The sequence below is a fragment of the Ornithorhynchus anatinus genome, chromosome 2 (genome assembly GCF_004115215.2).
Source record: "Ornithorhynchus anatinus isolate Pmale09 chromosome 2, mOrnAna1.pri.v4, whole genome shotgun sequence".
In the NCBI taxonomy this organism is placed as follows: Eukaryota; Metazoa; Chordata; class Mammalia; order Monotremata; family Ornithorhynchidae; genus Ornithorhynchus; species Ornithorhynchus anatinus.
The window spans coordinates 150,838,470-151,059,791 of record NC_041729.1 but is presented as its reverse complement, the minus strand read 5'-3'; the positions used below and the strand labels follow the sequence as shown (position 1 = coordinate 151,059,791).

Sequence of the window (221,322 nt, the reverse complement as noted above, 5' to 3'; positions counted from 1 at the left end):
ATGCCTAAACCTTTGACAGGTCTTAACAATAACGATTAGACATTCCAGGGAAACCTCCCTAATTCAGACAAAATTAATATATAGTCCTAAAGGAAAATCTCTGTGGGTGTGTGCGCATGTGTATGTGTGTGTCTGGTCTGGATGTTTCTGCAGGTCTGTCAGGTTACATTTGTCTCTAGGGAAGCCAGGATGACAAGAAGCATTCCAGGCCTTCAGAGCCCCTCTCCCCGACCCTGCTTCTGATAATCTCTCGCAATCCCGAAGATTAAATGAGGTTTTGATAACTGCAGTGGAGAGCAATGCTTTCTACTTCAAATGTCAACCTACTGCTCTTCTTCAGGGGCAGAGAAGGTAAAGGAAAGAAGGACGAAGTTCCCTGTCTGGATGCTGGATTCTTGGGATCCAAATTTATGAGTTTTTTTAACCTGTCAGTGAGGGGAGCATCCGCTGCTGGTGGCAGAATTAGGGTGGGAGGGTTCTGGCCCAATAATACCATTTCTTCCATTTTTAGCAATACTTTATTACAACTATGACAGGTCTTTAAAGCTATCTGACTCACAAATGTTAAAAGTACATTAAAATAACTATGCAATTTATCCAGAGCACTTCTTCCCAGGACTAAAAACTGGAACTTTAAAAATATCACTCAACTTCCAAACCACTTACCAAGTAACGTTCTAGCAGGTTAATTTAGGGCTGTTACAAGAAAGCAAGCCTAGAATTCATTCACTACCCGATATCACTCTTGACATAGAACTTGTTTTGGGTAGTTCTTAGGAAGGAATTTTTCATACTCATTTTCAATGATAAAATAAACCAGTTGCCAAGCTGTTCAATCCTGGGCAATACTGGTCTCCGGAATCATTTCCTATCAACATGAATTCAATCAAAACGAATGAGAGATTTCAAAGCCACAGACAATAACAAAAAGCCAAAAATCAACCTGGGATCATTTAAAGCACTGGCTATCTTCCAAGTCTGTTGGCATGTAAGAAAATTAAAATATTTTAGGGGTTTATGTCATACAATCAAAGATAACAATTCCAATAAACCTCTTCTTCAGGAGCAGGGCAAAGGCTTCCAAAACTTACACTGGGGGCTGCGTCGGATCATTCAATATTAAAATTAAACAGCTTCCAACTTCTAATGGAAATATAGCTCAAAACCACCCACTAACTGTGCTAGCCACATTCAGATTTGTGGGACACAACCTAGAAATGATTACTGCCCTACTGTAAAATTGCAGAATGAGAATATGTTTTGTAATTTGCTTTCCAGAAATGAGCTTTTAAAAAATGCACCGAAGAAAGAAAAAAAGGAGCCCAGGACTTTACCCTCATCTTGTGGCCACGGGAGAGGCTCCTCTCAAGGTCCAGAGCAAAGATGCAGTCCATTAAATACCTTAGGTTACTTTCGCTATGCGTCAGTAAGAGTTTTCTTTTCTTCAGCGAAAATGATAAAGCACATTCCCTTCTGCTTCGGAAAGAGAGATCTACTAAAAAGGCTCGGCGAAATCTTGGTGAGCAGAATCATAGTCCTTAATGAAATGCTTCAGTTCTTCGATGCATCGCTCGCCGATCTCGTGGAGATTCTGCCTCAGGGCAAACTGCACGCACTTTTCTAACGAAGGATCTTTATCGATCAGCATCTTCACAACCATCCCAAAAGTTTCACAGTCCTGTCGGTATACCTAGAAGTCGGAAATATTTCAAAGAACGTGAAGAGTGGAAAAGAAAGAAAAAGACATCATTTAATCACTCAAGGAAAGGCTATCAACACACCAGAAACAGCACGAAGCAAACAAGAGTTCAAACCCGTTAAAGGATCGAACACAAAATGCAGGTGAACTTCACTGTCAGCTGGGTGTGTGTGGGTAGGGGGGCTACCACGTCCCCTGCTCTGCCAGTTTAGATGTTTGCAAGATCAAGGGCTGCTACAATCCTCTCCCTGGCTCCCAGGCCAGCTGGTTTGAGAGGCAGGCCTATGTTGACCAGGTCCACCCAGCTCCCACCTGAAGCTCCGATCCTAGGTTTGTTCCTATTGGGCTAAATAAACAGGTCCACACTGTTTATTTAGTGCTTAGTGTGGACAGCTGCTCTCAGGGTTGCACCTAGAGAGTTTCCAGTACTCTACAAGTCTCAACTACGGGAGAGGGAGTCAAGCAGAGGCCTATCCATTCCATTCCTAGCTTGGCCAGCGGCTAGCGAGTGGAAGGCTACAATCTGCTACAAGCCCAAACTCAGCTGTGCTGGGCAGCAGCGGCACGGGACAGAGTCGAGGGCAGAGATTCAAGTTTACTGCGTGGAAGAAGGCGATACCACGTCCCTATTTTTACCAAGAAAACTCTATGGATCTACTACCAGAATGACTGCAGATGGCGGTGGAGCAGTCTGGGAGAGACGTGTCCAGGGCGTCGTTATGTGTCGGACATGACTCGACAGCATAAGACAACAACAAGTGTGTGCAGAGCACTGTTACTAAGCACTTAGGAGATTTCGATATATCAGAGTTGATAGACACATTCCCTGCCCACAACAAGATAACAGTCTAGCGGGAGGCAAGCATTAACATAAATAAATAGCCCATTGTTGGGTAGGGATTGTCTCTATTAGTTGCTGAATTGAACTTTCCAAGCACTTAGTACAGTGCTCTGCACACATTAAGTGCTCAATAAATACAACTGAATGAAATAAATACGACATTAATATGAATAAATGGCTCATATACTCAAGTGCGAGAAGCACTGTGGCTTAGTGAAAAGAGCATGGGCCTGACAGTCAGAGGGTCTGGGTTCTAATCGCTACTCCAAGGTCTTCTGAAGGATCTTGGGCAAATCACTTCACTTCTCTCTGCTTCATTACCTCATCCATAAAATAGGGATTAAGAGTGTGAGCCTCAGTGGGACATGAACTGATTCCAAACTGATTACCTTGTATCCACCCCAGCACCTAGCATGGCTCAGTGTAAACAGCACAGGCGTGGGAGTCAGAGGTCATGGGTTCGAATCCCAGCTCTGCCACTTGTCAGCTTTCTGACTGTGGGCAAGTCACTTAACTTCTCTGTGTCTCAGTTACCTCATCTGTCAAATGGGGATTAAGACTGTGAGCCTCAAGTGGGACAACCTGATTACCCTGTATCTACCCCAGCCCTTAGAACAGTGCTCTGCACATAGTAAGTGCTTAACAAATACCAACATAGTAAGTGCTTAACAAATACCATTAAAAAAATTCAAAAACGTACATAAATGCTGTGGGGCTGGGAGAGTGGTGAATAAAGGGTGCAAACCCAAGATTTGTGACAGATTTCAGTGACCCATGGGTGGGGCAGTAAACTGTTTCTTAGGACTGTCTTTTTTTTAATGGTATTTTTTAACGGCATTTGCTAAAAGCTTATTAAGGACTGTACTAAGTGCTGGGGTAGATATAAGCTAATCAGGTTGGACACAGTTCATGTCCCATATGGGGCTCACAGTCTTAATCCCCATTTTACATAGGAAGATACTGAGGCACAAGAAGTTAAATGACTTGCCCATGGTCACACAGCACACAAGTGGTAGATTTGGGATTAGACTCCCAGGCTCATAATAATGATAATAATAATAGTTTTGGTATTTGTTAACCGCTTACAACGTGCCAGGCACGGCACTAAGCGCTGGAGTGGATATAAGCAAATTGGGTTGGACACAGTCCCTGTCCCACATGGGGCTCACAGTCTCAAACCCTATTTTACAGATGAGGTTACTGAGGCACAGAGAAGCAAAGTGACTTGCCTAAAATCAAACAGCAGACAAGTGGCAGAGCCAGGATTAGAACCCATGACCTTCTGCCTCCCAGGCCCATACTTTATCCACTCCGCCATGCTGTTTCTCATACTTCAGTGAATGAACTACTTAATTATTTTTTGCAACTACAATTTGATATTATTTTCCCAGCCCCATCTAGGTTTCCATCACACTCGGTGTTACCCTCTTTATCCATAGTCACAAGATGCATTTTCCCTTGACAAAAATGTTATTCGATTACCGTTCACCCCATCTTTAAAGTCAAACTAAAACCACATATCCTCCCAGAAGTCTTCCCCAATAAACTTCTCACTTCCCCAATCTCTTCGGCCTCCCTTTCCTCATTGTCTACGTCCTTGGGTCTGTACCCCTTAAGCACGCTGTCACTCACTCATGGGCCCCGACACTTACAAGCACATCCTTACACCCTGCTAGTTCCCCTATATGGAATTTATTTATTTTCCATATTTATTTTCCCATCTGTCTCCCCCCAAGACTGTGAACTCCTTGAAGACGAGGATCGTGTCTACGACCGCCACTGCACTGTACTCTCCCAAGTGCTTATTCTAATGCTTTGCACACAGTAAGCACCCATGTATTTATGGAAAAACTACATTTTCACATAGTCTCCATGTGAATGAAGGGAAAACACACAATAAAATCTGGTCTCCTTTTGGGCAAGGAACACGTCTACCAACTCTGTACTGCTGTGCTCTCCCAAGTGCTTAATATACTGCTCTGCACACAGTAGCTCAATAAAAACCATTGATTGATTGATGCAAAATGCCTACTTTATTTTCTAATGGTCTAATTTACAAAATGAGAATAAACACAACCAGGCTATTTTAAAAAGACATCTTTTATGAGATGGGAGTAAGAGAGTAAGACAAGGATGTGTCTTACCATTTTATCTGTTCATCCTTTACAATGAATACCTAATGAGAAAAGCTCGATTGGATGAAGATGAAGATGGGGAGTAAAGACTGGAGGAAGGACTAGAAACAACCTTCGTTATGCTGATGATACAGCCTTACTAGCAGAAAGTGAAGAAAACTTGAAGGGCTTATTATTAAAAATTAAGGAGCGGAGCAAAAAAGATGGGCCTATTTGCATGTCAAGAAAACAAAGATCGTGACAACCGGAAGTTTTAACACATTTGCAGTGGACGGAGAGAAGACTGAAATAGTTGACAATTTTTCTCTCCTGGGATCGATAATCAATAATAAAGGAAATAGTAGCCAAGAAATATGCCGAAGATTAATGTTAGGAAGACTTGCTATGAAGAGACTGGAAAAGGTCATGAAATGCGCTGATGTAACTACTGCCACAGAAATACAAACGGTCAACACTATGGGGTTCCCAGTGACAATGTATGGATCTGAAATCTGGACAGTGAAAAAACAGGATAAAAAGAAGATCGACTCTTTTGAAATGTGGTATTGGAGAAGGCTTTTGCCAATATCATGGACTGCCTGAAATACAAACAAATGGATTCTGGAGCAAATTAAACCAAAGCGGTCTTTGGAAGGCCAAGTGACTCGATTTAGATTAGCATATTGTGGACACATAATCAGGAGGACTGATTCTCTGGAGAAGATGCTAATGCTAGGAAAAGTCCAGGGAAAACATGGAAGAGGCAGACCGGCACCTAGATGGATAGAGACCATAACAATGAAAACGGAAGAAACGTTAGAATGGTTGCGGATTATGGCTGAGGAGAGGACATTCTGGAGTCTCTAAGACCCGGAAACAACTCAACGGCACTTAATAGTAATAATGATTTATGGGAAGCATTAGAGAAGCAGTGTGGTCTACTGGATAGAGCACTGGCCCGGGAGTCAGAAGGACCTGGGTTCTAATCCCGGCTCCGCCATTTGTCTGCTGTGTGTGACCTTCAGAAAGTCGCTTAATTTCTCTCTGCCTCACTTACCTCATCTGTAAAATGGGGATTAATAATGTTGGTATTTGTTAAGCGCTTACTATGTGCCGAGCACTGTTCTAAGCGCTGGGGTAGATACAGGGTAATCAGGTTGTCCTACATGAGGCTCACAGTTAATCCCCATTTTACAGATGAGGTAACTGAGGCACAGAGAAGTTAAGTGACATGCCCACAGTCACACAGCTGACAAGTGGCAGAGCCAGGATTTGAACTCATGCCCTCTGACTCCCAAGCCCGGGCTCTTTCCACTGAGCCACGCTGCTTCTCTAAGACTGTGAGCCCAATGTAGGATAGGGACTGAGTCTGATTTGATTAGCTTGTATATCTACCCCAGTGCTGAGTAAAGTGCCGGAACAGGGTAAGCACTTAACAAATACCGCATTTTAAAAAAAGACCCTTTTAAATATTATCTGTAGTGTGACTTTTTTTCTCCAAGCCTGCCCATTACTCAGTATCATTTATTGTGCAGGAAGTATGCCATAGAAATAAATCAGTTTATTATCTGTCCTGAGTTTCAGCAAGCAACTGCTAGACAATACCAAACAGAACCGTAACGCTTCATGTTAGCTCTCCTCCTAGTGCCACCAAATTCAAATAAACAGGCCTACATAGATACCAAAAAAAAGACTCTGAATCTTAACCTTACTCTTAAAATAGCTCTGTGCCTCGGCATTCACAATACAACCAATTTTCCTCAGCAGTGATGGAATTTACTTAATTAAACTGTACTGGCAGGAAGTCCCTGACTTTTAATTTCAGTGATTCAACTTTGCGGCAAAAATTAATGCTTAAATGAGCCAGAATTGAAATCTGACACTCTACTAAACCAATATATATGACGGCATACAGTTCACATAAAGTTACATCTTGGCAATGCAATCGGGCACTCTGAGACTGCTTTAACAAACATATTTTTCAGAGTCAAGCAAAATGTAGTCCCCATGCGGGGAAGTCAGAACTCTTAAGTTTCCCGGCTTTACTGGAGATTATAACTTACTAAACCAATCAATCCACATAATAACAGCATTCTAACACCAACGTGTGTTCTAACACCAACTTTCAGGCTCAGGAGAACAGTTTGTGTGTGGCCTAGATTTCATAGGCTATTTTATGGCAATTGTTCTGGATGAGGATAAGGTTACAGTGTATATTAACCTACATATTCTCTAGTCTCACTCTGCTATTTTAGCAAAAATCCATCTCCTTTAGTGTATTTACAAAAAAGAAAGCGTACAAGAGAAAGTGATGGGTTTTTTGAAGCACTCTCTCAAATGGAATGTTCCTCAGTTTAAATTCACACCTTAAAGGGATTGGGATTTAAAAAAGGTAACTGGTATGTTTTAAAATCTATCGATTATATATTTATTTGGATTATCGTTTTAAAAAAGATGGACATAGCAGCAGCTGGGTTTCTGCCTTGAAAATCAGCTTATGAAAGTGTTGAATACTACATATCGTCTCTCTTCCCCCAGGGTCAATTTTTAAAAGGCCTTTTTCAAAATGAATTAGTTTCGGATTAAACAGGAAATAATCGGTTTTATGTTAAAGGAAGGGCCTCACCCTGAAACATTTTATAAATAAAATTTGAAACTGTCAGAAACCTATTTCCCAAATCTGTTCCACAGTCAACTCAATCCAAAACAGGAAGGGTGCAGTTATCTGCGAAAGGTCTTGTTTGCTTAGGGTCTCTCGGTGGAAATGCAATAATAATCTTCAGATTTGATACCCATAGACCACACAAGGAAGGATTTTTTTCCAGATTGGACTTCATCAAAATGGGAATCAGGTTGCACTGTGGGGTGGGGTTCATAGGAATCCGTAGGGATTGGGTCTGAACTGACTGGGTTGTATTTACCCAACGCTGGGCACGGGGCTCAGCACATAGTAAGCGCTCAACAAATATCACTAATAGAGGGAAGAACTACCACCTACCCAATAATACGAAGATGACGGTGAGTCAACATTCTCCAAGAATATCCTGGTAATGATGATTGCAGAGTATCTGGTGTGTTTACAAAGGGTCTGGCTGATTTGGGCTATCAGTTGACTATCTGATGGGGCAAACATAAGCACTTCTTTCAGTTCGTTTAGGACAAAGAGCAAGTGGGTATGATTAAAAGGTATGTCTTTAATGACTGATACCTTGGAAATGACATTATTGGGGCATATTGGACGATTTTAAATTCTGGGTGGTACATTTTTCATAACAAAAAATCCCCAGTGGACAGAGCACGGGCCTGGGAGTCAGAAGGACCTGGGTTCTTATCCCAGCTCCACCACCAATCTGCCGTGTGACTTGGAGCAGGTTACTTAACTTCTCTGTGCTTCACTTACCTCATCTGTAAAATGGATATTAAGACTATGAGCCCTATTGTGTCCAACCTGATTAGCTTGTAACCACCCCAGTGCTTAGAAGAGTGTTTGACACACAGTAAACATTTAACAAATGCCATCATTATTTATTATTATTTACTGACTGGGTGCAACACCCTGTGTACTGAGCATTTGGGAAGTCCAAACCATAGAAGAGTCACACTCTCTGTCCAAGAGGAACTTGTTCTCTTAACAGGGGACACAGACATAAAATATTTACAAGAGAATAAACATGTCTGCAAAAGTACCAAGGATGGGTACAGATAAGTTGGGAGTTTTCCTCCCGGACAAATGTTGCTGCCCATGATCTTCCTAGGGAAAAACTATAAATAGAAGTGGAGTCCTATGCAATAAAGTTGTGTTCTTAACAATATGTATGCAGTTTGTGGCAGCAGATATTTCTACATGAACACAGCAGCTTTTTAAAGCAAAAGAAAGCAATGCCAATCGCTGTGAGTAAAATCCACCATTATTAAGTTAACAAAAATTTTATTACTGAGTTGATGATAACCTTAGACATTCTGAAAGTTTAGTGTTACTTCACATGAGCTACCATATTAATAACCTGGCTATGGTAACCCTAAACTTTCAGCCCCATTTTTTTTTGAGGGGGAAGGGGGGCTGTTGAAATTTTACCTATTTCTAATGGTCAGGGCAAGTCAGTGTAGTGTAAGTTCAATTACCTGGTCCACATATCATTTACTCAATAGGGCAAAAAAGCCCAAGTTTAAATAAAAAATACAAAATTTTGGGAAATCAATTGGGATTGTCTTTAATCCTTACTTCTACCAATCAGGGAAAAGTTAATATATTAAGAAACAATCACCATAAAGTCAACATAACTCTCCTGGCCTTGAAAAGAGAAGCATTCTTTAACTTTCTTCAAAAGGACTATATTTAAATCATTTATAGTCCTTTTGAAGAAAATTAAAGAATGTTTCTCTTTAAAACAGGCCTTGGGGTGCGCTGCTGTGGAAAAAAAATTCTAACTCAAGTATGCCCTGAATGCACGAATATATTAGACTTCTCACAAAAAGACTATCTTTTGCAAAACTTCGGACGACATTAAAGACAGATGCAAATGTTGCCTCACTATAGAAATACATTCCACCACGATATAAAAAGTACACCTTAAAGAAGTAACCTTAAATTTCGAGAGGAGAGTTCATCAAAAGTATTTAACGAGTGCCTATGCAATGCAAGGGATTGTGTTCGAGACTAATAAGACACAATTATTCACCTCCCCATCCCCACCTTCCCTACCCCTTGCCCCCAGTGACCCGGCCACCTACTTTATCAACAAAATTGACACTATTAGGTGTGATCCCCCGAAAGTCTCCCTTTCCCCTCTCCAGTCCCTCCCCTCTACTGCCCCTTCTTCAACTCTCCCATCTCTTTCCCAGCAGTATGTCTAGAGGAAATCTCCTTTCTCTCAAAATCCACTCCCTCCATCTGTGCGGCCAACCCCACTCCTTTGCACCTCACCGAAACACTTGCCCCTTTCCTTCCTCCCTTTCTAACTGCCATCTTCAACTGTTCACTCTTCAATGGCTTCTTCCCCACTGCTTTTAAACATGCCCATATCTCCTCTATCCTAAAAAAACAAACCCTTGACTCCAGTTATCGCCCCATCTCCCTTCTACCATTCCTCTCCAAACTCTAAGAGTGAACTGTCTACACCCACTGCCTCAAATTCCTCTCCTCCAATTCTCTCCTTGACCCCCTTCAACCTGGCTTCCGTCCCCTTCATGCCACAGAATCTATCCCCTCAAGGTCACCAGTGATCTCCTTGCCAAATCCAACGGCCTCTACTCCATCCTAATCCTCTTTGACCTCTCTGCTGCCTTTGATGCTGTCCACTACTTCCTTCTCCTGGAAACATTATCCAATCTCAGCTTCACTGACACTGTACTCTCCTGGTTCTCCTCCTATCTCTCTGATTGCTCATTTTCAGTCTCTTTCGTGGGCTCCTCCTCTGCCTCCCATCCACTAACTGTGGGTGCCCCTCAAGGTTCAGTTCTGGGTCCTCCTTCCTTTCTCCATCTTCACCCACTCCCTTGGAAAACTCATTAGCTCACACAGCTTCAACTACCACCTACCTCTAAACTGATGACACCCAAATCTACATCTCCAGCCCTGATCTCTCTCCCTCTCTTTAGTCTCACATTTCCTCCTGCCTTCAAGAATCTTTACTTGGATATCCTCCCATCACCTCAAACTTAATACAGCTAAACCTAAACTTCTTGCCTTCCCACCCAAACCTTGTCCTCCCACTCATTTTCTTATCACCGTGGACGGGACTATCATCCTTCCTCTCTCACAAGCCCATAACCTTGGCATTATCTTTTGACTCCTCTCTCTCGTTCTACCCACATATTCAAGCCATCACTAAATCCTGTCAGTTCTACCTTCACAACGCCATTAAAATCTGCCAATTCCTCTGTATGGTCAGACTCCATGGGAAACATTTGGGCTAGCACAGTCAAGGCCGAGCCCCGCTCCATCCTGCCTCGTTAATTGCACAGCGCCGGTGTAGCGCCAACCCCGGGTGGGAGGAAGATGGACCTGCCAGAGGAAGGAGGCCCCACAGCAGCAGCAAGACGTACGGTGAAAGACCGCCAAGGACATAGCGCCTCGCGAATCTTGGGGCCCTAAATATATCTGTAAGGGAGCATCGGAGCCAGGTGGCTGATGCCTCCCTCCCTTTTGCCCATACAGGGCCCCTTTGTTCTTGGCACACCAGAGGGGATATAAGGCAGTGCATGCAGGGGGAGGGTGCGGTGTGATCTCTCCAAGTCTGCCGGCCGCCACGGACTGTTCTGTGGGTAAGTCCCCCCCGCCATGTTCTACTCTAAATAAACTATCAACCTGGACTTATCCACCTCTTTCTTCAGTATTCCATTATTATTGATATACGGGGGACAGGCAGTCTACACAGGCTCCAGTCCATCCTGGTACATCCTCTCCATCCGAACTGCTACTAAATCAATGCAAGCATTTATCCTATCCCACCTTGATTATTGTATCAGCCTCCTTGCTGACCTCTCTGCTTCCTATCTCTCCCCACTCTAGTCCATACTCCATTCTGCTGCCCGGATCACTTTCCTTCAAAAACATTCAGACCACGTTTCCCCATTCCTAAAGAAAATCCAGGGGTTGCCCAACCACCTCCGCATCAAACAAAACTCCTCACCATTGACTTTAAAACACTCTATCACTTTCCTCCCTCCTACCTCACCTCGCTTCTCTCCTACTACAACCCAGCCAGCACACTTCGTTCCTCTAATACTAGGAACCCTGTCACTGTATCTCTATCTCCTCTATCTTGCCGCCGACCTCTCACTCACATCCTGCCTCTGGCTTGGAACACCATCCCTCTTCATATCAGACTCTGCCCCACTTCAGGGCCTTACTAAAGGCACAGCTCCTCCAAGAAGCCTTCCCTGACTAAGCCCTCCTTTCCTCTTCTTCCACTCCCTTTTGAGTTGCCCTGACTTGCTCCCTTCATTCCCTTCATCACCACAGCACATATGTATATATCTGTAATTTATTTATTAATTTATGTATATTAATGCCTGTTTCCCTCGTTTAAAAATAGACTGTGAGCTCACTGTGAGCAGGGAATGTGTCTGTTTGTTGTTGTGCTGTACTCTCCCAAGAGCTTAGTACAGGGCTTTGCACATGATAAGTGCTCAATGAATATGACTGACTGACTGACTGACTGAATGAATGAACAATTCCTGTCTTCAACAGCCTCTTATCTTATGGGAAAATCAGGATCAACACAAACATAGGAATCTTCAAACCACAAACTGCAGGTCCAGGGTCATTCATTCATTCAATAGTATTTATTGAGCGCTTACTATGTGCAGAGCACTGTACTAAGCGCTTGGGATGAACAAGTCGGCAACAGATAGAGACAGTCCCTGCCATTTGACGGGCTTACAGTCTAATCGGGGGAGACGGACAGACAAGAACAATGGCACTAAACAGCGTCAAGGGGAAGAACATCTCGTAAAAACAATGGCAACTAAATAGAATCAAGGCGATGTACAATTCATTAACAAAATAAATAGGGTAACGAAAATATATACAGTTGAGCGGACGGGTACAGTGCTGTGGGGATGGGAAGGGAGAGGTGGAGGAGCAGAGGGAAAAGGGGAAAATGAGGCTTTAGCTGCGGAGAGGTAAAGGGGGGATGGCAGAGGGAGTAGAGGGGGAAGAGGAGCTCAGTCTGGGAAGGCCTCTTGGAGGAGGTGATTTTTAAGTAAGGTTTTGAAGAGGGAAAGAGAATCAGTTTGGCGGAGGTGAGGAGGGAGGGCGTTCCAGGACCGCGGGAGGACGTGACCCAGGGGTCGACGGCGGGATAGGCGAGACCGAGGGACGGCGAGGAGGTGGGCGGCAGAGGAGCGGAGCGTGCGGGGTGGGCGGTAGAAAGAGAGAAGGGAGGAGAGGTAGGAAGGGGCAAGGTGATGGAGAGCCTTGAAGCCTAGAGTGAGGAGTTTTTGTTTGGAGCGGAGGTCGATAGGCAACCACTGGAGTTGTTTAAGAAGGGGAGTGACATGCCCAGATCGTTTCTGCAGGAAGATGAGCCGGGCAGCGGAGTGAAGAATAGACCGGAGCGGGGCGAGAGAGGAGGAAGGGAGGTCAGAGAGAAGGCTGACACAGTAGTCTAGCCGGGATATAACGAGAGCCCGTAACAGTAAGGTAGCCGTTTGGGTGGAGAGGAAAGGGCGGATCTTGGCGATATTGTAGAGGTGAAACCGGCAGGTCTTGGTAACGGATAGGATGCGAGGGGTGAACGAGAGGGACGAGTCAAGGATGACACCGAGATTGCGGGCCTGCGGGACGGGAAGGATGGTCGTGCCATCCACGGTGATGGAGAAGTCTGGGAGCGGACCGGGCTTGGGAGGGAAGATGAGGAGCTCAGTCTTGCTCATGTTGAGTTTTAGGTGGCGGGCCAACATCCAGGTGGAGACGTCCCGGAGGCAGGAGGAGATGCGAGCCTGAAGGGAGGGGGAGAGGACAGGGGCGGAGATGTAGATCTGCGTGTCATCTGCGTAGAGATGGTAGTCAAAGCCGTGAGAGCGGATGAGTTCACCGAGGGAGTGAGTGTAAATGGAGAACAGAAGAGGGCCAAGAACTGACCCTTGAGGAACTCCAACAGTTAAAGGATGGGAGGGGGAGGAGGCTCCAGCGTAGGAGACCGAGAATGATCGGCCAGAGAGGTAAGAGGAGAACCAGGAGAGGACAGAGTCCGTGAAGCCAAGGTGAGATAAGGTATGGAGGAGGAGGGGATGGTCGACAGTGTCAAAGGCAGCAGAGAGGTCAAGGAGGATCAGAATGGAGTAGGAGCCATTGGATTTGGCAAGAAGGAGGTCATGGGTGACCTTAGAGAGAGCAGTCTCGGTAGAGTGGAGGGGACGGAAGCCAGATTGGAGGGGGTCTAGGAGAGAATGGGAGTTAAGGAATTCTAGGCATCGATTGTAGACGACTCGTTCTAAGATTTTGGAAAGGAAGGGTAGTAGGGAGATAGGACGATAACTGGAGGGGGAAGTGGGGTCAAGAGCGGGTTTTTTTAGGATGGGGGAGACGTGGGCGTGTTTGAAGGCAGAGGGGAAGGAGCCCTTGGAGATTGAGTGGTTAAAAATAGAAGTTAAGGAAGGGAACAAAGTAAAAATTATCAAAATACCTATTTGGCATACTGTGAAAAAATACTGGAATAGCTGAAACAAATCAGCTATTTGAGAGGCAGTGTGAATTTGTGCTACTCTGGAGGAAGAAAAGGATGTGGTTTGTAAAGTGGAAGGCAGGGATGGAACCAATTCTTGACTGTGAAATTAAGGACAGCCTCTTACACATTCCCATTTAGGGTTGTGAGGTCAGAGCTGACGCTCTTTAAAAGAGACTTGTGTTTCTCTGAAGGCATACGGGATGGAACCCAATAACGATGATGATAATTGTGACATTTGTTAAAGTGATGAATAATAATGATTTGTAAAAGCTTGTTGTGGGTAGGGAATGTGTCTACCAACTCTGTTGTATTGTACTCTCCCAAGCACTTAGTACAGTGCTCTGCAAAGAGTAAGGGCTCAAAAAATACAATTGATTGACTGAATGATTAATAAGATAATCTCTCTATTCTCCCATTCATATTCTAAAGCTATGGAGAAATGGCAATTTTAAACCTGGAAAGAGTGGCATTAAACAACACAGATATTAAGTTGAACCAAAAATTGTGTAGACATCTAACCCTTACAGGCTTCTGCACTGGAACAGTTACTGCAATATACTTTTTAAACCACCTAATGTACCTACCAGCTATGTTATATTGTACTGTATTCTTCCAAATGCTTAGAATTATGCAGTAAACACTCAATAAATACCACTAATTGATTTTTCTGTCTATATCAGAAGTCCTTCCATGTTCCAGAGAATATGCCACTTGGCCATATCCCACCAGTTTCTGATTAAGACACAACCCCAAAATTGTGTTTGTAATGGTGTTCTTTCTGAAACTAACATCATCTTGCCTTTAACTCTGAGACTATGTAATGCTTTTTTTTGGTATAATTCTGGAAAATTGCTATTCTTTCTTGGGCAAAATGTTTTCTGAAATTCCTGCATCAGTGGCAAACTTTAGAGGCCAAAGGGAGTTAGAATACATCGTGACTGCTACAGGGTTGGCGAGTAGTACATGAAGAAAAAAGTATATGATTTGAGCTGGGAGGTTTCCAAAGAAGAAGAGACTATATAGTACAGTTCTGTCTTCCAGAAACCATGATGAATTGAAAACCAAAAAAATGGCAAGGTTCGACACTGACTACAAGGCTATCTACTCTACTCAGGGCTTTGGGGTAAATACAACCATGGGATATGTTTATAGAAAAATAGTGAGGGTTTTTTTTTTTTTAAAGGCAATAAAGAGGAAAAAGGAAAAGAGGGAAAAACGTAACAGGATTTGACCGGGAGGGACGGGAAGGGAAGGAGGGAAATACACAAAAGAAAAAGATGTGGAAAAGGACAATATACTCAGAAAACACAATGACAGACCAAAGATAATGGTAGAAGAGAGAGACTAGGAAATAAGGAAAGTGGAGTGATATAAGGAACTGGGGGAAACATTTGGGAGAAAGTGACATGGGAGTGAAAAACTGTGGATTTGAGGTCTAAGGTCAGGCAGGTCAGGACATGAGGGAGGGATAAAAGGCTTACAGGCGGATGGGAGCAGATAGGTACAGTTTTCTGAATTTTTAAATTTTCTGAGTGGTATTTGTTAAGAGCTTATTATGTGCCGAGCACTGTTCTAAGCACTGGGTTAGATACAAACTAATCAGGTTGGACAAAGTCTGGGATGTCCCACATGGGGCTCACAATTAAAATCCCTTCTTTGAGGGCTTCCAGCCATCACAAACCCTGCCCAAAGCCCTAGCTTAATGAGTTTTGTCTCCAGAAAGTATTTTTTACAGCGGGGGGTCGGGGAAGGAGAAAATCTCTTAAGTCTTAGACACCCTAACCTCTGGTTGAACTTTTCTGAAAAACAGAATGCTAGGGAACGTGACCACATGAAATTCGCACAACAAGTTTAAGGCTCCAATGCCTGGCTTCAGTGCCGATCTACAGGGCCACTGCGCAAAGTCGGGAAAGTGCTCATGCTTCCCTTTCACCATTCAAATAGGAAATAATAGGTTCTCCCTCCCAAGGGAGTTCTGGGAAGAGTAAGTAGTATTTGGAGAGTAACTGATATTTATAAAATGACCTGCCTCCTTGGATGGAAAGTTGCTTAAAAAAAACAACAAAAAAACCTGTGAACTTCCATACTGTTCAAACTGCCGCCAACAACTCTGGGTCAAATCTAGGAGGTAAAATGAATACAATTTATCATGGGCCTAGAGCAACAGAACATGTCAAAATTCTGGCAGATTACAAGTAGATGTTTGTGGACTAAATCCTGATGGTATGGCACGGTATCTCCGAATCTTCCTCTCCAAGGAGATTAGACAGCGCCGACTCTTACGAAAACCATGGTGAATGACGATGACACAGCTCAACCATCTCTATTCAGAAACAGGTCCATAAACTAGAGAGTCCTTCTAAGCAACCAGTGTTTTGAAAGCCTGAACCAGAAACCTTCACTGGAACAGATTCTTAAGTTTCCCCAAAAGATGAATTCCATATATAAACTTTCCCGAGAACTTTCATCGTTAGCGGTATCTTGTGCACCAGGACATATAAAGTTATCCTTTGATAAGCAGCACGGGTCAGTGGAAAGAGCATGGGCTTTGGAGTCAGAGGTCATGGGTTCTAATACTGGCTCCGCCACCTGTCAGCTGTGTGACTTTGGGCAAGTCACTTCGCTTCTTGGTGCCTCAGATCCCTCATCTGTAAAATGGGGATGAAGACTGTGAGCCTCACGTGGGACAACCTGATGACCCTGTATCTACCCCAGCGCTTAGAACAGTGCTCGGCACATAGTAAGCGCTTAATAAATACCAATATTATTATGTACTAATCATCTATCCTCTGGGCCAGTGCCAACAGGTGGGTGCCAGATGCCGCTAAGAGAAGCCACGATAACTTTCAGAAGCCCGCTCGGGATGCCATTAATAAAAATAATTATTGTACATATTAATAATAATAATAATAATAATGACATTTGAAAAACGCTTACTATGTTCCAGGCACTGTACTAAGCGCTGGGGTTGATACAAGCAAATTGGGTTGGACATAGTTCCTGGTCCCATGTGGGGCTCACAATCTCAATCCCCACATTACACACGAGGGAACTGAGGCAGAGACGTAAAGTGACTTGCCCAAGGTCACAGAGCAGACAAGTGGTGGAGCTGGGATTAGAAGCCATGACCTTCTGACTCCCAGGCCAGTACTCTATCCACTATGCCATGTTGTTAAGTACTTACTATATGCTGAGCACTGTTCTAAGCTCTGGGGTAGATACAAGATCGTCAGGTAAAACACAATCCCTGCTCCATATGGGGGCTCACAGTCTAGGTAGGAGGGAAATGTTATCTGAAGTGCAAATCTAATGACATCCTCGTGGCCTAAAGACCTCAAAGTGTGGGCATACGCTTTCCCAAGTCCCTGATTCACAAGTGCATTATACATTCTCTTGGTAGGAGGTGGTCTACCTTATTGAAGAACATGGCACTGATATTCATCGGATTGGTTAGGCTAATGAACACCGAGGAAGAAAGCAAACAGAAATTACAGGGTGTTAGATGGAGAGGTGCCAGCCTGAGTGGGGTGCTTTAAAAGTGTGGCCTAGTGGAAAAAGCAGGCCTGGAAGTCAAAGGACTTGGCTTCTATTCCCTGCTCTGCTCCTATGTGACCCTGGGCAAGTCACTTAACTTCTCTATGCCTCAGTTCTCCCAACTGCAAAATGTCTGTTCTCCCTCCTACTTAGACCTTGAGCCCCACCTGAGATCTGATGATCTTGTATGTAGCCCAGCACTTAGTACAGTGCTTGGCATAAGTCAGTGCTTAACAAATACCAAAATTATTGTTGTCACTGTTATTGTTAATAATAAAACTATTTCCAACAGCACTGACTAAAGGGCTGGTAAGAGAACTGCAGGGCAGAAAGAGGAAACAGCAGTGTGGCTCAGTGAAAAGAGCACAGGCTTGGGAGTCAGAGGTCTTGGGTTCTAATCTGGCCTCCACCACTTATTCATTCATTCAATAGTATTTATTGAGCGCTTACTATGTGCAGAGCACTGTACTAAGCGCTTGGGATGAACAAGTCGGCAACAGATAGAGACAGTCCCTGCCGTTTGACGGGCTTACAGTCTAATCGGGGGAGACGGACAGACGAGAACAATGGCACTAAACAGCGTCAAGGGGAAGAACATCTCGTAAAAACAATGGCAACTAAATAGAATCAAGGCGATGTACAATTCATTAACAAAATAAATAGGGTAAAGAAAATATATACAGTTGAGCGGACGAGTACAGTGCTGTGGGGATGGGAAGGGAGAGGTGGAGGAGCAGAGGGAAAAGGGGAAAATGAGGCTTTAGCTGCGGAGAGGTAAAGGGGGGATGGCAGAGGGAGTAGAGGGGGAAGAGGAGCTCAGTCTGGGAAGGCCTCTTGGAGGAGGTGATTTTTAAGTAAGGTTTTGAAGAGGGAAAGAGAATCAGTTTGGCGGAGGTGAGGAGGGAGGGCGTTCCAGGACCGCGGGAGGACGTGACCCAGGGGTCGACGGCGGGATAGGCGAGACCGAGGGACGGCGAGGAGGTGGGCGGCAGAGGAGCGGAGCGTGCGGGGTGGGCGGTAGAAAGAGAGAAGGGAGGAGAGGTAGGAAGGGGCAAGGTGATGGAGAGCCTTGAAGCCTAGAGTGAGGAGTTTTTGTTTGGAGCGGAGGTCGATAGGCAACCACTGGAGTTGTTTAAGAAGGGGAGTGACATGCCCAGATCGTTTCTGCAGGAAGATGAGCCGGGCAGCGGAGTGAAGAATAGACCGGAGCGGGGCGAGAGAGGAGGAAGGGAGGTCAGAGAGAAGGCTGACACAGTAGTCTAGCCACTTATCAGCTACATGACTTTGGGCAAGTCACTTAACTTCTCTGTGTCTCAGTTACCTCATCTGTAAAAAGGGGATTAAGCCTGTGAGTCCCATGTGGGACAACCTGATTACCTTGTATTCCCCCCCAGCACTTAGAACAATGCTTGGCACCTAGTAAGAGCTTAACAAATGCCATTGTCATTATTATTATTATTAACCCCAAAACCCAGGGTACAAAGAGGTTATTGGGGCCTTCTTGAGGAGTTTGGTTTTTGCCAATAGTGGGAGAGTGCCATCCTGCTGTGGGAAAGGCAGAGTTTTCCTCAGCTGGAGCTTGGAAAACGAGCCTCAGATTGGTTTGGTGTGCCGTGCTCCTTCTGTTCTGTTCCTGGCTGGGGCTGTACCAGAAGCCTGGCCTGATGGATAAGCCTGGGAGCCAGAAGTACCTGGGTTCTAATCTCACCTCCACCACTTGGCTGCTGTGTGACTTTGGGCCAGGGCCCACTCAACTCCTCTGTGCCTCAGTTACCTCACTTGAAAGTGGGGATCAAGACTGTGAATCCCATGTGAGACATGGACTGGGTCCAAACTGATTAGCCTGTGTCTACCCCAGCACTTAGTAGAGTGCCTGGAATATAGTAAGCAACTATATTCCACACCCACATCCTACCACTGGCCTGGAAGCCCCACCATCCTCTTATCACACAGATAATTGCTCTTCCCCACTTCAAAGACTTATTGAAGGCACTTCTCCACCAGGAAGGCTTCCCTAACTGAGCCCTCTTCATGAAGCAGAAGCTCCAGAGGCTAAAGTGGGGTCTATCAGCACGTGTATCCAATTTTGGGAGCTCCAGAATATCCTTTTCTGTATTTAAAAAAAAAAAACCCACCAATCCTGAGAGGAAAAAAATGTAAGAGTTAAAGGACTGAAGTATTGCCACGGCTGCTCTAAGTTTAGAATAGAGAAATGGAGCAGGATCCTTAGCTACTTCTAATTGCTCAAGAATTAGTTAGGCTAATTTTTTGCCAAGGTTGTGCATCTGTCTGCTGCTCAGTGCATATTCCAAAATGTGGGCGCTTGTATTTCTGTAGGTGGAATGAAAGGAAAAGAGTAATTATGCTCACCCGGAAAGTGCCTATTACGCACACCCAAAATGTCTAGTTTCTCTGTATTTATGTACCTACTTTTTGGGGCTTCCAACTCTCACTTCCTGTTGCTATCTCTGGGACTGTGGTCTCTTTGATCTCGTGTGTGTGTGTTTGTGGATCCCTGTGCTTCTGTCGCCATGCGGATGCCAGTCTAAGTGCTCCCTTGTAGTCATATGAATGTATGTGTTTGGAGATTCTTTTACGTCGCTGTTTCAGTTGGGTGCGGTGTGTCATCTTTTGGGGGGTTTCTTTTGGGAGAACCATGTTATCTGTAACGACTTGGGTGCATCGGGGAGTGGTCAGTGCCTGCCTGGGAGGAAGTGGAACTCCAAGAGGCCTTGTGAGAAGGGACAAGGGCTGTGATGGGGGCGGCAATGGGGAAACAGCCCAGTTGGGTTTTCCCAAGTCCCCCTGCCGTTTAAAGATCAAAGATCACAGTGACTTATGGCCTACGCCTTAGGAAAAATGTTACCCCTTTTCTTGAGAGTGGAAAGGGATGGAGGTGGCTTCTATTTCTGATTCCGTAATAACAATAATAATAATGATGATGCTTGTTAAGCGCTTACTATGTGTCAAGCACTGTTCTAGGTGCTGGGGCAAATAAAACATGGCAGCACGGCGTAGTGGATAGAGCACGGGTCTGGGAGTCAGAAGGTCATAGGTTCTAATCCCAGCTCTACCACTTGTCTGCTGCATGACCTTGGACAAGTCACTTCACTTCTCTGGGCCTCAATCACCTCATCTGTAAAATGGGGAGTGAGACTATGAGTCCTGTGTGGCACAGGGACCGTGTCCAACCTGATTTGTCTGTATCCACCCTAGTGTTTAGTACAGTGCCTGGCACATAGTAAGCACTTAACACATACTATCTTTACTATTGTCATAATGCAAGCTAATCAGGTTGGACACGGTCCCTGTTCCACATGGAGTTCACAGTCTTCTACAGTGAGCAATATAGCTCAGGTCTGCTCCCCCGTTGCCCCTTGCCAGCCCAGAGGACCCTTCGGTCTTTTAACGGTCCAACCGGGGCTCTGGACCCAGTGGTGAGGGTCATGGCACATGTGAAATAGCTCAAGGAAAAGTGTTAGGAAAGGAGAATTCTTGCATAATTCTCAGGTGGATGAGCAGTTATAAGTTTGAACCCTGAAAAAATGCATATTTGAACACTTTTATTTATATCTGACCTTAGTAACAGACCGTAATTGTTTATTTGGACCGGAAAACATTTTTTATATCACGATTGCTGAAAAAGGCTCTTAACTGGCTTAACAATGATCAAAATTGCAGGAAGAGATAATTTTGCCATAAAATATGAGAACCTTCTACAGATCACTTGTAATTCTCAATGTCCTACTCCAGGCGATCATTCATTTACATGTAAAAAAGAAAGATCTGTACAATAAATGTATGTCGTTACAAAGCAATTAGCTTAGAAGGAAACTCATCTGTCGAAAGCTTCACAATCAGAAATCCGGAGGCCGGAAGGCCAGCCAGGCAATCCATAATTTATTGAATAGTTACTGTGAATGGAGAGCTAGATAAAAAACAATTTGCAATTCAAATGATGAGCAAGATAAAGTACCTGCCCACAGGGAGCTCACAATACAATCTCAATCTCAGGAAGCAGCAGGGCCTAGTGGATAGAGCACGGGCCTGGGGGCCAGAAGGACCTGAGTTCTAATCCCAGATCCGCTACTTGTCTGCTGTGTGACTTTGGGCAAAACACTTCACTTCTCTGTGCCTCTCAGTTCCCTGTAAAATGGGGATTAAGACTGTGAGTCCCATGTGGGACACGGACTGCGTCCAACCTGATTAGCTTGCCTCTATCCCGGCACTTAGAAAAGCGCCTGATGTATAGGAAGTGCTTAACAAATTCCATTTAAAAGCATGCATGTGTACACACACACACACACACACACACACACAAAAGCAGACTTAAAAACACAGGTGACTCAGAAAATTTAAAAACTCAAAATAAAGATATTGGAATATTAGATGGTAATGAGAAGCAGTGTGGCTCAGTGGAAAGAGCCCGAGCTTGGGAGTTAGAGGTCATGGGTTCGAATCCCGGCTCTGCCACTTGTCAGCTGTGTGACTGTGGGCAAGTCACTTCACTTCTCTGTGCTTCAGTTCCCTCATCTGTAAAATGGGGATTAACTGTGAACCTCACGTGGGACAACCTCTATCTCACCCAGCGCTTAGAACAGTGCTCTGCACATAGAAAGCGCTTAACAAATACCAATACTATTATTATTATTATTATTACTGATGGGTAATTTTATGACCCATCCCCCTTTGCAGAACTTTAAAAACCACTAGGAGAGAGAAGAATTAATTTAATTCACTCTTCAGGAAAAGAAACATTCATGCTATCCCTCAGAGCCCACTGTGCGACAAACCTCTCTGTCAGGAAGTTTTCTTCTTAGAGCCAATCTAAATCCTTCATGCTGCACTTTAAGGCTACTTCTTGTTCCCCATCCAGGAAGATGGGAAGGAGCTGGTTTAGAATCTTTCATGTACTCATTGAGGACATCTCCTCCTTAGCTTTCTTACATCACGGTTGATATTCCATTTCCTTCAAAAGTTTCTTATAAGCTTGGTTTCCCAATCTTTATTTCCTAGACTCTCCTCTGAATCCTCTCCAATCTCTCATGCTCTAGAGACCAAACACCCTAGAAAGGTTCCACTCCCCGACCACAAGGGAGAATGATAGGAAGGTTTATTCCCTGGTTTCTTGGTGCAAGGACTGACTGCTATTTGTTTTGCAGACCAGAAAAAGACAGAACTGGCTGGGAGGCAGAGTTGTGTACAAATTACCTAGGCATTAATAGCCTCATAACAGAAAAGGGAGAAATCCCCACATATTCATAAATAATAATAAGGATGATCATGGTATTGACTGAGCACCTTCTAAGTGCTAAGCATCATACTAAGTGCTAAATTGATACAGGTTAATCAGGTCGGACACAGTCCGTGTCCCACATGGGGCTCGCTGTCAAAATTACGAGGGATAACAGGGATTTAATCCATACTTTAGAGATGAGGAAACTGGGGCACAGAGAAGTTAAGTGACTTGGACAAGATTACACAGCAGGCAACTGGCAGAGTTGGGATTAGAACCCAGGTCCTCTGAATCCCAGGCCCGTGTTCAAGGAGGAAAACAAAGAAAAAGAGGTGATGTGAACTGAGGGCTCAGGGGCAAGACACTTTGCTTCTAGCACCTTAAAAGTCTGAGTTCTTTTTCTGCCAATCCCCTCCTCTACCCTCTTCTGCTAGAGACAAAATTCTCACTTCCACCAATACCAATACCAAGCTTGATTCTCGCAAGTTTGGACAAGAAACTGAGAAAGTCTCAGTTACACGAAGTAAAGGTTAGATCTTTTAGAAAAAAGTCTGTGTTGGTGGAGGGGAGATGTAAGATAACAGAAAATTAAAATGCCTGGTTAAAAAAGGCTGCAATAATTTGATTAATGAGAAGGAAATAATTTTTGTTTTCACAGAGACCCTAAATGAAGTAATGTAATGAGGATATCTCTTCTTGAACAACTAGACGCCTCAAATCTAACATGTCCCAAACAGAACTTCTCATCTTCCTACTCCAACCCTGTCCTCCCCCTGCCTTTCGCCATCACTGTAGACAATGCCATTGTCTGCTTCACCAGCCTGTGACCTTCATATGATTAATCAATCAATTCTTAACTCACTTCTCTCATTTAACCCACATATTCAACATGTCACAACATCCCCAGAATCCACCCCTCAGTCTCCATCCAAACTGCTAACACACTTATCCAAGCATTTCCATCCTGCCCTGAATGCTTCATCACCCTCCTAGCTGACAACCTCCCTGCTTCCTCTCTCTCCCCACTCCTGTCCATTCTTCACTCTGTTGTCTGAATCATTTTTTTAAAAAAAAATTCTCAGTCCACATCTCCCCCCTCTATAAAAACCTTCAGTGGTTGTCCATCTATCTCTACATCAAACAGAAACGCCTTACCATTGGCTTAAAGGCCTTCAATTTGCTAACCCCTCTCTTACCTTCCCTCGCCTATCTCATACTGCAACCCAATCCACACAGTTCACTCCTTTAATGCCAACCTACTCTCTGTATCTCCATCTAGACTGAAGGGCTTGAGAGAATACATACAACAATAGACGCATTCCCTGCCCACAACGAGCTTACAGTCTAGAGGGATTGTGTCTCTGCACACAGTAAGTGGTCTATAAATATCACTGATCTATTAACAATAATTGTGGTATTTGTTAAGTGCTTACTATGTGCCAAATACTGTACTAAATCTTGGGGCAGAAACAAGATAATCAGATTCCACATGGGGCTCATAGCCTAAGTAGCAGGGAGCACAGGTATTGAACCCCATTTTGCAGATGAGGGAACTGAGGCACAGAGAAGTACGGTGACTTGCCCAAGGTCACACAGCAGGTAGGTGGCAGAGCCAGCATTAGAAACCAGGTTCTCTGACTCCCAAGCCTGTGCTCTTTCCACTAGGCTGTAATGCTTCGGATTACTTTCAGATTACTGTCCCGAACACTGACGAGAAGAAGCATGGTTTAATGGTTAGAGTTTCGGCCTTGGAGTCAGAAGGTCATGGGTTCTATTCCCGTTTCCACCACATCCGCTGTGTGACCTTGGGCAAATCATTTCACTTCTCTGGATCTCAGTTATCTCATCTGAAAAATGGGGATTAAGAGTGTGAGCCCTGTGTGGGACAGGAACTGTGTCCAACCTAACTTGTATCTACCCCAGTGCCCAGAACAGTGCCTGGCACATAGTAGGCACTTAACAAATACCATAATTATTATTAGTAGTAGTAGTATGGTGCTTTAGACCCAGGGAGCACTCAATAAATATCAATAAAACATCTGTTCTCCCTCGTTTTTAGATTGTGGGACAGGGATTGTGTCCAATCTGATGACCTTGTATCCACCTACCCCAGGGCGTAGTATTGTGCTTAGCACATAGTAAGCATTCTAGAAAGCAAGCTCTTTGTGGGTAGGGACTGAGTCTACCAACTCCACTGCACTGTACTCTCCCAAGCGCTTACTACAGTGTTCTGTACTCAATAAATACCACTGATTGATTCTCAGAGATATACTGTATAATCCAGAGTCTTTCAACATGCCTGACAGTCACAAACATAGTTTTTGTTTCGAGAGACGATTTTGATAGTGCAGCAGAGCAAAAGGAAAAACATCTTCCCCCAGGTAAGGCCCTTAACTAGTCCTCTAGATGGTTAAAATTAGCTCCGAATTTGACGATGCTTTTATGCTGACCTGCCTCTAACAAGAGAACATTACCAACATGCGGTAACGTAGGCTGGAACAAAAACATCGGGGAGGGGGCAGGAGAGATACCACCCACTTACCTTCTGTGTGGAGAGGAATGCTTGTGGGGGGAAGGATCTATCAGTAATAGGCCAGCAGGAAGCTGCTCAGCTGCATCAAGGCCACCCTCGCCCCCTTCCCTGCTCAACGAGAGGCTTGGAAAGAACCCCCTTAGCTGCTGGGGACAGTGTTTAGGCTGAGTAATCAATCGATCGATCAATCGTATTTACTGAGCCTTCACTGTGTGCAAAGCACTGTACTAAGCGCTCAGGAGATTACAATAAAACAGATACATTTCCTGCCTACAACGAGCTTACAGTCTAGAGGGGAAGACAGACAATATAAATTACAGATAAGTACCTAAGTGGTGTGGGGCTGGGATGGGGGAAGAGCAAAGGGAGCAGGTCAGGGTGACACAGAAGGAAGAGGAAGAAAAGGAAAAGATGGCTTAGTCAGGGAAGGTCTCTTGGGGGAAATGTGTCTTCAATGAGGCTTTGATGGCGAGGAGAGTAATTGTCTGTCGGATTTGGGGGGGGGTGGGGGGGCGTTCCAGGCCAGAGGCTGGATGTGGGCGAGAGGTCAGCGGCGAGATAGACGAGACCGAGGTGCGGTGAGTAGGTTTGGCTTTGGAGGAGTAGAGTGTGAGGACTGGGTTGTAGTAGGAGAGTAGCGAGGTGAGGCAGGAGGGGCAAGGAGATTGAATGCCTTAAAGCTGATGGTGAGGAGTTTCTGTTTGATGCAGAGGTGGATGGGCAACCACCAGAGGTTCTTGAGAAGTGGGGAAACGTGGCCTGAATGATTTTGTAGAAGAATGATCCAGACAGCAGAGTGAAGTATGTACTGGAGTGGGGACAAGAGGTGATTGGAAGAGCAGACTACAACAGAGGTGGTAGACACATTCCCCACCCACGACGACCTTACAGTCTAGATGGGGAGATAGGTGGGATGAGTACCAAGTGACAAAGGGGTACAGATCCAAGTGCACAGATGACATTGAAGGCTCGGGGAGGAGAGACAGAGGAGGAAGGGAGAGAGAGAAAGAAAGAGAGAGAAAGAGAAGGATTGGGTTGGGGGGAGGGGGAGGCATATGGCTGCTGAACAGGCCACAAAATGAAATTTGTCTTGAACTAAAAGTGCTGCCTTGTGAAGCATGACTAATTATGGAAATCCTTCCTAAAACTCTCTCGGTTCTCCTCGGGAACATTTTCAAATGTTTCAGGCACAATCTCTGAGACGGACGTGCTGTGCCTGCTGAAAAGCTGCTCAAGACCCTACCTTTTACTAATTACAAAGATCTGAATACGGTACTTTTCTGTGTTGGATGGCTGCCTTGAGAGAAATGTAAAAGGGGATTTATGCTTTTTAAACGAACCGACGGTTTCGTTGCGCACCTTCCGAGGGCAGAGCACCATACTGGTCCTTGGGAGAGAAGAGAAGGGAAACAGGAAGGAAGCAAAGGGGAGAAGGGGAAGTGAAGAGGGGAAAAGGAGGCAGGGACAGGAAGCCCTTCGGAGACTTTGGCCAACCCTCACTCACCTCACGCCCCTCAGACCGGAGACTCCTCACCCTGATCCACTGAAGGAGGCCATTTCCTTTCCTCGTGACAGAGAAGAGGGAGGACAGGGAGAGGGCGAGCGTCCTCTCCCATCCTGAATGCGTCCGTGCGGTTGGCAGCTTTTCAGCTGAATCCTGCCCCTGCCCTTCCTCCTGGTCCTGTCCACCGCGGCTTCCACCCCCACCATTCTCCCCCGGCTCCAAAGAGCTGCTGAGGTACGGGAGGCCATGTTCTGGAAGTACTACTACTTATAATCAGGAAAATGATAACATTATTTGGTTAAGTGCTTACTGTGTGCTGAGCACTATACCCAGCACTGCGGTTGACACAAAACAAGGAAGGTAAGCCACAGTTCCTGTTCCCATGGAGCTTGTTCTAAGGGGAAGGGAAAACAGGGATCATAATAATAATACTGAAATGCAATGGTGGTATTTGTTCAGCGTGGCTCAGTGGAAAGAGGCCGGGCTTGGGAGTAAGAGGTCATGGGTTCGAATCCCAGCTCTGCCACTGGTCAGCTGTGTGACTGTGGGCAAGTCACTTAACTTCTCTGTGTCTCAGTTCCCTCAGCTGTAAAATGGGGATTAAGACTGTGAGCCTCACGTGGGACAACCTGATTACCCTGTACCTACCCCAGTGCTTAGAAGAGTGCTCTGCACATAGTAAGCACTTAACAAATACCAACTTTTTTTTTCAGCACACATTATGTGCCAAACAGTAGGCTAAGCACTGGGGTAGATAGAATACAATCAGATCAGACACAGTCCCTTGTCCACAGGGGGCTCACGGCGTAAGGAAGAAGGTACACACATTGAATCCACATTTAGAGACGAGGGAAATGAAGCACAGATAAGTGAGGTGAGGTCACCCAGCAGGCAAGTGGCAGAGCCAGGATGAGAAGCCAGGAGGTTCTCCGTCCTGGGCTCTTTGCCCAAGGTGACACAGCTGGCCGATGATGGGGCTGGATCAGAACTCGAGCCACGCCATTTCTTCCGGTCCCTGCTCTTGCTCCCGCTGGCCCGCTTCTGCCCAGCCGGTGGGGCCGATTCACAGGAGCCCCTCAGCTTGCATTAGCGATATCTACGATTCTATATCTAGATTCTATATCTATGATTCTGTTTATCTATTTTGATGGCATTGATGCCCGTCTACTTGTTTTGTTTTGCTGCCTCTCTCCCCCTTTTAGACTGTGAGCCAGTTGTTGGGCAGGGATTGTCTCTATCTGTTGCCGAACCGTACTTTCCAAGCTCTCATTACAGTGCTCTGCACACAGTAAGCGCTCAATACATATGATGGGATGAATGAATGAATTAGCAGCCACCGGAGAATGCCGGGGAGATTTGCTAAGGACGGCACTTGGAGCAACGCTGCCGATTGGAAACAGATGGGAGAGAGGAGAAAGTCAGTGAGGAAAAAGGACAGAGGGAGAGATCAACTTCCAATGGGTTGTTTGGTTTGGGGGTCCTCTCCCCCTCTCCCTCTGCCCCTGCTGTCTTGACTCGGTTGCTCCGGGACCCGGGTCGGGTGGGGCCGCAGAAATGGTTCTTGGCACCAGGCACGACGCCGCTCTAAATTCCTGAGCTCGTGGTGGCTGCCTGGTCCCAGGCGTTCCCTGCCTGGCTTGTCCGGCACACACCTTGGCAGCATTCCTGCTTGCTGCAGGCACTGCTCAGGAGGGGATGGGAGTAGTGGGTGAGGGGATGGGAGTGGGGATGGGAACATCTCCAACTCTCCCTGCCCTCCAGTGAGGCTCCCCCTCGGGCCTATCCCACCCCACTGGATGGGGTGGCTCAACTACCACCTGCCCGGCGATTTCATTCACTCATTCATTCGATAGCATTTACTGAGCGCTTACTATGTGCAGAGCACTGTACTAAGTGCTTGGAATGTACAACTCGGCAACAGAGACAACAGAGACAATCCCTGCCCATCGACGGGCTTACAGTCTAAACGGGGGAGACAGATGGACAAAAACAAGACAACTTAATCACAATAAATAGAATCAAGGGGATTTACACCTCATTAACAAAATAATAGGGTAATAAAAAAATAAATAGGGTAATAAAAATATATACAAATGAGTACAGTGCTGAGGGGAGGGGAAGGGAGAGGGTGAGCAGCAGAGGGAAAGGGGGAAAGGGGCTAAACTGAGGGGAGGTGAAGGGGGGGGCAGTGAGGCATTCATTCATTCAATAGTATTTATTGAGCGCTTACTATGTGCAGAGCACTGTACTAAGCGCTTGGAATGAACAAGTCGGCAACCGATAGAGACAGTCCCTGCCGTCTGACGGGCTCAGATAGAGCCAGTCCCTGCCGTTTGACGGGCTTACAGTCTAATTGAGGCAGCAGAGGGAGCAGAGGGAAAAGGGGAAGCTCAGTCTGGGAAGACCTCTTGGAGGAGGTGAGCTCTCAGTAGGGCTCGCAGAGGAGCGGAGCGTGCGGGGTGTGCAGTAGAAAGAGAGAAGGGAGGAGAGGTAGGAGGGGGCAAGGTGATGGAGAGCCTTGAAGCCCAGAGTGAGAAGTTTCTGTTTTGTGCAGAGGTTGACAGGCGACCACTGGAGGATTTTAAGGAGGGGCGTGACATGCCCAGAGTGTTTCTGCAGGAAGATGATCCGGGCAGTGGAATGAGGAATAGAATGGAGCGGGGAGAGACAGAAGGAAGGGAGATCAGAGAGAAGGCTGACACAATAATCCAGCTGGGATATTATGAGAGCCCATAACAGTAAGATAGCCGTTTGGGTGGAGAGGAAGGGGCGGTGTAAAGGTAAAGGTGAAACCGGAAGGCCTTGGTGACGGTTCGGATGTGGGGGGTGAATGAGAGAGCCGAATCAAGGATGACACCAAGGTCGCGGGCCTGTGAGACGGGAAGGATGATCGTACCATCCACAGTGACATTGGAATCGACGGCATCGCCCACAGAGTGCCAGGCCCAGAGACAGGTGTCTATGCTCGAGAGCCACTTCGATTCCAATAAGACCCACATGTGGCTTGTTTACATCATCATCACCACCACCAATGATATTTACTGAGCGCTGATTCTGTGCAGAGCACTCCCTTTAGACTGCTGTGAACAGGGAACGTGTCTACTGACCTGTTATACTGTAGTCTCCCAAGTGCTTAGTACAGTGCTCTGTACACAGTAAGCGCTCACTCAGTATTGAATGTTACTAAGCTCTTGAGAGAATAAAATACAACAAGCTTACAGTAGGCAGGGGAGACAGACATGAATATAAATAATTTATATTATATGATTTAACCCACAGAAGTGCTGTAGGTCGAGGGTGGGGTGAAGGGCAAATCCCTAACGGTCACAGATCCAAGTGCAGAGACGACGCAGAAGGGAGAGGAAGCAGCACGGAGGAGCGGATAGAACATGGGCCTGGGAGTCAGGATGTCATGAGTTGTAAACTCAGCTCTGCCACGTGTCTGCTTCGTAACCTTGGGTAAGTCACTTCACTTCTCTGTGCTTCATTTACCTCATCTGTAAAATGAGAATTGAGACCGTGAGCCCTGTGTGGGACAGGAATTGTGTCCAACCGATTTGGCTGTATCCACCCCAGCGCTTAGTACAGTACCTGGCATATAGTAAGCGCTACCATTAACATTATTATTATCATTATTAATTGGTGAAGTCCTCTCCAAAGCCCTATGAAACTACATCTCCTCCAGGAATCCTTCCCTCATTAACCTCTCATCTCCCCACCATATTTTCCCTCTTTACTACCTTCCCATGCACTTCAGCCAAGATGTGCACAGGAAATGTGTCAACCTACATTGTTATACTGTATTTTCCCAAGCATTTAGTACAGCTTTTTTTATGGTATTTGTTAAGTGTTTACTATGTGCCACGCACTGTACTAAGCTCTGGGGTAGACACAAGCTTAACAGGTCGGACACAGTCCCTGTCTCACATGGGGCTTACCATCTTAATCCCCATTTTGCAGCGAAGCAGCGTGGCTCAGTGGAAAGAGTCTGGGCTTTGGAGTCAGAGGTCATGGGTTCGAATCCCTGCTGGGCCACTTGTCAGCTGTGTGACTTTGGGCAAGTCACTTAACTTCTCTGTGCCTCAGTTACCTCATCTGTAAAATGGGGATTAAGACTATGAGCCCCACGTGGGACAACCTGATTCCCCTGTGTCTAACCCAGCACTTAGAACAGTGCTCGGCACATAGTAAGCGCTTAACAAATACCAACATTATTATTTTGCAAGATGAGGGAACTGGGGCCCAGAGAAGTGAAGCAACTTGCAGAGCCAGGATTAGAACCCAAGCCTTTCTGATTCCCAGGCCCGTGCTCTATCCACTAGGCCATGCCACTCTGCACACAGTAAGTGCTCAATACATATAATTGATTGACTGACTGAGGCTGTACCCACTTAGTCCTTAAGTATTGAGGAAAGAGTGGAAAGAGCACGCACCTAGGTTTAAATCCCGGCTCCCCCTGCCTGCTGTGTGAGCTTGGGCAAATACTTAGCTTCTCTGTGCTTCAGTTTCATTATCCTAAAAATGAAGGATTCAATACCTGTTCTCCCTCCCACTTAGAATGTGAGTTCCTTGTAGGACAGCGACTGTCAGACCTGATTATCTTGTATTCATTAATTCATTCAATCAATCATATTTATTGAGTACTTACTGTGGGCAGAGCACTGTACTAAGTGCTTGGGAAGTACAATTCGGCAACAGAGACGATCCCTACCTAACAAGAGATACCTCAACGCTAGTAGCGTGATTGGCACTTAGTAAGCACTTAAAATATTCCACAATTATTATCAATCCATCAGTAGTACTTACTGAGCATTTGTGTGTGCCGAGCACTCTACTAAGCATTTGGAAGAATACAACAGAATTAGCAGACACATTCTCTGCCCACAATGAGCTATTTGTTATTATTCACCTCAACCTCCAAGCCCCAGAGTTTTGCACATACATATTACTTGTTATAATTACCCGCACTGGGATTTGTACCCTTTATCCACCCCTCCCCGAGTCCCACAACAGTCAACTACATATCCTTAATTTATTCATCTCAATGTCTGTATCCCCTTGTGGACTGTGAGCTCACTGTGGGTAGGGTACGTGTCTCCCAATTCTCCCAAGCGCTTAGTACAGTTCACTGCACACAGTAAGCACTCAAAAAATACAATCGATTGATTGATAAGTGATTTTAACGTCTGTCTCCCCTACTAGACGGTAAAGCTCCCGAAGGCCTGGGATCGTGTCTAGTTGCTCTACCTCCTCAGTGCTTAGTACAGTGCTCTGCGCAGAATGAGCACTCAATGAATGCCACTGACTGACTGATTTCCACACGGACGGCACTCGATGAATGAATGGAACTCCTTCTGAAGGGCTGCGAAAGCAGATGTAGACTGATGGATCTGAGGTGGGAGGGACTTGCGTGCAAGACTAAAGCCACGGAACTCACAGATGAGAGAATCCGGTCAGAGTAAGGTTCGGGTTTGGCTCGGCAGGATCAGTGATCCGAGCTAAGGAGTAGCTGGAGAAGAGAGCTGATAGGTGAGAAGAAGGCGGATGGCAGAGAGCCAGATGCTTCCACTCCCAGAGCCAAACTGGAGTAATAGTGTGTGTGCTTCAAGTTCTAGCAGGGGCAGAGAGAACTGGACAGGGTGGTAGAAAGATTTGGATTTAGATAAAAGGACTAAACCTGAAAAGGATACAAGCGATACAGTCATGATAGTAGTATTTGTTAAGCCTATACCATGGGCCAAGTCCTGCGCTAAATTATGAAGCACATACAAGAGAATCGGGTCAGACACAGTCCTTGGCTCTCGAGGCGCTCAGAGTCTGAACAGGAAAGAGAACAGGTATTAAATCCCCATTTTACAGATGAGGAAGCGGAAGCAGAGAGAAGTGACTTGCCCAAGGGTACACAGTAGGCAAGTAGCAGAGCTGGGATTAGAAGACAGGTCTTCTAACTTCCACGACCATGTTCTTTACGCTAGACCACACCCGCTTCTCAAAATGGAAAGAGGGGAAGAGATAGGTAAGAAGTTGGATGGACAGAGACTTTGCAAAAGAGAGAGAGATATATATTTGGAAGGAAATGATTTGTGTTCTAGGTTATTTGGTTATCAGTTGGGAGCTTTTCAGTTTCAATTATGTTGAATTTGATGTTTTGCTTTTTTCTCTGATTTCTACTGCTCCTAAAACCATAAGCAAAAAACTTATAACAACCTCCAGAAACTTCAGAAATGATTCTCATCTTGGTCAACTCATTCCCACTGGAAGGACATAAGCTAGGATGGACTAGTGGTGGTATATAGGAAGGAGAATGGGGCTAGGAGACAAGAACTTGCAGGAGAAGCAGTGTGGTCTAAGAAAAGCAGCACGGCTTAGCAGACAGAGCACAGGCCTGGGAGTCAGAGGACATGGGTTCTAATTCCAGCTCCACCACAAATCTGCTGTGTGACCTTGGACAAGTCGTTTCACTTCCTCTTTGCCTCAGTTACCTGCTCTGTAACAAGAGGATCGAGACTGTGAACCCCACATGGGACAGGGACCATGTGTCCAACCCGATCTGCTTGTATCCACCCCAATGCTTAGTATAGTGCTTGGCACATGAAAAGTACTTAGCAAATACCACAGTTATTATTAAATAACTCTTCAAAGCCTTTCTGACCAGCCCAAACTCCATCCTGCTTGCTCCCCGCTCTAAAGCCCTGTCCCCTTTTGCCCCTCCACTCAAAGTGAACGGCGGCAACTATGGTGATTGTGATGCCAGAATTGCCACACAAAGCCTTTGTTAAGAGGCCTATATTTTTCCAGAGTGAGGTAATAAAAATTCCATACAAAACAAGTCCTTGGATCATTCGCTGGAAACTTGGCCCTGTTGCTTCAACTAGTATTGGAATGTCATGTACCCACTCTTTTTGCTAATCACATGAAACAGAGGAAACAAAACATTATCAGCCTCTATTATCAGAGAGGGGGTTTTCAATTTGGATACCACTTGGCTGCTCTGAATACTGCTGGTAGTGTCTGAAACTATCATTTTAAAGATTCTGCTCATAAACTAGGCCTCGACTATAAGCTCGTTGTGGGCCGGGAACATGTCTACCAACTCTGTGGTGCTGCACTCTCCCAGGTATTAGTACAGTGTTCTGCACACCATAAGTGCTCAATAAATACCACCGACTGATCGATCGTAAGTGTTCAATAAAATGTCACTATTGATAAACCAATACAAATATTAGTGTTCTACAGTATTTTAACTGGATATTTTTCTGCACTTCAGATACAGGAATATATGAGAGCAACATTACACTCTAAAGAAGCAACGTGGCTCAGTGGAAAGAGCCCGGGCTTGGGAGTCAGAGGTCATGGGTTCTAATCCCAGCTCCGCGACTTGTCAGCTGTGTGACTTTGGGCAAGTCACTTAACTTCTCCGTGCCTCAGTTCCCTCATCTGTAAAATGGGGATTAAGACTGTGAGACCCGTGTGGGACAACCTGATTACCTTGTATTCCCCCCGCAGCGCTAAGAACAGTGCTTGGCACATAGTAAGCACTTAACAAATATCATCATCATTATTATTATGTGCATTGCCTATATAAAGTCATCATCGACAATGCTATTTATTAAGCACCTACTCTGTGCGGTGCATTGAACTAAATGCTTGTGTGGGTACAAACAGATGTATAAAAGGATCTGACTCCTTTCAGGGCAACAACCAAAGATTATCAATGAAGGGAAGCAGTGTGCTTAGTGGCTAGAACACAGGTCTGGGAGTCAGAAGGACCTGGGTTCTAACCCCAGTTCCGCTATTTGTCTGCTGTGTGGCCTTGGACTTGATTTCTCTAATGCCTCAGATACCTCGTGGGTAAAATGGGGATTACGACTGTGAGCCCCATGTGGGTCAGGGACTGTGTCCAACCTGATTAGTTTCTATCTAACCCAGCGCTTAGGACAGTGCCTGGAACACAGTAAGTGCTTAACAATTACCATTTGAAAAAAATTTAAAAAAGTCCTTTTCTGGGTCAAGGAAGAGCTTCCGTCAATGGGCGCTTGCACTCTGGAAACGTACAAGCCCTGAATGCCACAAAGATAACTGGGAACCCCTCCGCTGATTCAGTATACTATGGACCAAAAATCTGAGCCTGAAGAAAAAGGACAGGAACCAGGGTCTCTGAGGATCTCCGTCAGTAACCCAGAGCTGAATGGCACTGCTGCCAAGAAGGAACAAACTGTCCAAGGACGGACGGAAAGATAAAGAGGTGACAAACTGAGGCAGGTAAGTTGGGAGTCTGAGCATGGAGACCTTCTTGGTCACAGTGAGCCTCAGACCCGTCTCACACACTATACATTAAATCGCAGTTCTACCGCGGTTTCCGCGTTATCACTCTTTTGCCACAGTCTGTGTCAAATGGTAAAACAGGGGAAGCAGTGTGGCCCAATGGAAAGAGCACGAGTCTGGGAGTAAGAGGACTTAAATTCGAATCTGAGCTCTGCCACGTCAAAGAATAAATCATTCTTATTAAACACTTACTGAGTGTCAAGCAGTATACTGAGGGGAAACTAACAGAAAGTTCTTAGACCTCTTTTCCTGAGCCTGAACTTCTCCCATAAAAACCATGAATTGAACACAGGGATGAAAGGATTTCAACCCTGGACATGGGGAGGGGGTTTCAAGAGACATTCATGGAGGAAAGTTCTTGGTTTGGGCAGACTGTAATCAACCACTCAATTATAATTACCAAGCGCTTGATGTGTACAGAGCACTGGAGTAAGCATCTGGGGGAATACGATATAACAGTCAGTAGATATGTTCCCTGCCCACAAGGAGCTTACAGTCCACTTGCCTGCTGTGTGACTCTAGGCAAGTCAATTTCTTCATGCCTCTGTTTCCTCAGGGACAAAATGGGGGTTTGTTATCTGGTTTCCCTCCTAGATTACATTGCAAGGCCCATGTGGGACAGGGACTGTGGCCCACTTGATGATCCTGGATCTACCCTCATGTTCATAACAGTCCTGAAACGTAATAAGCACTTGACAAAGTCCATTTAAAAAAGGAGCTTGCAGTTTAGAGGATGAGCCACAAGACCTAAAGTTAGAAAATTAGAACTAAAAATGATCTTTCCAACTATTTCTCAAATAACAGTATTTTTATTCATTCATTCAATAGTATTTATTGAGCACTTACTATGTGCAGAGCACTGTACTAAGCGCTTGGAATGAACTAGTCGGCAGTAGATAGAGACAGTCCCTGCCGTTTGAAGGGCTTACAGTCTAATCGGGGGAGACAGACAGACAAGAACAATGGCAATAAATAGAGTCAAGGGGAAGAATATCTCGTAAAAACAATGGCAACTAAATAGAATCAAGGCGATGTACATTTCATTAACAAAATTAACAAAATACATAGGGTAATGAAAATATATACAGTTGAGCAGACGAGTACAGTGCTGAGGGGATGGGAAGGGAGAGGGGAAGGAGCAGAGGGAAATGGGGGGAAAAGAGGGTTAAGCTGCGGAGAGGTGAAGGGGGGGTGGTAGAGGGAGTAGAGGGAGAAGGGGAGCTCAGTCTGGGAAGGCCTCTTGGAGGAGGTGAGTTTTAAGTAGGGTTTTGAAGAGGGGAAGAGAATCATTCATTCATTCATTCAATAGTATTTATTGAGCGCTTACTATGTGCAGAGCACTGTACTAAGCGCTTGGGATGAACAAGTCGGCAACAGATAGAGACAGTCCCTGCCGTTTGACGGGCTTACAGTCTAATCGGGGGAGACGGACAATCAGTTTGGCGGAGGTGAGGAGGGAGGGCGTTCCGGGACCGTGGGAGGACGTGGCCCAGGGGTCGACGGCGGGATAGGCGAGACCGAGGGACGGTGAGGAGGTGGGCGGCGGAGGAGCAGAGTGTGCGGGGTGGGCGGTAGAAAGGGAGAAGGGAGGAGAGGTAGGAAGGGGCAAGGTGATGGAGAGCCTTGAAGCCTAGAGTGAGGAGTTTTTGTTTGGAGCGGAGGTTGATAGGCAACCACTGGAGGTGTTTAAGAAGGGGAGTGACATGCCCAGATCGTTTCTGCAGGAAGATGAGCCGGGCAGCGGAGTGAAGAATAGACTGGAGCGGGGCGACAGAGGAGGAAGGGAGGTCAGAGAGAAGACTGACACAGTAGTCTAGCCAGGATATGAGAGCCCGTAGCAGTAAGGTAGCCGTTTGGGTGGAGAGGAAAGGGCAGATCTTGGCGATATTGTAAAGGTGAAACCGGCAGGTCTCGGTAACGGATAGGATGTGTGGGGTGAACGAGAGAGACGAGTCAAGGATGACACCGAGATCGCGGGCCCGAGAGACGGGAAGGATGGTCGTGCCATCCACGGTGATAGGGAAGTCTGGGAGAGGACCGGGTTTGGGAGGGAAGATGAGGAGCTCAGTCTTGTTCATGTTGAGTTTTAGGTGGCGGGCCGACATCCAGGTGGAGATGTCCCGGAGGCAGGAGGAGATGCGAGCCTGAAGGGAGGGGGAGAGGACAGGGGCGGAGATGTAGATCTGCGTGTCATCTGCGTAGAGATGGTAGTCAAAGCCGTGAGAGCGAATGAGTTCACCAAGGGAGTGAGTGAGTGTAAATTCTAAGTTGTAGGGAGTATTTACTATTAGCCTTAGCTCTGAACTTTCAAATTAACTGTATACACTCCTTTAATAGACTTATACCAAACTCTGAACCAAATGATGGAGTCGCCCTTTGAGAACGATGGTCGATTTAAGGGCCAAGAACGTGCACAAAGAAACTGATTCTAGTGCTAATGGGCTGCGCTTTACCACGCATACCCTCCTGTACCTCCAAGTTGTGGTCCTACCAGGGCATCAATCAATGGTATCTACTGAGCAGTTACCGTGTGCAGGTACTAAGCACTTGGGAGTGTGCAGTACAAGAGAGCTGACTTCCCCCTCCACTACAAGCCAAAGTAGCAGAACATGGCTTAGTGGAGAGGGCACGGGCCTGAGAGTTAAAAGGTCCTGGGTTCTAATCCCGGCTCTGCCAATTGCTTACTGTGTGACCTTGAGCAAGTCACTTGACTTCTCTGTGCTCTCAGTTACTTATCTGAAAAATGTTCTCCCTCCTACTTAGACTGTGAGCTCCAGGTCTAACCTTCCCCAGACAGAGGGTACAGTCCCAAGTGTAGAGATGACACAGGAGGGAGAGGGAGTTGGGGGGAAGAGGGCTTGATAGAATACACAGAATACAACAATCGAGTCAAATATACAGAGTAAAACGCCCAGAGCTTCTGTCCCCATTCAAGGAGGAAATGCAAATCCATTTGAATCTAAAGTCTCTGGCTACATTCTGTCGGAGTTCCTGTCTGTCAACAATGTCTGCAGACAATCGAATCAGTGAGGCCTTGGGAAGCTCTTGGCGAATAAGAGGCGACTTAAAAAAAAAAAAAATAACAAAGAACCATGTTTAGGTTAACCCGATAGTTTAAAATACGTCCAGCTCATAGTTTTCTACTGATAAACACCTCTGATCCTAGAATAATATGGAATATTTTGGATAAGAACTGAATGGAAAGGCTGGAATGAAATTTCTGTTTTCATTAGCAGCCCCAGTTTATTGGTTAAGGTAAAATAAGATTCTAAAGGTCACACTCTTTATTACAATAGCCAAAAGAAACAGTAGCATTCCATTTCCCCTTCATACAAGATTACCATGTGTTCACAGAGATACAGGGCAGAGAGGAATTTTTCATACAGGCACATCCTGGAAAAGAAATTGAACCGATCCTCCCTGCCTCCCCGCCACACCTTTTGTACCTTCCTGTACCTGAAACTCTGGACCCTTTTGGCACCTAGCTACAAACACACTCGGCCTGTCATCACATAACTGTGGAACTCGGTAGTAAACCTAGTTAGCTAATAAACTTACTACACCTGGTTAGCAAACCAACAGCCAGATGGCCATTTGGGAAAAAGAGCAACAAGGAATTGAGAGTTTGGGTTTTTTTTTCCCTCTAGCCTGGGAATTCCTCATATTTTGCTCTTCCTAGACTTAATGATGATGTGTATCATAAGTGAAGAGCTGCGTTCTGGGTTGAAAATGAACTTTAAGGTCTTAAAGGGTGGAATATACCTTCAATTGCTGAAATCACCAAATATTTCAGCTTCAATACAAAATTTCAGTTGAATTTTAAAATCTGACCCTCAACACCCTCCACCCCACCTCTCTCTCTATCTCTCTCTCTAAATTGAGTGAAAATGCCCTTAATTGCTTGATAACACAGAATGAATCTCTTGACTCTCTCCTCCAAGGTAAGAGATATATTTTCTGGAACAAGTTGAAGCCTCTCTCCTCCTAGATTTAGGGGAACAATTGATGGGAGCTAGCACTTGCTGCTTACCTGACCAGAATACAATAGGAAATAGAAGAGACAACCCCCATGCCTCCTCAAGCGAAAGCTAATTCGGAGATATGAGGAATAGTACTGAAGGCATGGAATACAAGCATAGCCATAATAAACAGCCAGCATTTAAACTCCAAGAAATAAAAACTGCAGGAGTAGAGAAAAAGGGCCATTTTGAGAGTGGCTCTGTGCAGAAATTGCTATCCTTTCTTTAGTCATAGGCTTCAGCAAAAGAATGAACTAACCTTGCTTTTATTTTATTCTATCACCCAATGTTATAACAGAGGAGAGTGTTCAAAATGTACCTCCAACTCAGCAAACAAATTCCTCACCATCGGCTTTAAGACACTCAATCAGCTATCTCTATTCAGCCTATCTTAAAAAAAATCCTCCGTTGACTCCACGGTTCCCTCCAGTTATCACCCCACCTCCCTCCTGCCATTCCTCTCCAAACTCCTCGAGTGAGTTGTCTACATCCACGGTCTCCACTTCCTCGCCTCCAATTCTCTCTTTGACCCCCTCCAATCTGGCTTCCGCCCCCTTAACTTCACAGACACTCCTCTCTCAAAGTTCACAAATGATCTTCCTATGGCCAAATCCAACGGACTCCACTCCACCTTGATCCACCTCGATCTCTCAGCAGCCTTCGACACTGCTGACCATCCCCTTCTCCTGGAAATGCTACCCAACCTTGGTTTCACTGATACTGTCCTCTGCCGGTTCTCCTCCTATCTCTCTGGCTGCTCAATCTCTTTCACGGGCTCCTACTCTGCCTCCCACCCCCTTAACTGTGGGTGTACCTCAAGGCTCAATTCTGGTTCCCCTTAGTCTCCATCTAAACCCATTCCCTTAAAAAATTAATTCACTCTCATGGCTTCAACTATCATCTCTAAGAGAATGATTCCCAAATCTACATCTCTATCCCTGATCTTTAACCTTCTCAAGACATGTCTTCTTGGCTACGCTGTTGACAACTCAAATTTAACATGTTCCAAACAGAACTCCTCATATTCCCTCCCAAATCCTGTCAGGAAGCAAAACTGGCTCTCTTCCCCACTTCAAAGCCCTACTAAGAGTCACCTCCTCCAGGAGGCCTTCCCAGAGTGAGCCCCCCTTTTCCTCTGCTCCCCCTCCTCTCCCCATCGCCCCAACTCCCTCCCTCCGCTCTACCCCTCAAGTCCCACAGCACTTGTTTGTATATATACATATTTATTTTATTAATGATGTGTATACCTATAATTTTCTTTATCTATTTTGATGCTATTGATGCCTGTCTACTTGTTTTGTTTTGTCATCTGTGTCCCCCTTTAGACTGTGAGTCTGTTGTCGGTTAGGCATTGTCTCTGTCTGTTACCAAAGTGTACTTTCCAAGCACTTAGTACAGCGCTCTGCACACGGTAAGCGCTCAATAAATATGACTGAAGGAATGAATGAAGCAGCATGGCAGAGTGGATGGAAAATGGGCCCGGGAGTCAGAAGGTCGTGGGTTCTAATACCGGTTCCACCTCTTATCTGCTATGTGGCCTTGGGTAAGTCACTCAACTTCTCTGCGCCTCAGTTACCTCATCTATAAAATGGGGATTATAGACTCTGAACCCCATGTAGGACAGGGACTGTATCCAACCCCATTTGCTTGTATTCACCCCAGTGCTTCATTCAGTGCCTGGCAAGCAGCGTGGCTCAGTGGAAAGAGCATGGGCTTGGGAGTCAGGGCTCATGAGTTCAAATCCCAGCTCTGCCACTTGGCAGCTGTGTGACTGTGGGCAAGTCACTTAACTTCTCTGGGCCTCAGTTCCCTCTTCTGTAAAAGGGGGATTAAGACTGTGAGCCCCACGTGGGACAACCTGATTCCCCTATGTCTACCCCAGCGCTTAGAACAGTGCTCGGCACATAGTAAGCGCTTAACAGATACCAACATTATTATAGTCATCCTCCTCCCCCTGCCTTTCCCATTACTGGCAGACAGTACCACCATCCTTCCTGACTCACAAGTCCATAACCTTGGCATTATCGTCGACTCGTCTTTCTAATTCAACCCCCACAAACCGTCACCAAATCCTGTCCACACCTTCCTCTCCACCCAAACTGCTACTACACTGACCCAAGCAATTACATCTCACCTTCAATACCACCGCAGCCTCCTCGCTGACCTCCCTGCCTCCCGTCTCTCCCCTCTCCAGTCCATATTTCACAGGTCCAATGATCCAAGAAGGCTTTCCAGACTAAGCTCTCGATTCCCCTACCTCCTCTCACCTCTGTTTCACCCTTGCACTTAGATTTGTACACGTTATTCACCTCATCCTCAGTGCCATAGCACAGCACTCTAAACCCCTTCTTTCCTCTGCTCCCCCTCCCCTCTCCATTGCCCCGACTCGCTCCCTCTGCTCTACCTCCCTCCCCGCCTCATGGCATTTGTGTATATACGTGCATGTTCATTATTCTATTTATTTTATTAATGGTGTGCCTATATCTATAATTCTATTTCTTTATATTGATGCTATCGATGCCCGTTTACTTGTTTTGATGTCTATCTCCCCCCTTCTAGACTGTGAGCACATTGTTGGGAGGGACTGTCTCTGCTGCTGACTTGTACTTTCCAAGAGCTTAGTACAGAGCTCTATAAATATGACAATGAATTATGTACATAGCTGTAATTTATTTTAATGTCTGCCTGCCCCTTTAGTCTGAGAGCTCCTTGTGGGCAGGGAACATGTCTACCAACTGTTATCCAGTACTCTTCCAAACACTTAGTAAAGTGCTCTGAGCACAGTAAGTGTTCAAACAATACAACTGATTTACCCAACCATCACTTAGCCCCCTCCTACCTCACCTCCATTCTCTCCTTCTCCAGCCCAGCCCACACACTCCACTCCTCTGCCGCCACTAACCTCCTCACTGGGCCTCGTTGCCGCCTGTCCCGCCTGCGACCCCTGGCCCATGTCCTACCGCTGACCTGGAATGCCCTCCCTCCTCATATCCGCCAAACTAACTCTCTTCCCCTCTCCAAAGTCTTACTGAGAGCTCACCTCCTCCAGGAGGCCTTCCCAGACTGAGCCCTCCCTTTCCCTCTTCCCCTCCTCTCCTTCACATTCCTCCTACTCACTCCCTCTGCTCTTCCTCCTTCCCCACCCCACAGCACTTGTGCATATTTGTATATATTATTTATTACTCTATTTTGTTAACGATGTGCATATCTCTATGATTCTATTTATCTTGACGGTATCAATGCCTGACTACTTGTTTTGTTTTGTTGTCTGTCTCCCCCCTTTAGACTGTGAGCCCACTGTTGGGCAGCGATTGTCTCTGTTGCCGAATTGTACATTCCAAGCATAGTAAGCACTCAATAAATACAACTGAATGAATGAATGAACCCACCCTCACTCTTACTAAAATCCCGTCAGCACTCTTCGCTCCTCTAACACAACCCTACTCTCTTCCCTCGATCTACTCTATGTCACCACCAAACCCTTGCCCATGTCCTCCTCCTTCTTTTTTCTTTTTTTAATGATAATTATTAAGCACTTACTATATGCCCGGCAGTATACTGAGTGCTGGGGGGCATGGGCTTGGGAGTCAGAAGTTGTGGGTTCTAATCCTGACCCCACCATTTATCAGCTATGTGACTTTGGGCAAGCCACTTAACCTCTCTGTGCCTCAGTTACCTCATCTGTAAAATGGGGATTAAGACTGTGAGCCCCACGTGGGACAAACTGATTACTTTTATTCTACCCCAGTGCTAAGAACGGTGCCTGGCATATTGGAAGCGCTTAACAAATGCCATCATCATTATTATTATTTATTAAGGGACCATGTCCCACATGGGGCTCACACTCTTAATCCCCCTTTTTGAGAAGCAGCGTGGCCTAATGGATAGAACAAGGGCCTGGCTCCGCGTCAGATGTGTGACCCTGGGCAAGTCACTTCACTTCTCTGTGCTTCCGGGACCTCATCTGTAAAATGCGGATTAAGACTGAGCCATATGTGGGACAGGGACAGGGAATGTGTCCAACCTGAGTATCCTGAATCTACCCAAGTGCTTAGCACAGTACCTGTCACATAGTAAGCACTTTACAAATACCGCAATATTATTATTTTACAGATGAGGTCGCTGAGGCACAAAGGAGCTAAGTAAATTGCCCAAGGTCACAGAGCAGCCAAGTGGCAGGACTGGAATTCGATCTTTCCACTAGGACACACTGCTTCTCTGACCTGGAACTCCTTTCCCTTCCATACCCAACAGCTCACCACTCTCCCTACCCTCAAAACCCTGCTAAAATGTCATCTCCGTGAGGTATTATTTCCTGATTAAACCTCCATGTCCCCTAGCGGCCCTCGCCTTGGCACCTCCTATGCAGTTGGCTGTGTACCCCTTAAGCACAGTGATAGTCACCCCAGCCCCACAGAATTCCTGTACATATTTCGTTCATTTAACTTCGATGTTTTTCTCCCCCTGTAGAATTTAAGCCCTGTTTGGACAGGGACCGTGTCTTCCAGGAGAAGCAGCCTGGCTTAGTGGAAAGAGCCCGGGCTAGGGAGTCAGAGGACTTGGGTTCTAATCTCGGCTCCGCCACCTGTCTGCTGTGTGACCTTGGGCAAGCCACTTCATTTCTCTGGGCATCAGTTACCTCATCTGTAAAATGGGGATGAAGACCGTGAGCCCCACGTGGGACAACCTGATTACCTTGTATCCATGCCAGTGCTTAGAACAGTGCTTGGCACATGGTAAGTGCTTAACAAATACCATCATCATCATCATTCCAAACCTACTGCACTGTACTTTCCCTACTTTCCCTAGCACTTAGTACAGAGCTCTGCAACAGTAAGCGCTCAATAAATTCCACGGATTCTATTTGTTGATTTGATCCATAGATGATTTTCACTACCAAACATATTCTATTACAAGAATTAAATGAAAACCTAACTTTTTTAAAACGGCAAAGAGGCTTCCAAGATCTTAGCTCTGAAAAGTTCACATATTTACTCTGCAAAACTCTGTAAAATGTCTGGTCCAGAAAATTTATTATTTCACATGACACTTCCAAGGAAGCTGAAAGTGTTCATAATTATTAAAATGAAGCTAATAATTAAAATGCATACAGTTTGCATGCAATTTTCCCTGCTCAGCCTTTGTCAGGGCTGTGGGGGTGTGACAGGAGATCGGGAAAACTTTTCCTCAAATACTCTGAATCAACTCCAATGAGTCAAGCTGGTATTTACCCCATATAGCTGAACTAGAGCAGCTGGGATCTGTATGCTAATTATATAACAGAATGTGGCACTTAAGTATTTTCGTTTTAAAGGCAAAACGAGCCATTCTAAGTCGGAATAATCAAAACACCATTTTAAAAGTCAAATTTTGAATATAATGGCCTTATATTACTAAAAAATATATTCCATATTTCCTCGCAAATTAAATACATAACAGTTAAGTAAGAATTCACATTGAAATGAGGTTCCAATTATGCATTCTTAGTCATAATGAATCTTAGGCTGAGTTTATACTGTTTTATACAAGCAAAAATCTGAAAAATCATGGGATACCCTGGAGCGATGAACATCCACCATTATGACTCTGGGCAGTAAGCCATGAAAGTAAGGGCTTCAGTTGTTCTACCGGAGACAAAAGACCACCTAATCAATTTATGCATTTCCTTTTCAACTGTAGGCTCGTCCCGTTTTTAAAAAAGATAAGCACCAGTTCTCACATTATTCATCATGATAATGAGCTGTGTCTTCCAAATATATTTTGGCTTTAAGAGCAATCCAACTTTCAAGGGAATTATAAAAGGGTCTTTGAAGATCCACTGCTTGTTCATTTTTTGGAACAGTTATAAATTCCGTCTAAAAAATTCTGGTAGCTGCGATGACGCACACACAAGGATGCACACACAAGGACGCACGCATGCACACGTACATATGTCCGTCGTCCTCTGAGAGGAAAGGAGTAGAGATTAATGGGTGCCGGGATACCTGGGGGTGTATGGGGGAAGGAGGGAAGGGAGGAGATTGGGGAGGGGACTGCTGGCTGTTATGGCTGCTTAATCCTCAGAGAGAGTCACATACTCACCCACCCACCCACCCAATAATCTTCTGAGAAGAAAGGATACGGGATCAGTGGGTGCCATGACGTAGTGGGGAGGGGCTCGCTAATGGCTGGAGGCTGCCTGGTCTTCAGAGAGGGTTGTGCACCCTCCCACCCCTCATCCTATTGTTTGTAGGCCAGAATATCCTCACCTTCCATCCATCAGATACAAATAAAAACTCAGCGAATGTCTAATAATAATAATAATAACGCTGGTATTTGTTAAGCGCTTACTATGTGCAGAGTCTAACTTTACGCTGGTTCAACACTCGGAGTTTAAATTACTTTCCCGAGGTCGCAAAATAATAGATAACTCCATTTGGAGTTGATCCAAAATGTGGCTCAATTTTCCCAAGAATTGCCTCAATTTCCCTAGAGTATAATGTAAATGACAAAGTACAATTTGAATTCCGATAACCCTGCTCTGCAAAACAGAGCACGGTACTGAAAATCTCATGACCCGCCCTCCTAGGACTCTAGTCGGCCAAACCCTATGACGCCCCAATCTCAGCCAGGCCTCCAGGGTTGGGCAAAGGGGATTTTTTTTGTCCTACTGCTTCTTCCGGGAATAGCACAGATCTAAGAGCATCAGGGTAATGCAGTAACGGGCACCATATAGACTTCAGACTAAATGTCTTTATATAACTTTATCCTTAAATAACCTCAGGGCCTATAACCTCGGTCCTGGCAACGTGAAGGAAGGAAAGACGCACATGTGGTCTATCAGTCGATGAAAAAAGTCTAAGGGGCTTCACTCCCCATTGTTCCTGAAGAAGCAACAATAAAAGATCCTAAAAATAGACGCGTTTTCCAGGGTAGAACAATGAAAACTATACTTAGAAATCAAACTCGGTAAAATCCCCGAGAAATATGAATATCTTTAGAACACCAAAAGAATGAAAAACCTAATAGTTCAGAGAAAGAATTCACACAAACTAATGTTTTCCCCAAAAAGAGCATTTAATAACAGGAATGTCAGAAAGATATTAATGTGGTCAAAATTTGGGTCGGTTCATCATAAACTCTTGGGTCTCTATATTTAGAGACATATATTGAAAATGTGCACTGGCCAGAAAAAGAGTAAGACAACAGATTTTTTAAAGTCAATGGAAACAGTAAAAAGTAAAAAAAAAAAATCATATTTACCTCACTCTCTGTGTGCAAGGCACTGTCTAAGGTGGGACAGAGATTGTATTTAATCTGATTGTGTCTAGAGAAGCAGCGTGGCTCAGCGGAAAGAACACAGGTTTAGGAGTCAGAGATCATGGGTTCTAATCCTGGTTCCGCCACCTGTCAGCTGTGTGACTTTGGGCAAGTCACTTCACTTCTCGGTGCCTCAGTTACCTCATTTGTAAAATGGGGATGAAAACTGTGAACCTCACGTGGGACAACCTGATCACCTTGTATCCCCCCAGTGCTTAGAACAGTGCTTTGCACATAGTAAGCGCTTAACAAATACCACCATTATTATTATTACCCTAGCTTTTAACACAGTGTTCTGTACACGATGACAGCCGAATACTATTATCATTATCAATTAAAGCCAATGGTGAGGAGTTTTTGTTTGATACGGAGGTGGAGATGGGCAATCGATGGACTTTTTTTCTGGCGGGGGTTTGGGGGGTTGGGGGTGACATGTCGTCCGCTCAACTGTATATATTTTCATTACCCTATTAATTTTGTTAATGAGATGTACATCACCTTGATTCTATTTATTTGTTATTGTTTTAATGAGATGTTCATCCCCTTGATTCTATTTATTGCTATTGTTCTTGTCTGTCCGTCTCCCCAGATTAGACTGTAAGCCCGTCAAAGGGCAGGGACTGTCTCTATCTGTTATCAATTTGTACATTCTAAGTGCTTAGTACAGTGCTCTGCACATAGTAAGCGCTCAATAAATACTATTGAATGAATGAATGTCCTGAAGGCTTTTGCAGAAAAATGATCTGGGCAGCAGAGTGAAGTTTGGACTCAAGTGGGGAGAGACAGGAGGCTGGGTGGTCAGCAAGGCTTTAAAGCACTACATCACCTTCCCCCTTCCTACCTCACCTTCTGCTATAACCCAGCCCGCATACTACACTCCTCTAATGCCAACCTTGTCACTTTGACTCAATCTCACCTGTCTCACTGCCAACCGCTCATCCGCATCCTGCCTCTCTGGTCTGGAATGCCTTCCCGCCTCCAATCTGGCAGTCAATTACTCTCCCACTCTTCAAAGCCTCATTGAAGGCACATCTCCTCCAGGAGGCCTTCCCTAAGCCCCCCTTTCCTCTTCTCCCACTCCCTTATGTGTCAACCTGACTTGCTTCCTTTGTTGTTCCTCCCCTCCCAGGCCCTCAGCACTTATGCTCATATCTGTAATTTATTTATATTAATATCTGTCTCTCCCACAGACTGCGAGCTCATTGTGGGCAGGGAATGTGTCTGATTATTGTTGCACTGTACTCTCCCAAGCATTTAGTACAGTGCTCTGCACACAGTAAGTGCTCAATAAATATGATTGACTGACTGATTGACGAACTTCAGAGGTGAAACCAGTGAACACCTTTGGACCTGAGGGGGGAATAATGTTCCCTCAGGTCCGCCAAAAGAAAATACGCCCACTTGGAGGGTGGGCCACCAGTGAACTGACTCAGTTGTGCTCAGAGGAGCAGCGTGGCTTATTGGAAAGAGCACGGGTTTGAGCGTCAGAGTTCGTGGGCTCTAATTCTGGCTCCGTCACTTATCGGCTGTGAGACTTTGGGCAAGTCATTTAACTTCTCTGTGCCTCAGTTAACTCATCTGTAAAACGGGGAATAAAAGTGTGAGCCCCAAGTGGGACAACCTGATTATCTTGTATTTACCCCAAAGCTTACAACAGTGCTTGGCACCTACTAAGCGCTTAATTATTACTATTGAGGCAAGCAAAGTCTCTACAGCAAGCACTATGTACCGCTTCCAGGCCTTATCCTAAGCCTTGTGTGTCTGTGCGGGAGGAAGAGAGAGGGAGGGTCCCAACTCCTGCCATGGCTCTTTACTTTTGTGAAGGGAGACAAGGAGCTAATGGGTAGAGTCCTTTGATTCTTGTTATTTCCAGGACCACCTTAAACTTTCTTCTTTCCAAGGGGACAATGACATTGATTCCCTTAAGGTCAAAGTCAGCAGCATATGGTGGTCTCAACCAATTCATAAAAATGACACTCTGCATATGGGAATAATCAGTCATATTTATTGAGCACTTACTATGTGCAGAGCGCTGTACTAAGCGCTTGTAAGGGTACAATACAACAGGATTAGCAAACACGTTCCCAGCCCATGACGTAATGAAGCCGCAGTAGAAAATCTGGACTGCTTATAAGCATGAGGTGAATTGCTTAGAACTGACTTAGCTGATCAGGAGCGTGCGGTGGAAATGCAAGCCTGTAAAATGGCTGTTCGATAGCATTTGGGGCCTGAAAAGCACCCACGTACTTAAGTTTCAACAGCCTAATTTCCCAAAAGGAGAAGAATGCAAATGAACCTGCACTGTCTTATATTTGAATATTTGGGCCATCTGACTGTGTGCAAATTATTTCTAGCTAAAGAATGGGGTCAGTTTCCCCTTTGTCCAGCTTTCGCCATCTGTAAATACCTATCGTCTGTCTCCCTAATTACACTGTCAGCTGCTTGTGAGCAGGAAACACGAGCCTTATTGCTGCAGTACTTTCCTAAGGCCCCTGTACAATGTCAAACCCCCAGAAAAGGCAAGCCGGTAAAAAGGAACCCTAGGTCTAATGGGGGTCTTTTAGTTTTTTTCTCTCTTTGCATTTCCAGAATGTGCACACTCTTTCCTTTTTTTTTTTAATGGTTTGTTAAGTGTTATGTACAAGGCACTGAACTAGGCACTGGGATAGACACAAGTCAATCAGAGTGGACAGTCTCTGTCCCACTTGGGGCTCAGAGTCTTAATCCCCATTTTACAGATGAGGTAACTGAGGCCCAGAGAACAGAATTCACTTGCCCAAGGTCACACAGCAGAGAGTGGCTGTCCATTTCAGAACTGTAGAGAAGCAGCATGATGTAGTGGCCAGAGCACGGCCCTGGGAGTCAAGAGGGTCATGTCTCTTGTCTGTTGTGGGACTCTGACCAAGTCACTTCACTTCTCTGTACCTCTGTAAAATGGGGATTGGGACTGTCCCACCCTCTCTGATGATGATGTTGGCATTTGTTAAGCACTTACTATGTGCAGAGCACTGTTCTTAGCGCTGGGGTAGATACAGGGTAATCAGGTTGTCCCACGTGAGGCTCACAGTTTTCATCCCATTTTACAGAGAGGTAACTGAGGCACAGAGAAGTTAAGTGACTTGCCCACAGTCAGCTGACTAGTGGCAAAGCCAGGATTCGAACCCATGACCTCTGACTCCCAAGCCCGGGCTCTTTCCACTGAGCCACGCTGCTTCCCTACTAAGCACACCACAGAATGAGAAACTTGTGCAGACTTTCAAACAGATCGTGGCCTGATTTCAGAAATGTTGCCATGAAAATCTCCACGCAAAGGTTAATGGCTACTTGAAGATACAAATAACTCGGCACTGAGCATAATTGGAATAACGGATGATATGGATCACCCAGAGAAAAACTGAAACTGCTGCCTGTGTTCTATCAGATGCAACCGCCTGAGTCAGTAAGTCACAGGAGTAGTAGCTGGGAACTGGGGGATGTCCCAAATTGGTGGGAGGGAAACTTCCTTCGGTGTTGAGCTTGGGCCACGGGGAATGATTAAGGAGAGCTCAAGTTTGGCCTGCTGGTAAAAGATGTTCAGAGTGGCCTATTTTCTTGGAGAGGAATATTGAGCTGATTTCTGCTGCACCAAAAGCAATCCAGATAGCCCAAAGGAAAGGAAGGGCGGTTAACCTGACAGGATTGTAAGGGCAGGGATTTGCACATGGTTCTTAGCCCTACATATGGGCTGAAAATAATTTTTAAAACACAAAAATCTCTTGGAGTCGAGAGTAAAAATGTTCTGGAAAATACTCATGGAGTTACATTACAATTCCTAGTTTGTACAGCTGGCTCAGTTTCAATTCTGTTGAACTGTATGAAAATACCTGTTTTTGGTTGGAGGTGACTACTGACTGCTCTGCCCACTTCTGACTTTGGAAGAGACTCGGCATTATATTACAGCAGTTACCTGAAAAGCTCAGTACATGAACGAGGCAGTCAAAATGATGTAAAATTTCCAAGTGCACCTGATATCCCCGAAGCACATCTTGGGCCAGAGACTAGGAACTATCAGTTTAGACACTTTCCAAATACTAATCATTCCAATAGCCCTCAGAATTTTATATCTATCTCTCGCTACAGAGAAATATATAGACAAATACATTTGCATAGTATATATATATATTATATGTTCGTATATGTACATGCATACAGGCGTGCGTATGTATATATAAATATATATACACACAGGGATGTGTACCTATATATTACACACACACTTACACACACACTCATATATGAACAAATGTGTGGATTTTCTGATGCCATATACAAATGATCGGGGTATTTACTGCACACCTACTGTGTGCAGAGCACTTTTTGAAGTGTTTAGGAGAGTATAATACATAAGAAGACACAATCCCTATCCTCAAGCAGGTGACAATCTAGCTGGGGAGAAAGACATGAAAATAAATTACTGGGAGGGGAAGCAATAAGGACATGTAATATACATGCTGTGAAAATCAGGATGAAGTGAGTAGGCAAATGTTTAGGAGGAACAGATTCAAGAGCAAAGGGGATGAAGAAGGGTGGAAAAACACTGAGGGGAGATGAGAGAGTAAAAATAATAATGATAGTATTAATTACATCCTTACTCTGCGCCAAACACAGTGCTAAGCACTTGGGTAGCTATAGTGCTAAACTAGTTGAGAAGCCACGTAGCCTAGTGGATAGAGCACGGGCCTGGTAGTCAGAAAGATCTGGGTTCTAATCCAAGCTCCGCTACTTTTCTGTTGTGAGGACCTTGGGCAAGTCACTTCATTTGTCTGTGCTTCAGTTACCTCATCAGGAAAATGGGGATTAACACTGTGAGCCCCATGTGGGTCATGGACTGCGTCCAATCCGATTAGCTTGTATCTACCTCAGCATTTAGTACAGTGCCTGGCACATAGTAAGTGCTTAACAAATACATAAAAAATTATAGCAGACACAGATCCTGTCCCACAGGGGACTCCTAGTCTTGGAGCGGGAGAACAGATATGTAATGCCTTTTTTACAGATGAGGAAACTGAGGCACAGAAAAGTTAAGTGACTTGCCCAAGGTCACAGCAGAAAAACAGCAGAGTCGGGATCAGGACCCAAGTCTCTTGACTGAGTCCTCTGCTCTACCCACTAGGCTGTGCTGCTTCAGGGAAGACTTTCTGGAGGAGATGAAATTTACGTGGGCTTAAAAATATGGAATTAGACTAGACTGTAAGCCCGTCAATGGGCAGGGATTGTCTCTGTTGCTGAATTGTACATTCCAAGCGCTTAGTAGAGTGCTCTGCACATAGTAAGTGCTCAATAAGTACTATTGAATGAATGAATGAATGCTACATAAATATGCATATAGTAAATATGTGTGTGTGTGTGTGTGTGTGTGTGCATATCTGTAGCATATTATATCTAATCACTTTGTATCTCTACTTAAGTTTGCATCTGTGTTCTGCAGACTTTTATTCTCAGACTGTAGACTCCTCAAGGGCAGGAACTAAATCATGTTTCTTCTGTAATCTCTCATCACCTACTGTAAATACACTGCCCAAGGCAGGTATTAAAATACTGTTGACTGACTAAAACTTCAAAAGGAACACAGGTATTACCTAGGGAGGAGGTTTACTAAACTAAATTCTACTGAGTCTTCCTAAGAATCACGAAAGAGAAATAAATGTCAGCATTTTATTTGAGCCCACTGACTAAGAAGGCTTTAAGTTCATAAACTTCTCTCTCTCTCTCTCTCTCTATATATATGTATAGGATTTATTAAATCCCTCTATTTTTTGTTTTGTTTTTCATTTAAACATAAATTCACCACTGAAAAAGTGAACCACTGTGGTCTTACTTCTTTAGAAGAAGCAAGAAAAGCTACTTCTTTTGTAGAAGCAGCGTGGCTCAGTGGAAAGAGCACGGGCTTTGGAGTCAGAGGTCACGGGCTCGAATCCCAGCTCGGCCACTTGTCAGCTGTGTGACTTTGGACAAGTCACTTAACTTCTCGGAGCCTCAGTTACCTCATCTGTAAAATGGGGATTAAGAGTGTGAGCCCCACGTGGGACAATCTGATTCCCTTGTGTCTACCCCAGCGCTTAGAACAGTGCTCGGCACATAGTAAGTGCTTAACAAATACCAACATTATTATTAGAACTTTCTTTAAGGCTATGAAGGAACAGGAAAATTTGAGTCTGAGTTCTAACCAAAATTTGTATGGTAATAATAATTGTGGTATTTGTTAGGTGCTCACTATTCTAAGTGCTGAGGTAGATACAAGGCAATCAGGTTGGACCCAGTCCCTGTCCGACATGGGGCTCACAATCTTAATACCCATTTTACAGATAAGGAAACTAAGGCACAGAGAAGTTAAGTGACTTACTCAAGTTCACACAGCTGACATACGGCAGAGGTGGGATTAGAACCCACATCCTCTGACTCCCAGAACCACACCCTTTCCATTAGGTTACGCCGCTTCTCTAGACTTATAGACTTCACACCCAACCTATGAGATGGACTTAATGAAAGTTGCTGGCTCCTACACACAGGAACTTGGAAAGGAAAAATGAGATATGTGAAGGCTCTGAGAAGAGTGTTTCTAATATTTATATCCAAGGTGAGATTGCTGCGAACATTTTGATTTTATTCCCTATTTCTGAACTGCTAAATTTCATGGTGATATGTTAAGTAAACATGGGAACGGTCACTACCTGCATTCTGACAGACATCTTTAATATAATTATCATTCAAGTCTTTAATGCAACAGATACAATTCCTAAATGTTAACTATTTTCCCATTGAGTTCATTCTAAAATTAGTGGTGTGTTTAATGATAATATTTCCAGGTTTCCCAATTCTTTTTCCTTTCTGGAGTTTCACCGCCACTAAAGGGACCCGAGGGAATTTCTCAGAGTCATCATCAGTGCAGAGCTATAATAACAATAATAATAATATTAGTATTTGGTGAGTGCTTACTGTGTGCCAAATACTGTACTAAATTCTATAGTAGATATAAAATAATCTGGTTGGACATAGTTCCCAGCACACAAAGGGCACCCAGTTTAAGGGGGAAGTAGAAAAGATAATGAACTCTCATTCTACAGAGGGGTAAACTGAGGCCCAGAAGTTAAGTGGTTCATCCAAAAGTACACAGTAAATAAGTGACAGGGCAAGATCAAAACCCACGTCCCCTGACTCCCAGATACATGTTCTTTCCACTAGGCCACACTGTACACACCACTGGATTACTGTTACTCAAAACCTAGGGGACAAAATACTACAAATTTATTGTACATATATTGAACTCATACCCTAATTCAGAAGTTACAGCAAAAATGATAAAAATCCTAGGTGTTAATTTGTCACATTACCAGAGATACTCATTTTCAAATTAGGTGTAGAATCCATTTGCATGTCCTCTAAATTATAATGACTTGTTTCCTCAGAAACTTTAAAAATGGTTAACTTAAAATCAGGTCATTTATATCATGTCTGAAACAATACAGAAAAGCCCCAAATACTTTTCGGTGTTCCACTTAGACTAAGGAAATCCAAGCAACCTTGAAGACAGTAATTTTCTCAATAACACAAATGGATTGCTACTGAAACTCTAATCAACTTAAGTTTATCCATTCCGAATTGGTACTTAAAACCTGGGACACAGTTTTTTTTTTTTTTCTTCCCAATTTCCTATAAATGGACTCATTAAAAAACAGGAATATCACAATGATACTATAATTAGCCTCCAGCAAACAAGACTGTTAAGGAGTTAGCAAACCAATTCTATTGTTGAATGCACAATTACCTTTAAATGGATATAAAGTTTTTTTGTTTTGTTTTGTTTTTAAGGCCAAGTATTTAAATCTTATCTATATGTGGCAAGAACATAACAATCTATTTTAGCATCCAACGGTGTGCTCAGAACTACATTCGAAGGAGGAGACGAAACATGATTTATTCCCCCTGACAGGTATAGTACTTATATTAGATATTGTAGCTGATTAAAGTGGTTTAGGGGTTATGGGAAAATCACCTTTCAAAACGTGGAGAGGTAGAGGCAGAGAGAGCAAGAGAAAATGAGAGCATGCATCGTGAAATAGACATGAGCAAGATAAACGGTGGGGTACAGGGTGTTCAGCAGTGCCAAGACAGTTCTGAAACCCGGAAAATGAAAGGGAAAAATTAGACAGAAAACATTAGCTTCTAATGAAAAGGAAATGTGAGCACGGTGAAGCTAACATGTTGGATTGTATTAGAAAAGCCAGGGGCCGCTGACGATTTGGGATGGAAATGGCGAACTGAAAACTTGAATGAACATCTCATCCATTGGAATGAGGAGATAATAATCTAATGGGGGTGCTCTTGGAATAGGCTAGGTGCCTAGCTCGGGCCTCTACCTACATCCAGTAGGCCCTCGAACACTGCCGATGATAAATCAAGTTCGTCTCTCTCAGTCTCTGTCTCTATCTCTCTCTGTTGTTTCTCAATTTCTCTCAGTCAGTGTGGCTCAGTGGAAAGAGCACGGGCTTTGGAGTCAGAGGTCATGGGTTCAAATCCCGGCTCTGCCACTTGTCAGCTGTGTGACTGTGGGCAAGTCACTTAACTTCTCTGTGCCTCAGTTCTCTCATCTGTAAAATGGGGATTAAAACTGTGAGCCCCACGTGGGACAACCTGATGACCCTGTATCTCCCCCAGTGCTTAGAACAGTGCTCTGCACATAGTAAGCGCTTAACAAATACCAACATTATTATTATCAAGTCCCCCTCCATCTCCTCCCGCCATCTCTCCTTCCCTCTCCTCCCCACTCTCCCTCCCTGTCTTCCACTTAACCAATTCCTCTTTCCATCAGCATTCTCTATCCAAATATCCTTCTGCTAAAATTTTTGTCAAGAGAAGCACAACTATCAGTTTTGGGTGGTTTGGGGCAGACCCGGAGAAGCTTTGAGGAAGGCGGGAAACTGAGGCTCTGCAGTCCAAGTCCTTTGGAGGATCAAGGAAATCCACATCAAGAGAGGCTACTCGGAAGTTAACCCTGACCGAGACAGTCTGGATGGCTCTCGGGTTCTCTCTCTGGCAAGGTAATTTGCCACCTGGGTGGGCAAGTCACTTCACTTCTCTGTGCCACAGTTTCCTTATCTGGAAAATGGGGGTGAAATCCTACACCCTCTTACCTAGACTGTGAGCCCCAAATGAGACTGTGTCCAATCTAACTGTGTTTTTAATTAGTTTATTTTATTAACGATGAATACATATATCTAGACTTCTATTTATTTATATTGATGTTATTGATGCCTGTCCACTTGTTTTGCTGTTTGTCTCCCCGTTTCTAGACTGTGAGCTCGCTGAGTAGAGATCGTCTGTATCTATTGCTGAACTCTTCTTTCCAAGCGCTTAGTACAGTGCTCTGCACAAAGTAAGCGCTCAATAAATACGACTGAATGAATGAATCTACCCCAGCACTCAGAACAGTAGTGGCACATGGTAAATGCTTACAAAATCCCCTTGTTGCTATCGTTACTGCTGACGTTATTGTGATTATTATTATTGTTGTTGTTATGAAAGCCCCTGAAGATTTTCCTGAAGGTGATGGGTACAGAAGAGCTTCGAAGCCGATGAGAGGTGTGACTAGCCGATTTAAGGGTGGGAAGGAGTCCTGAGCAAGGGAAACGTCCCCCTTGTGAACAGCAACCCAGCTTTTTACGTGCTCAGAAAAGACCGAAAGAATTTTCAATATGCAATCAGGGTATAAGCACACCTGATACAGTGCTGAGAAGAAACACTTTTAGAATGAACACTCTGCTTGCCTGCTGGAGAGATCCATGTAGTAACAGAAGGACTGCGAGCTGACTGGCATGTCTTAATTTATAGCATTTTGAAATTTTGCCAAAATAAATGCAGGCACTTGGCTTGCTTTTTGGGTTTGTTTTCAGAATAATGGCTAGTCAGAGGTAAAGATTGTTGGTGCGTATTTTCCTAAACTGATATAAATATCATTTGAATAAATGGTTCGTCAAAATGTCGTACAGTAGGCTAGACTTGATGTCTAGACAAGATAGTGGACCGAGACACATTTTCAGAACTTTCACCTTTTGCTTGATAAAAAGCAAAGAACCAAGACAGAATGTTTCTATTACAAAAGACTACCAATGAATTGTTTGGATCATACACGTCTAAAGACAGTCAAGTGCACGGTACTTCTGTAAACACCCATAATTTATTTTCATGTCCGTCTTCCCCTCTAGAATGGAAACTCCCTGTGGATAGGGATCGTGGCTACCAACTCTATAGTATTGGACTCTTCTAAGTACTTAGTATAGTGCTCTGCACACAGTAAGCATTCATTAACCACCTCCGGTAAATACGATATCTTCGTCATCACTTCCAATCTACTTTCATTTTGGTCCATTATGTGTTAAAGACAGTGTCTGCTTTTAATGTTCCTATTAACAAACACAAATCCGCTATAAAGTGATAGAACAGCAACAAACTTGAATCGTCCTTACACCTTTGTTTTTTTTTTTAAAGAAAATGACCCAAAGTGCTCTCTCCCTAATCAATCAATGGTGTTTATTGAGTGTTTACTACGTGCAGAGCACTGTGCTCGGGAGAGCACAATAACATAGAATTGGCAGACACGTTCCTTACCCACAAGCTTACAGTCTAAAGAGGGAGAAAGACATTTAGATGCATAAGATATTTATAATGTATAATTTTAATGTATGTATATAAATGTTGTGGAGTTGAGGGTGGGGTGAATATCAAATACCCAAAAGTTACAGATCCAAGAGCACAGATGGCCCCAGAAGAAGAAAAAAATGAATTGGGGAAGGTCTCTTACGGGAAAATAGCGTATAAGAGGGAAAAGGAGTTCCAGGCCAGGGAGAGGATGTGGGAAAGGGGTCGGCGGTGAGAAAGACAAGACCGAGGCACAGTGAGTACGCTGGCGCTTGAGGAGCAAAGTGTATATGGGCTGGGCTGCTGGGGGAGATGGATGAGGTGAGGTAAGTAAGCCCATTAGAGTTAGAAATCACAAGACAAATATTTAGATAAATAAGAGTAAAGAAAGTTGACAGTCCCAAGAGTGAGAATGTGTTTCTATTGGTATCATTAGAATTTGAATACAGGGCAATAGTACAGGTCTTACCACTCAGGAGTTAAAATCTATATATTACAAAATTTCTTCCCAGATGGGACATAATGATGCCGGAACTCTCATTTCCATAGGGGCACTGCAATCAATCGTATTTATTGAGCAGAGCAGTGCACAGCACTGTACTAAGCGCTTGGGAAAGTACAAAATAACAATAAACAGACACATTCCCTGCCCACGAGCTTACAGTCTACTACTCTGTGCGCCCAAGATGGTCAGGGCCCTGGGTCCCACACTGTCCATGTTAGCTACATACACGCTCATAGGTAAATATCACCATCAGTGGTGAATTTTTTGACTATAAAGCAACACGCCCTCCTCCCGCCCCCTCCCACTCCCCCTCACACATACAAACACATCAATCTACTTAGACACACTTCTTGTCCCGTGCTTAGTACAGTGCCTGCTACATAGTAAGTGCTTAACAAATATAATTATTATTATCAATATAAGTATTAATTCTGTCGGTTCCAGTCCCCATCACAGCAAATTAAATATCACTGGAAACAGAGTTGATGAACTACTGTTTGAGTGAATGTGTGCACTGAAAGGTGGGGTGTATGGGGGGCCTCTTGGGTAGATCAATGACTGTTGGCACACATTGTGTGAGATAATAATAATGTGGCTTCTTTTAAGCTCTTACTGCATGCCAATCACTTTACTAAATGTTGTGGTGGATATAATACGATCAGATCAGAAGAGTTGCTGTGCTAGACAAGGCTTCCTTGTCCAATGCAGGGTTCACAGTCTAAGGGGGAGGGAGAACAGTTATTTAATCCATATTTTACAAATGAGAAAACTGAGATACAGAAGTGCAGTGACTTGCCTCAGGTCACTCAGCAAACCGCCTCCCTAGACGGTGAGCTCGCTGTGGTCAAGGAATGTCACTGTTTATTGTTGTACTGCACTTTCCCAAGCATTTAGTACAGTGCTCTCCATGTTGTAAGCACTCAATAAATACGGCTGAATGAATAAATGAGAGACAGGGTCAGGATTATAGCCCCAGACTGAGCTCTTCTTCCCCCTCTACTCCCTCTGCCATCCCCCCTTTACCTCTCCGCAGCTAAAGCCTCATTTTCCCCTTTTCCCTCTGCTCCTCCATCTCTCCCTTCCCATCCCCACAGCACTGTACTTGTCCGCTCAACTGTATATATTTTCGTTACCCTATTTATTTTGTTAATGAATTGTACATCGCCTTGATTCTATTTAGTTGCCATTGTTTTTACGAGATGTTCTTCCCCTTGACGCTGTTTAGTGCCACTGTTCTTGTCTGTCCGTCTCCCCCGATTAGACTGTAAGCCCGTCAAACAGCAGGGACTGTCTCTATCTGTTGCCGACTTGTTCATCCCAAGCGCTTAGTACAGTGCTCTGCACATAGTAAGCGCTCAATAAATACTATTGAATTGAATGAATGAAAGGATTAACATGTTGGTGTCCTGACCTCCAAGCCCATCATGGCTTTCTTCTACATTATGCTGCCTCGCATCTGTAAAATGGGAGTTGAGACCGTGAGCCCCACGTGGGACAGGGACTGTGTCCAAGCCAATTTTCCTGTATCCACACCAGCGCTTAGTACAGTGCCTGGGGCATAAAAATGATGGCATTTGTTAAGCACTTACTACATGTCAAGCACTGTTCTAAGCGCTGAGGTAGACACAGGTAATTAGGTTGTCCCACATGGGGCTCACAGGCTTAATCCCCATTTCACAGATGAGGTAACTGAGGCACAGAGAAGTGAAATGACTTGCCCCAACTCATCCAGCTGACAAATGGTGAAGCTAGGATTAGAACCCACAACCTCTGACTCCCAAATCCGTACTCTTTCCACTAAGCCACACTGCTTCTCCAGTAAGCGCTTAACAAATGCCACAATTATTATTATTATTATCCTTGAGCTGGGAGCCACCAGGCACAGAGTAAACCATGTTCTGTTCCCCATGTCTTCTCTCTTCCCCATAGCGCATACACACGCAAAGATAGCGAGAATTTCACTCTGCTAGGTACAGAAGGATGCATATGAAAGGCAAATGGTCCACTTTTAGAATTCAATTTCAATCGTATTTCACCCGAATTGAATTGTGCTGGAGATGTGGCTAAGCAGACTGTATCCTTTTTGTTATGATTTTGTTTCTCTGGTCGAAGCCAAGTCCAAGTACATGTCATGGTCACCAAGCATCCATTTTAATCACTGCTGTATTTTTCAAGTAGAAAATGTGGTCAAAACATTTTTAGTGACATTTTGCCAACCTAGAAAAGCAGTAAAACTCCGATTCAAGAGTCAGGGGGCCAAAAAAATGGACTGTGAGAGAATCTGATCCCGACTGACCAAATATTTTTTAAAGAACCGGCCAAATGAATAGTAATTGTGTCAAATTATTCACTGTTTTAAATAGACAAGTACAGTAGTTCTCCATTATAACATTCATAAATTAGCTCTTTTTTCTGTAGCACTATAGAATTTTAATGTCATGATTTATTATACCATGATCATGCTATGATAATTTATCTATATGTAATATAAAAACCAAAATATTGCTTTTATTTATACATACATGTATACACTAACAAATACAAAAACACACACACACACATATGTATAATCTAGCTTCCCACAGAAAATTAGGTAAAATTTCCTGATGTAATCCCCAAGGACAATTTTTATATATAAAGACAATTTGGGGGATTTGGGGATTGCATTGATAAATTTTAGCTAATTTGCTCTAGGAATCTAGACTTCATTTAGTGTTCTTTTACTAATAGTCTAGTTTCACAGAACCAATTGAGAACCTTAGGTAGGGAGTCATTCATTCATTCAATAGTATTTATTGAGCGCTTACTATGTGCAGAGCACTGTACTAAGCGCTTGGGATGAACAAGTCGGCAACAGATAGAGACAGTCCCTGCCGTTTGACGGGCTTACAGTCTAATCGGGGGAGACGGACAGACAAGAACAATGGCACTAAACAGCGTCAAGGGGAAGAACATCTCATAAAAACAATGGCAAACCTGAACTGGTTGACAGGTTTTAAGTATACTGGACATTTTGAGAATCTATTCAAACTTCCATGGGTTCTCAAATGACCATTAAAAGAAAAAAAAAATCCACCATGCCCCAAAATTGATCAAAGTTGGAATAACAAACCCAGCATTAAATGATATGCATACATTGGCAGTTACCTCGAGAGGAAATATCTGATTTTTTATATATATATATATGGAAAATTACCCAAAGAAAATGTTTCAAAAAGAAAAATTCTGAATACCATCCAATTTCTACTTTGAGCCACATACAGGTATTATAATAATAACAGTGATAACGGCATCTGTTCTGTGTTTGGCAGAGTGCTTGGCATGGCTCTAAGCGCTGGGGTAGATACAAGATACAGGTTGGAGACAGTTCTTGCCACGCATGGGGGTCGCAATCTAAATAGGACTGTGAGCTCATTGTGGGCAGGGATTGACGTTCTATTGCTGTATTGTACTTTCCCAAGAGCTCAGTACAGTGTTCTGCACACAGTAAGCACTTAATGAAAATGGCTGATTGAACGAATGAGAGAGTAGGATTTAATCCCCCTTTTACAGCTGAGGAAACTGAAGTAGAGAGAGGTTAAGTGACTTGCCCAAGGAGCAGGAAAGTGTGACCTGAGGGTAGCAGAAAGACCTGGGTTCTAATCCCGGCTCCGCCACTTGCCTGCTGCATGACCTTGGGCAAGTCACTTAACTTCTCTGTGCTTCAGGTACCTCAGCAGCAAAATGGGGATTAATAATGTTGGTATTTGTTAAGCGCTTACTATGTGCTGAGCACTGTTCTAAGCGCTGGGGTAGACACAGGGGAATCAGGTTGTCCCACGTGGGGCTCACAGTCTTAATCCCCATTTTACAGATGAGGGAACTGAGGCACAGAGAAGTTAAGTGACTTGCCCACAGTCACACAGCTGACAAGTGGCAGAGCTGGGATTCGAACTCATGAGCCCTGACTCCAAAGCCCGTGCTCTTTCCACTGCGCCACGGTGCGAGCCCCATGTGGGACTTGGACTGTGTCCAACCGGATTAGCTTGTGTCTATTCCAGCGCTTAGTAGAGTCCTACACATAGTAAGTACTTAACAAAAACCATAAAAAAAAAAAAGCGGTGGGGCCGGGATACGAATCCACTAGGGCATGCTGCTTCTCTATGCAAGACTGCCATGTATAGGTGCCCGTTCCCCAGGGGCAGTTTGGGGGACTACCCTCTCACCTGTCTGAGCTAGGCTCCCAGGCTTGCTCACGCCAGGTCTCTCACAAGTCAGGAGAGTTTCTCAACAGGACAGAAAATAACCAAACCGGTGGCTTTCTGGCCTCTTAGCTCTTTGAAGTCTGTCCCCAGTCCTCATCCCTCTTCAACCGCTGCCCCAACACCCCTCTGCTCAAAATGAAAAGTTGCAACCTACCATTCTGAGATTTCCAGGTAAATGGACTAAAAGGACACTAAACGGATATATGACTTGCTTTTACATATATAAATATCTTGCTTATTCTTTTCATTATTCACCCTCACATTTCCTTGACTATACAAATAAGAGCTGAGGTGAACATTTTTCGAGATACACCAAGTTTCTGTGGACTGCTTCGTGCTTGAAAACAATTTAGTAAATCGACTTCTGACAGCAGAAATGGAACTGTCAGCCTGGTGCTATATATTTATATTACATATGCTGTCAAGTTCACTGACCAGGATCAACAAACTTTATTGGTACTCCAAGTAAAACATGCAGCAGAAGAGCTTCTAAAAATGTTACATAAAATTTCAATTTAATTAGATCACGCTTTCCCTTTTTCCTAAAATACTCTTTACGCTACACCATATATTCTTAGTTTTAGAATATTAAACACGGTTTCAAAAGGTTGTACGGCTACAGACACTACCGCCCTCTTTCAAGAAACAGAATTTTATTCTGCAAAAACAAAGATATACTTTCAGTTCAACAGCAAATCCAGTGAAGAATAATTTATATGAGAAGCACATTCAAAATAAACAGTTTAACACTAAGCTCAACAGTCAATTTCATGATTAGCGTCTAAGGAGACTTTTTCCAGTATTTATGCAGATCTAAAATTATCTATGGAAAATGAAAGGTTTGATATTTTCCCCTCGATGAATCACCTCGGTTGATAAGTCTATGAAAAATTCTGATTAATGTCTCGATATACGGTTCATCTATACCTAAGAGATGTATGAATACATGCCATCTCTGTATACCCCTTCTGAAATTAATTGTAATGAAGATTATGCAAGTTATCAGTACATTACAGAAAAAACCATTCAGTGTAAAAAGTACTTGATGGGCCTATTAATCTTAAACCTCTCAACTATCATATTGCATAAATATAAATCTTATTAAAGGTTCCTGGAGGAACTGAAATAAACATGATTTTCTTTTAAAAGACTCAAAAGTTAACTGCATTAGCTACTTTTTCTTGTCTCTAATTCTGGTTAAGCTTATTTTTTGGATTTTTCTTTCCACACGTCAATTTTCTCCCAATGCTTAGTACAATGCTCTGCGCACTGTAAGCACTTAAATTACATTAATACAAACCTATCATGATATGTGTTATCCGAATAATTCCAATTTGCAATAGAATCTCCTGAGAAAAACCCTAGGTAAAACAATCTGGATGAAAGCATCCTTGCAATTGAGATCACAGTCCCTGTTGTTGTCTTAAGCTGTCGAGTCGTGTCCAACCCATAGCGACGTCGTGGACACGTCTCTCTCAGGGCATCCCATCGCTACCTGCAATCCTTCTGTTAGTGGATACAAAGAGTTTTCTTGGTGAAAATACCGAAGCGGTTTACCACTGCCTTGTTCTGCGCAGTAACCTTGAATCTCTGCCCTCGGCTCTCTCCCAGGCTGCTGCTGCCCAGCACGGCTGAGTTTTGACTGGTAGCAGATTGCCTGCCACTCGCTAGCCAATCTAGGAATGGCTTGGATACACCTCTGCTTGACTCTCGCTCTCATAGTCGAGACTAGAAGAGTACTAGAAACTCTTCATGTGCGACCCTGAGAGGAGGTCACGCTCCCTAGGGGGCATTCAAAGAAAACTTCTGAAAAGCCATCAGAGATCAATCAGTGGTATTGATTGAGCGCTTACTATTTGCATCGCATCTACTAAGCTCTCGGGAGAGTACAGTACAACAAACTTAGCGGACACATTCCCTGCCCATAACAGAGATATGGGAAAGCAGGGCTAAGACGTCTGAATTCTGGTTCCATCGATTACAGTACACCAGCTAGAAATATACGTACAGAGAAAATGAGTAAGCAAGTTGTGCGGGAGCCAGAATGATGTAAACATACACAGCCACCCAAATAAAAATGTAAAGATTCATAGAGTTATCAACGAGTATTTTTTCGACTATGTAACCTAGGGCTGTGAACAATTCGCACAGTCACTTCGTCTCAGCTTTCACCCTCTTCAGGCAGAGAGTGTAATAATAATGTTGGTATTTGTTAAGCGCTTACTATGTGCAGAGCACTGTTCTAAGCGCTGGCGCAGACATAGGGTAATCAGGTTGTCCCACATGAGGCTCACAGTCTTAATCCCCATTTTGCAGATGAGGTGACTGAGGCACAGAGAAGTTCATTCATTCATTCATTCAATAGTATTTATTGAGCACTTACTATGTGCAGAGCACTGTACCAAGCGCTTGGAATGCACAAGTCGGCAACAGACAGAGACAGTCCCTGCCATTTGACGGGCTTACGGTCTAATCAGGGGAGACAGACAGACGAGAACAATGGTGATAAATAGAGTCGAGGGGAAGAACATCTCGTAAAAACAATGGCAACTAAATAGAATCGAGGCGATGTACATTTCATTAACAAAATAAATAGGGTAATGAAAGTATATACAGTTGAGCGGACGAGTACAGTGCTGAGGGGATGGGGAGGGGGGAGGAGCAGGGAAATGGGGGGAAAAGAGGGTTAAGCTGCGGAGAGGTGAAGAGGGGGCGGTAGAGGGAGTAGAGGGAGAAGGGGAGCTCAGTCTGGGAAGGCCTCTTGGAGGAGGTGAGTTTTAAGTAGGGTTTTGAAGAGGGGAAGAGAATCAGTTTGGCGGAGGTGAGGAGGGAGGGCGTTCCGGGACCGCGGGAGGACGTGGCCCAGGGGTCGACGGCGGGATAGGCGAGACCGAGGGACGGTGAGGAGGTGGGCGGAGGAGGAGCGGAGCGTGCGGGGTGGGCGGTAGAAAGAGAGAAGGGAGGAGAGGTAGGAAGGGGCAAGGTGATGGAGAGCCTTGAAGCCTAGAGTGAGGAGTTTTTGTTTGGAGCGGAGGTTGATAGGCAACCACTGGAGGTGTTTAAGAAGGGGAGTGACATGCCCAGATCGTTTCTGCAGTAAGATGAGCTAAGTGACTTGCCCACAGTCACACAGCTGACAAGCGGCGGAGCCGGTATTCGAACCCATGACCTCTGACTCCCAAGCCCGGGTTCTTTCCACTGAGCCACAGTGTAACAGGTCCCGAGATACTGTAGCCTGGACGGTAAATGAAAGGTCCTCTATAGCAATATATCATTAGCAACATAGCAGAAAAGGAAAGATCTGAATGCTCAGGGACAGTGGACCGTCCCACTTCACGTCTACCGTAATCGCTTTAGGAAATTCTCTTGGGTCGTGGCCACAGCTATATTTGAACTGAATGACCTCGTCTGTCTTAACCTGGTTGACAAGCAATGCAGTGTAGGGGGATCTCTAAGGAACGTGCAGCATGGGCAGGGACTGTCTATCTGTTGCTGATTTGTACATTCCAAGCGCTTAGTACAGTGCTCTGCACATAGTAAGCGCTCAATAAATACTATTGAATGAATGAATTGGGCAGAAGGTCCTCTAAACTGTACTCCTGTCCTCCAGACTGTAAGCTCATTGTGGGCTGGGAATGTGTCTGCTTATTGAGTACAGTGCTCTGCACACAGTAAGTGCTCAATAAATACGACAATGAAAGAACTGAATGAAAAAAAGAATGTACTGTCCCAGGTGCTTAATACATTGCTCTGCACACAGTAAGTGCTCAGTAAATACAATTGAATGAAAGGTTCCAGTGGCTCTTTGCCTAGCTGTCTCCGGGCTCCCGGAGAGGCGTCGCCCCGGCAGGGGGTCCAGGAAAAGGCTGCCAACCCCAGCGGATGTGGTCGTCATCATCAATCCCGTCATTAACCCGCTGGCTCTCCAGGGAACAGCTCCCGGGACCCCGCAGCAGGAGGAGCCCACTGGACCGGGAGCCATCCCAGACTTCAGTCAATCGGTCGCGTTACTGAGCGCTTACTGTGTGTGTGCAGAGCATCGTACTAAGCTGTCGGGAGAGTACAATATAACAGAGCAGGTAGAAATGTTTTCTGCCCACGGTTTACGGCCTAGAGGGGGACATGGACAATAATATAAATTACATACATAGGTGCTGTGGGGCTGAGGGAGAGGTGAATTGAAGGGTGCAGATCTAAGTGCAAAGGCAACGCAGAAGGGAGTGGGAGAAGAGGAAATGAGGGTCTAGTGGGGGAAGACTCTTGGAGGAGATGTGCCTTCAGAAAGGTTTTGAATCAGACTTAAAGACTTTATTAATAATGATGATGAGGGCATTTGTTAAGCAATTACTACGTGCCAAGCACTGGGGTAGATACACGGTAATCAGGTTGTCCCACTTGGGGCTCACAGTCTTAATCCCCATTTTACACTTGAGTTAACTGAGGCCCAGAGAAGTGAAATGACTTGCCCAAGGTCACAGAGCAGACAAGCAGCGGAGTTGGGATTAGAACCCACATCCTCTGACTCCCAAGCCCGCGCTCCTGTTACTAGGTCGCGCGGCTTCTCGAGAACCACACCCTGACCTTTCCAAAGACCTTCTCTCCAGAGCAGTTGTGTGTCTAACCATCTGTAAGGTAGTTTAATGCCTGTCTTCCCCTTTAGTCGGCAAGCTCCTTATGCATAGGGATCACATCCACACACTCCTCTGTACTGTGCTCTCCCAAGCTCTTAGCACAACGCTTGTCAAACGGTAAGTGCACCCTCTCTAGAATGTAAGCTCGTTGTGGGCAGGGAACATGTCTACCACCTCTGTTTTCTTGAGCTCTTCCAAGTACTCAATACAGAGTTCTGTACACAGTAAGAGATCAGTAAATACCAGACTATTTGGTTCAAAGCAAACAAACCCTCTTGCCTTAAGGTTATACTGTGTCTCCCCCTGAGAAAGCCCTCTTTATTCACTCCCTCAGAAGGCTTTTAACTTTCCAAATTTTGCTTTTATTCTACTTCTGCCTCCCAAGACTTCGGCTGTTAATTAATTTGAAAGCTTAAAAGCATTCTAGCTTTTACACCCCAGTAAGACCGCATTAATATTAAAATCAGGAGCTATCAAATTATTAGGTACAGAAGGGTGGTGTCTTCTCACTATATCTCACTCTCAACTTTCTACCTTCTATCCTCTGTTCAAATCAATCCATCAGTCAATCAGTTTAGAGACTGCAGCAGCTTTCCAGGCAATGGCTGTTGGATTCTGGCCCTTTTTCTAGCAGAAAAAGTGCAATTTCAAAATGCAAACAGTAGACGTTCCGTAATCGATCGATCAGTGGAATATTGTTGTGAACTTGTGTGCAGAGCATTATACTAAGCACTTGGAAGATCAGGAGCTCAGATTATAAGGGCAGTGAAGAAGGTGGAAGCCAAAATGGAGGGGGTCAAAGGGAGAAGTAGAGACAGGTGTGAACACCTCTTTCAAGGAGTTTGGAAAGGAAAGGTAGGAGGAAGACGGGAAGATAATTCAAGGGTGCTGTGGGGTTGACAGTTTGTTTTTTTTGTGTTTTTTTTTTTTTAACCACGCAGAATAGATGGGCATGTATGAAAGCAGTAGGGAAGGATCCATTGGAGAGTGGATGAAAATGGTGGTCTGGGCAGAAAAAAGCAAGAGGGCAAATGTTTTAAAAAGATGTAAATGGATGTAGTAAGAGATGCAGGTGCAGGCCCTAGATTTGAAGAGTAAGCAGGAGATCTTTTCTTGAGATATTCCTGGAAAGGATTAGAGTCGAAGATGGGACAGGAAAAGGGTGGGACTGGAGAGATTTTAGGGAGATGATGCCTGATGTTTCCACTTGGTTGAAGAAATAGGTGGTACAGTCAGTAGGGGCAAGAGATGGTGTAGCTAGTAATACTAATAAGGAATACTTAGCACTAGCACAGAGAAGCAGCGTGGCTCAGTGGAAAGAGCACGGGCTTTGGAGTCAGAGGTCATGGGTTCGGATCCCGGCTCGGTCACTTTTCAGCTGTGTGACTTTGGGCAAGTCACTTAACTTCTCGGTGCCTCAGTTACCTCATCTGTAAAATGGGGATGCAGACTGTGAACCCCACGTGGGACAACCTGATTCCCCTGTGTCTACCCCAGTGCTTAGAACAGTGCTCAGCACATAGTAAGCACTTAACAAATACCAACTTCATTATTATTATTATTTATTCTCCAAATCATAAATGGAGACTTCCCAGAACTCTACCAATCTCAGCTATGGAGAGGAGAGTCAAGCAGAGGCATATCCATTCCATTCCTAGCTTGGCGAGTGGCTAGAGAGTGGAAGGCAATCAATCTGTTACAAGTCAAAACTCACCTGTGCCAGACAACGGCAACACGGGAGAAGGTCGAGGGTGGAGACTCAGGTTTACTGCGTGGAAGAAGGCGATGGTAAACCACTTTTGTATTTTGACCAAGAAAACTCTATGGATTCACTACCAGAACCAAGGCAGAGGGAGGTGGGGCGTTCTGAAAGAGACATGTCCGTGGAGTCGCTATGGGTCAGAGACGACTCAACAGCACAAGACAACCAGTAGCACACCAGAAATAAAAACAGGCAAAGAACTCAAAAGGGCATTAACCACCTCTTCTCTCTCCCTTTCCCTATTTTTCTGACAAGGCAATGAGGAGACAATCTGGCCAACAAGGGGCCATGCATGATGTTACTAAGGAACCAAAAGTTTACTGAAATAAGTTTCTGACACAGCATTTTATCCTTCAGATATTCTTCACACTATCCTTCAGAAGTGAAATAAACCCTCTGTAAAGTGAATTTGAATTTTATATCAATTGTTTATTTAGAGATGCATCTTTGGCACTAAGAGCTGAATGTACAGAACATGCTTCTCTAAATATTAGTTTTATAAAAAACAGCAAGAAAGCAAGCAACCACCCTCAATTATGTAGAAATAAAACTTGTTAGCTAACTAGAAAAGATAATTATACCAATAAACTGCTTGAAATAATTGGCACAATTTGGAAGTGGTTATTAAAAATATACTTTCACGCAGTCACATAAGAATAATTTGTGTTGCAGCCTGAAAATAGATTGAAGAATTTAATACCCCAAATTATTCAGGGTAGAGAATTTTGAACTTGATGGTTTCTTCTGCTTTGTTCTGTAAGCGGTCTTCTCCCCAAAGATTCAGCCATTCCACACTTAAATGTTCTTATTTTACATTTTTCATGGTTTTGCTCTCAAATCTGAGCGACCCTCTCTCATTTTGAGATAACACTGCAAGGTTCATTTTGGCTTAGACACTCCTTTTCCTCTCTCACTTAGTCTTTTAAGTATTTTGACTGACTTGAATAGTTTGATTTAAGCCCATTCAGTTTAGCCCTGGATAATGGCAAATCTTAAGCATGCCAGGACGCTTTAAAGAATCAGAGCAGGTCCATATGGGACTTACCCAGCAAATATCTCCTTCATTCTCTGCAACTCTTGCCAGTCACGTCTCAGATTGGCAATTATAACAGTATGGGATCAGTTTGATGCTACATGTATATAATATGACATTCATTTAGGCAACAGAACCAGTTTTAGGAAAAAGGCTTGCCAATTTTAAGGGATCATCAAACAACTAACCATATAATCGAAAATTATACAAAAAGTGGAGAAGATGAAGAAATTCTCTAGCTTCTGTCCATATTCATTATAAATTAGATGTCTTGTCTTATGCTGTCGAGTCATCTTCGACCCAGAGTAGCACCGTGGACACATCTCTCCCAGAACATCCCGCTTCCATCTGCAATCGTTCTGATAATGTATCCCTAGAGTTTCCTTGGTACCATTGCCTGCTTTCGCCCAGAAAACTTAAATCTCCGCCCTTGACTCTCTTCCACGTCGCTGATGCCCAGCACAGGTGAGTTTTGAGTTTTGCCTTGTAGCAGATGGCCTTCCACTCGCTAGCCCCTGCCCAAGCTAGGAATGGAATGCATACGCCTCTGCTTGACTCTCCCTCCCATAGCCGAGATTGGTAGAGTACTTGAAACTCCCCAGGTGCGACCCTGAGAGGATTAATTAGTTGGGACTATCACAACTTTTAGATTGTGAGCCCCCTGAGGGACAAGGACTATGTCTGATTCCCATAGGTCTGTTTTCTCCCAGGGTTTAGTACAGTGCTCTTTACACTGTAAGCACTTAATGTAATAAATACTATTCCTACTATTAAAATTCTGTTGCTGAAATAGAAGAAACCAAGGATCTCTATGGTCAAAGGAGTTAGCGGAGTGAAGAATCCGAGAATGACTCAGAATGAGAGGCTGCGAAAAATAACTTTGCCCAGGCAAGACCTTTCTGTTAGGCAAGACATGGCTACCCAAGCCACTCTGAATGTCTGCCAAAGCAACTCATTAATCCCTAAATAGCGAGAGCCATTATTATCATTTATCAGAATGCACCCAACTGAATTTAGCAAAAGGTTCTAATTACAGTGAAGACATTATTAGAGTATTCTAACATTTGTTCAGCGTAAATGAAAAGAAATTACACTATTATGGAAACATTTTACAGAATCAAACTTCAACCTGAAAGACAAGAATTTTAATACTGCAAATGTAAACATGTTGAGTCAAAGGCATTGTGAACAACAAATATTACAAATGATGCGATTTTATCCGACTCTTAGTAGCAACTTTGCCCAATGAAACGAAAAATGTGGAAGAAAGCATACATAACTTTAGACAACATGATTTTACCAATAGCAGTCCTTCAACATGAACATCTTTGAACAACGGTACTTACTGAGCCACAAATGTTAATATGGGCCGCTTTTTAAACTCTCGAAACAGTCATCCGACTGAATTGTCACGAGGCTTCACAAACAAGATAAGATGTATGGATGCACATCTAGGAACTCAGGTAGAACGATTAGACCTACCACTGCATTTTACGTCACGGTAAGGAATTATTTTCTACCTACATTCAAGGGACCTTTGAATACGATTTATGTATGGGCAGAGTCTTTCACTATCCAATTGACTATTACTTCCTTCAGTTAATGTTCAGTTCATCCCTCTTGTCAAATAAAAGAAGGTGAACAATGATCAGTTCCTACTTTTACAGAGAGGGCACAATGTCTTTAATCAATCAATTGATCGATCAACGCTATTTGTTGAGCACTTACTAAATGCTGAGCATGCACTAGGCAGGAGGAAAAGTACAATACAACAGAGTTGGTCTATGCTCTCCCTCCCCACAAGGAGCTTCCAGTCTAGGAGGAGATTACAGCCTATAAGGATCTTACAGTCTAGAGGAATGGCAACTAGAACTAAATTATAAAGATAGAAGAACTAAAAATTATCTTTCCAATTTTTTTTTTTTAGCAAAATCTGACAATATTGAAATTCACAGTAATTTTCTTGACCATAAAAAAGGGAGGGGGGTTGGGAGGGAGATTTCTTAAGTAAAGCCTGAGGGTGACTTTAGCTTTTGGTTAGGTTTTTTTTTTTTGTTAATGAAGTATACCTGAATAGAAATGGGGAAAAACACACATCCATTGTAATCCAAGAATGAAACTATAAAGTGGGAAAGACTATTCAAAAACACCATCAAAAAGCTTACCTGCTCAATCTCTTTGATTTTTGATGATATTGATTTTGAGCGTTCAGTATTCTGTTTGTCCTCTGACAGTTCTGTGCTCTCCGTTACATTAGTCTCTGCCTCTCCCGGTTGGTCACTATACAACCCGGCAGAGGATCCAGCCTTTGAAAAGAAGTGCACATATGAGTAAAAAATTTCCCAAAACTTTGCATCCAGGCTGCTGCTTATGTGTTACCAATCTGGTCAAACTGTAAAGTTATATTAATTAAGGATCGTTTTTACCTATGCTACTACAGAAATGTTCGCAACTTCACAGAGCCTAAGATGCTATGTGCTGCAGATTCCTTTGAAAGCAAATGGATCTCCACTTCGTAAAGTGAATGAGAACCCACTGGGCTTATTCTATTGCAAAAATGATCCCCTCACCTTTGCTGTGAATCAGTCAGAAGTAAGCACTTGACTTTCTGCTAAATGATTAGCCCTAAAACAATCTGTTGCCTGCCCTTTCTCTTGGGAGGAAAAGTACTGGGAAACAGTGACTGATGAAATGGAAGAAAAGACAGTTGGAAAAGTAAAAAGACTACAAGCTCGACCTAGGAATCCTGGAGACAAATAATTTCATTGGGTTTTGTTTTGTTTTTTTTAGATGAATCCGCTTATTTGTGGGTACATAGACTGGATAACTCTATCTATGAATTTGAGAAAACTACTTCTCTGTGACAGAGGGAAAGCTACGCCTCTTCCCGCCCACCCCGAGAATACTCCAGCGGGGGCACCCAGCTGATCTCTCCTGGCGGCTGAGCAGAAGCTTCTTGTTGGCTGTGAGTTGTGCTTTTTGACTGTTCCCCTGAGACCCAGACAGAAAGTGATCTTCACTCATCTATTCAGTGATATTTCTTGAGCGCTTACAGTATGGAGGACACTGTACTAAGTGCTTGGGAAAGTGCAAAAAAGGAATTGGTACACACGGCCACTGCTCATCAGAAGCACATATTTCAGAACTTTGAAAATAAATTATAGGTAGGGGATATGGAAGAGTATAAGTACATAAGTACGTGGGGCCTCAGCCGGGGTGATTATCAAGTGCTTCAAGGGTAATAATAATAATACTAATAATAATTACGGTATTTGTTAAGCGCTGACTACGTGCCAAGCACTGCTGTAAGTGTTGGGGTGGATACAAGGTAATCAGGTGGTCCCACTTGGGGCTCACAGTCTTAATCCCCATTTTACAAAGGAGGAAACTGAGGCCCAGAGAAGTGAAGTGACTTGCCCAAGGACACACAGCAGACAAGTGGCAGATGTGGGATCAGAACCCACGTCCTCTGACTCCCAAACCCGTGCTCTCGCCACTAGGCCATGATGCTTCCAAAGGTAGAGATCCAAATGCATGAACTTGTTACCTCCTAAATGCTGTGGGGCTGGGGGTGGGCTGACTATCAAGGGCTTATGGGATATAGATCCAAGGGCAGAGCTGATGCAAAAGGAGAGCAGATAGAGGAAATGAGGGCCAAGAGAAGGCCTCTGACAGGCGACATGATTCTAGGATGGCTTTGAAGGTGGCGAGAGTGGTGGTCTGTCGATTATGAAAGGGGAGGGAGTTCCAGGCCAGAGGAAGGAGCTTGCTTATCCAACCCCAACCTCCTCGCCGTACCTCGATCTTGTCTGTCACCTAACCCTTGCCCCTTGTCTTGACAGAAAGACAAGATCGAGGTACAGTAACTAGGTTGGGGTTTGATAAGCAAAGAGCGCGGGCTGGGTTGCAGTAGGAGATCGGAAAAGTCAGATTGGGCAGGGGAGAGCCGATTGAATGCCTTAAATCCAACGGTAAAGAGTTTCTGTTTGATGTAGAGATGGATGGGCAAATCCACTGGGGGTTTTTGAGGAGTGGGGAGATATGGGCTGAACATTTTTTTAGAAAAATGATCTGGCAAAATTTAGTATGGACTGGAGAAGGGAGAGACAGGAGGCACTGAGGTCTGCATGGAGGCTGAAGCAGTAGTCGGGTTGGGATATGGTAAATGCTTGAGTCTGCACGTGGTAAATTAACTTTTCTCTAAGCAATAGCTGGGTAGCTGGGGTATAGCTGAGTAGGTTAATTTGGTCAGTATCTTAATGTGGGGGTAATCCTGGATTAAATCACATTTCTCAGCCTTTACCCTAAACGCAGTCCTCAAGCTCCCAGATGTAAGCACATGATTCCTCACTTCTGTTCATCTGATCTTTAATTTTGCCCCCTAAACCTTGAACTTTGGTGGCTTTAAAGAAGTCACCTGACAAATAATGGATTTATCTTCTGTTATGCTCATTTCTTATTTGTGAGTTTTGACCTTATCTCATTTGGGAATTCATTCAATTGGAATCTGGTCCAGCCATGATCACTCGTCCCTACAAAGACCTAGCACAATTGGATCGAATCCCTAATTTTGCATCTTCCTTTACTAGTCCTAAATTCAGGATGGTTGATTTTGATTCTCATTTATAGTTTAACAGCAAAGCAGCCCCAATTTCAATCTCCCAAACAAATAGCCTCAATGGAGTCTACTATTCCCTCCTACTCTTATACCGCCCGAATCTAAATTTCTCGGTGTACATTCTGCAGTTTAAACTTACACTGCCTGAATCTGAATTTTACTCCTCAGATCTGGACAGGAATGTAAGATGGTAGCTCTGAAACTCAATGTCTGAGGAGTGAGCTTCAACTTCACAGGGTTCAAGGTTAAATTTCTAATTTCTAAGCCATGTCACTGGGTGTTCTAGGTCCTTCTCTGTTCCTGGTTAGGAGATACTCTTGATCATTTACCAACCAGGAGCCCTTCACTTCACATCCAAGCTTCTGAACTCATAGGCGCCGACTCCATGAGAGCAAAGAGGTCATGAGCTTCATCTGCACAGCTTTTGGGGTAGTTTTTTTCCACCCTGCCCCTTGGTACTGCAAAGAAACCAGAGGTGGAATCTAGGGACAACTGAGTGTAAAGTAAATTGAACCTAGTCAACACAACTGATGGTTAAATGCAAAGTTAGAGTTCTACTGCAGATGGCTTTGTTTGGTAGAAAAAAATAATAAAAATGCTTTAGGACACTGGGCGTCCAGGGTGAAAAATACCTGCTGTGTTTTTTTCAAAACAGAATGAACTAATTTTTTTTTAACTTCGCTTCAGTGCTACAGGACTTAACAAAACCTATAAGAAAATCTGTGACTTCAGCAACTCTTCCTAAGTCCCTGCTGAAATAACCGAAAGTCAGAATTCTTCTTAAAATATAAATAACTTCTGTCAAAGTAAGGAGATTAAATGTTTGCATGTTTTATCTTTTCCAGGACCGGTTACTATACTTCCTTATCAATTTGTACTGTCAAAACACTTAAACAGTGCAAAAGCTGAAGCTAGAAAAAAGTCCCAGAATACAGTCACGTATTTATGCAGAATTTGTGAGAATTTTTTCTTTTAAAAAATTGGCCCATTTATTAAACATCACTCTCTCTCAGTCCAAATGATCTTATTATTTTATTTCCTAATTTTGCTCCTAGCTACTATTAAAGATCACTGCTAGCATATCTTCATCCCTACTTGAGCATCATGGATATTTTCGAAGTCAAGTAAACAAGATCTGCTCACATACTGAAGGAAAGTTATGCAGCCTTGAGAATAGAATACGCATAATAGGGTAGAGACCAGGGTTTTATTGTTAATTTCCTAGGCAACACTGATTTTCTATGCGATACCAGCAAATCAGAACGCTTTCAGAGTTCGTGATAAAACTAAAAACCAATACTAAGTGTCCAACCCTTGAGCTTTTTCAAAGTGGTTTTTTGAAAAATCTACCGTACTCTTTGCATACTGTCCAGCTGTTACAATAGCCTGGTTTCTTTTTCCAAGCATTACCATACCAATTATAGACCCGCAGAAATATTCACTGGACTTCAGCACTAAGAATGCTTAAGAAGTCCATTCACAGGCTTTTATTCGGTGTTTTCTAAAGTAAAACCAGGTTTACGTTCACACAGTTAAACTGTACAAGGATGATTTACCTACATCATATTCAGAAATTTCAGGTAAGTTGCCTTCATCAGTTTTCTCCAATTTTTCAGCAGCCCACTTTTTTGCAGCTTCAGCCAGCTCTTTTTCACTGAGCCTGCTGGGTTTTTCCAAGACCTAGATAAAATAAAGATAATGATATTTCAGTTTAGGCTAAATTCTTGATTCTGCAACTAAGACAGGGTACCAAAATTTAATGCAAAGCAAAAATACCTGCTAGGTATACACAAATCCATGTGCTTTCAACTTTGAATAATGCCATCAATTTTAGCCAGAACCAAGGCAATCTAGGTAGGGTACTCTAAAGGACACTATCTATGTTTTATTGTTGTCGTTGTTGGTATCCGTACTCAGATGCCATTGATGGTGAAATGTATGAAATATTTTGGAGGAGCACTTGCACGTGGGCATATGGCTTTCATAAAATTTTAATGTGGAGAATTCTGGAGTTAAAATCATAGGATTTATTGTTTTCTTGCTTCTCTGATTTCCTCAACTTCCCACAACTTCCACCAAAAAGGTGAAAGCAAGAGAAAGGCAAAAGACAGAGCTAGGATAAAGCACAGGTAGCTAGAAACCTTTACTGGGCCACTGTGTATCTGAGTCAGTTTGGAGGGAAGCAACATGGCCAAGTGGATAGAGCACAGGTCTGGGAGACAGAAGGACCTGGGTTTGAACCTCGGCTCTGCCACTTGTCTGTGGTCTGACCTTGGGCAAGTCACTTTGCTGGGGTTTAGTTACCTCATCTGTAAAATGGGGACTGAGACTTTGAACCCCAGGTGGGACATGGACTGGGTCCAACCTGGTTAGCTCGTATCTAACCCAGAACTTAGTACACTGCCTGGGACATAATGGGTAAGCGCTTAACAAATACCACTAAAAAACCTGAAGTCACAAATCAGAGAAATTGAAACAAAACAATTTACTGAACCCCAGTGTCCACTGTCTCTGTCCGTCCCCTCCAAAACACAAAAAAGGATCCGTGACTCACACCAGTGGTGTGGTAGGTCCCCAGAATTACCTGCTGCCTCTTGGGTGCTTGTCTCTGGGACTCCGTGGCATCCCCAACCTAAATATGAAACAGAAGCCACATTGCAAGAGCTCTGAGGATCCAGCCTGCCCTCACAGGCAAAGGCCCATACCCTCCCTTGCCATTTCTCCCTTCTTGGCTGCCATGAAAACAGGTCTAGGACCGGTCCAGGTCCTAGAAATTCCATGAGGCTATTTATACTTTACTTTCTGCCCATGGGGTTGTCAGAAAGGGAAGTTGCTGGGGGTGCCTGGGACAGTGGAATCATCCCTAGCACTCCTGGTGGTAGTAGGAGTGGCTAGCGGTATTCATTGGGAAGCGCGCTGCATCGTATTAAGCCTACGGCAAATAAAATAGAAAATAAGATGTGTGGTGTTGCAAAGTTGGAAAGACCACCAGGAGAGTTTCAGGCATCCCTTTGTCAAGGGATAGAGTGTGTGCTCAGAGGTCTATCTGAATCTGTCATATAGTATGCGGTGAGCTAGGTAAAATTTACTCTAACTCCAAAAATTAACTCCTCCTCCATTCCACCCCTTTCCTACGCATCTACGCATCTTACCTATCGCTATAAACCACGTCACTATCTCTGACTCTCATGCCCATAACCTTGATATTGTCCTCGAATCATCTCTCTCATTCAACCCACATATGCGATCTGTCACCCAACAGTGTTGGTTCTGCCTTCACGACTTCTCTTAATTCCACCCTCTCCTCTTGCCATCCAAAAGGCTACTACATTGATCCAAGCACTTATTGCCCACTTTGCTTACTATATCAGTCTCTTTGCTGAATTCTCTGGCTCCTGTTTCTCCCCACTCCAGTCCATACTTTGCTGCGCAGATCATTTTGCCAAAAAAAGTTTCAGGACACACTTCCCCACTCCTCAAAAACCTTTAATGGTTGTCCATCCACCTATTAAATATCATCAGCTTTACGGAACTCTGAGGCACTCTAAGGCACTCACTCAGCTCTCTTCCTCTATCTTACCTTGTTGATTTCCCACTAAAATATAACATGCACACTGCGTTCCTCTAATGCTAACCTACTCGCTGTATCTCAATCTTATCTGTCTTGCCACTGAGCCTTTGCCCACGTCCCCCTCCTCCTTCACGGAGTTCCCCCGCTCCACCTCTCTCCACCTTCAAAGGTTTACCAAAATTATATCTCCTCCAAGAGGCCTTTCCTAAGCCCTCATTTTCCCTACTCCTTCTGCACTTGGATGTGTATCTTTTAAGCACTTGATGTTCATCCGATCCTCAGCCCCACAACACTTATGTGCATACCCAAATTCATTCTAATGTCTGTTGCCCCTTCAAATAGGCTGTAAGTTCTCGAGCAGGGAAAGTTTCTAACAAATCCACTGTATTATACTTTCCCCAACTGCTTAGCGTAGTGTTAGACAGTAAGTGCTCAATAAATACTGTTGATTGATTGAAGACTGACAGTAAGATTAAAGGGGATCCGTGCAGAAAAAGATACAATGGGGGAAAATAAATTGATGCTCCTTCTCTTTGTTCTCTCTGGTTAACAAGGATGCAAAAGTGGTATCAATTCAGAATAAGAACAAAGAGAAAGTATTCAAAGCACGAAAAAGCTATTTGGAGCTAATTATAGCAAAGAGCAAAGTATTTTATAAATTTCTCTAGAGTAACTTTTTGAAGTGCAATTTTTAAAATCTGTTAAATCCATTCAATTTGACCTTATTTAGCTTATACTTCAAGTCCTTAAAGGAAAAATTTTAATTTGACTTTAATTTGAAATAGAGGTGGTCCATGAATGATTCTGGAGAAATTACTACTAAGCTTATTTTACGGCACTGCTGTCCCAAACGCAAAATGTGAACGATGAATATGTACTAATGGTAGTCTATAAAACCAAAATATTAAAATCTATTGTGCTTGGACTTAAGAGAAAAAGCCCTGGCCTTAAAAAATATTTTCTTCCCACATCTGAAATCTGAAATTTCAGAGTGGAAAAATAAATTCACTAAGTAGAAGAGTCAAAAAATTTACACCCAATCTGAAGATTGCTATTTTTTATGAAAGTAGAAATAGGCATTATCCTAAAAACCCCACCCAAAAACATTTAAAAAGGGGTTTATGAAGAAAACTACTGTGCTACATATCCTGTACCAGAGCAGGTCAGATGGGTGGAACATATAGTTTCCGGGGACAGAAAATATCAACTCTGGGCACCAAACTGAATCCTGCATAAATGGCGTTTTCCCATTCTCAGGCTTCGATGACACTGGTATATTAAGAGATTTGTTGTTCTGGGAACAGCAATAGAAAACTAACACCCAGACATCTATGTCAGTCACCTGAAAAATCACTCTAAATTGGTTTTACAGAAAAGTTCCTCCAACCTGGTCTTAGAAGTACCCCAGAAACAACAAACCTTTGAAGAAGGAACTGTTGTAGAACTTGAAGGCGATGTATCCCTTGATGTTTTTAACGACGATACAGAAGGCCTATCTTTATCTGAAGAAAAAAAAATTGGAGAACATACTATTTTTTTTTCTGCGGATAACGTCTCTTCCCTCACTAGCTTTCCAGCACACTTTGCTATCTGAGGTAGAATAGTATTAAATGAAATTCAACTTTAAAAAGCTTCCGATTTCAGCACTGAACGTCGTCACCGTGTTAGTCACTTCACCTTCACACCAATCTGACAGTCATCCAGGGCTACGGTCCTAGCAGCTGCTGGGTATGGCCAGGTGGTTGAAGAAGTCAGAAGCTGTCCCTGAAAGGTGGCATGCTTTATCACCACAAACAGGAAGAGCGTAGCTTGGTGGAAAGGGCACATGCCTGGAAGTCAGAAGACCTGCTCTGCTGTGTGACCTTGGACAGATCGCTTAACTTCTCGGGGCCTCCATTTCCTCTTCTGTAAAATGGGGATTCAGTACCTGTTCTCCCTCCTACTTAGATTGCGAATCCCATGTAGGGCAGGGACTGTGTCCAACCTGATCAACTTGTATCTACCCCAGCACTCAGAACAGTGCTTGACGCAGAGTAAGTCCTTAACAAATATCATAATAATCATTATTAGTATGGCCAATACTGTCATTCACTCTAGGGGGTTCTTAAGTGAGAAGAAGTGGTTACGACTGTACCATTGGGACTGATGGAAGCCCTGTTCTAGGGGGACTACCCCAACAAAATGCATATAGGTCTTTTTGATTTTACTAGACTCCTAGCCCTCATACTCCTTCTTAAATATCATTTTTGACATTGTTTTTATTAACATTTACACTGCCAAAATAGCCTTAAGTCTATTTTCACATTCATCTCAATTCTATGGCTTCCTTTCACATTTCTGTAGTGAAATCTCAGTATGTCTGTCCACTGTCATCAAAAGCATCGAAAAATGTGTTTTGGAAAGCGGTATCTGGACATTTGGGTGATTTTAAATAAATGGATAAGATATTTTTTCTGGGGCATTTCTAGCCTTATGCTGTTAAAAGCCTGCAGTTACCTGTGTAACCAGAGCCCATATTCAGTTAGCACTTAAGAAAGCCATTTACCTAGACTACACAATATACTAGGAGAAAAATGCATCGCTGAGTGAAACATTTAAATCACGTTGACCCAGCGGGTTTAACACATGAAAATGCTGTCTTTAGAACTGCGTTCAACAAAACAGAACGCATACTGGTTGTTACTATTCAACGCTTTTCTAAAGTTCTTTTAAGTGTGGTGAATCAATCAATCAATCGTATTTGCTGAGTGCTTACTGTGTACAAAGTACTGTGCCAAGCATTTGGGAGTCTTACAGTGAAAAAGAGTTCGTAGGTAAACAGATAACAAGCACTCAGTCAATACCACTGATTGATTGATACACAATATGTCCATTATTGGAAAATTCAAAATAAAATGATATAAACAAAACTGATAAAGAGCCAATTGTGAGCAGAGTATCTTCTGGCTTCTGTGATCTAAAGTTCCATTTTACTGAGTTTCATGGGATGACACTCCTGAGGGGTGAGAATGGGTTTATGGATTTTTAGCTTATCTCGGGATTCTAATAACGTATTTTATCACCCATGGATTCTGAGACGATTTTTAGTGAAGAACCCTTTTAGGACTCCAAAAACTAAAGAAATCCGTCGTAAATGTTCTTAGAGCTTTTTAACAACTGAAGAAATTACACAAAACTTGAGAATTATAACAATATTAAACTCCACTCTTCCTGTCCTAAAGTTTTTATGATTTCCTTAAATTAAAATTTGGTTCTTTGACAGAATGAAAAAAAAGCCAAACCTCGAAGCCGAAAGGAGCAGCTGTTTCTGATTATAAGTGCAAACAAAATCCAGAATCCTGAGGGTTAGCAAAATCATCCCACCACCCTCCTAGGATGGCCAATAACAGCCCAGAAGAGCCAGAGAGCCTGAAATCTTTATCAGTTTCCATGAGGCAAAACATACTCAACTGCTCCTGAGAAAAAGGTCGTGAGTTCAGACTCAAGGAAGCAGAAGGAGGAAGGGCAGGGAACGGGGTGTTCTTGGCAAGGGATTTCTAATTTGGGAATTCACTGCTCCAAGTAATTTTCCTTCAGAAAGAGAGCAAACCCCCATCTGTTTCTGTTTCGGGAGGAACATCCTCCAATGCCTCTCCAAGGGAGGTCGACTATGCAGTTTTCTTCAGCTATGGCTTGAGCACCCCGTCAGCTCACTTGAAAGATCAGGATCGGCAGAATTTCAGACTGCTCTCTAATTATTTCAGAAGAGACTGAGATTACATTTTGGCAGTGGTTTCCTCCTCAGCAACTGGTTAACCAAAAGAGAGACTACAAACAGACAACGTACAGAAGCAGAAAGCAATTTCAGTTGCTGGCGTCTTTCCTGGGGAAGGAACTAGCCCTTTAGAGGACCTCAAGGGTGCCATGACCCTGAGCCTGGTGGCGCTAAACCCCGAGCTCATTTTATTTGGGAGTTTAAAGGGTCACGGAGCTAAAGAGATGGCCGCTCAAGATGGCCTGAAGCAGCAGAGGATGAAATGATAATCCTAGAGATGGGTAGGAACAGCAAGTGAAAGGATCCTCTGCTTTAAAGGAAAATCTTTTTATATTACTGCCCCTCCCAGTCGGTCAGAGAGTAAAAAAGGACATTTTGGTGTCCAAGCACAGGTTGTAAAACCATTTGAGAGGACGATAACTCTCACTGGGAAACCTCAAAGGGGGTGACTATCTGTAATCAGTTAGATTCATGTGAGGAGTAGTGGAGGTGAGGCTTTAGTTGGGAAGCAGCATGGCCAAGCGGTAAAAGCAAGGGTCTGGGAGTCAGAGGACCTGGGTTCTAATCTCAGCAACATCTCTTACCTGCTGGGTGACCTTGGGCAAGTCACTTCACTTCTCTATGCCTCAGTTCCCTCATCTGCAAAATAGGGACTCAATACCTGTTCTTCCTCCTTCAATGGGACCTGATTATCCTGCATTTACCTCAGCGCTTAGTAGAGTGCTTGGCATATACTAATTGCTTAACAGTTATCACAATTTCTTTTAGTCTGATTTTGAATTAGAAAGAAATGTTTTTGCAAGGAAGGAGGGGCCTTTCCAAATAAGAAAATGATGAAAAGACAGGAATCAGGAGGAAGGGACAAAGAGATGGGTAACTTGGCTGAAGGACTTCAAAAGTCTGACATTCGAAATCCTTGAATGGACAAGGGAAACTCCCGCCTTAAGGAAGGCAAATCATTATCGTTGCCAGCCGTCTGATGATTGATCTATGTCTCGATTATGTGGGGGCCTGTGACTGAAAAGTGCACATTTACACCCTCTTTAAAATTGTTCAGTCTCTGTTAATATATAAATTTGATCAATATTTACTTCTTCTTCTTTTGGTGCATGGAAATGTTTATTACCCTTTTCTTCCTTACTTTGTCCTGGCTTTCTTGGAACTTGTGACAAAAAAGGAAGTAATATGTGCCATAACACTTCCAAAACAATTGCCAATGTAACTGACATATACGGAGGTCAGGAGTCTCTACTAGAATATATTTTCAGAAATTCAGGACATAAAATTGGAAGTGTCTTAAAATGTATTTGTTCCTCTTTTCTAGAAGAAGCAAGTCACCCTTTCCTTAATTAAAGTATTAGGCTCTCGTGAGCTAAATGAAGAACTTATTGACAAAATTTCATTAAAGGAAAACATTATCCGCATCATTCCCTTCACTTATTCCATTCCTTCAATTTCCTTCATTAGCTTTTTCACTCTTCTCTTTATTCCTCAAGATATCTCAAGGAACTCATTTGGACATAAAAAGGAAAGGGAATGGTAATGAAATTCCTCAGATGGGAGAGTTTATACTCCTTCTTGTTACAAGATATTTCCCCAAAATAACTCCAGGATGGGTCCTTTTAATCATTGATTTTCAAAGCCCCAAGGAGTACTAACAAAGAAAGTTTCTCCAATACATAGTTTGGAGCCCCACTGTGTTGAAATCAAATGTTAAGAACCCACATCTCCCAAAGTTCGGTAATTTATTTGGTAATTTAAAGTTTGGTCATTATGGACATTAGAGAAGCAGTGTGAACTAGTGGACAGGGCATGGGCCTGGGACTCAGAAGGACCCGAGTTCTCATCAGGTCCTTATCAGATACTCTTCCATTAGAAGTCAGAGGATGTGGACTCTAAGGTCGGTTCCGCCATCTGTCTGCTGTGTGAGCTTGGGCAAGTCACTTCACTTCTCTGTGCCTCAGTTACCTCATCAGTAAAATGGGGATTAAGACTGAGCTCCACGTGGCACAACCTGATTACCTTTTATCTACTCCATCCCTTAGATCGGTACTTGTCACACAGTAAGTGCTTAATACCATAATAATAATTATTATTATTATTATTGTTAATCCAGGCTCCATCACTTGTTTGCAGTGTGACCTTGGGCAAGTCATTTCACTTCTCTGGGCCTCAGTTCCCTCATCTGTAAAACGGGGGATAAGACTGTGAACCCCCTGTGGTCCAGGGACTTTGTCCAACCTGATTTGCTTGGATCTATCCCAGTGCTTAGAAGCCCCCTTTTTCCTCTGCTCCTCCTTCCCTCCCCATTGCCCCAACTCCCTCCCTCTGCTGTACCCCCTTCCCCGCTCAAAACACTTGTGTATATATGTACATATTTATTATTCTATTTATTTTATTAATGATGTGCATATATCTACAGTTCTACTTATTTATATTGATGCTTTTGATGCCTGTTTACTCATTTTGTTTTGTTGTCTGTCTCCCCACTTCTAGACTGTGAGCCCGTTGTTGGGTAGGAATTACCTCAATTTGTTGCTCAATTGTACTTTTCAAGTGCTTAGTACAGTGCTCTGCACACAGTAAGCGGTCAATAAATACGACTGAATGAATGAATATAGTGCCTGGCATATAGTAATCCCTTAACAAAATACAAATACCACCCAGAGGAAAGTAAAATAGTTTGCAAGCTAGCTTCCAAATATTCTGGTGGTCAACTTTCCCAATAGCAAAACTAATCATTTTCAGTTTGGGGTAGGTTCACCTGGTCTAATAAGCATATATTTCAATTTGGGTGTAGAGATAAACTCTGACCCTGTTAGAGGCACTGGGAACTGTAGCGGGGCTGGTGAAAACTTTGCAGACACTTTAAAATTGTTATATTGCCCTGCATTTCTCTGAATCAATTCAGGACATGAAATAGGCTACTGCGTGCTTTTACGGGAAAATTTTTAACATTAAAAGCAAGCCCATACTTCTGCTATGCTGCGACTGGTGGAAAGAATAACTTTTGCTTCTTTCCGGAGAATAGCTTCTACTGCTGACGCTGGAGCCAGATCTGCTATGAGGGGAGTCTTTTCGGCTTAAGGGTGATTCCCTGAAGAAAGGAGCGTCTCTTTTATGAGGAGACCGCTCTCTCACGTAATGAGAAGAGTAGAAGCTTTTTCGTCTAAAGCCATCTCTGCCGTCCCTTTGGAAAAAAACAGAGAAAAACAAAATCAGAGTCCATCTGCAAAATGGAAAAGCAATTTGTTCTGTCTCAATTTCCCTCTCCACCCTCCCCTCCTCTGCCGACCAGTGAACCGTCTGTAACCTTGGGCCCTTGATCTGCACCCCATTCCCCGCTCCAAAGCATGTACGTAATTGTCCTTACACTCTGCTGTTTCTATAATTCCCTAGACTGTAAGCTCCTTGTGTGCAGGGATCGGATCTACCAACTATGTTTCACTGCCCTTTCCCAAAAATTTAGTACAGTGCTCTGCCTGGAGTAAGTACTCAATAATACCACTACTAACAAAAATAATAACTGTGGTATTTGTTAAGAGGTTATTATGCGTGAGGTACTGTCCCAAGTGCGGGGGTAGATACGAGATAATCAGGTTGGACACAGTTCCCGTCACTCAAGAGGCTCACAGTCTTAATCCCCATTTTACAGATGAGGAAACTGAGGCACAGAGTTAAGTGACCGGCCCAAGGTCACACGACAGGTGGCGAAGCCGGGATTGGAACCCAGATCCTTGGACTCCCAGGCCCACGCTCCTACTCCAATAAATACCACTGATTGATCAGTTATTGTAGTACAATTTAAGTCAGCCAGCAGATGTCCACAGAACAGTGCTCTGCACATATTAAGCTCTCAATAAATACTATCGAATGAACCAACGAATAGTCCTCAAAAGTGGAAGACCAGGCCCTAGATCATTATGCTAAAATTCACTTGAAAGCTCTAAGTTCTATAGCTTTCCACAATGGGATACCGATCTTGACTAGACGGGTCGCCGAGAGCCAAACGCTAGAAGATTCACTCAGTCAATCATATTTACGGAGTGCTTGTTACATGCAGTGCACTGTTCTAAGCATTTGGATGAGCAGGATACAGCAGAATCAGCAGACACAATCCCTGCCCACGACAAGCTTACAGTCTAGAGGGGGAGAGAGACATTAACATGAAACTTAACGATAGATAAGGGAGTCGAAAAGGAGGGTAGGAAGGCCAGCACATTTTTTGCGAGACGGTCAAACCAGTAAAATGGCAGCTTGGTATCAGGTACCAGACCAAAGGTCTACTGAGCCGTAGTGCTGTTCGGCCTTCTCTACAAAGTTCCGTCCATGGCATCTTCGTGTTATCCTCCACTTTAAATGGCAGGGAGGAGGAAACAGCCAAAATAGCACAGCCAGCAACCAAGAGTGGCACTGGAGTGGGCCTAGTGGGGTCGGGACTGAAGGTTATGCATTCGTGTTTTCAACTATACACACCTACAGGTGAATTTCACCTTCATGGCGCTTTTCGTGAGCATATGCTCAAACCACCTTTACAGATGTGTCTGTGGGTACTTATCGCACCCTTCTCTAAAAACTCTAGGACAAGGGAATGCTTCCTGGAAGTTCATCATCTTCTACAAATTTAAATTCAACCAGATGATGATATGAACAGAGTGCACGCCCAATTTTAACAAGCTTGAAGAATTCCCAGAGCAGGAAGGAAATTAGAGGCTATATAGTCCACTCAATAGCGAAGCTATTCTTAAACGACTAGATTCGATTTTTCACATCTTTTTGTATTTAACCTTGTCATTTTGGTGGAATAACTCAGGAAGAAGGTAAGAAAATATATTGAGCTGAATTCTGCCCGGGGGCAGGAAGGTGTGGGGCTGCCTTAAATGCTCAAAGGATGATTCTGATGAGGTGAGGGATGAAAAAGAAAGGGAAAGAGGTGATGTATCTCTCCCTCTGCCTGTGGCACAAGGACATCGTGCTCCAGTGCTTCGCACATAGTAAGCGCTTAACAAATGCCATCATTATTATTACATTGTGGTTCAGGTGCGCAAGAAAAAAGAAAAGGCACGTGTGGTGGGCACGCATTCTGTCACCGATGGGATCGCCCGCCTTCAAGTGTGAGCAGCCCCTCCTATCCCGTGCCCAACGTCCCACAAGGGGTCACCACCCGCCTCGCCTCAGCCGGAGTCCTCTTGGCGGCGGCGGCAGCAGCAGGCACTCCGGGGGCCCGATGATCGCGGCACGGCCCCTGAGCCAGAATCCGCCGCCCATGGCCACCGGGGCCCTGCGAGCAACCCAGCTCCGATGCCACAAGCTTGACGGTTCCCGGGGTGGCAGCGGCCGGAGCTGTGACGATCGGATCCGGGCCCCAAAACGGCACAGTCCTTGCATGGATAGGAGGGGGACGTGTGGCCACCATAACAAACCCCAGAGTCTCAACCCCCATACCACCCGGACAGACTCCTCAGCTGTGAACTTAACCTAATTCTTCAACCACGGAATATTTTCCACTGGGAAGGATTCCAGTGTTCATGAACTCAACAGGCCTTCCACCCTCTGTATGGTCCTGGACCTAGAGCTCAGTCTTCCACAAAGCACTCTGGTCTTCCTGCTATGGGATTTGAGGAACAATTCCACTCTCCCCTCTAGACTGGAAGCTCTTTGAGGGCAGGAAATGTGTCAACCAACTCTGTTATGCTGTACTCTTCCCAGTGCTCAGTACAGTGCTCTATGCGCAGAAAGTGCGTCAATTGTCGATTGTCGTTCATTTTCTAAAAGATTGCTGGCAATCGTGTTATCAGCTCAGACCTCTCCTTTCCTAAACCATTAAAACAAGTCCCCTAACCCAAACCTCGTCCTCGCTGAGTAGCTAGGACAACATCAGCCTGGCAGAATGAAGCTGCTCATAATGTGAAAAAAATACTCAACCAATTGATGGTATTTATTAAGTGCTTACACTGGGCAGAGCACTGGACTAAACAGTTTATATAGTACCACGGAGTATGTACACATGATACCTGCCCTCAACCTTACACTCTAGTCACAGAGACACACATTAAAATAAATTACAGGTAGGGGAGGCAGCCAAGTATGAAGATATGTCCATTAGTCCCGGGGAGGCAGAGATGGGGGAGAGAAGGTGAATATATTAACTCTCTGGGGGTATGGACTCAAGGGCATAAAGTGACTCAGGAGTTAGGGAAAATAAGGTACCTGGGCCTGGCACACAGTAAGCGCTTAACAGATACCACAGCAATAATAATAATTACTTAATAATGGCAGCAATAATAATAATTACTTAATAATGGCAGCAATAATAATAATTAATAATAATAATGAATAATCACTGTAATTTTTAAGTGGGAAGATGAGAGATTAGTCAAGAAAGGCTGCCTGGAGATGAGATTAGGGGAGGGCTTTGAAGATGGAGAGAGTGCTGGTCTATCAGATAGGAAGGGGATGGAAGTTACAGGCAGAAAGGAAAAATGTCCAAATGGTCAGTCAGCATCTAATTTGGATTTGTTCTGCAATGAGAACTTAATCTCGAAATTCAGACGCGGGTTGGGTTCTTCTTTAATGACATCTGTTTAGCGCTTAACTATGTACCAGGCACTGAACTAAGCCCTGAGGCAGATACAAGTTAATCAAGTTGGATGCGTACCATGCCCCACGTGGGGCTCACAGTATTAATCCCCACTTCACAGGTGAGGTAACTGAGGCAGACAGAAGTTCAATGACTTGCCTAAGGTCACACAGCAGCCAAGTGGCGGAGCTGGGATCAGGACCCAGGTCCTCTGGCTCCCTCTCCCCACAGTTTTATGTAAAATAATCCTTCATTTCCCATTGTCCCAAATCTCTGAGCCGCATGAATTACATTTTTAGTTAGCCACAATACACCTTTAGGGCCTAAAACTGCAGATATTTTTATTAACACTTTTCCAATGTTGCCTTTAAATTTAAGAAGGATATTTGTTTTTTTCTCCCCAAACTGGAAATCCAGAGGGTTACACTCAAGCCTAGTAATTTAACAGCTGAATTATACACCTCAGAGGGGAAAGTGGGGGGAGAGGGGAAAAGAGGAATGTAATGGCTCACTGATGCTTAACTATAGTACTATGAATGAGCATAGCTATAATTACTGTACTTAGATACTCTGATACCTTTAAAGCAAAGCATCTGTTTTTTCAAATCATGAACACTAAAATTATCAAAGCCACATGAGCATAAAACTCCAAGAACAGCAAAAAGGGGTTGCTGATTATCACACTTATCATAAAATGAGATACGCTATGTATCCAAAGAAATAAAGACAACAAAGTCATACTCCTTCTATGCCCAAGGGAAGGGGAGAAGGGGGAGTTAATTTCCCAACCACTAGTGGGAAACATTTCCTATTTTCTATATTTGATGAAAAAAAACCCTCAATGTCTTCTTTCAAAGATTAATAATTGCTATAAAGGTAACTGTCTTATTAAGATTAGTATTTTCTCCATTAAAGGAAAAAGTAAAAATATTTCCACCTTATTTTACAACCTTTTCTCAGAGGCCATGTACTGGTAGTATAAAATATGACTTGAATAGGTGACCCATTCCTCCTGAGTTCAGACGTTTGGTACACAACTATTAACTTTCTCTGAAAATGGTGCAATGAAAACCAGCATTTTATTTCTCAAGATAGCAAAAACACAGAAAAAATTTTTATGCTATTTCTTAAGCACTTCCTATGTACCAGGCTCTGTACTACGCGCTGGGGTCGATACAAGCTAATCGGCTGGTCACGGTCCATGTCCCACAAGAGGCTCATTTTACGGATGAGGTGACTGAGGCACAGAAATGAAGTGACTTGCCCAAGGTGACAAAACAAACGAGTAGCCAGAATCAGTCGCCAGGTTCTTCTGACTTCCAGGCCCGGGCTCTATCCCCTAGGCGACACTGCTTCACAGGGTAAAGAAAGCCAAGTCCGCCAGGTCGCTTTCGCCCGCCATCACACACCTTGGTTCACTGATTGTTCCCACACGGCCAGTTCCAGCCGCTCTCAGCTCTGAGCCGAACAGAGCCGCGCTCAGCTGAATTCCCACTCTGGACCTCATCAAGAAAAGGTCTCAGGCTGCCTGGCTGACTGCTAGCAACCTTCCCACAGGTTCCCTAAGCTTTCCTCCAACATTATCGGGCTCCGTTCTTGAGACTTTTATCTCATAAGACTTCCTGCTATTCTTTTCGGAGGGAATGTTAATCTCCAGGGTCAGCACCCCATCTCTTAACTGTATTAATAGCACAAACTATGCCCAAGGGGGCTTTATTATTATATGAGTCCTTTTATAACAGCACTGTCTGGGTTAAATACGGCAAATTCGATTTTTAGATTGTGAGTCCCTTGAGGGCCAGGGCCTGGGCCTAATTCCCACCAGTGGATTCTTTCCCAATGTTTAGTACAGTGGTCACACAATAAGTGGTCAGTAAATGCACTACAGCTAGGACAGTGCTAAAGTTATACCTTTTAAGACCTTTTACAGGATATTTTACAAGGCAAGACAATCCCGAACAGAAGGACAACTATATCTCCATTCTGACCATGTAAAACCTAAAACAGAGAATTCAAATCTGAACTAAAGCAGCACAGGTAGGAGCTCTTCCTTCACTTTGGGTCACAGATCCTCCAAGACGCTTTCTACGATTACACCCTCTCTTCCTCGGCTCTCTCTCCCTTCTGTGCAATATATGTACTCGGCTATCCACTTGGAGGTTTCCGTGCAGTGAAGGGGATTGAAGCCAGATTGGAGGGGGTCAGAGGGAATTGGAGGGGAGGAATTTGAGACAGCAGGTGTAGACAACTTGCTCAAGGAGTTGAGAGAGAAATGGTAGGAGGGAGATGGGGCAGTTAGGTAGAAAGAGCCAGGGACAAGGGAGAGTTTCTTTAGGATAGGGGAGACACGGGCATATTTGAAAGCAGAGGGGAAGAAGCCACTGGAGAGCAAACAGCTGAAGACAGCTGTTGGAGAGAGGAGGAGAGAGGGGGCAAGAGTTTTGATATCTTCCCTCCTAGACTGTAAACTCATTATGGGTAGGGAAGGTGTCTCCTGAGTCTGTTGTACTGTATACTCTCCCAAATGCTACAGAGTTCTACACATAGTAATTAATAAATAAATGTTATTGTTTAATTGATTCGATCACATCCTCCTCACAATGAATCCATCCCAACTCTATGAAGGGGTCAGAAGAAGCTTATACTTACGATATGGATTTTACAATATATTATTTTATGGTATTTGTTAAGCACTTACTAGGCACCAGGCACTGAAATAAGGGCTGGGGTACATACAAGATAGTTAGGACAGAATCTGTGTCCCACAAGGGGCGCTCAGTCTTAATCCCCAATTTACAGATGAGGTAACTGAAGCACAGAGAATTGAGTTGTCCAAGGTCACACAACAAATGGCGGATTTCTCTCGTATGGATTGTGTAGATTTCTTTGAGTTAAATCTATTTCTATCTCTCAACTCTTTTTTTTAAATGAGAGAGAAATCTTTCAAAATATTTTGCTTCACTTGCCTTCTGCTGCCTCTCGGTCGCAGATCTGTATTTCTCAAAATAGTGGATGGTGCATTTATTGATCGCTTACTGTGTACAGAGGACTCTACTAAGTGCTCGGAAGAGCATATAACAGAGTTGGTAAGATACGTTCCCCGTCCACGGCGAGTTTATACTCTAGAGGGGGAGACAGACATTAAAGTGAATAAATTTATGATTTGTACATAAGTGCTGTGGGGCTGAAAGAGGGGTGAATAAAGGGTGCAAATCCAAGTGAAAGATCAATGCAGATGATAGTGGGAGATGAGGAAATGAGGGTTTAGTTGGGGAAGGCCCCTGGGAGATGTGCTTTCAATAAGTTTTTAGAGGTGGGGAGAGTGATAGTCTGTCAGAAATTAAGGGAGAGGGAGTCCTAGGCCAGAGGCAGGATGAGAGGTCAGCAACAAGATACACCAAATCGAGGCACAGTGAGTAAATTGGCATTAGAGGTGCAAAGTGTATGGGCTGGTTAGTAGAAAATCAGAGAGGTGAGCAGGAGGGGGCAAAGTGATTGAGTCGATGGTAAGTAGTTTCTGTTTGATACGAAGGTGGATGGGCAATCACTGGAGGTTCTTGAGGCGTGGCGAATTATGGCCTGAATGGTTTTGGGGAAAAATGATCTGGGCAATAGGTCAACTGCTAAATGACCTGAAAGTGCTTGGTATTTTTATATGCTGGCTCATGGCTCTCTTAACAAAAACAGTTTTAAAATCTGCTATACACTAGTAACTTGATTCTATTTAGTTGCCATTGTTTTTACGAGATGTTCTTCCCCTTGACTCTATTTATTGCCATTGTTTTTGTCTGTCTGTCTCCCCCGATTAGACTGTAAGCCCATCAAAGGGCAGGAACTGTCTCTATCTGTTGCCGACTTGTTCATTCCAAGCGCTTAGTACAGTGCTCTGCACATAGTAAGCGCTCAATAAATACTATTGAATGAATGAATAGTAACAGCAGGAAAAACTGTGTCAAATGGACTAGTGTTTATTATTCAGAACTTAAAACACCAATAGGCTTTAAAGATGTCCAAATTCAGAAATGACCAAGGCCAACCGAGACAAACACGCGGGAGATGAAAGGGAAATTGCTTTGCAAGCGTCGATAGCTTAATCAAAGCTCCTAATCGATCAATGGTATTTACTGAGGGCTTAAGGTGTGCAGAGCACTGTACTGAGCGCTGAGGAGAGTACAGCATAAAAGTGTTGGAATACATGTTCCTTGCCCACAAGGAGCCTACGGTCTAGATGGGGAGAGACACATCAATAGAGAAATTACAGACATTCTTTCATCCACTCAAAGATATTTATTGGGTGTTTTCTATGTGCAGAGCAGTGTACCTCGTGTTTAGGAGAGTGCAATACAACAGAGTTAGCAGACACATTCCCTACCCACCATGAACCTAACGGTCGATCGTATTTATTGAGCACTGTGTGCAGAGCACTGTATTAAATGCGTGGGAGAATACAATATAACGGACACGTTGCTGGCCCATAATGAATTTACAATCTAGAGATATACCTAAGTGCTGTGGGACTCAGGGTGCAGGGAATATCAAGTGCTTAGAGGGCAGGGATTGAGGGCTTAAAAGCCTCTTAAACCCTGGGCTCTGGATATTGTCTGCATCCATCACTCTTGAATAGGAAGAGCTCCATTTAGCAAACAATAATAATAATTGTGGTATTTTTAGGTGCTTAATATGTGCCAGACTAAACACTGGGGTGGACACAACCAAACTGGGTTTGACACAGCCCCTATCTCATGTAGGGCTCACAGTCTCAACCCCCATTTTACAGGTGAGGTAACTGAAGCACAGAGGAAATAAAAAAAGATGGTATTTGTTAATCGCTTACTATGTGCCGAGCACTGTTCTAAGCGCTGGGGCAGATATAAGGTAATGAGGTTGTCCCACATGGGGCTCACAGTCTTAATCCCCATTTTACAGATGAGGGAGCTGAGGCCCAGAGAAGTTAAATGACTTGCCCAAAGTCACGTAGCTGACATGTGGCCGAGTCGTGATTAGAACCCACGACCTCTGACTCCCAAGCCCGGGCTCTTTCCGCTAAGCCACACTGCTTCTCTGAAGTGAAGTGACTTGGCCAGGGTCACAGAGCAGACATGTGGTGGAGCTGGGATTAGAACCCATGACCTTCTGACTCCCAGGCCCGTGCTCTAGCCACTACGCCAAGCTGCTTCTTTCAAGGAATGCCTCCCAGTATGTGTGCTCTAAATCAATCAATCAATAGTACTTACTGAGACCTTTCTACTTGCAGAACACTGTAGCACTGGAGAGCATACAACAGAATTAGGGTGCCTCTCATTCTCCTCATTGTTTTAAATGCTGTGTGTTAATAATAATAATGTTGGTATTTGTTAAGCGCTTACTATGTGCCGAGCACTGTTCTAAGCGCTGGGGTAGATACAAGGTAATCAGGTTGTCCCACTTGAGGCTCACAGTTGTCATCCCCATTTTACAGATGAGGGAACTGAGACACCGAGAAGTGGCTTGCCCAATATCACACAGCTGACAGGTGGCGGAGCCGGGATTAGAACCCATGACCTCTGACTCCTAAACCCGTGCTCTTTCCACTGAGCCACACTGCTTCTGCTTACTATGTGCCAGGCACTGTACTAAATGCTGGGGTTGATACAAGCTAATCAGGTTGGACACAGTCCATGTCCACATGGGGCTCACCATCTTAATCCCCATAAACTAATCTCTACATTACCACATACAGAAAACATAATAATAACAATAATAATAATGGTGTTTGTTAAGCTCTTACTACGTGCTAAGCATTGCACTAAGCGCTGGGGTGGATACAAGCAAGCTGGGTTGGACACAGTCCTTGTTCCATGTGGAGCTCACAATCTCAATCCCCATTTTACAGATGAGGTAAAAAGCAGCATGGCTTAGTGGATAGAATGCAGGCCTGGGACTCTGAAGGATCTGGGTTTTAATCCCAGTTCTGTCACTGGTCAGCTGTGTGACTTTGGGCAAGCCACTTAACTTCTCTGTGCCTCAGTTCCCTCATCTGTAAAATGGGGATTAAGACTGTGAGCACCACTTGGGACAACCCGATTACCTTGTATCTACCCCAGTGCTTAGAACAGTGCTTGGTACATAGGAAGCACTTAACAAACACCATCATTATTATTATTATTACTATTAAGAGGTAACTGAGGGAGAGAAGTGAAGCGACTTGCCCAAGGTCACACAGCAGACAGAACCAGCATTAGAACTCGTGACCTTCTGAATACGCAAAGAAGTTAAGTAACTTGCCTAATGTCGTACAGCAGAAAAGTGCTGAGGTTAGAGCCCAGGGCCTTCTGACGCCCAGGCCTGTGCTCTATCCACTAGGCAACACAGCTTCTTTTCATGTTTGGGATGTCATGGTGCCGGAAAGAAAGGGGTTCTAAGCTAAAATTCTACTCCAGACCCACGGCTAGACTTTTATGAGTCTGACCACAGTAAAATAAAAAGCGGGGCAACAAAGTTACCCAATAAAAGGTAAATACCTCTTATTTCCCGCATTCAGAAAAGGCATTTTTTAATTAGAAATCATTTGGTAATAGTACTCAATCAAGCAATTAATAGTATTCAGTGAGCCCGTACTCTGTAAGCAACCCAGCGTGGCTCAGTGGAAAGAGCACAGGCTTAGGAGTCAGAGGACATGGGTTCTAATCCCGGCTCCGCCACCTGTCAGCTTTGTGACTTTGGGCAAGTCACTTGACTTCTCGGTGCCTCAGTGACCTCCTCTGTAAAATGGGGATGAAGACTGTGAGCCTCACGTGGGACAACCTGATGACCCGGCATCTACCCTAGGGCTTAGAACAGTCCTCGGCACATAGTAAGCGCTTAACAAATACCAACATTATTATTATATTACGAACCCTTTACTGAGCATTCTGGAAGAGGACAGTAGAGATAGTAGATGCAGCCGTCAGATAAGCATCCCGAGTCTTATAAAACAGCAGTACGAGCAATGATCAGATCAAGAGTCTACTCATGTCACTGAAAAGCTTGCTGTATCTCCCTCCTATCTGCATCACCTGTGCACCTTGGGTGGGGTCCACCCTAACCACTTTGGTAATGATAATGTTGGCATTTGTTAAGCGCTTACTATGTGCAGAGCACCGTTCTAAGCGCTGGGGGAGATACAGGGTAATCAGGTTGTCCCACGTGAGGCTCACAGTTAATCCCCATTTTACAGATGAGGTAACTGAGGCACAGAGAAGTGAAGTGACTTGCCCACAGTCACACAACTGACAAGTGGCAGAGCCGGGAGTGGAACCCATGACCTCTGACTCCGAAGCCCAGGCTCTTTCCACTGAGCCACGCTGCTTCCCCACTTTGATATCCACCAGGCCTCCACCGCACTTAAGTACACACCCTTATACTCCGCTATTACCTGCCTCCCTCACTGGATTGCAAGATCCTTGAGGGCAGAGGTCTTGTCTTCCAACTCAATCCATCGTATTTACTGAGTGCTGGGTGCAGAGCACTGTATTAAACGCTTGGGAAAGTGCAGGACATTATAGCACAGTTGGTAGACGGGTTCCTTACCCACAATGAGTTGACAGTCTAGTACAACCCTACTGTGTTGTACTCTTCCGAGTGCTGAGTAAAGTGCTCTGAATACAGTAAGTACTCAACTACTATTACCGATAGATTGTTTTCCCAAGTGAACTGATTTTTACACATAAAATGTACAAACTGTCTTAGCCTTTTCTATCTTCTCACTTGGAAAAGGAAAAAAGTATCACAAAAGAACACTTCAATAGATTCGATGTTTAATAGGAAGCAATTATACCGGCTTGCCCAATTTGTTAAAAATGACTTCATGCTTATCTAAAAGTATGTGAGCACACTCTACTGGAAAAGCTGGACTCGATATGGTTGGTATTTCCTTGTATCTTTTTCCAATGAAATTCAGCAGAAATACACTTCCAAGCCCTACTGAGAGCTCACCTCCTTCAAGAGGCCTTCCAGACTGAGCTTCCTCTTTTCCCTCTGCTCTCTCCCCCTTCCCCCCTTCACCTCCCCTCAGCTAAGCCCCCTTTCCCTCTGCTCCTCTCCCCTCCCTTCCCCTCCCCTCAGCACTGTGCTCATTTGTATATATTTTTATTACCCTATTTATTTTGTTAATGAGGTGTACACCCCCTTGATTCTATTTATCGTGATTATGTTGTCTTGTTTTTGTCCGTCTGTCTCCCCGGATTAGACTGTGAGCCCGTCATTGGGCAGGGATCGTCTCCGTTGCCGAATTGTACATTACAGGCGCTTAGTACAGTGCTCTGCACTTAGTAAGCGCTAGTGCTTAGTACAGTGCTCTGCACTTAGTAAGCGCTCGATAAATACTATTGAATATGGCAAATGATCGATGTATACATTTGATCCTCGGATAACACTTCCCAGTTAATGCTATGGAAGTTTTTCTATCCAGATGTAGCAGTTCCACATCGTACCTTCAAATTTTCTCTAATGATAAAGTTAGATGGGAATTCCAGCTTCTCCCTCCACCCAGCGTACCTGACTCCACTCTATAAGGAGTATCACTCTTCCCCACCTTCAAAGCCCTGATGAAGGCACACCTCCTCCAACAGGCCTTCCCAGACTAAGCCCCGTTTTCCTCAGCTCCCCGACCCTTCGGTGTCACCTCGACTCACTCCCTTTGCTCTTACGCTCCTCCCCGCCCCAAAGCACTTACGTATATACATATATATCTATAATTCTATTTATTTATATTGACGCCAGTTTACTTGTTTTGATGTCTGTCTCCCCACCTCTAGACCGTAAGCTCGTTGTGGGCAGGGATTCTCTCTCTTTACTGCCGCACTCTATTTCCCGAGCGCTTGGTGCAGGGCTCTGCACACAGTAAGCGCTCAATAAATATGCCAATGATAGAACTGAACGAACGAATGAATGGATCAGGTTTAAATGAGAATCTTCCTCTGCTGCCCGTAAACCAAGGGAGTTCTGGCTGTGGGCTTCAGGAGAGCCAAGATTGCCTGAAAGACTTGCAACCGGGCTCTCCGTAGTCAGTGGGGAGTTCGAAGGATGAGGATCACTCACTGTTCGCTCTCAGCTTCCTTCCTCCAACTGGGGGCTCCCTAATTTGCCTGGCACTCCTTCGGCTCTGAGCACAGGCGGGTTGAATTGCCCACGTGGCCCATATTCATTCATTTATTCATTCAATTCATTCCATCGTATTTTGGAGAGCACAGCAACAGAGACAATCCCTACCCAACAACGGGCTCACAGTCCAGAAGGGGGGGACGACAGGCAACAAAACAGAGCAAAACAAGTAGACAAGCATCAATAGCATCGACAGAAATAGAATTATAGATATATATACACATCATTACTAAAATAAATAGAATGATAAATATGTACATATATACCAGTACTGTGGGGCAGGGAGGGGGTAGAGAAGAGGGAGGGAGTCGGGGGCGATGGGGAGGAGAGGGGGAGCAGAGGAAAAGGGGGGCTCAGTCTGGGAAGGCCTCCTGGAGGAGGTGAGCTTTCATTAGGGCAAGCCACTTAACTTCTCTGTTCCTCAGTTATCTCATCTGTAAAATGGGGATTAAAACTGTGAGCCCCCCCCCGTGGGAAAAAGTGATTACCTTGTATCTACCCCAGTGCTTAGAACAGTGCTCAACACATAGTAAGTGCTTAAATACCATTATTATTATGATTATTATTAAGGCTCCGAAGGGGAGAAGTGTGCTAATTTGGCAGATGTGAGCCCCATATGAGGCTCATACTTCAACTCCACACTGCTGACTGTCCTAGAGATTTTTCAATCTAGTTGAGAATAATGGATTCACCCTCGTTACGAAGAATAAGGAATCTCCTCCATCAAAATGAGGTGGACACTCTCCCTGGGCTTGGACAAGATGATCTCTCTCAGTCCAAAAGAATCCTATAAGCCTATGGTTTTAATTAAGTTAATCCCACCCCCGCCCCATTTAACTAAGATCTAAACTTACGGGAAAAGGCTGAATGCACACTTTTGCTTATTTACTAGGGCAAATTAAGAAGATTCAAAGACACCACGCAGCCAGAGCCGATAAAAACAAGATGTGTCCAAAGGGGGGAAGAAAATGTCACTAATGCAAGTTTTGAAGTGGTGCATATGGCAAAATGTAAACACTCACACTTGCCGAATGAAAGATCTAAAAATCCCAGCACTGTTTTTCAGTAATAAAATTAAAATTTCAAAACATCATAAAAATTGGTTTCCCTCAGCAGAGACAAAATACACACCCGATATAAATTTCCTTATGTTTATTCTTAGTCGTGGTTGATTTTCACCCATCGAGGAAACCAAGTATCTGTAACACATGGCAAGGGGCCTAGAGGGTGGCAAGCCAGGCAGAATTCAAGATTCCTCAGCATTTCTATCTCCCCTATCTACCACTACCTGTAGGCTGTAAGCTCAATGTGGCCAGGGACTCTGCCTGTTTATTTTCGTACTGTACCCTCCTAAGCACTTAATACAGTGTTCTGCTTACAGTAAATGCTCAATAAATACGACTGACCGACTGTCTCTTCTGGTGTCGAAGGTCGGGCCCCCGAGGGGCAGAGCATGGGTTTCGGGAGAGTGATGCTCCCAAATTCTCCATTCCCATAGCCATTTCCCATTGGCACTTCCGTAATGTGGCCAGAAACTGCCACTGAGCTTCGGGGACACGCGCTATTTTCCAAAATACTGCGGCAAACAGAAACAGCAGCGTGGCTCAGTGGAAAGAGCCCGGGCTTGGGAGTCAGAGGTCATGGGTTCGAATCCCAGCTCTGCCACTTGTCAGCTGTGGGACTGTGGGCAAGTCACTTCACTTCTCTGTGCCTGTTACCTCATCTGTAAAATGGGGATTAACTGTGAGCCTCACATGGGACAACCTGATTACCCTGTATCTACCCCCGCGCTTAGAACAGTGCTCTGCACATAGTAAGCGCTTAACAAATACCAACATTATTATTATTATTACTGCCTGGATTTGTCTCTTCCAAATACAGGCCATCTCAGACCCTACTTTGGCAACTGAAATACAGTAGACGATCTTTGAGAGCTCCAAATCACATAGCACCAACTGTAACAGATTTCTGACACAAACTTCGAAACATTCCAGACAAGGAAATGTTTTCTCTAAGGAAGCAAGAAATGTCGAAATTAAACAGGGGTTTCTAGTCTAATATTTTCGACGGTATTTAACATACAAAATTCAATTTTTTAAAAAAAACCTACCTTCCTAAAATTAAATTTATGTGTTGGTTAGTGTGGAGGCGGGGGGGAGAGCATTATTTGCACAAAAATCTAACAGATTTGTTTTAATTTTTTTGAAAAGATCGTCCCCTTAATGCATATAACTGAAGTTAAACTATCAATTGCTAACTAATACTGGATCACTGCTGTAAGTCCGTGCCTTCTCGATTTCTTAGAAAGGGAGTTTTGTGCGGTATTCCTTAAAACTTGCCAAATACTGCAACGGAACACAGGAGACTTGTGCACCTTTTTAATACTATTCCATAAATCCCTCTGGCTAAATCTCTGCTCTACAAGTGAGACAAAGATCAGTTTACATGGCAAGGAAAATCAAAACCCCAACTTCTGACTGCTCCAATATTACATGGTGCTTTTTCAATGTGGACATTTAACATGTACATTATCCAAACAAGTTCTGGAATCTGATGAATTCTTATGAAGCAGTCATCATAAAGTGACTTAAAAATATATTCAGTTCTTGGTAAATACACAGGAAATTAATCCAAGATTTATTTTAAAGTCTGTCTCCTCCTCTAGATTCTAAGCACCTTGTGGGCAGGGAACAAGGTCACCAACTCCCCTCCCCGCCCCACAGCACTTGTGTATATAGGTAATTATAATTCTATTTATTTTTGTTAATGATGTGCATATACCTATAATTCTATTTATTTATAATGATGCTACTGATGCCTGTTTACTTGTTTTGATGTCTGTCTCCCCACTTCTAGACTGTGAGCCCATTGTGGGCAGGGACTGTCTCTCTTTGTTGCTGAATTGTACTTCCCAAGCGCTTAGTACAGTGCTCTGCACACAGTAAGAGCTCAATAAATACGACTGAATGAATGAACTCTGTTGTAGTTACTCTTCAAAACCCTTAATACAATGCTTGTCACACTATAAGTTTTCAATAAATGTCTTCGATCGATTGAACAAAAAAAATAATGTAAGGTGACTATGGGGAGAAGTCTAGAATATCAATAAACTTAATTTTTAAATTAGTAAGAACTACTACTCAAATTAAGTCAGAATTTGATTTTCTCTGGCTTACTCCAGTCTTCAGCTTAGAGGGTATTTTACAAACAACTCATACTTTCGCATTCTGTGGTGATATTTTAGATACATTATTCTCTGCAGACAACGTATGTGAAAACGGCACGACACGCTGATGGAAATCGATAAAATGCTGCAGGAAAAGAATGAAGGTCACTGATATTCAACTTTTCGAAGTTAAGAAGGCATTTATAACAAAGAATTACACCTAATCAAGAGGGCACTTCCAGAAAAATTAAGTGACCGTAGTTGACAAATACAACATGATCCTTCCTCATCCTTCAATTAGTGGTATATTTGAATGTTTACTCTGTGCAGAACACTGTACAAAGTGCAGGAGAATAGGTAGACACAATCATGGGCCCCAAGGACTTTACAATCCGGTGTAGGAGATAGAGACCTTAAAATATTACAAGTAGAAGGACCTAAAAATAGATTTAGGAATACAAGTGCAGTCTGGGTGGGGAGAGAGAACCCAAGTGCTTGGGCACAGAGGTGCCACAGTAGGGAGGTAAAACAGGGTGGGAAGATGAGAGATTAGTGAAGAAAGCATGGTGTAGTGGCTAGAGAATGGGCCTGGGAGTCAGAGGGCAGGGGGTTCTAATCCCGGTTCCGACACTCGTCTGCTGTGTGACTTGGGCCAGTCACTTCACTTCTCTGTGCCTCAGTTACCTCCTCTGTTAAATGGGAGGTAAATCTGTGAGCCCTGTGTGGGACAGGGACCCCATCCAACCCGAGGATCTTGTATCTTCCCCCAGTGCTTAGTACAGTGACTGGCAAATAGTCTTTAACAAATACCATAAAAAAAGAAGGCTTCCTGGAAGAGATGGTTTTGAAGACAGGGAGGTGGAGATCAGGCAGAAGTAGAGGACAGAGTTCCAGGCAAGAAGTCGGGCCTGAGCAAGTAGTCAACAGCATAAAGAATGTGAGCAAGGTACAGAGGGTGAGGTGAGTTTACAGAAGCAACGTGGACGGGCTGGGTTGTAGTGGAAAGGGAGGTAGGACAAGTGGCGAGGAAGGGACTGGCTGATTGCCTTACAGTTCACAGGAGTTTCTCCTTGATGTAGAGGTGGATGGGCAACAATCAGAGAAGCTCAAGGAATGGGGAGATGTGTACAGACCAATATTTTAGAACAATTTTTTAGAGAAGCAGCCTGGCCCAGTGGATAAAGTAGGGTCCTGAGAGTCAGAAGGACCTGGGTTCTAATCCGGCTCCACCACTTTTCTGTTGTATGACCTCGGGCAAATCACTTTATTTCTCTGTCCCTCAGTTACCCCATGTGTAAAATGGGGATTAATACCATGAGCCCCATGTGGGACACAGATTATATCCAACCTGATTAGCCTACATCTACCCCAGCACTTGGTACAGTGGCTGGTACAGCGTAAGCACTTAAATACCATAAAAAAAAAGAAGGAGATTTGAAAAGCTGTAGGCAGGGAGGTCAATGAGGAAGCTAATGCAGTAGTTGAGATGCGATATGACAATCTGGATGGATATTAAAAATGTGAAGATTGAACTAGGAGAATTTGGCGACTGACCGCATAAGTGGGTTCTAAGAGTCACGGATACTGCCAAGGTCACAGGTACTATTGGGCAAGGATGAAGGAAGCATTGTCAACGATGATGAGAAAGTCGGCGGCAGGAAAATGTTTGGGAGTGAAAATGAGGAGTGCGATTTTGGACATGTTGAGTTGGAAGTGACAGCAGGACATCTGAGAAGAGATGAGCTGAAGGCAGGAGGAAATGTAGGACTGCAAAGGAAAGAGTTCAAGGCAGGGGATGTAGACTTCGGAATCATCTGCAAAGAGACGGTAATTGTAGTCACAGGAGCGGGTGCAAATAATAATAATAACAATGTTGGCATTTGTTAAGCGCTTACTATATGCTGAGCACTGTTCTAAGAGCTGGGGTAGATACAGGGTAATCAGATTGTCCCACGAGAGGCTCACAGTCTTTATCCCCATTTTACAGATGAGATAACTGAGGCACCTAGAAGTTAAGTGACTTGCCCACAGTCACACAGCTGACAAGTGGCAGAGCCGGGATTCAAACCCATGACCTCTGACTCCCAAACCCGGGCTCTTTCCACTGAGCCACACTGTTTCTCAATAAAGAGTAGAAGAGGCCCTAGATATTGGCCTTGAGGGAGCCCCACAACAGAGGAGCTGGAGAAGAGTCTAACATGGAGCGGCCAGAGAGGTAGGAGGAAAACCAAGAGAGGACAGTGTGTCAGAGAAAACGGATCTAATAGTGTTTCCCGGGGTTGGCGAAGGTCCGCAGAGCTAAAGGCGGCCGAGAGGTCAAAGAGAATAAGGATGGGGTGGAGTCCGTTAGATGCATCAAGGAGGACGTTATCGGTGACTCTGAAGAGAGCAGTTTGTCTGGGCACATCAAGACGGTCCCCTGCTGCACTGCTGAATTTGTACCGACCCTGGAATTTTCATTTCTGACTTTTTTGATGCTTTACCTATTGCTAAATAATCCAATTTCTAATTAGCACATTCCTGACTAATCCACCTTCTGCTGCTACCTCACTGGAAGTTCTGCTTTACACTGTCATTTAATCTTTCCTTCTGTTCCATTTTGGCTCAATATAATCTGTAAATACTACCCTCATCCACTCCCCTCACGATCTGCCCAATGTTCAATATGGTCAGAATGGCTTAGCGTGAGGGGACTGATTGCATTCCAGATGTTGCTGTTTCTGATCCTGCCTCGCCAAGAGTTGTGGGTGGTAGATGTTACTGACAGCACAGCTCTGGGAGTCATCTGTGGCACCTGAAGGAACACTGCCTTTAGGTGAGACGCTACAATTGCTCTCTCTGAACACAAAGACCATCATCTATATCCTCTCACGTGGGTGTTCGTATAAATAAATTAGGGCACTACACAATGGCATTAAGTAGCCATGCCATCCTGAAGCAACAAAGACTTTAAAAACGTCATGAAACACATTAAAATGCCAAACAGACACTAACAGCAACAATTAGGCGGTTTCCTTGCCGTTACCCTTCCAATTAATACCTTGACACTTTCTCCTTCACCGCATAAACAAATTATAATTCACAGATTGAAATCTAGCATGTTCTAGACCTAGTAGGATTTTCTAAAAACGTGTCCATTGTGCTCCCGGAGAGGTGTTCTATGCACACAGAATGACTTTTGGCAGAAAGTGTCGCCATGGACAGGAACTTTTCTGACCCCTACAGAACCTTCCATCAGGAGACTGCCCATAAACGTGGTGTCTGACTGAAGTGTTGGCTCGAGTCTTCGCAGTGCCTGGTGCTGTTTTCAACATTAATACACGTCTTTAAAGCTTCCACAAAAGAAGAGCTACCTGTTTTCTAATAAAAGATTATTTTTATTGCATCTCTTCAGACACTGAAGTCTTAAAATTTCATCCCAACCATATGCTTCTGTTGAAAAAGATTCAATAGATTAGTCTGAATTCACAAATCTGTGCTTTTTGTTACTGGTACTAGTCAAGGATCCTCTTAAATTTCTATCAGTCCTGTCCAAACAAAGTTTTTTTCCAAAGTCAAGTTTGGCTGTATGAGAAGTAGGCAATGGCTTGAGTTATTCCCCCGCTCTGACACTCCACGTTTCATTTGATTTTGGCCACTCAATTTTTGAATAGTAACCATTACACGCATGCAACTCCACTTTCTTTAGTTTTCTCAAACTAAGACAGCGAAGCCAGATCCTTTGACACGGCACAGCTATATTCAAGAACATTACAAGTATCTGTTCTTTTCCGCATCAGTTTTGCTCAAAAATAACATGGAAAAAATGAAATGGAGAGAGCAGAATTCTTATCGGTTGGGCTGGCCTCTACCTACTGAAATTAAGTTTGAGGAAAAAAAGGGGAACGTTAAATTAGCTGAAGACTGGAAATAAATCCTAAACTTAAGTGTCTTCACATCAGAACTACACCGTATTACTTCAAATGGGAATGTCTACGATTAAAGCCTTCTTGAGACACTTAGGCACTTGAAGATCAGTTTAGAAATAAAATCACAAATAATTGTTCCAGACTAATACATTGGCATTAGTGCACTATTACTAAAGAGCGGACCCTAGTAGTACGAAAGAGTTTGTGCACCTTACAATGCCAAATTTGCAATGAAGCATATATTTTTAAAAAAAATCTGTGAATACCTGGGCAGTGATCCCTTTCACGTTCTTCAATGAAACCTGATGGTATGGATCAGAGTCTGCTTAGTACTTCCACTTTTACTTAAAATGTGTTCTCATGGAAGCCCATTGTGGGCATTGAATGTGACTGTTTATTGCTGCACTGTCCTTTCCCAAGCACTTAGTACAGTGCTCTGCACACACTAAGCACTCAATAAATTCGACTGAATGAATTGTTTTATCTTTTTGGAGGAAGATGATACAAATATCAAAGTTGTAATGGTTAATAAAAACAAGGGACATATACCCCATATGAGAGAGAAAAACTGCCTTTTTTTCACTTTCAAAATATGGCCTTTTAAAAATATGAATGTTCACCATGACCAAAGAAGGGAAGGAATTAACAAATAATGTTGAAGCAATTAATAAAAAACAATTGAAGGAATTTCTTACTGAATCTTTTTGCTTACCTTCTGTAGCATTATAGCACAGGCTTAGTCTACTTCTTAGATAGACGTAATGAGCTTATGTATGGTCATTAAATCTAAACTCTAAGCCAGAAAGCCAAAGGACAAGATACCAGTACCACTGGGAAAATAGTCCCTGAAGAGTGACTCATAAGAAACGAAAGAGATTCATAAAGGGACTTGATAACGTCGGTACGGCTCATCCTTTATTACCTAACCTCGGCTTCTCTGACACCGTCCTCTCCTGGTTGTCCTCCTGAATCTCCGGCCACTCGTTCTCAATCTCTTTCACGGGCTCAACCTCCCCCTCCCATCCCCTAACTGTGGGTGAACCCAAGGTTCAGTTCTGGGTCCCTTTCTATTCTCCATTTACACCCGCTTTCTTGGAGAACTCATTCGCTCCCATAGCTTCACCTACTACCTCTATGAGGATGATACCCAAATCTACATCTCCAACGCTGATCTCTCTCCCTCTCTATAGCCTCATATTTCCTCCTGCCTTCAAGGCATCTCTACTTGGATGTCCTCCCATCACCTCAAAACCTAACACGTATAAAACAGAACTCCTTACCCAAACCCTATCCTTCCCCTGACTTTCCCATCACTGTAGACAGCACCACTATCCTTCCTGTCTCACAAGCCAGTAACCTTGGTGTTATCCTTGACTTCTCTCCTTCTTTCAACCCACATATTCAATCCATCACTAAATCCTGTTGGTTCCACCTTCACAAAATTGCTAAAATCTGCCCTTTCCTCTCCATCCAAACTACCACGTTATTCCCATCGCTTTTCATATCTCACCTTGATTACCGTTATCAGCCTCCTTACTGACTGCCCAGCCTTCTGTCTCGCAATCGTATTTGAGCGCTTACTGTGTGTAGAACAGTACTGTGTGAGAATGAAACAATAAACAGACACATTTCCTGCCCACAGCGAGCTTATAGTCTAAATTGGGGGAAGACAAATATTAATATATATTTTTTAAAAAATTAATTACAGATATGGACATAAGTGTGGTGCGGCCGGAAGGGGGAAGGGCAAAGGGAGCAAGTCAGGGCGACACAGAAGGGAGTGGAAGAAGAGAAAAGGGGGGCTTAGTCATGGTCTGTCTCCTGGAGGTGGTGTGCCTTCAAAAAGGTTTTGAAGCCAGGGACAGGGGCCTGTCTGTTGGAGTTGAGGAGGAAGGGTGTTCCAGGCTAGGCCCTCCCTGACTAGGCCCTCTTTTCCTTTTCTTCAACTCCCTTCTGCACCGCCCTGACTTGCTCCTTTTATTCATCCCCGCCCCCAGCAGCCCCACAACACTTACGTACATATCTGTAACTTATTTATATTAATGTCTCCCTCGCTAGACTGTAAGCTCATTATTGGCAGGAACTGTGTCCACTATACTGTTATAGTGTACTCTCCTAGTGCTTAGTCTAGTGCTCTGCACACTTCTTCAAATGCCATCATTTCCAACACATGGACACATGGACTCCATGGACACACCCTCTTCAGAACATCATTCAATAGTATTTATTGAGCGTTTACTATGTGCAGAGCACTGTACTAAGCACTTGGAATGTACAATTCGGCACAGATAGAGACAATCCCTGCCCATTGGTGGGCTTACAGTCTAATCGACCCATCTTCTGTCATTCTGGTATGCACAGGCATAGGGTTTTCTTGGGAAGGATACAGAGGTCGTTTACCATTGCCTTCTTCCGGCTCTGCACACAGTAAGCACTCAATAAATGCGATCGACTGACTGACTTTAGAAAATAAGCAATTCTTTCCTATTTAAGGACATCATAAAAGCATGAATGTTCCTAAAAAAAAAGAAAAGCATTTTCTGGTGACACTCACATACTCTCTCTAAAGATATCTGAATCCCCATAGTAGCCACAATCTTCACATTATAAATTAAATGCTCTTCTGTAAATTCTATGCCTACAAAACTCTCAACTCTATCTCAAGTAGGCCTCCAAGCATTCACGTGTAACCAAGTTTTTCCCTTCTAAAATGAAGATGCCAAACGTATTTAAAAGATTAAGTGCACTTAACACAAAATAATAAAATATTAATACTTAAGGCAAAACTCTCCTATAAGCTTACATTCACAGATGAGGAATAAGAATTACAAAGGCTAATTAATCTCTAGAATTTTATTTTCTCTACTATCTGACCACTTGGTGACACTCTTGTTCCACAGAACGGAGGCTTAACAATACCGATTCCATTTTAAAACATATTATGATTCGGCTTAGGGGGATTGAAGGGAAGGACAGTCAACTCTGAGAGTAAATGCACCTTCATTCTAGACCACTGCTCGCTCTAGGCTTGATTTTTTAAATGCCATCCATTTATAAAAATAGACTCCCATACACAGTGAACTAATATATCTGTATTACAATCACGATTGGTAGGGTTAATCACTGGAGATGCAGAGTGCCGAACAAAGCCCTGGAAAAGAACACCGAGAGGGTCCTTAAAGACGGTCCCAGTCCCTGTCCCTCACCGGGCAAGGGGTCCGGACAACCCGTGTCAGAGGGATGGGGAAGCCAGGGGATGCTGAGGAGGGCTAGGGGGTGGTGCTGGTTTAAGACCTGCTCCAAGGTCCGGACCCAGTTAGCCGACGGTGGCCCAAGCAGAAATGGACTCGGGCTGGTGCGGCAGGGAAAAGAGAAGATCCTGGCTCCCTCTCGGCCCATCTGGCCTGCCACCAAAGTGACCTTGCCGGGTGGGGGGTCGGGGCCACAACGGCTGAGGGGCAGTCTAGGGCACCAATCCAAACCTCAAGAGGCCAGGCACTGGGGCATCTTGAGAAGATGAGAAATGCACTTTGATTGGAGGAGGGTATACTGTTGGCCTGCGCCTCCAATCAGAAAAAAAGGACATTCCCTTTGGTACTTCTTCAGAGTGCCAGATAAATAACAAAGCAATCGAAGAACTCTGGATACGACTCCAGTACTGTAGTTCAGAGAGTGTGTGAGAAAGCCACGGTCAGCTCTTTCTAGACTCTAGAAAGAGTAGGAAGGGGAAGAAGGGCCATAAATTAGAATGAGGGAGTGCATGTAACAGAGACAACTGCTGGCAGCCTACTCTTGACATTTCTTTCCTAAACTGGTTGAAACTGTATTAATTGCTGAGCACGAGACTCAGAGACAGGGGACCTGGATCCTGCCATTTGCCTGCTGTGTGACCCTGGGTAAGTCACTTTTCTATGCCTCAGTTTCCTTACCACAGTGCTCTGAATACCGTAAACGCTCCATAAATACCACTGATTCATTCATTCAATATTTACTGAGTGCTTACTGTGTGCCGAGCACCGAGAAGCAGCGTGGCTCAGTGGTAAGAGCACGGGCTTGGAAGTCAGAGGTCATGGGTTCGAATCCCTGCTCTGCCACTTGTCAGCTGTGTGACTGTGGGCAAGTCACTTAACTTCTCTGTGCCTCAGTTACCTCATCTGTAAAATGGGGATGAAGACTGTGAGCCTCACGTAGGACAACCTGATGACCCTCTAGCTACCCCAGCGCTTAGAACAGTGCTCTGCACATAGTAAGTGCTTAACAAATACCAACATTATTATTATTATTATTACTGAGTGCTTGGAAAGTACAATTCAACAATAATTGACTGATCCCCTCAACTGCAAAAAAGGGATTCAATGCCTGTTGTCCCTGCCCCTTACAATGCTGAGGGAAGGCCTCCAGGAGATGTGATCTCAGGAGGCTTTTAAATATGGGGAGAACAGTGGTCTGTCAGATATGAAGGGGTAGTGAGTTCCGAACAGAGGGAGAGTAGGAGCAAGAGGTCAGTGGCAGATGATCTACTAACTGCTTATGCCTACTGATATCTTTAAAAATTCCAGCAGATCAGAGAGAGACACAATATTCCCACTTAGAAATCACGTCAGTTTTCCGCCCCCCCTTAATAGGTTGTGTGTTTTTCTGCACCTCACTAACTACTCTGCTTTCTTTGGGACTCCCACACTCTCCTCTGGAACTCCCCAGGTAGATCTGTGTTATGTTAGTGATCAGCCAGTATTCTGGGATAATGGTAATTGGCAAACATTGCTTGCACATGCTCATAAGGAATTCCACAACTATCCCCTTGAGTTTCCAATTTTCCATTTTCGTCTAAAACATCCTGCTTTATCAGCACAAGATTCTCGGGTTGGACACAGTCCACATCCCACATGGGGCTCACAGTCTTAATCCCCATTTTACGGATGAGGGAACTGAAGCACAGAGAAGATAAGTGAAGTGCCCATGGTCATACTGCAGTCAAGTGGTGGAGCCGGAATTACAATCTAGATCTTTCTGACTCCCAGACCCGAGCTCTATCCACTAGGCCACGCTGCTTCTCTATCATATCATGTACAAGAATATATTAAGTGCCTATCAAAATATGAAAGAATACAAATATCCTGGGTTACGACCACCCCAAATTACAGGTAACCCACAGATATGTCGTGCACTATTTACTGACATACCCAGCACATGCAATGCTCAATCCTAACATTATTCATTCATTCAATCGTACCTATTGAGCGCTTACTTTGTGCATCGTGTTCAGTTACTTCAGATAAGTCAATTTCCTCAACCCCTTCTTCCTCTCCCCAGGTCCCAGACATTTTCCAGCCCTCCCCACCCTCTACGTGAAGGCCCCACTCCCTTCTCACCCTTCCGCTCCGGTTTAGCTGGGTTTAACGAAGCATAGGGAGACCAGTTAAATGACTCGCCCAAGGTCATTCAGCAAGACTCGTGGTGGAGCCGGGATTACAATCCCAGTCTGACTCCCAGGTCCGTGCTCTATCCACCAGTGGCCACTTCTGCAAACCCAGCATAATGGAATGCTCAGTCCTAACGTTCAGTACAATCACTTCAGCTAAGTCAATTTCCTCAACCCTTTCAACCTTCTCCCATTTCTGGGATATCTGCTCCCCCTTCTCACCCTCTTGCTCCAGTTTTGCTTGTTTTAACTCAGCATAGTGAAGCCAGTGGCCACTGTGGGAAACCAAGTGCAGCCTCCCCGCCCTCCTGCTCGCCTTCCTCTCTCCTCTCGAAGCCCGGGCAGGAACGGAGCTGGGTGGTGGGGAGACTGGGTGACACGGTCCCCTCCCAAGGTGCTGTAGCTGTGACGACCGCTATCACCGGCCCCGTCAACTCTCTCCCTATCAGCAGGACTACACGCAGGATGGGGATTAGGGGGCAACAGACATGCTCGTGGAAGCAGCTGCCAGGGTGGTTCCTTTAAAAAAAGAAAAAAACTACTGGAAACTCGAGCAGTGGTGAGAGGAAGGGGGAGAGAAGATGTGGGGGACTGGGGAGGGGGGACTGTGAGCAAGAAAGGGTTGGGCAGCATACGCAGTGTATTTGGACTTACCTTTGGGACCCAGTCATGTCAGGACTGGTTCTGGAACAGAATCAAACTAACTGAACATTACTGCACGGGCAAAATATACCCACATTGAAACCGAGCAGTGACCAAGGTGACTCCTTGTCTTGCCCAAAGTAGCCTTCTACCCTTTATGATTTTTGAAGTCAGAGGGCTTCATGAATGCAGAGGAATTTGACATTAACGCATTTTTTTTTTCATCTCAATACCTGTAGTCAGATTGACGATGATCATCCCTTGGCCATCTATTATATCCAGAGTCATCCTGCAATAAAAAGAAATTGTTCAGATACGTGCTTTGTTGAAATAATTTTGCTGCAACAGAAATACATAACTAAGAAAGAGGTACAAAGAGGGGTAGGAAGAAAATCATAGTACAATCATCATTTCTAGAAATTACACTGTACTCAGACGCACCACTGCTTTATAATATTTAGAGAAGCAGCGTGGCGCAGTGGATAGAGCACGGACTTGGGAGTCAGAGGTCATGGGTTCGAAGCCCGACTCTGCCACTTGTCAGCTGTGTGACTGCGGGCAAGTCACTTAACTTCTCTGTGCCTCAGTTACTTTATCTATAAAATGGGGATTAAGACTGTGAGCTTTACGTGGCACAACCTGATTACCCTGTATCTACCCCAGCACTTAGAACAGTGCTCTGCACATAGTAAGCACTTTACAAATATCAACATTATTATTATTATTATTAAGATGTTACTATTAATATCATTACTATTTCTGAAAAAGACAAACAAATCTGAGTTTTAAAATGTACAATTAATAAAACAAGGTGATATAATTCTGGATTTAATTTAAAGATTTGGGGGCCTAATTTTTTGCAAAACAGATTACTTTGCCCGTCCTCCCCATAAATATCAGGCAAGGGAACATATCTGCAATACTTTCTTCCTAAACCTATCGAAGCAGAAAACCTCTGAAGTCTACAGAGAGGAAAAAAAACATCAAACCTGGGAAGGTTACAAGGAAGTTTCAAGAGTCAAAATGAGTCCGCATAGCATATTTCAACAGGAGGTAGGTGTTTCTAATCCTGAATACTCTAACATTTACGAAACCTGACACTGTAACCGTCAGTTTCTTCTGATTGACATGGCTACCTTTGTGTTGTACCTAGGCTGATGCCAGTTGTCAGACAAGCAAACCCCAATTCTGCCATCACTTTCCAGCCAAAACGCACTGTGAAAACTTAAATTTTTTTACTGTAAATTTTTACTATAAAATAAAAATTTTTAAACTCTCTTCCATTCCTCCCATGAATTACTTTTGAAGTGAACAGAAGGTGGCTTTCACTTCATCCAGGCCCCCAAGATCACAGGTGTGACGGAAACCGTGAGCTCCACATGGGACAGGGACTGTATCCAAAGCAAATTGCTTGTATCCACCCCAGGCTTAATACAGTGTTTGGCACAAAGTAAAATACTTAAAAAATTATCATTATTATTATTATCTAACTCGGCCAGCAGGCAAAAAGGCAGCCAGAAAGCAGATGGTGAGGGGGAGGGAGAGGGCATGGAAAGAGTCAAAGCCAGAGTTTGCAGGAGGCAAAGTTGGCTGACAATAATAATGATAATAATAATGATGGCATATGTTAAGCGCTTACTATTTGCAAAGCACCGTTCTAAGCGCTGGGGAGAATACAAGGTGATCAGGTTGTCCCACGTGGGGCTCACATTTTACAGATGAGGTAATTGAGGCCCAGAGAAGTTAAGTGACTTGCCCAAAGACACCCACCTGACAAGCGGCAGAGCTGGGATTAGAACCCATGACTTCTGACTCCCCAGCCCATGCTCTTTCCACTGAGCCACGCTGCTTCATACCATAATGTGTCATACGATAATTGCACTGACTTTCAGTATTAGAAAGTGCTTCTCAAACACGTTTTTTAGTGTACCACTTTAAAATAATATTTTACTTCAAAACTCCAAGAGCTAAGGTACCGGACATAATGTTGCTCTGAGGGAGAAGGCAGGAGATTTCCATTTCCAATTCCCCTGGGGAGAGAGCTGGCCTAATTACTCGGGGGATGTTAAATTCCTTCTTCCAAACTTTTTTTTTCACCCTCTCCGCCCTTCTCAATTCCTGAAAATCAGTATGACAGGTAGAAACGAGTGGGAAGATGCAGAAAATGATAATCAAGTGTCTAGATTCATTCATTCAAATAGTACTGAGAGCTTGGGAGAGCACAATACAACAATGAATAGACACATTCCCTGCCCACAATGAGCGTACAGTCTGGGGGGGTGGGGGGTCAGACATTAATATAAAAAAATTACAGATCTGTACATGAGTACTGCGGGGCTGGGAAGGGGGGAAGAACAAAGGGAGCAAGTCATGGCGACGCAGAAGGAGTGGGAGAAGAGGAGAGCGAGGACAGAGTTAGGGAAGGCTTCCTGGAGGAGCTGTGCCTTCAAAAAGGCTTTGAAGCAGGGGAGAGTAACTGTCTGGAGGATTTGAGGAGGGAGGTCGTTCCAGGCCAGAGGCAGGACATGGGCTAGGGGTCAGGGGCGAATTAAACAAGATCAAAGTACAGAAGGTTAGCATCAAAAGAGCAAAGTGTGCAGGCTGGGTTGTTGTAGAAAAGTAGCGAGGTGACATAGGAGGGGGCAAGGTGATGGACTGCTTTAAAGCCAGTGGCAAGGAGTTTTTCTTTGACGCGGAGGTGGATGAGCATCCACTGTAGTTTTTGAGGAGTCGAGTTACATGTCTCCTTCCCTGCCCAATTAGGCTCAGCTATGAGGACCGGCCCCAAACTCTCTGATAAATAAGGTGCTAAATACGACCTTTTCTGACTGTTGAAATATGAAGACCACAGAGTTATTTTTATTTTGGGGGTTACAAAGTGGAATGGGAAACGTTTATACAAGTCAGAACTTTATTCTCTATCCCACCAATTTCCATTATGTTTTTCAATCTTGGTTGTGAGTGTAACTCAAACCATAGCCATGAGTCAAAATTTCCTTGACCATTTTTGAAGATAAAGGAAAGACTCAGGACCTTATCATAGAGATTCAAATCTGTACTGTTCTGTCCCATCGTGAAAGCACATACTCAATAAATACTGCTGGAAGACTAACTGATGCCCCACACTCCAGTCTAACGCTCCAGATCTCCGTTAGTAATCTCCAATCAACAACTCTATTTATTGGGCACTTACAGTACTTAGGGCACTGCACTAAACATTTAGAGGATAAAATTGAGGAAGAACACAACTCCTGTCCTAAGATCTGCAAGTACCAAGCAAGACTTGCTTTTTTTCAACTCATTCCATGTCATAATAATAATAACTGTGGCATTTGTTCAGCATTTACTATGTGCCAGGCACTCTATTAAGAGATAGGGAAGATACAAGAGATTCAGGTTGGACAGTCTCTGTCCCACATGGGACTCTCAGTCTTCATCATCATTTTACAGCTGAGATGGCATATTAAAGTGACTTGCCCAAGGTCGCACAGTGGACAGACAGTGGAGCTGGGATTAGAACCCAGTTCCTTCTGCCTTCCAAGCCCGTGCTCCATCCACTAGGCGACGCTGCTTCTTACTATGTTCAACATGAAAAAATATTTGTATTAAAATGATCCTGAACTAAAAAGACAGAGAAATAATAAGATCATGACCCTGGAAAAGGGTTACATACGCCTCTGTGAGGTGGCCCATTTCTTCGATCGTGAGAAAAACTGCGGCCTTCATCGTAGTCTCGATAATCGACGTGGCCATAATCGTATCTGCTGTAGCTGCCTTCGCCAGGTCTGTCTAGGAGAGGTGGTTTCTTGGGCACAACATTAACTACTCTATGGTAGTCATCCTAAAACAAATAGAGAGAAATATTTCACTGCTGTCAAAGATGCCAAGGGTTCTTAGGTTATCCAAGGGGAAAAAATACACTGGTTAGTGGAGAGAAAACTCCTTATTAAGTTAGGGATTTCTATGCTGCTTTCCCGCAATGGTTTCCTCAGAAAGAAGGATAGCAAGGAAGGCGACACTACAATTCAGTTGTAGGCACCACCATGAAGACAATCAAGACAATCCTACTTGTACTGTGAGCCTCATAAGGGAGAGAGTCCACGTCCAACCTAATTCATATGTACCTACTCCAGCACTTGGAACAGTGTTTGTCTCACAGTAGGTGCTAAACAAGTACCATTTTTAAAAAAATGGTATTTATTGAGCACTTCCTGGTGGAGAGCACTGAACTTCGCACTTGAGAGCTGGGTTGGCAGACGTGTTCCCTGTCCACAAGGAGGTGACAGTCTAGAGGGGGCTTACAAACATCAGTAGCGGTACTTCAGGGGCCAGAGCAATTAAAAATCGCATCAGCTGCGCAACTTGCTGTTTATAATGTTAGGATAAAGCACAGTGAGCTTTCGTTCGGTCCACGTATGTCTCACACAACTGCAAGTCTACAGAAAGAAGAATCGCCCAAAATTTATATCTTCCTCTTATCCAACACCATGTGAGACTCCAATACAAGCAACCTTTCCTTGCAAAAAATCTTAGTAAGAATTTATTTTATATCTGTAAATAAGGCTACGCATGAAACCGGAGTTTTTTCAGCCATGACTGAGTAGTGAAGAGTGACACAAGTACTCAGCAGTAGACTCTTAACATGGGAGAATCCTTTACTGGACATCATCAGACCAAACACTGTCAAAGACTAAATGATGCGCATTTCTCTTAACCTTTCCTTGGAATTAGAAGCTACAACAATAAAAACTTGGTCAATTATTTAAAATACTTGAGGCGCATATACAGAAATGTATAGTGTTTACGAAGAACTGCTTTGCAAATTCAGCAGTGTTATGAAGTGACAATAACTGTGAAGAAAAGTCCACGATGACCTCACCCATCTCAAACATCCTCACCGGCAGTAATTCTGCCCGAGAACCTCAGTTCTCCTCCCTTACTGACTCCCCTGCCCATTGGAGCTTCTGTCAGTCAAATTAAATGAAATATAAGAGGACTGAGGGAAACAAAGAAGCTTATTTTAAACAATCTGCATTGTCTTGACGGTATATGATATCATGCCGGGATTATTTTAAGAGGATCTAGATGCAGCTTTTTCATCTTCCCGCAAAAACTTCAATCACCAGAAAGTAGGGAAGAAACACGGTGGTGAATGCAGACATTATTCCCCAAAGACATGCAAGTTCCAAAGGAAGAGAACTCTGGAAAAATGCAAAATAACCAGGTTTCAACCAATTCAACTAGAAAAAAAGCTCAGCTTTAGTATTACAAACTACTCTGGGCCAGCACACGACAATGTGATTTTTCCTCATGGCTCACTGTCTTCTACAGACACAACTTTGAAAAGGGCAGGAAAGGATTTTTTTTTCCTTGCGGTATTTGTTAAACGCTTACTACATGATGGGCACTGTCACTCATTCATTCAAAAGTATTTATTGAGCGCTTACTCTGTGCAGAGCACTGCACTAAGTGCTTGGAATGTACAATTCAGCAACAGATAGAGACAATCCCTGCCCAGTGACGGGCTTACAGTCTAATCGGGGGAGACAGACAAAAACAATAGCAATAAATGGAATCAAGGGGATGTACACCTCATTAACAAAATAAATAGGGTAATAAAAATATCTACAAATGAGCAAATGAGCACAGTGCCGAGGGGAGGGGAAGGGAGAGGGGGAGGAGCAGAGGGAAAGGGAGGAAAGGGGGCTTAGCTGAGGGAAGGTGAAGAGGGGGGCAGAGAGGCAGCAGAGGGAGCAGAGGGAAAAGGGGAATCTCAGTCTGGGAAGGCCTCTTGGAGGAGGTGAGCTCTCAGTAGGGCTTTGAAGAGGGGAGGAGAGTTAGTTTGGCAGAGGTGAGGAGGGAGGGCATTCCAGGACAGCAGGAGGACGTGGCCCAGGGATCGACAGTGGGATAGGCGAGAATGGGGGACGGTGAGGAGGTGGGTGGCAGAGGAGAGGAGCCTACGGGGTTGGCAGTAGAAAGAGAGAAAGGAGGAGAGGTAGGAGGCGGCGAGGTGATGGAGAGCCTTGTAGCCTAGAGTGAGAAGTTTTTGTTTCGTGCGGAGGTTGATGGGCAACCACTGGAGGTTTTTAAGAAAGGGACTGACAGGCCCAGAGCGTTTCTGCAGGAAGATGAGCCGGGCAGCGGAATGAAGAATGAAGAAGAATGGAGCGGGGCGAGACAAGAGGGAGATCAGAGAGAAGGCTGACACAATAATCCAGCTGGGATATTATGAGAGCCTGTAACAGTAAAACAGCCGTTTGGGTGGAGAGGAAAGGGCGGATGTTGGCGATATTATAAAGGTGAGACCGGCGGGTCTTGGTGACGGATCGGATGTGTGGGGTGAACGAGAGAGCTGAGTCAAGAATGACACCAACGTTGCGGGCTTGAGAGACGGGAAGGATGGTCGTACCATCCACGGTGACAGGAAAGTCAGGAAGAGGACAGCGCTTGGGAGGGAAGATGAGGAGCTCAGTTTTGGACATGTTGAGTTTTAGGTGGTGGGCAGACATCCAGGTGGAGACGTCCCGGAGGCAGGAGGAGATACGAGGCGGAAGGGAGGGGGAGAGGACGGGGCGGAGATGTAGATTTTCTCAAGCGCTGGGGTAGATATAAGCTAATCAGGTAGGACACAGTCCCTGTCCCACATGGGGCTCACAGTCATAATCCCCATTTTACAGATGAGGTAACTGAGGCACAGAGAATTGAAGTAACTTGCCCACGATCACAAAGGAGACAGGAATTAGAACCCAGGTCCTTCTAACTCCCAGGCACGTGTTCTATCCACTGGGCCCTGCTGCTTCTCCAGACGATGAAATTCCACATAGGTCTGGTTGAAAATTCCCTTGTTTTCCCATGTTGAGAGAAGCAGAAGTAGAAAGAAAAACAGAGAGAGCACAGGAGAAAGGGGGGGGGAAAGATTGCGGGAGAGAGAAAGCCAGAGAGCGAGAGAGAGACCGTGTGGAGGGTGGTGGGAAGGGTGGTAATGAGTGCTCTAAGAAAAACATAACAGGGAGGAATGGGAAAGAAGGATAAAAAAGGGAGAGGTGGTGATAAAAAAGTGAAAAGTGAAGAAGGAGGCAACCAAAGAACAATAATAATAATAATAATAGTAATTGTGGTATTTGCTAAGCGCTTACTACGTGCCAGGCACTGTTCTAAGAGCCGGGGTACAAACGAGATAATCGGGTTGGACGCAGTCGCCGTCCCACATGGGGCTCGCGGTACTAATTCGCATTTTACAGCTGAGGGGACTGAAGTCAGAGCAAAGTCCAGTTCCAGGGTGGGGGCTCAGCCAGTCTTTCCTCTGGCCTCCAGACCCTACCTGCCTCGGGGTTCTCCCTATCTCCAGTTCTCATGGGACAGCCTTTCTATCTGTCCCAGGATCCAGCCTGACCTTTCTGCTTCTCGACACAATGGGAGAGTTAGGCTTCCTCTCCTCTCTAGTCAGCCCCTCCCAGACTGGTCTTTCCCCATCCACAGCAATAGTCAAACAAAGGCCTAGTCCTTTTGTTCTCATTGTGGCTAGGCCCCACTGTAAGAAATACTGAAACAGCCTTCAAAATCCCTGATTCAATCTGCTCTCAAGGAAATGAACCCTGCTGGCCCCCCATTTCTTTCTATTCACCGACTCTGGAGAACTGATGTCATCACAGAGTTGAGTGACTTTCCCCATCCCAGGCCAAAAAGTCCAATGTCCAATGGAAATGTCCAATGGGCAGTGCGAGGTCGGACTATTCTTCCCCAACCTGATATACGTTTCCATGTCCCATCTGCCTCTTTTACCCACGTCAACTACCCTCATCGCTAACAGAGCCCAGTAAGAGCCTCCAAAATGGATTTTCCCAGAATTCTGCACAGTTGTATCTCAGAAAGTCCTTGGACTTTACATGATTTGAGTCCGAAGAGTGCATCGATCTGAAACAAGGTCGGAATTCATTTTCTCAGAGGAACAAGTGGGAGTTGATTCCAAACTTTCATTGTCTACCCAAATGATCCAGAGTGATTCAATTATAGAAGAGTAACAGAGATAAAAGAGCAATGTTAATCGACTGGAGTCAGAGAGATTCCATGATAGGGTTACTAAGTTCACTGAAAGAAAAATGGGTGTGTTGACCGTCCCCGATGATTTTCCCCGGCCCTTCTCCTCCCACTGCCCCCCCATTTTCACCTATGCCCCCTTGCCTCTCCCACTCAGCCCACCTTGCCCTCTTAACCTTATGAAGCAGCGTGGCTCACTGGAAAGAGCGCGGGCTTTGGAGTCAGAGGTCATGGGTTCGAACCCCGGCTCTACCACTTGTCAGCTGTGTGACTTTGGGCAAGTCACTTAACTTCTTGGTGCCTCAGTTACCTCATCTGTAAAATGGGGATTAAGACTGTGAGCCCCACGTGGGACAACCTGATTCCCCTGTCTACCCCAGCGCTTAGAACAGTGCTCGGCACATAGTAAGCGCTTAACAAATACCAACATTATTATTATTATTAACCTTTCTGTCCCATTCCGCCCCCAACCACAGCTTTTAAAATTGTGTTTCCATTTCCTCGCAGGTGTCGAGAGCCCCCGGGTCTGGTGCCGTAAAGAAGACTAGTGTTGTACAGATGAAACTGCTAAGTTGTAAAGCTGAAACAGGGTGTGAATACCGTGAGCTTTCCAAGGAACAGGGACCACCTGTACAGTCTCTCCCGATGCTTAGTACCGGGCTCTGCGCACTGTAAACCATTAATAGATACTATTACTACTAATTCAGATAGTCGTGTTATTACATCTCACACAGAGAAGCAGCATGTTGTAGTAGAGCACGGGCCTGGGAGTCAGGTCGTGGGTTTTAATCCCGGCTCCACCACCTGTCTGCTGTGTGACCTTGGGCGAGTCACTTCACTGGGCCTCAGTTACTTCATCTGGAAAACTGGGTTTGAGACAGTGGGACAGGGCCTATGTCCAGCTCGATTTGCCTGTAGCCACCCCGGTGCTTATTACAGTGCCTGTCACATAGTAAGTGCTTAAATACCAAGAGGACATCTTGTGTTGAGAACTTCCAATACTTCGCTCCTCTAATGCCCACCTACTCACTATACCGCGATGTCATCTCTCTGGATGTCAACTTCCTTGGCCCACAATCTCCCTCTGGCCTGTAACTCCCTTCGCCTTCAATATCCAACAGACGATCCCTCTCCCCACCTTCGAAACCTTATTAAAATCACATCTCCTCTAAGGGGTCTTCCCCAACTAAGCCCTCATATTTCCCCTACTCCCTCTCCCTTCTGCATCACCTAAGCACTTGGATCTGTAGCCTTTAAGCATTTGATAGGCATCCCACCCTCGGTCCCACAGCATCTATGTGCAGATCCATAATTTATTTATTTTACTGTCTGCCTCCCCCTCTAGACTGGAAGCTCCCTGTGGGGAGGGAATGTGTCTTCTGATTCCGCTGACTGGGACTCTCCCAGGTACTTAATATGGTACTCCGCACCCAGGAAGCACTCAATAGGTATACTATTTCTAAGAAATACGACCTACAATGACAAAGGTTTCTATCACGTAGTTTACCTACCTCGGAGTGAGTTCGCGGAGGTAGTCGCTCTCTTGGAAGTCTTTCATACTCATACCGTCCATCAGACCACATTTCATCTCGTCTGTATGCCACTACAGTGAAAAGTAAAAACACAAAATCTCAGACTTTATGATAAGAAGCTTTTAATTTTGTCTTGTCTTATGCTGTCGAGTCATCTCCGACTTATAGGGACACCATGGACATATCTCTCACAGAACGACCCAAAGCCGACTGCAATCATCCCGGGAGCGTATCCGTAGAGTTTTCCTGGTACAAATACAAAAGTGGTTTACCATTGCCTCCTCTGTGCAGTAAACCATTTTTAATACTGAAAGAAAATTACAAATAATTCTTCCTGGGGCAAGTGCAGTACATTGAACAAAAGATGAACACTGGTTTTACTTTTTTTTATGTCTCCCTACACTAATGCTTCCCCAAACAGGCAACAGAGCAGTGGAGTTGTGGAGCTACTCCAAGTAAATTAGAACAAAGAGGCAGAAATATGCACTTTGCCTAGGTTTAATACATAATGGGCATCTCATTCTGGTCCCTGTGCAGTTTTCATTTTCTGGCTCTGCTTTCCTACGATCTTCTGACTCTGCCACTGTTCTATCACTGCCTCTACGAACATGACTATCTATGTTTGTGTCATTCAATGAGTGTTCCACACTGAAGCTCGTTTGTGTGCCCTGCATATTTGGGTAGGGGATCGTATGCATGCACGCCAAATATTGAGGGGAGGACTGCACAATTACGGTGGACTGTAGAGGAAATGCAGTGGGAAGAATGCAAATGTCTGTCGGTTTCTGGGGCACATATGGGCAGGTGGGTGGGTCTTTGAGGGAGGTGGGGAGAATTGGGGTGTGTGTGTGTGTGTGTGTGTGTGTGTGTGTGTGAGAGAGAGAGAGAGAGAGAGAGAGAGAGAGAGAGAGAGAGAGAGAGAGAGAGAGAGAGAGAGAGAGAGAGAGAGAGAGAGAGAGAGAGAGAGAGAGAGAGAGAGAGAGAGAGAGAGAGAGAGAGAATTCAGAAGTGTGGCCAAATGGATAGAGCATTGGTCTGGGAGCCAGACGATCTTGGGTTCAATCCCGGCTCCGCCACTTGTCTGCTGGGTGACCCTGGGAAGTCACTTCACTTCTCTGTATCTCTGTTCCCTCAACTTTAAAATAGAGATTAAGACTGTGAGCTCTATGTGGAACATGGACTGTGTTCAATCCTATTAGCTTGTCTCTATCCCAGCGCTTAGTATGGTGCCTGGCACTTAGTAAGGAGTTAAAAATCTCTCTCTCTCTCTCTCTTCCCTTCCCTCACTCTATTCCCCTCTCTCCACCCTACTCTTACCATTTTCTGCCTTCCAAGCCACTTGCCACTGTTTCTGATCTCCATCTTCAAAACTATCCTTTCTTACTATTCCCACTCTCATCTTTCATTTCCTTCTCCTCATTCTCTTCCACGCCGACCACCCCATCCTAACCCTCCGTTCACACATCCCGGCCGGGTTAGAGGCAAGGGCGGTTAATAATGATGAAAATAATTATGGTATTTGTTAAGCACTTACTATATGCCGAGCACTGTTCTAAGTGCTGGGGTAGATATATGGTAATCAGGCTGTCCCACATGGAGCTCACAGTTTTAATCCCCATTTTACAGATAAGTGAGGCACAGAGAAGTTAAGTGGCTTGCCCAGGGTCACACAGCAGACAAGCGGAGGATCCGGGAATAGAACTCACGTCTTCGGACTCCCAAGCCCGTGCTCTTGCCACTGAGTCACGCTGCTTCTCTAAAAACCAAGTACAGCGAGCTCTCCATTCCCATTTCCATCTACCGGGCCCCAGTCTCCGTCCCTCAGTCTCCCTCCGACCTCTCTCTGGCCCAGGGAGCAGTCAATACCAAGGCTAAATGGCCACCTCAAGCTTTCCTTTAGAAATGGACATCGATAGACGGATTAGAAGGTGAGTTTCTTTTCACCAGCCTTGACTCTCATTCCATCAGAATCTGACAGATCTGCTGAGTACATGGCTTGAGGGGGTTTTTTGTGTTGCCTTAATGAGATGTCATTACTCACTGTGACAGCCAGATGATAGTTCCTATGAAACTGTAAGGTAATAGCTCCAACTTTTGTTAAGAGGGAAGATTTTTTTAGACACCTTAAGGGGAAAAAACTATGTCTCTGGCTAAACCTGTGAATCACATTAAGAGCCACAGATAAATGGCTACGGCAGCTTTCACTGGCTACCGTGGATGGCCTCGGTTGCTTTGTTAGCCGAGATTTTCTATACTAATCCGCCACACCGAAATATAATTTAGTATAATGGAGCTGTCCAGTTGTACTGCAGGAGAAAGATTATCGTGAAAATACGAAGGTGGGTTTGGGTGCTTCTGATCAAAATGGCTTGGACAGTACTGCCTTAAAGTGACCTGGAAAAAGGCCTGGGAAACAATGGAAGAGGCTTAAACAAGCGAATCCCCTAAAAGACGGAGGGGAGATCATTCCTACCAAGTTTAAAGGGTGAGCTCCTCAGCTCTTCCATCAGGAAGAATGACTTCTACCTTCCATCTTCATAATCCATTTTATAATCCTCCATTTTAGGGTATTTTAAAACCTTTCATAACAGGCCCTCCTCAATTCTCAGGAAGATATAGGTCACATGAAGATGTAAGTTATAGCCTAATATACTTTTTATGGGTTTTTAATGTTTTATAATTTTTATGTCATCATACAGGCAACTGTAGACATGAAATGCTTCTCATGGGGGTGGGGGGAAGGGACATCTTTTTATGACCTATAGAAACTGTACATGGGTAAATGTTATTAGAAAAAAATAACAGCTATGACGGCCTACTAAAAATAATGTTCTCAAGTTATCCTTTTAAGCTGCACTGTCGACAACATCAGATCTGTAGTGTAGGCTTTAATTTATTTCTGCAATGTGACAAGAATCCGCACATCAACACCCAACATCTTTGATGATATAAATAATGAGGGATAAAAGCGTAAGCTTCCATTTCAATAGTAATTCCAGTAATTAGCAACGGTAGAATTTAAAGAAAAAAACCTATATGTTATTATCTAAAGCTGTGGAGTTTCGACACAGATGAAACAGCCATGGCAGAGAAGTAGCGTGGCCTAGTGTAAAGAGCACAGGCCTGGGAGTAGTAGGTCCTGGGTTCCAATCCCAGACCCAGTCACTTGAATGCTGTGTGACCTTGGGCAAGTCATGTAACTTCTCTGTGCTTCAGTTACCTCATCTGTAAAATGGGGATTGAAACTGTGAGCCCAGTGCAGGACCTGGACTGTGTCCAACCTTGTATTTATCGATGCTTTGCACAGTGCCTGACACACAGTATGCACTTAAAAAAAACATTAAAATACATACGTATATACATACTTTAGAATTGATAAAGGTTAAGGAAGACTAGGAATGGTGGAGAAGAAAACATTTTAAAAAATACTTCTTATGGCCAAGTCCTGTTATAAGCCACAATTTCAACAGCCCACTCCCTTCTGTTTCAAGTGTTCCTTTTTTTTCTTTAACAATAAACCCACCACCATAACTAAAGAGAGGCTTTTAAAATTCTACTACAGAAAACTCCTTTAACTACTCAAGTTTTAATGTTTAGGGTAAATTAATCTAGAACATTGGGGGAAAAAAAGCAATATCTCATGCTTAATAGTAAGTATTTCAGAAGAACTCATATTGACCAAAATGAAAACAAATCATTATACAGAAAAAAAGAAAAGGGAACCACTCAAGTCAAAAGAGGGTTTTTTTCCCATGTCCTTCTTCCTAAACCCACTGTGAGAAGGGACCTACCACAAGGGACAGCCTGTGAGAACCTAGACAACTTAAGCTAAAGACCTAGTACCTGATAAAGGGTACAGAAATTGGATCCAGGGCTTTTTGAGTTCAAAACAAGTCAAAACAATGAGTAAAACGATGAAAGGTAAAAACTGAAGAGACAGAAAGGGAAGAAAGAGAAAACTGATATTGAAAATTTCAACTATTACAATGCCAAAAGTGATTAGCCATTAAGCCAGAAAAGAAAAATAAATTTTAAAAACTATGAAATTAAAAATACTGAATTTAATCCTTGACTCACAAAGAAATCAGCCAGAATAACTACTATGGAACTTACTTGTGTCTCTTCAGGAATCAATTTTTAAATCTCCAAGAAGCTCCTGGGAATTAAAAAATATAATCATTAAAACAATTTAACATTATGTTTCCCACAATCTCTCTTCCTGCACAAATGAATCTAACTTGTCTTTTATCAATTGATATTTAATGACAAAGTTAAAAAAGGTAACTTCTCAGGACTGGAGCCTAAACACTGACCGCCATCCAACTCAATCTTTCAATGCTCACATCATGCTACATTCCTGAATTTTTGTAAGACGGAAAACAAAATAGGAAGTCAGAGAATCCCCATTTTCACCTGATTTGTGTGTTTTTGGGGCGGGGGCAGGGGGGGCAGAGAAACAGGACCTCCAGAGAACTGCAAGTAGCTCCCAGAAATGAGTTTCATTTATGTCCTCTTTGCTCCATGTTAAACACTGGACACCCAAGTCAGTTCCCATCTCCAACCACTCCACCTCAAAATCTATCCTAAGTGTTTGGGAGGGAAGAATACAACAGAACCAGCAGACGTGTTCCCTGATCATAACATGTCTAAGAGGGAGACAGACATTAAGTGAAATAATCAATCAATCATATTTGTTGAGGGCCGTGTGCAGGGCACCGTACTAAGCATTTGGGAGAGCAGAACACACTAATATAACAGAACATTCCCTGCCCACAACAAGGTTACAGTCTACGGGGGTAGACAGACATTTATACAGTAGAAATTTAAAGATATGTACATATAATAATGTTGGTATTTGTTAAGCGCTTACTATGTGCCGAGCACTGTTCTAAGCGCTGGGGTAGACACAGGGGAATCAGGTTGTCCCACGTGGGGCTCACAGTCTTCATCCCCATTTTACAGATGAGGGAACTGAGGCATAGAGAAGTTAAGTGACTTGCCCAAAGTCACACAGCAGACAAGTGGCCGAGCCGGGATTCGAACCCATGAACTCTGACTCCAAAGCCCGTGCTCTTTCCACTGAGCCACGCTGCTTCTCTGGGGTTGGGGATGGGGTGAATATCAAATCCAAGGGTCACAGATCCAGGTGCACAGATGCCGCCGAAGGGAGAGCGAGCTGGGGAAAAGAGGGGGTAATCGGGGAAGGCCTCTCGGAGGAGATGAGACTTTAACAATACTTGAAAGGTGGGGAGAGTGGTGGTCCAGCACACTTGTGGGGGTAGGGGGAAAGTTCCAGCTTAGGGGGAGGATGTGGGAAAGAGGTCGGCGGCAAGATAGTCGAGATCGGGGCACAGTGAATAAACCGGCGCTAGTGGAGTGTCCTTGCTGGGCTGGAATACAGATCAGTGAGGTGAGGTGGGATGAGGTGAGCTGATTGAGTGCTCTAAAGCAGCGTGGCTCAGTGGAAAGAGCGCAGGCTTGGGAGTCAGAGGTCATGGGTTCGAATCCCGGCTCTGCCACTTGTCAGCTGTGTGACCGTGGGCAAGTCACTTAACTTCTCTGTGACTCAGTTACCTCATCTGTAAAATGGGGATTAACTGTGAGCCTCACGTGGGACAACCCGACTACCCTGTTATCCACCCCAGCTCTTAGAACAGTGCTCTGCACATAGTAGGTGCTTTACAAATACCAACATTATTTATTATTATTATTATAATGGGAAGGAGTTTCTGTTTGATGTGGAAGTAGATGGGCAGCCACTGGAGGTTCTTAAGGAAAGGGGAGACATGGACTGAATGTTTTTGTCTCAAATTGACCCGTGTGGCAGAATGAAGTACGGAGTGGGGAGAGATGGGAGGCAGGGCGGTCAGCGAGGAGGTAGATGGAGTAGTCGAGACGAGATAGGATAAGTGCTTGGATCAGCACGGTAACAGTTTGGATGGGGAGGAAAGGGCAGATTTTAGTGTCGTTGTGAAGGTGGAACTGACCGGATTTGGTGACAGATTGAATATACGGGCGGATGAGAGATGAGTAGAGGGCCGAGCTAAGTTTATGGGCTTGTGAGATAAGGAGTATAGCGCATTAACTACAGTGACAGGAAAGACGGTGGAGGACAGGGTTTGGATCGGAAGATAAGGAGTTCACTTTTGAACGCATTTACTTCGAGGTGCCTGTGGGACTTCCCGGAAAGATGTCCTAAAGGCAGGAGGAAATGCAGGACTGCAGGGAAAGAGAGAGGTCAGGGCTGGAGATGTAGACTTGGGAATCACTTGCCTAGAGATGGCAGTTGAAGCAAGCCAGGGGAGCAATTGGGAAGAGAAAAGTGAGCAAAACTTTTCTCAGTTTCTTCTACCCTGCCACTACTAAACTATAACTTCTCATTTTACTGAAAGAAAAACATACAAATATATCTTAAGAACAACTTAAGCATTGGGGAAGCATGAAATTGGAAGTTATATCAATCAGTAGCATTTACTGAGCATCAGTGTGCACAGAATTATACGAAGCTCTTGGGAGAGCACAAAAGAATTAGTAGACAATCTCTGAATTTAGGGACTTTCCAATCTTGCTATATATATATATATATATATATATATGTGTGTGTGTGTGTGTGTGTGTGTGTGTGTGTGTGTGTGTGTGTGTGTGTGTGTGTGTGTGTGTGTGTGTGTGTACACAGAGAGATTTTTTTTAAGATAGCTCCTGAAACCATCTGAAGCAGTGTGACCTAGTGGAAAGAACCCAGGCCTGAGAGTCAGAAGACCTGAGCTCTAATCCCTACTCCATTCTTTTTTTATAAATAATAATAATAATAAAGGCATTTAAGCACTTACTATGTGCAAAGCACTGTTCTAAGCGCTGGGGGGTGATACAAGGTCATCAGGTTGTCCCACGTGAGGCTCACAGTCTTAACCCCCATTTTACAGATGAGGTCACTGAAGCATAGAGAAGCGAAGTGACTTGCCCAAAGTCACACAGCTGACAAGCGGCGGAGCCGGGGTTAGAACCCATTACCTCTGACTCCCAAGCCCGGGCTCTTTCCACTGAGCCACGCTGCTTCTCTGGTAGTTAAAGGGTAGTTAAGGGCTTACTTGGTGCCAGGCACTCTACTAAGTGCTGAGGTAAACACAAACTAATCAGGTTGATCACAGTCAGTGTCCCAACATGGGGCTCACAATCTTAATCCCCATTTTACAGATGAGGTAACTGAAGCACAGAGAAGTTAAGTGACTTGCCCAAGGTCACACAGCAAACAAGTGGTGGGGCCGGCTTCAGAACCCAGGTCCCTCAATCAATCAATGGTATTTATCGAGCACTTACTGTGTGCAGGGTGCCGTACTGTTTGGGAGAGTTTATACAACAGAGTTGGTAAACACGTCCCCTAGCCACAACGGAACTACAGTCTAGAGAAGCTCCACCACGTGCCTGCAGTGTGACCTCGGGCAAGTCACAACGTCTCCAGCCTCAGTTTCCCCATCTGTAAAATGGGGATTCAATACCCGCACTTGAGTCCCACGTGGGACCGGGACTAGGTCCAACTTGATTATCTTGCATCTAACCCAGTACTTACTACAGTGTCTGATACATAGCAAGTGCTTAACGAATGCTACAGTTACTCTTATTTTCTAGCTGCGCATTATTTTGGGTCCATTAGGTTGTGAAACGCCTCGAGCAATGGAATGTCTACTTGGTCTACTGTACCCACCCAGTTGCTTTGTAGCATTCTTTGCCACTGCAGACATGCAATCAATACTATTGATTATTGACTGTAAAGTCAATAACACTTGCAGTACAGCAATGCTTTAATGTATAATCCCTTTCTCTTAAATCAAAATTTAGTTGAACAGTAGACTGACCCCCACAGGATTGGGCCTTCAGGTATCCACTCTCCAGTATTCTTCCTCAAATAATCAATCTATTTACTGAGAGCACTTACTACGTACAGAGCCCTGTACTAAGCGCTTGGGAGAGTACAGTATAATAGAGGAGTGGGGAGACATGGACTGAATGTATGGTAGACACACTCCCTGCCCACAGAGAGTTTACAGTCGAGAAGGAGAGATCGACAGAAATAAATTATGGGGTTTTGGGGGCTGAGGGAGGGGTGCAAAAAGGAAGCAAATTCAAATGCAAGGGCGATGCAGAAGGGAGTAGGAGAAGAAAAGTATGGAATATTGATTTTAATCATCCTTCGTCTGTTCCGATTTGCACCTAAACTTTTAGAAGGAGAGACAAACACTAGAAATAAATTATGGGGCTTTGGGAGCTGAGGGAGGGGTGCAAAAAGGGTGCAAATTCAAGTACAAAGGCGATACAGAAGGGAGTGATGAAGTATGGGATGTTGATTTTAATCATCCTTCGTCTGTTCCAATTTGCACCTAAATTTTTCCCCAGATCTGCTCTTGCCTGGTGTCTCACTGCTTCTGCCAGTAAAATAGTTTCTCATGCTCACGCTCACGCTTCCCTTCCTTGAAAAATCATTGAGGTAAGTGTAACCTTTCACTTTGCTGTCCACGGAGATTTCTGCCTGACCACTTTCTGGGGGACGTGGGGAATTGAGCCCCGGTTGGATGCTATGCCAGCCTACCCTAGCTGCACGTCCCGGATTAAACAACAATATTCTCCTGGCACTTGTAATATCCAAACTACCACAACAAAGTAATAGTAACGGCAACGGCAGCATTTACTGAGCACCTCTTTTGGTACAATGTACTGTACTAAGCGCTTGTCAAGGATGGTTGCGAGTATGTTCATGGCGCTGGAGATACAAATTCACCAATACCTAGAGAAATGAAATGGCTGTAAGGAAACTAAGTGGTAAGCTCGTTGCGGGCAGCAAACGTGCCTCCCAACACTGTTGGATTGCCCTCTCCCAAGTGCTCAGTACAGTGCATTGCACACGGAAAGCTGTCAAATACCAATGATGATAACTGATGAAGAAGAAACTGGATCAATGTGGTTGAGCTTCAGCCTGTATGTGGCTGGGTGTTATTTCTGTCAGGCATCTGAGTCATTGACACTTTACTGTATAGCCCGGGGGAATTAAGTCACGGTGTAGATTGTCTAAAGGTACCTTAAAAGCTTGTTAGTGTCCTGCACAGAATCAATTTGAGTCTCCTGTCCGGCTTTCTATGGCTGTGTTCATGCAAATGACATTTGTTAATCACTGACTTTATGCCTGGCCCAGTACTACGCACTGGGGTAGACAGAAGCATATGGTGGGGGTGAGTAACTAAACAGTAGGTTTTCCTTATCGTGGGGTTCTGTGGGGTTCACTCTAGGGGAATTGGTTGAAGTTCGCTGTATATAAAAAACTAAACAATAACTAAAACAAAAGCACGGTCACCTTATGAACCAGCCCTGACTCAAAGAAACTAACTGGCTTGAAGATTCAAGGTATCAATCTGACCACCAAAGGCCACCCAAGTTTCATGAGAGCAACAACTGAAGCAATACTTAAATACTAAATACACATGGGGGAACTGAGGACCAGAGAAGGGAAGCGACTTGCCCAAAGTCACACAGCAGACAAGTGGCAGAGCAGGGATTAGAACCCATGCCCTTCTGACAAATATATGGGGATCCATAAATGTCTCAAATCTGACCACTCTCTTTGAAGAAATGAAAATGTCCAATTTTTCCGATATAGCTCTTCAAACGAGTTTTTAGGAATAATGAGATATCTTTTCAGGTGAGTTTTCAGTGATTGCTTGTTTGTGAGGAAAATTATCCTGATCACTCAGTGGTATTTGAGTGGTTACTTTGTGGAGAGCAGGGTGCTCAGTAATAAATAAATAAATAAATAAATAAATAAATAAATAAATAAATAAATAATAAATACAATTGAATTGAATAAATGAATGAATGTTAAAGACTACAATCTAACAGGGTCGGTACCCTACTGCTGATTCCAGCTCCTCCCCAATGCAGCCCTCCCTAGAGCAGTAGATGATGTGGCTTCTGGGTTGGAAAACCTCTATCACACCATCTTTGCATCAGACATAGTCCTTTCTCCTGGATTTAAAGTTCTCCACTCTTGAGCTATCTCATTCTACCTCTATCTCAGTCTCCCTGCCTCAATGAGACTCACCGGATTTCAAGCACGTGCTTCTCTCTCTCCCTCTAGCTAGCCTTATTTCTTTTGCCCAGACCCTATCTAAAGCCTACTGCACCCTTCCTTTCCCACCCAATATTGAAGTACTCCGATTCTTTAAGATCCAGGAAGACCTCTTTTCAGGGAGAGTCCCTGGGGTGATCATTTTTATTAAAAATAAATAGATAGATAGATAAATTAAATAAGGTTCAGTCCACATCTCCCCATTCCTCCAGAACCTCCAGCGGTGGCCCATTCACCTCCGCTTCAAACAAGAACTCCTTACCATCAGCTTTAAACCGTCAATCTCCTTGCCCCCTCCTACCTCACCTCTTTGATTTCCCACTAAGACACAGCCCACACACTTCACTCCTCTATCGCCAACCAGTTCACTGTACCTCGAGCTCATCCACCCCACTTCCAAACCTTTGTCTGCGTCCTCCTTCTGCCCTGGAACTCCCTCCCCCTTCACGTACGAAAGATCACCACTCTCCCCACCTTCCAAGCCTTACTAAAATCGCATCTTCTCCACGAGGCCTTCCCCGACTAAGCCCTCACTTCCCCTACCTGTTCTGCCTTCTGCTCACCTGTGCACTTGGATCTGTACCCTTTATTCATTCGTTCATTCAACCGTATTTACTGAGCGCTTACTAGGTGCAGAGCACTGTATTAAGCGCTTGGAATGTACAATTCGGCAACAGATAGAGATAACCCCTGCCCACTAACGGGCTCACAGTCATTAAGCACTGACTATTCAGCCCAACCTCAGCGATGTACGTACATCACATACGTACATGTCCAAAATTTAAACTAATGTCTGTCTCCCCTTCTAGAGGGTATGCTCAATGTGGGCAGTGACTGTGTCCACCAACTCTTTTATACTGTACTCTCCCAAGCGTCTATAACAGTGCTCTGCATACAGTACATGTTCAATAAATATTATGGATTATAATAATAATAATAATAGATTCTGGTATTTACTGAATGCTTCCTATGTGCCAGGCACAGTTCTAAGTTCTGGGGTGGATACGAGCAAATCAGGATGGACACAGCTCTGTCCCACGTGGGCCTCACAGTCTCAATCGCCATTTTACACATGAGAGAACGGAGGCTCAGAGAAGTGAAGGGACTTGCTCAAGGCCCAACAGCAGACAAGTGGCAGAGCTAAAATTAGAACTCAGGTCCTCCTGGCTCCCAGGTCTGTGCTACACCACGCTGACTAAGGTGTGCACGCTTATTTTTAACCTCTTTGTTCACATCTTGGAATATAAGCTATTTTACTACAGCTCGCCTGGCTTAGCTCCTGGGCTTCCTGCCCACACATAAAATGCAGGCCCCTCACCTCACAATTGGGTAGTAAATTACCAGAGTTGAGCCCAGCTCCTCCAAGAGGCCCTCCCTAAGCTCTCACTTCCCCTATTTTCCCATTCTTCCACAAGGTCTGTAAGCCTTTGATATGCACCCCACCTTCAGCCCCTTAGTCCTTGTGGACATAACCTCACACTCTGCCATTTCCTTTATCTGTTATTTATTTTAATGACTATCTCCCCACCTAGTCTGTAGGTAAGTTGTGGGCAGGGATTTTCTACCTTCAACCTCTACTAAATTGGATTCTCCCAAGGGCTTAAAACAGAGCTCTGCAAACAGTAAGCACTCAATAAATACCACTGACTGATTGATTGGATGGTGGAGGGGATTTAGGAGGGAGGATGAGACAGCCAGAAATTGGGGAATTCATTCATTCAATTCTTGCAATTGTATTTATTGATCGCTTACTGTGTGCAAAGCACTGTACTAAGCGCTTGGAATGTACAATTCGGCAACAGATAGAGACAATCCCTGCCCAACGACGGTCCCACAGTCTAAAACGGGGAGATAGACAACAAAACAAAACAAGTAGTCAGGCATCAATATCCTCAAGATAAATAGAATCATATATACACATCATTAATAAAGCAGAATAATAAATAATATAAACACATATGCACAAGTTCTGTGGGGAGGGGAAGGGAGAAGAGCAGAGGGAGGGAGTAGGGGGATGGGGAGGGGAGGGGGCAGAGAGAAAGGGAGGGCTCAGTCTGGGAAGGCCTCCTGGAGGTGAGCTCTCAGTAGGGCTTTGAAGGGGGGAAGAGAGTTAGTTTGGTGGATGTGAGAAGGGAGGGCAATCCAGGTCAGCGGTAGGATGTGGGCCAGGGGTCGACAGCGGGACAGGCGCGAACGAGGCCCAGTGAGGAGGTTAGCGGCGGCAGAGGAGCGGAGTATGTGGGCTGGGCTGTAGAAGGAGAGAAGGGAGGTGAGGTAGGAGGGGGCAAGGAGATGGACAGCTTTGAAGCCAAGAGTGAGGAGTTTTTCCTTCATGCAAATGTTGATAGGCAACCACTGGAGGTTTTTGAGGAGGGGAGTGACATGCTCACAGCGTTTCTGCAGAAGGATAATCCAGGCAGCGGAATGAAGCATAGACTGAAGCGGGGAGAGACAGGAGGACGGGAGATCAGAGAGGAGGCTGATGCAATAATCCAGTCGGGATGTCATGAGGGCTTGTAACAGTTTGCTAAGGCTCTGCCATCAAGACTGAGCATGGTGTAGTGGATAGATTACGGGCCTGGGAGTTAGAAAGTCATGGGTTCTAATTCCGGCTCCTCCACTTGTCTGTTTTACGGACTTGGGCGAGTCTTTTCACTTCTCTGTATCTCAGTGACCTCATCTGAAAAATGGGGATTAAGACTGTTGAGTCCCAAGTGGGACAAGAGACTGTGAACATCTCAATTTGCTTGTATCCACCCCAATGTTTAATACGGTGCCTGGCATGTAGTAAGCGCTGAAATACCACAGCTCTTATCGTTATTCTGATCAAAGAGCTACCTAGGGCATCTAGTAAAGTGGATAGGGTCAGCAGGAGCCTTAAAAATAGCCGTCTACAGCCTGCTCAGGAGCGACCATCTGGGACCAGGATTTTGGTGTGACGGTGCTTTCTTTTTGACAGGAGACCACCATCGCCATCCCCGTCACCGTCATCCCCAGCCCCACAGAGGAAACATCTACTTAGGCCGGACGAGCGATCGGAAGGACTCGGTTGAACCAGCACAACCAGCACACGCATCCCAGTTTCTGGAGGAGCTGCTCCTGGAAAAAGCTTGTGTACAAATATGCGGAAGTGCCACGATGTGGGGAGGAGAACCCAGGGGCTGCCTCCCAGGGACAACTCTGCACTGCGTGCACGCGGTCCTACTCCCACCCAAGACTCCGTCGATTGTTTTTACATGTTAAGTGCTTTCTATGTGGCAGGCACTGCTCTAAGTGCTGGGGTAGAGACACGTTAATCGGGTTGGTCACAGTCCCCGTCCCACAAGGGGCTCACAATCTTAATTTGCATTTTACAGATGAGAAAACTGAGGCCCAGAGAAGTGAAGTGACTTGCCCAGGGTCACACAACAAACAAGTGGTGGAGCAGGGATTAAAACCCGGATCCTTCTAACTTCAATTCTAAATGGGACCTGGGACCAAGTTAACGTCTCCTCTCCCAGCGCTCAGTTTTGGCTGGCTTTGGATCAGATGGTAGATTGTGACTTGAGCAAGGCCCTTCTTGGAAATTCAAAGTTTAGTTGAATGGAAGTCTTTAGTTCGGGAAGTAGTCTACCAATTGATAATACTCCTGCACATCATCAAGGCCTAGTGGAAAGAAGACTGACGTGGGAGTCAGACGATCTGATTCCTAATCCTGACTCCCCACTCTTTTTTTTAATGCTATCTGTAAAGCCTTTACTATGTGCCAGGTGCTGGAGTAGATGTAAGATCATCGGGTTGGACACAGTCCAAGCCCCACACGGGGTTCGCAGTCTTGTGGCTTAATGGAAAGAGCCCGAGCTTGGGCGTCAGAGGATGTGGGTTCTAATCCCGACTCTGCCACTTGTCTGCTGTGGGACTTTGGGCAAGTTACTTAACTTCTCTGTGCCTCAGTTACCTCATCTGTAAAAGGGGGATAAAGATGTGAGCCCCACATGGGACAACCCGATTACCTAGTATCTATCCCAACACTTAGAACAGTGCTTTGCACGTAGTAAAGCGCTTAACAAATATCAGCATTATTATTATCATTATCACTCCCCATTTTACAAAAGAGGTAACTGAGCCACAGAGAAGTTAAGTGACTTGCCTGAGGTTACACAGAGGACAGGGGCAGAGGCAGGATTAGAATTCAGGTCCTCTGATTCCCAGGCCCCCGATCTTTCAACTAGCCCACTCTGCTTCTCCAGGCCTCACTGCTTCTTTTACTGCGTGACCTTGGGCAAGTAAATTAACTTATCTGTGCCTCAGTTCCCTCATCTGCAAAATAGGGATTCAGAACCTGCTCTCCCTCCTATTTAGGCTGTGAGTCCCCTGATATCTTGTGCTTAGAACAGTGTTGGGCACATGGTAAGCGCTTAACAAATACCATAATTATTATTATTATTACAGTGCTTCGCACACAGTAAGCACTTAACAAATATCACAATTATTATTATTTGCTAGGCTGGCTTGCTAACAATATAATAGTATTCAGCAGAACACTGAACAGAGCTAAAAAACACAATTCCTGCTTTCAAAATGTTTACAATCTACCAAAGGTTTCTTCTGAGCCCTTGTTCTGTGCCCTGCACTAAACCCTTGGGAGGATACAATATACTTGGTACAGACAACCCCTGTCCTCAAAGATCTTACAGTCTAATGAGATCTATGGTCCTTCTGGAAGGACGTTACTTGTTTAGCAACATATTACTTCAAAGAAAGCATTTTAAATCATCCTAATGACCTAAAACAGAGGTTTACGGAGGTCTGATGAAGAGAAAAATTCCCTAACACGCTTCACAAAACTGCTTGTTTGGCTTGCTTGTTTGTTTGCATAAGTTTATTTAAAGCCAAATGAGAATTCCAGTGAACTTGAACACCATGGTTAAATAAAATTCTACAGTGCCATATAAAGTCCGTTCATTTTGAAATTCCTCGGCATACCAACCTCATTAGGACGGTCACGGTAGAACTGCAGCTGTTTCCAAACCTCTTCCCTGCTGACTTGCACTTAAAAGTTATCCTTAATGGCAATAACCTCAAGTATTGTTTACAGTGATTAGTTTAGAGAAGCAGCGTGGCTCAGTGGAAAGAGTCCAGGCTTGGGAGTCAGAGGTCGTGGGTTCGAATCCCGGCTCTGCCACTTGTCAGCTGGGTGACTGTGGGCAAGTCACTTAACTTCTCTGGGCCTCAGTTACCTCATCTGTAAAATGGGGATTAACTGTTAGCCTCACGTGGGACAAACTAATAACCCTGTATCTACTCCAGCGCTTAGAACAGTGCTCTGCACATAGTAAGCGCTTAACAAATACCAACATTATTATTATTAAGCGCTTAACAAAGTACCAACATCATCATCATTCTATTCCTCTGAGGTTTAAAGACTACCAGAAATTAAACAAAAATTGATGAAATATAACACAAGACGGTGCTCCTTGTGGGCAAGAATGTGTCTGTTTGTTGTAATATTGTACTCTTCATTCATTCATTCATTAGTATTTATTGAGCGCTTACTATGTGCAGAGCACTGTACTAAGCGCTTGGAATGTACAAATCGGTAACAGATAGAGACAGTCCCTGCCTCTTCCAAGCGCTTAGTACAGTGCTCTGCACACAGTGCTCAATAAATAGGACTGAATGAATGAATGTACTCAACAGGTCCAAATAGTTGGAAAAAGTTCTCCCCCAAAAAATCCTCCTCATAACCTGCTGAATTATACTATATTATATGAAGAGTATTTCCTCTTCATCACAAAGCTAGTTTATTTAGCTTCCCTACGGGTGCTGGGCTAGGGGCTACACAAAACAAGGTAAATATGCCTGCCCGCCCCCTTGACTGTTTCTACCTGAAAACCATCTTTTCATTCTATTTTTCATTTTATTTATAGAGCGGCCATGTGCACAGCAGTGTACTAAGTACTCTTTTCTAAGAAGCTCTTAGCAGAAGATCACAAAAGAAGACTTGGTTTCCCCAACACTGCCCACACATCCGGTATTGCTCATACAGCCCTCCCACACCCATTTTTTTACTCCTCCTAAAGACATCGTTTCTCCTTTCACCAGGGTTAAACCCAAAGGAATTTCTCCAAGCCTCTGCCTTCAAGGGAGGTAAGAGACAAAACCCTGGTTACTCCCGGATTGAGCCTTCAAAGGAAATGTTTGCCCTCTTAGTAAAATCAACCACCAAGAACACAGAAATTCTGAAGCAACGAGATAACAACTTGTTTAGCCAAAGCTTTTTGTTCACACAAATACTTCTAAGGGACCAAATAATAAACCAGGTCAAATTTCCATTTAAACAAACTAGTTTTGCTTTGAAGAGCTTGAAGGAGGATGTGTTTATAGTAAACTAATGATTTTACACCCCATGTTTAGGAAATCTTGGGAAGCATAGTGCTTTCAACCCACTTTAAAGGAGCTTTAGATGTAGCTATTTACTTATTTCCCCAGGACAAGAAGCAGGAGAAAGGAGAGAATGGTCATTTCACCAACTCCACTGACATATCACCCTAAGGTGGGCTGATCGAGATACAGTGGGGTCAGATGGAACAGGCTCTGTTTACGGTTCTTGTAATTTACATTTAATTACACTTAAAGTCATTTTAACCTTCATTGATTTCTCTCTACTTTTTAAAGGACAAAGGAGCGCCTCCCTATATACTAATAGCTAGGAACCACTGAACTTGTGCATTTCCAGCTTGGAAAAACTCTAGCTGTAAGTGTAGCTTAGTTGGAAAAAACTCTAAAGAGTTCTACACCAAAGAAATAATCCAGATAATAATCCAAGTAAAATGTAAAATTCCAGTCTTTCCGGAAGAGTTTCAATCCTTCACTGAACTGTTGGTTATGGGATGTAGAACCGAACAGGCATTTGATTTAAGAGGACATGAAATAATTTTTTTACGTGATGGAGACCTTAAGAATTAATTATAAAACTCGTTGTACCAATCCAAAAGGGTGAGAATATTTAATATAAACTAGAGCTTAATATAAACTTTAAACTGATATTTAATGTAAACAGTGGAACTGATATTTTGGCTCCTATCAAGCTTTTCTACTCTAAAAAAAAAAAAAAAGACTGCCTACCCGTGTTGATAAAACATCTATCTATATGCTTTTCCAGTTCATTTATGAATCTAGCAATAATCCCCGCAAGGTATATTCTACAGCTCTCTGGAAACTTGATGACACTGGGTACACCCAAGAAAATGCCTTCAAATCTCTCCTTACCCCTCTTCAACTTTCATCTACTCTATCTTCCTGTCTTCACATAGTTTACTAATTCTCAACATGCTTCCCAATGCCATATTTGTTCAAAGTTCTACCGGGTAAAGATCTTGTAAAGGTCTTTACTTCACTCGTCTCCTTTCATAGTTCCGGTTATAGTCATCCTTCTCTCTAAATCTACCCTCTCTACTTGTGCTGCTGATCCCACCCCTTCATTCCTTCAAACACTCGCTCCCCTCCCTTCTTCCCTCCTTGACTGTCATCTTCCACAGTTCACTTTCCTATTGCTTCTTCGCCACTGTTTTCAAACATGCTTATCCTAAAAAGCTTATCCTAAGAAGCAGCGTGGCTCAGTGGAAAGAGCCCGGGCTTAGGAGTCAGAGGTCGTGGGTTTGAATCCAGGCTCTGCCACTTGTCAGCTGTGGGACTGTGGGCAAGTCACTTCGCTTCTCTGTGTCTCAGTTACCTCATCTGCAAAATGGGGATGAAGACTGTGAGCCTCACGTGGGACAACCTGATTACTCTGTATCTACCCCAGCACTTAGAACAGTGCTCTGCACATAATAAGCGCTTAAAACACCAACATTATTATTATTATTATTATTATTAAAAAGCCCCTCCCTTGACCCCCACAGCTTCCTCCAGTTATCGCCCCATCTCCCTCCTACCATTCCTCTCCAAATTTCTTGAGAGAGTAGTTAACGCCCGCTGTCTCCATTTCCTCTCTCTGACCCCCCCGCCCCAATCTGGCTTCCGCCCACTTTGCCCCACAGAACCTGCCCTCTCTAGGTAACCAATAACCTTCTTCTCACCAAATCTGACGACCCCTACTCCCTCCTGATCCTTCTAGACCTCTCTGCCGCCTTTGACACCGTGGACCACCTCTTTCTCCTTGAAATTTTATCCAACCTTGGCTTCACTGACAATATCCCGTCTTGGTTCTTCTCCTGTCACTCTGACCGCGCCTTCTCCATCTCTTTCGGTTGTTCCTCCTCTGCCTCCCACCCTCTGATAGAAGGAGTCCCTCAAGGCTCAGTTTTAGGTCCCCTTCTATTCTCTCTCTACATCCACTCCCTTGGAGAACTCTTTGGCTGCTCTGGCTTTGATTACCATCTCTATGCGGGTGATTCCCAAACCTCTATTTCCAATCCTGACCTCTCTCCTGCCCTGCAATCTCACATTTCCGACGGCCTTCAAGGCGTATCTATTTGGATGTCCTGCCAACACTTCAAATTAAACATGACCAAAACCGAACTCCTTATCTTCCCACACAAACCCTGTCCTCCCAACTTCTCTTTCCCATCGATGCAGACACCACCACTCTCTTCCCTACCTCAACCTTGGCGTTGTCCTCGACTCACCTCCCACATTTCACCCGCGTATTCAATCCGTCTCCAAACCCTGTTGGTTCTATCTTCGCAACATCGGTAAAATCCGCTCCCATCCAAACAGCCACCACGTTGATCCAAGTACTTATCCTATTCCGCCTTGACTGAGCCATCTGCCTCCTCGCTGACCTCTCGGCCTCCTGTCTGTCCCCACTCCAGTCCATACTTCACTGTGTTGCATGGATCATTTATCAACAAAAACGTTCAGTCCATGTCTCCCAACGTCTCGAGAACCTCCAGTGGTTGCCCATCCACCTCCGCCAGCTTACTCACTGTGCCCCAATCTCAATTATCTGGCCACTGACCCCTTTTCCACATCCTCCCCCTTGCCTGGAACTCCCCCCCCCCCCCGCCATCCACATATGCCAGACCACCACTCTTTCCACCTTCAAAGCATTATTAAGGTCACATCTTCTCCAGGAGGCCTTCCCCAATTAAGCCCTCTTTTCCCCAGCTCGTTCTCCCTTCTGCACCATCTATGGATCTGCGACTTTTGGACATCTCATAATCTCCCCACCTTACTTATAATAATAATGATGGGATTTGTTAAGCGCTATGTGCCAAGCACTATTCTAAGCGCTGGGGGAGATACAAGGTAGTCAGGTCGTCCCACGGGGGGCTTAGTCTTAATCTTCATTTTACAGATGAGGTAATTTAAGCACAGCGAGGTCAAGTGACTTGCCCAAAGTCACACAGCTGATACGTGACAGAGCCGGATTAGAACCCACGACCCTCTGACTCCCAAGCCCGTCCTCTTTCCACAAAGCCATACTGCTTCTTTGAGCCAAGTTGCTTCTCTGCTTCTGAGGTATAGATCTTTAAATTATATGTATAAATTCTTTATTCCTATTAATGTCTGTGTCCCCCTCTAGACTGTAAACTCATTATAATCAGGGAATATGTCTACTAATTCTGTTGTACTGTACTCTCCCCCAAGCACTTAGTACAATGTTCTACACATAAGAAGTGCTCAATAAATACCACTGATTGTAGATTGAGTCCTCGGCCACCTCCTCCTGAAAATTGTTGAGTTTTCTTTTTTAGGTTGAGCCAACATTAAGTCACTGCGTGCTATTATAAATTCCCACACACATCATTCAACTCCTCTGAAGAGAATACTTTAAGGTCATATTTAACACATACACTATCCATTCAATCATTGGTTATTTATTGAGTGCCCGGCACTGTACGAAGCATTGGAAAAGTATAAAAATGGAGCTGGTAGACCTGATCCCTTTTGGCAATCACTCAGTGATCGTGGTGGTGTAATTCAAGACTAGTTTATTGACGGCATCACGGATAAAAAAATCCACCCAGGATTGGCTAACTCTTTCATTTCCACATGGAAACTCCTAGACTGTAAACCCCTCATGGGCAGGGAATGTGTCTACAAATTCTGTTATACTGTACTCGCCAAGCACTTAGCGCTTAGACCAGTGCTCGGCACATCATAAACACTTAACAAATACTATTATTAGTACAGAACAGTAAATGCTTAAAAAATATCACTGATTGATTGACTTATCTGGGTACACATTCCCCATGTAATGGGTGACCCCTGTGTGGGTTTTTTTAATCATTGTTTTAGGGTACTTTTTAAGCGCTTACTCTGAGCCAGGCACTGTGCTAAATGCTGGATATATACAAGCTAATCAAGTTGGACGGTCCCTGTCCCACAGCTGGGAACACAGTCTTGATCCTCATTTTACAGATGAGGTAAACCGAAGCACAGAAAAGCGACTTGCCTGAGGTCACACATTTTACATGCTCTGTAGCTCAGCAACTCGGGTCTGCTGTGCCAGTGGAAAGAGCACGGGCTTTGGAGCCAGGGCTCATGAGTTCGAATCCCAGCTCTGCCACTTGTCAGCTGTGTGACTGTGGGCAAGTCACTTAACTTCTCGGTGCCTCAGTTACCTCATCTGTAAAATGGGGATGAAGACTGTGAGCCCCACGTGGGACAACCTGATTCCCCTGTGTCTCCCCCAGCGCTTAGAACAGTGCTCGGCACATAGTAAGTGCTTAACAAATACCAAATACCACTACTTCTAGACGGTTGTACAGAAGCGTCCCATGCTTTAATAAACGGAGACAAGAAAATGGGCTAGTAAAAATGACACTGGCAAAAGCACAGTAACCCCTTGGACAAGCAGCATCACATGCCTGTGGTTCAATTTCCTCATCCGTAAAATGGGGACTGAATACCTGTTCCCCCTCCCTTTTAGTCTGGGAGCCCCATATGGAACAGGGACTGACCTGATTACGTTGTATCTAACCCGGCGTTTAGTCCAAAATTTTACAGTGGTCGATGTCAGAAATCCCAAATTCCCAAACTGCGTTCTGCCTGAAAAAGACAGTGAAAAACGGTCATGGGGGGTGCCGACTGTCCCTCTGTAATTTCCAGAGTCACCCTCCTCTCCTTTTTAGGGGCCCTCGAGGGTCACCTGAGAAGTCTTTTCCATTCTAGGCAGGGCTGGACAATTAGTCGGGCTCAGAGGCCACTTTGCAACTTTCGTGAGATTTCTGCGGTTTGACAGTGAAAAGAGCAGAAGAGGCCAGGAGTCCCGAGGTGCAGTCAACCTGCAGTCAACAGTCGACGGAACTGAGCGCTTGCAGGGCACAGAGCACTGTACCGACCGCTTGGTAAGTACGTGAAAGAGTTGCTGGATACAGTGAGAAACCCCCCGCCGGGGCTCTTCTCGGGGGCATGGGAGCAGGTAGGTGCCGATGGGAACCTTGGGCGGGCTCACGGGTGAAGTGACTTTGAGGGCAGAAGGCTGGCCCTCTTGGGCTCATCCATTCTGAACTTTCCAAATCAAAGCGCGGAAAAACAGATCGCTGCTCCCCACATATTCAACGTCCTCCTGAAACCACATCTCCTCCAAGAGGCCTGTTTAGATTCATTTCTAATCCCCACATTGTTCATGCGAACTGTTTAGCAAACTGACCACTCCGTAAGTGCTGTAGGACTCCCAGCTCTCTTGTAGCACCTGTCAGTCATATTTAGTAAGCACTTACTGTGTGCACAGCACTGTATTAAGTGCTTGGAGGAATACAATATAACAGTCTAACAGACACAGGATGCACTTAATTAACTATACCCATAACTTTAGGTCACGGTAGGTGCCGAATCCCCTCTCAAGGTTGCACCTGCAGAGCTTCCGGTACTCGACTACGGGAGGGAGAGTCGAGCAGAGGCACACCCATTCCGTTCCTAGCTTGGCCAGTGGCTAGCGCGTGGAAGGCCACCTGCTACAAGTCACCTGTGCTGGGCAGCAGCGGCCCAGGAGAGAGTCGAGGGCGGAGACTCAAGTTTACTGCACGGGAGGCGGCAACGGCAAACCACTTCTGTAGTTTTACCAGGAAAACTCTACGGATACGCTCCCGGGACGACTGCAGATGGAGGTGGGGCGTTCTGAGAGAGATGTATCCAGCGCGTCGCTATGGGTCGGAGACGGCTCGACGGCCTAAGACGAGACAAGGTGCTGAACGCGTGCCCCTCTTATTATCTTTATTCTCGATCACTCCCTTCTCTGCAATTGATTCTAGCGTCTGTCTCCCCTCTGGTTTTCCAGCTCCTCTAGAGCAGGGATTGCACCTACTAATTCCGTTGTTGTATTCTCCGAAGCATTAGATTTTACCTTTCATCCACATCCTGTCTCAGGCCTGGGACTCCCTCCCCCTTAGCATCCGACACTCTCTCCCCGCCTTCCAAACCTTATTAAAATCATACACCCTCCAAGAGGCCTTCCCCAGCTAAGTCTTCATTTCTCCTACACCCTCTCCTTTCCACGTCACTGCTGCATTTAGATTTGAACACTTTATTCGCCTTATCCTCAGCCCAACCGCACTTCGGTAAATATCTGTAATTTAATATCCGTCTCCCCTCCCAGACTGCCAACTCCTTGTGGACAGGGAATATATCTACTAACTCTGTTTCACTGTACTCTCCCAACTCCTTAATAGAGTGCTCTGCTCTGTTTCTAGTGTGAGCCCGTCACTGGGCAGGGACTGTCTCTATCTGCTGCCGAACTGTACATTCCAAGCGCTTAGTACCGTGCTCTGCACATAAAAAGCGCTCAATAAATACTACTGAATGAATGAATGCTTGTGGTGAGCACTAAATAGGATTAACTGAATGATTGATTAGGCCATGCTCTTCTTACCAGTTCTTCCTCTGCCATTTCCCAGATCCAACCCTATACCCTGCCCCACGCTCCAATCACAGCTCAATCGACTGCAGAATTCACCAGCTCCAGCCTGCGATACCACAAAGTCCCCAACCAAGTCCCCATTTCACCTAGTCCCTCTCGCTTCCGTGTCACCTTTGCCGCTGCACTTGATATGACCCCATCGCCAGCCCCACCGCACTTAATAATTATAATTATGGTACTTGTTAAGCGCTTACTATGTGTCAAACACTGTTCCAGGCGCTGAGGTGGATACAAGTGAATCAGGTTGGACACAGTCCCTGAACCACGGGGGGTTCACAGTCTCAATCCCCATTTTACTACAACTCAACAAAAAGACACATTCCCTGCCCGTGACGGGTTTACAATCATTTGCCTTATTATTGCTGTTGCTTTTGTCTGTCCGTCTCCCCCGGTTAGACTGTAGGCCCGTCAGTGGGCAGGGACTGTCTCTGTCTGTTGCCGATTTGTACATTCCAAGCGCTTAGTACAGTGCTCTGCACATAGTAAACGCTCAATAAATACTACTGAATGAATGAATGCAGTGGTTACTGTGTGCAGCGCACTGTTCTAAGCGCTTGGGAGAGTATTATAATCATAATAATAATGTTGGTATTTGTTAAGCACTTACTATGTGCAGAGCACTGTTCTAAGCGCTGGGGGAGATACAGGGTAATCAGGTTGTCCCATGTGAGGTTCACAGTCTTCATCCCCATTTTGCAGAGGAGGTAACTGAGGCAAGAGAAGTGAAGCGGCTTGCCCACAGTCACCAGCTGACAAGTGGCGGGAGCCGGGATTCGAACCCACGACCTCTGACTCCCAAGCCCGTGCTCTTTCCACTGAGCCACGCCGCTTCTGACACGACCATACGACAGACACGGCCCCTGCCCACAATGAGCTTCCTGTCATCCAGTCAACCTATTTTTGGAGCATCTGTTATGTGCGGAGCACAGTACTAAACACTTAGGAGGGTACAACACAACAGTATGATAGACACAGTCCCTATCCACAAAGGGTTTACAATCGTTCATTCATTCGATCGCATTTACTGAGTGCTTACTGTGTGCAGAGCACTGTACTAAACGCTTGGAATGTCCAATTCGGCAACAGATAGAGACAATCCCTGCCCAACCAAGGGCTCACAGTGTAAAACACAGACGGCAATAGAAAACAATTGACAGGCATCCAACAGCATTAAAATAGATAAATAGAATCATAGATATGTACACATCATTAATAGAATAGAGTAATAAAGTATACAAATATGCACAAGTGCTGTGGGGAGGGGAAGGGGGTAGAGCAGAGGGAGGGAGGAGGGGCAATGGGGAGGGGAGGGGGGCAGAGGGAAAGGGAGCTCTCGGTCTGGGAAGGCCTCCCGTATTTATTGAGCGCTTACTATGTGCTGAACACTGCACTAAGCGCTTAGGGGAGTACAACACGACAATATGAGAAGCAGCGTGGTTCAGTGTAAAGAGCCCGGGCTTGGGAGTCAGAGGTCATGGGTTCGAGTCCCGACTCTGCCCCTTGTCAGCTGTGTGACTGTGGGCAAGTCACTTCACTTCTCTGGGCCTCAGTTCCCTCCTCTGTAAAATGGGGATGAAGACTGTGAGCCTCACGTGGGACCACCTCATTCCCCCGTATCCTCCCCAGCGCTTAGAACAGTGTTCTGCATGTAGTAAGCGCTTAACAAACACCAACATTATTATTATTATGACAGCCACATTCCCTGCCCATGATGAGTTTACTGTCAGTCGATCGCATTTATTGAGGACACTGGACTAAGATGGTCTCCACCTGTTGCCGAACTGCACTTTCCAAGCGCTTAGTCCAGTGCTCTGTACACAGTAAGCGCTCAATAAAGACGGTTAAATGAATGAATGAATGAAATGAGCACCCAATATGACAAGACGCAGTCCCTGCCCATATTGAGGTTCCGGTCAGTCAGGCAGTTCATCCACCGTACTTATTGAACTCTCACTGTGTGCGGAGCGCTGCAAAGATAATAACGATGGCATTAAATAATCATAATGGCGGCACGCGTTAAGCGCTTACTATGTGCCAAGCACTGTTCTAAGCGCTGGGGGAGACCGAAAGTGGTCAGGTTGCCGCCCGTGGGGCTCCCAGTCTTCATCCCCATTTGACAGGCGAGGGAACTGCGGCCCAGAGACGTGAAGCGACTTGCCCAAAGTCACGCAGCCGACAAGTGGCGGGGGCCGGGATTCGAACCCACGACCTCTGACTCCCAAGCCCGGGCTCTTTCCGCTGAGCCACGCAGTGCTGTCCTAAGCGCTCGGGCCAAGACATTTAAAAGAGCCAAGCCCTGTCCTAAGCGCTGGGGCGAGGACGTTGTAAGGAGCAACCAAGCCCTGTCCTAAGCGCTCGGGCCAAGACATTCTAATAAGCTGCTAAACCCTGTCCTGAGCGCTCGGGCGAGGGCATGCTAAAATAATAATGTTGGTATTTGTTAAGCGCTTACTATGTGCCAAGCACTGTTCTAAGCGCTGGGGTAGACACGGGGGGAATCAGGTTGTCCCACGTGGGGCTCCCAGTCTTCATCCCCATTTTACAGATGAGGGAACTGAGGCCCAGAGAAGTGAAGTGACTCGCCCAGAGTCACCCAGCCGACAAGTGGCAGAGCTGGGATTCGAACTCAGGAGCCCTGACTCCAAAGCCCGGGCTCTTTCCACTGAGCCACGCTGCTTCTCTAACGCCAAGCCCTGTCCCAAACACCCATTAGACTATAATCCCGTCATTGGGCAGGGCCTGTCTCTGTTACCGACTTGTCCATTCCCCGCGCCTAGTCCGGTGCTCTGCCCATAGTGAGCGCTCAATCAATACGACTGAATGAATGAGAAGCCGCCAAGCCCCGTCCTGAGCGCTCGGGGAGGGCGTACTGAGAAGCCGCTAGGCCCTGCCCTAAGCGGTGGGGCGAGGACACCGTGGTAGGCCAAGGCTTGCCTGGGTTGCCCGATTTCCCGCCCGGTTTCCCGCCCGGCCCGGGCTCCGGGTGCCGACGGCAACGCGGCAACGCGGCAACGCACCTCTGCCTCTTCCCGGTGCCCCGGCGATGGCGGCGATGGCGCTGGCGGGGCCGGACGGGACACGGGACACGGGAGACGGGACACGGGAGACGGGACACGGGACACGGGACACGGGAGACTGCCTCGGCCCCGGCCGCCACCACCGCCCCCCTCAGGCCGGGCCAACGGCCGCCCCGCAACCCCCAACCGACAGCCACAACGGCCGCTTCCGGCGCGCCGCCTCACGTCACCGGAAGCCCGCCCGCCTCGGCCAATGGGCGGCCCCGACGTCATCGACCCTGCGACCGCGGCCCACCGCCGCCTCCCCCGCCCTCCGCCTCCCCCCTCCGCCGCCGCCCGATGGGGGCTCGCGGGCGGAGAAGGCGCCGCTGAGCCTCCGGAGGACCCGACGCCGCAGGTAACACCCCCCCCCCGTCCTCCTCACCTCACAGAGAAATCCTAATCCTAATAATACTGGTTTTTGTTAAGCGCTTCCTCCGTGCAGAGCGCTGTTCTGAGCGCTGGGACAGATCCAGGGTCAATCAGGCGGTCCCACGTGGGGCTCACGGGCTTCATCCCCATTTTGCAGATGAGGGCCCTGAGGCCCAGAGAAGTGAAGTGACTTGTCCCAAGATCACATGGCAAACAATAATAATAGTAAGGTTGGTATTTGTTAAGCGCTTCCTCTGGGCAGAGCACTGTCCTAAGCGCTGGGGGAGATCCAGGGTCATCGGGTGGTCCCACGTGGGGCTCACAGGCTTCATCCCCATTTGACAGATGAGGGCCCTGAGGCCCAGAGAAGTGAAGTGACTGGCCCACAGTCACACAGTTGACAAGGGGCAGAGCCGGGATTCGAACCCACGACCTCCGACTCCCAAGCCCGGGCTGGGAGGCATAAATCCAAGTCATGAATATATCACCGGGGTTGTCTCTTCAGCGCTTGCTAGGTGCCAAACACTGCTCTAAGCGCTGGGGGGCGGATAGAAGGTGATGAGGTTGACCCACGTGGGGCTCACAGGCTTCATCCCCATTTGACAGAAGAGGGAACTGAGGCCCAGAGAATGATGATAATGGCGGTGGTGTCTGTTAAGCGCCTACTAGGTGCCAAGCACTGTTCTAAGCGCTGGGGGAAAGGGGAGTACAGTGATGATGATGGTCTTTGTTAAGCGCTTCCTAGGTGCTAAACGCTGGGGGGATAGAAGGTGATGAGGTTGACCCACGTGGGGCTCACAGTCTTCATCCCCATTGGACAGAGGAGGAAACTGAGGCCCAGAGAATGATGATAATGATGGTATCTGTTAAGCGCCTACTGGGTGCCAAGCACTGTTCTAAGCGCTGGGGGGAAGGGGGTGCAAAGTTGATGATGGTCTTTGTTCAGAACTTACTAGGTACCAAGCACTGTTCTAAGCGCAGGGGAGGATAGAAAGTCATCGGGTTGTCCCACGTGGGGCTCACCGTCTTCATCCCCATTTGACAGAGGAGGGAACTGACAGTAATAATAATAATGTGGGTATTTGTTAAGCACTTATAAGGCAATAAGCACTTATTGCCAAGCACTTCTATAAGCGCTGGGGTGGGTAGAAGGTGATGAGGTTGTCCCACGTGGGGCTCACGGTCTTCATCCCCGTTTTACAGAGGAGGGAACTGAGGCCCAGAGAAAGATACTAATAACGGTAATGGCGATATTTGTTAAGCACTTACCAAAGAACAATAATGGTGGTATTTGTTAAGCGCTTATTAGGTGCCAAGCACTGTTGTTAGCGCTGGGGAAGATGCAGAGTGATCGGGTTGGCCTACGTGGGGCTCACAGTCTTCATCCCCGTTTTACAGATGAGGTGACTGAGGCCCAGAGAATAATTCATTCATTCATTCAATAGTATTTATTGAGCGCTTACTATATGCAGAGCACTGTGCTAAGCGCTTGGAATGGACAAATCGGCAACAGACAGAGACAATCCCTGCCCACTGACGGGCTTACAATGTAATCGGGGGAGACAGGCAGACAAGAACAATGGCAGTAAATAGAGTCAAGGGGAAGAACATCTCATAAAAACAATGGCAAATAAATAGAATCAGGGTGATGTACATCTCATTAAACAAAATAAATAGGGTAATAATAACAATGGCATTTGTTAAGCGCTTACCGTGTGCAAAGCGCTGATCTAAGCTCCGGGGAGGATGCGAGGTGATGAGGTTGTCCCACATGGGGCTCCCAGTCTTCATCCCCGTTTTACAGATGAGGGAACTGAGGCCCAGAGAAACTAATGGTGGTATTTGCTAAGCGCTGGCTAGGTGCCAAGTGCTGTTCTAAGCGCTGGAGAGGATAGAAGGGGATCAGGTTGTCCCACATGGGGCTCATGGTCTTCATCCCCGTTTTCCAGGTGGGGTAATTATAATAGTCGTTCACTCCGTCAGATTTATTGAGCACCTAGGGTGTGCAGAGCACTGGACTCAGCGCTTGGGAGAGGAAGGTTCAGCCACAAATAGGGACCATCCCCGCCCACAACGGGCTCATGGGCGAGAAGGGGAGAACTAACTCTCTTCCCCTCTTCACAGCCCTACTGAGAGCTCACCTCAGGGCCAGAGGGAAAGGGAGGGACGGCTCAGTCTGGGAAGGCCTCCTTTTCATTCTTTCATTCATTCAATAGTATTTATTGAGCGCTTACTCTGTGCAGAGCACTGTACTAAGCACTTGGAATGGACAATTCGGCAACAAGTAGAGACAGTCCCTGCCCAATGACGGGCTCACAGTCTAATCGGGGGAGACAGATGGACAAAAAGAAGACAGTATAATCACGATAAATAGAATCAAGGCAATGGACACCTCATTAACAAAATAAATAGGGTAATAAAAATATATACAAATGAGCACAGTGCTGAGGGGAGGAGCAAGGGGAAAGGGGGCTTAGCTGAGGGGAGGTGAAGGGGGAAAGGGGGAGGGAGCAGAGGGAAAAGGGGTAGTGACTTGCCCAAAGTCACACAGCTGACAAGTGGCGGAGTCGGGATTAGAACTCACGACCTCTGACTCCCAGACTCGGGCTCTTTTCCACTAAGCCACCCTGCTTTTCTACACTGGAGTAGATGCACGTGGATCCGCTCATCTGCTGCGTGACCTTGGGCAAATCAGTTCACTTCCCTGTGCCTCAGTTACCTCACCTGTAAAATGGGGGTTAAGACTGTGAGCCCCGTGTGCGACAGGTACTGCGCCCAACCTCTGTCACGTACCTACCCCAGCGCTTAGTACGGTGCTTGGCATTTAGTAAGCGCTCAGTAAATATCATAAAAATAGTGGATTTATTATGGCTTACTCTAGACTGAAAGCTTGCTTTGGGCAGGGAATGTGCGTGCTATTTCTCTTGTGGTGTTCTCTCCCAACTACTGATTGATTTGTTATGTCCTTACTACCCGTCAAGCGCTGCTGTAGGTGCTGGGGTAGATATAGAATTAGAGCGGACATGGTCCCTCTCCCACATGGGGCTCCCGGTCTGAAGTAGGAGGAAGGACGGATATTGACTCCCCCCTTTATAGATGAAGAAACTGAGGTAGAGTAAGTCACTTGTCCTCGATCACACAAAAGGCACGTGGCGTAGATGGGATGGGAACCCGAGTTTCCTGACTCCCAGCCTTGGGCTCTTCCCAGCTCCACCACTTCCCTGCTGGGTGACCCTGGGCAAGTCACTTAACCTTCTTCTGTGGCATTTCCCTCATCTGCAGAATGGGGATTCAATTTGTCTTTTCTCTCTCTTACTTAGATTGTGAGTCCCATGTGGGACCCGATTATCTTTTATCTATTCCGGCACTTAATTCAGTACTTGGGACATAGTAAGCCCTCGGCAGTTGCCACGGTAATCACCCACCGAGCCTAACTGCAAAATAGTTGGCACTAAATGGAATGGTTAAGAGCAATTAGTAGAAATAACACAAAGAGGTTCCGGGTCTGCACTGTTACATCTTTATTGCTCCTCCCCCTCTCCCTTCCCCTCCCCTCAGCACTGTGCTCATTTGTATATATTTTTATTACCCTATTTAATTTGTTAATGAGGAGTACATCCCCTTGATTCTATTTATTGCTATTAGGTTGTCTTGTTTTGGTCTGTCTCCCCCATTTAGACTGTGAGCCCGTCAATGGGCAGGGATTGTCTCTATCCGTTGCCGAATTGTACATTCCAAGCGCTCGGTACAGTGCTCTGCACATAGTAAGCGCTCAATAAATACTATTGAATGAATGAATTAATTAATTTTTACTTCGCTGCAGCGTAGTTTGGCTTAGACCAGAACTCGCGGGGTGATTGCATGCCTGTTTACCATCTGAAAGAAAATTGCTAATGTGTGAAAATGCTTTTAAAGGTCATGAACATATTTTTAAAACGCTTGTGTAAGGTAAAGGTTGTTCTGATAATAGTCCAGATTGAAAACGTGAAGAAATTTTAGTGACTTATAAAGAGCGAAATGAAGGTTGCACAACCTCATTTTGTAACTCCTCCCCCAACCTCAAAGAGCAAACTAAAAGCGATAAAAGAAAAATTAGTTATAAAATGTGATCAAATGCTTACAAAATATATCAGACAAGATTTAAGAACATGCAAGCTCTGCTGACCAAATTCTAGGTTGCCGTTGAGTCTCCAGCAATCTTCATGCATTGAATTCCGATTCCCAAAGAGGATAGTTGGTTTTCTAAAAGGTCTAAATCAATGTCCTAGTGCTGCCCGAAGAAGCAAGAAACTGCAGCATAAACAAGCCTTAAAACGTCTATTAGAGGGGTTTTTTTCTTTAAAACTTAAGCAACAAAGAGAAAACATGAGCACTTTCAGTTTCTTCATTTACTGTCTTGATGTTGGAGTCTTCTTTCAATTGTATTTGTTGAGCACTTACTATGTGCAGAGCATTGTACTAAGTGCTTGAAATGTGCAATTCGGCAACAGATGGAGGCAATCCCTGCCCAACGACGGGCCCACAGTCTAAACGTCTGTAAAGTACAAATGGAAATCCTGAAACTTCAGGGCCAAGAACCTGCATGAAGGAGTTGATTCTAGTGGTAGTGATTTCACAGTGTTCCCACTGAGTCACAGAGTGCAGTGAACTGGTAGGTGGGCAGAGCACACTGCAAAGTGCACAGGAAGATTTTCAAGGGGCAGATTCCATTTAAGAACGAAATGGCCAGAGGATAGCAGTGGTTCTTTTATGCTACTCACCTTAGCCAGCTATTTTTCTAGTTTGTTGCTGGTTGTGTCCATCTCACAGAACGCCCTAGTGTTTTCTGGGCAGAAATGTCCACTGCCTAATGACAAAGCCCCACCAAGCAGAATCCAGGCAATCAGTCGAATTTATTGAGTGTTTGCTGTGTGCAGAGCATCATACTAACCGTTTGAAAGAGTATAATCCAGACTTGATAGGCGCACTCCCTGCTCACAAGGAGCTCACAGTGGGGAGAGGGAGACAAATTTTAAGATAAATTCTGGATCTGGACGTGTGCTGAGGTGCCCGGCGGGGGGGGGGGGGGGGGGGGCGCGTGATGAATCAGATCCAAGTGCAAGTCCAGATCTCCTGATATCTAAAACAGTGCTCTTTACACTGGACTTGTTGTAGGAGTTGTTTAATGAAGCAATGAAACCGTTCCTGAAAACCTTTGACTACGTCGTGGACTTTGGCGGATGAGACTTCCCTCTCCTATCTATAGAGTCTGAACTATTAAAAATTAAGAAGCGAGGTAACAGATGGGTCTGTTTCTCTGCTTTCATTTCTCACTGAAAAACATTTTATTTAATTAAAGGCTCCAAAATAATTGGTTTTTCTTTCTGTCCCAGAAATGAGTGGTGGATTGGCACCAAGTAAAAGCACCGTGTACGTTTCCAACTTGCCCTTCTCGCTGACAAACAATGACTTATATAGGGTAAGCAATTTATACCAGAGCTACCTATAGTTGCAATATTCCAATTTACATAGCAGTTCATTTCTCTAAAAAAAAAAAGTGGTTGGCTTTATATATTTCACGTAGATGTAAAGTACTTACATAGTCAGTATCTTGCAGAATTGTAGTCCAAAGGATCACTACAGGTGGTGTGAGCCCAAGAAATAGATTTTAAAACTACCTAAAATGTAGACCGTAGATTCCCCATTCGCTCCTTGGCTGTGGTAGAAATCAGGCATCGACACTCTCCTCCGATACTGACGGTGGCTAAATTGAACACGAAGATGGGAAAGAAGCGGCTTCCAGATGGGGCTCTGTCTCTGTCACACGGTACTGCTCTCTGACAGAGGGCCGGGGAGAGCCGCCGAGAGGTGGTGGTCTTTCCTCCATCATGGACTAGAGTGCTCATTTAGCTGCTTTCTTGGGCCAGGAGTATCATGAGCCTTCACTTTGGAAGCGAGCAAATAGAGGGTGATGAATGTAGATTTTCCGGGCCCTTTTTTCCCCCTTTTTCCTTCGTACTTAGAACGGAGTGCCTGGCGTGTACTGAAAAGAACCTGCACGACTCAAATCTGTTTTCACAGGAAGAAAGACGGCCTCTTCCAATATAAAAATAGTTGGGTTTCTGCTGCCGCTGTGGGCAAATATTAGACAGTCCAATAGAAGCTCAAATATATCACAAAGAGATTGTTTTGACGTTGATGCCGGTTTTCTGACCATCCCAGGTTCCCCGCTAGGATTTTAGGAATTGCTTTATAAGAAGCTATCATAATTTTACCTATGGAAAGCAACCTCGCAGAGATTGCCGTCTTAAATACTTTGAATTCCTTCCATGATGATATGTGTATTTCAAGCAAGCGAGCCCAGAATATAAGGTTTCTGCCTTCCTGATTTTCCTATCCATAACCTAAAGACTTGGCCCAGTTTCATTCGTCGAGCAAACTCTGCGGACACCGTGAGGAATTAGTCCAGTTATCGGGATTACGGTGTCTGAGGGTCTTTCGGGGTGCCCACCTTCCCAGGGGATGATTTTAATTGGTGGGGAGGAAATTTCATCAACAACCAGTTCAGACTGGCACAGCATTAGCCATTAGCCATCCTGCCCCCGTCTCGGAAGCCAGAGCCTTGCCAGCCCAACCCATCCTCCCATCTGTACCATTCATTCTTTAGAATGGAGTTAATGACCTGATTTTACCCTGCCACTTGGCAGCGACCAAGCTACCCAATATCTCCAGCCAGCCAAGACTGGTTCAGGATAGTCCTTTATGAAATACGTAAAAAGTAGTCCGACTGATTGTTTTCCTAAAGATTGTCTTTGTGTGCTGCTGTATAATTTTAGAATAAATCCCTGACTCTGATTTGGATGGTCTTTGTTCCAGATATTCTCCAAGTATGGAAAAGTTGTGAAGTGAGTATCAAAAGCATCTTTCGAATTATCCAATTTATTTTCTCTGTCAGAGATTTTAGGCTTGCTGTGAGACGGGTTTGTTGCATTGAATATTTTGAGTGCACTTTCCAGAAATTTATGGATTTAGGAAATGCTATGTTATAAGTTTTATTTTTGTGAAGAGCTGGTTACTCGCGTTGCACTTGCTGTAAAAATCTACCTGCAGACCCACCTCTATCCTGTGTTGGACTGGGTTTAAGGCAGTAACAGTGACAGCATCCACTTGGTTTGGAGCTCTGTACTAGACCCTTGGGAAGAGAAGAATAAAGTAGTAACACCTTCCCTGCCCACAAGGAGCTTACATTCAAACACGGGCAGACAAACAAAAGTATTTACAATTAGAATGGTCAAAATAAATCGTTGAGGGGACACATATACACACAAGTCCTAGGGAGTGGGTAAATAAGTTCGTGAGTGCTAGTAATCAGAAGACGAAGCAGCTTGGCTTAGTGGATAGAGCAGGGGCCTGGAAATCAGAAGGTCGTGTCTTCTACTCCCGACTCTGCCACTTGTCTGCTTTGTGACCATGGGCAAGTCACTTCTCTGTGCCTCAGTTCCCTCATCTGTAGAATAATGGGGATTGAGACTGTGAGTCCCACCGTGGGACGGGGTCTTTGTCCAACCCCATTTGCTTGCGTCCACCCCAGCACTTCTTACAGTGCCTTGCACATAGCGAGCGCTTAACAAATACCACAATTCTTATTATACCAGAACACAGTCTTGTCCTATGCCGTCGAATCGTCTCCTACCCATAGTGATGCCATGGGCACGTCTCTCCCAGAATTCCCCACCTCCATCTGCAGTCGATCTGGCAGCGTAGCCATAAGGTTTTCTTGGTAAAAATCCAAAAGGGGTTTTGGATCTCTATGCAGATGACACACAGATCTGCATCTCTGCCCCTGTCCTCTCCCCCTCCCTTCAGGCTCGTATCTCCTCCTGCCTCCAGGACGTGTCCACCTGGATGTCTGCCTGCCACCAAAAACTCAACATGACTAAAACTGACCTCCTCATCTTCCCTCCCAAGCCCGGTCCTCTGCCTGACTTCCCTATCACAGTGGGTGGTATGACCATCCTTCCCGTCTCTCGGGCCCGCAACCTCGGTGTCATCTTTGACTCGGCTCTCCATTCACCCCACACATCTGATCCGTTACCAAGACCTGCCGGTCTCACCTTTATAATATCGCCAAGATCCGCCCTTTCCTCTCCACCCAAATGGCTGCCTTATTGCTACGGGCTCTCGTAATATCCCGGCTAGACTACTGTGTCAGCCTTCTCTCTGATCTCCCTTCCTCCTCTCTCGCCCCGCTCCAGTCTGTTCTTCACTCCGCCGCCCGGCTCATCTTCCTCTAGAAACACTCTGGGCATGTCACTCCCCTTCTTAAAAACCTCCAGTGGTAGCCTATCGACCTCAACACAAAACAAAAACTCCTCACTCTAGGCTTCAAGGCTCTCCATCCCCTTGCCCCTTCCTACCTCTCCTCCCTTCTCTCTTTCTACTGCCCACCCCGCACGCTCCTCTCCTCTGCCGCCCACCTCCTCACCGTCCCCCGTTCTCTTCTATCCTACCGTCAACCCCTTGGCCACGTCCTCCCGCTGTCCTGGAATGCCCTCCCTCCTCACCTCCACCAAACTAATTCTCTTCCCCTCTTGAAAACCCTCCTTAAAGCTCACCTCCTCTAAGAGGCCTTCCCAAACTGAGCTCCCTTTTCCCTCTGCTGCCTCTACCCCCCCCTTCACCTCTCCGCAGTTAAACTCTCTTCTCCCCGCTTTCCCTCTGCTCCTCCCCCTCTCCCGTCCCATTCCCTCAGCACTGTACTCGTCCGCGCAATTGTATATATCTTCATCACTCTATTTTATTTAATGAGATGTACATCACCCTGATTCTATTTATTTGCTTTTGTTTTAATGAGATGTTCTTCCCCTCGACTCTATTTATTGCCATTGTTCTTGTCCGTCCGTCTCCCCCGATTAGACTGTAAGCCCGTCAGAGGGCAGGGACTGTCTCTGTCTGTTGCTGATTTGTACATTCCAAGCGCTTAGTACAGTGCTCTGCACATAGTAAGCGCTCAATAAATACTACTGAATGAAAGATATCAGATTCTTATATATTCACGCCACTTACGAACATATCCGTAATGTATTCATTTATATTATCTATCAGTCAGTGGTATTTATTGAGCACTTACTGTGTGCAGAGCATTGTATTTGAGTATAACGAACACATTCCCCATCCACACGTCTGTCTCCCCTTCTAGCCTGTAAGCTCGTCGTGGGCGGGTGACGTGCCCACCAACTCTGTTGTATTCTACTCTCCCAAGTGTTTAACACACTGCTCTGCAGACATTAAGCACTCAATGAACACCACTGATTTATCCACAGGGAAAGGATTTCTTCTTTTGAAAATGGCATTAAATGAGGATTAGGATTTTGTTCCTGGCCAGGAGGGATGTGGACATGGGCCTGAAGCCCCTTCCTCCTGGAATCCTCTTTCTTCAGCCTTCCGCCTTTATTCTGAATAGAGCTGAGAGCAGGAGGAGCCAGTCGTGGGAAAGTAGCCATCAAAAGGCTGCCCCAGATCCTTGGCACTGTCTTCGGCTCACCTCTCTGTCAACCCACATGTTCAGTGACATCGAAACCTGTCAGCTCAACCTTCATAACGTTGCTAAAAACTGCCCTTTCCTCTCCACCCAAACTGCCGTTCCCCTAATCCGAGTACGTAGCCCATCGTGCCTGGACTACTGCATCAGCCTCCTTACTGCCTCCAGCCGCCTTTCCCACTACCCTCTGCTGCCCAGATGGTTTTTCTAAAACCCACATCCTCCCCCTTCATATACAACAGATCACCACTTTCCCCACCATCAAAGTCTAATTAAGGTCACATCTCCTCCAAGAGGCCTTCCCCAACTAAGCCCGCATTTCCCCTATGCCCTCTCCCTTCAGCTTTGCCCTTGATGTGGATTTGGGCCCTTTTCTCCCCCCACCTCACCCCTCTCAGCCCCACAACACTTATGTACCTATCCATAATTGATTTTAATGACTGTCTTCCCCTCTAGAATGTAAGCTCCTCGTGGGCAGAGGACCGTGTCTACCAACTCTTTATCGTACTCTCCCGAGTGCTTAGTGTCATGCTCTGCACACAGTAAGGGCTCAATAAATAGGACTGATTGATTAATTGACTCCCCTGTGCCAATTCACTCTCCTCGTCTTCCCCATTCCATTCACAGGCACACACTGGCTCGTCGACTCCTACCCTCAACATCACCCTCTCCGGCAAACTGGAGTCTCTCACACAACCAACTCCCGTCCCGTGGTCACGCCAGTAGTCCGACTTCCACGCTCCTTTGCCCCTCAACTGCACATTAGCGATATAAATCCAAGTGCCAGGCTGATTTGCCATTTCAAATTCATTCTTACCCGCTGAAACTCTGGCCCTTCTTTTCCAAAGCAACGCTACCATAACTCTCAACAACTCCCATGCTTGCAGCCCCCACATCCTGCCTCTGGCCTGGAAAGCCCTCCCTTTTCATATCCAACAATGACTCTCTCCACCTTCAAAACCTTATTGAAGGCACATCTAATCCAAGAGGTCTTCCCTGACTAAACCCTCATTTCCTCTTTTCACGCTCCCTTCTGTATCCCTCAGATTTGCTCCTTTTCTCCTATCCCTTAGCCCCATAGCACTGACATATCCATAATTTATATTAATGTATGTCTCCTCCTGTAGAAAGTGAGCTCATTATGGGCAGGGAATGTGTCTACCTACTCTACTGTATTCTCCCAAGCGCTTAGTACAATACTCTGCACACAGTAAGTGTTCAGTATGATTGATTATTACTAATAAGAATGGTAGCAGGGAGATGGGGCATAGGCTGACATTTGCTGGAGGAAGTTCTGAAGTGCAGAGAAGACTTTCTTAGTACACGTGAGACATGAGTGAATTTTAATGCAAAGGTGAAGGACTCAGAGACTGAAGAGGGCACCTGGAATTCCTTCCTTCCTATCACGCCCCTCCTACTCCCTCCCTTCATTGGTTAAATAAAAACCATCAAATGGGAACTTCCCAAAGTCCTACCATACTCATCACCTATTCATTGCTCCACATCCCCAAATCTTCTTTTTCCTCCTCTCTTAGCCACCTCTGAAGAGGTCGATTTAACAGATACATTCCCTGCCACAATGAGCTTACAGTCTAGAAGTTCCAGTAAGTATTTTGGGCCCAGAATTGCCTGAGTAATTTGATACTGGACACCTTGTAGGAGAAAGCATCTAATTTCTTTTCATGATTTGCAACTGGGAAAAGCAGAGTTTATCGTAAAAAATTACATTATCCCTTGGTATTTTCAATTTGAATCAGTAAATCAATCTACCTCAGGTTAGTTTGACTCCTTAGAAGCATAATTTGCTTTCAGATTTTATTTTCAATAATACATTTCTCGACTTCATCCTCTTTCATTTTCTATAACCACTTTAGGAATAGTTTCGGATTTGCCAGGTCCGTTAACAGATTTCCTTCTGATCATAAACCGTTTATGATTTAAATCCCCTTTACGTATTTTGTATGTTTTTCTTGGCACTCATTTGCCTGTTTGGTTTCTTGCTGACGTAATTTAGCAGAATGTGTGTTTATTTCAGAGTTACCATTATGAAGGACAAAGATACAAGGAAAAGTAAAGGGGTCGCATTTATTTTGTTCTTGGATAAAGAGTCAGCCCAAAACTGCTCCAGAACATTGAACAATAAACAGGTAAGCCAATCACTCGGGGTAAAAATTCCTCAACCCAGAAATTGGTGCAATAGTTGAAGGAGTCATTTGCTGTTAGGAGGTAGTGGGGAAAAAAAAACAAAACACTGGAGAGATGAACAGGTGCATAAAGTATCCTGCAGCTCTACAAACTGCAAATGGGAGCATACTTCATGCACAAGCAGAAGGCAGAGATCCCCATCTACAACGTGCCGGCACAACAAAGAAAGCATTCCTCTTCTGCTGCTGCACAAAATTGTAACAGGCAATGATAGTGTGTGTTATTTTCTGGGATTCTTGAAGTCACTCTGTGAAGACTCAACTAAATACTATTAGAGTACTAAATTCTAAATTTAGTACTAATTTAGTACTAATACTAAATTTAGTACTAATACTAAATTACTAAATTCTATTAGAGTATTTAGTTGAGTCTTCACAGAGCGTGAATCGCATTGCAAAGGGAACATTATTAAAGACCTGCCCTCAAGAAAGCTGCAAGTCTAGTAGGGACTCAGGTGGTATTTTTAGTCCTGAACTCAACATATCACGTTCGTTTCTTTCCCCTTGGTTTAGTTGTTCGGTCGAGTAATAAAAGCCAGCATCGCTATCGATAATGGAAGAGCTGCAGAGTTCATTCGAAGACGTAATTACTTTGATAAATCCAAATGCTACGAATGTGGGGTGAGTATGCTGAAACAAACTCATTTTCTTTCTCTTTTCCCATTTTTCACCGCCTTCTATTTTAGGCACTTAAAATTCTGATTTCCCAAAACTGCCAGAAGTTAAAATGGTACTTGAGCAATTCGGGCATATGCTTAACGGTTGAAAAGTAAATTAGTAAGTAATCCTAATGAGCGTGGCCTAGTGACAAGAGCACAGGCTCGGGAGTCATAGATAGTGGGTTCTAATCCCAGTCCTGCCACTCGTCTGCCGTGTGACCTTGGGCAAGTCACTTAACTCCTCTGTGGCTCAGTTAACCTCATCTGTAAAATGGAAGGAGATTAAGAGTGTGAGCCTCATATGGGGCAGAGGCTGTATCTATCCAGATTGCCTTATATCTACCCCAGTGCTTAGTGCTGAGCACAAAGTAAGCGCTTAAAAAATACCATAATAATTATTTTTATTAGTAGTAGAGCTCCAGTTTCCCTTTCACCTTAGTTTTTCATCCTGAGCAACGTGCCTTTGAAGGCATCAAGAGTGCTGTAATGCTGAATATGTCATTGACTAAAAGAATGGAGTCCTCTTCAGGGATATTATTATTACTGTTCGTTTAATCATGGGTTAAGTGACCCTCAAATCTGTATTCTAAGAATGAGGTGTAGCCCTGCTTGAGCGGTGATTTTTCATCACCATTAAATTGTTCCAGTTCAGACTTATGGAAATTTTTGAAAACTAACCAAAAGGCCAAGTGCAGAAATACATTCTACCATACTAAATTTGGAAAATCGTATTGAAGTATGAATTTAGATCATTACTTGAGAATTCACTTCAGTCACGTTTTAATAAGCTAAAGCACCAATTCTGCAGTTTTCCAGATTGCGGCTCATTATTCCTGTTTTTAAAATTTATTCTGGACCTGCATAACATAGTCTAAATTAGACTAGAAGAAAATTCAGAATGAGAAAGAGTTTTTAGTAGAGTTATCTTCCTTTCCCTTCTCCACACCCACCTGTTTCTTGCAGAAACTCTGGAATTTATCAGGATTAGTTCTACAACCTATTGTGGTATGTAAATATTGAAAATTATGCTATTTCTAATAATTATATGTATTAGTATACTTTAATAATAATAATAATAATGTTGGTATTTGTTAAGCGCTTACTATGTGCCGAGCACTGTTCTAAGCGCTGGGGTAGACATAGGGGAATCAGGTTGTCCCACGTGGGGCTCACAGTCTTAATCCCTATTTTACAGATGAGGGAACTGAGGCACAGAGAAGTTAAGTGACTTGCCCACAGTCACACAGCCGACAAGTGGCCGAGCTGGGATTCGAACTCATGAGCCCTGACTCCAAAGCCCATGCTCTTTCCACTGAGCCACGCTGCTTCTCTGCTTCTCTCTCAAGTATTAGTATACTTTAGAATGTTTAGGAGGAAAATAGGCTAATGGTGTACATTTCTTAATTCATAAAGTAATATTAAACTATATCTTTTCACTCAAAGACTGATAGGTGTACAACTTTTTATTGTAATCTTTTTTTTATTCGGAAACGTCACTGTAGCAGTTTCGTCTTACACTAATTCCTTGAATTATTTCAAAAGTTCTAATATTGTGATGCTTAAGAACAAGACAGATTTCTTCCAACCATATTTTTTCTTTATGGTTTTTAACTAAGGAAACAGGGCACTTAAGTTATGCTTGTCCCAAAAATATGCTCGGAGAACGCGAACCGCCGAAAAAGAGGGAAAAAAAGAAAAAAAAGAAAATAGTTGAGCCAGAGGAAGAAATGTACGTATATCTGCCTTTGTTTATTCACTTGAAATTGTACTGCTCCCATTTTCGTCTTCTACTTGCTTCATGTTTTGCATTATTTTTCATGTCTTCCAGTGAAGAAGTGGAAGAAAGTGAAGACGAAGGAGAAGACCCTACTCTTGATAGCCTCAGCCAGGCCATAGCTTTTCAGGTAGTGATTCATGAATAGACCCAATCAGTGGTATCTATTAATCGCCTACCGTGTGTAGACTGCTGCGCTAAGCGCCTGGGAGAGTACAGTACAACAGAGTTGTTAGATACGTCCCCTGCCCGCAACAAGCTTACAGTCTAGACTCCGGGTTACATCCGTAGAACCATATTCTGTGTGATTTGGGCAGTTTGCAATTGATTCCTGTCATTCAGTCTCTCCTCCATCTCACTCTGTGCTGATATTTCCTGCTTTTTTCCCTGATTGTTCGGGAAGGCAAGGGCACCTCTCATCATTGGTTTTCTCTCTCCTTCACTGAGGCTCCGTATATACCCTCCAGCAGTTCTTACTGGGAACTTATTGGGAAGCAGCGTGGCTCAGTGGAAAGAGCCTGGGCTTCGGAGTCAGAGATCATGAGTTCGACTCCCGGCTCTGCCACTTGTCAGCTGTGTGACCGTGGGCAAGTCACTTCACTTCTCTGTGCCTCAGTTACCTCATCTGTAAAATGGGGATTAACTGTGAGCCTCATGTGGGACAACCTGATGACCTTATATCCACCCCAGCGCTTAGAACAGTGCTCTGCACATAGTAAGCGCTTAACAAATACCAACATTATTATTCTTACCTCCCGAAGGGGAGTGACAACTGAGGGGCCGTAAGGTCCCCCAGAAACATCGCTTGTCCTTCTTGTGCCATCCCTCATTGTGGGCAGGAAACGTGCCTGTCATGATATATTCTCCCAAGCCTTTAGTACAGTGCTCTGCACCCAGTAAGTGCTTGGGAAATATCGATTGATTGGTCCACGTCCTATTAGCAAGTGATCTTTCTGTCGACTGCCCCATCTTGAAACTTTGAGACAAGGACAGTCCAACTGGCCGGTTGAACTGACTCATCAGCGCCCAGAAAGAACCATGTTCCCCCAGATACATGTTTTCAGGAAAAATCAAAGACTGTGAAACCTAGTTTTGGATTTGGTGCCATAAAACATTCCCAAGAGAAGTGGAAAAATCAAGATTCTGGGTGTGAGGAACTTTGGCTTTTTTGTAAGAAGCAGCATGGCTCAGTGGAAAGAGCACGGGCTTAGGAGTCAGAGGTCATGGGTTCTAATCCCGACTCTGCCACCTGTCAGTTGTTTGACTTTGGACAAGTCACTTAACTTCTCGGTGCCTCAGTTACCTCATCTGTAAAATGGGGATGAAGACTGTGAACCTCATGTGGGACAACCTGATTGCCCTGTATCTATCCCAGCGCTTAGAACAGTGCTCTGCACATAGTAAGCACCTAACAAACACCAGCATTATTATTATTATTGTAAAAATCAGTATTTTCAGGACTGTAGCTTGAGATTCATTAGGACACAAGTTAAATTCTTCCTAACTACTTGATGTAAAAGTAATTTTACTTCATCAGCTATCACCTTTATCAGCACTTGAGCGATTAGTACAGTGCTTTGCCCACAGTAAGCGCTCAATAAATACAGTTGAATGAATGAATGAATGAATGAATGAATGAATGAACAATATGTGGGGGATTCACTGCACCGGAAATAGTATCTAACACCCAGCATTTTCACTCTTCTCCGTTTCAGCAAGCTAAAGTGGAGGAAGAGCAGCAACAGTGGAAACCTACTTCAGGGGAACCTTCAACATCGGATGACTCGAGGCGGCCGCGGATAAAGAAAAGCGCATATTTCAGCGATGAGGAAGAACTTAGTGATTGAAGCTGGCGTGCCTCGCTTACCTTTTTTTTAAATACCATGAGGCTGCGGCACAGACTTTTCATTGGAACTTCAGACTGCCGCAGGGACTCACAGCCTGAAGAATGGAACGGAAGAGTTTAGGTAACGTTAAAAGTGAAGTAAAAATGTTAAGTGTAAAGAGAAATTTCATGGCAGTTCTATTGACTTATTACTCAAAACAAATTCATTTGTATTCAGGGATTACTGTGTGCTGAGCACTGTACAAGGCACTTGGAGGGTAAAATAAGTATAGAAGACACAGACTGCCCTTCAGGAGTTTACATTCTAAAAAGGTTCATTGAGCTGCCAAGTTCAGAAATGCACTTTTGAAGTTGATTACATTGGGGAAACAGATCTTTCATCGACTTGCAATAACTACATTATTTGGAAACATGCTCTTGGTTCAGGTTGCCTGGAGATCTTTGTTTTTAAAGATCAATGGACTTTTTTTGGTTCTTCAGTGTAATTTGTATTTTTAAGTGATTTTTATTTTAATAAATACTTGAAAATTAGCTCTGCCCAAGCCTTTAGTGCGGGGTATTTCATTCAGCTTAACTAGTTTTGCACCATTAAACCAAATTAGTCTTCTTACTTAATTTTTATAGTCCATCAGTAAATATGTTAGAAACTCTAAACTCTCAAGAGAGGTTTCTTCAAAACTTTCTCCACTCGGAAACACTTTCCTCATTCATACTTCTGTCTTCAGACAAAATCACAGGAAAGATTGTTGGTTTTTTTAATACAGCCATGTGATAAAATAAACATTCTTTCATCTCACTGTCTGCTTTTAATTTTCTTCTGTAACTAGGAAAATTCACTTACTTTTAGTATTTTGGGGATTTATCTTTAAATGATCAGGGATCATAGCCAGTTCCCAAACTTTTGATACACTTGCCTCCTGAAAATGCATTTTAAATGAAAATGTTGTAAGTGGGAACCAATTTTCTCACAGGGAACAACAGTATAGATAGGAGATTTATTCCTTAACTTAGGTCAGATAGTCTATTTTTGCCAAAATGACCTAGTATGGTGTACTTAATCGATTATCGTATTGGCACGCCGATGTATTTACTGGAGTCAGAGAGATTTCACAATAGGCTAGCCTAGTTTTACTTCATCAGAAGTAAAATTAATGTCAGCGTGTCCTAATGATTATTCCGCCTGTCACTCTGCCTTCCCTGTCCACTCCCAGCTTCTCCTGTTCCACCTTCCAGTCCTCCTTCAACTTTCTTCTCAGCATGGCCTTGCACACAGACCTGAAAGTCAGAAGGTCATGGGATCTAATCCCACCCATATCCTGGGCAAGTCACTTCACTTCTCTGGGCCTCGGTAACCTCATCTGTCCAATGGGGATTGAGACTGTGAGCCCCACGTGTGACAGGGACTGTATCCAACACCATTTGCTCGTATCCACCCCAGCGTCTATCCCGACTGGATGACTGCATCAGCCTCCTTTCTGATCTCCCATGCTCCTGTCTCTCTCCACTTCAGTCCATGCTTCACTCGGCTGCCCAGATTTTCTTTCTACAGAAATGCTCTGGGTATGTCACCACCACCCCCCAAAAAAAAATTTCCACTGGTTGCCTATGCACCTCTGTATCATGACCCCCCGAGCACTTAATATGTCCCAGACTGAGCTCCTTACCTTCCCTCCCAAACCCTGTCCTCTCCCTGACTTTCCCGTCACTGTGGACGGCACTACCATCCTTCCCGTCTCACGAGCCCGTAACCTTGGTGTCATCCTTCACTCCACTCTCTGTCATTCACCTCACACATCCAATCCGTCACCAAAACCTGCTGGTCTCACCTTCACCACACCACCAAGATCCACCTTTTCCTCTCCATCCAGACCGCTACCACGTTAATACAATCACTCATCAAATCCTGACTGGATGACTGCATCGGCCTCCTTTCTGATCACCCAACCTCCTGTCTCTCCCCACTTCAGTCTATACTTCACTCTGCTGCCCGGATTATCTTTCTACCGAAACGCTCTGGGCATGTCACCCCCCTCCTCAAAAACCTCCAGTGGTTGCCTGTCAACCTTCGCATGAAGCAAAACCTCCTCACTCTTGGCTTCAAAGCTCTCCATCCCCTGACCCCCTCCTACCTCACCTCCCATCTCTCCTTCTCCAGTCCAGCCCGCACACTCCGCTCCTCTGCTGCCGCTAACCTCCTCACTGGGCCTCGTTCTCGCCTGTCCCGCCATCGACCCCTGGCCCACCTCTGGCCTGGAATGCCCTCCCTCCTCACATCGCCAAACAACCACACCTCCCCTCTTCAAAGCCCTACTGAAGGCTCACCTCCTCCAAGAGGCCTTCCCAGACTAAGCCCCCCTTATCCTCTGTTGCCCCTCCCCTGCATTGGCCCAATTCGCTCCCTTTGCTCTACCCGCCCTCCCCGCCCCACAGCCCTTGTGTATATATGTACATATCTATAATTCTATTTATATGAATACCTGTTAGTTAATTTTGATGATTATATATCTATAATTCTATTTATATTGATGCCTGTTATTTAGTTTTGATGTTTATATATCTATAATTCTATTTATATTGATGCCTGTTAACTTGCTTTGCTGTCTGTCTCCCCCTTCTAGCCTGTAAGCCTGGTGTGGGCAGCGACTGTCTCTATTGCTGAATTGTATTTTCCAAGTGCTTAGTGCAGTGCTCTGCACACAGTAAGCACTCCATAAATATGAATGAATGAACGAATGAACCCACAAACGCCGACTCCCAAGCCCGTGCTCTTTCCACTAAGCCTCGCTGCCAGTAGCGATATTTGTTACTATGTGCCAAGCAGTGTTCTAAGCTCTGAGGTAGATACAAGTTAGCCAGATTGGACAGGGACTGTCCCACATGGGGCTCACTCATTTTCCCTGCCCTCAAGGAGCTTCTAATCTAGTGTAAATGTCCTCTGCTGCAAAGGGAGATTGATATGTCATGAGCCTCATATGTGACAGGGTCAGTCAGTCCTATTTATTGAGCACTTACTCCAGGCAGAGCACTGTACTAGGCACGTGGGAGAGGGCAATATAACAGACTAGACATTCTCTCATAACCTTGTATCTACCTCTTGCTTAGCACAATGCCTAGCACACAGCATTAAATAAATATTATTATTATTATCATTGTTATATAAAAGACTTTGAGTTGGAGAAACTCTGGGAGATGGAGCTAAATCATAGAAAAAGAGATCCCAGTGTAGATACAGACTAAGTAAAGTACCATAATGAACAAGCTGGACATATACTTGGAGACATGGTGGAAGTGGTTAGTTCAGTGGTTTGGGAAGAGATTGACGGATGTTCAAATAACTGTGGCCTCAGTATCAAGTTAGTGAATTCTAGGTTTAAAGCATGTAACTGATATCACTCCAGAGTGGTGTAAAAAAGCCAGTAAACGACCCCATTCAGGTTATTGAACCTCGGAAAACAAAATGTCTCCTATTAATATAACCTCATTTAAACATTTTCCAAAATTTCATCCAACTGAAAAGGTCACTTCTTTCCCCTCTATGGCTTTTACAATATGAAAAATGAGAATATATATATATATATATATATATAAAGCCATTTGACTGTAATTACTTGGAATAGTTATTCTTGGCATTCTTAAATTTCTTAAACTCAAATGCAATTCTTGAATGTAAAAACTAACCCAAATGAATGCAATTATATTAAAATTATTTCACTGTTCATTACATTTGGTTTTATATCTGCTGTTTCTTAAGCAATACTAAAGTGCAGTTCTAGTTTTTAGCTACTAAGGTAAAAAGTGCAGTACTCTCAATCAGTGGTATTTATTGAGTGCTTACTGTGTGCAGAGCACTGTCCTAAGCACTTGGGTAAGTATAAGAATGCAGAGTTGGTATTCATTCAATCGTATTTATTGAACACTTACTCTGTGCAGAGCACTGTGCTAAGCACTTAGAATGTACAATTCGGCAACAGATCCCTGCCCAATGACGGGATCACAGTCTAAACAGGGGAGGCAGGCAGCAAAGCAAAACAGAACAAAACAAAAACAAGACGACATCATCGAGATAAATACAATCAAGGGCACGTACACCTCATTAACAAAATAAATAGGGTAATAAATAATATATACAAATGAGCACAGTGCTGAGGGGAAGGGGGAAGAGCAGAGGGCGGGGAGGAGGGCAGGAGCAGAGGGAAAGGGGGGCCTCAGTCTGGGAAGGCCTCCTGGAGGAGGTGAGCTCTCAGTAGGGCTTTGAAGAGGGGAAGAGAGTTTGGCAGAGGTGAGGAGGGAGGGCATTCCAGGACAGCAGGAGGACATGGGCCAGGGGTCGACGGCGGGATAGGCGTGAAAGGGTGACCGTGAGGAGGTGAGCGGCAGAGGACCAGAGCATGCGGGCTGGGCTCTAGAAGGAGAGAAGGGAGGTGAGGTGGGAGGGGGCAAGGTGATGGAGAGCTTTGAAGCCAAAGCTCAAAACTCAAAATGTGTTGGTAGACACATTACCTGCCACAAAGAACAGTGGTGGCCTAGTGGACAGACCAAGGGCCTGAGAATCAGAAGGACCCGCATTTCTCCTTGTCTGCTATGTGACCTTGGGCAAGTCACTTAATTTCTCTATGCCTCATATACCTCATCTATAAATTGGGGATTAAGACTGTGAGCGCCATTGGGACATGGACTGTGTCCAACCTGCTTATTTTGTATTTACCCAGTGCTTAGCACTGTGCCTGGTACTTGAGTAAGCACTGAACAAATACCATTTTAAAAAAGGAAATTACAGTCTATGAGGGAAAGCAGGGATTAATCTAAACAAATTACAGATATGTACACAAGTGCCTTGGGGCCGAAAGTGGGCTGAATATCAAATGCTTAAAGGGTATAGATCTAAGTGCATAGGTAATGCAAAAAGAAGAAGCAGTAGGGGAAAAGAGAACTGAATCAGAAAGTCTGTCACCCATACCTCGAAATTTTTATACTCCAAGTGGTTATAAGAAGTTGACCTAAAAGACCATACTATCCTGTCTAATATAGAGATTAAAACGAGCCACATTATGGACCTCCAGTAGGATTCGGAAATGGATACTAAGAGGCCAGGATTCTATTATTGTGGTATTGTGTTCTCCCAAGTGCTTAGTACAGTGCTCTGCACCCAATAAGCGCTCAATAAATTCAGTCATATTTATTGAGTGCTTGTGGACTGGGAATGTGGTGTTATATTTTACTCTTCCAAGCGCTTAGTACAGTGCTTTGCACACGTAAGCACTGGGTAAATACAGTTAAATGAGTGAATGTATGCAGAGGACTGTACTAAGCGCTTGGGAGAGTGCAATGCAACAATAAACAGACATTCCCTGCCCACAGCGAGTTTACAGTCTAGCGGGGGAGACACATTAATATAAATAAATTAATTTCAGGTACGTACATAAATCCCCCGTTCACGGCTATCCCACCATCGACCCCTGGACCACGTCCTCCCGCTGTCCTGGAACGCCCTTCCTCCTCTCCTCCGCCAAACTAACTCTCTTCCCCTCTTCAAAGCCCTACTGAGAGCTCACCTCTTCCATGAGGCCTTCCCAGACTGAGCTTCCCCTTTTCCCTCTGCTGCCTCTCTGCGCCCCCCTTCACCTCCCCTCAGCTAAGCCCCCTTTCCTCCCGTTTCCCTCTGCTCCTCCCCCTCTCCCTTCCCCTCCCCTCAGCACTGTGCTTGTCCGCTCATTTGTATATATTTTTATTACCCTATTTATTTTGTTAATGAGATGTACATCCCCTTGATTCTATTTATTGCTATTGTTTTTGTCTGTCTCCTCCGATTAGACTGTAAGCCCATCAATGGGCAGGGATTGTCCCTATCTGTTGCCGAATTGTACCTTCCAAGTGCTTAATACAGTGCTCTGCACATTGTAAGTGCTCAATAAATACTATTGGATGAATGAATGAAAGTGCTGTAGGGTTGGGGGGGTGAATGAAGAGAGCGAATCAGAGTAATGCAGAAGGGAGTGGGAGAAGAGCAGAGGAATAAATAAAATTGACTGACAATCCCTGGATCCATTGCTATTAGTGGAACAAAGAGCCTAGGTTTCGGAGTCAGAGTCAGAGGTCAAGGGTTCGACTCCCGGCTCTGCCACTTGTCAGCTCTGTGACTGTGGGCAAGTCACTTAACTTCTCTGTGCCTCAGTTACCTCATCTGTAAAATGGGGATTAACTGTGAGCCTCACGTGGGACAACCTGATTACCCTGTATCTACCCCAGCGCTTAGAACAGTGCTCTGCACATAGTAAGCACTTAAATACCAACATTAACAGCCTCAGTGTGTGGCTCTCTGAGCTAGGTTGATCATGAGAGGGCTTTGCCCAGAGAGTGAGGATATAAATTTCTGCAAGTGAGTGAGTTTCAGGTTAGGGAAGTGTCCCAACCCCAGGCAAGGCTGAGCAATTCATCCTGTAATGAATAAAATGATTAAAAACACCCTTAAAAATATAAAATGCTATTCTTGTCCTATGCTGTCGAGTCATCTCTGACCCATAGAGATGCTATGGGCACATCTCTCCCAGAACGCCCCTCTTCCATCTGCAATCGTTCCGGTAGTGGATCCGTAGAGTTTTCTTGGTAAAAATCCAGAAGTGGTTTACCATTGCCTCCTTCCACACAGTAAACTTGAGTCTCCGCCCTCGACTCTCTCCCCTGCCGCTGCTGCCCAGCACAGGCGAGTTTTGACTTTTGGCAGATGGCCTTCCACGCGCTAGCCACTGGCCAAGCTAGGGACGGAATGGGTAGGCCTCTGCTTGACTCTCCCTCCCATAGTGGACACTGGTAGAGTACTGGAAACTCCAGGTGTGACCCTGAAAGGGAATGATGCTAAATATCATAGGGGCATTGGGGAAGTGGTTCACTTGAAAAACTGTTTTCTATTAAGATTATTTACTTTTCGCAAAGGAAGGGCTTACAAAGGGTAGTATGTAATAGAACAATAATATGCTACTCACCATCACCAGTGGCATTTAATATTGGTGGTATTTGTTAAGTGCTTACTATGTGCAAAGCACTGTTCTAAGTGCTGGGGTGATACAAGGTGATCAGGTTGTTCCACGTGGGACTCACAGTTTCTAATCCCCATTTTACAGATGAGGTAACTGCGGCACAGACAAGTGAAGTGACTTGCCCAAAGTCACACAGCTGGCAAGCGGCAGAACTGGGATTCGAACCCATGACCCCTGACTTCCAAGCCCTGGCTCTTTCCACTGAGCCACACTGAGCCACACTGCTTCTCTGCAACTTTATTGAGTGCTTACTGTGTTATACTATTCTAAATGTTTGGGAGAGTACAGGGCAATAGAATTGATAGACATGTTACCCACAGGAAGCTAATAAATTGTTAAACCCACGTATTGATTACAAAATGCATTTCACAATTTAAAAATCATATGAGTGTCTAGGCTTATATAGAAATGTCTAGTCCAACAAGAGACTTGGAATCAAATTCATTCATTCAATCGTATTTATTGAGCGCTTACTGTGTGCAGAGCAGTGTACTAAGTGTTGGAAAAGTACAGAATAGGCTTCCCCGAGTAGCCTTCCTACTCAACAGACTTCAAAAAATAGTATTCAAGAATGGCTGCAGGCAGGAGCTGAACCTCAAGTCTCCACATCCAAGGAGAGGGAGGGAGTAGGGAATGGGGAGGGGAGGAGGTGCAGAGGGAAAGGGAGGGCTCACTCCTCACTAACCTCCAGTGGTTGCCTGTCCACCTCAAAAAGAATCATTAAGTCACCCAATTGTATTTACTGAGTGCTTACTACAATGTCTGGCACATAGTAATCGCTTAACAGATACCATAATTATTATTATTAGCCTTGATCCTCATTTTACAGATGAGGTAACTGGTACAGAGAGATTAACTGACTTACCCAAAGTCACAAGAGCAGACACTTAGATTCTGGTTGTGGGTTCTAATCCCAGATATGCCACTTTCCTGGGCGAGTCACTTCATTTGACTGTGATGCCCCATGTGGAACAACACGTGGCCTAGTGGCAAGAACCCGGGCTTGGGAGTCAGGTTGTGCGTTTTAATCCCGGCTCCACTATTTGTCTGCTGTGTGACCTCGGGCAAGTCACTTAACTTCTCTGAGCCTCGTTTACCTAATCTGTAAAATGGGAATTGAGACCGTGAGCCCCACGGGAGACAAGCTGATTACCTTGTATATACCCCAGCGCTTAGAATATTGCTTGGCATGTAGTAAACGCTTAACAAACACCATAATAGTTATTATTATTCTCTGGGCCTCAGTTATCTTCATCTGTAAAATGCGGATCGAGACTGTGAGGCCCACGTGGGACGAGGATGGTGTCCAACCCGATTTGCTCGTGTCCACCCCAGCGCTTAGTACAGTGCCTGGCACGTAGTAAGCACTTAACAAATACCACAATTACATCCAGTTCCTTGAGCAGTAATAGTAATAGTTATAGTCGTAGCAGTTGTACAGCTTGTTCTCTCGACTGCAAGCTCACTGTGGGCAGGCAACGTGACTACCAACTCTTGTCATACTGTACTCTCCCAAGCGTTTAATAGAGTGCTCTGCACACAGTAAGTGCTTAGTAAATATGATTGGTTGCTTGATAGTAGTAATGGGATTTTTTAAGCACCTACTCTGTGCCAAGTATTTTATTAGTAATAGTTTTGGTTTTTGTTAAGCGCTTACTATGTGCCAAGCACTGTTCTAAGCACTGGGTAGATATAAGGTAAACAGATTGCCCCACCTGGGGCTCACAGTCTTAATCCCCATTTTCCAGTTGAGGTAACTGAGGCACAGAGAAGTGAAGTTGCCTGCCCAAGGTCTCACAGCAGATAAGTGGCGGAGCCAGGATTTGAACCCACGGCCTCTGACTCTCAAGCCCAGGCTCCTTTCGCTGAGCCACGCTGCTTCTCTAATTTTATTATGCACTGTAGGCTGGAGGTGGGGGATCAAATTGTATTTGTTAAGGGTTTACTCTGCGCCAGCCACTGTATTCACTGAGGTGGATCCAAGCCAATCAGATTGGGCACACACAGTCCCTGTCCCACCTGGGGCTCACAGTCTTAATCCCCATTTTACAGATGAGGTAGCTGAGGAACAGAGAAGTGAAGTGACTTGCCCAAGGTCACAACAGGCAAGTGACAGAGTTGCAATTAGACCCCAGGTCCTTCTGAGTCCCGGCCTCATGTTCTATCCGCTAGGCCACGCTCCTTCTTTAAGTCTACCAATTCGATGCTTTGGACTTTCCCAAGCTCTTAGTACAGTGCTCTGCACACAGTAAGAGCTCAGTAAATACCTTTGATTGACTGATTGGAGAAATAATACACAGCTGAAAATTAGATTGGGAGTAAATTCATTCATTCAATAGTATTTATTGAGTGCTTCCTATGTGCAGAGCACTGTACTAAGCGCTTGGAATGAACAATTCGGCAACAGGTAGAGACGATCCCTGCCCAATGACGGGCTCACGGTCTAAACGGGGGAGACAGACAGCAAAGCAAAAGAGAACGAAACAAAAGTAAGACAACATTATCAAGATAAATAGAATAGAATTGATGCATGAATAGCATCAATGTAAATAAATAGAATTATAGATAAATGCACCTTATTAATATAAATAGAATTATAAATAGGTGTATATACATACACAGGTGGTGTGGGGGTGTTGAGCAGTGTAGAGTAAAGGGAGAGAGTCAGGGCGATGGGGAGAGGGAGCAGAGGAAAGGGAGAAGCCTATGTGGGACAAGGGCTGCTGGGTCCAATCGGATTAGCTTGTACCCCAACGCTTAGTACGGTGCCTGGAGCAGAATGAGCGCTTAATAAATACCCTAAAAGAAAAGAGGCTGGGTTGGGGTGGGCAGCCACCGAAGCTTCTGAGTCTGTGATTCTCACATATTGACAATTCATTGTTTGGTGTCCAACGGTTCCACAACTTGATAGGAAGGACAGACAAGTCCTTCGTGGAGAGGGACGAGGGGAAAAAGAGGAGAGGAGGAGTGGAGGAGGAGGAGGAGGAATTGTTTCAGATATTTTGATTCAGCAAGTAAACCATATATGGTATCACTAGGGGTTTTGAACCCCGAATCCCAGAATAATAAAGCCTCCATAGGAGTGTGCTTGGGCCCCTCAGCCTCCCCGGATCTTAAAGTCCTTCCGATTTCTCACTGTTTAACCGCAAGTTTGGGGCATCCTACTTAGTGTCCCCCAAGTCCCTGAACCCCTCTTGCCCTCTATCCCCCATACTATTTAATTTTTACAGTGTTTTGTAGATGCTTCAGAGCACACTGCAAAACTGAAAAAGATGAGAAGCAGTGTGGCTTAATGGAAAGAGCCTGGGCTTGGGAGTCAGAGGTCGTGGGTTTTAATCCCGGCTCCGCCACTTGTCGCTGTATGACTGTGGGCAAGTCGTTTAACTTCTCTGTGCCTCAGTTACCTCATCTGTAAAATGGGGATTAAGACCATGAGCCCCACGTGGGATGACCTGATTACCTTGTATCTACCCCAGCACTTAGAGCAGTGCTTGACACATAGTAAGCGCTTAAATTATTATTTGTTAATAATATTTTTATAAACCATTATGATGATCCTTTTCCTCAAGGAGTTTATAAAATAAACACAAGAAAAATGTGCTGTGTATTCTTACAAAAACCAGAAAGATGATTAGGCTTACAATCCACCTATATTGATGAGGAACAGGAAGAAATTTATGGTAAAATAAGTTGAACATTCTGCATTGCTCTTTAGCTACTATAGGTCAGGAGCGAGAAAGGAGAATTAACAGATTTTTCTGCTGGAGATAGAGGACATTATCTTCCGAACACCCAGCTGGAAAGATGAGTCATGAAGGAGTCATTTCATTACATAAATTATCTGCTAGAATTGCGGTCTAAAGATAATTATCTCAATAAACCCTAAACCTAGAGAACAAGTTAGGACAAAGTCAGTCAGTTGTATTTATTGAGTGCTTACAGAGAAGCAGCGTGACTCAGTGAAAAGAGCCCGGGCTTGAGAGTCAGAGGTCATGGGTTCAAATCCCAGTTCAACCGCTTGCCAGCTTTGTGATTTTGGGCAAATCACTTAACTTCTCTGTGCCTCAGTTACCTCGGCTGAAAATTGAAGACTGTGAGCTCCACATGGGGCCACCTGATAACCTTGTATCCTCCCCAGCGCTTAGAACAGTGCTTTGCACATAGTAAGCGCTTAACAAATGCCATAATTATTATTATTATTACTGTACTGTAGAGCACTTTACTAAGCACTTGGGAGAGTACAGTAAAACAGTAAGCAGACATATTCCCTGCCCACAAGGAACTTACAATCTAATGGGGGAGATAGACATTGAAATGAATGAATGAATGAATGAATGAATGAATGAATAACAGATGTGTATCTAAGTGTTTTGGGGGTCTAAGAGTTGGGGGGAATAAAGGGAACAAGTCAGGGCAACACAGAACGGAGTGGGAGAAGAGGAAAGGAGGGCTTAGTCAGGGAAGGCCTTTTGGGGAGATGTCCGTTCAATAAGGGTTTGAAAGTGGGGAGAGGAATTGTCTGTTGGATATGAGGACAGAAGGTGTTCCATACCAGAGGTGGGACATGGGCAAGAGGTCAGCAGCAAGACAGACAAGATCAAGATAGAAGCAAGTTGAAAATCTTAAATGGGCTTAATTTTTTATTGTGTCTTTTTATTAGTTTTGGACAATATAGAGCGGATATTATTCATTCATTCAGTCGTATTTATTGAGCGCTTACTATGTGCAGAGCACTGTATTATGTGCATGGAACATACAATTCAGCAACAGATAGAGATAATCCCTGCCCAACAATGGGCTCACAGTCTAAAAGACTAAAAGTCCTTTTGGGAGAATGAGGTGAAAAGGATGCAAAATATATTTTAAGTGTAATGAATTTGGTTCTCATTTATGGATTTATGGATGAAATGGATTCCTTTAAAAAAAAGGTTTCTAAGAGTAGAATTTGGAGATGGGAACGTCAACTGAGAAAAGCTTACTAAATGTTATATGAATACATTCCTATCAAAGGACATTTATTAAAAACCCCTGTGGGGTTGAATAGAGTAGGTTAAACAGATCATTCTTTAAATAGTTCTTTGTAGATCGTAAACTCCTTGTGGGCAGGGAATATCATTCCATCGATCAATCAATGGTATTTATTAAACACGTACTATGTTTAATAATAATAATAATAATGTTGGTATTTGTTAAGCGCTTACTATGTGCAGAGCACTGTTCTGAGCGCTGGGGTAGACACAGGGGAATCAGGTTGTCCCACGTGGGGCTCACAGTCTTAATCCCCATTTTACAGATGAGGGAACTGAGGCACAGAGAAGTTAAGTGACTCGCCCACAGTCACACAGCTGACAAGTGGCAGAGCTGGGATTCGAACTCATGAGCCCTGACTCCAAAGCCCGTGCTCTTTCCACTGAGCCACGCTGCTTCCCATGTTTAGAGTACTGTCCTAAGCGCTTGGGAGAGTACAACAGAATTAGCAGATACATTCCCTGCCTACAGCAAGTTTACAGTCTAGATACAAGTTACAAGGTGGTAGATATGATTCAATCAATCAATTACTGAGCGTTTATTGTGTTCAGACCACTATAATAAGCACGTGGGAAAGTACAGTATAACAGAGTTGGTAGATTTGTTCCCTGCTCACAAAGAACTTACAGTTTAGATTCCTGCCCGCAAGAGGCGGAGAAAGACGTTAAAATACAGATTAGAGATATGGGAAATGGCAGAGTAGGTGAACCGAAATGACATCCATATATGTCTGTAATTTATTCACTTTTTTTGTCTATTTATGTATTGCTTTATATTAACGTCTCTCTCTCCCTCTAGACTATGAGCTCACTGTGGGCAGGAATGTGTCCGTTTGTTGTTATATTGTTCTCTTCCAAGCACTTAGTACAGGGCTTTGCACACAGGAAGTGCTCAAGAAATACAATTGAATGAATGAATGAATTGGGCTGCATGGGGTATCAAAGAGCTGGAGGATGATGTGGAGAACCAGCATGACCTACTGGCAAAAGCGTGGGCTTGGGAGTTGGGTTCTAATCCCAGCTCCACCATTTGTCTGCTTTGTGACCTTGGGCACGTCACTTCACCTCTCTGTGCCTCAGTTACCTCGTCTGTTAAATGGTGATTAAGACTGTGAGCCCCATCTGGGACAGGGACAGTGTCCAACCTGATACCTTGTATCTACTCCAGCATTTAGAACAGTGCTTGGCACAGAGTAAGTGCCTAACATGCTGCAGAGAAGCACCATAGCCTAGTGGGTAGAGCGTGGGCCCAGGAGTCAGAAGGTCATGGGTTCTAATCCCGGCTCTGCCACTTGTCTGCTGTGTGACCTTAGGCAAGCCACTTCATTCAATTGTATTTATTGAGTACTTACTATGTGCAGAGCACTGTACTAAGTGCTTGGAATGTACAATTCGGCAACAGAGACAATCCCTGCTCAACAGCGGGCTCACTTCACTTCTCTGTGCCTCAGTTACATCATCTGTAAAGTGGGGATTAAGACTGTGAGCCCCATGTGGGACAACCTGATTACTCTGTACCTACCCCCAGTGGTTAGAACAGTGCTTGGCAAGTAGTAAGTGCTTAACGGATACGATCATTATTATTATTATTGTTATTATTAACAACAAATACCATGTGAGGTGGGGAAAGAATCAAAGTTCTTCAGAGGCACGGACCCAAGTGCGTAGGCAATAGAAAAAGGAGGGCAAATAGTTGGAGAAATAAGGGGTTAGGGGAAGGTTCTCAAAGGAAGTGTGAGGCTTGGAGGATGGAGAGAGTGGTGCGCTGTCGGATATGAAGGGCGAGGGAACGTATGTACCAAGCTGTTATACTCTACTTTCCAATCGCTCAGTACAGTGCTTTTCACACAGAGAGCACTCAATGAATATGATTGATTGATTGATTGATTGATTGATTGAGAGGGAGATCTGGGCACGACAGAGGACATAAGACAGAGTCATTAGCGAGACAGACAACGTCCAGGTACAGTGAGCAGGTTCGCTTTGGAGAAGCAAAGTGCTGCACGCTGGGTTGTAGCGGGAGATTACCAAGGTAAGGTAGGAAGGGGAAAGTTGATTGAGCAGCTTAAAGCCAAAGGTAAGGATTTTCTGTATGATGTGGAGGTGGACGGGCAGCCATTGGAGATTTATGAGGAGTAGGGAGTTGTGGACTGAATTTATTTAAAAAAGAAAAACTGATCTGAGCAGCAGAGTAATGAAGTAAGGAGTGGAGTGGGGATGGACAGGAGGCAGGGAGGTGAGTGAGGAGGTCGATGCTGTAGTCAAGGAGGAATATGGTAAAAGCTTGGAACAGCATGGTGGCCATTTGGATGGAGAGGAAAGGGAAGATTCTTGAGATGCTGCCAACCTAGAGCCGACAGGATGTGGGGACAGATTGAATACGTGGGTCGAATGAGATAGATTGAGGATAATGCTGAGGTTATGGACTTGTGAGACAAAGAGGGTGGTGGTGCTGTCTACACTGATGGGAAGGTCATGGGGAGGACAGGATTTGGTTGGGAAGGTGAAGGGTTCTCTTTTGGAAATGGTAAGTTAATAGTTGTCAGCAGGACATTCAAGTAGAGATGTCCTGAAGGCCGGTGGAAATCTGAGACTACAGAAAAGCAGAGAGGCTGGAGATGTAGATTTGGGAATCATCCACCTAGCGACGGTAGCTGAAGGCATGGGAGTGAATGAGTTCTCCAATGGAATGCTTGCGGCTGGAGACTAGAAGGAGACCCAGAACTGAACCTTGAGGAACTTCCAAATTTAGAGGTTGGGAGGCAGAGAAGGAGCCCACGAAAAAGATGAGAAGGAGCAACTAGAGAAGTGGGAGGAGAACCCGGAGAGACCGGGCTCAATGAAGCCAAGGTTAGCTAATGTTTCCAGAAGAAGGGGGCGGTCTACAGAATCGAAGGCAGCTGAGAAGTTGAGGAGGCTTAGGATGGAGTAGAGGCTATTGGATTTGGTAAGAAGGAGGTCGTTTGTGACCTTACAGAGGGCAGTTTCCATGGAATGGAGGGGACAGAGGCCACATTGGAGGCAGTCAGGCAGAGAATTGGAGGAGAGGAAGTGGAGGCAGCAGGTGTAGACAACTTGCTTAGGCCCACAGTCTAAGAGGGAGGGAGAACAAGTACTTCATCACCATTTTGCAGCTGAGGAAACGCAGCGAGCAAGTGGTGGAGCTGGGCTTCAAACCCAGGCCTTCTGACTCTCAGTGCTCTTTCCTCTAGACCACAGTCCTCTTCTGTAGGTCTCAGAGAAAAATCCTTGTTTGGTCTGTGCAGGATCTTGGAGGATAATTCATATCTTACAATGTTAAATGACAGAAGCTGTCTGTATAGAAAAATACTTTGAAAATGGCTTGCTGCATATGCTCTAAACATTAGTGCAGGCTTTCTTCTTTGGTGTGGTGAGGTAATCAATCAATCGATCGCATTTATTGAGCTCTTCCTTGTGCAGAACACCGGAAACATAGGAAATGGCATGTTCCGAAAAGAGGTTCCGGTTGATCTGTAAAGATTTCTGGCAGCGATGGGATTTTAAGAACTGCCGAACAATGGAGGGTGTGTTTGGAGAGTTCTCCATCAGCAAAATTTCATTTATTGAGCTCCTACAGTGTACTGAGAATTGCAGTAGGCACTTGGGAGACATAAAAAGGAAATAGAGGACATAATTCCTCTGTCCAAATGGGGAAGGCAAGTAGACTGAAATTGGCAAATAAACAGAAGTAGAAAAGGGAGGGAATTGAGATCAACAATAAATAAACAACAAATAAACCAATACTTACATAAGTATGTTGAGTGCCCTAAGGAATGGTATGCTTAGGAAGGTTGAAAGACAGAGTGTTACAACTAGAGAAGCAGTGTGGTTTAATGGATAGTGCATGGGCCTGCGAGTCAGAAGGACCTAGTTTCTAATCCCAGCTCCTCCATATGTCTGCTGTGTGAGTTTGGGCAAGTCATTTAACTTCTCTGGGCCTCAGTTACTTCATCTGTAAAATGGGGATTAAGAGTGTGAGCCCCAGGTTGGATAGGGACTGTGTCCAACCGGATTAGTTCGTATCTACCCCAGCGCTTAGAACCGTGCTTGACACATAGTAAGCGCTTAATAACTATCATCATCATTATTATTATTATTATTATCTAGAGCATGGTGTAGGAGGAGAGTTAGATGTACTGTGGCCTAGTGGGAAGAGCATGGCCTATTGTGAATTAGGAAACCTGGATTTAAGTCCCAGTTCCTCCCCTTGCCTGATGTGTGATCTTGGCCAAGTCACTTAGCTTTCCTGTGCCTCAGTTTCTTCATGTGTCAAATGGGGATAGAAAATCTGTTCTCTTTCTTAGATGTGTGCCTCCTGGGAGAAAGGAACTATATTCAATTTGATTGTTGCATGTTTTCCCCAGCTCTTAGTGAAATGTTTGGTACATAGTAAGTGATTAATAAGTACCATCATTGTAAGTAAGTATGGGGCGATTCCTAAGCGCTGGGGTAGTTACAAGGTAGATGGGTTGAACACGGTCCCTGTCCTACATGGGGCTCACATTCTTAATCCCCATTTGACAGATGAGGTAACTGAGGCACAGAGAAGCGAAGTGACTAGCCCCAGGTCACAGAGCAGACAATTGGCGGAGCCAGGGTTAGAATCCAGGTCCTTCTGACTCCCAGACCCGTGCTCTATCCACTAGGCCTCACTGCTTCTTGATATGTAGCAATGTTGATGTTTACCTCACCGTCAGCTCCACAGCATTTATGTACATATCTGTAACATCTATATTAATGTCTGACTCCCTCTCTAGACTCTAAGCTCATTGTGGGCAGGGAACGTATCTCCAAACTCTGTGATACTGTACTCTTCCAGTAACTTAGTATAGTGGTCTGCACACAGTAAGCACTCAGTAAATGCCACTGATTGACTTATTGATGTGTAAGGCATTTCTGAGTTTTCAGGAACAATAAAATACATATTTGGAGCCATGAGCTGTGACGTCTTCTTTTAGCACGAATGGCTGGCTTGGAGGAAAGAGGTATTAGAATCAGAGAAGCCTCTGAGGAGCCAATCGATCAGTTAATCATTAGTAAAAATAGCTCTGTGCAAATCACTGTGCTAAATGCTCGGGAGAGTACAGTAGAGTTCTAGACATGATCCCTCCCTTCCCTCAAGGAGCTTACAGTCTAATACAGGAGAGAGACACTAAAATCAATTACAGAAATGCAGAAGCAACGGAATTTACCGATATACCCCTAAGAACATTGCGGGCAGAGGGAAAGCATAGGTATCCAAGTGCTAAAGGAACATGAAAGTGCTAAAGCGTTCAATAAATAAACACTATTGAGTGAATGAATGAATGAATGAATGAATGAATGAATGAATGAATGAATGAATGAATGAAGCGGCAGTGTCGGGAGAAACCTTGTGGGGAGATGTGATTCCTGAAGATCTTTGAAGATGGGAAAAGCAGGAGTCTTCCGGGTGTGAAGATGGACGGAATTCCAGGGGAAAGCGAGGTTGCCAGCAAAAGATCTGGAGTGTGAGGAGAGAGACGAGAAGAAGGCTCAGCAAGTAGGTTATCTTGAGAGGAGGTAAACATACAGAGTGGGAGAGGGAGAGAGGAAGGAGGATAGGTAGGAGGCAGAGAGAACTGACTGAGTTGTTTTTTTCTTTAAAAGGTATATGTTAAGCATTTACTATGTGTCAAACGCTGTTCCAGATGCTGGGGTAGATGAAAATTAATAAGGTTGGACATCGTCCCTGTCCCGCATGGGACTCATAGTCTACGTAGGTGGGAGAATAGGAAAACTGAGGCACGGAGAAGTTACGTGACTTGCCCAAGTTCTCTCAGTAAAAATCTGGCAGATCCGGGATTAGAATCCAGGACCTCCGACTCCCAGGCCCATGCTTTATCTACTAGGCCATGTTGCTTTTCATGGTTCTGCATAATAGTGATAGTAATAATAGTAATAATTGTGAAATTTAAGTGCTTAGTATGTGCCAGGCCCTGTACTAAGCACTGGGGTAGATACAAGGCAATCAGTATGGACACAGTCCCTGTCCCGCACAGGGCTCACAGTCTTCAACCCCATTTTACAGTTGAGGTTTTAAAACACTCAGGTGAGACCGAGTGTTTTAAAGCTGCTGGGGAGAAGTTTCCATTGGGTGGAGAGGTGGATGACCAATGATTGGAGGTTTTTGAAGGAGTGGGGAGACGAGCGCCAAATGATATTTTAGAAAAACAATCCATTTAGTAGAGTGATGCATGCCCTGGAGTGGAGAGTGACTGGAAGCAGGGAGGCCTGTGAAGAGGCCGATTTGATTAGTTGAGTCATGTAGGACAAGTGTTCAGACCAGCGTGGTGGGTCGTTTGGAGAGAAAGGAGCAGAGTCTGGCTATAGTGTGAAGAAAAGAACCAAAGGAGAGAAGCAGCATGTCTCGGGAAACGGCACGGGCTTGGGAGTCAGAGGACGTGGGTTCTAATCCCGGCTATGTGCAAGTATTTGGCCAAAGGAATGGAAAGGAAGGGCCAAGTGAAGGATGTATTTTTGAGAAGAATGGAGATTTAACAATTTACACATTAATGGCAATAATAACAATAATGGTATTTAGTGCTTACTGTGTGCCAGGTACTGTTCGAAGTGCTGGAGTGGATACAAGCAAATCAGGTTGGACTCAGTCCCTGTCCCAGGTGGGGTTCACAGTCTCAATCCCCCTTTTATTATATTGTTTTTTATTATTTTTATTATATTGTGCCCTCCCAAGCACTTTGTACAGCACTCTGCACACAGTAAACACTCAGTAAATATGATTGATTGAAAGACCACACAACCCGTAGCTGAGTGGGGACAAAAACCCATCTCACTTGACTTGCAGTGCAATTCTTACTCTAAAGATGACATTGCCTCTGAATGTGTTTTCCAACCTAAATTCATTACTGTGGGAGAAACTGCAGAGCAGTTCATCTTTGTGACCCAAAATTTATGTGATCTTTACTGGTTTAATGCAGATGGAATTTTAAAGGGAAAATAATAAACCGCGAATATGCTTTCTAAATAGGAACGGGTAATGTCTCGAAATAATCTTCCTAGAGCCAAATTTATAGGGTGGAAGTCGGCATGTTACCGCAACTTGCAAAATTGAATACCTACTTCAATTGTCAAATTGAAAATATTTGTAAGTAAATAATCTGATGATGCCCAAATGTGTTTCTTATGGCAGAGATGTACACTTAAAGTTTTTATCTTCTTAAATGCATGCATGACATATCTAAAGATAGATGTTTATATACATTTTCCAGCATTTTATGCCAACATTAAAATGAACTGAGTACAGCCGTGACAGCTTTAAAATATTTTCAGGGAAACAACCCCCACTCCATATTGAAATCACAATGACTTCCAAAAACCTGCCATCTATATGGTCAAAAATCTATCCCAGGGGAAAATCTATCTCCAGATTCAGTGGGAATATTATTGTGAACGACCTCTTTAAACTGGGTAGTAGCTCAGTATCCTTTTTATTTGCATTTCCTTATTGATTCTACTTCTATCCGAGGCTGTGTGGGGGGTATTTGTTTTCAACACTTCTCAATATTTAAAAACTGCCTTCTCGCATGTGCGAATTAAGGCAACGAAGTCAGGAGCAGGAAGCCGAGAATTGTGAAGGAAAAGAAAGTCTCTGACCACACACTGGAAGAGGCCTCTACAATTCTGCCTGGGGATTTATAGTTGGGCAATCATTTGGAAGGGAACAATAATAATAATAATGATATTTGTGAAGTGCTTACTATGTGCCAGACACTGCTAGATCTGATAAGGGACCTACAGCTAGTTAGGAGACTCGATGAGTTGTTAACAATCGATCAATCAATTCTATGTGTTGCATGTTTACTGTGGGCATAGCTGATGATGATGATGATGATGATGATGATGATGGTGATGATGTGTCAAATACCGTTCTATGTGCTGGGATAAATACAAGCTAGTCAGGTTGGGTGTAGTCCCAGTCCCATGGGGCTCACAAGTCTTGATCCCCATCTTACAGATGAGGTAACTGAGGCACAGGGACGTTAAGTGACCTGCCCAAGGTCACACTGCAGAAGAATGTCAGAGCCGGGATTAGCACCCAGATCCTTCTGACTCGTGCTCTATATTAGGCCATGCTGCTTCCCTAAGCTCTGTATTGAGTAACTGAGGAGAATACAGTGTAACAAAGTTGATAGACACATTCCCTGCCCACTAAGAGCTTACAGTCTAGACCCAAGACTAAGTTAAGAAAGTTGGAAGAATTTAGGTTTTGTGGCAAGCAGTGGCAATGAGATGGAGGACCCTGCCGACTGCAGTCATAAATTCAATAAAGCATTTGTGTTTAGCTCGACATCTCACTGCAGATCTGTTCCTAAGCACCTTCAGAGCCACGTAAAATGAATCTAAACCAGTCTGGCCCTACCTGGGTTTCTGTCTCTTTCTATCTCTTAGATTATGTGGTGCTTGAGGGACAGGGACCGTGTCCGACCCGATTATCTTGTATCTATCCAAGAGCTTAGCGCTGTGCTTGGCTCATGGTAAGTGCTTAATAAGTACCATAACTTACCTGGCTGGGAAATATCCTGAGCTCAGCTGGACTGGGGCAGGGTTACTCTTCGATTATTAGATTTTTTGCTCAATCATCTGCTATGGCAGTTTTCTTGCCGACTTTCTTGCTAACGCAGACAGTTTTCCAATTAAATCTGTTAACTTTCTACTTGTAGCCTTAGGAACGTAAGTGCCGTTTCCAGATCAGACCGATATCCTGTCTGCTGTTGCAAGACAACAGCAGCAATTGGATGTTTGAAGTGTAACGGTTGCCCTCCTAGACAGAAATATCACTGAGCAGTATTAGCTATTGCCTTCCAGTTCAGAATTTAATAATAATAATTGTTATTATTATTATTATTGTGGTATTTGTTAAGCACTTACTATGTGCCCGGAACTATACTAAGCACTGGGGTGGTCACAATCCCTGTCCCATGTGAGGCTCACAGTCTCAATCCCCATTTTACAGATGACATCACTGAGGCACAGAGAAGTAAAGTGACTTGCCCAAGATCATGCAGCAGACAAGTGGTGGAGCTGGGTTTAGAACCCAGGACCTTCTGACTCCCATGGCCCGTGCTCTATCCACTACATCATGCTGCTTATACAATTTACCATAGTTGCTTTTTTTTGTACCAAAAATCCATGACATTTTAATCTACTTTCAACAGGTGTTAATGAATCCTACCCAAATGTATTTTCCTTCTGTCAACTATCGTCATTCCAGGCCATTCTTATTATGATATCATTTCGACTGTGTCCGATCTGCAATATTCTATCTACCCCAGTGTTTAGTACAGTGCTTGGCACATAATAAGCGCTTCATAAATGCCACAGTTATTAATATTCCCAAGATGCTTTTGTGAATGCTTGACTCAGTTGTGTCTGTGTTGCACTGAAATGCTCGGAGATTTTATTTCACTTTTATCCACAAATTTACACGTGATATACGTATATCCCATTTACTACTACCTTCTCTACTAGGAAAAGCTGGGTTTGCTCCCTTAGGAATTCCTCTTATAGGAAATAAGCTTGCTGTGGGCAGGGAACATGTCTGCTAAGTCTATTACACTCTCTTCTCCCAAGTGCTTAATACAGTGCTCCGCACCAAGTAAGTACTCAATCAGTACAATGGATTGATTGATATATCGCTACAAACCTCCACTTAAAAACTAGGGACACGGTTTGATGTCTGGAGCCTTTAATGAGCCAGTCCATTGGCAGGTAGGGAATGAGGATGATTTGGTAGGAAGAATGCTAAAGCCAATTCCCCAGAGAACACCACAGGAGGGATAAATGCCTCCGTTTTCCTCCGACTCTCAGTCCAGCATCACTCTGGTGCTGCCGAATCTTTCTGAAAGTGGACTTGGCATATGTCCTGTGCCAGTCATCAGCCTCCTCTAGACTGTAAGTTCGCTGTGGGCAGGGAACGTGCCCACCCACCGTCTTATATTGTATTACTCTACACACGGTAAGCACTCAGTAATTACGTTCGATGCATGGTAACAGCAGCAAGTCTCATCCAGGAGGGCGCTGGTTGCCCCAGTTACTGCGACTCTCCAAGGATGGCACTGGCTTGGGACACAGGCACCCCAGCTCTCTCTCCAGCAGCTCGGTAACAGGTCGTACCTTTTCCAGGTTTACGATGGCATCCCTCTGCCCAGAATGCACATGGGCCATTTTGATCTCTGAAGCGATAATGGAGTCGGTGTTCGGGGCTCACACCCGCAAGGGAACTGCCATCTGAGAGGAAGCTCCAGCTTCCATCCAGACCCCGCTATAAGTTTGAGTTCTGCCACGGGCCTGCTGGGAGACCTTGGGAAAGTCACTTAACCTTTCTGTACCACAGCCTCCTTATCTGTAAAGTAAAGATTCAATTCCTGTTTTCCCTCCTGCTGTGAGCCTCGTGTGGGCCAGGGAATGTGCCCAACCTGATTAACTTGTATCTATCCCAGTGCTTAGAACAGTGCTTGACACATGTAGTGAGCTAATAATATTTAGATTATGAGCCCCAGTTACTTTCAAAAGTGCCTTCCCATCACTGGGTTATTAGCAAATATCGAATGGCCTTTCCTGGGAATCAGCAATTAAGTTCTGTGGCTTCTTGTACACATTCTCCTCACCATTGACTCTAACCTTGCCTCCTCCTACCTCACCTTGCTACTCTCCTACTATAACCCTGCCCATCCACTTCGCTCCTCTAATGCTGATCTCACTGTACCTCAATCTTATCTACCGTATTGATGACCCACGTCCTGCTTCTGGCCTGGAACGCCCTCCCTCCTCATCTCGGGCAATTACTCTTCCCCGCTTCAAAGCCTTAGGAAACACATATCTCTTCCAAGAGGCTTTCCCTGACTAAGCCCCCCTTTCCTCTTCTCCCGTTCCCTTTTGTGTCACCCTGACTTGCTCCCGTTATTCATTCCCCTCTCACAGTCCCAAAGCACTTATGTACACATTTGTAATTTATTTTTTATTTATATTAATGTCCATCTTGCCCCCCCCCTTGTTTTGTTTTCTTCCGTTTTGTTGTCTGTCTCCCCCATTTAGACTGTGAGACCGTTGTTGGGCAGGGATTGTCTCTATCTGTTACCGAATTGTACATTCCAAGCACTTAGTACAGTGCTCTGCACCTAGTAAGCGCTCAGTAAATACGATTGAATGAATGAATGAACATCCACGGCAATTGTTTTTTCTATCTGTTCCCACCTTGATTATGAGTCATTCATTCATTCAATCATATTTATTAAGCGCTTACTGTGTGCAGAACACTGTACTAAGCTCTTGGAAAGTACAATTTAGCAAAAAATTAGAGATTATACCTTCCCACAGCAGGCTCACAGTCTAGAAGGGGGAGACAGACATCAAAACAAGTAAACAGGCATCAATGACATCAATATAAATAAATAGAATTATAGATATCTACACATCATTAATAAAATAAATGGAATAATAAATATGTACATATACACACACAAGTGCTGGGGGGTGGAAAGGGGGGTAGAGCAGAGGAAGTGAGTTGGGGCGATGGGGAGGAGATAAAGGGAGTGGGGAGCAGAGGAAAGGGAGAAAAGGAGGAGTCCAGTATGGGGCAGTGGCTGTGTCCAATTTAACTCTCCTATACCTAGTCCATTATCTCCCACACACTATATCACCTATGTATTTGAGTCCACACCCCTAAGCATTTAGGTATTTGTTCCCCTTTTCTACCTTCCACAGCAGTTATGTTCCTATCTTAAAACTCCATTGCTTTCCCTTCCCTGTAATTTCCAAAAATTATGATATTTGTTAAGTGCTTACTATGTGCCCAGCACTGTTCTAAGCGCTGGGGTAGATAGAAGGTAATCAGGTTGTCCCACGTGGGGCTCATAGTGTTAATCCCCATTTTACAGATGAGGCAACTAAGGCACAGAGAAATGAAGTGACTTTCCCAAGACCACACACCAGACAAGTGGCGGATCCGGGATTAGAATCCACGTCCTCTGACTCCCAAGCCCTTGCTCTTGCCACCAGGCCATGCTGCTTCTCTAATTTATTTCAGTATTCATTCATTCATTCAATAGTATTTATTGAGTGCTTACTATGTGCAGAGCACTGTACTAAGCTCTTGGAATGTACAAATCGGCAACAGATGGAGACAGTCCCTGCCCATTGATGGTCTTACAGTCTAATCACGGGTTTACAGTCTAATCCGTCTCCCCTGCTAGATTTAAATCACCTCGAGAGTCGGGAACATTTCCACTAACTCTATTGCGCTCTCCCAATTTCCCACTACTGTGCTCCACACAGCGTCAACAATCAGTAAATAGTATTGATTAATCATTTGGTTAATGCAATGCTTGGCACAGAGTAAGTGCTTAATAAATAACTAACTGAACATGATGGGCAAGTTGAATTTTCTCTGCTCCATCTTCTTCTTTTTAGATTGTGGGTTTCTTAGGTCAGGGCTTTGTCCCATGACATAATTAAAACTCTGGATGATCTTTGGTGCTGAGTACAGTCCTAAACGTAACTACATAATAATAAATGCTATTGATTAATAGAGGAACTATTTACCAGTAAAATCAAGACCATTTAACTGAAATACTCAGGAACCAGAAGTGCATGTTCTTCAGAACCCTCCACTCACAGACACTATAGAGTTTCATAGAATCATAGGACTGGCAGTACTGCCTAGAGGATAGAGTATGGGCCTGGGAGGCAGAAGGACCTGGGTTCTAATCCCGACTCTGCCGTTTGTCCGCTGTGTGACCTTGGGCAACTCACTTCACTTCTCTGGGCTTCCGTTCCCTCATCTGTAAAATGGGGATTAACACTGTGAGCCCCACGTGGGGCATGGACTGAATCCAACCTGATGACCTTGTATCTACCCCAGTGCTTAAAACAGTGTCTAGCCCATAGTAAGCGCTTAACAAATGCCATTAAAAAAAAAACACTTAGAGACTTAGAGAAATCAGTCGTCTACCGTTTACCCTCCTGAATTTCTGGACAACTGAGGATCTGTTTTTGAAATATCTCCAAGGAAAATAATCCCACCGTAAGTGCTCAGTAAATACGACTGATTGATTGACTATCTTGTGAACAATGAAGTTCTGGAATGCAGTCAGTCTGGTAGCGCTGGGGGTATGCACAGTTTGACACAGCTATTCATTCAATAGTATTTATTGAGCGCTTACTATGTGCAGAGCACTGTACTAAGCGCTTGGGATGAACAAGTCGGCAACAGATAGAGACAGTCCCTGCCGTTTGACGGGCTTACAGTCTAATCGGGGGAGACGGACAGACAAGAACAATGGCAATAAATAGAGTCAAGGGGAAGAACATCTCGTAAAAACAATGGCAACTAAATAGAATCAAGGCAATGTACAATTCATTAACAAAATAAAGAGAAGAGGGAAAGAGAATCAGTTTGGCGGAGGTGAGGAGGGAGGGCGTTCCAGGACCGCGGGAGGATGTGACCCAGGGGTCGACAGCGGGATGGGCGAGACCGAGGGACGGTGAGGAGGTGGGCGGCGGAGGAGCAGAGCATGCGGAGTGGGCAGTAGAAAGAGAGAAGGGAGGAGAGGTAGGAAGGGGCAAGGTGATGGAGAGCCTTGAAGCCTAGAGTGAGGAGTTTTTGTTTGGAGCGGAGGTTGATAGGCTACCACTGGAGTTGTTTAAGAAGGGGAGTGACATGCCCAGATCGTTTCTGCAGGAAGATGAGCCGGGCAGCGGAGTGAAGAATAGACCGGAGCGGGGCGAGAGAGGAGGAAGGGAGGTCAGAGAGAAGGTTGACACAGTAGTCTAGCCGGGATATAACGAGAGCCCGTAACAGTAAGGTAGCCGTCTGGGTGGAGAGGAAAGGGCGGATCTTGGCGATATTGTAGAGGTGAAACCGGCAGGTCTTGGTAACGGATAGGATGTGTGGGGTGAACGGGAGAGACGAGTCAAGGATGACACTGAGATTGCGGGCCTGAGAGATGGGAAGGATGGTCGTGCCATCCACGGTGATAGAGAAGTCTGGGAGAGGACTGGGTTTGGGAGGGAAGATCATCTTCCTGCAGAAACGATCTGGGCATGTCACTCCCCTTCTTAAACAACTCCAGTGGTTGCCTATCAACCTCCGCTCCAAACAAAAACTCCTCACTCTAGGCTTCAAGGCTCTCCATCACCTTGCCCCTTCCTACCTCTCCTCCCTTCTCTCTTTCTACCGCCCACCCCGCACGCTCCGCTCCTCTGCCGCCCACCTCGTCACCGTCCCTCGGTCTCGCCTATCCCACCGTCGACCCCTGGGTCAGGTCCTCCCGCGGTCCTGGAACGCCCTCCCTCCTCACCTCCACCAAACTGATTCTCTCCCTCTTCAAAACCCTACTTAAAACTCACCTCCTCCAAGAGGTGAGACTGAGCTCCTCTTCTCCCTCTACTCCCTCTGCCATCCCCCCTTTACCTCTCCGCAGCTAAACCCTCTTTTTCCCCTTTTCCCTCTGCTCCTCCACCTCTCCCTTCCCATCCCCACAGCACTGTACTCGTCCGCTCAACTGTATATATTTTCGTTACCCTATTTATTTTGTTAATGAATTGTACATCGCCTCGATTCTATTTAGTTGCCATTGTTTTTACGAGATGTTCTTCCCCTTGACTCTATTTATTGCCATTGTTCTTGTCTGTCCGTCTCCCCCGATTAGACTGTAAGCCCGTCAGACGGCAGGGACTGTCTCTATCTGTTGCCGACTTGTTCATCCCAAGCGCTTAGTACAGTGCTCTGCACATAGTAAGCGCTCAATAAATACTATTGAATGAATGAGGAGCTCAGTCTTGCTCATGTTGAGTTTTAGGTGGCGCGCCGACATCCAGGTGGAGACGTCCCGGAGGCAGGAGGAGATGCGAGCCTGAAGGAAGGGGAAGAGGACAGGGGCGGAGATGTAGATCCGCGTGTCCTCTGCGTAGAGATGGTAGTCAAAGCCGTGAGAGCGAATGAGTTCACCAAGGGAGTGAGTGTAAATGGAGAACAGATGAGGGCCAAGAACTGACCCTTGAGGAACTCCAACAGTTAAAGGATGGGAGGGGGAGGAGGCTCCAGCGAAGGAGACCGAGAATGACCGTCCAGAGAGGTAAGAGGAGAACCAGGAATGGACAGAATCCGTGAAGCCAAGGTGACATAAGGTATGGAGGAGGAGGGGATGGTCGACAGTGTCAAAGGCAGCAGAGAGGTCAAGGAGGATTAGAATGGAGTAGGAGCCATTGGATTTGGCAAGAAGGAGGTCATGGGTGACCTTAGAGAGAGCAGTCTCGGTAGAGTGGAGGGGACGGAAGCCAGATTGGAGGGGGTCTAGGAGAGAATGGGAGTTAAGGAATTCTAGGCATCGATCGTAGACGACTCGTTCTAGGATTTTGGAAAAGAAGGGTAGTAGGGAGATAGGGCGATAACTGGAGGGGGAAGTGGGGTCGAGAGCGGGTTTTTTTAGGATGGGGGAGACGTGGGCATGTTTGAAGGCAGAGGGGAAGGAGCCCTTGGAGATTGAGTGGTTAAAAATAGAAGTTAAGGAAGGTAGGAGGGCAGGGGCGATGGTTTTAAGAAGGTGAGAGGGAATGGGGTCCGAGGCGCAGGTGGAGGGGGTGGCACTTGCGAGGAGGGAGGAGATCTCCTCTGAGGATACTGCAGGGAAGGATGGGAAAGTAGGGAAGGGGGTTGGCGGGGGGAGGGGATAGGCGGAGGGGTGACTTTGGGGAGCTCAGACCTGATCGTGTTGATTTTCGTGAGGAAATAGGTGGCCAGATCATTGGGGGTGAGAGATGGGGGAGGGGGAGGAACAGGGGGCCTAAGGAGAGAGTTAAAGGTCCGGAACAATCGGCGGGGGTGACGGGCATGGGTGTCGATGAGGGAGGAGAAGAAGCTTTGCCTGGCGGAGGAGAGGGCTGTTTGACACAGCTATGCTGGATGGGAAACAGGAAGAGGATAAAGAACAGTGGACTATCCAAACAACTGTTATATGGAGAACTGAAATTGAGAAACAGAATGCACAGAGGACATAGGAAACGTTTTAAAGTCACAGTAAAACAAAACCTGAGACAAAGTCACGACGGACCGGCATGGTTGCACGCCTAACCAAATAAGAGTGGCTCTCTTTGAGCAAAAGTTTTCTAAGTAATGACAGACAAGGAAGCATAATCAATGCTAGAATCTGCAAACATTAAGCATCCTCTAGACTGTAAACTCACTGTGGGCAGGGAACATGTCTACAAACCCTGCTATACTGTACTCTCCCAAGCACTTAATACAATGTTCCATACAGAGTAAGTGCTCAATAAATATGATTGATTGATTGTTGACAATATACCAAGGGATGGCCTTTTCTGTGTGCACAACTTGGCTGGAACCAGGAGTCCCGAATTAACCTACATGCACTCAGAGGTGAGTTTCTCCATCTGTGATATCTTTCCTAATATGATGGACAATTCTATACCATCCATATTTAGCTTTGTGCCAGAGAAGCAGCCCGGCCTAGTGGATAGAGCACAGGCCTGGGAGTCAGAGGCATCTGGGTTCTAATCCCGTCTCCGCCACTGGCCTGCTGTGTGACGTTGGGAAAATCACTTCACTTCTCTGGGCCTCAGTGACCTCATCTGTAAAATGGGGATTAAGGCTGTGAATTCCACGTGGAACAGGGACTCTGTCCAACCTGATTAGCTTTGATCTACCCCAGCATTTAGAACAGTGCTTGACACGAAGTAAGCACTTAACAAATACCATCATTATTATTCATACATCAACAAATATTGTTTAGAAAGATCAAGTCACTGCTTCCCCCTATGGAACAAATCCTACCGGAGAGAGCTCACTGAGCTTCAATCTCCCCCTTCTTCTTCTGTTTGAATGTGAGGGCTCTAAAATTAACATTGGAATGATAAAAAGCTAATCCTCTAAGAGTGTAATACTTTCAAAGATGAAAGATTAATTTATCTTCAAAAAGTAAAGATGGATTTACTTTGGAAATTCAGCTACTAATAATCCCAGTACTAACGTGAAAATACCATAAAACCTTGTAATAGGCTTAGATGACTAATTTTTCTACAATTTCTGTCATATCGGTACCAGCAGAAAACCCAAGATGGTTTCTATCTTTAATTATGGCTACAGTTTCAGAGGATCACCACATGCTTGGCCCTTCAGATAGTCTACATTTGCCTCATTAGGAAAGAGAATATGATACTCAATTCTTTAAAAAAAACCTGGCACTCAGAGTTCTCTGTAATTGTGTGCATCAGTCTGTCTGAATGACAGTTTACCCTACCAAATGTCAAGGCTCGATCCCTACTTAAATTTAAATAGAAGAAGCTATTATGTTCTCAAATTCATCCCCTGAATTCTCATCAGATAACTTCAGCAAGTATCACACCATGAATTTCTGACCTTTCCATCCACCACAGGAAAATAGTGATTAGATAATCAGACACATGAGTGCATCAAATAGTGAACTGTGTTCTGTTGTTCAATATCCCTTGGAGAAAATCTCAGTTCAGTAGTGTAGAAAAATTTTGATTTATGCTTTAGTTTTACCTGGAGTAACATATAACAAAACTCTTTATAGCTACAATCCCAGACAGATTTTGAAGATAAATCCAGGCGATCCTTGAGCCCTGGTTCACACTATCTCTCCTGCCTGGAACTCCCTCCCCCTTCATATATGATAGATCACCACTCTCCCCATCTTCAATATCATACTTATTCTAAATTCATATTTTCTCCAAGAAGTCTTTCCTGATGAAACTCTCATTTACCCATCCTACTCTCCCTCCCTTCAGCATCACTAATGCACGTAAGCCCCTACCTTCAAAGCATTTTGATATTCAGCCCACCCCAATCCCCGTCACACTTATGTATGTATCTTCATTCTCTTTTATTTCCCCTACTTGTAATTTATATTATATCTCCCCGCACTAGATCATAAGCCTTTTTAAATGGTATTTGTTAAGTGCTTACTATGTGCCAGGCACTGTACTAAGCGCTGGGTTAGACACAAGTTAATCAAGTAGGACACAGTCGGTGTCCCACATGGGGTTCATAATCTGAATCCCCATTTTACAGATGAGGTCACTGACGTCCAGAGAAGTGAAGTGATTTGCCCAAGGTCACACAGCTGACAGCTGGCAGAGCTGGGATCAGAACCCAGGTCCTTCTGACTCCCAGGCCTGTGCTCTATCCACTAAGCCATGCTGCTTCTCAAGGGCAAAGATCACGTCTGTCGGTTCTAATTGTACTCTCCCAAGCATTTGGTACAGTGTTCTGAACACAGTATGCGTTCAGTCAATTCCACTGATTGATCGATTAATGATAGTGTCAGGTTTTGATTCAATCAATTGATTTACCAATAGCATTTATTGAGCCCCAGCTAGGTGCAAAATTCTGCAGTAGGTAATTGGGAGAGTAAACAGACCCTGCCCACAAGGATTTTATTATCTAGTGAAGGAAAGAGAAACATGACAATTTCCAAATAGTAGGAAGAAATGATTAAATAGTTTGTTATGCAAATTGATATGTACAAAAGTGTAACTAGAGTTTGGAAATGCAGGAGTCCTGAGGTGGTGCAAAAGAGCTGAAGTGCTAGTTGCAAATGAGATAACTTGGGAAAAGAAACATGAATCAGAGAAAGCTTCTTGGAGAGAGAAAATTTCCAAAGGGCTTTGATGATGTACCCATTTTCCATTTTGTAAATGTAAACCCTCATATAATATTTGACTTTCAGCAGAAACCAGTTTCACAAAAGATCAAACACAAATCACTGGATCGTAAATTCCTTGAGGGCAGGAATTGCGTCTGCCAGTTGTTTTGAATTCTCCCTGCCTCTTAGTAGAGTGCTCTGTACACAGTGAGTGCTTAATAAATACCGTTGATTGATTGAAATCACTTGTAAATTTAAAGCTCAGTCACCTTTTACTTTTAGCTGTTTGATAGGATCATCACACATATCCTCCATAATAAGTATTTGCTCCCCCACTTAATGTGCTCTCCTAATTTATCTGGCCTTAAAAATTTGTCAATTAAAATGTCCAAAGACTGTGGTCCACAATTAGTTGTCTATGATCAATTAAATGTGTCTGTTTATTGTTGTACTCTCCCAAGCATTTAATAATAATAATATTTGTTAAGTGCTTACTATGTGCCAAGCAATGTTCTGAGTGCTGGGATAGACACAAGGTAATCAGATGGACAGTCCCTGTCCCATGCAAGGCTCACACTCAATCCCCATTTTACAGATGAGGTAACTGAGGCCCAGAGAAGTGAATTGCCCAAGGTCACATGGCAGATAAGTGGCAGAGCCAGGATTAGAACCCATGACCTCTGACGCCAAAGCCCATGCTCGTGCCACTAGGCCATGCTGCTTCCCATGCAGTGCTCTGCACACAGTAAGCACTCAATAAATATGATTTAATTAATGAATTAATCAATCATCATCTGACAAATCGCCCACAAACCCACAAACTAATCATGAATCGGTCTCTTGCTTATAACCCCAGCCCATATCTTAACCAGTTTTTCACTAGTTGAAGTTGTCCCCACACCTCTCTACGCCTCAAGAACCTCCAGTGGTTACCCATCCACTGCCACATGACACAGAGACTTCTCACTATCGCTTAGTACAGTGCTCTGCACATAGCAAGCACTTAACAAACACCATAATTATTATTATTATTATCATTCATTCATTTAATAGTATTTATTGAGCGCTTACTGTGTGCAGAGCACTGTACTAAGTGCTTGGAATGTATAATTCGGCAACAGATAGAGACAATCCTGCCCAACAACAGTCTCACAGTCAAAAAGGAGGAGACAGAAAAACAAAACAAGTAGTCAAGCATCACTACCATCAAAAGAAATAGAACCATAGATAAATGCACATCGTTAATAAAATAAATAGAGCAATAAATATGTACAAATATAGACAAGAGCTGTGGGGAGGGGAAGGGGGTAGAGCAGAGGGAGGGAGTGGGGGGAATGGGGAGGGGAGGAGGGGCAGAAGGAAAGGGGGGCTCAGTCTGGGAACAGTTCCTGGAGGAAGTGAGCTTTAAGCCATTCAATCAGCTGGCCCCCTCCTAACTTTCCTCGTTGTTCTCCTACTACAATCCAGTCCGGACACTCCCCTAATGCCAACCTTCTCACGGTACCTTATTCTCATCTGTCTCCAAGAGTCCTTCTCTGGTGAAGATCTATCTCACTGCCCCTACCTTCACTCCACTCTCTGTCTCCTATGCACTTAAAGACCAATTAACGATTGATTTTCTCATCCTATACTTCTACACATATCCATTCATATATGTATTATAATGTCTATCTTCTCCTCTAGCCTTCTAAAATCCTTGTGGGCAGGGATCAAGCACTTAGTACAGTGCTTTGCCCACAGTAAGTGCTCAATAAATACAATTGAATGAGTGAATGACTGGATCCTGTCCACCTACTTTATTCCCTCCCAAGCGCTTAGTGCAATGCTCTGCACCTGGTTAAATGCTCAGTAAATATCATTGATCGATTGATTGATTGAAATGACTACAGTGGTAATTTGCCAGTTATTTAACCTTAGGTATTTAGTTTGAGATAATTGTTGCTCTTTCCCTGTATCCTCTTCAATTTTGAACCTCGATCTAGCTTTTAAACCTCAACGTTAATGTATCACAGCCCGAGCTTAGGAGTCATAGGTCATGGGTTCTAATTCCGGCTCTGCCACCTGTCAGCTGCGTGACTTTGGACAAGTCACTTCACTTCCCTGGGCCTCAGTTACCTCATCTGTAAAATGGGGATTAAGTCTGTAACCCTCATGTGGGCGCTTAAGAAATACCAACATCATTATTATTATTTTTGAGCACTTACTGTGTGCAGCACACTGTACTCAGCGCTTAGGAGAGTACAATATGACCGTATAACAAGCACATTCCCTGTCCACAAAGACTTTTATCACCTTATTTCTCATTCCCTTCAACGTCTTGCATTATAAATGTTGGACCTGGTGATGTAGGCATTATTAATACATCAAAGTTTAAAAAAAGGAAATTGGTAGAAGCCTCCCAAGCTCTATATTCTATTTTAACAGTGTTAGTGAGAACACTTGAAGCGAATGGAGAATTAATCTGAAAAGAAGAACTCACTCTATAATAACATGGCATAAAAGGTCACAACTGAAAGATCTCCTATTTAATTTTCTGTCTTTGGATAATGTGCCTATTTTTCCTTCCTCCTTTTGATAACATACCAGTGTAACGGTGATATATGCTTTTGTGTTTCCTCTGGGTCTACCGTGGAGAAAGACAGTCACTTCCCCCTACGGAGAGGCTTAAACCCGATCAATTCTTCAAGTTGGTTGGAACTGAAATGAGAAATGGAGTTTCATAGCACAGCAGCTTTCTGAAACATGAAAGTAAAACCCTCAAATCAACTAGATTTTGCTTTTTGGATTTTTACGACTCCACAAATATAAGAGAACATATAGAAAAATATAATCTATGTGGTATATATTTATAGAACCTGTAAATGGAGATTCTCCCTCCCTCCCTCTTAGATTGAGAGCCCCGTGTGGTACAGGGACTGTGTTTATCTTGTATCTTCCCCAGCGTTTGGTAGAGTACTAGGCAGAAAGTAAGCGCTTAATAAATACCACAGTTTTTATTAATAGACTTCTAGAATTCTAGACTTTGAGCCCGTTGTTGGGTGGGGATTGTCTCTATCTGTTGCCGAATTGTACTTCCCAAGCACTTAGTACAGTGCTCTGCACACAGTAAGTGCTCAATAAATGTGATTGAATGAATTAATTAATATTGCCATTATTATTAACCTACACATACCATATATAGGGTATACCTGGAAAAATAGTATAACAGTTATAATAAGTTGAAATTCTCCGAATGAAGCCAATAATCAAGTGCTTAGTAGAGTGCTTTGCACACAGTAAGTGCTCAATAAATACAATTGAGTGAATGAATAAATGATCAAAGTATCATGAACTAAGGACAACAGCTGCAAGGTAAATAGACATCTAATGGAAGGCACCAAGCCTGATGTTTTAATAATCCCAACATCTTATTAAATGCTGCCTTTGTTTTTTTATGGTATTTATTAAGTCCCTACGATGTGATGTGCTTTGTAAGAGCTGGGGTAGATACAAACCAATCAGGCTGGACACAGTCCATGTCCCACATGGGGCTCATGGGTCTTTATCCCCATTCTGCAGATGAGGTAACTGAGACCCAGGGAAATGAAATCACTTTCCCAAGGTCACCCAGCAGACAGGTGATGGAGTTGAATTCGAACCCAGGTCCTTGTGACTTTCTGGCCTGTATCCTATTCATTCATTCATTCATTCATTCAATTTTATTTATTGAGCACTTACTGTGTGCAGAGCACTGTACTAAGCACTTGGGAAGTACAATTCAGCAACGGAGACAATCCCTGCCCACAGCGGGCTCACAGTCTAAAAGGGGGGAGACAGACATCAAAACAAGTAAACAGACATCAGTAGCATCATTATAAATAAACAGAATTATAGATATATATGCATCATTAATAGGCCCCTCTGCTTCTCATATTACAGTTTACCATGATGGTCTGTCCTCAGAAATTGACTTCTGGGTTTCCCCTGGGATGCAGCATTGTCTAAGGCTTTGTTTGACTGTGTCCTTAAAACATTTCCTCTGCCCTCCTTCCTTTAGGCTTCTCAGTTTCAGTTCTCTATTGTATGAAGAATCAATTTCAGCTCTCTACTGTATGAACAAATCAGTTATTAAACACCAAACTAAACGTGGCCTGGTTTGGGTGCTTTCTAAAAACAACTGGATGCACTGTTACCTCATCTGTAAGGTGGGGATTAAGACTGTGAGCCCCACCTGGGACAACCTGATTACCTTGTATCTATACCACTGCTTAGAAGAGTGCTTGGCAGACTACTTGTTTTGTTTTCTTCTGTTTTGCTTTGCCCCCGTTTAGACTGTGAGCCCGGCATCGGGCAGGGATGGTCTCTATCTGGTGCCGAATTGTACATTCCAAGCGCTTAGTACAGTGCTCTGCAACTAGTAAGCGCTCAATAAAGGCGATTGAACGAATGACTTGGTTTGTCTCCTTTTTACTTAGTTTGCCATCCAAAATGGAAGGCATCATTGGTGTGATGCCTCCTTGGGGGTGTCAAAGCTAACCTGGGGTGGAGCTCTGAGGTGGTGGGAGATGAGACAGGAGACAGTCAATCCTATTTATTGAGCACTTCCTGTGTGCAGAGCACTGTATTAAACACTTGGGAGAGTACAATATAACAATAAACAGACATTTCCTGCCTACAAGGAGCTTACAGTCTAGAGGGGGGACAGGGAGAAGAGACACAAGAAGGAAAGGCCGGTAAACTTGGAGAGGATGTAGAAAGCTTTTGGTCGACCTAAGAGCCGACAGGGCATGAAAATCTCCCTGAGTCCCTGAGCCCTGTGGGGGCAAAAGTAACCAGTGGGGTTCTGCAGTAAAGTAGCCAATATTTACTTCTTCAGAAGTTAAAAGAGCTAAGCCAGAGATCCAGTGAGCTCTCAATGAATATGACTGACTGAATGAGTGAATGCATAATAATAATAATAATAATAATAATAATAATAATAATGGTATCTGTTTAGCACTTACTATGTGCCAGGCACTGTACTAAGTGCTGGGGTAGATACAAGCAAATCAGGTTGGACACAGTCCCTGTCCAATGTGGGGTTCGCAGTCTTCAACCCAATTTTAAAATGAGGTAACTGAGAGAAGCGAAGTGGCTTAGCCAAGGCCGCACAGCAGACAAGTGGCGGAGCCGGGATTAGAACCCATGACCTTCGTACTCCTAGGCCCGGGCTCTATCCATTAGGCCGTGCTGCTCCTATGAATGAATGAATCTGTCGCAAGTCAGGTTAGAGTCTTCTCTATCTGCGGGGCCAGAGGTCGGGCCAGGCCGGGGGGAATGGAGCAGGTGTGGGAGAGGACCCACAGCCAGATTCCTGGGCTGGGAAGAGGGAGGTGAGTGGGGAAATGGGATTATCCGGTGATCAAGCGGAGTCACCAGCGGGAGTCACCACAAGTCTTTCACTTCTCCCGAAGTAGAAATCGGGCCAGCTGCACCTCTGGCCCCGATTGCCCGCTAGGACCCCAGGAGGAGCAGGACCAGGGCCCCAGGCCTCAGCCCACTGACAAGGCATCAGGAGAAAACCAAAGCTGCCCGCTTCTGGCTCGTCTCTAGACTATAGTCTCCTCATAGGCGGGGACTGTGTCTACCAATTCTCGTTATATTGTTAAAATGTACTCTCCCGAGTGCTTACTAAAGTGCTGTGCACACAGTAAGTACTCAATAAATAGAACTGATTGATCCATCGATTGATTCTGACTGATTCCTATCCAGTTCCCCTTGACTTCATCTCTCTCACCAGCCCCTTGCTCATGTCCTCCCTCCTGCTGGAACTTCATTCTCCTTCACATCCGTCAGATCACTCAATCAGCTCTCCATCTACTACCGTTTACCTCATTAATCTCCTCCTGTAACCCAGCCTGCACTTCTCTCTCTTCTCTAGCACCGGTCTCCTCACTCCGCCTCGATCTCGTCTGTCTCGCCACCGACCCCTTTGCCCACATCCTCCCTCGGGCCTGGAACTGCTCCCCCTTCTTATCCAACAGACCACCTCTTGCCCCAATTTCTAAGCTCTACTAAAATCATCTCCCTCCAACCAGCTCTTGGTGAGCAGGGAATGTCTGTTTATTGTTATACTGTACTCTCCCAAGTGCTTAGTACAGTGCTCTGCACACAGTAAATGCATAATAAATGCAACTGAATGAGTGAATGAATGAATGAATGAAGCCTAACCTCTCGTTTTCCCCCTCCATGCTCCCTCCCTGCTGGGTCACCTTCCCACTCGGCTCTGTCTCTATTAAGCCCTTTGATACCCCTACCCCACTGCCAAAGCACTTACGAACACATTGTTTAGACCGTGAGCCCGTTGTTGGGCAGGAATTGTCTCTATCGGTTGCTGAATTGTACATTCCAAATGCTTAGTATACAGTGTTATGCACATAGTAAACGCTCGATAAATGCGATTGAATGAATGAATGAATCCTTATTCTCTGCCTCTTCCCCGATCACTAATGTACTGTAATCTTTCTCCCCCATTAAGCAGCATGGCTTAGAGGAAAGAGCATGGGCTTGGGAGTCAGAGGGCTGTGGGTTCTAATCCTGCCTCTGCCCCTTGTCAGCTGTGTGGAATTGGGGAAGTTACTTAACTTCTCTGTGCCTCAGTTACCTCATCTGTAAGATGGGGCTGAAGCCTGTGTGCCCCACGTGGGACCACCTTATTACCTTGTATCTTCCCCAGTGCTTAGAACAGTGTTTGGCACATAGTAAGCGCTTAACAAATGTCACCATTATTATTATTTTCTTTTAACGATATTTGTTAAGCACTTACTATGTGTCAGGCACTGTACTAAGAGCTGGGGTGGATAAAAGGAAATGGGTTGGACACATTCCCTGTCCCACGTGGGGCTCACGGTCTCTATCCCCATTTTACAGATTGAGGGAACTGAGTCATAGAGAAGTGAGGGTGATTTGCCCAAGGTCACACAACAGAGAAGTGGCAGAGCCGGGATTAGAACCCATGACCTTCCGACACCCAGGCCTGTGGTCTATCCACTATGCCACGCTGCTTCTCCTTGAGGGTGGGAATTGTGTCTACCACCTCTGTTGTATTGTCCTCTCCTGAGTGCTTATTGCAGGGCTCTGAGCAGAGTAAGTACTCAATAAATACCATGATTGAATGTTTGATTAATTGATAGCTACACCACCTTCCATGCCCAAAAAGCTATGGGGGGGTTAATACAGCTTATGGGAATGAGACCAGAAGCAATTGATGATGATGATATTTGTTAAGGGCTTAGTATGTGCTAGATACTGTACTAAGTATTAGAGTGGATACAAGCAAATCAGTTGGATACAGTCCCCATCCCATTTGGGGCTCACGTCTCAATCCCATTTTCCAGATGAGGTAACTGAGACCCAGAGAAGGGAAGTGACTGGCCCAAGATCACCCAACAGACAAGTGGTGGAGCCAGAATTAGGACCCATGACCTTCTGAGTCTCAGGCCCATCCTGTACCCACTCTACCACTTTGCTTGCATGGGGAAGGGGGAGGACGGCTGCGGCCCTTCCCAGCACTGCCCCCACCCCGGATGTGGGGACCTGGGCCAGGTGGCCGCCCCCCAGTCTCGCCCTCACTACCCACCTCACCGACCCACCTGGCATCAGTTTCCCCACAGATGGCATCTAGAAGTCGACTTTTCATCTTGAGCACAGGGGCAAACAAAGAATACGCTTCTTGGGGAAGGACGGCAGAGTTTGCTGGGTGACCTTGGGCAAGTCACCTAACTTTCCTGTGCCTCAGTATCTTCATCTGCAAAATGAGGATTCAATAATAATAACAATGTTGGTATTTGTTAAGCACTTACGATGTGCCGAGCACTGTTCTAAGCGCTGGGATAAATACAGGGTAATCAGGTTGCCCCACGTGAGGCTCACAGTTAATCCCCATTTCACAGATGAGGTAACTGAGGCACAGAGAAGTTAAGTGACTTGCCCACAGTCACACAGCTGACAAGTGGCAGGGCCGGGATTCAAACTCATGACCTCTGACTCCCAAGCCTGTGCTCTTTCCACTGAGCCACGCTGCTTCTCGTCTCAAGACCCATCCTCCCTCCTACTTAGACTCTGAGCTCCATGCGGGACTTGATTATTCATTCAATAGTATTTATTGAGCGCTTACTATGTGCAGAGCACTGTACTAAGTGCTTGGAATGTACAAATCGGTGACAGATAGAGACAGTCCCTGCCCTTTGATGGGCTTAGAATTATCTTGTGCTTAATACAGTGCTTGGTGCATAATAACTCCTTAACAAATTATTATTATTATTGTTATCATTATTAGAAATAGAGAGAGGTGCAGGCAGGTAGAGACACATCTTGCAAATCACCCAGAACTAGAAATCAGCACTAGAAAACTTCAGAGGAAACGGGCCAGAGAGACACAGCCAGGGAAGGACCCCGGTTCAGGTCGTCATCAGAGAAGCGGAAGAGGAGAGAGAGAGAAGAGACGTTGGAGAAAAGATGACCAGAAAAGGGGAAGGCTAACTACATGCTCCCTGTCTTCAAGGAGCTTTTGGTCTAGCAGACGAGAGAGATTCTAAACTAAATTACAGGTCGGGGAAGCACCCAGGGACAGATGGAGAAACAAATGCAGAGAAAGAGACAGGGAGAGACAGGGAGTTTGCTACCCGCAAGGTTGGTGGAGGCCAGGCCGCAGCTGACGAAAGGGAGAGGGCAGCCAGAGCTTAAACAACCATTAATGGGAGCAGCAGCAACAAATGTTGGCTCTTGACAACCTCCTCCCCTCCCCACCGCCAACCCCCACCCCAAAAGCCCTGGGGATGAGGCCAACTTCCAGAATCCCAAAGGGGCGGAGAGTTGGAGAAGGAGCAGTCATTATCATTATCCCCATTTATCTCCCGAGACGTAGACACGTTGGCCCAGAGAGCTGGAAACCCATCAGTAAATCAGCCCAGGAAGAGGGTGGTTTACAGAGCGAAACTAGTGGAACGGAAAGTACTTCCTCTTTTTAATATTTCCCCCGTCCAGAGTTATGCAGTACTGCTTTGCCGGGAGCTGCTCTGCGAGCACTAGAAAATGTTGGCAAATTCACTCTCACCAGGTTTTAAGAGTAGGTGTATGCCTGCCACACGGAGCGACCCCTCCCCCAATCTTATAATCATTTTAGGGGAGAAATCTGGTCCCCCTTTAAAATTTTCAATTTGGGGTGACCCGCTGTCTTCCCCAGCCCCGAAAACCAGTTTTCTGTTCTATCAATCATTCATTCATTCAGTAGTATTTTTTGAGCACTAACTGTGTGTAGAGCACTGGACTGAACGCTTGGGAAAGTACAATTCAGCAACAAAGAGAGAAATCCCTGCCCATAACGGGCTCAAAGTCTAGAAGTGGGGAGACAGACAGCAAAACAAGTAAACAGGCAATAATGATATTTGTTAAGCGCTTACTGTATGTCAAATTCTGGAGTAGATACAAGCTAATCAGGTTGAAGACAATCCCTGTCCCACATTTTCTCAGATGTAGTAACTGAGGCATAGAAACATTAAGTAACTTGCCCAAGGTCACACAGCAGACAGGTGGCAGAGCTGGGACTAGAACTCAGGTCCTTCTGACTCCCAGGCCCATCCTCTATCCCTTAGGCCACTCTGCTTCTCATAAATCGGTGGTATCTATTGAGCGCTTACAGGGTGTAGAGCACTGTACTCAGCGCTTAGGAGTGTAATAATAATAATAATGTTGGTATTTGTTAAGCGCTTACTATGTGCAGAGCACTGTTCTAAGCACTGGGGTAGATAGAGGGTAATCAGGTTGTCCCACATGAGGCTCACTGACTTAATCCCCATTTTACAGATGAGGTAACTGAGGCACAGAGAAGTTAAGTGACTTGTCCACAGTCACACAGCTGCCAAGTGGCAGAGCGGGGATTCGAACTCATGACCTCTGACTCCCAAGCTCGTGCTCTTTTCACTGAACTATGCTGCTTCTCTGAGTACCATACAGTAGAGTCGGTAGACACAGTTCCTGCTCGCAAGTTGCTCACAAGGCTATGGGGGAGGCAGACTTCAATATAAAATACAGATAAAGGAAATGACAGAGTATAAGAATATGTTTGTAAGTGCTATGAGGCTGAGGGTGGGATGAATATCAAGGGATTTAAGGGGAAATAATAATAATGATTATAGTATTAGCTAAGTGCTTACTATGTGCCAAGCACTGTTCTAAATGTTGGAGTACATACGAGGTAATCAGGTTGTCCCACATGAGGCTCACAGTCTTAATCCCCGTTTTCCAGATGAGGTAACAGAGGCACAGAGAAGTTAAGTGGCTTGCCCAAGGTCACACAGCAGACAAGTGGTGGAGCAGGGATTAGAACCCACGTCCTCTGACTCCCAGATCCAAGTGCATAGGCGACACAGAAGAGAGGATAAATAGGGGAAATGAGGGCTTAGTCAGGGAAGGCCTCCTGGACAGAATACAGGAAGAAGATTTTGACTCTCAGAATGGAAAACACAGGAACTCTGCAGGAAGTTCTGCATGCTTTAAATACGGTCTTTTCCTCAGTGAGATTTCACGAATCTGAAACTTGAAGTTCTCCGCACAGAAACACTTTCATTTTTGAGCTCCAAATTGGAGAACTGTGGATTTGAAGCTGAAATGCCCTTTTCCCTGGTTAGGAATCCGTGAAGGCGTGTAAAGACCCATGGCTCCCTAAACACGGGACAGAATGGCTAGAGCTATTCAAGAGGGAAAAGCTGAGCTTTTTCCATTTCTTTGATCGTAATTGGTATGATGCAAACTGGATAGAGCAGAAACAAACTGGAAAAGAGAATTGGTGGGCAGGGGAGGATGACAGTGAGTCTAGTATTTTGTTTCCCTGCTTTCAGTTGGACTTGCACTCTTCATGCACCCCTCCCTCGGTCCCACAGCACTTTTGTACCTATCCACAATTCATTTATTTATTTTAATGTACTTCTCCCGCTCTAGACTGTAAGCTCAGTGTGGGCAGGGAATGTTTCTACCGACTCTGTTATACTGTACTCTCCCAAGTGCTTAGTACAGTGCTCCGCACACAGTAAGCGCTCATTAAATACGATTGATCGATTCACATCCTCAGTGTCAACTGTATTTATGAGGCATCTACTTTCTTGAGCAGCCGGTGCAAGTGTGCAAGAGATTGTCACACCCATGGGCACAATCCCCCCATCAGAAGCCTTGTCTGAATTGAAGGACAATTCTCCCGGGTGCAAAGTACTGAAATCAAATAATCAACAAATGGTACTTATTGAGCGCTTGCTGTGGGCAGAGCACTGCATTAGACACTTGGGAAAGTATGATATAATAAGAGTTGGTAGACACAGTTCCTGCCCACGAGGAGTTTTCAGTCTAGAGGAGGAGACAGATATTAAAATAACTAGGGAGAGGGGAAATGGCAGAGTGTAAGTATATGTACGTAAGTACTGCGAGGCTGGGGCTCAGGGTAAATCCAAGTACAAAAATGTTACAGCGCAGGGGGGTTGGAGGGGAAGGGGAAACGAGGCCCCATCCTAATTAAGAAAAGAATTCTTTTCTTAAAAGTGCAAAGAATATGTTAATCACTAATAAAGCAATAGATGAATGCTGAGGTGACTGGTGGGATGGCGTGACTAGGAATGTGGTGGAAAGAAGGAGTGTGGCCTTGTGGAAATAATAATAATAATAATATGGTATTTGTTAAGTGCTTACTATGTGCCAAGCACTGTTCTAAGCACTGGGGTAGATACAAGGTCATCAGATTGTTCCACCTGGGGCTCACAGCCTTAATCCTCCTTTTACAGATGAGGTAACTGAAGTACAGAGAAATTAAGTGGCTTGCCCAAGGTCACACAGCAGACAAGTGGCGGAGTCGGGTTTAGAACCCACGTTCTCTGACTCCCAAGACTATGCTCATTCCACTAAGCCCTGTTGGTTGAACATAGGACTGGGAGTCAAGAGACCTGGGTTCTAATCCCTGTTCTACTACTTGACTGCTGTGTGACTCTGGTCCTCAGTTACTTCATCTCTAAAATGGGAATTTAAAAATACCTGTTCTTCCTCCTCCTTAGGTTATAATTCCCATGTGGGACACGGACTGTTTTCCAATCTGATTGTTTTGCACTCCATTGATTAGCACAGTGCTAGGCATATAGTGAAAGCTTAACAAATACCTGTATGATGATGATGATGAGGTCAATCAAGGAATGCATAGTGGGGGCAGTGATTTTGTTAGAGGACTTTGAAGATAGGGAAAAATGTGGTTTGGTGAAGCTAAGGGAAGACGTTTCTAACATGTAAGATACTGGATCCCAAGGGGTTGTGGGATTACCTCTCCTGGAAAAGTTTAATAATAATAATGTTGGTATTGTTAAGCACTTACTATGTACAGAGCACTGTTCTAAGCACTGGGGGAGAAACAAGGTCATCAGGTTGTCCCACGTGCGGCTCACAGTCTTCATCCCCATTTTACAGATGAGATAACTGAGGCCCAGAGAAGTGAAGTGACTTGCCCAACATCATACAGCTGACAAGCGGCAGAGATGGGATTAGAACTCATGACCTCTGACTCCCAAGCCCGGGCTTTTCCCACTGAGCCACGCTGTTTCTCTAAGTTTAAGTTTAAGACTGTAGTAGGATGATCACCTCAAGATTTCTACTTGTAACACCCAAGATGATGAAAGAGCTCGGTCTTGGGCGTCAGAGAACATAGGTTCTAATCCCGGCTCTGCCACTTGTCTGCTGTGTGGTCTTGGGCAAGTCAATTAACTTCTCTAAGCCTCAGTTAACTCATCTGTAAAATGGGGATGAAAACTGTGAGCTCCACATGGGACAACCTGATGACCTTGTATCTACCCCAGCTCTTAGAACAGTGTTTGGCACATAGCAAGAGAAGCAGCGTGGCTCAGTGGAAAGAGCATGGGCTTTGGAGTCAGGTCATGGGTTCGAATTCCGGCTCGGCCACTTGTCAGCTGTGTGACTTTGGGAAAGTCACTTAACTTCTCAGTGCCTCAGTTACCTCATCTGTAAAATGGGGATTAAGACTGTGAGCCCCACGCGGGACAACCTGAATCCCCTGTGTCTATCCCAGCGCTTAGAACAGTGCTTGGCACATAGTAAGCACTTAACAAATACCAACATTATTATTATTATCATTATTATTATAAGTGCTTAACAAATACCATTATTATTATTATTAATCTATATTTCCGATTTATTTTATAATAAACATTGATTACTTTTACCTTGGGATGAATTACTACAAGGAAATGACTGTCTTCAAGACCATAATAAATGCATGATTTGGAATTACCATAAATTGTATTTGAATTAATAAAATGTAAAATGCACAAAAAATAAATCTGGTTCACTCTATTTCCTCTTGAAGTAGAGAACTGAATTTGGGTCCATTTAATCTTGGGAGAGAGATGAAAATGAGTGACCAATGACTTTTAACCATCTGTCTATTATTCTCATATAAACATGATCAAAGGAATAACTGTCTCAATGTAGGTCTAAAAGGTACCTTCTGGAACTCTTTAGTAATGGCATTTGTTCGCCTCGCTTAGTGGAAAGAGCACGGGCTTGGGAATCTGGACACGGGTTCTAATCCCCACTCTGCCACTTTGCTGTGTGACCTTGGGCAAGCCGCTTAACTTCTCTGTGCCTTAGTTACCTCATCTGTAAAATGGGGATTAAAACTGTGAGCCCCACGTGGGACGACCTGATTACCTTGTATCCACCCCAGTGCTTAGAACAGTGCTTGGCACATAGTAAGCACTTAACAAATACCACAATTATTATTTTTTTTAAGTGCTTACTATGTGCCAGACACTGTACTAAGCAATGAGGCGGATACAAGCAACGGGTTGGATGTAGTCTCTGTCCCATGTGGGGCTCTCAGCCTCAATCCCCATTTTACAGATGAGGGAACTGAGGCCCAGAGAAATGAAGTGACTTGCCCGAGGTCACCCAGCAGGCAAGTGGAGGAGCCAGAATGAGAACCCACAGTCTTCTGACTTTCAGGCCAGTGCTCTATCCAGTGACCGTGTCCATCTCATTAGCATGCATCTAACCCAGCCCTTAGAGAGGTGTTTGACACAGAGAAGCGGCGTGGCTCAGTGGAAAGAGCCCAGGCTTGGGAGTCAGAGGTCATGGGGTCGAATCCCCGCTCTGCCACTTGTCGGCTGTGTGACTGTGGGCAAGTCACTTCACTTCTCTGTGCCTCAGTTACCTCATCTGTAAAAATGGGGATTAAGACTGTGAGCCTCATGTGGGACAACCTGATTACTCTCGATCTCCCCCAGCGCTTAGAACAGTGCTCTGCACATAGTAAATGCTTAACAAATACCAACCTAGTAAGCGCTTAACAAATACCACCATCATCACTATGCCACGCTGCTTTCCCTATTTAGGTTGTTGAAAGGTTATGACAAGGTGCTTTTCGACCGGTAGAATGTGTATCGGAGCCTACTTCCAATATGTCAGGAGCTCTGTTTGCACTCCCCTCTCCCTGCTATTCCGTTTCATATTCCCAGAAGCCTAGGAAACAACCCAGGCAGCCTGGTCTGGTGGATAGAGCATGGGTCCGGGAGTCAGAAGGACCTGGGAGTAAGAAGAACCTGGGTTCTAGTGGCGGCTCTGCCGCTTGTCTGCCGTGTGACCTTGGGCAAATCACTTCGCCTCTCTGGGCCTCAGTAACCTCATCTGTAAAATGAGGATTAACATTGTGAGCCCCATGTGGGACATGGACTGTTGTCCAACCTAATCAGCTTGTATTCATTCATTCAGTTGTATTTATTGAGTGCTGACTGTGTTCAGCGCACTGTATTAAGCGCTTGGGAAAGTAGAATAGAACAATAAATAGGCACATTCCCAGCGTGTAATTACTCCACTGATTAGGACAGTGCCTGGCAGATAGTAAATGCTTAACAAATACCATTAATATATATTTGATGGTATTGATGCCTGACTACTCGTTTTGTTTTGCTGTCTGTCTCCCTCTTTTAGACTGCAAGCCCATTGTTGGGCAGGAATTGTCCCTTTCTATTGCTGAATTGTACATTCCAAGCATTTAGTACAGTGTCCTGCACACAGTAAGCGCTCAATAACTACGATTGATGAATATATATAGAAAGAGAGAGAACTAGCAGCGTGGCTCAGTGGAAAGAGCATGGGCTTTAGAGTCAGGGCTCATGAGTTCAAATCCCAGCTCTGCCACTTGTCGGCTGTGTGACTATGGGCAAGTCACTTAACTTCTCTGTGCCTCAGTTCCCTCATCTATAAAATGGGGATTAAGACAGTGAGCCCCACGTGGGACAACCTGATTCCCCTATGTCTACCCCAGCGCTTAGAACAGTGCTAGGCACATAGTAAGCGCTTAACAAATACCAACATTATTATTATTAACTAGAGAGTGAGAGAGAGAGAAAGAGCACATAATGGATAGGGCATTGGCCTGGGAGTCAGAAGGCTATGGATTCTAATCCCAACTCAACCACTTGCCTGCTGTGTGACTTTGGGTAAGTCACTTAACTGCTCTGTGCCTCAGTTACTCTGTAAAATGGGGATCGAGACCGTGAGCCCCATGTGGGACAAGGACAGTGCCCAACCCGATTTGTTTGTATCCACTCCAGTTCTTAGTACAGTGCCTGACACATAGTAAGCACCTAAGAAATGTGGTAAAATAATAATAATAGTAATAACATATATATCTATATATCTCTAGACATACATGTGAAACCACTGCACACATGCAATAGTGCTAAAGCCATTACAGTGTGGTCTCAGAGCCAAACCAAGTCTAAACCCAACCAGATATGACTTGGTCTTATTTAGCTCATGCTTTACAGTGACTGACCTCTACCCAAAGTTTCTCTGAAAGGAACACTTAAAAAAATAAATAAAAACAGTTTCTAAGTTAAGGCAGCCGACATATTGCCTAAGTGAATACTGGTGGAGACACACTGTAAAAGGTAATTTATCTGATTAGCTGAATATTTCCTAATTCATTTAAGCCTTGGGTCATTCCAGTGGCCACTAATCGAAGACCCACAATTTGGTAGAGTCACTGCACAGGTCAAATAAAGAGGAAATAAATGGACAGATAAGTTTTCTCAAAGAACAAGTTGTGCTGTCAAGATTTTTGTACTTTATGATGACTTCCCATCACTTAATCAATTAAATATATTTACTGAGCACTTACTGTGTGCAGAGCACTGTACTAAGCGCTTGGGAGAGAACAGTATACAGAGTTGGTACAACTGTTCCCCAACCACAGCTGTAAGTCTTCTCTTTTTTCAATCAATGAGTACAATGCTTTGCACACAGTAAGGGCTTAATAAATATGATTGAATGAATGAATGATGAATGAATCAATCAATGGTATTTATGGAGCCTTTACTTTGGGCAGAGCACTGTACTACTACTACCAATAATAATGCTGGTATTTGTTAAGCACTTACTATGTGCCATGCACTGTTCTAAGCACTGGGGAAGATAAAAGGTCATCAGGTTGTCCCACGTGGGGCTCACAGTCTTTAATCCCCATTTTACAGATGAGTTAACTGAGGCTCAGAGAAGTTAAGTAACTTGCCCAAAGTCACGCAGCTGACAGGTGGCAGAGCCGGGATTGGAATCCACAACCTCTGACTCCTAAACCCGTGCTCTTTCCACTGAGCCACACTGCTTCCCTAAGCACTTGGGAGAGTGTAGTACGGTTGATAGACATGATCTCTGCCCTCAGAGCTTAAGTCTAGTTTACAATTGTGGTATCTGTTAAGCGGTTACTAGGTGCCAAGCATCGTACCAGGGACTGGGGTAGATGCAAGGTAATCTGGCTTGTAAAATGAGAAAAGTGAGGCACAGAGAAGTTAAGTGACTTGCCCCAAGTCACACAAGAGGCAGGTGGCAGATCCAGAGTAAGAACCCAGTTTGTCCGACTCCAGGCCCTTGCTCTATCCACTGGGCCATGCTGCTGCTATCAAGACTCTGCACGACTGATTTTTCCCTTGTGATGGCTTCCCGTCGCTCCTCTTCTTTGACACTGTTGATGAACTATCTTTTTCCCTTGAGAGAAAATCAAGCGTGGCTTAGTGGAAAGAGCCCGGGCTTGGGAGTCAGAGGTCATCGGTTCTAATCCCGACTCCACCACTTGTCTGCTGTGTGACCTTGGGCAAATCACGTAACTTCACTGGGCCTCAGTACCTCATCTGTAAAAATGGGGATTAAAAAATGTGAGCCCCACATGGGACAATCAGATTACCCTGCATCCATCCCAGTGCTTAGAACAGTGCTCTGCACATAGTAAGTGCTTAACAAATACCATAATTATTATTATTAATTATTATAATGACTAACCACTTCCTGGGTGAACCTTAATAGAGTTTTCCTCAAAGTGAAGCCCTGCTGTGAGTGAGCTGGGACGAGCGAGTGCTCGGCATCTGGAGAGCTGGCCTCGGTGTCGTAATCCCATCTGCTGGAGCTATGCCGTCAGTGGTCGAGGTTTCTTTCCGAAGAACCGCCAAGGGGACTCCACGAGGCGGACAGGCTCAGCAGGTCCCCCCGGAAAAGATCTGATCGATAAGGACCACGTAGACTGCAGTGGCTACCGAGGCCACCAGCCGCTGAGTCACAATGCTACGGGACCGTGTCAAGACTAGGTCCCTTTCGTTCAATCGTATTTATTGAGTGTTTACTATGTGCAAAGCACTGTAATATGCACTTGGGAGAGTGCAGTAGAAAAACAGACACATTCCCTGCCCACAACGAGCTCACAGTCCTGAGGGGATTAGACCGTGAGGCTAAACGTGGTTACTCAGAAGCCGTTTAGGGCCTTTTCCAAATGCTACTCCCCTGCCCTCTGCCATCCTCACAGGATTGTGAAATGAAGTGTAAAACTGTAAGCTCATTGTGGGCAGGGAATGTGTCTACCAACTCTGCTGCATCGTACTCTTCCAAGCACTCAGTAAGTGCTCAGTAAATACTATTGACTGATGAAGGCAGACATAACATCGCCAAGATTTGCCATTTCCTCTCCATCCAAACTGCAACCACGTTAGTACAGTCACTCATCCTATCCCGACTGGATTACAGAGAAGCAGCGTGGCTAGAGAAGCTATGTGTCTCAGTGGAAAGAGTACGAGCTAGCGAGTCAGAGATCGTGGGTTCAAATTCCGACTCAGCTGCTTGTCAGCTGTGTGACTTTGGGCAAGTCATTTAACTTCTCTGTGCCTCAGTTATCTCATCTGCAAAGTGGGGATTAAGACTGTGAGCCCCATGTGGGACAACCTGATCACCTTGTATTCCTCCAGCACTTAAAACAGTGCTTTGCACATAGTAAGCGCTTAACAAATGCCAACATTATTATTACAGCGTGGCGCAGTGGAAAAGAGCACGGATTTTGGAGTCAGGGCTCATGAGTTCGAATCCCACTCTGCCACTTGTCAGCTGTGTGACTGTGGGCAAGTCACTTAACTTCTCTGTGCCTCAGTTCCCTCATCTGTAAAATGGGGATGAAGATGTGAGCCCCACGTGGGACAACCTGATTCCCCTGTGTTTACCCCAGCGCTTAGAACAGTGCTCGGCACATAGTAAACGCTTAACAAATACCACCATTATTATTACTATTACTGCATCAGCCTCCTTTCTGATCTCCCAGCCTCCTGTATCTCCCCACTTCAGTCCATATTTCACCTTCCCATCCCCACAGCACTGTACTCGTCCGCTCAACTGTATATATTTTCGTTACCCTATTTATTTTGTTAATGAATTGTACATCGCCTTGATTCTATTTAGTTGCCACTGTTTTTACGAGATGTTCTTCCCCTTGACGCTGTTTATTGCCATTGTTCTTGTCTGTCCGTCTCCCCCGATTAGACTGTAAGCCCGTCAAACGGCAGGGACTGTCTCTATCTGTTGCCGACTTGTTCATCCCAAGCGCTTAGTACAGTGCTCTGCACATAGTAAGCGCTCAATAAATACTATTGAATGAATGAACTTCTACCAAGTGCTCGGATAGATACGAGATAATCAGGTTGGTCAGAGTTCATGTCCTACATGGGGCTCACAGCTTTCATTCCCATTTTACAGAGGAAGTAACCGAGGTCATACAGCAGACAAGTGACAGAGCCGGGATTAGAACCCAGGTTCTCTGCCTCCCACGCCCATATTCTTCCCCGACAGGCTCCATCACCCTTTCTCTGAAGAGAATTCTCTTTCCTGATCCCAGAATAATTGAGTATCATCATCAAGAGTAATAAACCACTCTCCAGAAATTTAGCCAAGGTTGTGAACTGAACAGAAGCATTCCAGTGTGAAAGCCACAGACCCAAATCTAGATAAAATTTTCATAGTATGGCTTGAAATTCCTCACAGAATGTAAAAGTAATCCATGCAGTAAAGCAGATGCAGAAGTAGAAGGAACCAGTCTACGCTGCTCTCCCTCCCTCTTGGATTGGGAGCCCCAGGTGATCTCATTACCTAACCTAGCATGTGGTACAGTCCCTGCCATGTAGTAAGTGCTTAATGAATACCCTTAACAATTTGTTTTATCTATCTCTGTTATTATTATCTATTCTGTTTCCATTTTCCCAAAACTAGCAGGAGCATCTGGCTGGATAAGAGCGCTAGAACTTCAAAATGATACCTAGTGATTTCCTCCAGGACTTCAAAACAATATCTAGTGATTTCCCCCAGTACTAAATGCTTAGTACAGTGCACTGCACACGGTAAGCGCTCAATAAATATGATTGACTGTTTGACTCCAGCAAAACTACTCCTTAATGCTTCAGATAGATGAAAATCAAGGTTTTTTTTTAAAGATCTCCAGACAAGGAGGCTCCATAATCTTTCTCGGTAACATATAACATATTCTGCACTAGGACTGAATGGTTCCCACTGCAAAGAAATCCATATGCTGCAGCTTAAGCCATTTCTTCCTGTTCCGTCTTGGCGGAGATGTAAAACAGCTGGTCGCTATCATCTTTATAATTATCACTATTAAAAAAGCATCTATTAAGCCCTTATTGACATGTGGCTCTAGCTTAAAATGTCGTATTTTTGAAGATCGGAAAGGGGAGTGAAATTTGATCAGAAGCATGGAGACTTACATGGGGAAAGAAATGTAAATCATCATTTATCTTTGAAGAGACTAAAAAGAGATGTGTTGAATAAGAGATATAAAGGAACCATCTCTTGAAGGTGATGCATTCTTAATTCTCTTGATTCCCCATTGGCTTCCAGAGAGATTTTAAGATGTGGAGACAGGATGAAAGAATTAGATTATCTCAAATGCTTGGCAACTGATAATTGAAATGAAGGGACCATATGCAGTATTTTTGTGTTGTTTCTAGTTAACCTTTGCAATTGAAGGTGGCAGGAAATGAGTCAATAATATAAAAGGATCGAGGGTTAGATAAGTATATTCTGTCAAATGAAAACAGATGGTCTAGTAGATAGAGCATGGCCTGGGAGTCAGAAGGTCATGAATTCTAATCCCTAATCCGCCACTTGTCGACAGGGTGACCTTGGGCAAGTCTATTAACTTCTCTGGGCCTCAGTTCCCTCATCTGTCAAATGGGTGTCTAAGACTGTGAGTCCTATAAGGGACAGGGACTGTGTCCAACCCAATTTTCTTGTCTCTACTCCAGCGCTTGGAATAGTGTCTGGCACAAGGTAAGCACTTAACAAATACCATAATTATTATTATTTATGGTCATATTAGCTAGTTTAAGGGCAGTTCTACTACTTATTTAGAATGAAGTGACTTGCCTCAAAATACACTGCATTGTAGCTGTCTTGCCTTTCTTTTTGAAACATCAGAGCGGCCGTAATCAGGGTATTAGAAATGAAGAGCAATATAAGAAACTCTTTTTTTCCCCTTTTCCTCTAGGATACAGATGCGAAATTCCTATTAAAAATGAAAAGCAGCAAACGACAGTGCGCTACAAAGATTAGGAACTTAAGTTTCATTCTGTTAATGAGGCACGTATATTTGGGGTTCCCATACTAAACAACAGACTCTCCTCCCCTCCCCATTGCCTCTATTCTCTACCTCTGCTCTACCCCCTTCCCCGCCCCACAGCACGTGTGTATATCTATACATATTTCTTATTCTATTAATTTTATTAATGATGTGTCTATATCTATAATTCTATTTATCTATTTTGATGCTATTGTTGCCCGTCGACTTGTTTTGTTTTGTTGTCTGTCTCCCCTTTCTAGACTGTGAGCCTTTCGTTGGGTAGGGATTGTCTCTATCTGTTGCCCAATTGTACTTTCCTAGCACTTAGTACAGTGCTCTGTGCACAGTAAGTGCTCAATGAATACGATTGAATCGTGATTATGTTGTCTTGTTTTTGTCTGTCTGTCTCCCCCGATTAGACTGTGAGCCCGTCACTGGGCGGGGATTGTCTCTATCTGTTGCCGAATTGTACATCCCAAGCACTTAGTACAGTGCTCTGCACATAGTAAGAGCTCAATAAACACTATTGAATGAACAAATGAAGCAATGAATCGGTGAATCAATGACAGACAAACTTCAGTCCAATCAGGGATCGAGAACCTATGGGAAAGAAGAGATTGCTGTGAACATGTACTCAGGAATCGAGAACCTGTGGGAAGGAAGAGATGGCTATGCATATGCTTGGTCCACGTGGCCTCACTCGACCCTCTGGTCTCTGCCAGTTATGTTCCCCGGGGGGTCATAGAAGCCACAAGTAACTAGGTGGGCAGCACTGCAATTTGCATTGCAACTTGCAAACAGAGGGCATGCAAACATAATAATAATAATAATAACAGTAATTGGGGTATTTGTTAAGTACTTACTATCCTTAAGTAAGTTATGGCTAGTAAGTAAGGTTAGTAAGTAAGATTAAGTAAGCACTTCCTATGTTCCAGGACCCTGTATTAAGCTGTGGGGTGGATACAAGCAAATCAAGTCGAATACAGTCCGTGGCTCATGTGGGGCTCACAGTCTCAATCCTCATTTCATAGATGAGATAACTGAGTCCCAGAGAAGTGAAGTGACTTGCCCAAGGTCACACAACAGACAATAAACGCTCAATAAATACTATTGAATGATTTATCGATTGATTAAAGTGCCTGAAGTGGTTATTTGGCCGCAAAATTTCACCATTGATGGTCTAGCCCCAGCACACATTCCCCTCTTTAATAATGTGTAATGTACTCTCCTAAGTGGTTAGTAGTGTTCTACACACAGTAAGCACTCAATAAATACTAATGAAAATGATGAGGAGGTTGATAATGATGAATAATTGTATATGTTAAGCACTTACTATGTGCCAAGCACTGTACTAAGCCATTTCTAGATGTTTCATCTCCCACGCAGTGATAAGTGGGTTGAATTTGGTGGGGCGGGGGGATCATATAAATGCTAGCAAAGTAACGCTTAATATGACTATTTTAATATGACTATATTTTATTTGAAAAATATCTAATGAATATTACAAACTACATCAGAGGCAATTTTCCAATGATTATTACTGAAGCTTTGTTCATTTAACGTGAGCTTTCAGAAAGTCTATAAGGCATAGTTAAGATACAGATTTTGGAATTCAATTATAATAAGGGTCGGGAGTTGAAGTCAGGACTGAAAATCTTCCTAAAATCACATCTTCTCTAAGAGTTCTTCCTGGACTAAGCCCTCATTTCCCTTATCCGCCCTCTCCTCTGTAGTCCCTATCCAGTTGGCTGTATAACTCAAACATTTTGATACTCACCTCAGCCCCACAACACTTACATGCATTTTGTCTTGTTTTTGCTTTGTTCTGCTTTGCTTTGCTGTCTGTCTCCCTCGTTTAGACCGTGAGCCAGTCACTGGCAGGGATCGTCTCTATCTGTTGCCGAATTATACATTTCAAGTGCTTAGTACAGTGCTCTGCACATAGTTAAGTGTTCATTAAATACTACTGAATGAATGTTCTTATACTCTACTATTTCCCATATCTGCAATTTATTTTAATAATAATGTTGGTATTTGTTAAGCGCTTACTATGTGCCAAGCACTGTTCTAAGCGCTGGGGTAGACATAGGGGAATCAGGTTGTCCCACGTGGGGCTCACAGTCTTCATCCACATTTTACAGATGAGAGAACTGAGGCACAGAGAAGTTAAGTGACTTGCCCACAGCCACACAGCCGACAAGTGGCAGAGCTGGGATTCGAACTCATGAGCCCTGACTCCAAAGCCCGTGCTCTTTCCACTGAGCCACACTGTATTTTCACTTCTGTCTCCCTCACTAGACTGTAAGCTTCTTGTGGGGAGGGATGGTGTCTAGCAACTCTATTGTACTGTACTCTCCCAAGTGCTTAGTACAGTCGCCTGCACAAAATAAGTAATGAGCAAGTACTATTAATTGTTTGATCGATGCTGTCCTCAACCCCCGCCATTGTGGCCTGAGGAGTGACAATCATCCCAGCTCTGCCATTTCTCTGTTGTGTGACCATGGGCAAGTAATAATAATAATGATGGCATTTGTTAAGTGCTTACTATGTGCCAAGCACTGTTCTAAGCAGAGGGGTAGATATAAGGTTATCGGGTTGTCCCACGTTGGGCTCACAGCCTTAATCCCCATTTTACAGATGAGGTAAATGAGGCCCAGAGAAGTGAAGTGACTTGCCCAAGGTCACACAGCAGACAAGTGGCGGAGACGGAATTGGAACCCATAACCTCTGACTCCCAAGCCCGGGTTCTTTCCATTAAGCCACACTGCTTCTTAAATCACTTCACTCCTCTTAAGTCACTTCACTTTCATCCAGTGGCTAGAAGCCTGGAGCCTAGAGGATTCCCAGCCCTTCTGTAACCCTCCTCCAGGCAGCCTTCCACGATTTAATTATCTTTTTCCGCAGGTCACAGAGAACCTCAGTTCCCTCATCTGTAAAATGGGGGTGAAGACTGTGTGCCCCATGTGGGAGAGAGACTGCTTTCCAACCGATTAGCTTGTGACTAGCTCAGTGCCAAGTGCAATGCTTGGCCCTGGTACATAGTAAGAGCTTAACAAAGACCATATCTCTTTTTTTTAAATCCCAACTCAATTGGCCTTTCCCAGGCCATGATCTCATCACTGTCACTTCATCCCAAACTCATAGACCAACTCACCGGGCCAGACTACCAACACCTCCACAGCTCAAGCAGAAAGAGGCAATCCCAGTTACCTTGGGAAATCCTCTGGGCTCCAGGCTTCTAGCAACTGGATGAAAATGCTAATCTATTGGGTCTTTTTTTTTCCTATCAGATTGTTCTTTTGGACAAAGGCTGCATGAACACAATTTGTTCTTTCATTTCTTTTTTCTGTGGTCACAGTTCTAACTCGACTATTAAATGCCCCCCTTCCCTACCCCCATTTTATGAATGAGTCTAAGCACAAATGCCGCAGTAAATCGGTAGTCTTTGAACCCTTCCATTTGCGGAAAACGGAGGAGGTGATGGGAAAACTGCGCCGCAACAGTGGAGAGAGTGGGACTGAAACTAAATAAATCTCTTGGTGAATACTCACACGCAAGTTGTTCAGCCACCTGATGATCTATTTATATAGTCATGAGAAGTAAACATTTCTCCATTGCTGAATTGGCACCAATTTTATGAGATGAGTAAATAGACTGAAATTTCTTTAGCCACACCTATCACTCCCCCACCCCCGACTCGTGACAGCATGGAGATTTTTCCCTTTTACATTCCCAGCCCTTCTGTAATCCCACCTCCTTCAGGCAGCCTTCCATGATTAATTATCCTTTTCCGCAGATCACAGAGAACCTCATCATTTTTGAGTCACTGGAAATGGTTGGTCTTACTAAGCGTCTAGGTTTGTGTCCAGGATTTATTTTTGGAAGAGGCAGCTTATTAATTTAGTCATTAATTCAGCCATTTAATTTAGGTCAGGATAGAATCTTGAAAACATTGAAATGAAAATGTATATGACATGTACATTTTATAAAGGACAGTGCTTGGAACATAGTAAGTGCTTAACAGAGATAATAATGATGATGCTGATGATGACAGTAATAAAGACTTGCTTATTTCCTGGCTATCTTCAGCTGCTTGCCAATGTTGATTATAACAGAAAAAATTGCCCAGGGTCAATTTGCTCTTCTTTTGGCTCTGTCTATTGGAAGCCTGCCACCTCTGCAAAGTTCAATCAGGAATCTCAGCCCAAAGGCAGATTTTAAACACTTCAAGTAATGGCTAATATCCTTGGCTCCAATAAGGAAGATGAGAAAGAATGAGATTTAAATGACAAGAAGGAAAGATCAGAGACCAGCTGACAAGGAAAAAGAGAAGGAGAGGAAAATAAGATTGAAGAAATGGCCAAGTAAGAAAATAGAGGATATAGAATGTGTCTGAGAAAATCAAACCAAAAGACAATAAGTGTAGGACAAAGGGTTGCAAAGTGAAGAACATATACAAAAAAAAATAGGACAATGGAAGATAATAATGAGAAAAATGAGACTTTGGAGAGGGAATGGAGCAAAAAACACAAAGAACGTTAGTGGGAAGTAGGTCACTGAAAAATCATACACGATATATAGCATTTGATTTCATTTATGAAGATAAAAATGAAACAGATGCACTTTTATGCTATTGGTTAAGCGCTGACTATGTGTCAAACACCATTCTAAGCTCTGGGGTAAACTCTGGGGTTAATTAGGCTGGACTCAGTCCCGGTCCCACATGGGGCTCACAGTCTAAGAAGGAGAGAGAAAAGGAGAACTGAGGCATGGTGAATAATAATAATCACACTAATATTGGTATTAAGCGCTTACTATGTGCAGGGCACTGTTCTAAGCACTGGGGTAGATATGGGGTAATCAGTTATCCCACATGAGGCTTACTGTCTTAATCCCCATTTTACAGATGAGGGAACTGAGGCACAGAGAAGTTAAGTGACTTGCCCACAGTCACACAGCTGACAAGTGGCAGAGCCAGGATTCGGGTGAAGTTAAGTGACTTGCCCCAAAGTCGCCCAGCAAGCAATTGGCAGAGCTGGGATTAGAACCCAGGTACTCCCAAGCCCGTGCTCTTTCCACTAGGCCACACTGCTTCTCACTCGACAGAAGAGGAACCCTGCCACAGCAACCCTGATAGCAGTCAAAGTAGGGCGGTGGAAGTAACTGGGGCAGCCCAACGGAACCAAACGGGGAACTCCTTGTGGGAGTGGATCCCCATCAACTCTGTCGCAGCCCCCCGAGGGTTTAATACAGTGCTCTGCTACGAGTTCCATAAATTTCCCCCATTGATTAAGCACAGAAATTACAGCCATCATGACTTCTAAGGTTGAAACCTGGAGATGAGGCCCAGAAAAATCCAGCGCTTAGAACAGTGCTTTGCACATAGTAAGAGCTTAATAAATGTCATTATTATTATTATTAATATTATTATGGAGGTAGTGGGTTAGACCTTTGATTTTTTATCAGCTTCTGCTATTACTGTTCAGTCACTGAGTTTGGGAGCGTGTGTGCCTCTGTGCGCCTCAATGAAAGGCGTGCCGTGGGTGGCCTTTGCAGTTCACTTTGCACTTCATTTCTCTGTGCCTCGGTTACTCATCTGTAAAATAATAATAATAATGATGGTATTTGCTAAGCGCTTACTATGTGCCAAGCACTCTTCTAACCACTGGGGTAGATATAAGGTGATCAGGTTGTCCCACCTGGGGCTCACAGTCTTCATCCCCATTTTACAGAGGAGGGAACGGAGGCACAGAGAAGTGAAGTGACTAGCCCAAAGTCATACAGCTGACAAGGAACAGTGCTCTGAACATAGTAAGCAGTTAACAAATACCAACATTACTATTATTATTATTAGCTTGTACCTTCTGCAGTGCTCAGAACAGTGCTTGACACTTGGCAAGTTCTTACCATCATCATCATAGAAGAAGAGCCCCTGGGTTGCAGCCCCTAGACTCGGACATTAATCTGGCCCCGTCCACCAAGGACGTCGCTCGGACCGCGGTGGGAAGAGCCGTCCGGCAAACCAAGGCTGCCTCTGCCAGACTCTGGGACTTACTGACTGTAGGGGGGCCAGGCACCCCAAGAAATAGCCCTGGGAAGGGGCCTGCTCAGAGCTGCAGCTGTCGTGATGATGGGGGGTTGGCAGTAGCAAATAATGATAATAATGTTGGTATTTGTTAAGCGCTTACTATGTGCAGAGCACTGTTCTAAGCGCTAGGGTAGATACAGGGTAATCAGGTTGTCCCACGAGAGGCTCACAGTCTTAATCCCCATTTTACAGAGAAGGTAACTGAGGCACCAAGAAGTGAAGTGACTTTCCCACAGTCACACAGCTGACAAGTGTTAGAGCTGGGATTTGAACCCATGACCTCTGACTCCCAAGCCCAGGCTCTTTCCACTGAGCCACACCGCTTCTCTAATGGGAAGTAGCATGGCCTAGTGGCAAAAGCAAGGCCTTGGGAGTCAGAGGATGTGGGTTGTAATCCCAACCCTGCCACTTGTCTGCTGTGTGACAAGTCGCTTCACTTCTCCGTGCCTCAGTTACCTCAACTCTAAAATGGGGATGAGACTGTGAGCTCCAGCTGGGACAGGGACCGTGTCTAGCCTGATTACATCGTATCTCCCTCAATGCTTAGAGCAACGCTTGGCTCAGAGTAAGTGCTTAACAAATGCTCTAATTATTATTATTAATAACTGCCACAGCAGGGCTGAATTAACACATGGGTTTTAGTTAAGGAGGTTGGAGAGGGAGGGTGCGGCAAAAATCCCAGTACTTCGCCATAAATCAAATCCAGAGCTGTGGCGGGCAGTAATTGCCAACATTCCCCAGGAATGATAAGCCCTCTCCCCACACTCCCCCAAACATTCTGTCCAGTTACTACAGGGAAAGTTCATTCAAGCAAGCCTGAAGCAGCTTGGAGGAGCAGCGTAACCTAGTGGAAAGATCCCAGGCCTGGGAGTCAGAAGGACCTGGTTTCTAATCCTGGCTCTGCCATTTGCCTGCTAGGTGACCACGGACGAGACACTTCACTTCTCTGGGCCTCAGTCACCTCCTCTGTAAAATGGGGATTAAGACTGCAAACCCCACGAGGGCTCTGGATTGGGTCCAACTTGATTATCGTGTACCTACCCCAGTGCTTAGTACCGTACCTAGCACTCAGAGCTGAACTAATGCCATTAAAAAAAAAAGAGGGGAGATTAAAATGGGAAGCTGAGCTGCCAGAGCCCAGGATATCCAGGATTAAGGCTCACTACTTTCTGGGATTAAGTCTCTTGTTTGCTCTGAACTGCTTATTTTTCCCACTCCAGACCTTGAGGACCGTCTGTGCTGCCCTAGGCAGCAGGGATCCCTATCAGGAGGCCGTCCCTGACTAAGGCCTCCTCTCCTCTGCTCCCATTCCCCTCCGCACTGCTCTTACTTGCTCCTTCATTCATCCTCCCTCTCATCCCCACAGCACATATATATCTGTAATTTGTTTATCCATTACAATAGACTGTGAGCTTGTTGTGGGGAGGAATGTGTCTGGTTGTTATTATATCGTACTCTCATTCAATCGTATTTATTGAGCGTTTACTATGTGCAGAGCACTGCACTAAGTACTTGGAATGTACAATTCGGCAACAGATAGAGACAATCCCAGCCCAACAACGGCAAGTGCTTAGTACAGTGCTTTGCACAATAAATACGATTAAATGAATGAATGAACGAATGAATATCAGGAGGGGTGGCAGAATTATGTAGGAGAAACTCTTGATGAGAG

At 44.6% G+C, this 221,322-nt stretch overlaps 2 protein-coding genes and 1 non-coding gene across 9 annotated transcripts; 1 reads left to right on the top strand and 2 right to left on the bottom strand.

The window, feature by feature from the left end:
• Positions 1–499: 499 nt before the first annotated feature.
• On the bottom strand, positions 500–145,610 carry PPHLN1 (periphilin 1). 3 transcript variants are annotated; one of them, XM_029054673.2, is made up of 12 exons: positions 145,458–145,605; positions 140,483–140,570; positions 123,593–123,635; positions 119,459–119,550; positions 113,581–113,748; positions 110,141–110,196; positions 84,045–84,259; positions 78,735–78,817; positions 76,329–76,376; positions 75,305–75,424; positions 71,292–71,432; positions 500–1,690 (listed from the first exon to the last, which is right to left on the bottom strand). In XM_029054673.2, coding segments are annotated over exons 3-12 (1,119 nt in total). In that variant the 5' UTR covers positions 123,594–123,635; positions 140,483–140,570; positions 145,458–145,605; the 3' UTR covers positions 500–1,495. The 3 variants fall into 3 exon arrangements, 2 of the variants coding, with proteins under 2 accessions (XP_028910506.1, XP_028910500.1); XR_003755904.2 differs by lacking the exon at positions 140,483–140,570 and adding an exon at positions 68,046–68,099 and having other exon boundaries at positions 1,652–1,690; positions 145,458–145,610; XM_029054667.2 differs by lacking the exon at positions 140,483–140,570.
• On the bottom strand, positions 69,609–69,746 carry LOC114809667. The gene has a single exon (XR_003757444.1). It is a non-coding gene; the product is annotated as a small nucleolar RNA SNORA7 (small nucleolar RNA).
• A 164-nt stretch (positions 145,611–145,774) lies between the features above and the next one.
• On the top strand, positions 145,775–162,668 carry ZCRB1 (zinc finger CCHC-type and RNA binding motif containing 1). Of its 5 annotated transcripts, none has more exons than XM_029058397.2 (10): positions 145,775–145,854; positions 151,023–151,143; positions 151,241–151,326; positions 152,724–152,752; positions 157,424–157,535; positions 158,106–158,213; positions 159,215–159,256; positions 159,868–159,980; positions 160,080–160,155; positions 161,741–162,668. In XM_029058397.2, the coding sequence occupies exons 3-10, from the start codon at positions 151,243–151,245 to the stop codon at positions 161,870–161,872; spliced, it is 696 nt and encodes a 231-aa protein (XP_028914230.1). In that variant the 5' UTR covers positions 145,775–145,854; positions 151,023–151,143; positions 151,241–151,242; the 3' UTR covers positions 161,873–162,668. The 5 variants fall into 5 exon arrangements, with proteins under 5 accessions (XP_028914230.1, XP_039767166.1, XP_039767167.1 ...); XM_039911232.1 differs by having other exon boundaries at positions 151,023–151,154; XM_039911233.1 differs by lacking the exon at positions 151,023–151,143.
• Positions 162,669–221,322: the final 58,654 nt, after the last annotated feature.

Excerpts from the sequence above, each read along its gene's own strand:
- PPHLN1 (XM_029054673.2), bottom strand. Across the intron at positions 110,197-113,580 it reads ATGGGCCACCTCACAGAGGC|GATGACTCTGGATATAATAG; the intron begins GTATGTAACCCT and ends TTTTTATTGCAG. Across the intron at positions 84,260-110,140 it reads CATCGTCAATCTGACTACAG|GGACGGCAGAGATGGCTTTA; the intron begins GTATTGAGATGA and ends TTTTTTCCAAAG.
- ZCRB1 (XM_039911232.1), top strand. Across the intron at positions 158,214-159,214 it reads CCAAATGCTACGAATGTGGG|AAACTCTGGAATTTATCAGG; the intron begins GTGAGTATGCTG and ends TGTTTCTTGCAG. Across the intron at positions 159,257-159,867 it reads TAGTTCTACAACCTATTGTG|GAAACAGGGCACTTAAGTTA; the intron begins GTATGTAAATAT and ends TTTTTAACTAAG.